We start from the raw sequence: 285,660 nt of genomic DNA, 5'->3' as shown, positions 1-285,660 counted from the left end.
TTTGTCTGTGAACATCTCAGGCCAACCTCCAGGGTCTCTCTGACTCTCTTTTCTTTCTTCTCTGCTCCCTTCCTGACCCCTGGGGGCCCTAGGGGCACCATGGTAAGGTGAGTCCACAGAGCAGGGGAGGGGATGCTGACAGATGGTGGGGTATCCTGGCAGGGCCTGGGCATGATGCCTCTCTCCCCTGCCCCTTTCTTCCCAGGTGGCTGCGAGCCTATGAGAGTGCTGTCTCCTTCCACTTCAGCAACTATTTTGTGGGCTTTCTATCCGAGGCCACAGCCACGTTGGCAGGGGCTGGCTTCACGGAGGAAAAGGATCACCTTGAATGGTGGGGAGGGCATGGGGGCCCCTTCTCCTACAGGGTGCTGCCTAGAGGAACTGCAGGGAGGAGGGAGGGGACTCCCAGGGGAGGGAAGAACCAAGACAAATGTGTGGTATCCAGATGGACTGAGATCCCAACTGGATCTGCATGTCTCTTGTCTACAGGGACCTAACAGTGTCTAAGCCACTGAATGTGGAATTGCCCCGGTCAATGGTGGAAGTTGTCACAAGCTGGAACCTGCCCATGTCTTACTGGCTAAATAATTGTGAGTCATCAAGTCACCACTCCAGGGGAGTTGGTAACCCTAGCCCTTTCACACATTTATGTAACAAATATTTACTGAGCAATTACTGTGAGTGGGCACTGAAGATACAGCAAAGACAAAAAATTCACAAGGGACTGGGGTGTAGCTCATTGGTACAGCAGTTGCCTAGCATGCCCAGGCCCTGAGTTCAATCCCCAGCACCACACACACACAAAAAAGTCACAAAAATCCTTACCCTGGTAGAACTGGCATTTAAGAGGGAAGCAGATAATAAAGAAGAGGGGAAAAAATAACACAAATGGTTTAGTTGGTGATAAGTGCTCTGGTAAAAATTCACAATAATAATGCAGGTAAAGGTAATCCAGGTGACAAGAGTAGGGGGCCGTACTGCAATTTAAAATAAATTAGCCAGGGCAAGTCTGAATGAGGACAGGACATTAGGACATTTGAACAAAGACCTGAGGAAGGTAATAGAGCAAGGAATGTGGATATATGGGAGAAGTGTGACAGATGGAGGAAACAGCAAGTGCAAAGGCCCTGAGGCAGTTTGTTTGGTGTGTGGGGAATAGCAAGGTCACTGCAGTGGAGTGTTAGGAATGTGGCTCAGTGTTAAAGCTTCCACTTAGCCTGTGTGAGGCCCTGCGTTTGATCGCTAGCACTGAAAAGAAATAAAAATAGGTTATTGGGGTAGGCACAGTGAATGAGGAGGCCAATGATAGGACATGAAGTCAGAGAGGTCCTGTAGGACTTTGTGAGCCACAGAGAGAACTTTGGCTTTTTGAGGCACTCAATGGCAGGGCTCTTCATAGAGGAGGGCCATGGGCAATGTGTTAGGTTCCTGCCACTGTTAGCAACCCAGACTAGCAATGGTGGTGGGCAATGGCACAGAGCACATGGAGAGGAGAAATCAGATTCTGGATATATTCTGAAGAAGGAACTGACAGGATTTGCTAAATCTCTAGATGTGGGAGTGGGGAAAGGCAGATGGAAGGTGATTCCAAGTTATTTTACCCTGAGGACCTGGAAGGGTGGACTTGGCATTGACTGACCTTGGGAAGACCATGGGATAAGTATGTTGGAAGGGAAGATCAGGAGCTAGATTTTAGATATGTGGAGGTGGAAGCCATCTTAAGGACTTTATCCTGGGGTACCAATAGATTGTGGGTATCAGGGCTTTCTAGGAAGGACAGGGGACTCTCCAAAGAACCTTAATCTACATCTCTCCCTGCCAGATGTTTTCAAGAATGCCCTCCGCCTGGGGACCTTCTCAGCTGTGCTGGTCACCTATGCAGCCAGCGCCCTCCTTCATGTGAGCAGGGCAGAACAGGATGGTGGGGGGATGCATCGTGGGGGTAGTAGAGCCGCCTCCTCCTCACTTACCTCATTGCCCTTGGGTCCCCAGGGCTTCAGCTTCCACCTGGCTGCAGTACTCCTGTCTCTGGCATTTATCACTTATGTGGAGCATGGTGAGTACAGAGCCTAGTTAGCAGACAGATGGAATGTTGGTAGGAAGCTGGAGCCACTGTCCCCTGAGGCTAAACTTACCCCTTATCTTCTGCACTGTCCCAGTCCTCCGGAAGCGCCTGGCTCGGATCCTCAGTGCCTGCGTCCTGTCCAAGCGGTGTTTGCCAGACTGTTCACACCGGCATCGCTTGGTGAGGGTTCAGCCTGGGCAACCTTGTGCCCAACGCTCCCCCTCAAAAATGTCACTTATGTCTCCATCTTGTACCTGTCTCAGAGTGTCCAGCCTACTGTTCTGGTCCCGGAGCCATCCCCATAACTTCACATCTATTCACTGGCATCTGTTTCTCTAACAGGCATTTATTGAATACCTGCTGTATACGCACCTGCCATTCATTCCTCCAAGGAACATTTATTAAGCACATGCTAGTTCTAGATGCTGGAGACACAGCAATGAACAAAGCAGGCCAAAGTTCTGGCCCTTTGGGACAAACATGTTAATAGGGGAGACAGTAAAATAAAAATCAGTGAAGTCTAATAGTTTGTCAGGGGCCACGGGTGGTGGGTCATGCCTATAATCCCAGCAATTTGGGAGGCTGAGGCAGAAGGATTACAAGTTTGAAGATGGCCTCAGCAATTTAGTGAGGCCCTAAGCAACTCAGTGAGATCCTGTCTCTAAATAAAATACAAAATAGGGCTGGGGATGTGGCTCAGTGGTCGAGTGCCCCTGAGTTTAATCCCCGGTACCCAAAAATCAATCAATCAATCAATCAATTAATTAAAGGATGGGGGGTGTGGCTTAGTGGGAAAGTGCCCCTGGGTTCACTCTCCAGTGCCAAAAAAAAAAAAAGTTTGTCAGGGTATGAGTAGTGCTAAATGTAAGGGAAAAGGGATGGGAAGTATGCGGGGTGTGATTTCCATTTTAAATAGGGAAGTTAGGGTAGGAGAAGTCCTCCTGGGTGTGGTGCCTTTTGAGTTTTAAGTGAAGGAGGAGAGGGAGGGAAGCACTCCGGGTAATGGGAACACCCAGTGTAAAAGGCTCCAACACAGGTGCAGGCCTGGAATCCTTGACAAACACTGAGAAGGTCAGGGTGTCTTGAGCAGAGTAAGGAGGATTTGGGTGGGGAAAATATGGGCTCTCTAGGTTATGGTGGTATTTGTTTTTGTTTTGTTGTTGTTTTCATTCTGTTTGCCAGAAGAAATACAGACAACTCCCATTCGTCTCCTACCTGGTACCAATGTTCATCACCATAAGCCCCCAGTTCAAAGTCCCACCATTTTTGCTCCTCTGCCTAAAGGCTCGCATCTCCCCCAACCTGGATGCTCTCATGGTTAACAGCACCCTTGTCCTTGGATACTTCTGAGCTCCCATAAGAGGCCCCCTGAACCATCTCTTTCCTATCTCGGGGTACATGGACATCTTCCTTCCTGGGACTCACAGTGCCTTGTGTGTCCCCCGGGGCTTTCCTGCACAGGTGGAGGTGGGGGACAGTGAACAGGTCCAGCTGCCAAGTGTATCCATTTGTCCCCCACAGGGCCTGGGGGTGCGAGCCTTAAACTTGTTCTTTGGGGCCCTGGCCATCTTCCACCTGGCCTACCTGGGTTCCTTGTTTGATGTTGATGTGGACGACACCACAGAGGAGCAGGTGAGGTGGGGGCCCTTTGTTGGGGGGTGTGAATCAGGGATGGGATTTCCTTTTCGTGGACAGAGCAGGAAAGCAGGCATGAGCTCTGCAGGTCATGCTTCTTAGCTTCTGCAACAAGTGCAACTTGTTCCACCTTTCCTTTTGTCCCACAGATTGAGTCACACTGTCGGTTCTTTTCTTTGAGTAAAGGGTGCAAAATCTGTTTACTTATTTTCCTTATAAAATTCATTTTAGGGCTGGGGTTGTGGCTCAGTGGTAGAGCACTTGCCTAGCATACCTGAGGCCCTGGGTTTGATTCTCAGCACCACATACAACTAAATAAAATAAAGGTCCATTGACAACTAAGAAAATGTTAAAAGGAAAAAAAAATTAAAAATAAAATAAAATTCATTTTGTAGAGAGTGTAAAATCCAGGTTTCACTTTTTTTTTTTTTGTTTTACTTGTGTTTTCATTTTTGTGGTACTGGGTATGAACCCAGGGATGCTCTACCACTAAGCTACATCCCCAGTCCTTTTTATATTTTGAGACACTGTTTCACTAAGTTGCTGAGGCTGTCCTCAAACTTGTGATCCTCCTGCCTCAGCCTCCTGGGTTGCTGGGATTATAGACAAATACCACTATGCCAGGATTATTTAACTTTTTAAAAGATTTTTTAGTTTTACACGGACACAATATCCTTAATTTTTAATACCTTTATTTCTTTTAATTTTTTGTTGTAGATGAATACAATATTATTTATTTTTATGTGGTGCTAAGGATTGAACCCAATGCTTCACACATGCTAGGCAAGCGCTCTACCACTGAGCTACAGCCCCAGTCCCAATACCTTTATTTCTTTTTGTTTTTAATACTTTTATTTCACTTATTTATTTTTATGTGGTGCTGAGGATCGAACCCAGGGTCTCCCACGTGTGAGGCGAGCACTCTACTGCTAAGCCACTACTACAGCTGCCCTTTATTTCTTTATGTGTGATGCTGAGGATTGAACCCAGTGCCTCATACATGCAAAGCAAGCGCTGTAATGCTGAGCCACAACCCCAGCCCCAATATCTTTATTTTGTTTATTTATTTTTATGTGGTGCTGAGGTTAGAACCCAGTGCCTCACATGTGTGAGGTAAGTGCTCTGTTACTGAGCCACAACCCCAGCCCCTCATTTAACTTTTTAAAAAGTATTATATTTTACTCAGGTTGAGCGTGCAAACTCCAAATTCTGTTCCTTAAAAATTTTGTTTGCTGGGCATAGCGGTATGTGCCTGTAGTGCCAGCTACTGGAGAGGCTCACTTGATCCCAGGAATTTAGAGGCTAATTTGGGCAACATAGTGAAACACTGTCTCAAAAAAGTTACATTAAAATGTTTATACTATTTTAGTTAATGTTGAGTGCAAATTCAAGATATTACTCTTTTCAAAATTGAGAACAGGGGTTTGGATTGTGGCTCAGCGGTAGCTCGCCTAGCACCTGTGAGGCCCTTGGTTGGATCCTAAGCACCACATAAAATAAATAAATAAAATAAAGATATTGTGTCCAACTACAATTAAAAAATAAATATTCTTTAAAAAACTAAGAACAATTTTAAAAACAGTGTTTATTCAAATGACTCTTGCAGAATCCAGATTTTGGTTCCTATTTAAATTTTTAACAAAAAATAAAACTTCATTTTTTCCTCATTAAAACAATTTTTAATTTTTATTCAGGCTGAGTGTGCAAAGCCTTGGTTTGGCTTCCTTTTTATTTTTATTTATTTATTTTGGGGGGGGTACCAGGGATTGATCTCAGGGGCACTTAACCATTAAGCCACACCCCCATCCCTATTTTGTATTTTTTATTTGGTGACAGGGTCTCACTGAGTTGTTTAGCGCCTCACTTTATACTGAGGCTGGCTAATAACATTTTTTGTTTTATTTTTATTTCAATATTTTAGGGCTGTGAAGCAGGAGTATTGCAAGTTCGAGAGCAGTTTCAGAAAATTAGCAAGGCCCTAAGCAATTTAGTGAAATCCTGTCTCAAAATTTTGAAAAAAGGCTGGAATGTAGCTCAGTGGTAAAGTGCCCCTGGGTTCAAACCCCAGAACCACCCCTACCAAAAAAAAAAAAAACCTCAATATTTTAGGGCTAGATGTATATCTCAGTAGTAGAATGATTGCTTTCTCCAGGTAAGGCCCTGGGTTTTATCTTCAGCATTGGAAAAAATAAAAGCAGTATGCAATATATTTATATTTACAGGGAAAAGTCTTTCTTCCATGCTCTATCACTTGCCCTCTTACAAGTAATTACTTTTATTTTTATAAAAATATACTTCCAGGGGCTGGGGATATACCTCAGTTGGTAGAGTGCTTGCTTGGCATGCACAAGGCCCTGGGTTCAATCCCCAGTACCACACACACACACACACAAAAAAAAAAAAAAAAAAAAAAATCCTTCCAAAATTCAAGCATATCAAGCAAATATAGAAATATATGTTAATTATCCCCCCCATTTTTATCCTATACATAACACATGAATCACTATTCTGCAATTTTAAAAAATCTTTCACATCAGTACATAGTGTCCTCATCCATTTTTTTCCATTGTGGTGATGCAACAAACTTTAACATGTCCCTAATTGATGGACACTTGGTTATTTGCAGTCCTTTCCTATTGCAAATGACACTGCATCAAGTTGTACCCATTTGGAATCACACAAATGTAGACAGATCTGTTTAGGATATATTCCAGAGAGTGTCAATGGAGAAGTTATCTTTTTGTGTTCCCACCAGCAATGTGTGAGTGCACCTGTTACCCCACCAGCAGACTGCCTCTCAGACATTTTGGATATGTTTGCCAGTTAGGAGTAAGAAAGATTATGAGAGGCTTGGGCGGTAGCTCAGTGGCAAAGTGCTTGCCTAGCATGCGTGAGGCACTGGGTTCGATCCTCAGCACCACATAAAAATTAACAAATAAAATAAAGGCATTCTGTCCATCTACAACTACAAAAAAAAAATAGAAAAAAAAAAAGAAGAAAGATTATGAGCGCAGTGGAGCACTCCTGTAATCCTAGTAGCTCGGGAGGCTGAGGCAGGAAGATTGTGAGTTCAAAGCCAGCCTCAGCAACAGTGAGGGACTAAGCAACTCAGTGAGACCCTGTCTCTAAATAAAATACAAAGAAGGGCTGGGGATGTGAGTCAGTGTTTGAGTGCCCCTAATACCCCTGGTACCCCACCCCACCCCAAAAGGAGTAAGATTATGAGTGAAGCTGAGCATTTTTTCATATCCTTAAGTCATTTTATTTTCCCTTATGAGAATGGCCTTCACACCTCCTTTGGTAATTTTTGTCTTTAAAAAAATTATTTCTTGGGGCCTGGGATTGTGGCTCAGTGGTAAAGCACTCGCCTAGCATGTGCGAGGCCCTGGGTTCGATCCTCAGCACCACATAAAAATAAGATAAAGAGGGCTGGGGTTGTGGCTCAGTGGTAGTGTGCTCACCTAGCATGTATGAGGCACTGGGTTCGATTCTCAGCACCACATAAAAATAAAGACAATAAAGTCCATCAACAACTAAAAAATTTTTTTAAAAAATAAGATAAAGATATCGTGTTCAACTACAACTAAAAAATAAATATTTAAAAATATTTCTAGCAACTTTTTATATTTAGGTAGAATATAAGTCAGAGAGTAGAATTACATTGTCTCATTTTGAAAATATTTTTGGGGTGCTTCTACAGACCAAACTCAGGGCCTTATCATGCTAAACATACAGTCTACTACTGAGCTACACCCTCAGACTCTTAAAATAATTTTAAAGTAAGAAAATAAAAAACTATATCTGGTCACCTTTCATGTGTATGTACTCAGGTACTTCTATCACTTGGGGATACTATGGAGTCACAGAACATCCTTGGGTAAAGGATGGGTTTTCCTGAGACCCTTTTTGTCCTTGTTGAATAGAACCATCACCTATTTCTCTCCCACAGGGCTACGGCATGGCATACACTGTCCACAAGTGGTCAGAGCTCAGCTGGGCCAGTCACTGGGTCACTTTTGGATGCTGGATCTTCTACCGTCTCATAGGCTGAGGCATATGACCCTTATAGCCCCTCAAGACTCCTCCTCAGAGTGCCAGCTCTGATGGGGGGTGAGAGAAGGCCCTACTCCTGGACCCGTCTCCATTCATGACACCACCCACACACCCCTACACACACACGCACACACACACACATTTCCATGCCTGTCAATCCCCACCCCACCACAAGGCGGGAAGGGGGTGGTCCCTGTTAAGGCCTAGGGGTGGGGGATACATGGGGAAGCAGAGAGGGGGAGATGCAGGGCTTCCCTGCCTGCCTTCTCCCTTTTTATATACAGTTTGTTATTGTCAAATAAAAGTAGAAATACACAATAGGCTCTTTCTTCACTGGTCAGATGTGAATAGGAGTGTGAGGAAGGGGGGTACAGCACAGATAAAGGTTTAGAAACTGAAAACCATGTAGAGGGAGCAGTTCATAGTTAATTTATGATTGTTGGTGATGGGTCCAAGGATGGCAGTGTCCTGGTCCTGCTTGACTTGAGTGGAGTGAGTACAGATTTTATAGCAGAATGTAGGGGAAGTCTGATACTAATTGGCCGGAAAACAGGGATCCCTGTTCTGATTGGTTGTTCTGGGACAGATGGGAAGGAACGCACGACAGATGAAGGGTTGACGCTTATTGGTCCCTAGATCTGAAGGTTGGGGGTTCTAATTGGGTGAGTCTGAATTGTGACTGGGAGCTTGGTTTGGGTGTCCAGGGTTAGCGTTATTTCATTCTGGTTGGCTTTTTAGAATTGGCTCAGTTGAGGGTCTCCATGCCAATTGGCCAGCAGGACCGAGAGGCCTGGATTCTGATTGGTTCTTCTGACTTGAAGTCGGAAGAGGTGCGGATCACCTGCTGCTATTAGGACTGTGGAGTTATGAGCGCAAAAGTCCAGGGCCAGTGGAGGGCAAGGGTTTTGCAGTGTGCATGATGTGACCTGCCTGTCATATTATAGTTTCCTTGCATTGACGGTTGGTCTGGGAACGGATTGGTTGTCTATAAAAACAGAGAGGGCAAGAAAACGCTGTCTCTCCAGCAAACGCGGAGCATGTATGTCTAAACTATCTCCGCTGCGATTGCTGAGGGGTCGGGGAAATTGAAACCAAGAATCCTTGCAGATTGGTTACCGGTCGGAAACGCCCACCAACCTTTGACAGTCCCCGCCTCCACCCCACTCCTGACTTGGTCTCAGCCAACAGCGAAAGTGGCACCACGCGTGAGGATGGGACCTGCAGCACACGGAGATCTCCTATTGGTTGGGAGGCACCTTTCCCGCTTCTCCATTGGCCTGCTCCTTTGGGCGGGGGAACCGTGAGGGGATGGGCCCGAACTAGGGACGTTTTCAACGGTCAGCCTAGCGAGATCGGGAGCCTGTGGGAAACGGCTGCTGGCTGCTGCGATCACGCGGCTTCGGTGAGTGCTCTTGTCTGACTCTCCACTCCATCCCCTAGCTCTCCACCACCTGATGGCCCGCCCTCCGCCAGCCTCGCCGGCTTCTTATCCCCCATCCTTGCGCCTGCGCGGGACCCCTTGCTCCCCGCGGTTGTCCGGACGACGGAAGACCCGCCTTCTCGTTGGGCTGTTGGACTGGAGGGTTCTGGTTCTGATTGGTGGTCTCTGTGTTTGACTCCCCTTTTCCTCGTTAGCGTCGCCCGGGAGACCCCAGCCCTTCCTAGTCGCTTGCAGGTTGGCAGCATAATATACTCTTGCCAGCCCGCTGTAGCTTTTGAATGGTGGGCTTTAAATGCTTTGCCCGCGGTTTCCTTCCCTCTGGCGGGAGGGAATACCTTTCCATTCAGTAGTGTAAACATTGGCCTGGTTCCTGTGTCTTGCCATCAAACTTTCAGCCCTGTGAGTTGCAGTGCTGCATGCCTGTAATCCCAGCGACTCAGGAGGCTGATACAGGAGGATTGCAAGTTCGAGGCCAGCTTCAGCAATTTAATGAGACCCTGTCTCAAAAACAAGATAGAGAAAGGACTGGGTATGTGGTTCAGTGGTTAACCCACACCTGGGTTCAAACCCCGGCACTAAAAAAAAAGAAAGAAAATAGTGTTAGCCCTGACTTCTGGGGTCTGTCTTGGTGACTGAACTCACCTACCAGACTGTAACCAATGAGGGCTGGGATCAGGAGTGGTTCCTGTGTATCCCACACCAAATTGTGACCCCTGAGGGCTGGGACCAGACCTGGTACCTGTCACCTCCTCTAGACTGTGACCAGTGAGGGCTGGGACCAGTGAGGGCCTTGTTTCTGTGTGTCCTTAACAAGATTGTGACCCCTGAGGGCTAAACCAGAGACCTGTTTCCAATTACTGCAGCTCCCAGAGGGCTTGAAGGACTTTCAGTCTTTCTGTGGCCTTATTATAATCATGTTCTTAAACAGTATACAATTCCATTATTGTCTATCTATCTCTAAAATTAGATTATTTATAATCCAGTTTTACAGTCAGTCCATTAACTGGTCAATTCAGTCCATTTACATTTCTTGTAGTAATAAAGTATTTGGATTTAATTTAATTATCTCACTTTGCTTTTTATTTGCCCAGGTTATTCTGTTCCTTTTTTCTCCTTCCTGTTGGTCCACACGTGGCTGTCAGCCCACAGAGACATGGCCACCAACGCAGGCCCCTTGCACCCATATTGGCCTCGGCACCTGAGGCTGGACAACTTTGTGCCTAATGACATCCCCACCTGGCATATCCTGGCTGGCCTATTCTCCATCTCTGGGGTCATAGTTGTGACCACATGGCTGTTGTCAGGTCGTGCTGCAGTTGTCCCACTGGGGACTTGGCGGCGACTATCCTTGTGCTGGTTTGCAGTGTGTGCATTCATTCATCTGGTGATTGAGGGCTGGTTCGTTCTCTACCACGAGGTCCTTCTTGGAGATCAAGTCTTCTTGTCTCAACTCTGTGAGTCCTGAATTCTTATGTTATGGGAGGGAACTTCCTGGGCAGGGATTGGCTTACAAATTCTTCAATTAATTTATTTGAAAAGTTTATAAAACTTTTGTGCCCCACATATATTTGCATGGATCAAGAAACAAAGCCATTTAAATAAGTATGCAGTGAAAATCTGCCTTCTCTCCACCAAGAATCCCCCAAATCTCTTAGGTGCTATTAGTAATTGTTTCTGGGACTAGGGATGTAGCTCAGCAGGAGGGAGGGAGGGAGGGAGGGAGGGGGAGAGAGAGAGAGAGAGAGAGAGAGAGAGAGAGAGAGAACTTTAGTATGTGCAAGGCCCTGGATTAAATCCCCAGCACACACAGAGACAAATTCTTGAGTTTATTTATATATAGGCCTCAGTTTGCTCAGTTGTAAATGGGGGATAATAGTAGTTACTTAAATATATGAAAGGGATTTAGAACAGTGGCAGTTATTTACTATTATTTTATTATCATTATTATATTTATTTTTTCCCTTTTTAAGTAAATGGAAACAAGCTATTTATACTTCTGAACTTTGATTTTGTGTGTGTGTGTTTGTGTGTGATACTGGGGATTGAACCCAGAGGTATTCTACCACTGAGCAATATCCCTAGCCCATTTTATTTTTTATTTTACTTGAAGACAGGGTCCTCGGGGTTGGAGTTGTGGCTCAGTGGTAGAGCGCTCGCCTAGTAAGCATGAGGCACTGTGTTCGATCCTCAGCACCACATAAATATAAAAATAAAGATTTTTTTTAAAAAAGAGGGCTGGGTCTGGGGCTCAGGAGTAGCACACTTGCCTGGCATGTGTGAGGCAATGAGTTTGATTCTCAGCACCACATATAAATAAATAATAAATAAATAAACAAAGGTCTATCAACAACTTAAAAAAATATTTTAAAAAAGACAAGGTCTCACTAAGTTGCCCAGGCTGGCCTTGAACTTGTGATCCTCTTGCCTCAGTCTCCAAGTCACTGGGTTTACAGATATGCACCACTGTGCCCCATTGAACTTTGCTTTTTCAAATGAGGTCAATCCTAGCCAGGATGCTGGTTCATGCCTAGTACCAAAAACAAATAAATAAAATAAACTGAGGTCACTCCTTATCATAAAGAGCTTTTCCTTTTTTCTTTCCTTTATTTTTTTTGGGGGGTACCGGGGATTGAACTCAGGGTACTCGGCCACTGAGCCACATCCCCAGCCCTATTTTGTATTTTATTTAGAGACAGGATCTTACTGAGTTGCATAACACCTCCCTTTTGCTGAGGCTGGCTTTGAATTCACAATCCACCTGCCTCAGCCTCTCAAGCTGCTAGAATTATAGGCATGTGCCACTGTGCCCAGTTTATAAAGAGCTTTCAAAGCATAGATGTAATAAATTTATTTGATATGTACAATCAATACAGTGCATTTCCCTCTAATCTTCTACTGTCTCGACAATATTTCTTTCTGGTCTCATGAATAAAGCTGCTATGAACATTCTAATATGTGTCTTTGTGTTGACTAAACCTCTTTTATTTCTCTGAATAAAGATGTAGAAGTAGAATGGCTGGGTCTTATGGTAGGTGTGCATATAACTTTATGAAAAACTACCTGGGGCTGGTTTTGCAGCTAAATGGTAGAATGCTTGCCTAGCATATTTGAAGCCCTGGGTTCCATCCCCAGCACTGAAAACAACAACAACTACTACTAAACTGTTTTCAAAAATGGTTGCGCCTAGCCAGCACAATGGCAATGCCTGTAATCCCAGCAGTTTAGGAGGCTGAGGCCGGAGGATCATGAGTTCAAAGCCAGCCTCAGTAACTTAGGAAGGTCCTAAGTAACTCAGTGAGACCCTGTCTCTAAATAAAATATAGAAAATGGCTGGGGATGTGACTCAGTGTTTCAGTGCTCCTGAATTCAATCCCTGGTACCAAGAAAAAAAAAATGATTGTACCATGTTACATTCCCACCAGCAAAACAGGACAATTCTAGTTCCTCCACATCCTCACCAACATTTGGTATTGTCAGATATTTCCTAAATTTTAGTCATTCTAGTGAATGTGAATGATAACTCATTATTTTAATTTGCTTTTCCTTAATGACTAATGAAAGTTTGAGAAACTTTTATCTGAGCACTGTGGCACACACCTGTAGTCCCAGGGATTTAGGAGGTTGAGGCAGGAGGATCACAAGTTCAAAGCCAGCCTCAGCAACTTAATATGACCCTGTCTCAAAAAATAAAAAGGGTTGGGGAAGCCGGGCACAGTGGCATATGCCTATAATCCCTGCAGCTCTGGAGGCTGAGGCCAAAGGATTTTGAGTTCAAAGCCAGCCTCAGCAATGTATCAAGGCCCTAGGCAACTCAGCAAGACCCTGTCTCTAAATAAAATATAAAAAAGGTCTGGAGATATGGCTCAGTGGTTAAGCACCTGTACTAAAAAAAAAAAAAAAAAAAAAAGGCTCGGATGTAACTCAGTGGTTAAGCAGCCCTGGGTTTGATCCTCATCAAAAACAAATGGATTAAAAGAGCTAGGAATGTAGTTCAGAGGTAGAGCACCCCTGGGTTTATTCTCCATTACTATAAACAAACAAACAAACAAAAAAGTTTGAGCTCTTTTCATGTTTATTGGCCACTTGGAAATTCTCTTTTGTGAAGAACTGTTTAGGTTTCCTGCCTACTTTTACCTTGGGCGGTTCTGGGTTTGGTTTTTTTTTTTTTTTTTTTTTTTAATTTTTTCTCTTCTCCATGCTGGGGATGGAACCCAGGGCCTTGCACATGCTAGGTAAACATCTACTATGAGCCACAGCTCTAGCCCAAGTGATATTTTTCTTATTCTCTGTTCATTCTTTCATTCACTCATCTGTTCACCTGCATATATGCTCTCTCTTGCACACTATCTATCATGAAATATTTCATTCACTCCATAATCCCTTTTTCTTTTGGCAGTGCTGGGGATTGAACCCAGGGTCTTGTTCATGCTAAGCAAGTGCTCTATCAATGAACTATACCCCCCACCCCATTCACTCGATCATCTATCTATATCTGCCTCCTTTTATGCCACAAATGCTTTTTTTTCCCCTCAGTAGTAGAGACTGAACCCAGGATGCTATTATAACTCAGAGCTACCTTTCATTTATTTTGTTTTTTTAAGATTTTGAGACAGGGTCTTGCAAATTTACCCCAGAGTGGCCTTCAACTTGTGATCTTCCTGCTTCAGCTTTCCTAACAGCTGGCAATACAGGCATGCACCTGCCAAGTCTGGCCAAACACTTCTTGAGTATCAAGCAGTCACAGCAACACTGTTCTGTGTCACACACATTCTTTTTTTTAAATGTTTCATTTGTTCTTTTTAGATATACATGACTAGAATATATTTTGACATGTTATACATACATGGAGTATCACTTCCCCTTCTTATGGTTGTACATGATGTAGAAGACACACATTATTAAACTTTAGAATCCAAACTGCTACCCCATTTCACAGATGAAGAAACTGAGGCATGGAGAGGTTATGAAGTCTGCCAACTTACAGGGGCCCCAGCTCTCACAAAGGAAAGTTCCTTTTCTTTCTTAATTCTTCATGTGTGTTTTTCTTTTCTTCAGGGAAAGAGTATTCCAAGGGAGACAGCCGATACATCATGTAAGTGTTTGTGGGTCAATGGAGCCCTGCATAGGTTTGGGGTGGTGGTAAGTCAGCTTTAATAGGGTGCCCTGTGCACACAGCATACTAATTCCAGTATCCCTCCATCCTTTCTCTTGCAGTAATGACAACTTCACTATCTGTATGGAAACCATCACAGCTTGCCTGTGGGGACCACTCAGCCTATGGGTGGTGATTGCCTTTCTCCGCCAGCAACCCCTCCGCTTTGTTCTACAGTTCTTGGTCTCTGTGGGTGAGGCACTGGGCACTAGAGGGATTTATGGGGGAATCCACAGACACAGGTATAGCCCTCTGGGTAGTATCTCTCTTGATTGTGTCCATCCAGAGGCACATCAGCCTGAGTGACCAACTCCCTAAAGTACTAAAACAGCCATGCCCCTCTCTGATCTTGCATCTCAATTTCTCTTCTTCCTTCATCACAGAGTCTCCTATGAAAGTTATATGTAATGTCCTATGCTTTCAAGAAGCTCCTGGGTCCTCCAGGACAAGGATTCTGAGTTCCCTTATCTGAGACTCAGTCTTCTTTTTTTAATATTTATTTTTTAGTTTTAGGTGGACCCAATATCTTTATTTTACATTTATGTGGTGCTGAGGATTGAACCCAGTGCTTCATGCATGCTAAGCAAGCGCTCTACCACTGAGCCACAATCCTAGCCCTAAGACTCAGTCTTCTTATATTTTTTGGTACTGTGGATTTAACCCACGGGCAGTTAACCACTGAGCTATATCCCCAACCCTTTTTTGTAGTTTATTTAGAGACAAGATCTCACTGAGTTGCTTAGGGCCTGGCTGAGTTGAACTCACAACCCTCCTGCCTCAGCCTCCCAAGCCATTAGGATTATGGTGTGCACCACTGTACCCAGCTAGTCTTCTTGTATTCTTAAATTGTTAACTTTCTTTAGTTCTGGATGTAGGGGTTCCATTTAGCCCTGGAATCTAAGCTGTCTTGAATTTTAGGATTTTGAACTTCCTTCAGTTCTGGACATATGAGCTCTCCTAAGTTCAGAAATTCTCAGTGCTAGCTGGGTACAATGGCACATGCCTATAATCCCAGCTTCGTGGGAGGCTGAGACAGGAAGATCACAAATTTGAGGCTAGCCTGGACAAATTAGCCAGACCCTGTCTCAAAATGATACTTTAAAAAGGCTGGTGATGTAGCTCAGTGGTAGAGTACCTCTGGGTTCAATCCCCAGAGCTGCCAAAATCTTCTAAATGCTCTGATGTGTAGAATTCTCATTTTTGGATTTCTGAAATTTTTAGCTCTGTGATTTCAGAATTCTTAGCTCTCTGAGTTTAGGATCCTAAGATCTGAAACCTTGAAGGATGACTTGGGAAATGCCTTGAAAGAGAGTCTGGGTTAGCCTCCTGTTCCTCACAGGGGTTGATCCTTTCCCCTCCTGCCTCCCACAGGCCAGCTCTACGGAGATGTACTATACTTCCTGACAGAGTACCGTGATGGATTTCAGCATGGGGAATTTGGCCACCCACTCTATTTCTGGTTTTACTTCGTCTTCATGAATGCCCTGTGGCTAGTGCTACCTGCAGTCTTCGTGCTGGATTCCGTGAAGCAGCTCACTCGTGCCCAGAGAACACTGGACAGCAAAGGCACAAAAGCCAAGAGCAAGCAGAACTAACAAGCAGTGGACTAGCCTGGAACACTGACTGATGATGTGTTCCTTCCAGAAGAGTCCAATCCTGCTCCCACAGGTTGGAGGGGCCAAAGCTTATTGATTTGTGACACTCAGACTGATGGGTGGCCACAAAAAGGGTCAGATATGAGAAAGATAGGGATTGTATAGCACTACTGCCAGGAGACATTGGGAACAAGACATAAGGCAAGGAACAAGACATAAGCCATGATGGTGGCAATTTTTAAAATCAGAAAATAAAATATCATAACTTGAATACTGAGAGATCTTTAATTACTAACCCTAGAAATGCCTTATGATTAATCTCTTCTTCACTCACTCATCTGCAGACCCCCCATCATCATCTCTGACTTCACAAACTCCCAGTACTGATCTCACATGATCCCATCATTTACCCTAATGACCCCATAACTCACCACCTGGACTCCGCATTAAGACCACTCCATCACTCACCCCATAGACCCTATCACAGACTCCATAGGCCCTTCTGTTAGTCAGCTTGAAGTGCCATACCAGAATGCCACAGACTGCATGGTTTAAACAACAGAAATTTATTTTCTCAGTTCAGGAGCTAGTCACAGTGTCCATAGGGTTGATTTCTTCTGAGATCTCTTCTTGGCTTGCAGGTGACTGATTTCTCACTGTGTCCCAACGTGGTCTTTTCTCTGTGTACCCAAGCTCCTGGTGTCTGTGTGTATATGTGTGTCCAAACTTCGTCTTAGGAAATAGTCAGATTGGATTAGCCACCCTAACAGCCTCATCTAAAATAAAGGCCCAGGGGCTGGGGATGTGGCTCAAATGGTAGTGCGCTCACCTAGCATGCGTGAAGCACTGGGTTCGATTCTCAGCACCACATTAAAAAAAAAATAAAATAGAGATATTGTGTCCACTTAAAACTAAAAAATAAATTTTAAAAAAATAATAATAAAATAAAATAAAGGCCTTATCTCCAAATACAGTCACATTCTGAGGTACAGGAGTTCAGAGCTTCAGCATATAGATTTGGGGAGGACATGATTCAGTCTATAACATTTTGCTCTCTGTTCTCCCCCAAATTCATGTCCTTCTTGCATATAAATTATATTCACCCATATCCCAGCAGCCCAAAACTCTTTGCCCATTCTGGCATTGACTTTTTTTTTTGAGGGGGGGGGGGTTGCTGGGAATGGAACCCAGGGCTTTGCACATGCTAGGCAAGTGTTCTGCCACTGAGCTACACCCCTAACCCCTGCATTCACTTTGAATCCCAACTCTTACCTAAATATTTAAATCAAGCATGGGTGAGAGGTATGATTCATCCTAAGGCAAAAATTCTCTAGCTGAGAACCTGTGAAACCAGCTCAGTTTGCTGTTTCCAAAATGAAGTGTTGGGACAGGTATAAGAGAGATATTCCCATTCCCAAAAGAAGACATTGGTAAGAATAATGAGATCACAGGTCCCAAGTAAATCCAAAACCTAACAGGGCAAATTCCATTACATTTTAAGGCCTAAGAGTAATCCTCTTTGGCTGGATACTCGGTCCCCTGGCCCACCAGGGTCGGGTCAACACCTTCTGGGCCAACTAGAGCAGCATTGTTGCTTTCTCTACCTGATGCACTACAACTAAAACTTGTGGCCCTGCCCTCCAGAATTGAGGAGGGCATGGCAGTACCATTAGGGTCACTCTTCCTTTTTTTGAAAGTTAAAATATATTTACAGCCAGAAAGTTCTATTGTTTTGTTCTGTAGAATCTCAGAAGGTAGACAGCCTTCCTTCATTTTATCCCATCTCTATTCCCTTTAGTCCCAGCTACCTGAGTGTTTCCACTGGTATTGCCCCACCTTTATTCCTGAATTCTGCTGAGACAGCAGATTAGATCAGTACAGCACACTCATGATTTCTTTATGGAGTAATTTTCCTGCCACACCCATACTGTTCTCTACAGAACACTTTTTTTGTTGTTGTGGTGGTGGTGCTGGGGATTGAACCCAGGACCTTGTGCATGCAAGGCAAGCACTCTACCAACTAAGCTATATCCCCAGCCCTCCAGAACACATTGTTAAAAAAAATTTTTTAGTTGGTGATGGGCCTTTATTTTATTTATTTTATGTGGTGCTGAGAATTGAACCCAGTGCCTTGCACATGCTAGGCAGTGCTCTTCCACTGGGCTAAACCCTAGCCCTCCAGAACACTTTTTGATTTTGTAATATTGGACAGGCTGAGAATTTTATGAAGCTTCACATTTTTGTTCTTTCCTTCCTAATACTTCCTTTTCTCCCTTTCTTTCTTTTTATCTGTACTAGCAACTGAACCCATGGGAGTTCTACCACTGAGCTACATCCCCAGCCCTATTTTGTATTTTATTTAGAGACAAGGTCTCACTGAAATGCTTAGGGCCTCACTTTTGCTGAGGCTGGGTTTGAACTCAAGATCCTCCTGCCTCAGCCTCCTAAGCCACTGGGATTACAGGGGTGTGATACCACGCCCAGCTATTTATCACAGTTCTTGAGGCTAGCACAGATACATTCTGTTTCTGTTGAGGGCCCACTTCCTCATAGATGGCACCTTCTTGCTGTATCCACATATAGTGGAATGATTGAATTCTAGATTCTTCATTTCTTTTTCTGGGGTGGGGCAGTGCTGGGGATTTAACCCAGGTGCTTTACCACTGAGCCACATCCCCAACCCTTTTTATTTTGAGGCAGGGTCTTGCTGAGTTATTTAGGGCCTCACTAAATTGCTGAGGGCGGTCTCAAACTTGCCATCTTCTTGCCTCAGCATCCCAAGTCACTGGGATTACAGTTGAGCACCACTGCCACCATACCAGGTCCTCTTTTTATTTTTTGTTTTAAAACAGGGTTATCACTAAGTTTCCTAGACTGGCCTTGAACTTGCAATCCTCCTGTAGTTCATTCCTGAACTTGCAGACTCCTGCAGAGTCTCAGCCTGCAGAGCAGCTGGGATCATAGGTATGTACCACCATACGTGGCACAATCAAGGCTTTTTCTAACATATACCTCAAAAACTGTTCCAGCCTCAGGGGTGGGGATGTGGCTCAGTGACAGAGCATTTGCCTAGCATGTATGAGGCACTGAGTTTGATCCTTAGTACCACATAACAAATAAAATAAATGCAGTCTGTCCATTTACAACTACAAAAAAAAAAAAATTAACTCTTCCAGCCTCTACCCATCACCCAGTTCCAAAGTTACATTTCTATATATTACATTAGCACCCCACTTCCCAGTATCAAAATATATATTAGTTTGCTAGGGTTGCCATAATAAAAATGCCACAGACCAGATGGCTTAAACAACAGAAATTTACTTATTTAATTTTATTTTTTGGTACTAGAAATTGAACCCAGGGGCACTTTACCACTGAGCTACATCCACAGATCCCCCTTTTTTTCACTATGTTGCTTGTTACTTAGGGCCTTGCTAAGTTGCTAAGGCTGGCCTTAAATTTGCCATTCTCCTACCTCAGTCTCCTGAGTCACCGAGATTACATGCCTAGGTTATTTATTTTTTAAAATGAAGTTTTTACATGAATACCAACTTTATTTGATTTATTTTATTTGTTGTGATGCTGGGGATCAAACCCAGGGCCTCACATATACTAGGCCAGCACTCTACCACTGAGCTACATCCCCACCCCTAGAAATTTGATTTATTTATCTAGGTACTGGGGATTGAACTCAGGGACATTTTGTCACTGTGTTACATCCCCAGCCATTTTTATTTTTTTATTTTGAGACAGGGTATCACCATGTTGCTTAGGGCCTAAATTGCTGAGGCTGGCCTCTAACTTATGATCCTCTTGCCTCAGCCTCCCAAGTTGCTGGGATTATAGGCATGTACCATTGCACCAGAGCAACAATATATTTTAAATGGAAAAAGAAAAAAGACCACTGCCATTATGGTCTCATTTAACTTTAATTACCTTCTTAAAGATTCTATCTCAAATATCTTCCACTTTAGAGGGTGGGGTTTCAACATAAGAATTTTCTTTCAGGGATACACAATTAAGTTCACAAATTCATTATCACTGACCCCCCCCCCCCCGAACTCATGGGTGCCACATCCCACACCTCACAGGGTTCCCAATGCTCACACCACACGCCCCCCTCTCTATTCAGCCTTTTTGACTCTGATAAATCATTCCACAGACTCTCTGCTCATCATCCACACCACATACCCTACAACTGACCCCACAGACCTCCATCATTCATACACTATCACTCACCCTATCACTTACCCTAGACACATCACTCAACCATAGTCCCCTATCACTCACCCCACTAAATCCTACTACTCATCCCCAAAGTCTCCTATACTCACCCTGAAAACCACATAACTTATCCCATAAAACCCTATCACTCACCCTACCAACCCTATCACTGACATCACAGATACACCACTCATCCTATAGATCCCTTATAACTAACCCTATAGACTCCCCATAACTCATCATTTTAGGAGGGGTATCAAGGACTGAAACCAGGGGAACTTTACCAATGAGCCACATCCCACGCCCTGTTTATTTTCAAAATAGGGTCTCACTAAGTTGCTTAGGGCCTCACTAGTGTGCTGAGGCTGGCTTGGAAATTGTGATCCTCCTGCCTCAGCCTCCTGAGCCACTGGGATTACATATATGAGCCACTATCCCTGGCCCTCTAACTCATCTCACAGAACCCATGCCTCATATCATAGACCACCCCCAGGTTCCATCACTGATCCCACAGACCTCTTATCACTCACCTTACCTATCATTCCATCTGTCAACTTGCAGTTCTCCACCATTCATGGTATATAACCCATTGGTCACCAACAGATGCCTTAATCACCCCAAAGACACCTGTCGCTTACTATACAGACTGCTTTTCACACACTCAGAGTCCCTTCATTCCACCTACAAATCTCCCTAATGGCAACCTATCACTCCATAGATGCTCCACACTTACCCTGTGGAACTCCTCCTCACTCACCCTGAAGACCCCATCCCTTATTCCATACTCTCTATCATTAAGTAATTGATTCCTTGAAGGATTTCAAAGAGATGGTAAAGAATGAATAATAAAACGGCAGATACTTGAATACTGGTTTTAGGTGACCTGTGTAAAGCCAGACTTCAGTTCAAACTCTGGCTCTCTTCAGGCCTACAGTATAGACTTGAAGAAATGTCTAATTGTTAATGCCAAAGCCCTGCATAATCTGAACTCATTTACTTTCTCATCTAATATACTATCACTCTGTTGTTTACTCACTATAAAGGCATGCTGATTTTGCTCTGCCTCAAATATACCAGGCATAGCCCATCTTTCTGTCCATTGCACTACTTATTCTCTGTGCCACTTACTACCTGTTAACCTTGAGCTTGCTTCTCCCTGGCCTTCAATGTCTTGTATATAAAATACTACTAATAATAATAATGCCTACCTCATAGGTTTTTTTTTACAAAATATTTATTTTTTTAATTATAGGTGGACACGCTATCTTTATTTTATTTTTATGTGGTGCTGAGGATTGAACCTAGTGCCTCACGCATGCTAGGTGAGCGCTCTACCTCTGAGCCACAACTCCAGTCCCCTCATAGGGTTTTTATACAGTTTAAATGAATTGATATATGTAGACAGTTTAGCATATACTTTATAGTTTTTGAATGGAAGAATGAATACACAAATGAAAGAGAAAGTTCTCCCCAGGACTATGACAAGGGTCTCCTTTTTGATCTTCTTGCTTCCAGTATCTTCCTGTCCAAAGTTTTCTGCAATACCAAAACAGGAGCATCTGACCATACCTCTGTCTAAAACCTATGCTCCATGCCTTCAGGATAAACTCCCAGCTCCAGGCTAAGGGTTTCCTCATCCCACCCTGTGATAACTGAAATGAGAGGTAGGCTGTCCAACTTGTTTCCATTAGAAAATCCAGCAGGGGCTGAAGATGTAGCTCAGTGGTAAGTGCTAGCCTAGCATGTACCAGTCCCTGGGTTCAATGTCCAGCACAAAAAAAAGGGAAGAAAAGAAGCAGGGTGTGGTGGTAGCAGATACCTGTAATCTCAGCCACTCAGCAGGCTGAGGCAGGAGGATCACAAGTTGAAAGCCAGCCCCAGCAATTTAGTGAGGCTCTAGGCAATTTAGTGAGACCCTGTCTCTAAATAAAATATTTTAAAAAGGGCTAGAAATGTGGCTCAGTGGCTAAGCATCCCTGGGTTCAATCCTTGGTAATCTCCCCCCAAAAAAATAAGAAAAGAAACTCCAGTGTCATAGGAGAGTTTTTTGTTGTTATTGTTGTTGTTTGGTTGGTTGGTTTTGATACTGGGAATTAAACCCAGAGGCACTTTATTACTGAGCTACATCCCAACCCTTTTTATTTTTCATTTTGAGACAAGGTTCACTAAGTTGCTTATAGCCTGGCTAAATTGCTGAGGTTGGCTTCCCTAGTTGCTGGAATTACAGGCATGGGCCACTATGCTCAGCTACCATAGGTGTTTTTGACTCCATGATGTGGGACAAGAGAGACCCATAAGTCATCTTCTGGCTTTCAAATAAAAGTCCCCATTATTTATAGCTTCCAAAGATATCTATTTAATGTGTATATTTATTTTATTTTTAAAAACTTTTTTTGTATTTGGAAATGGACAGAATGCCTTTATTTTATTTGTTTATTTTTATGTGGTGCCTCACACATGCTAGGCAAGTGCTCTGCCACTGAGCCATAGCCCCAGCCCTTATTTAATGTACATTTAAAAATATACCAAAATAAAATTGCAGACTTGTCTAAAATGGCAGTGGCACACACCTATAATCCCAGCTACTCAGAAGGCTGGAGCAGGAGGATGGCATATTCAAGGCCACCCTGGGTAATTTAGTGAGAACCTGTTTCAAAATTTTAAAAATTTAAAAATGTTAGCTAGACATGGTGGCTCACAACTATAGTCCTTGTGACTTAGGAGGCTGAGATAGGAGGATCCCAAGTTCAAAGCCTGCCTCAGCAACTGATTGAGGCCCTAAGCCTGTAGTGAGACCTTGTATCAAAATTAAAATAAATAAATAAATAAAAAGAGGGCTGGAGATGTGGCTCAGTGATTAAGCACTCCTGGGTTCAATCCCCAGTACTCTCTCAAAAAAGTTAGACTAAAAAATAAATAAATAAATAGATAGATAGATAGATAAATAAAAGTTAGCTTATCTATACCAACATTGCATTAGGTAAAGTCCAGCCATCTAACAAAACCCCTTGGCTAGAACTAACATTTGTTAGGGCAAGCCTATATTTTGTCCAAACCACATGGATGCTATGTTGTAGAATAAAGTAGGAAGAATACCTTTTTGCATTTTGCCACACATAAGTTTTCTCAAAAAATATCCAAAATATATTCAATCATTTAGTTGATGTTTATTGGACACTTCTTAATTTACGATGCTGGGGACCAAACCTGGGGCCTCATGCATACTAGGAAAATGCTGTAGTACTGAGTGATACTTCTAACCTGACACACTGTTTAATATCAGGACTTACTTCAACATATTGTGAGGATTAAATTAAACAAAGGCAGGGCTGGGGATATGGCTCAAGAGGTAATGTGCTCGCCTGGCATGAACGGGGCACTGGGTTCAATCCTCAGCATCACATAAAAACAAAATAAAGATGTTATGTCCACCGAAAACTGAAAAATAAATATTAAAAAATTCTCTCTCTCTCTCTTTCTCTTCTCTCCCTCTCTCTCTCTCTAAAAAAAAAAAAAAAAAAAAAAAAAAAAAAATTAAACAAAGGCAGACTTGAAAAACCTAGGACCAGTCTTAAAGGTTTAAGAAATAAAAACCTGTTGTAATATAAGAAATAATAAGATGGGCTGGGGATGTGGCTCAAGTGGTAGCGCGCTCGCCTGGCATGCGTGCGGCCCGGGTTCGATCCTCAGCACCACATACAAACAAAGATGTTGTGTCCGCCGAAAACTAAAGAAAAATAAAATAAAATTCTCTCTCTCTTTCTTTAAAAAAAAATTGTATTAAAAAAAAAGAAAGAAATAATAAAAAATAAAAAGATAGGACTTCCAGAGAGTGTAAAAATGTTTTTTGAGCCAGCTAAGTTGGTTAGGGCCTCGCTAAATTGCTGAGACTGATCTCGAATTCGCGATCCCTCACCTCAACCTCCTGAGTAGCTGGTATTATAGGAGTGCACCATCCTGCCCAGCCCTTAAGCCATTCAGACTGTCTCAAAATAAAATGATAAAAATGGGGGGAGGCGGCTGAGGCTGTAGCTGAGTGGCAGAGCACTTGCCTAGCATGTGTGAGGCACTGGGTTCGATCCTTAGCACCACATAAAAATGAAACAAATAAAATAAAGGCATGCTGTTCATCTACAACTACAAAAAAAAAATTTTAAAAAGGGCTTAGGATGTAGCTCAGTGGTAAAGCACCCCTGCATTCAATTCCCAGTACCAAAATAATAATAAAAACAATAAAATTTGTTGAATTTGTATAAGCATACAAATTGCAAAAATCATAAATGTACAGTTCCATGAATTTTCACAACGTGTACATTATTTTTAAAAAGACTCTGGATTAAGGATTTTCTTTTCCCGTCTAGGAGATTCACTTGAAGTGAGGGCCACAGTATTTGAAACAGATTACATCATCTGTCAGCAGAGGTGCTGGACAATTTGTGGCAGGGTGTCCAAACTTCACGTGCTCACGCAGCAGCTTCCTTTCCCCGCCCTTCCATCGCCCAAAAGGGACCTCAGTTTAACACACCGGAATATGAATCCGGAAGTAGACCTCCAAAACAACCTGCCACGGAACCAAAGGAGGCGGGGCCTCAGGAGGCGGCTACACACTGTCAGAAAAGAAGCAAAATGCCCGGCTTTGCCGGGGTGGAGCTCCGCGTAAGGGCACTCTAGGCGCATGTGCAGAGGCGACCTCCCTCCTGAGCCAGGTGGGAGGGGCGGTGGGGGGCAGGGTCGCGTGGTGCCTTCTGCGCCTGCGTTGAGGCGCAAGGTGGGGCCGTGAGCGCCCGCACTGTAGGGTGCGCGCAGGGGTGGGGGGCAACGGTCAACCGTCGCCTTGAGGCAGGCGACGGCGGCATGGCGACGGCCTCCGGGTCCTCGGATTTGGTGGGATCCGGAGCGCCCCCGCCTGGCGGGGCAGCTCAGATGGCGGCGGCAGCTGAGGAGGAAGAGCGAGAGGTGGTACGGGTCCGAGTCAAGGTGAAGCTGGCGGCCGGTCGGCCAACCTGCCCTGGCATCCCAGGGGAAGGGAAGGCGGTGGCTGTCTTAGGATGGAGGGCGGGATCTGAAATTTGGGGCGTTACCCGAGGGGTGAGGCTTGAAGGCAGAGTGATCCTTGTGGCGGGGAGGGCTTGAGGGAATGGGTCCTAGTGACACATCCTAGGGCGTGGGACTGAAAATGAAGGGGCAAAGGCCTATTATGAAATAGATGGGTGGAGCTTGTAGGTGAAGGGGCGGGGTTGTAGGATAGGAGGAGGGGTCGAAGTAGTGGAGGGGTGGGGCCCTGACTAATGTCTGGGATGCCCATAATGACTGAAAAAGGAGCTCCGAATCAGACCCAACACAGAGATGGTGAGGGTGTACTTCTGGGGCTGGAGATGTAGCTCAGTGGTGTTTGCCTACCATGTACAAGGACCTGGGTTTGATCCTCAACATGGCAAAAGAATAAAAAAAGTGCACTTTTGTGCGAGTCCCTACCCTTGAGCCCCTGTGCTTGTGGGGAAATAAACAGCTAAATAAATGAGATACTTCAGACATTGCTAAATGCCCTGAGGAACGAATGAAAAAGGTTATGAACTAGGGAGTTTAGCCAAGGTTGTACAGATTGTACAGGAAAACCTTCTGGAGAAAATATTAAAGGCTCAGGGATCCAAATTAAGAAGGGTCAGCTATGTGAATTTCATGGCAGGTAGTGGGATGGGCAAGAGTTCTAGGCCAAGGGAACAGCAGGGCAAAGGCTGGGGGTTGGTGATGAGCTTGGCATGCTCCTGTAGGTTCCCATATTGCTAGAACAGCAAGAGTGAGGGGAAGGAAGAGTGGTAAGGAGGTGAAACAGAGAGGCAACTGGGGCACAGGTGGTAAAGAGCCTTTGGTGTGTACTCTGAGGAAGAAAGATGTTGCAGTAGTTCCAGCAGGCAGTGATGGTGGCCCAGACTAGGGTGGTGGAATTGGCAGAGATGAGAAGAGAGTCAACAGATCGCTTTGTGTAATAGTGCTGTAAGAGAGCAGTTTGGGAATTAAGAAAAACAGAGGATGCCTGATCTGTGAGTGACCCAGATGAAGAAAGCAGAAAGGATGTTCCAGACAGGGGGATCAGCACACACAAAGGCCTGAAACCAGGATGTGTTGAAGATAACAGCCAACAATTTGGTACTACCAGAGTGTAGAGGTAAAAAATTAAAAAGTAACTGTGGTGTGGCTTGCTGGGGTCTCTCAGGCCCACCTGTTGGGGACCCTAGGGTTGTCACTGAAGAGATTCACAGGGCAGGTGATAGATAGATGTGCTAGATTGGGTGCAGTGTTGTAGTTAGACTGGTCATCATGATTCTGGCAACCATATTTGAAGGAATATAGCAAGTTTGGATGCCTGGACTATTGCTGTATCCTCCTCTTCACTGGACCCCTTGTTCTACCCTTGCCCTTCACAGTCTATTTGCAGAGCAGCCATAAGGTAAATTGGGCCATATCCCTCCTCTGCTCAGAAACCTCCTGTGGCTCCCCATCACTCAGAACAAAAACCAAAGTCCCCACCATGGCCCAGAATACCTCTCCAATCTTGCCTTCTACCACTTCTTACCCTTCAGCATGGAAATGTGGCCCCTCATGGCCTACCCCATGTTTTCTCTCTCTAGAAATGTGAGAGCTTCCTGCCACATGAGTTCCGCTCTTTTGCTGTAGACCCCCAAATCACCTCACTGGACGTATTACAGCACATCCTCATCCGAGCCTTTGATTTGAATGGGTGAGTAGAGGGATACTGGGGACTGGCCAGTGGGCCACTCACCTCGACAGCAGTTGTCTGGCTTTTTTTTCTTAAATGGGATTTTGGTTTACTTTTCTATTAAATAATCCCTTAGTGAACATCCAGATATGAATAGCTTGGAATACATGGGGACGTCTAGTCCCCACATAGGATAAATTCCTAGTAGTGGTATTGCTAGATTAAAGGGTATGTGCTTTTTAAACTTGCAGTGGATATTGTCACAATGCTCTCCAGAAAGGTTTTTACAAATTTAAAATCTCAACAGCAGCATATAAAATACTTGTTTCCCTCACTCCCTCTCAGTGATTGCTAGAAAACACTCAAAATTTGCCAGTCTGATAGCCAAACATTGGTATCTCTTGGGGGCAGATGTGGTGGTTATTTTGTGTTGGTGGGGTGGTTGTTTTGGAAGAAGACATGCCCATGGTAACAAATGTAAACAATAAAGAACTGTTGAGTATTTAGGATGTTTCCATGGTTACAGTGATTATCCTATAACATACTTCTTTGCTTAGCTGCACAAGTCTACCTGAAGAATAAATTAGTTGTTACTTGACTTTTCACATAAACACTTTCTGTTGTGAAAAATAACAAACATACAGATCGCTTTATTTTTTTGTGTAGTAAGAAGGCTGCTTTCTTCCCACTTCTGTCCCTCAACTACACTGTCACTGTCCCCAGAGGGGATCAACATTTTACCAGTTTTCAGTGTGCCCTCCAGATATAAGCAGGTGTGTATCTGTTTCTGTATTTGTGTAACAAAGTGGATATAAATGACCTGACCTCAAACTACCCACAGTCCTTAGTATAGTACCCAGCAGATAGTAGGAAGTTGTTTTCAGTACCTTCCATATTACCCCTCTTGTTTTGGAAATTGTCCCTGAGGCTTCCAGGGCATTGAGGACCTCTGGAGAGCTCCCTCATATCCTCTGTCCAGGAAGAAGAACTTTGGCATCAGCTACCTGGCCCGGGACCGGCTAGGACAGGAAGTTTACCTCTCTCTCTTGTCTGACTGGGACCTCAGCACAGCTTTCGCCACTGCTTCTAAACCTTACCTGCAGTTGCGTGTAGACATTCGGCCCTCAGAGGACAGTGAGTACCCAGTGCCTTTGGGCACTGCTCTGGGTCATACCTTTTCCCTATAGGATGACTCCACCCCTAACAGTACACTCCCTCAGTGGGCTGGGCAGCAATGTATCCTAGGCTCAGATCCTGGCTTAGCCTCTGGGGTTTAATTTCTTCACCTATAAAACAAAGATGGTAGTATTTTAGGGCTATTGTGAGGATTAAATAGGGAATTCACATCAAATGCCTAGAACAATACATGGCTGCACAGTTAATGTTAAAGAGGTGTTACTACTTGCCAGATACAGGGCTCATGCCTATAATCCCAGCACCTTGGAAGGCTGAGGCAGGAGGAGTACAATTTTTAAAAAATTTTTTTAGTTGTAGATGGACACAATATCTTTATTTTATTTTTATGTGGATCAAACCCAGTGCCTTTCACATGCAAGGCAAGCACTCTACCACTGAGCTACAATCCCAGCCCAGGATTACAAATTTGAGGCCAGACAGCAATTTAGGGAGGCCCTAAGTGACTTAGCAAGACCCTGTCTCAAAATGAAAAAAAAAATTAAAATGGCTGGGAATGTAGCTCAGTGTTTATGCACCCCTTGGTTCAGTCCCTAGTACAAAAAGAAAAACAATGAGCCGCGCATGCTTGTAATCCCAGCTGTGTGGGAGGCTGAGGCAGGAGGATCTTGAGTTTAAAGGCAGCCTCAGCAATTTAGCGAGGTACTAAGTAACTTAGTGACACCCTGTCTCTATGTAAAATACAAAATAGGGCTGGGGATGTTGCTCAGTGGTCAAGTGCCCCCTACCCCGATCCAAAAAAAAAAAAAGAAAAGTTAGCTCTATTATACTGTTAGAGCATATAACTTAGTAATATATAATATAACAGTATAGCTGTATTATTGTGTATTTCAGTTATAATAACTAAACATAACAATGCCCATTATATTAATGGCAATTTTGTTTATTTATTCACTCATCCTGTACCTATATTTGTTTGCACTCTTGCTCACTAATTCATTTGTTCCCTAAATCTCTCAGCTACTTATTTTCTTCTCATATCGGTTCCTCCAATTTAGCCTATGCTGGTCCCTGCAAACACACAGATAAATTAAGACATGGTCCCCCCCCCCAATTTTTTTTTAGTTGGACACAATATCTTTTTTAAAAAATATTTATTTTTTAAGTGTAGATGGACACAACACAATGCCTTTATTTTTATGTGGTGCTGAGGATCAAATCTGGGTCCCACCCGTGCTAGGCAAGCGCTCTATCACTGAGCCACAATCCCAGTCCCTGGACACAGTATCTTTATTTATTTATTTTTATGTGGTGCTGAGGATCGAACCCAGGGCCTCGCATGTGCTAGGTGAGTGCTCTACCACTGAGCCACAACCCCAGCCCCCCCAAAAAAAAATTTGATTATGGACCAAACATATTAGTTAATAGTATTCTATCAGTGTTAAACTTCCTCAGACTTATCTCAGTCTGTTTGTGCTGCTGTAATAGAATACTACAGCCTAAGGACTTTATGAAGAACAGAAATTTATTTCTCACAGTTCTAGAGGCAAGGAAGTACAAAATCAAGGTTCTGACAGATTTCATGTCTAGTGAGGGCCTTCTTGCTATGTCCTCACATGGCAGAAGGGATAGAAGAGCAAAGTAAAGGGAAGGAATGTTGTGTTCTCACCTAGTAGAAGAGCAGAAGAAAACGAACCCACTCCTTCAAGCCCTTTTATATGGTCTGATCCCATCTATAAGGCTCTGCCCTCATGTCTTAATCATCTCTTAATGGCCTCACTCCTTAATTGAGGTTTAGTATCCCTTATCTAAAATTCTAAGGGCCAGAAATGTTTCAGATTTTGGTATTTTTCAGATATTGGAATATTTTCAGAAACTGTACAAATTGGGCATTCCCTATCCAAAAATCTGAAATCTGAAATGCTGCCAAATCCTATACACTTTGAACATGAGATCATGTCCACTCAAAAGTTTGGGTTGTGGATTTCAAATTGTTGATGTTCAACCCGTGCCATTACATTGGCAATTGTTTCAACATATGAATTTTGGGAGATGTATTCAAATCATACCAGTATGGTAATGGTAGCAAGGCTATTTAAGAAAAATGTCGTTGTTCATTGGAAAAAACAGGTAAGAACAGACAAGTGTCATGATGTCTGCAAGTGATTTGGCAAACATGTTTCTATGTAGAGGGAATGAGATAAAGCAAATGTGGCAAAAAAAAAAAAAATGTTATCAGGTTGGAATCCCAGAAGTTCTGGAGACTGAGGTAGGAAGATCGCAAGTTTGAGGCCAGCCTCAGAAACTTAGCAAGACCTTGGCTCAAAATAAAAAATAATAAAGGCTGGGGATGTAGCTCAATGGTAGAGTGCCCTGGGTTCAATCCCCAGTACAAGTATAACAGGATCAAGGTGAGAGATGTTTGAGTAGTTCACTGTATTCTTTATTGTTTAATGTGTGTTTCAAGTTTTTTTTTTTTTTAAATAGGAAGTTATATAGTAGAAAATACTGTTCCCAGCCTGAGGGGGCTCACATGACTGTTTGGGATAAGTGAGGCATTTTATTGACATTATAGTAATATATCCATAGCCAACATGGATTCAACACTCGGGCCATTCTATGCACTTATTTTTTTCAGTAAATTCCCCATGTGATAGAAGAAAAAATTGAAGTTTAGAGTGGTGACAGGACTTGTTCCAGTCACACACAGTTAATTGAAGGATAGAATTTGAACCTAGGCAGTGAATAACTGGCTTGAGTCACCTTGGTGGTTTTTTTTGTTGTTGTTGTTGTTGTTGTTGTTTTTTGTTACCAGGGTGTAATGGTAAAGTATTACATATGTTGGCAGGTCAGATCTGATAGACAATAAAGACACTGTCTTTATACACAATAGCATTTATTTTAGTAATGATATGAAAGCAAGAGCAAAATCAAAAGTGATAGGTGAGAGAAAAATAGAAGAAAATACATCACCAGATCAGGGAAACACCAACACCTGAAGTCATATAGCTGGGGAGTCCCGGGGCAGCTTTTCAGGGTCCTGATTGGGAAGTTCCAGGCAGTGCCTCCTCTGCACAGGTGAGACTCCAAAATCTTACTCCCAGTGGGGCTCTTTAAATACAAGTTAGAACAAACAAAGCTCCATTCCAATAACCTGCATGACCTAGTGTTTCCCTCAAGAATACTTCATCCTCCCCAAAACTGGTCAGATCCCCAAATGGAGGGAGTGTTTGCCTTGAGATAACTGAATGTCTCTGAGTTCCCATGAGTGAGCTGAACCAATAAATCTGTATTCTTTAGATGTTCTAACAAGGATGTATGTACAAAGGTCACAGCAGGCACATGGACAGAGATCTTTAATATTTTCCTTAGCCCTTTACAAGGATTGAACCCAGGGGTGCTTAACGACTGAGTCACATCCCCAGCTCTTTTTATTTTTTATTTTGAGACAGGGCCTCACTAAGATGCTAAGGCTGGCCTCAAACTTGAAATCCTCCTGCCTCAGCTTCTCAAGTTGCTAGGATTATAGACATGCACCACCACACCTTGTTCTTTTTTAAAAATTTTGTTTTTCAGTTGTTGATGGACCTTTATTTTATTCATTTATTTATATGTGCTGTTGAGAATCAAACCCAGGTCGTCACACATGCTAGGCAAGTGCTCTACCATTGAGCCAAAACCCCAGCCCCTCGTCCTTGTTCTTAATCATTTGGCTCTACAACATTTTGAGTTTAAGATTGGCAGCTGAGGGAAAGAGAGAACAAATGTCAGACAGAAAGGTAATGACAGAGATGCACAGGAAGACAAACTGAGGAAGATAGATAGCTAAAGACAGGAATTTCTGCCATTGCATCAGTGACTTAGGTCAGTCAATTCATTCATTCTCCAGGCCTTGGTTTCCTTACCTGTAAAGTAGACAAGTAGCACTATTTTGGTAAAGAAATTAAATCTGCCTGGCTAATTAACATATGAGGAATACTCCAACTATATAAGTGCCAATAAAGTAAAGAGAAACAAAGATATCCATCTCTGTCAAAAATACATTTTAGAAAGTTATCTTTTTAAAGAGACTCATTTTTCCATTGATGAGTCATTTCTTTCCCTACTGTTTTTAGAAGCTGTCTGACTTACAAAATTCCTGCATATGCACAGGTCTGTTTCTGAATTACTGATTTTCTTACACTGATCTTTTTATTTATTTATTTATTTATTTGTGGTTGTAGATGGACAGAATGCATTTATTTTATTTTTTTATTTTTATGTGGTGCTGAGAATCGAACCCAGTGCCTCATGCATACTAGGCAAGTGCTCTACCACTGAGCTACAGCCCCAGCCCATACTGATCTCTTCATTAACTCCTAAATTGTTTCATGTATTTTTAATCATTGTAGCTTTATGATAGGCTTTTGTTTTGGGATTGAACCCAGGGGTGCTTAACTACATGAGCCACATCCCCAGCCCTTTTTATTTTTTATTTTGATACAAGAACTTCCACATTGCTTAGGGCCTTGATAGGTTGCTGAGGGTGGCTTTGAACTCTCAATCCTCCTACCTCAGCCTCCAAAGCCACTGGGATTACAGATGTGTGCCGCTGAGCCTGGCTTACATATATTATTATCTTATTTTTAGTATTCTTGTATTTGAAATGTATTTTTTTTCCTGGTGGTGGTACCGAGGTTTGAACCCAGGGCCTCACACATGCTAGGCAAGTGTGCTACTACCGAGCCACTCCCCCAACCTAATGACTGTGTATATTAAATACTTATGCCCCACCACCACTTACCCTTCTCTTTTAAAAAATTTGTTGGTGCTGGGGATCAAACCTCAGCACACACTCTACACCCCCTAACCCTTTACTCTTTCCTTTTTCCTTTCCCTTCTTTTTTTTTTAGTAATACATGGATACAATATCTTTATTTTGTTTATGTATTTATATGTGGTGCTGAGGATCAAACCCAGTGCCTCACATGTGCGAGGTAAGTGCTCTGCCACTGAGCCACAACCCCAGCCTGCTTTTCCCTATCTTGAACCCTTTAGTGGTCATTTGCTTCCAGAACTTCTTTGTTCTCCTCCAATAGGGTGCATGGGTTAGATGTACTCTAATGGTCAAAATGTCTTTCTTACCAGGGCATGGTGGTACATGCCTGTAATCCCAGCAACTAGGGAGGCTGAGGCAGGAGGATCATAAGTTTGAGGCTAGCCTCAGCAATTTAGTGAGACTGTAAACAACTTAGTGAGACCCTGTCTCAAATTAAAATGGTCTGTGGCTGTAGCTCAGTGACAGAGTGCCCCTGGGTTCAGTCTCTAGTACCCCCCCAAAAAATTTCTTTCTTGAGTTGGGGGTATAGCTCGGTGGTATAATGCTTCTCCAGCATGCTTAAGACCCTGGGTTAGATCCCCAGCACTGCAAAAATTGGCTAAATAGGTCTTTACTATCTTAACTATGTGTAGGCCTGTTGGATCTCAAGTATTCTGGGTGCCTGAGCTACTGTCCTGCTTCCAAAGTTGAGTCACAGCAGTCTGTTTGTTTCCAGTCTGACATTCATTTCATTGTAAGCAACCTTTTTTTTTTTTTTTTTGGTATGAGGGATTGAACCAGGTGTGCTTTCCTACTGAGCCACTGCGCTATGTGTGCCACTGCACCTAGCTTCTTTTTCTTCTTAAAAGTTGCCAGCCCAGTTGGTCCTATCTATCTATATCGCTGGGATTACAGGTGTGTGATACTACAGCCAGCTAAGAGACAGGGTCTTGCTCTATTGTCCAGGCTGGTCCCAAACTCCTAGTCTCAAGTGATTCTCCTGCCTTAGCCTCCCAGTAGCTGAGACTATAGGTACTCATCACGATGCTCAGCTCATTAGTATTATTATTTGTTATGTTAGTCATTGTCCCAGTACCTGGCACATGGTAAGCATTCAATAAATATTATTACTTTATGTTATTAAAATATTAGAGGGCTGGGTGTGGTGGTACATGCCTGTAATCCCAGCAACTCAGGAGGCTGTGGCAAGAGGATCACAAATTCCAAACCAGCCTTAGCAATTTAGCAAGGCCATAAAGCAATTTAGTGACAGTCTCTCTCAAAATGAAAAAGGAGGGCTGGGATTATGGCTCAGCAGTACAGTGCTCACCTAGCAAACGCAGGGCCCTGGGTTCAATCCTTAGCACCACATAAAAATAAATAAATAAAACAAAGGTATTATATCCAACTACAACTAAAAAAATAAATATAAAAAAAGAAAAAGGAATGGGGATGTAGCTCTGGGGTAAAGCACCCCTGAGTTCAATCCCCAGTACCAAAATAAAAATAAAATATTAGCTGGGTGCAGTAGTGCACACCTGTAATCCCAGTGGCTCAGGAGGCTGAGGCAGGAGGATCGTGAGGTCAAAGCCAGCCTCAGCAATGGTGAGGTGCTAAGCAACTCAGTGAAAACCCTGTCTCACAATAAAATACAAAATAGGGTTGGGGATGTGGCTCAGTGGTGGAGTGCCCCTGTGTTTAATGTCCAGTACCCCCAAAATAAATAAATAAATAAAAATAAAATATTAGAGTCTTCCCAGCCATTTTTTTTCTCATTGTAAAAATATGGAACGCTTCACGAATTTGCGTGTCATCCTTTAGCAGGGGCCATGCTAATCTTCTCTGTATCATTCCAATTTTAGTATATGTGCTGCCGAAGCGAGCACTTCCCAACCATTTTTGAGACATTTATTACAAAAGATTTCTTTATGGTTTGATGTTTTTACATGATTTGGATAATATGGGAAGAGCGAGTGGGAGTCATTGTTCTTTAGGTAGCCTGGCTTTGGAAGGAGAGAAACTAGGTCCTCAGTGCTCTTCCTCACTCTCATAGCACTTCACTCTGTGTACTCAGGCCCACTGCTGGAAGACTGGGACATAATCAGCCCCAAGGATGTCATTGGCTCTGATGTGCTGCTGGCTGAGAAACGGTCATCACTGACGACAGCCGCCCTGCCCTTTACACAGTCCATCCTATCTCAGGTGGTCTCAGGGACCCTGGGGGCCCATTTGTGGTGGGAGGGCAGAGCCTATCTAGATCTGATCCAAAGCATGCTGGTTGTCATCTGTTCCTAGCCTGCCCAACTGACTGGTGGCTTCCTTCCCTCCTTCCTTCCCAGGTGGGTCGAACCTTGTCTAAAGTCCAGCAGGTGCTGAGCTGGTCATATGGTGAAGATGTGAAACCCTTTAAGCCACCCCTGAGTGATGCTGAATTTCACACATACCTGAATCATGAAGGCCAGCTCTCCCGACCTGAGGAGTTGCGCCTGCGAATCTATCATGGGGGTGTAGAACCCTCTCTGCGAAAGGTAAATCTGTCTTCCCACTCACTTGTTGCATCCATCACTGCTGTGCTCAGAGGTAGCTCATGAGATACATTAGTGGGGCACACTCTTGTAGGTGGGGTGGAGATACTCCAGGGTAGGAAGCTGTCTTTCAGGTGGAACTAGAAGTCAGTAGTGGGAAGGCAGACTTGGCATAAGAAGTAGAGAGGCTCCAGGGGCTGGGTGGGTGGTGACTGATACACAGTGTTGCAATGCTCACCTCCAGAACCTTAGCCTCCCGTTCTTTCGTACATGGCCAGGTGGTGTGGCGGTACCTGCTGAATGTGTACCCAGATGGGCTTACAGGCCGTGAACGAATGGACTACATGAAACGCAAGAGTCGCGAGTATGAGCAGCTCAAGAGTGAGTGGGCCCAGCGAGCAAGCCCTGAGGACCTGGAGTTCATCCGCAGCACTGTCCTCAAGGATGTGCTGCGCACTGACCGGGCCCACCCCTACTATGCAGGGCCTGAGGATGGCCCACATCTGCGGGCACTACATGATCTGCTCACCACCTATGCTGTTACACACCCACAGGTGTCCTACTGCCAGGGCATGAGTGACTTGGCTTCGCCCATTCTTGCTGTCATGGACCACGAGGGCCATGCCTTTGTCTGCTTTTGTGGCATCATGAAGCGCCTGGCTGCCAACTTCCATCCTGATGGTCGCGCCATGGCCACTAAGTTTGCCCACCTCAAGCTGCTTCTTCGACATGCTGACCCTGACTTCTACCAGTACCTTCAAGAAGCAGGTGCTGATGACCTCTTCTTCTGTTACCGATGGCTACTGCTTGAGCTCAAGCGTGAGTTTGCCTTTGATGATGCCCTCCGCATGCTCGAGGTCACTTGGAGTTCACTGCCTCCTGATCCTCCTGAACATGAAGTAGAGCTTGTTGGACCTCCCAGCCAAGTAGCAGACGTTGGCTTTGGTGGCCACCGGGGGCGGCCCATGCGACAGAGGCACATGCTGAGGCCTGCAGGTGGAGGTGGTAGTGCCTTCGAAGATGCTGTTAAACACTTGACCACGTCCAGCCAGGGGCCTGGTAGTGGGGGGCGTCTCCTGAGACAAGCCAGCCTGGATGGCCTCCAGCAACTCAGGGATAATATGGGCCCCAGGAGGGACCCTTTGGTCCAACTACCCCACCCAGCTTCCCTCATTAGCTCCAAGTCCCTCTCTGAGCCCTTGCTGAACTCCCCAGATCCACTGCTTTCCTCCTTTTCCCGCCCTGACTCCCCATCTTCCTCATCTCCACCATCTACCCAGGAGGCCTCTCCTGCTGGTGACATGGGTATAGGCTCCCCCTTGATGCAGGAGGTAGGATCCCCACGAGATACTCGGAAGTCCTTGCCACCACCCCCAATGGGCCTGCCCCCACCCCAGGAGTTTGGCCGGGGGAACCCATTCATGCTCTTTCTTTGCCTGGCCATCCTGCTGGAGCACCGTGACCACATCATGCGCAATGGGCTGGATTACAATGAGCTGGCCATGCACTTTGACCGCCTAGTGCGAAAACACCACCTGGGGCGTGTCCTGCGCAGAGCCAAGGCTCTGTTTGCTGATTACTTGCAGTCAGAGGTGTGGGACTCAGAGGAGGGGGCCGAGGCCACAGCCCCATCTTGACTGAACTCCCTCCAACCCCCCATCAGCCCCACCTTTGCCATCAGGGCCCACATGTGAGATCCCACCTCCCTGCCTGCCAGCCCTAGACCTGTTGGAGCCAGGAACCATCTCTCCCCAGGTTTGAGTGTGGAGGGCTCTGCTTTGGCACTTTTTCCTATTTTTGTTGTGTTGTTTTTAAACAACAATACTTTGAACACATGAAGGTTACTGTAGTCTGTGTGTTTCTCTGCCCCCTTCTTGGATTTTACTCTAAATGGAATCTCTAGTGGCTCTTTACCTGATGAGGCCAAAATAGTGAGGTGGGCTCCTGCTTCTCCAGTGGTGGGGAGAGGGCTGCTGAGAAATTTTTGCAAGATTCAGTACAAAGAGTAGGATGTCTAATGCCCAGTTTTCAGAAAGGCTGGCTACTGCACTAGATAACAATATCTTAAAGGGAAAAGAAGACATCATGGCCTACTTAGAAACATTGGGCCAGCCTTTCTAGATCTACACCCTTCTCTGTGAGTCTTAAGCACTGATGCTGGCAACTCTGGTCAGGGATCTTTCTACAGTTACTATCTTACCACGTCCTTTGGAGCCAGCTTGAGGAACTGTGACCTTGCCATGCCTAAGGCCCTATATTGTGTCTCCAGCTCATGAGTACCTGTCTTAACTTTTTTGGCAATAGAAACCATTTATTTTTCTTCTCCACTCCACTAATATGGACAAACAAATCAAGCACCATTAAAATCCGGCCCTAAAAGAATTCACCTGTTTATTTGGAGGATAGTCATCAAAAGCAGGTCCTTTTGCCCACTTCTCAGAAGGTAGGGTTCTCTCAGGCTGGGTGCTATCCTCTACAGCGGACATGGAAGACAGTGGGTGAGATAACTGGGGTCCATATATCATGGCTTAGTTGTGCTAGGTTCTGGACAGAAGTTGTTCCACTGGACAATGATGCCAGAGAATGAGGGGCATCAGCTTAAAACAACAAGGATTTATTTATCTCACAGTTTCTGAGGGTCAGGAATCTGAGGAGCAGCTTATCTGGGTAGTTTTGATTCAGGGCCACTCCTGAGATTTCAGTTTGTCAGCCAGGACTGCATTAAGCTGGAGGCCTGACTTGGCTAGTGGACCCACTTCCACATGGCTCTGTTGGCAGGAGGCTTCAGTTTCTCACCACTTGATGCTCTTCCGGGGCTCCTCACAACATGTGATCTGAGCAAGCGGGCAAGAGACCATGACCAAGTCAAGACACAATGCCTATTACGACTTTTTCTCAGAAATAACATCATTTCTGTTACATTTAAATGGGTCATATAGACCAACTCTAGTAAAACATGGGAGGGGACCACATATAGGAGGAGGAACCACTGAGGACTATAATAGAGGCTGGCTACTGCACTAGGTAACAATATCTGAAGCAGAAGTAATGGAACAGACAGAAGACTTTTAATTAAATTTTAAAAATGACAGATAATATCAGAATATAAAACAGGAAAAAGATTGTAAAAAGACCCTCCAAAATTTAAGGTATGTGTTTGATGGTAGAAAGAAATGGTGGGCATGGTGGCACATGCCTGTAATCCCAGCGGCTCAGGAGGCTGAGGCAGGAGGATCACAAGTTCAAAGCCAGCCTCTGCAAAAGCGAGGTGCTAAGCAACTCAGTGAGACCCTGTCTCTAAATAAATAATAAAATAGGGCTGGGGATGTGGCTCAGTGGTTGAGTGCCCCTGAGTTCAATCCCCGGTACCAAAAAAAAAAGGAAAAAGAAGCAAAGTATATATTGTAAGTGGAGAACATGAAATGAGATGTCAGAATTGAGTCCTCATAATAGTAATTACAAATATATATATATATATAAAACAGAGACCATCACTGGATTAAAATAAGAAAAGTCCAACAGTACACATACACACAAATATTTGGAATTTAGAAATGTTCAATGTGAAAGGATGAAGAAAAGATAGAGTAGATAATAAAAGACCAAAGAAAGCTGAGATGGCCATCCTAATAGCTAATATAGAATTGAACACCATATATTGAACACCAGATATGTGTGCCATAAACATGTATATTCCTAGGAAGCCCTGGATAATACATTTTTAAGCTTGAAATATGTATACACACACATACATATGTACATACATTTATATATATATATATTTGTTCTGAATTTTTATGGATATACATTACATAGGTATGTATTTACACATATGTACTATATATAAAACCCTCCACTTGGAGCTAGGGTTGTGGCTCAGTGGTAGAGCACTTGCCTGGCACGTGTGAGGTACTGGATTTGATCCTTAGCACCACATAAATAAATAAAGGTATTATGTCCATCTACAACTAAAATGTTTTTTAAACCCTCCACTTAATAAATGGAGAAGACTCCTTTTATGTTTACAGTTAACAATTACAGAAGTAAATCATGTTAGGGCACAAAGAAGACCTCAGTAAATAAGTATCAATATTCAAAACAAGGTGGGTAGGTCAGTAATAGAGAACTTTCCTAGCACACACAAGGCCATGGGTTCAAGGCCCAGTACCATACACAAAGTTTATATTAAGCATGTTCGCTGACCATATGTAATACAATTAACAGGAGCAGCTAAAAAATGACTCCCAATTTTGGGTAGCTAACATTACTAAATAACCCTCGGATGAAAGAAGGAATCATATATGAATTTAAGAAATATATACATAAAATGATAGGGACCCCAGCTGCTTGGGAGGCTGAGGCAGGAGGATCAAAAGTTCAAAGCCAGCCTCAGCAACTTATCAAGGCCCTAAGCAACTCAGTGAAACCTTGTCTCTAAGTAAAATACAAAAAAGGGCTGGGGATGTGGTTCAGTGGTTAAGCAACCCTGGGTTCAATCCCTGGTGCCTTAAAAAAAAAAAAAAAAAAAAAAGCCAGGCAAGGTGGCTCAAGCCTATAATCCCAGCAATTTGGGAGGCAGCAGGAAGATTGAAAGTTCAAGACCAGGCTGTTGCAATGGGCAAAAGGTGAAACTTATGCAGTCCAGGGGGAGAAATAAAGAATGTCCAAGTGCTTCTGCCCTTTTCAATACTTTATTCACTCAAATCACTCCATACAATTTCACTCTATAGGTTCTTAATGAAGAAAATGACAATCCTGGGCTGGAGCTGGAGCTCCATGTTAGAGCGCTTGCCTCACAGGTATGAGGCCCTGAGTTCTATCCTCAGCACCACATAAACTAAAGATGTTGTGTCCACCGAAAACTGAAAAGTAAATATTTTAAAATTTTCTCTCTCTCTCTCTCTCTCTCTCTCTTAAAAAAAACACACACAAAAAATCAAGCCTTAGGTTTTAAATCCTACAGATGCACCCTTACTCAGATGGCGGTGATCAGATCAGGAACCAAGGTAGGCTTCTCCTGGGGTGGAGCTGACAGCTGGCTGAGGAGAGGGTCATAGAGAGAAGTTGCAGCTCTCATTAGGGTCTAGATGTGGCTGTAGAGTTTGAGAGCGGTGAGGAAGAGGCAAAAGATCACCAAATGATGAAAAGTGTTGGGATGTCAGTCCAGGTCCTCTTCAGGCTCTCAGCGGGAGGGCATCTGTATTGGCTGGCTGAAAGTCTTTCATTTGCTTTATTATTTGTACGAAATTTTGGGATTTTAGACCCCCCTTTCAGTCCTTATCAGCTGCCACTGGATCTCCTGATGACATTGTTTACCCTGGGGTTAAAACATCTGGTCTGGTGGTCCACACCCTGATCTTTTCGCCTTTCCCTCTTATCAGGCGCCTTTCCCTCTTATCTGAGGCCTTTCCTTCTTATCTGCCAGAGGCTTATTCTGAGATTATCAGGGTGGGGAGAAGTGATTTGTTTATGCCTGCAGGCCATACTGGAGGGCTCTGTTAAGCGTGCCTGGTGAGACTGCTTGTTTCAACCAGGAATTTTTAAACTGGAGTTGTATAGGCTCAGGCCTAAGGCCATTCACACAGCCTCAGCAATTTAGCAAGAACCTAAGCAACTCAGTGAGATTCTATCTCTAATAAAATACTGAAAATGGGGCTGGGGATGTGGCTCAAGCGGTAGCGCGCTCCCCTGGCATGCGTGCGGCCCAGGTTCGATCCTCAGCACCACATACAAAGATGTTGTGCCCGCCGATAACTAAAAGAAAATAAATATTAAAAAATTCTCTCTTTACTCTCTGTCTCTCACTCTCTCTTTAAAAAAAAAAATTATTAAAATACTGAAAATGGGCCAGGGATGTGGCTCAGTGGTTAAGCACCCCTGTGTTTAATCCCTAGCACCCCAGTATACACACACACACACACACACACAGACACACCTGTTATCTTAGTGACTCGGAGGCTGAGGCAGGAGGAACACAAGTTAAGACTAGCCTCAGCAACGTAGTGAGAACTTGTTTTGAAATAAAAAGTGGCTGAATTTTTGAGGCCACTAAAATTTTGAGGCTGGCTCAGTGGTAAAGAGCCCCTGGATTTAAGCCTCAGTGCCAAAAAAAAAAAAAAAAAAAGAAAAGAAAGAAAGAAAGAAAAAGAAAAAAAAATCTGAAGATTTGTGGGACACAGCAAAGTTAGTTAAGAGGACAAAAGGTACAGTTTTAAATACATTTATCAATTCATCAGGAAAGAAGAAAGATTTAAAAATATGATCTAAGCATTCAAATCAAAAGTTGGGAGCTGGGCATGATGGTGCACATCTGTAATCCCAATGACTCAAGAGACTGAGGCAAGAGAATATTAAATTCAAGGCCAGCTTCAGAAACTTACTGAGACCTGGATAGCAAAATGAAAAATAAAAGCCAGGTTCAGTGGCTCACTCCTGTAATCCCAGTGACTGGGAGGCTGAGGCAGGAAGATGGCAAACAAGTTTGAGGCCAATCTCAGCAACTTAGCAAGGCCCTAAACAACTTAGCAAGACCCTGACTCAAAATTTAAAAAATAAATAAATAAAATGGGCTGGGGATGTAGCTCAGTGGTGGAGTACCCCGGGGTTCAATTCCCAGTACTGCAAACTAAATAAATAGTAAAGTTTAAATAAATAAAAAGTTGCTTTTCTGGTTGGAGTTGGAACTCCACAGTACAGTACTTGCCTGGTTTGTGAAGGCCCTGGGGTTCTACCTTGTCCCCAGTGTTAAAAAAAAAAAAAAAAAATTGCCCACACAAAAGAGGCTAACGTTTTAAGTTAACATGATTCAAAAAACAAAAGGCAAAGTTTCCAGAAAAAAAGTTAAGTGTGTTTAACTAGATATAAAAGCAAAGAGAAAACTTACATATAACAATACTTTCTCAGAAAAATTAAAATGGTAGTCAAAGGCACTCTATCTCATTTTAATGAAATACTTTGGGTCCCAGATCCAGATATTTTGCATTTGGTAGTTTTCTCAAACTTTCCAGGAACTCTTAGTTCCAATTTTATACAAATCATTCCAGAAAATAGGAAAAGAACAAAAGCTGCCCAGCTCAATTTATGAGGCTAGGATAATCTTGATTCTAAAAGCACATAAGATAATTTAATAAAGTTACATAACCATTTCACTTCTGAAAATAGATGCAAAAATTCTAATAAGATATTAGCCACCCAAATTCAACAGGGTTGGTTTCTTTGTGTATGTGTGGGAGTGCTGGGAATTAAACCCATGGCCTTGTGCATGCGAGGCAAGCACTCTACCAACTGAGCTATATTCCTAGTCCCTCAACAGTTTTTTTTTTAATATTTATTTTTCAGTTATAGGTGGACACAATATCTTTATTTTAGTTTAATGTGGTGCTGAGGATTGAACCCAGTGTCTCACACATGGTAGGCGAGCACTCTACCTCTGAGCCACAACCCCAGCCCCTCAACAGGGTTTTTGTTTGAATTGGTTTTGTTTCTTCTGGGGGCACTGGGGATTGAACCCAGGGCCTTGTCTTTTCTGTGCTAGGCACTTAGCACTGAGCCATACCCAGCCCTTTTTTTGTGGGGGGAGGGGGTACCAGGGTGCTTAACCACAAAGTTACATCTCCAGCCCTTTTTAAAAATTTTTGGGACAAAAATCTCACTAAGTTGCTTAGGGCCTTGCTAAATTTTTGAGGCTGGCCTCAAACTTGTGATTCTCCTGCCTCAGACTGTAAAGTAGCTGGGGATTACAGGTGTGCACCATCACACCTTGCTAAACAGTGCATTTGGAAAAAAAAAAGAGCATATATCCTAGAATGCAAACATGATCCAAATTGAAAATTTGTGAATATAATTTACCACATTATTAACAGAAAATCATATGATCATCTCAAAGCAGCAAAGGATTTAATTAGGTTCAATACATGATTATGATATTAAGAAGGAAAAGAACTAGCAAACGAGTACCTCCTTAACTTGATGAAGGTAACACAGCAAAAACTTAGAGCAAAAATGCCTAGTAAAATTTTCTTTTGGGGGGAGCTGGTTTGGGGGAGTGCTGGGGATGGTATCCAGAGCTGCCTGCATGATAGACAAGCACTCTAATACTGAGCCGCACTCCATGCCTCTACTATAGAAATTTAAGTGCATTTTCCAGTTAACAAGTGAACAAGGAAAGAATAGTCCTTCTCAATACTCTAATATAAAACTGGTTAATGTGGGGCTGGGATTGTGGCTCAGTGGTAGTGCACTTGCCTAGCATGTGTGAGGCACTGGGTTAGATTCTTAGCATCCCATACAAATAAATGAATAAAATAAAGGCCCATCAACATCTAAAAAACTATTTTTTAAAAAAATCCTGGTTAATGCTATAAGGAAAGAAAAATAAATTAAGTATAAATTATAGAAAAAAATGATAAAACTAATTTGCAAATGATATGAGAAAAAGTAATAGGACTAAGGAGAGTTCAATGAGGCCTGCAGATACAAGGTCAACCTACACAAATCAAAAACATTTCTCTACACTAGCAATAAGCAATAAAAAATAAAGTAACTAGGAATGCACTTAACCAATACAAAAGACCTTTATTAAAAAAGAAAAATCTAAAGCTGGGCAAGGTGTCACACAGTTGTAATCCTAGTTACTTGGAAGCCTGAAGCAGGAGGATGACATGCTTGAGGCCAGCCTGGGCAATATAGAGAGACACTGTCTCAAAAAAAAAAAAAAAAGAAAGAAAAAGAAAAAGGTTAAACTGTAATAGAAAGATGATCTGAATACAATGACAAACATACATTTATCTACTTATTTATTTATTTATTTTTAATTTATTATTTTGAGACAGAGTCTTGCTAAGTTCCCTAGGACCTTGCTAAATGGCTGAGGCTGGACTTGAACTTGTCATCCTCCCATATCAACCTCCCAACTTGCTGAAATTACAGGCGGGTATGCACTACCTCACTCAGCTAAGGAGAGACATGTCATGCTCTGCTGGGAAGATTTTAGTGAAGTTTTAGTTATCTGTGGGTAACAAATTATTCCAAAATTTATTGTTTTAAAAAACAAAACAAAACAAAAAATAAACGTGGACTGGGGGTGTAGCTCATTGAAAGAGTGCTTGTCCAGAACATATGAGGCCCTGGGTCAATCCCCAATACCACTACCAAAAAAAAAAAAAGGAAAAAAAAAAAACATGCCAGGTGTGCATACCTGTAATCCCAGTGACTCAGGAGGCTGAGGCTGGAGGATCACAGCCTAAGTGATCCTAAGGAGGATCACTTAGTGAGGCCCTGTCTCTAAATAAAAAATGAAGGGCTGGGGATGTGGCTCAAGCAGTAGCATGCTCACCTGGCATGTGCAGGGCACTGGGTTCAATCCTCAGCACCACATAAAAGTAAAATAAAGATGTTCTGTCCATCAAAAACTAAAAGATAAATATTAAAAATCTCTCTCTCTCTCTCTCTCTTTAAAAACAAATGAAAAGGCTTGAGGATGTATCTCAGGGTAAAGCGCCCCTGGGTTCAATCCCTAGTATCAAAAATGAGTGAGTGAATGAATGAATGAAGTATCTCCCATGGTTTTAGAGAGTCAGGATTCCAGGAGTGGCTTGGGTAGTTCTCTCTCAGAATCTCTCCTGAGATTGCTGACAGAATGTCAGGCAGAACTGTAGTCATTTCAAGCTTGGAAGAAGGCCTACTCACATTGCTGTTGGAAAGAGGCCTCAGGTCCTTGCCACCAGAGCCCCTCTATAGGACTGATTAAGATATACCAGCTAATGTCCCACAGAATGAGCAATCTTCCTTGGGGGTTGGGAGCAGGAAGCTGAGATTCCTGTTATGGCCTAATTTTTAAAGTGACACACTATCACTTTTGCCTCATTCTATACATTACAATTAAGTCAGGAAATCCAGGCCACACTCACGGGGAAGGGAATTAGACTCTCTCTCTTTATTTTTTCCAGTACCAGATATTGAACCCAGGGGTGCTCTAACACTTAGCTACATACCTAGACCTTTTTACTTTTTTTTTTTTAAAGAAAGAGAGAGGGAGGGAGAGAGAGAGAGAAGAGAGAGAGAATTTCAATATTTATTTTTCAGTTTTCAGCGGACACAACATCTTTGTTTGTATGTGGTGCTGAGGATCGAACCCGGGCTGCACGCATGCCAGACGAGCGCGGTACCGCTTGAGCCACATCCCCAGCCCCACCTTTTTACTTTTTTGAGACAGGTCTCACTAAGTTGCCCAGGCTCTTCTGGAACTTGCAAACCTCCTGCTTCTCAGCCTCTTGGGTCACTGGGATTACAGACATGTACCACCTCACCTGGTTCCTAGGTGCCAACTCTTGACAGAAGCAGTATCAGCATGTGATACTTAACACCCCAAACAGCTAATATTATTATGAAGATACTTGTCCACAAATCTATACATTCAATGCAATCCCAGTAAAAATTTTATTACTTTTTTTGAGCTACAATAAACTTCCATTAGAAACTTAGAATACTAGCCTAGCATGGTAGAACCCACCTGAAATCTCAACTACTTGAGAGGCTGAGGTAGGAGGATGGCATATTTGGGTCCAGCCAGGGCAACTTAATGAGAACCTGTCTCATAATAAAATAAAAAAGATTGATGTGTAGCTCAGTGGAAGAGTGCCCTGGGTTCAATCCCCAGTGTATCTCATGCGCGCGCGCGCGCACACACACACACACACACAAAGAATTTAGAATACTAAATGATCATGGATAGCTAAGGCAACCTCCAAAAGTAAGTTAACATGGAGACGTTGCTACAAACTAAAGTCCTAATCATTTAAGAAAGAAAATGTCGGTTCAAGAGCTGACAACTAGACCAATGGAAGAGAAAAAAACAGCTCAGCAACAGAGTTATATATTTACACATCTTAGTATATGATAGAGATGGACACACACACACACACACACACACACAGAGGAGAATTTGACAGATTGCTTAGTAAATGTGATAGCACATCTGGCTCAATGACATGGAAAAAAAATAAAACTAGGCATCTCTCATATCTCTCTCTCTCTTTCCTTCCCTTTGTAGTGTTGGGGATTGAATCCAAGGCCTTGCCTATGCTAAGCAAATGCTCTACTATTGTGCTGTATCCTCAGCCCTAAAACAGGATCTCTATCTCATATCACATACAAGGATTAAAGACTTTAAATCTAAAATTATAAAGTTAATAGAAGAAACTAGGAGAACATCTTTGTGTCCTAGCGGAAGTGAAGGATTTCTTTAAAAGCGCAGACCAGGGCTGGCAATGTAGCTCAATGGTAGAGTACCCACAAGTATAAGTGCCTGGGCGAGGAATGGGGTGGAGGAGCACTCATCATCCAAGGAAAATTGATTATATCAATATTAAAGATCTTTATTCAACTAAAGATACCACTGAATAACACAAATGCCATAGAGGGAGAATGATTTTACAATTTTCAACACTTAAAAGGATTAATAATTAGACTATATGAAGAACTCCTAAAATCAATAATAAGAGAAGTAGGGGAATAGGCCCAATAGGTATATGGATAAGTAGCATAGTATGTACTCTGAAGCTTAAAAAATCTAGGTTATGTCGGGGGCAGGCCTTTGGAAGGATAGACACATTCATTGTATGGATAAAGATCAGAGTATCTGTAGGAAAACTAACTCATTCTCCATTGATAGGAACTCAGAAATGAAGACTGTTAAATCCATCCCTTGTAAAGGTAGCTTAGACACTGAAGGCATGACAAGACCAAATTGCGGGCAGCAGGCTGGGACAATATTTGCTTTATAGTTCATTGCATATTGTGAAAGTCCATTCTACGGGGCAAATGCTCAGTACCCTGAGTGACCCTAAAATTCATTCTGTGGATTGGGATTTACACCCCCTTAAGTTAGGAAAAAGCATGTTTTGCAGAACACATCTCAGGCAATCTACTGATGAGAAAATCAAATCTGGCTTAAGTGGGCAGTCATATAAGGATGAGAGCTGAAGCCAGAGTTGAGAAGGATGAAAACAGGGAGAGGAGTCCCTGACAGGCGGCTAGTTGTTGGGCACAGAAGAGAAAATAAAGGGACCAGGGTCAGGCACCCAGAAAATCATCAAGGACCAAAAAGTATGATGCTTCAGGGACAGTGGAAGACCAAACATCAAGTTCTTCATGGATATGTGGTCAAAGGTCTTGAAAGTAAATAAGACATTAGAGGACATTAATTACGTTGGCAGAGATCTAGTGCAATAGCGTGCAGGACCTCAGATGCAATGGGGGAAATGACATCAGGGTCGTGAGGATGACGTCATAAACGGAAAGGGATTGAGAGGGAGAAGTTTCAAGCGTTTACGGAATGAAAACTGTTCAGTTGGTGGGGGTGGGGTGCTGACATCAGGGTATACCAACTACACAAAGGTCCCCTTCACTAGCGGAAGCGCGCGGGGTGACTGTTCCCTTTGCTCTGCCGTCCTTTCCTCTCCACCACCCCCCAACGCTGGCCTCAGCCAATGAGCACGCACGCCAAAGCGCGCTGGAAGGGCGTTCCGTGACGTGTCCATATACGTCTGCTTTATCAAGCGTCTTCCCGCGCGGCAGCCTCCCTATTCTTCCTGCTCCTCAGAGCTTCCTGTCTCTCCAGCGCTTTTACTTTTCAATTTCCAGGTAAGTAGCGTAGGTCCTGAGGAGAGGCTGCTCCTCACCTCACTTACGTGAGCCATGCCGGCATCTCCGGAGGACCCGAGTGAGGAGATTAGCGGCTGCTTGACACGTAGGCTTGTTTTTTCCTGGGATAGGCGGGTCCCAGGCTCTGAGGTTCAACCTCTTGGTTGGTGGGAGGTTGGCTCTCTGTGTCTTCAATGCCAGGGATACCGGGCGGGACTGGCAGCTTAGGTGTCCGCAGCGGCTGCGTGACAGCCGACTTGCTGTCCCCGTTTTTCCACGTGACCGCCGCCATCTTGTTCTGCGGGCGCGGAGGGAATGCAAGGATGTACTGGGCCTGCGCAGCAGCACAAAATGACGGGCGTGGCGGCGTAGCATGTAATGGGCATGCGCTCTGGCGGCCCCAAATGTCCGCGCTCAACTGTACTTGTAGATTTCCCGCCTTTTTGCCATCCTCTTGTCTGTTCTGCCTTTCACTCTTTTTTCTCACTTCTCCAACGTTTTTTACTTCTAGCACCTTCACTGGTTTTTCCACCCCAAACTCTCCCTGCAGGACTCAAATTCACTGCCATGTCTTCTGAAGAAGGGAAGCTGTTCGTGGGAGGACTCAACTTCAATACTGATGAGCAGGCGCTGGAAGACCACTTCAGCAGCTTTGGGCCTATTTCTGAGGGTGAGACATGGGCCGGATCCACAAAGGGTTGCTGAAAGTATCTCTGGCACCCTTGTGTTTCATGGAAACTTAGGAGAAATGTCAGCACTTCTTCTTTGTTTCTCTAGGATTGAGAACATGGAGAATTGGTGGGGGAATCCATTCTCTTTATCTCCTTTTTCAGGCCAGTGCTTACCACTTAACCCTTTCATGTATTGACTGATCTTTGTTTCCTCTCCCTTTTTTAGTGGTTGTTGTCAAGGACCGGGAGACTCAGCGATCCCGGGGTTTTGGCTTCATCACCTTCACCAATCCAGAACATGCCTCAGATGCCATGAAAGCCATGAATGGAGAGGTGAGGCCTCCTACCTGCAGAGGGGCCCTGTCCCCATCTGCCACTTTCTCCATTCTTTCTATTTTTCCCTCTGTGTCTGCTAGGGGCAGCGCGGCTATGAAGCCCCGCAGTGCCCACTCACAGGAGCGTGACTGCCTTCTGTTCTAGGGGGTGGAGGGCAGCGGCAGACAGAGCCGGGCTGCCTGGGAGGCGACGACTGGTCCTGCATGAGGCCGAGAAGCCACCTGTGGATGGTTGACCTGCCCTGGGCTTAGGTAGTAGAGTCTGCAGACCTGTGGGCCTGGCCCGGAGAGGACCTCGTGAGTCTTCTGGGATGGACTCTGAAGCCTCAAACCAAGAGAGGTGTCTGTCTAGCCCTAATAGTCGGGCAGCTTAGAGGAGTGGGGAGGAGAACTCAGCCTGAGTTCAGTCAAGATGTAAGTAGTAGCAGGGGGAACACGGTGGATTCAGGTCATTTTGTGGGTTTCTGTAGCTCCTGATGAAGCCATTCTGGTCAGAGGAGCTTGTTCTGGAACATGGCACCCAGAATCTGGTGCCTAACAGGAATTTCTGGGCTCTTTTGCCCACCTGCCCATGCCCATTCTTCCCTCACCACTTCCCTGACTGACTGCCAACCCATCCTCCTTGTGTCTTCCCTCCCACACCTAGTCCCTGGATGGTCGGCAGATCCGGGTGGACCATGCAGGCAAGTCTGCCCGGGGCACCAGAGGGGGTGCCTTTGGGGCCCATGGGCGTGGTCGCAGCTACTCTAGAGGTAAGTGCAGTGGAGTTTGATTATGAGGTGAGGGGGAGAGCCACATGTTAGTGACTTAAGTCTGAACAATTGGCATTTAAATGTTTTCTGTCTGCCTTAGGTGGTGGGGACCAGGGCTATGGGAGTGGCCGGTATGACAGTCGACCTGGAGGATATGGATATGGATACGGACGGTCCCGAGACTATAGTGGCAGGTGGGTAGCCAGAAGATAAGAATTCACTGAGACTGCTGCTCTCCTGAAGCGTTCAGCAGCGTGGGTAATAAAAATAAGAATGAGGGTTAAGATTGTGGCTCAGCGGTAGAGTGCATTAGGTTCGATCCTCAGCACTATATAAAAATAAATAAAATAAAGATGTTGCTTCTATCTATAACTTAAAAAATATTTAGGAAAAAAACAACCATGATGCATAACTTGGATTATGTATGATATGTTGATTGTATGGTCATATAATTGTAACATGGTCAGTGGTAATACAAAAATGTTGATGGCTTAACCCTTGCATTAACATGTAATGTGACTTTATGTGCTGTATAAGTTAATGCCATCAAATTGCCTACTACATGATGTTCGTTGCTTCATATTCTTCTTTGTACAAGTTTACATTATGGTGCATATTATAAAATGTGGATTTTGGAAAATTATCTGCAGAGTAGAATACATTCCTGTGTAACAATTATGTGTTTTTTCCCAGAAGCCAGGGTGGCTATGACCGCTACTCAGGAGGAAATTATCGAGACAATTATGACAACTGAGTTGAGGCATGCACACGTTAAGTAGGTGAGGCCTGAATATATGCACTAAGCAGACCTATGCCCAGCAGACCCTGTTGTGTTCTTCTTATCTTTTCTTTTGGCTAGACTGCTCAGCATTTCTACTGCCCTCACATATTTCACCAAACCAGCCCACTAAACATCATTCTTTGACATCCCTTGCTTCTCAGGTGCATGTCAGGGCTAGTCTACTTGCACGGGGTCTGAAAAGGGATTTCCTGTAATCCTACTCTTTCAGGGATGGAGGAAATAGAGGTGAGAATATTGTCAGCTCATTTTCTTCTGCCATCACAATTCTACTCCTTCTTACTGTTCTCAGATACACAAGGAATAACACTTCTGATCCAGGATCGTCCTTCCAAATCGCTGTATTTATAAAGATTTTTGGAGCTGCGCTGAAACATCTGTTTTAGTACATCAACTTCTATTTTTCAATTGAGCTCCCAAGGTAGCTTGTTAAAAGACCTTTTAAAAAGCTCCATGTAAAAAATTTTTTCTCATTTAAAGACAAATTATAGTACATTTGTTAGGCCCCCAGGTATTTTTCTTTTTACCAAGTTTTTAGTTTGGGCTCTCAGGATCATTGCTTCTGGCAAAAGGAAAAGTTTAACCAGACTAATTTTTTTTTAAAAGCTAAAGTTGGGGCATTTTAAAAACTTGTACACAATGTTTATCATGACTAGAAAGCAATTTCTAAATGTATCTATAAACAATCTGTGTCAAGAACATGTAAATTTTTCTTAAAATTCAAGATCACCACCCTGATTATACAGACAAGCCTCTTTAAAATGTTTGTGAATGTCATTTTTTTTAATGCTGGAAGAAAAAATATTCTGTTGTGTCTCTTGTAGTGTTTAGGATATTCTTCACAGAACTGATTAAAAATATGAAACCTGTACACAAATTGATATTGATAATGTTTATTTCTTACTCGACCCAGTTTGGAGATTTAAAAAAATGGAGGCAGGTCAGGAGGAGGGGTCTTGGAGAAAATTTGGTTTAGGGTCGGGTGGGCACAGACTGCCAAAAGAGTAGAAGATAGCAAAGTTTAGTCAAGTTTGGAGTTGGTTTTGGTATATATTAAGGCATGAGGTGTGGTGAATAACAGCTAAAACCCCTTCTGAAAGGAATTAGGTTTCCTTAGGTGGATTCTTGGTCCCAAAATTTAATCAGAATTTTCATAGGTTTGACTCTGACTTCTGAGTGGGTACCCTTCTCACAATGTTGTTCTGAGGATGTATACATCTAATCTCAAGACATGAACTCTAAAGATGCCAGTTTTTCCTCTGAAATGGTGGGGGTTATGGGAGGTGTATTGAACTTATCATGGTGAAAGAAACCTGATTTGAAAACTGTCTGAGAGCTTTGAATGGATTCATATTCCATGATTAAAATGTGGGCTTTTCTACTCCCCAGGTAATTTGATCTTTGGAGAGTCATTTAACTAGTGCCTTTGCCTCGTGGGCATTTTACATTTTCTGTGGAGGGTTATAAAGACAGAACAGTGGAAGCTCTTTTGCATGGATTCTGTCTGGTGTTGTGTCTGGGTGTAAGGTGGTGGTGGCCTTTCTTAGTCTGATTTTGTATCTAGCTGGCTTCAATTCCTTGCTTCTCCCCTTCCCTTTAGTTGTGATTCTAGTAACTGTATTAAGGCCCCATGGGTTCTAGTCCTTCATTGGTTTGTGTTTAGAACAGAAAAATTGGTTATACCCATGGCTTATATTCAACCAGTATTGAGCCAGATACCATGAGATTATGCTTTCCAGGGCATTAGTTAAACTAAGCTTCCTTCCTTCATTAATAGGATGTAGAGACTTGTGTTAGTCGCAGTCCTAGAGGCCTTCTTCCTGGGTCTCCCAGCTAGTAGGGATAGACCCAAGGACCCTTTTCCTCCTACCCAAATGGTCATGAATTTGCTTTGGCAGGTGGATGGAGACTCAGGAACTTCTCAGACTTCTGTCTCACCTACTGAGCCAGGCCCAGGTTAGGGGCATTATGGCTAACCCCCCCACCAGGTGGGTACTTGGTCTAAGGAGGCATTCTATGATGGACATCTGTGGGGAGCTAATGTGATGGGAGAGATAGGAAGACAACCCTTAACTTTCTTGTAGGCCAGGGTGGGAGAAAACTTTGTTCCCTACCTCAGGAGGGAAAATTTCCCTCTTTTCCCCATTGTCACCCAAGGTAGGAACCTGTAATCAGTCAAAATATTCCTACAACAAAATGATTTCCTCTGTGGGATTAAAAAGACCACAAATAGCCTCATAGATCAGAATTAACAGCTGTCAACCTGTTCTTTCTGAATATCAGGAGATTATTACAGTAATTCAGCTGTGGGAGGCCCAAGGACCACAGCAGTTTTCTATTGCCACAGTCCCTAATAAAATTCCAGAGTTGAGGTTCAAAGCACCACACTCTTGGTTTTTGGAATTGAAGCCAAGTCTTTGTACACGACAAGCATGTACCCTACCACTGACACTCCTGTCTTCAAATAGCGAATGCGCATTCTTTGGTTTTTGGAATTGAAGCCAGGTCTTTGTACTCGGCAAGCATGTACCCTACCACTGACACCCCTGTCCTCAAATAGCTAATGTTATAGGCCCCTTCTTAGTCTCCTGTTTTGATTTGGCCAAGAACCCACGCCCGGAAACTAGAAATTCCCACTCAAAGGTTCTCAAGGTTTGCAAAGACTTCAGTCCCTGGATCTTGCCTCTTAAAAACCTTGGTGCAGGACTGGGGTTGTGGCTCAGTGGTAGAGCCCTTGCCTAGCACATGTGGGGCACTGGGTTCCATCTTAAGCACCACATAAAGTCTAAAAATAATAGGTATAAATACCTTTTTTTTGGGGGGGGGTACTGGGAATTGAACATAGGAGCACTGTACTGCTGACTACCACTGTTTTAAACACTGCCTTCCTCTAAGATCTTTTGAAGATTCAGAATAATCACAATGGCTTTCAAATTCAAAGCCCTGTCTCCCCACCCTACTTTGATAGAAATCATTGTTTTCAGACCCTACCTTGCACCTTAATTTCTCCTCTGCTTCCCTTTCAACATCCACAAAATGAAAATACTAGTCCCCATTTCGCAAATTAGTTACTGTGTCAGATGTACAATGTTTATAATAGACTAGGTCTCTGATATTGCCCCTATATTTTGGTCCACATTCTGGGATTAGGTAATATGGAAACATTTTTATGGAAACAAACAGCTGTTTATAGAAGTTTTGGTGAATAGTTAAGGTATGTATAAACATTTGTAACAAGTGTTTTGCCACTCATTCCTGCTTATCAAGATACCTGCCACTGCTGGCCCAGCTACATTTTTTCCTCAGCTAACACACAGAACCACCAGGGCACAAAAATCTGAGTCGGGTGTAGTGGCACATGCTGGGATAACAACCAGGCTGAGGCAGAAGGAACATGAGTCCAAAGCCAGCCTCACCAAAAGCAAGGCACTAAGCAACTCAGACCTTGTCTCTAAATAAAATACAAAATAGGGCTGTGGATGTGGCTCAGTTGTCAAGTGCCCCTGAGTTCTATACCTGGCAAAAAAAAAACCCATTCCTGCCCCCCCCCCCAAAAAAAAAAAAAGCCCTGAACTACTGTTTTCAAAAAAAAAGGCTTGGTACTGGGGATTTAGTGCAGGTATGCCTTTACCACTGAGCTGCCTTTGAATTTGCGATACACCTGCCTCAGCCTTCTAAGCCACTGAGATTATACGTGTGTGTCACTCCACCCAGCTCCGGTAAAATAAGTTGTGAAAAACTTCAGGTAATTAACACCCAATTTTTTTCTTGCCACCAAATTTGAAAATTGCAAAGTAACTCAGTGAGACCCTGTCCCAATACAAAAAAGGGCTGGGGATGTGGCTCAGTGGTTAAGTGCCTCTGAGTTTAATCCCCAGTAAGCCCCTCCCCAAAGTAGGTATTTTTTAAATATTTTTTTAATTGAACACAATACCTTTTATTTATTTTTATGGGGAGCTGAGGATTGAACCCAGTGCCTCACATGTGCAAGGCAAGTGCTCTACTGCTGAGCCACAACCATAGCCCCCAAAGTAGCTATATTTGAGTCTTACTGAAGAAATACTAGTGTGTGGTTATCTTATGACAGATTTTTTTTTTAAGAGAGGATTTTAAAAATATTTTTAGTTTTTGCTGGATACAACATCTTTTATTTTTATGTGGTGCTGAGGATCGAACCCAGCGCCCTGTGCATGCCAGGTGAGCACGCTACTGCTTGAGCGACATCCCCAGCCCCCAGATGGTTCTTAATATATGGTGTATGCACAAAGTTAAGGCTTCTATGTTAAACAACTTAGGACATTCTGAATAAATATTTCTAGTGAGCTGTTGAGGTTTTCTTTTTGTTTGATGTTGGAAATTGAACCCAATGCTAAGCAAGAGAATACTACCACTTCAATACACCCTAAAGCCCCCAGTTTTTAAATACTTTTGTCCTTTTATTCATACTGAAGCTGGAAAATAAGAATATGAGTCTGTTACATTATGAAGTATAAGTTTAAGCAGGCAGGTACTACCTTGAGAAACCACATGGTGATGAAAGTGGAATAGGAGAAGGGTTAGTCAAAGGTGTGATGAAATCTTTTGAAGTTCATGGGGTCTGATTGCCTAGAATACTTGTCTATCCCCTGATGAAAGTAGAAATTTGTGCCAGGTGTTTCCAGAGGCTGAGGCAGGAGGATCAAGAGTTCAAAACTATTCTCAGCAACTCAGTGAGACGCTGTCTCTATATGAAATTAAAAAGGGCTGGGGATGTGGCTCAGTGGTTAATTACCTCTGGGTTTAATTTCTGGTAACAACAACAACAACAAAAAAAGTAGGAATTTGCCACTTTAAAGATCATGTAGTGTGTGTTTTTTTTTTCTAGTTTGTCTCCTATGAGGTTTAACTGCTTAATTGAGAAATCATGTTCACCTAATAACCCAACAACTCTCCCTTTTTCCTGGGTAGTAATAGAGAGATGGAAACATTTTAAAATTGCAACTGTCAATATTCACATTGTAAGAACAGTAAACATTTCAAACTTAATGTTCTACAAGTTGGTGTTTTTTTTTTTTTTTTTTTTTTGGAGGGGGTTGTAATGGGGATTGAACTGAGGGTCACTCAACCACCATGCCACATCTCCAGCTCTATTGTGTATTTTAGAGACAGGGTCTCACTGAGTTGCTTAGCACCTTGCTTTTGCCGAGGCTGGCTTTGAACTCTCCATCCTTCTGCCTCAGCCTCCCAAGCCGCTGGGATTACAGGCATGTGCTACTGGGTCTGGCAAGTTGGTTCTTTACTATTATTCACAGCAGCTTATTTTTTTTGGGGGGGTGCAGTATTGGGGATGGAATCCAGGTCCTTGCTCATGCTAGTCCAGTGTTCTACCACTGAGCTACATTCCCAACTCTTGTGAGAGAAGATATTGCCAAATTGCCCGGGGCTACCATCAAACTGAGTCTTCAGAGTACTGGGATTAGAGTGCCACCATGCCTAAAGAAGATTTCATTTTTAAACTCTTATGCATGAATTTGATATGATTACCATCAAGCTAATTACCACATCCATCCATGAGTTTGTGTGTGTCTGAGAATACTTGTGAACTGTGCACTTTTTTCTCTTTTTTTTTTTGAATACTTTTGTAAATGGCACAATACTTTTATTATACTCATGTGGTGCTGAGGATCAAACCCAGTAACTCACACACGTGCTAGGCAAGTGCTCTCCCACTGCACTACATACCCAGCCATATTATTTTTATTCCTTATTTTGAGGCAGGGTCTTCAGATTACCAAGGCTGGCCTCAAACTATTGCCTCAGCCTCCCAAGTCTGGAATTACTTCTTGCACCACTGTACCTGGGTGGTCTTTGTTTTTATGCCGCTATCGTATGTGTTTTGATTACTAGACCTCTAACTTTGGTCATTCTCAAGTTCACTTTGCCTATTTTAGGTTAGTGGATCCATTTGAATTTTCAGGTTGTTTACCATTTCTGTAAAAATACCATTGATTTTTTTTTTTTTTTTTTTTTTGGCAGTGTTGCAAATTGAACCCAGGGCTTCGCACATGCCCAACAAGTACTCTACCACTGAGCTACATCCCCAGTCCATTTCTTTTATAGTATTGGAGATTAAACCCAGGCCTCACATATCCTGTGCAAGTGCTCTATCACTGTACTACATCCCCAGCCCTTTCTTATTTTTGAGACAGGGTCTCACTAAGTTGCTTTAGGGTCTTGCTAAATTGCTGAGGCTGGCCTTGAACTTGTGACCTCAACCTCCTGAACACTGAGATTAGAGGCATGCACCATAGCTCCTGGCTAAATTTTTTTTTTTTTTTTTTGGTCTGGGGATTGAACTCAGGAGCAGTTAACCACTGAGCAACATCCCCACCCCGATTTTGTGTTGACAGGGTCTCACTGAGTTGCTTTAGTGTCTCATTTTTGCTGAGGCTGGCTTTGAACTTGAGATCCTTCTGCCTCAGTTTCCCAAGCTGCTGGGACTACAGGTATGTACCATCATGCCAGGCCACCCACCTATATTTTGAGACAGTCTTCACTAATTTCCTGTGGTTGGCCTCAAGTTTAACATTTGACCTGCCTTAGTCTCCAGAGTTGCTGGGATTATAGGCCTGTACCATCATGCCCAGCTGCCATTGAGTTGTTTTTTTTTTTTTTTTTTTGTAGATGGACACAATGCCTTTATTTATTTATTTTTATGTAGTGCTGAGGATCGAACCCAGTGCCTCATGCATGAAGGGCAAGAGTTCTACCACTGAGCTACAACCCCAGCCCCCATTTTTTTTTTCTTTTTTTAAAGAGAGAGAGAGAGAGAGAATTTTTTTTTAATATTTATTTTTTAGTTTTCAGTGGACACAACATCTTTGTTTGTATGTGGTGCTGAGGATCGAACCCGGGCTGCACGCATGCCAGGCGAGCGCGCTACCGCTTGAGCCACATCCCGAGCCCTGCCATTGAGTTTTTTTTTTTTTTTTTTTTTTTTTTTTAATTTTTTAAATATCTTTTATTTTTAGTTATCGGCGGACACAACATCTTTGTTTGTATGTGGTGCTGAGGATCGAACCCGGGCCGCACGCATACCATGCGAGCGTGCTACCACTTGAGCCACATCCCCAGCCCCTGCCATTGAGTTTTTGATACAGACTGCTTTGGGTGCTTATGGATGCTTGAAAAATATAAAATCTTTTTAATGCATGGATGTGGAATGTCTTTTCATTTATTTGTGTCTCCTTTAATTCATCAGTATTATGTAGTTTTGTGTGCAAGTATTTCACTCCTTGGTAGAGTTCTTTTAATTTTTTTTTCCCTAGTTGTTGATAGACCCTTATTTATTTATGTGCGGTACTGAGAATCGAACCCAGTGCCTCATACATGCTGGGCTCAGCCCCAGCCCCTGGTAGAGTTCTTTTAAAATGCTATTGTAAAGGTGTTATTTGTTTGTTTTGTTTCATTTTGGTTTTGGTGTTGGGGTTAGAACTCAGGGCCTTGCACATGCTGAATACCCACTTTGCAAAGGAGTTTTACCCCAAACCTGTAATTATTTTCTTAATTTCCAGATAATTTGTTGTTAGTGTATAGGAACAAAGCTTTTTTTCAAATTTAAAATTTTTTTTTTTGTACTGGGGATTGACCCCAGGGGTGTTTTACCCTTTTGTTTTTATTTTGTGACAGGATCTTGCTATGTTGCTTAGGGCATTACTGAGGTTGCTGAGGCTGGCTTTGAACTTGTGATCCTGCTGGGATTACAGGTGTGTAAGGCTTTTGTATTTTGTTCATCTTTTTTGGGGGAAAAAAAAAAAACAACTCTTAATTTCATGGATCTTTTTATTTTTCTCAACTCATTTATTTCTGCTCTAATTTGGGCAATTCCAAATTCTGCTAACTTTGTGTTTTAGTTTTTCTAGTTTCTTGAGGTGTAAAATTAGTTGGCTATTTGAGATCTTTCCTTTTTCAGTACTTGGGATTCAACCTTGGCTTTGTGCACACTGGCCAAGTGTTCTACCACAAAGTTACACACCCAGCCCTTTTTACTTTTATTTATTTTTGGTGCACTAGGTGTTCAACCCAGTGCCTTACATGTGCTAGGCAAGCATTCTACCACTCAGGTACATCTTTGCAGAGCAGAGAATTTGCAGTCTCTTTTTAACTTTGACAGCAAATATGTAGTAAGTACTTTTTTTTAGTTGTTGATGGACACAATACATTTATTTATTTTTATGTGGTGCCGAGGATCAAACCCAGTGCCTCATGTGCCAGGGAAGTACTCTACCACTGAGCCACAACTCCAGCCCCAAGTATATTTTTCTTCATTGGTATCCATTCTACCCATATGACCAGGTAAGTGAAAGAAAAGTTTAATCTGAAATAATCTGATGTTTCCTGGTTGACTGTATTTTAACAGACAGCTGGCCCCAAGATTCTAAAGTGACTGTGGAGTTTGCAGTTTGAACAAGTGCTTCAGCCTGGCAACTTAGCAAGACTCTCTCAAAATTTAAAAAGAGCTGGGGATGTAGCCCAGTGGTAGACTCCTTGCCTAGCTTGTATGAGGCTGTTTTCAATCCCCAGTACACAAGAAAAGGGACTGGCGTTGTGGCTTAGCGGTACAGTGCAGGCTACAGTGCTTGGGTAGCATGTGTGAGGCATTGGGTTCAATTCTTGGCACCGCAAATAAATAAATAAATAAATAAATATTTATATAAATATAGTTGTTGAGTGGGATGACAACAAGTATGTGAAAGTTCGTGAAACCAGTACTATCTTTTGGTATATAAATTAGAAATTTTCTGTATTGAAAGGTTGAACTATCAAGAGTGTGATTTGTGTAACTTGCAAATTGGTGTGGGAGGTGTCAGGTGTTTTCCTGGTCTGCTCTGTTCCCCAGAGCCCTCTTCATAGTTATAGGCATTTCTATTGGAAGAGCCTCAAGAAATCCTGTTTGAGGGTTGGCGTTGTGGTTCAGTGGTAGAATGCTCACCTAACACACGTGAGTCACTGGGTTTGATCCTCAGCACCACATAAAAATGAAATAAAGATACTGTGTGTCCATCTACAACTAAAAAATATTAAAAATAAAAGAAAACTTGTTTGATAAATGCCAGCTTTTATTTCTTGCCATCTGACATTTATTAAGTTGATGTTTTTCAGATACCAGCCCTAGAACCCCATCCCCAGTCAAGCTCTCATTATTCCTCCGGCTTCCTCAGACAGAAATACCATCCCTTTGGCCAGCATCAGAAGTCCTACCTTGCCGGGCACAGTGGTGCACACCTGTAGTAACAGCGGCTCTGGAGGCTGAGGCAGGAGGATCGCAAGTTCAAAGCCAGCCTCTGCAAAAGCAAGGAACTAAGCAACTCAGTGAGACCCTGTCTCTAAATAAAATACAAAATAGAGCTGGGGATGTGACTCAGTGGCTGAGTGCCCCTGAATTCAATCCCCAGTACCACTCACCCCCCAGAAAAAGGAGTCCTACCTTCCCTCCTCTAAAACCCTAGACTCCTTGAAAAAAACCTCAGTTTTCTTACCTCTAAAAACAGAATAATAAAGATAGTCCACTAAATGAATTGAGACATGGGAAACACATAGAAAAACATCTGGAGGTTGGCATGGAGTTGATAAATGTTAGCATTTCTTGTGTGTGCCATATCATTATTGGGGACACAGCAACAGATATGTCATATTTTTTCTCGGGCATCATAGAGTTAACACACAGTAAACTAGAAATTGCTTTATGATGTAATATTAGGGAGTGGCAAGTCCTAAGAAAAATAAGCAGTTTAAGTTAGAGTGAGGACACATGCCAATTTGTCCAAGGAAGGCAACTGGGAACCAGAGACTTGAACTTAGTAGGCAAGGAGGCTGTCTGCTCTGCATCTCTACTACATAGGCCACATACGTAAGTCAATCCATCTTGGCAGAACTTCCTGTGACCCTTGGAACACAGCATGGAAAGCTCAAGATGGGATGCTATCAGGCCATTTCTCACTTGCCTCCCTGTCTCCCAGAGTGTGCTGGTCTTACCAGCTTCTAGGGGAAATACTTTCTACCTTTCTCTTGACTCAGGGATATAGAACTATAGCTTCACCTTGAAACTGGCTCTGTAGCCAGCTTGTGTCATGTCAGCCATGGAACAGTTTCCCTGTTGCCTGATACAAGGGATTAGAACTGAACTCTGACAATTTTGTTTTTATACTGATGATAGAACCCAGGGGCAATTTACCACAGAGCTACATCCCCAGTTTTTCAAAATTGACAGGTTCTCTAAGTTGCTGAACCTGAACTAGAACTTGTTATCCTCCTTCCTCAACCTCTGGGATCATAGGCATGCACCGCCAATGCTCTGATTATTCTTGCTTTCATTTTCTATGTAAGTAACTTTGGAATCTAACAAAGACTATTTTACCAGCCAAATGTGTCAGCCTTGCCTTGACATCTTAGGAGAATTACAGGCAGAAGGAAAAGCAGGCAATACAAAGTCCCTGAGGTGGAAGCTTGCTTGATGTGTGAATAGCAAGTATGTCATTAGGGCAGGTACAGAGTGATCAAGGTGGCCAGTGGTAGGACATGAGGTTAGAGAAATCTAGGGCCTTGTGGAGAGAACTATCTTTTCTCTGAGAGATGTGAGTCTCTTAGGGCAGGGTGCCATTCAGAGGAGGGCCATGGGTGACTTGGATTAAAACAATCTCTGGCTGCTATGAGGTTAGGTAGGGGACAGGAAGAGCAGCAGCAGTGAGTCAGCCACTGCATCAGTCTAGGACCTCAATGGCAATGGTAGTGGCAGCAGTGCAGGTAGAAAGGAGAAGTCAGATTCTGGTATATTTTAAAGAAGGAAACAACAGGATTTGTTGATGGATCCAATGAAGAGGGTGGGATGAGTAGTACTAATTAGGACTCCAGACTAGAAGAGCTTACCCAGAGCCACTTGGCAGTTGGTGTTAATAGGTTAAGAGGAAGGATTCTGGAGCCTGGTGGTATGGGTGTGAATCCAATTTACTGGCAGTGTAACTTCAGGCAGGTCACTCTCTATTTGTCTTCATTTCACCATCTGTGACATGGGATGATCAAAGTACTAATCTCATAGGACTGAGGACTAAATGTTTTCTAGTTATGTAAAGTACTTGTTATTAGTAACATTACTATATGATGAAGTAAGTGCCTCAAAAAGAGCATTCCAGATATCAGAAACAGTTTGTACAGTTTTCAAAGGATATGACAGCCAATGTGGCTGAAGTCTAGACTGATTGAGTGCTAAAGAAATGCAGGTAGAGAGAAGGCCTAAGATTGGCTTCTCATAGAAGCTGGAAGCAATTTTGGACTTCAGAGGTGAGAAGAGAGAGAGGGAAAGGAAAGTGATGGGGGTCTTTTTTTTTTGAGTATATTTTTAGCTGTAGATGGACACAATATCTTTTTTATTTTTTATGTGGTGCTGAGGATCGAACCCAGTGCCTCATATGCTCCAGGCAAACACTCTACCACTGTGCCACAACCCCAGCCCTGATGTGGGTCTTAAATCTGGGATGTACAGAGGAGAGAGAGCACTATTATCAACACTGTTGGCTAGGACCCAGGAGTGGGGTGGGGGTGGGGTGATGGTTTCTGGTGTCCAGGATAAGGAACTTAAGTTCAACTTCTGCCTGAGTCCAAATACTGGTGTAATATTTTCTGTCAGTGGCAATAGGCAGTAAAGCCCTCAGATGACAGTGTAGTAAGTGTTCAATGAATGCAGTCTGTCATCACAATCATGGAAAATCCAGGATGGCTTAACACTTAAAAAAACGCTTAATGGGCTGGGGTTGTAGCTCAGTGGTAGAATGCTTATCTAGCATGTGTGAGGCACTGTGTTGGATCCTCAGCACCATATAAAAATAAATAAATAAATAAAGGTCTTGTGTCCATCTACAACTAAAACATTTTTTTAAAAGCCCAACTGTTATAAAGCATGAGATGTATGTCCTCCTGATTCAGTTTGGGCATATCATATGTCCCTAGAAATTTGTCATTGTCCTCAAGATTTTTTTTATTTTATTAGAGCTTAAATTTTCAAAATAGTTTATAATTGTCTTCTGTATTTCAATAGTGTCTGTCGTGATATTTCCTTTTTCATCACCTTTTGTTAGGGTGACTAAGGGTTTATCAATTTGATTTTTTCAAAGAACAAGCTTTTGGTCATTTTTTTTTTCATTTGTTTCAATTTAATTGATTTCAGCCCTGATTTTAATTATTTCCTGTCTTTTTGGTGTTGATTTTATTCTTTTTTCTTCTTCTAGGGCTTTGAGATGTAATGTTAGGTCATTTATTTGCTGATTTTTAAATTTTTTTATTCTTTTAATGAATGAGCTCAATGCATGAACTTTCCTCTTAGCACTGCCTTTTTAGTGTCCTAGAGATTTTGATATATTGTATGTGTGTTCTCATTTATCTCTAAGAAAATATTTTTATCTCCTTGCTGATGTCTTCTGCTATCCTTCCCCATCTGATAGTATATTATTTAGTATCCAGGTGCTAGAGTACCTTCTATTTTTTATTTTATCATTGATTTCTAATTTCATTCTATTATGGTCTGATAGAATGCAGAGTAGTATCTCTTTTTTTTTAATTCACTAAGATTTGCTTTGTGGCATAACAGGGTTTATTTTACAAAAGGATTCATGTGCTGCTGAGAAAAGCGTATTCACTCATTGAAGGATGAAATATTTTATATGTCTGATAAGTCTAAATTATTGATTATATTATTGAGTTCTATAGATTTTTGTTTAATTTTTGTTTGGAAGATCTATCCAGTGGTGATAGAGGTGTGTTAAAGTCACCCAGTATTAGTGTGTTGTGTTCTTTTTGATTCTTGAAATTGTACGTAGATGCTCCATTGTTGGGGGCACAGTGACACAGCCACATTAATGTTTATAGCAGCTCAATTCATAATGGCTGAACTGTGGAACCAACCTAGATGCCCTTCAATGGAAGAATGGATAAAGAAACTGTGGTATGGGCTGGGGTTGTGGCTCAGCAATAGAGTGTTTCCCTAGCTCGTGCAAGGTGCTGGGTTCAATCCTCAGCACCACATAAAAATAAATAAAAGTATTGTGTCCAAGTGCAACTAAAAATATTTTTTAAAAACTGGTATATATACACAGTGGAATATTACTCAGCATTAAAAGAGAATAAAATCATGGCATGATAAATGGATGGAGTTGGAGAATATCATGCTAAGCAAAATAAACCAATCCCAAAAAACCAAAGTCCAAATGTTTTTCTGATATGTGGATGCTGATCCATGGTGGGGTGGGACAAGGGAAGAATGAAGGAACTTTGGACTGAGCAAAGGGGAGGGTGGGAAAGATGATAAAATGAGAGGGACATCATTTCCCTAGGTACATGTATGTTTGCAAGAATGTGGGACTCTATCAATGTACAACAGAGAAATTAAAAGTTGTGCTCCATTTGTGTACAGTGAATCGAAACACATTCTGCTGTCATGTATAACTAATTAGAACAAATTATATATATATATTTTAAAGCAGGAGATGTAATTCAATGTATTAGTAGAAAAAAATGTAGACTCCAAGGCTGTACCCATTTAGGCTACTATTCCCAGTGACTATGATTAAAAACCAAGGCCCAAGTTTTTCCAGGTTCCTAGGCTGGGGGTGAATCCCTCAGTGGGCAAATTGAAGTGAGTCCTATTCCTATAAAGTGATTTCTCTATTCTGATCAGTTGCTGATGGGCCTCATTATCCACCTTATTTATTTCACCATTGGTAGATCTCTGTGATTCTGGCTCCTTTCTTTTCATTTTTTTTCCACTGGGGATGGAACCCAGGGCCTTGTACATGTTCAGCAAGCACTCTACCAATGAACTATATCCCCAGCTCCTATGATTTCCTTTCATTCTAGTTCTAGCTCAAATTTACTTCTCATCCCTCCCTCCAACTCAGTAACACTAACGAAACTGTTGTATTTATAGTAAGTATTGGTTTCTCAAATTATTGTTTTATCTTGATAGCTAAAATAGAATAGCAGCTCTGTGAGAGCAGGAACCATTTTATAAGTGTTACTGCTTTTGCCCCAGTGCCTGGCACCCAGAAAGAGCTGAACTGAAGAAATACTTTCTGGAAGGCCGGCTTGCTATTTCTGTTTTCTGGGGGATGCTCAAGTGGTCTCTTAAGGCTTTTCCCAACTGGAGAAATCTTGTTTCTGGTTGAGGCCATGGAACATTGTCCACCACGAAGACATTAGGGGTTGTGAGAACTTTGGCTTGAGAGGCAGACATTCTCCTATCAGGAAATGGTGAAATTCAAGTTATGACCTCACACCCCAATCCCCTCTTGCCCCATTTAGGAAGAAACTTCAGGGATGAGATAAACAAATGAAGATTCGGTGTCTGCATTATAGTTGTACTCAGCTTCATGGCTTCTCCATTTCATTTGATTCTCAGTATACCCCTTGTCACTCCAAGCCACCTAGGCTTCCTCTCAAATTATGTTCCAATTTGTCTTCTGAAGTTGGGGTTCAACTTCAGATTTCATTTCAACCTGTGTCAAGAATAGCAGACAACCAGTGTGGTCCAGTGCTTTGCTTTGCTTTGCTTTGCTTTCTTTCTTTTTTTTTTTTTTGTACCTGGGATTGAACTTGGGGGCAATCGTGAGCTGCATCCCCAGATCCTATTTTGTATTTTATTTATAGACAGGGTCTCACAACATTGCCTAGGACCTCACTAAGTTGCTGAGGTTGGCTTTGATCCTCCTGCGTCAGCCTCTTGAGACACTGAGATTACAGGCATGTGCCAGTGTGCCTGTTTTTTTCTTTGTATTCTTAAAGTTTGGAGTCCAAATAGGAGGGCTGGGGATGTGGCTCACTGGTAAAAGTGCTTGTCTGGCTTGCATGAGTCCCTGGGTTCAAATCCCCGACCACCCCCCGCAAAAAAAGAATTTACTAAATAGGCATACAAATGAAGGATGAGTCTGGATAAAACATGGCTTCTTCCATCATTGGAATCACTACTATCATAAGCATTATCTTCAAAGAGCTCTGGCTTACCTGTCTTGTCTTTTTTTTTTTTTTTAAAGAGAGAGAGAATTTTTTAATATTTATTTTTTTAGTTTTCGGCGGACACAACATCTTTGTATGTGGTGCTGAGGATCGAACACGAGCCGCACGCATGCCAGGCAAGCGTGCTACCGCTCGAGCCACATCCCCAGCCCTTATCTGGCTTTTCTATCCAAATCTATTTTTTGTTTGGCTGGGACCCTCAACCATATTCTAGAAGTAAAATTGCCCTGGATCCTGTTAAGAGTTAATGGGACTTGTGGTCTTCCATGGGTTTGACCACCTTTTCTCAGTCATGATTGTAACCAAGGTTATTCACAGTCTGCATGAGTTACTTTTGGTGACTTCATATCTCCAGCCCTGAGACCCCCTTTTCCTTCATCCACTGACCTTCCATTCTTGCAGCTCAATCTGCCCCTTCCTCTCTAAGCTCCCAACAAAATGGATTCTTTCACCAGCTTGTTCAGAATTCAATTTTCTTTTTTCCCTTTGTACTGGGGATTGAAACCAGAGACACCTTACCACTAAGATACAGCCTCAGCTCTTTATTTTTTGAGAAAGGGTCTCACTGGGTTATGGTAGCTGACCTTGAACTTGTGATCCTCCTGCCTCAGCCTCCTGAGACTCCTAAGAACTGCTGGGCGTGGTGGTGCATGCCTGTAATTGCTGCTGCTCTGGAGGCTAAGGCAGGAAGATTGTGAGTTCAAAGTCAGCCTCAGCAACTTAGTGAGGCCCTAAGCAATTTAGCGAGACCTTGTGTCTAAATGAGGTATAAAAGGGCTGGCGATGTGGCTCGGTGGTTAAGCACCCCTGGGGTCAATCCCCGGTACAAAATTAAAACAAAAACTAAAGGAACCTACTAAAGATTTCTGTGTGTATTTTATTCTACTATCTAAGATTTGCTAGGATTGTGCTGCTAAAAAGCAGCCTCCACCATCATCTTTAAAAAGTTGCACTGATTTCTAGTGATTGATTCATGTACTTATCACCCCGCCATGCCCGGGACCCGTGGACATCATCCCTATGTATATTAAGGTGCCAAAAAGGAGTGGTTAGAACTCAAAGGGTGGAGCCTCCGTCCTCGTACCGGAAACTACTGTCCCTCAGTGCGCCTGCGAGACTCCCACGCCCTGCGAAGTGTTCCTATCGATTCGCTCAGTGCTCAGCAGCTCTTTCTGTTAGCAGGCGGCCATCTTGCCTAGAGCCTGAGAAAGGGAGAAGAGAGACAGAAGGAACGGGTGACAGTGGTCTCAGGGCCGCCCCGGGGGCCTCAAGAGCCGGAGGCAGCCCCGGAGGTGGTCCTCGATCCTGGGCTATGCTCTTGGACCCGAGAAGGGAAGGCGGAGGGCGGCGGGGTCAAGATGGGTGGGGAATGTCAAACAAGAACTGCTAGGTGGGGGAGGGGCGTTGCTATGGCGACTGGGGAGGGGCGGGGTCAGGTCTGAATTGCTGCTGTGAGTCACGCCGGCGCTGCCCAGGAAGGGCAGGGTTGGGGTGATGACCATGGTAACAGCCCAGTGGGGTTTCGCGACGTCCCTGGCGTGGAGGGAATCCGTGTCTATGGCAACAGCCACCTGGCAGAACGGGCGGAACTAGATCCCTTCGCCTGGGACGCTGACATTCCAAGCCCTTATCCTGCAGGCTCCCGCGGGCGGACAAACCAGAGGAGGAGGCCGGGGAATGGCCGCGGTGTGGCAGCAAGTCTTAGCAGTGGACGCGAGGTGAGGCGTGGGGTCGGAGCCCATGGGAGCGGAACTTACTATGGTGCATGCGCAATGGCGATAAGTGAGGCTGGGCGGAGAACTTGCCTTATGCGGCTGCGTGGGCATGCCGGAGGTGAGCATGCGCAGTAGCAGACGTGGGGGCGCTCCAAAAGTGAGATGACCCGGCTTGAGAGAGTTCTAAACAGCATGCAGGGAAAATGTGGTCAAATATGGGCATGCGCAAAGAGGCTACGGGTGTGGGGTGGGGGCGGTGGACCTCAGGTTGGTGACTTCTTAGCACTACCATTGCCCCCTCCACCCCATAGACTTTTCCATGATCACTGGATGTGATCCCATCACCACACCACACTAACCGCTACCGTTGCCTCACACTAATCATTGTCATGCCAGTCTGACTTATATCACCAATGCTAGACTGATCCCTGTTCCTGTTTGTGTGACTCATTCCCCCCATACCACCCCAACAGAGCTGCAGAATGTGTTGTCCTCACACTGACCTCATCACCATGCCAGTCATTCCTGCAGAATCACCCCTATCACAGACCAGGAGGAAACCCCCCATCAACACCATTGATCACTCTTGCCACCCTGACCTCAATCACTGCCACATACCTCATTCGCGGCCCTATGTCCCAAGCTGATTGATTCCCTTTGTCCTGTGCCTGCTGCCTGCCTGCATCCTGACCCCGCAGGTACAACGCGTACCGCACACCAACGTTTCCACAGTTTCGGACCCAATATATCCGTCGGCGCAGCCAGCTGCTGCGGGAGAATGCCAAGGCTGGGCACCCCCCAGCACTGCGTCGGCAGTACCTGAGGCTGCGGGGCCAGCTGTTGGGCCAGCGTTACGGGCCCCTCTCTGAGCCAGGCAGTGCACGTGCTTATAGCAACAGCATCGTCCGCAGCAGCCGCACAACCCTTGACCGCATGGAGGTGAGCCCTGGTCATAACTACCTATCATGCACCTCCCTTGCCTCTACTACATTCACCACAGACACTTGTCAAGCACTGATATGTTCAAGGCACTCTTCCAGAATCTTAGGGTCAGCAGAAGATAAAAAGAGATAATATACCAATTTAGCCAATAAATACACAATAAACTTGATAAACAGGTTATAAACAAGATAAACATGTCAGTAAACATAGCAAGTCAGATAAATAAGTCCATAATTACCATGGTGAGAGTAAGAAGTGCTAAGATGGAAAAATAAAACATTCTTAAGGGATTAACAAAGGACTACTGTGTGGGTGGGGTGTAGCTCAATGGTAGAGCACATACATGAGGCTCTGGGTTCAATACCCAGTACTGGAAAAAAAGGGGACTTGAATGTTTGATGGGGGTGATCAGGGAAGCCTGCTTTACTTCAAGAAGGTGACAACTGAGACCTGAATGAAATGAGAGACTGAGCTAACTGGTTTTCTTGGGGAAGAGTACTTATTCTTTGTGCAAAGAACACATATTGTGTATGTGCTGAGCAGAGTGGGGTAGAAACAGGAACAAGTGAAGAAGCCATACAAATGAGCTATGATTGTGGTGGTGGGGGATGTGTGTGATGAGAAGGGGTCAGGTTCTAGATATATTTTGAAGGCTCCAGACCTCAGAGGTTCTCTAGGGCTGTTTTTAAGATATCCACCTTGATCTTCTCTGTCTGCAGGACTTTGAGGACGATCCTCGAGCCCTGGGGGCCCGAGGGCACCGCCGTTCTGTCAGCCGTGGCTCCTATCAGCTGCAGGCACAGATGAACCGTGCTGTCTATGAGGACAGGTATGCACTGGGGGCAGCTGAGTGATGGACATTGTTTTTCGTTTTTTGGGTGTTTTTTTTTTGTTTGCTTGTTTTTTTTTTTTTTTTTTTTTGGTATCAGAGATTGAACCCACGGGTGCCTAACCACTGAGCCACATCCCCAGGCCTTTTTATATTTTTTATATTTTTATTTTGAGACAGGGTCTCATTAAGTTTCTTAGGGCCTTGCTAAATTGCTGAGGCTGGCTTTGAACTTGAGATCCTCCTGCCTCAGCCTCCCAAGTTGCTGGGATTACAGGTGTGTGCCACTGTGCCTGGCTGGGATGGGCATTCTTGAGGAAGAGAGGGGCCCTGGGGCATGGCAGGCTGAACACCCATACCTACCTCCTGTCACCCTCCTCCCCATTTCCTTTTGGGGCTAAGGCCTCCTGGCAGCGTGGTGCCCACATCAGCAGCAGAGGCAAGTCGGGCCATGGCTGGGGACACATCGCTGAGCGAGAACTATGCCTTTGCAGGCATGTACCATGTTTTTGACCAGCATGTGGATGAGGCAGGTGAGTCAGTATATGGTGGGTCCCATCACCAATATTTGTCCAATCATCCATCCAAGGTATCCTTTTCCAGAATGCAAGGCCTCTGACATGCCTCTCAAGGAGGAATTACCATCCATAAAGCCTTTTACAAACTCAAAAGCCCTCTCCAAAGTGGTCTGCAAAGTCTTGGTACTTTATATACTGTAAAAGGTCTCAGAAACTCAAGAGAGCACTTTGCAGGAGGCTGCCTGGGTTCATGAGTCACTGGGAAGAATTCAAAGCCTTTGCTGATGATGAATTCCCTTGCAGAGAGCAGAGTAGGCTATGCAGTGTCAGGTTTTGCAAACTGCTGACACCTGGATGATTGTAAAGTGCTCGCTAAGACAGTAGGAGCTTTTTCACATTGTAGAAGACTTGAAATCTGCAAAGTACCTTCTGAAATTTAGGGAGCATTTTGGCAGAGGTTACAACTGTCTTTGTCAGCCAAGGAAAGCCCTTTGCTGAGGTCACCATTCCTTGTGCAATGGGGTCCCAGTCCTCTGTACACATGTCAGAGCCTTTTATAAACAAAAATGCCCAGCAAGTGTGCTGACTCCCACAAATGGCTCTTTGGCATTGCAGTCCCAAGGGTGCGCTTCGCCAATGACGACCGGCACCGCCTGGCTTGCTGCTCACTCGACGGCAGCATCTCCCTGTGCCAGCTGGTGCCTGCCCCACCTACTGTGCTCCGCGTGCTGAGGGGCCACACCCGTGGTGTCTCCGACTTCGCCTGGTCCCTCTCCAATGACATCCTCGTGTCCACCTCCCTGGATGCCACCATGCGCATCTGGGCCTCCGAGGACGGCCGCTGTATTCGGGAGATCCCTGACCCTGATGGCGCCGAACTGCTCTGCTGCACCTTCCAGCCCGTCAACAACAACCTCACTGTGGTCAGGCTCCAGGGCACCTGCTTACAAAGGGCAGGCATGCTGGGTCCGAGGGCTATCCATAGGCATCAGAATATAAAGTCTAGGATCCCTCCCTAGTCCTGTCACAGCATCCTTACTGTGGTCAGACTCAAAGGGAAACCTGCCAGAGAATGGGAAGCACAGTTCTTGGTCTGAGATGGCCTTGCTGAGGTAGACTCTAGGGGGTGGGGCTGGAGGTGTAGTCATGATTCTGGGACCCCTTTGGTCCCACTGCTCAAAGTCCTAGTTTTCCACCTGCATGGGGCTCTGGAGAACAGGGTGTTGAGGCTGAAATTTCATCTAGTCTCTCAGTGGTGGCCCCACTGTGGTCAGACTCCAGAACAGATTGGTCAGAGGGTAGGGGGAAGTATATGAAAAGTCTGACGTGACCTGGGGGTGGAGGTGTCAAGTACAGGGAACTGTCCAAGAGTGAGCTGTGGTTGGAGGATGTTTCTTGTTTCAGCGGGAGCAGCCTCTCAGTCTCCAGGAAGGAGCAGTCAGGGCACAGGGGAAAGCTGTTATGTTACTGTAGGCCTGGGAAAGCCCTGTGGTTTTCAGACTGGCCAAGGGTCAGCATTATTGCCGTGACCCCTTTAGTACCATGAGCAGCTGTTCTACTGTGGGCAAATTGCCAGAGAGACTAGCAAGAGAGCAAAGGGACATGACTGAGTCACCTTCTGTTCTACCCACTGTACCTCCCCTCTGGTCAAACTCAAGAAGAGACCGTTGGGGCACAGGATGCTGTGTTCATTCTACCCACAGGTGGGGAATGCCAAGCACAATGTGCATGTCATGAACATCTCCACTGGCAAGAAAGTGAAAGGTGGCTCCAGCAAGCTGACAGGACGTGTTCTTGCTCTGTCCTTTGATGCCCCTGGCAGGCTGCTCTGGGCGGGTGATGACCGTGGCAGTGTCTTCTCCTTCCTCTTTGACATGGCCACAGGTAGGCAGGCCATAGACCTGCATCTGGGTGCTCTGCCTCTTATCCATACAGGGCTCAGCCTTCACCTTCACCTTTGCCTCCCCTGCCTCCACTGCTGTAGGAAAGCTGACCAAAGCCAAGCGGCTGGTGGTGCATGAGGGCAGCCCTGTGACCAGCATCTCTGCCCGTTCTTGGGTCAGCCGTGAGGCCCGGGACCCCTCGCTGCTCATCAATGCTTGCCTCAACAAGCTGCTGCTTTACAGGTGTGTCCCTACCCCCATCAGGTTCACCTCAGGGGGGCAGGGCAGGAAGGCCTTCCTCCTCCATCAGACTGGGAGAGGAGCCTATCTCCCTCATCAGATTAATTTCACTGAGGGTGGAGATCTGGCTTCATAATATGATGACAGGCCTTGTGTTATATATAGCTCAGTGGTAGAGCACTTGTCTAGCATGTTTGATTTCCAACACCCCCTCCAAAAAAAAAATAACACTGGCTGTAGTTGTGGCTCAGTGGTAGAGCACTTGCCTAGCATGTGTGAAGTACTGGGTTCGATCTTCAGCACTACATAAAAATAAATAAATAAAGATATTGTGTCCATCTAAACTAAAACAATTTTTTAAAATATTTTTTTAAAAATTAACAGAATTATGGTGATAATAACAATAATGTCAGTAACAGCTTCTATATGGCAACTGCTATGACCAGGCCTGTGCAAACTCCTTTCTGTGAATCACATTTAATCCTTACACTAATCTGTGAAATACGTACTGCTATTATCTCCATTTTACAGTTGAGCACACTGAGGCATAACAGATCAGGGTCATGGGCTGGGGGTGTAGCTCAGTGGTAGATGCTTGCCTAGCATGAGGCCCTGGGTACCATCTCTAGCACCACACAAAAAATAATAATAATAAAATAAAGAAAAATAAACAGAGTCCCTTAGAGCTAAGGCCTGTTTTCTAGCACCACAAAATAATAATAATAATAATAATAATAATAAAATAAAGAAAAATAAACAGAGTCCATTAGAGCTAAGGCCTGTTTTCCTTCCTTCCTTTTATTTATTGTATTTACTTATTTTGTAGTGCTGGGGGTAGAATCCAGGGCCTCACACATGCTAAGTCCATGCACTGCCACTGAGCTATACCCGCAGCCCTATATCATTGTTTGGCATTTCTGTGGGGGAGAATTCCCTTCCCCCACTCACCACTGTCATGTTACCCAGATGGGGCTCTCATTCTGGGCTGTGCACTGGAATGACCTAAACCACTTAGGCCAGCCAGGCACAGTGGCACATACCTGTAATCCCAGCAACTTGGGAGGCTGAGGCAGGAGGATTGGAAGTTGGAGATTAGCTAGAGCAACTTAAGGAGACCCTGTCTCAAAATAAAAAGGGCTAGGTGGTTATGGCTCAGTGTTAGAGCACCCATGGCTTCACTCCCCAGGACCACACATGCGTGCAAACAAAGTCATGCCCAGGTCCTACTCTAGTCCAACAATTTCAGAAGTGCTGGGTGGGCCTAGGTTTGGTATAGCAAAAAAGTCTCCAAGTAATGTCTGGCCTGGCCTGGCCTGAAAACCACTGCCCAACAGGATGTCAGTTTTAGAGATTGAACCAAGGACCTCATACACTCTACCACCAAGCACATCCCCAGCCCTGTTTAATTTTGTTTTAATTTTGAGAGAGGGTCTGCTAAGTTGCCCAGGCTGGCCTTGAACTTGGCAATCTTCCTGTCCCAGCCTTCTGAGTAGATTATAGATGTCTGCCACCATACCCAAGAACAGAATGCTTTTTAATTGTACTATTTATCTTCTTTAAGAAATCTTCTATATAGATATACATATTTACTTTTTTCTTTTACTTCTAGTATATTCTTTTTTAAAAAAATATTTTTTTAGTTATTGATAGACCTTTATTTATTTATATGTGGTGCTGAGAATTGAACCCAGCGCTTCAAACATACCAGGCAAGTATGCTACTGCTGAGCCACAACCCTAGCCCTTCTAGTATACTCTTAAGTTTTTGCGCACTTCCCTCCTCCTGCCACCTCAGCCCTCCCATTGCCACAGCAAGGATGGTGACAATAGGCATCTTTTCCACATGTGTTCTCTGCCCTCAAGTCCCACATGTTGAAGGAAGATAATTGTTTTACAGAAATTCTCCCCCCCCCAACCCCCACATCTTGTTTACATCTCAGGTTTATCCCCAGAAGATGTCTTGTGGAATCTCACCCCCAGGTTACCCATAGTAGCTGTACCTCATTCTCTTTAGTAACTTTAGTTTTCCACATGGTGGACAGACTGAGATTTGTACAGCCACTTCCTTTCTCTGTGCCTGTCTTGACACCAGATCTTTTAGAGATGCTTAATGAAAAACTAGTTGATGAAACCCTAGAGGCTCCCATTTGTGTCTACTGATATGGTTTCTGAACCCTCATGAAAACACACAGCAGCTGTACTTACAGGTGTATGCTATCCTCTTAACACTGGATTTCATGCCAGGCATAGTGGCACATGCCTGTCATGCCAAGTATTTAGGAAACTGAGGCAAGAGCTTGAGTCTAGGAATTCAAGGCCAGCCTGGGCAACATGGTAAGACTTCTAAAAAAGAAAAATCGATTTCATGAACCTTAAAAAGAACTCAGGTGTGGGGGTGGAGACACAAGACTGGCCTGCTGCTGGCCCCCTCCTGGATCAAAGGCTGTGTCCCGACCTGCTTTGTCATCCTCTCCTCAGGGTGGTGGACAACGAGGGGACCCTGCAGCTGAAGAGAAGCTTTCCCATTGAGCAGAGCTCACACCCTGTGCGCAGCATCTTCTGTCCCCTCATGTCCTTCCGCCAGGGGGCCTGTGTGGGTGAGTCCCAGAGGGGCAGGGGCCTGGGTGGCTAGGGAGGAATAGATACCAGGTCTGCTATTGTCCTGGTTCAGACATTACAACACCCTAATGCCATGACTTCCAGGGCTTCATGTCCTCTTATGTCCTGTCAGCCTCACACAGGAACTCACAGCTCCAAAAACTTTGAACACAGACCACCTAATAGCCCAGAAGCTTTCCAGCCTGAGACACAGGCTCCCAAACAGCCCAGAAATCTTACCTTATACACGTAGAACCCAAATCGTCAGATGACCTTCCATCTAGGAATGGTCCCCCTTTTCAAACCTCCACAAGCCATGCTGGGTCTTCACAACTCAGATACCTCAGGGCCTTCATACCCACAGCACCCCAGTCATCCTGATGGCTTCTCCCTCTCACCTGGACAGTGACAGGCAGTGAGGACATGTGCGTGCACTTCTTTGATGTGGAGCGAGCAGCCAAGGCTGCTGTCAACAAGCTGCAGGGCCACAGTGCACCTGTGCTTGACGTCAGCTTCAACTGCGACGAGAGCCTGCTGGCCTCCAGTGATGCCAGCGGCATGGTCATCGTCTGGAGACGGGAGCAAAAGTAGGGTCCTGCAAGCCCTGTGCTGTCCACGAACCCCCACCTCCTACCCTGGTCTTGCATTGTAAATAAAGTTTCTGTGGTTGTGCTGAGGGCCAGCTCCCAGGTCTGCCAGGGGGCGGCATGGGGGAGTGGGCAGCTCTGGGACCCATGGTGGAAGGGGGTACAATTATTCATGCAGTGTTGTGTTCTTTCATTCAACAAGCACTTACTGAATGTCTGCTGTATCAGCCTTTTACAGTCATGTGTTCAACAGTATTGAGCACCAGCTGTGTGCCAGGAACTGTTCTAGGCCCTGAGGATACTGCTGTGACCTAAACTGACAGAAATCCCTGTCCTCATGGCCCTGTATCCTAATGGAGGCAAGCACACAATAGACAAAAGAATGGCCAGTCCCCAACTTATGATGATTCAACTAACGATCTTTCCACTTTACTACTTCTAAACTCTATGATGGTACAAAGGCATACCCATACAATCAGTCTGTTTTTTTCACTTTCAGTACAGTGTTCAGTAAGTAACATGAGTAGTCAGTACTTTATTATAACGTGGGCTTCGTGTTTGATGAATTTGCCTAACTGAAGGCTAATATAAGTGGTCTGAGCACATTTAAGGTAGGCTAGGCTAAGGTAGGATATGTGGTAGATTAGGTGTATTAAGTGTATTTTCAATGTACGGTGTTTTCAACTTACGATATATGTATCAGGATATAACCCTGTTGTAAATCAGGAAGCATCTATGTGTAATAAGTCAGCTAAAGATGTGAAGAAAAATAAAGCAAGGAAGGGAGATAGTCTAGGAGTTGGGGTTGCAGTCTTTTTGGTGATGTCATTAGGAAAGACATTCTTGATGGTATCATTTAGACAAAGTCCTGAATGAAATGAGGGGGAGCCATAGTGTGATAGAGAACATTCTCAAAGAAAAAATCCAACACAAAGGCACTGGAGGGTAGAATGTGCCTGAAGGATCACTGTATAGGCTAGAGTGTGAGAGTAGATGAGGTCAAACAGGCCAGGTGCTTGTAGGGGTTCATGGGCCATGATGAAGACTTTGGCCTTTTTCCTGAGTGAAGGAGAAGTCGCCCGTTTTAAGCAAAGGAGGAACATTATCTGGTGACAGTGGAGGAGTTGGGTAGAAAATGCTGGGTTCTATCCTAGAGAGTTCATCATATTAGGCTACAGGACCCGACCGGGTCCTCCAGGGCACTGAGACTCTGCAAACCTTCCAACATGGTAGCCTCTGCCTGAGTGGGCCCCATAATTTTGCACTGGGCTGTTTCTCACAAGCAGGGAGTAGAGATGTTGACTTCTTGGATCACCCAGCTGGTGCAGAGATAACTATGGACCCTGAGACAGCTTGGGGCTCCTGCTGTGGGATGGAGGCAATGGGAAATCTCCCAGACCACTCCTTTCTCCTCCCATGCCCACTTAGGGCCCAGGGTTTGCCCTAGAACAGCTTAGAGACCAAAAAGTGATGTTCCATAAGGAACCCTGAGTAAGGAGAGATCACTTGGATTTTGACAGGGGGACAAATAAACTAAAACCCTTGTTAATGATCAGAGTGACCAGGAAATGTCAAAGAGGCTCTTGCTCCAGGTATTTCCTTCCCTTTGGCTCTGTATGCTGCCACATATATGCCAATTTGAACTGTGGTTAATATCTTGGGACCTCAGAGACAGTCAACAGAGTCAGAGACTCCAATCTGGTGGCCCACCATTGCTGAGCTCCAGAACTAACACCAGAACTAACCCCAGTCTGGTTGGGGGAGGAAAATAATCTGTTCAATCTACTGATATTTGACAAAAAGATTTCTGATAACTTTCATCTGACAGGCCTTAGGGAAACGGTGATGAGGTAGGGATATTAGGGACCTGAGACACTCATGTACATGTGTGTATCATTGTCCCTAATACCAGTGGCAAGCTCAGTTAATATGCTAGGAGGACTTATAAGACCCAGCGTATGGTTGTATTCATGAATACTTTTTATTACAGAAAAAAATACAGAGCAACATTAGCAAAGGGAAATGGTGCGCAGGGCCAAGTTTTGGGGAGACTAGGCACAAGTTCCCAAGGGTCCTCTCCCAGTTGACTCATAGGATGTGCTCAGTTTTCCCAGTTGACTCATAGGATGTGCTCAGTTCTCCTAGTAATGGGGTTGTGACAACGTGAAATGTTGCCAACTAGGGAAGCTCATCAGAGACACAGGGGCCAGGGTTTTTGGGGTGGCTGGTCACAGAGACCCCCCTGCCTATCACACTGCCCCTTATCCAAATTCGACTCCCAGAAGGAAAGCAGGTGTTCAGCATGAACCACATTCCTTGTGCAAATAGTTGAGGCATAGCGAGCCATCCTTACCTTTTAGGGAGTGGTGGGAATACTGAAATGTAAGTTCCAGATAGCAGTCAGAACCAGCCTTGAAACAGGCCTTTCCAAGGATAGCGGTTCAGATCTGCCAAGTTCACTCTTTCCTGCACTGTATGCAACACTAAATAGATACTCAGTTTTAGCCAAGGTCTCTGGATGGCAAGATAATTATGGAGAATCAGTTTTCTTAACTTCTTTTCTTCACACTCTTCATGTTTTATTGAATCTGGATTCAGGATGATTGGTCATGATTGTTGTGCATGATTTTGGGGGTTTCCTCCTTGTGAAATTTTTGAGGTGGCAGACTTGACATTTTACTTTAAATTCATCTTGTTGATACTTTTCTTGACTGAAAATCTAAGGGGAAATAAATACTGGACAAATAATAAAGAATAAAAAATAATATTATTGGTCAAACGTGGGCCTCTGTTAACTTGTCCATAATCACTGTACCTCTGATTTGACATTAGATCTGGAGCTCTGTTAACCATTCCACCATCAATGCTACTCTCCTATTCCCTTACAGCATTGCCTCCATTAACTTGTCCATGCCCCTTGTCTGACTTTGAACTGGTGTGTTTAACTACTTAACCATCAAGATCCTTTCTGGTATGAGCCTGAAGGTGGGCTTTTATTAATTATTATCCAGCTAGTCAATTACCACTGGTCAAGTCTCAAAACAGGGCTTCTATATGATATTCCACTAGCAACTGTCCTCTGAACTGACCTCAAACTTAGGCTTCTGTTAGTTATTTTGTGAGCAATGTCCTTTTGCTCTGAGGATCCTCAATCCTGACTTTGAATCTGAGGCTCTATTAGTTATTTCACTGTCAGTCCTCTTATGGTGTCAATTCTATCAACACCTCTATATTAACACTTGGACCATTAATAACCTGTGTCATCCACAATTAAGCCCAGGCCTCTAACTATTCTAACATCACTCTTTGACCTAAAATCTGGGTATTTGTGTTTGTCGTGCTGGAGAATCAAACCCTGAACATTGCACATCACATGCTAAGCAAGCTCTCTACTACTGAGCTACATCCCCAGCCTCTGGGCATTTCTTTTCCTTCCTTCCTTCTCTCCTTCCTTTCTCTCTCTGTGCCCCCCACTTCCTTCCCTCCATTCTTCCATTTCTTTTCTTCCTTCTTTCTTTCTGTACCAGGAATTGAACTCAGAGGTGCTTAGCCACTGAGCCACATCTCCAGCCCTTTTTATTCATTTTTGGTGATTGTTTGTTTGTACCAGGGATTGAACCCAGGGGCACTTAACCACTGAATCACATACCCTTTATATTTTATTTTGAGACAGGATTTCACTAAGTTTCTTAGAGTCTCACTAAGTTGTTGAGGCTGGCTTTGAACTTTAGATCCTCCTGCCTCAGCCTCCAAAGTTGCTGGTGTTACAGGCATGCACCACCATGCCAGGCCTTTGGGCATTTCTTAATGTTTCCTCAACTGATACCTATCTAGTATGACCTCAAACCCAGTTATTTTAAAGACTACCACCATGAGTGTCCATCTGGCCTCTGCTTAAACTTGTGCCTGTATTAATGCTCCCACCATCTTTTATTTTATTTTTTGGCATTGGGGATTGAATCCAGGGATCCTATACCACTAAGTGACTTCCCTGCCTTTTTTAATTTTTGTTTTGTGAGGGTCTCACTAAGTTGCTGAGAATGGCCTTGAACTTGTGATCTTCCTGCCTCAGCCTCCTGAGTTGCTGAGATTACAGTCCTATGCCACCATGCCTGGCAATGCTTCCAGCATCAAAACCCCTAATTTTACTTTAAACATTTATTTTTTAGTTGTAGGTGGACACAATATCTTTATTTTTATGTGGTTTTGAGGATTGAACCCAGTGCCCCATGCATGCTAGGCAAGCGCTCTACCTCTGAGCCACCCTAATTTTATTTTAAACCTGAGTTGTTGTTTTTTTTTTAACTCTTCTGTCAGTGTCATGGTGCTCTAAACTGCAGTTTGGGACTCTATTTATGATTCTACCATCAATAACTCTTTGCCATCCAGGCATGGTGATGCATGCTTTGCAATCCCAGCTACTCTAGAGACTAAGACAGGAGGACCTCAAGTTCAAGGTCAGCCTGGGCAACTTAGCAAGATCATGTCTCAAAAAAGGATAGGGTGTAGCCCAGTGATAGAGAACCCGTGGCTTCCATCGCCAGTATGGGGGGCTTTTTGCCAGACCCTTGAATCCAGTCCTCAGTGAATTCAAGATAAGTGCTCCTCAGGTCTGATACCTGAATTTGAGCCTCTGTTAACTTTTCCACCCTTAGGCTTGGAATGTAGCTCAGTGGTCGAGGGCTTGCCTAGCAGGTGCCAAGTCCTGAATTCAATCCCCAGCAATGCAAAAAAAAAAAAAAAAAAAAAAAAAAAAGAAGAAGAAGAAGAAGAAGAAAGGAAAAAGAAAAAAACAAAAAAACACTTTTCTGCACTCAGTGCTCTTCGGGCCTTGACCTCAGTAAACTAGCCCACTATTTATACCCTCTGATCTTGCCTCAAACCCTGGCCTTTATTTAATATTCCTCTATAACCGCTGCCTTGATCTGATATTGAACCTTGGGCACTGGTTACACTTGCAGTATAATTCCCTATGGGCAGGCCTCAGACCTGTGTGCTTATTAACTAAGCCATGGTCATTTCCCCCTGTTCTGACCTTGAACCTGAACTTCTACAAACTATTGCACCATTAGAACCCCTCTGGCCTCCTCTAAAACTAAAATTCTGGCCGACAATTCTTTTTTTCTGACCTTCAGTCTGGGCTTCTGGTTAATATCCTAGCACCAATTGGGCCTCTGCTTTAGCTGGATCTTTCTGAACTCTAAAACCATGAAGGCATCTCTGGTCTAATTTTGAACCCAGAGTCTATTAGCTTTGTCTCTATCAACCCCCTCCCCCTTTGATCTGAATTTTCACATGGACAGCTCTTAACTAAACCAGCATGACAGGCTCTTCATTCATCCAAAACCCAGGGCTTTGGTTGGCTATTCCACCCCTGGTACCCTCTGCCCCAACCTCAAACCTAGGCTTCTCTAAACTATTCCACCATTATTGGCCCTCTGGTCTGACCCTGAATTGCAACTTCTTTTAACTTCTAACATCAAGTCCTCTGTTCTTATTTTGAACTATCCCCACCTCTCTGTTTTGACCTCTTCTGTTACCAAATCCACCATTAGTATCCTAGTCTACCTTAAAAAACAAATGTCTGTTTACCATTAAATCATCCCTGCTCTTCTGATATGGCCTTGAAATCAGGCCTTAATTTGATAATCTAGTTTAAAGGCCCTTCTGGTCACAAATCAAACCCAGATCTCTATTAATTTTTCACTCAAGAATGCCACACGGGGTGGGCTGGGCTTGTGGCTCAGCGGTAGAGTGCTCGCCTAGCATGTTAGAGGCCCTGGGTTCGATCCTCAGCAACACATAAAATAAATAAATAAAATAAATGTATTGTGTCCAACTAAATATATATATATATATATATATATATATATATTTTTTTTTTTTTTTAAAGAATACCACACTGATCACACTTGGGGTTCTTTTTAACTATTCAACCTTTAGTCCCCTCTGGTCTTACTTTGAACAGACCATTTTAACTGTTAAACCATCAGTGCTTCATTGGTCTGACCTCAAGTGTGGTTCACTATTAACCACTACAGCATCAATGACCTTCTTGCCTGTTTTCAAGCTGAGATTCCCTTTCAAAGTTATTTCACCTTCAAAGTCATCCTGGTTCTTTTTTTTTTTTTTAACTCTTTAAAAAAAAAAAAAAACATTTATTTTTTAGGTGTAAATGGACACAACACAATGCCTTTATTTTTATGTGGTGCTGAGGATTGAACCTGGGTCCTGCCCATGCTAGGCGAGTGCTCTACTGCTGAGCCACAATCCCAGCCCATCATCCTGATTCTTTTTTTTTTTTTAAAGAGAGAGAGAGAAAAAGAGAGAATTCTTTTTAATATTTATTTTTCAGTGGACACAACATCTTTATTTTATTTTTATGTGGTTCTGAGGATTGAACCCAGCGCCCCACACATGCCAGGCGAACGCATTACTGCTTGAGCCGCATCCCCAGCCCCTCATCCTGGCTCTTAATGAATGCTCTTCCACTATCCTTACTCCTTACTTTCTGGTCTGATTCTTTTTCTTTCTTTTCTTTTCTTTTTTTTACATTTAAAAAAAAATTGGTTCTGGGGATTGAATTCAGGGGTTCTCTGCCACTAAACAACATCACCAGCCCTTTTTAATTTTCTTTTAAATTTTGAGTCAGGTTCTCACTAAGTTGCTTAGGTAGGCCTCTAAATTGGAATTTGCCTACCTCAGCCTCCTGAGTTGCTGGGATTACAGGCATGAGCCACCACACCTGGTTTAGTCTGTCCAATTTTTTTAGCCAGCACTTAAATGCTTACTCTTCCATAATCAAAAATATTTCCTAGTACAGTCAATTAACTGTTGCAAAATCTTTCCGCTCCAGGCCTATCTTCAACCCCAGTTCTTGTTAAATATACCACCATCAGTTCCCTCTGGTTTAGCCCTGAACTGAATCCTCTGATGCTCCATCACCAGTGCTTTGAGGATCTGCTGTTGAACTTGTTCCGTTGTTATTGCTTCCAACATCAGAGTCTGAACTTCCCCAGGTTCTGTTAAATATTCCATAATCTGTTCCCTTCTTGACCTCAAACTCAGATATTCATTTAGTTGTCCTCATCTCTTTCTTTCTGGTCTCACCCTAAACTAGGGCCTCTGTTAACTACTACACCATTCATATCCCTCAAGTCTGAATTCAAGGATTTGTTGATTATTCTATCTGCACTCACACCTCCATCTAGATAATCAAACAGAATAATTGTTAATTAAAATTATTGGTTCCTCCTATCTGACCTCAAATCTGTCCCTCTTTATTCCATGATCAGTGATTTTCTGGTCTCTTATTGAACTGTGTGTATTAATTTTTATCTCATTAATGCCCCTCTTATCTGAACTGTAATCGTGATCTCTGTTCATTTTTTCACTATCAACTTTCCCCTGATAGTGTTGCCTCAGCCCTGGCCTCTGATAAGGACACCACTCTTTTTTAAAAAATATTTTTAGTTGTATTATTTATTTATGTGGTGCTGAGAATTGAACCCAGGGCTTCACACATGCTAGGCAGGTGCTTTACCACCAAGCCACAACCCCAACCCAAGGCCACCACTCTTAATGCCCCTCTGACTTGAGCTTAAACAGGGCTTTGATTAGTGAGGTTGCCATCAATACTCTCTTGTTTTAGAGCTATCATTCACTCACCCTGGCATAGGTTAACTAGTTCACCATCCATGCCCTATTTTCATTTTTTGTTCTTTTTTAGATATATATGGCAGTAGAGTATATTTTGACATATACATACATGGAGTATGGAGTACAACTTTCCATTCTTGTGGTTGTACATGATATGGAGTTACACTGGTCATGTATTCATATATGAACATAGGAAAGTTAAGTCCACTTCACTCTACTTTCTTTCCTATTCCCATCCTCCCTTCCTTCCCTTCATTCCCCTTTGTCTACTCCAGTGAACTTATGTTCTTCCCTCTCCCCACCCCTTATTGTGTGTTAGCATCTGCATATCAGAGAGAACATTGGCCTTTGTTTTTTTGGGGGATTGGCTTATTTCATTTAGCATGATAGTCTCCAGTTCCATTCATTTACTGTCAAATGCCATAATTTCATTCTTTGTAGCTGAGTAATATCCCATTGTGTATATGTACCACATTTTCTTTATCCACCATATACTATTTTCTGATCATGAATGTGGGCCACTGTTAAGTCTTTCAATAGCCATGCCTCTTTGATAAGATTTCAAACCTAAGTTTATGGTAAATATTATAGCATTAGTAGCATTTTGTTCTAATTTTAAATATAGGAAATGAAAACTATTGAACTTGTAAGTAGCCACTCCTAGGGAAATAGACTATAGTCAGGATATAATGGGGTGTTCTCAGAAATAAATGTGGATTCTAGTGGAGACACAGACTAGAATGTGTCCCTATTATCTATACCTGACTCTAGGTGACCCCAGGAGTCTCCACATCCTGCTCTGTGTGACCCAAGAAGTGATCATACCCCAGTGTATATGACCCAGAAAAGTTCGTACCCCAGTGCACATGTAACCAGGAGTGTCCACATTCTAGTCTTGGTTACCAGAAGACTGTTGACTCCCTACTCTGTGTGGTTCTATAAGTGTCCATACTTCAGGCTGGGACCCCAGAAGTGTTCATATCACAGTTAGTATGACATCAGGAGTATCTATACCCAGTCTGTCTGACCCCTGCATTTCCAAACTGTAAGCTGTGTGACTCATGGGGGTCTACTTCCCATTCTGTTACTTCCAAGTGTGACTCTCATAGCATTAAAATCCATCTGTGTGACCCAAGGAGAGTTCACACTCCATTCCCAAAAGAGAGAAGAAATGGATAGATATTCTTTAATTCTGCTGCTGATAATTACATAAATGTAGGTAAGTTCAATTTTTTTAAAAAACCTTAAGGTGGGGGCTGGAGCAAAGCTCAGCAGTACAATATTTGCCTAGCATGTGTGAGACACTGGGTTCGATTCTCAGCACTGCATATAAATAAATAAAATAAATGTCCATCAACAATTAATAAAAAAAGGCCTGGGGGCTGGGGATATAGCTCAGTTGGTAGAGTGCTTGCTTGGCATGCACAAGTCCCTGGGTTCAATCCCCAGCACCACACACACACACACAAAAAATGCCCAAAGGTGGGGCTGGGAATGTAACTCAGGAGAAGAGCACTTACCTAGCATGTGCAAAGCCCTTGGTTTAATCCTCAGCACTTCAATACCAAAACAAACAAAACCCGTAAGGTAACCACAAACTGAATTAAAAACAAAGATAGAAGCCAGACCTTGGTGGCACACACCTGTAATCCCAGCTACTTGGGAGGCTAAGGCAGGAGGAAGCTTAAAGCTAGCTTGGGCCACTTAGTAAGACCTGTCTCAAAATAAAAAGGGCTTGGGATGTAGCTTGGTAGTAGAGTGCTTGCTTAGCATATGTGAGGTCCTGGGTTCACTCCCCAGTACCATGAAAAACAGACACACACAAAACAGAGGTAGAATTTCCAAATCACTTGAAAAGAATGAGAAATAGTTCCATAACAAAAGGTGGAATACTAAGGAAACATCAAGGAAGTATTTAAAATACTGAAAACATCAAACAAGACATAATTTAAATTCTGACAATAATTGTGTGTGTGTGTGTGTGTGTGTGTGTGTGTGTGTGTGTAGTACTGGATACTCAGCGCTTCATCACTGAGCTACATCCCCAACCCTTTTTATTTTATTTTCATTTTGAGACAGGTTCTTGCTGAGTTGCCAAGGGTGGCCTTCTAATTGCAATCGCCCTGCCCCAGCTTCCCAAGGAGCTAAGAGTACAGGTGTGTGCCACTGCCCTGGCCCAAAAGTATTCTGAATAAAAGCCAGTCCTGGGTTTTCTTGCTTTATCTTACTTGCCTGGTTGTTCTGGGATCAGCTTTAGAGAAGGAAAAGTTTATTTTGTGGCTCATGGTTTCAGAGGTCTTAGTCCATAGACAGCTGACTCCATTCTTTGGGACCCAAGTGAGGATGAACATCATAGTGGAAGACCGTGGCAGAGGAAAGCAGTTGGGAACATGGCACCAGAGAGCAAAGAAGGAGAGCGGGGCTCAGCTTTATAGAACAGAGTGCCCGTGACATTCCCTAAGGTCAATTCCTGCATTTTATATTTCACGTTACACCCCTCCAATTTTCTCAGGTAAGCTTTATTGAACTCAACTATTCTAATATTCAGCTGAGAAGCAAGGTAGCCATTCCACTACTCTGCTTCCCCCAAACTGGCATCATTCTTGGTGAATGCAATGTTAGGTCCAATATTTCACTGGGGCACTTTATTGGGACTTTGCTGGACAGTCAATGTCATTGGATAGGTTTTCTGGAAGTAGAATTTGAGATGGAGTTTGGAATACAACAACTTTATTAGGGATCAATTCCTGCAAAGGGAAGCAGGAGGAGGCAGGATTGGACAGAGGGAAAGCTGAAGGGCGACACAGGCCACACAAACACTTGGCCAACCCAGTGGAGATCTCTGGGACAGGGATGGCACAGCAGATGCCTCCTGTTTGAAGGAGACTATATTCCCAGGAAGGGCACAATCACAGGAGGGTGGTGCTTGACTCTGTAGCTGGAGAAGACCTTGATGGCACTGACAGTTGGAGACTGCCTGCGTGTTATATTCCCTGCAGCTGCGCAATGGGCCCTTGAAAGGAGGTCTGGGTAGTGTGTATCCTTCTCTATCACTGCCAGGAAAGTCGTGGGGAGAGGGGATGAGAAAAGAAATGGATAGCCACTGGGTACTTAATGGGGACCTAGGTAAAAAATCTCATTTTTTCCCATTACTACACCACATGGTCCTGGACTAGTGACTTCACTATTCTATACCTCAGTGCCCTTAAGACTCATTTGAGGGTTGGGAAATAAATTCATTCGTTTTTCTGATATATGTTGACTGAGTTGCTACATTTTCCAGGCACTGTGCTGGAGTGTAAGAATGGACAAAATAGATAAAATCATTACCCACAGGGAGTTGACATTCCCCATGATCTTGTAACATCTACCTTGTGACACAGAATAAGAGTAGCAGTGACCCCTGGCCTTGCTTGTCATGAATGTGACACACAGTGAACACCTTGACCTCAATACATATGCAGATAGATGACAGCTTGGTATCATCTGTCACCTGGATCTACATGAGAACCAGAAGGAGGGAGCTACAGTGGGTTCTTGAGCAGGAATACAGAAATAAATATGGAGATTTAGAAGGGCTATACTAGTGGCAGTCAAGAAAAAGAATTTTTACTGCATATCTCTCTGCTCCTCCTCACATGGGTCAAATAAGGTCAAATAAACAGGTAGGCCTAGGCCATTCTGTCTGCTCTGTAATATTTTTATTTTTGATGTGTTTATAGGCAAGTTATTGATTTTTTGTGGATTGGGGATTAAATGTAGGGTGCTTAACCACAGAGCCACATCCCCAGCCATTTTTTTTGCGTTTTACGTAGAGACAGCGTCTCTCTGAGTTGCTTAGGTCCTCATTAAGTTGCTGAGGCTGGCTTTGAATTCATGGTCCTCCTGCCTCAGCCTCCTGAGCCACTTGTGTGTGCCACCATGCCTGGCCATGCTTTCCTATCTTTGGAGGGCATCCACAAATTATTTTGTAATGATTATTAAATGAAAGAATCTCTTTATGATTATTAATAAAGACTAATAAGCATTGTGGGATGTGGTGGTGCTGACCTATAATCCCAGCTACTCAGGAGGCTGAGGCAAGAGGATCGCAAGCTTGGGGCCAGCCTGGGGAACATAGGCACTCTGTCTTAAAATAAAATAAAAAAGGCTGGGGATGTAGCTCAGTCATAGAGCATCCTGTATTCAATCAAAACAACAACAACAACAAAAATCCTCCCAAATAACTAGGACTACAGATGCACACCACCATACCTGGTTCAGTTGGGAATTCCTATGAAATTAGCTCTGACATTATGTGCTCCTGACTTCTGTTCTTAAGTAAAGTGTCAGTCCATTTTAGAATATGAAAAAGAACAATGAAAAATGAAGCTTTGAGAAGTGAAATTGATTTGCCTTGGTTTATAATGCCCGAGTCTTAGAGGAGCCTACACAATGTGTTCACATCTGAGAGAAGTTTACTTAATTTTAATGGACCTATTTGCTCATCCTCTTGGTTTACTATTATTGTCTTTGCTTAAATCATGAATGGTTAGCTAGATGCAGTGGTGCAAGCCTGTACCCCAGCAACTCAGGAGGTTGAGGCAGGAGGATTGCAAGTTCAAGGCCAGCTTTGGCAATTTAGTAAGACCCTGCCTCAAAATTAAAAATGGAGCTGGATGGGGTGGTGCACACTTGTCATCCCAGCAATTTGGAAGGCTGAGACCGGAGGATCACAAGTTCAAGGCTGGCCTCATTAACATAGCAAGGCCCTCAGCAAATTATTGACAGCCTGTCTCAAAATAAAAATTAAAAAGGGAATGTAGCTCAGTAGTAAGCACCTCTAGGTTAAATCCCCAGTACCAAAAAATAAATAAAATAAAATGATAAAAAAGGGCTGAGGATGTAGCTCCATGGCAAACCGCCCCTGAGTTCAATCCTCAGCATTCCCACCCAATAAAAAGAATAAAAACATGAATGTTTATTACTTACTTTCTGTTTAATCTGCCTAGAGAGCAAAGACTCTGTGTCTAACTGGAGTATTTTTCCATGCTTTGTCGTTATCATTTTTGGTGTTGGGGATCAAACCCAGGGCCTCATACATGCTAAGCATGTATTCTACCACTTAGCTATATCCCAGCCCCCATTTTGTACTTTATATTGGCTTTATGACATCCTTGATTTTGGAGAAAAATATGAAGAATACAATTTTCTCAATTAAGTTTTTTAGAATTATGTTGCATTTTCTTTTCTTTTGTTTTCTTTGTGAATGGTGGGATGTGGTGTGCATGCGCATTCATGCATGGTACAGATGAAACCCAAGGCTTTGCAAATGCTAGGCAAGTGCTCTACAGCCACAGCACCAGTCCTAATCGTGTTATTTTCTATGTTTATTTTTATATGTTTTATTGTCCTTTGGTTAAATAGGAAACTGATACTATGTCTCAGGCACCTATGATCCTGTTTTAATGAAGTGTCCAAATCTCCTGCGATGAAGTTTTTGATTTTTGCCTTACCCAAATCACACCTAAATATTGAAAAAAATAAATTAAATTGATGTTTTAGGATCTCTTCTGTGCCTAGAGTGCCTAGAACTCTCTTTGAGATTTCAACTTAGAAAAAATCATGCTAGGCAAGTGCTTGACCACTGACTTACACCCCAGCCAACTGATATTCTTGGCATATTATGGGTACTATATCTCAGTGTTATTATATATTATATATCGAGATATTTCCTCTATAAAAATTTTGTTTATCTACTTTTATAAATCAGAGGTGACATTCACTGGCTTCTTTGAAAATAAGCTTGATCATTATCCTTTGAGACATTTTGTCTAAAATATTTTTTGAATCACTTAAAACTAGAAACATTTTATCTTACTCTTTCTTTTGATCTGGAATCTAGGTGCAGCTTTGGCTCAGGGTCTCTCACCAGGTTTCATTGGGGCTGCAGTCATTTGAAGGTTTACTGGGGTTGGAAGATTCTGCTTCCAAAAAGTCCCACTCATGTGACTGATGGTTGGTGTTGGCTGTTGGCAGGGGCACTTCAGGTCTCCATGTGGCTTCAGCCTCCAGGGACCCTCTTTTTCTTTTATTTTCTTTTTTAAAAATATTTTAATGGACTTTTATTTTATTTATTTATTTATATGTGGTGCTGAGAATCAAACCCAGTGTCTCACACATGCTAGGCAAGTGCTCTACCACTAAGCTACAACCACAGCCCTAAGGACTCTCCTTTTCATGTAACCATTTTAACATCCTGGACTTCTTTACATGATAGCTGGACTCCAATCTGAGAAGGAGGGAGAAAGGGAAGGAGAGAAAGAGCAAGTGGAAGAGATCATATCTAAAGTGGAAACTGCAGTCTTTTATGTATTAATATCTATTCTGGAACAGTCCTGTTTTAGTGTATGAAAACTGGCCCCAAGTGCCATGAAACCAAAGAAAGAGGCATATTGATCAAAGATTGTACAGAGTGCAATTTATTGAGCACTTACTAATAAAAATGTGTTACAGTGGCAGCAAGACCAGTGGATTCCTGTGATTTGGGTCAGGAACCTTTGTGGTGCTGAATGCCAGTGTCCATCATAAAGCTTCAACACATAACACTCTAATGGTTTTGTCTATTTATAGGATGCTGGGAAACTATGAGGGACAAGTCACCAGGGTTATTCAGAGGCAGTCATGGTGGTTATGACTAAAGATGACTATAGTCAGGTCAAATGAATCCATTAAATATCCCATCATGCTGGGTGCAGTGGCGCACGCCTGTAATCCCAGCAGCTGGGGAGGCTGAGGCAGGAGGATCATGACTTCCAAGCCAGCTACAGCAATGGCAAGGCACTAAGCAACTCAGTGAGACCCTGTCTCTAAATAAAATACAAAATAGGGATGTGGCTCAGTGGTCAAGTGCCCAAGTGCCTCAGAGTTCAATCCCCAGTAATATATATCTCACATCATTTCTGCCATAGTCTATTAGAAGCGAGTCACTAAATCCAGTCCACACTCAGAGGAATGGGATTTTGCAAGGGTATACACACCAGGAGATGGAGATAATAAGGGACCATCTTAGAAGCTGCATACCACACTGCCTTTAAAGTATGTGGGGCCTCAGACAAATATGGCCTACATCCATATAAGCAATTAAAGTAAAAATACACTATAATATCATAGGTTCATGTTAAATATTATGATTTATTGGTAAAGATTTAGATAAATATGTAGAGAAGAAATATTTATATTCTCATCTACTCCAGCCACATGAAGACCCTGCATAGTTTTCAAGCTTCATCTCCCCCTTTTCAGGTCCAGGAAAACCATTTTCTTTCTTGTTTGCAGGGGGGTACCTGGGATTGAACTCAGGGGTACTCAACCACTGAGCCACATCCCCAGCCCTATTTTTGTATTTTATTTAGAGATAGGGTCTCACTGAGTTGCTAGTGCCTTGCTAAATTTCTGAGCTGGCTTTGAACTTGTGATCCTCCTGCCTCAGCCTCCCGAGCCACTGAGATTACAGGCATGTGCCACTGTACCTGGCTAGAAAAAACATTTTCCATGTCCTTTTTTCTTTTTTTCTTTCTTTCTCCTTCTCTCCTCCTCCTCCTCCTCCTCCTCCTCCTCTTCCTCCTCTTCCTCCTCTTCCTCCTCCTCCTCCTCCTCCTCCTCCTCCTTCTTCTTTTTTTTTTGTGTGTATGTGTGTGTGGTACAGGGAACCCAGGGCCTAACACATACTAGGCAAGTGCTCTACCACTGAGCTCTATCACCAGAACTTTTTATTTTATTTTGTTTTGTTTTATTTTGAGACAGGGTCTCTCTGAGTTGCCCAGGCTGGCCTCAAATATGTGAACCTACTGCCTCAGCCTCCAAGTAGCTGGTGTGAGCCACTAAGATCAGCTCCATGTACTTTATTTATGTTCTTTATTGTCAAATACGATATTTCTGGCTAACTTCATATCTCCTATCACAAAAAGGTAGGAACACTGTTGCTTCTCAGAATGTTTGTATTGTAGACATGTAGATCTTCTTGCCTCTGCAGGTTTGAGTACCATTTATTCAAATTATTTTTACTTTTTTTGAGGTACTGGGAATTGAACCCAGGGCCTTGCACATGCTAGACAAGTACTTTACCACGGAGCTACATCCACAGCCTCCTTAAATTACTTACTGCTGATTAAATTATTATGCATGACTCACCATCCATCGGGTTGCCATGGAAAATGGCCACCAGTGACTCATATTGTGTTACTGTGCTTCGTTAATAAAGACCACAGAAGCTTTGGAGTATGCCAAAAAATATGAACAGTACTTAATTCTCTGGTTGTTGTAAATTTACCATCTGAAATTTTATAGCAAAAACGTTTAACAGCACATCTTCTGTCTTCTTTTAAACTCTTTAAACAGTAATCACTGCATTCCTAAAATGAAATGTCTTTCAAGGTTGACTGTTCAACTGCTTTACACACAGCACCTCCAGTGGGGAGGATTGGCAAGGAGCCCATGGTCCTCACTTTGTACAAAGAATATACATTTCTCGTCTGACATGGCTTTAGCCTGACCTGGGGAATCATTACACTGATGGGAGCTGAGAGAGGACATTGGTTCTAAGGAGTTATGGAGCAATAGTCTTGAAAGTTGTTGGGAGAACATAGTTATGACCCAAAGGATGCCTGATACCATATGTAGAACCTCTGGAGGGAATGACTGCCCTGGATAACAGTGGCACAGACACACACAGGGAAAAATAAGGCATCTGCCACTACCCCTAACACTTTTGGATGCTCTACACTGGAGATGGCACCTCAATTGGAATACTGATGAGTGAGAGCTGATGCATGGGCCTCCACATGCAACTCAAGCTCCAGGGTTCACAGTGATTATTGATAGCCTAGAGTTCTGAAATTGTCTTGTAGATGACTTAAATAAGAGCCACCCAAAATCAGCATGTCAGTACCACTCTGAGGCCCAATCTCATGGGATCTAGTGAAAGAAATGCCACACCAGCCAGCAGGAGTGATCTACTTGCCAAGTCACTTTCCCACTACTGTCCATGGAGCTTTAGAAAACCTAAGTATAAATAACAGAGTTCCTAAGGCTTCCATCTGACCTACACATAGGGTAAAGGGCAAGACCACCTCCAACAAGAAGAAATGGGGCTCAGGGACAAATGGGTCCCAGTTCAGATTCAGGGCATCTTACTCATGTGGCACTTGTGGCTCCAACCACTCCAACCAGTCAGTTACCAAAAGGGATTTTAGACCATTTTGAGGAAGGTACTCCAAAGCATGTGTTCTGAGGTTTAGGACTTAGAGCAGAGGTCCAATTTGAATTGCCTATGCCTTAGGTAGAAATCATACTAGGGAGCTGGTAGGGATGGTGTAGCATACTGGTAAAGCACTTACCTAGCATGTGCAAGGCCCTGGGTTCCATCCCAGCACTGAAAAAAAACAAAAAACAAAACAAAACAAAAAAAAACATTCATTTCCCTATCATCTTTCATTAAGAAATTATGAAAGTTAACCTGTAATATATTAGTATGTTTGTTTTGTTTTGTTTTGGTACTGGGGACTGAACTCAGGGGCACTAGACCACTGAGCCACATCCCCAGCCCCTTTTTTAAATTTTATTTACAGACAGGGTCTCACTGAGTTGCTTAGAGCCTCACTGTTGCTGAGGCTGGCTTTGAACTCTCAATCCTCTTGTCTCAGCCTCCCGAGCTACTGGGATTACAGGTATATGCCACCATGCCCAGCCTTAGTGTGATTTTTTTAAAATATTTTTTTAGTTGTCAATGGACCTTTATTTTACTTATTTATATGTGGTGCTGAGAATCGAATCCAGTGCCTCACACATGCTAGGCAAGTGCTCTACCACTGAGCTACAACTGCAGCCCCAGTGTGATGTTTTTATAATACATCTGCAAATTCTTTGATATTCCTTTATGTTAGTCAGCTTTCCATTACTATAACAAATAGCTGAGGTACTTTGCCCTTAAACTGAAAAGGTTTATTTTGGCTCACAGTTTGGAGATTTTAGTCTATGATTGATGTGTTCTGTTCTTTTTTGGGCCTGTGACAGCATGTCATGGCAGCAGTGTGTGGCAAAATCATAAAACCATTCACCTCATGGTTGGGACAAAAGGGAGAGAGAGACAGAGACAGAGACAGATGGACAAAAAAGAGCAAGAAGGTGCATGGTCCCACTCTCCTTCAAGGGCATGCCCCCAATGATCAGAAGACTTCCCATTAGACACCCCTTTTTTGGTACTGGGGGTTGAACCCAGAGATGCTCTGTCACTGAGCTACATTCCCCAGCCTTTTTCATTTTTTATATGGGACAGGGTCTCACTAAGTTGCTGAGGGTATCACAAAGTTGCTGATGCTGGCGTTGAATTTGTGATTCTCCTTCCTCAGCCTCCTGAGTTGCTGGGATTATAGATGTGTGCCTTGGTGTCTGGATTAGGACCTACCCACCCCACCCCCTTTAAAGTTTCTGCCACCTTCCAAAGGCACCAAGCTAAGGATCGAGCCTTTAACACATGAAAATTTGGGGGACCTTCCAGGGGCAAACTACAGAATTCTTCATTCATAAGACAATGCTTCATTTCCCTCCCCTTGAGAGTTATCTAGACTTAGTAACTCAATTATTTATATATATATATATATATATATATATATATATATATATATATATATATATATAATTTAAATAATTTTTATTTAAATATTTAAATAAATAAATATTTAAATATTTATTTATTTAAATATTTTTAGTTGTAGATGGACACAATAGATTTATTTATTTTTTTTATGTGGTGCTGAAGATGGAACCCAGTGTCTCACACATGCAAGGCGCTTTAAGCACTCTAAGTACTCTACCGCTGAGCCACAGCTTCAGCCTCTTAGTAAGTCAATTCTAACAATTAGAATTTCATGAAGAGACAGTGTGAAAACTAACAAGACTACTTGATAAAAGCATTGTTGTTTCTTTCTTTCTCATTCTCAGATCACTTACCCTGGGGGAAGCCAGATGCAGTTTTGTCAGGACACGTCAGTCAGCTGTGGATGGGCCCAGGTGGTAAAGAACCCAAGCTTCCTGCCAACAATCATGTTGGCAGACCCTCCTGCCCAAATAAGTCTTCAGATGAGTCCACAGTCCCAACCACATCCTGACTGCCAACCTCCTGAGAATTAGCACCAGAAACAACTAGATAAGACACTTCTGGCTCTCAGAAAATGTGCCAGAGGTCTTCAATTGCTGAGTTTGGGGAATCATTTGTTGCATAGCAATAGATAACTAGTGCAAACACTACTGGTTAAAGTTGTTCAATAAAACTTTATAAATTCAGGTTTCCAGTCCATGAGTGTCATAAAATATGGGGGATATATTTGGCTTTCTTCAGTGGAAGAATCTTCTCATTAAAGTTTGTGAACAGCCATTAATTTTACAGTAGTCCCCTGTATTGAGGAGGATATGTTCCAAGATCCCCATTGGATGACTAAAACCTCAATAGTAAGAATTCTGGGGCTGGGGATGTGGCTCAAGCGGTAGCGCGCTCGCCTGGTATGCGTGCGGCCCGGGTTCGATCCTCAGCACCACATACAAACAAAGATGTTGTGTCCGCCGAAAACTAAAAAATAAATATTTAAAAAATTCTCTCTCTCTCTCTCTTTCTTTAAAAAAAAAGAATTCTGTAGATACTATGTTCTTTCCTATATATATGTACTTATGATAAAGTTTAACTTATGAATTAGGCTAATAAGAGATGAATAATAAAGCAATTCAATATATAATAGTTGTTTAAAACTTATGAATTATTTATTGTTGGAATTTTCCACTTAATATTTTCAGACCATGGTTGATCATGGGTAAATTAAACCACAAAAAGTGAAACTACTTTTCAGAATGGCTGCACCAATTTGCAGTCCCACCAACAAAGTATGAGTGTGCCTTTCCCCCCACATCCTTGCCAACACTTACTGTTGTTTGTATTCTTAATAGCTGCCATTCTGACTGGGATGAGATGAAATCTTAGAGTAGTTTTGATTTGCATTTCTCTAATTGCTAGAGATGTTGAACATTTTTTCATATATTTGTTGATTGATTGAATATCTTCTTCTGAGAAGTGTCTGTTCAGCTCCTTGGCCCACTCATTGATTGGGTTGTTTGGGTTTTTTTGGTGTTAAGTTTTTTTTCAGTTCTTTATATATCCTGAAGATTAGTGCTCTATCTGACATGTGTGTGGCAAAAATTTGCTCCCAAAATGTAGGCTCTCTCTTTACCTCATTGATTGTTTCTTTTGCTGAGAATAAACATTTTAGTTTGAATCGATCCCATTTATTAATTCTTGATTTTATTTCTTGTGCTTTAGGAGTCTTGTTAAGGAAATTGAGGCCTAATCCGAAGTGATGGAGATTAGGGCCTACTTTTTCCTCTATTAGGCACAGGGTCTCTGGTATAATTCCTAGGTCCTTGATCCACTTTGAATTGAGTTTTGTGCATGGTGAGAGATAGGGAGTTAGTTTCATTTTGCTGCATATGGATTTCCAGTTCTCCCAGCACCATTTGTTGAAGAGGCTATCTTTTCTCCAATGCATGTTTTCAGCGCCTTTGTCTAGTATGAGATAACCGTATTTATGTGGGTTTGTTTCTGTGTCTTCTGTTCTGTACCATTGGTCTACATGTCATTTGACCCAATAATCTCACTCCTTGATCTATATCCAAAGGACTTAAAATCAACATACTATAGCAATGCAGCCATATCAATGTTTATAACAGCTCAATTCACAATAGCTAAACCATGGAAGCAGTTTAGATGCCCTTCAATAGATGAATGGATAAAAAACCTGTGATATATATACACAATGGAATGTTACTCAGCATTTAAAAAAGAATAAAATTATGGCATTTACAGATAAATGGATGGAGCTGGAGAATATCATGCTAAGCAAAGTAAGCCAATCCCCCAAAACCAAGGCCAAATGTCCTCTCTGATGAGTGGATGCTGATCCGTAAGTGTAAGGGAGGGCATGGGGAAAATGGAAGAACTTTGATTGGGCAAGGGGGAGGGAGGAGAGGGGGTATGGGGACAAAAAAGATGGTGGAATATGATGGACATTATTACCCTAGGTACATGTATGACTGCACAAATGGTGCGAAAATACATCGTGTACAATCAGAGAAATGAAAAGTTGTGCTGCAATTATGTATGATGAATCAAAATGCATTCTGCTGTCATATATACCTAATTAAAATTTAATAAATAAATAAATAAATTTTTAGAAAAGTGAAACCGTGAATAAGGGGGGACTACAGTATGTCCTAAATTTTGCTAATCAAAAAAGTGTATCTTTTTTTTAAATACAGGGGATTGAACCCAGAGTGATTTTACCAATGAGCCACATCCTCCCTAGCCCTTTTTACTTTTTAAATTTGAGACAAGGTATCAGTGAATTGCTTAAGGCCTTGCTAAATTGCTGCTGAGGCTTATCTTGAACTAGTGATCCTCCTACATCAGCCTCCCCAGTCACTGAGATTGCAGGTGTGCACCACCATGCCCAGCTAAGTGTGTATCATTTTAAAGACCCCCAACTGCTGCCAAATAATTCTTATTAGCCATGAGTTACTGGATATATTTAAAAATATAAAACTATGTTTAGCCGAGTATGATGGTGCACTTCTGTACTCTCAGTGACTTGGCAGGCGGAGGCAGGAGGATTGCAAGTTCAAGGCCAGCTTTAGCAATTTAGTGGGGCCCTAAGCAAATTTTTGACCCTGCCTCAAAATAAAAAATAAAAAGGGCTGAGAATGTGGCTCTGTGGTTAAGCAACCCTGGATTTAATCCCCAGTACCAAAAGAAAAAAAAACTGTATTTAAAAATTATAATTTAAAATTGTAATTAAATTGGCAAACAAGTTATACTTGCTATTCTTCCAGCTAATCTGGTTATGTGTTTATTGGTACATAGACTGCTTCCCATTGACACACTATAAGACTAAGCAAGCATTTACTGGGAGCCTACACAGTGTCATGCCCTGGGAACACAATGGTGACTAAGATAGGACCCTGCCCTGAAGGAGCTGGTACCAATACAGGCAATAAAGTGATTCATGGAAGGGCTGTGAAAATGAGTTGGTACTCTATATGTGTAATATGAAATGAATTGCCTTCTGCCATCATGTATAGCATATTAGAATAAATTTAAAAAAGGCATTGCCCAGACCAATGATTCTGCCCTGTGTTTCAATGCTTGATATTTTATATGTTAAATCTTTAATCCATTTAGAGTTGATTTTTATACATAGTGAGAGGATTTAATTTTGTTCTGCACGTGGACAGATATCTATTTTCCCAATATTGTTAACTGAAGACTCTCCTTTCCCTGTTATGTCAAAAATCCATTGACTGTAAATCTGTGGGTTTATTTCTGGGTTTTTACTATATTCTTTTGGTTTATATGCTTTTTTAGTTCCACTATCATGCTGTTTTGATCACCACAGTTTTGTAGTATATTTTGAAGTCAGATAGTGTGATGCCTCCAACTTTGTTCTTTTTGCTCAAGATTATTTTGGCTCTTCAGGGATTTTTTTTTTTTTTTTTGGTCCTATACAAATTGGGGAGTTTCTTTTTTTCCTAGTTCTGTGAAAAGTCAAGTCATTGGAAATTAAATACAGATTACATTGAATCCATAGTTTGCTTTAGGTGCATGGACATTTTAACAATAACTCTTCTGATCCATAAACATGGTATCATTTATTTCCATTTATTTGTGTCTTCTTTAACTTTTTTTCATCCATGTTTTTTACTTTCCAATGTACAGTTTTCTCACCCTTGGTCAAATTTATTCCTAGGTGTTATTTTTCTGGTAGGTATTATAAATGGGATTGTTTTCTTGGTTTCTTTTTTACAAACTTCTTAAGAGCATAAAAACACTAGTAGACTTTTGTATGTCAATTTCATATCCTATAACTTTACTGAATGTGAAAGTTCGAATCGTTTATTAGTTCTAAGAGTCTGTTGCTGGAGTCTTTAGGTTTCTTATACACAAGATCAGTTTACTTGGGCTGGGGATGTGGCTCAAGCGGTAGCGCACTCGCCTGGCATGCGTGCGGCCCGGGTTCGATCCTCAGCACCACATACAAAAAAAAAACAAAAGATGCTGTGACTGCTGAAAACTTAAAAATAAATATAAAAAAAAAAAAAGATCAGTTTGCCTGCCAAAAGGAAGTATTTAAGCTCTTCTTTTCCAATTTGGATTTTTAAAAATTTCCTTTTAAATTTCTTAGAATAGAAGTGGCAAGAGTGGATCTTATTTCTTTTTTTAATATTTATTTTTTAGTTTTAGGTGGACACAATATGTTTATTTTATTTTTATGTGGTGTTGAGGATCAAACCCAGCGCCCTGCGCATACCAGGCGAGCATGCTACCACTTGAGCCACATCCCCAGCCCAAGAGTGGATCTTATTTCTGATGTTAGAGGAAAAGCTCTCAACTCTGTTACTGTTGAGTTTAATGTTAGCTATAGACTTGCCATATATACTCTTTGAGGTGCATTCCTTCTGTACTTCATTTGGTAAGAGTCTATCACAACATTATGAATTTTATCAAATGGTTTTTCTGCATCTATTTAGATGACCATATATATTTTTTTTGTTCTTCCTTCTATTAATGGGGTATAACACATTCATAGGATTGTGTATGTTGCATCCCTAGGACAAATCCCACTCGATCATGGAGAAAATCCTTTTAATGTACTGTTGAATTTGGTTTGCTACTATTTGTTAAAGATTTTTGTGTCTATGTTCATCAGGAAGGTTGGCCTGTAATTTTCCTTTCTTGTAGTGTCCTGGTCAGGTTCTGAAGTCAAGGTTGTGTTGGCCTCATTGAGTTTGACAACATTCTCTGTCCTTCAGATTTTGGGAAGAGTCTGAGAAATATTGGTAGTAATGATCCTCTATTTGAAGAATTCAACAGTGAAGCCATCCTTTAACAATGTATTCTTGAGGCACTGTAAAAAATTAACAAATTATTTTAGCTATTGCTTTTGAAAGTTTTCTCTTTTAACCTTTATACCAAATATTAAAATATTACAGTATTCTGAAACAAAAAAAAAAGAAAGAAAATGAGTTGCATGGTACTATATAGAAAAGACTGCTGGGTGCTGTGGTGCATGCCTTAATTCCAACAGCTCAGGAGGCTAAGGCAGGAGGATCGCAAGTTCAAAGCCAGCCTTGGCAAAATCGAGGTGCTAAGCAACTCAGTGAGATCCTGTCTCTAAATAAAATACAAAATAGGGCTGGGGATGTGGCTCAGTGGTTGAGTGCCCCTAAGTTTAACCTCTGGTGCTAAAAAGAAAAAAAAAGACTCAGTGTTGGGGTTCCCCAAGACCATACTTAGGTTTGATGATTCACTATCATGACTCAGGACTCAGCATATAGTGGTACTCAAAGCTATGATTTTGTGTGTGTATGTGTGTGTGTGTGTGTGTGTGTGTGTGTGTGTGTGTGTCATTGGCATTGAACCCAGGTGCATTCTACTCAGTCCTTTTTATTTTTTATTTTTTTGTTTTAAGGCAGAGTCTCACTAAGTTATCAAGGCTGGCCTTGAATTTGAGATACTCCTGACTCAGCCTTCTGAGTCTCTGGGATTACAGGTATGCACAGGGCTGGCTGATAGCTGCCTTGTTGTATCCTGACATGGCCTTTGAGTGATATGTGTAATGGTAGGGAGAGACCTCTCTGAAGTCTCTTCCTCTTCTGATAAGGATACCAGTCCTATCCACTTACAGTCCTACCCTTGTGATCTTATTTAAACTTAGTTACTTCCTTAAAGGCTCTGTCTCCAAATCTAGCCACACATGAGGTTAGGGTTTCAACATATGAATTGTGGGAGGCACCAGTCCCTAACACTGCCAAGGGCTAATCTTTGTGAGCATGTCTATCTAAGAATAGCAGTCCTGGGCCTGCTATTGTAATGGTTTCCTGCACAGCCTCTAAAAACAGATTCTGGAAGCCTTGAAATAGTTGCCAAGTACATTTCACCTTGGGAGAAAGGAGGCCCCATTGGGTTCATTGTGATCCAGATTACAATGGCTCTTCCCTGTGGATTGAGAACCTTCCTGAGCTGGGAGTATATCTGTGACAGAGCACTTGCCTAGTATGCAAAAGGCCCTGTGTTTCATCCCCAGAACCAAAAAAAAGAAAAGAAAGAAACTGAGCCAGGCAGGGTGATGTATGCATTTTGTTCCAGCATTCCCAGCACTCTGGAGGCTGAGGTGTGTGGGTCTTTTGAGATGAGGAGTTTGAGCCCATCCTGGGTAACAGAATAAGATCCCATCTTGAAAAACAATCAGGACCAGGCATGGTGGTGCATGACTGTAATCTCAGTGACTCCAGAGGCTTAGGCACGAAGATTGCAAGTTTGAGGCCAACCTCAGCGACTTAGTGAGGCCCTATACAATTTAGCAAAACCATGACTCAAAATAAAAAATAAAAAGGGCTGGGGATGTGACTCAATGGTTAAGTGCCCCTGGGATCAATCCCTGGTACCAAAATGAACAAACATAGAAACAACAATAACAGGGCTGGGGATATAGCTCAGTTGGTAGAGTCCTTGCCTCACATGGACAAAAAAATCAAGCAAGACTTGTCAGATAATTTCTGGCCAAACATGGATTGTGGACAACTGACCTTGGGTTCTATGTCATTTCTGATAGAATGGCAAAGAGCTTCTTGGGCCAGAGCAAGCAGATGTGTTCAAAATACTTCATTTTGAACAAAATACTTTATTCCACATTATTCATGAATCCTCACAACCACCCATGAAGTAGGTAAAGTACTAATATTCCCATTTTACAGATGAAGAACCTGAGGCACAGAGAGCTTTAGTAACATGTCTAGAGTCAAACAGTAAATAAACGGCAAAAAGGGCATGTGAACCTACCTGTTCATACCAGTCAACTTATCCTATCTTTTTTTTTTTTTTTGGGGGGGGGTACCTGGGATTGAACTCAGGGACACTTGACACTTGACCACTGAGCCATATCTCCAACCATATTTTGTATTTTATTTAGAGACAGGGTCTCACTGGGTTGCTTAGCCTCACTTTTGCTGTGGCTGGCTTTGAACTCATTATCCTCCTGCCTCAGCCTCCTGAGCTGCTGGGATTACAGGTTTGTGCCACTGCACCTGGCAATTGATCCCATCTTTAATCAGTAGAATCATCACGTTGGCTTCTGGATCTTTCTACAGGGCTTCTGGAATTGCTACTACGAGGCATTCTTTTCTAATGTTGCAGGCCCCTCTTATTTGACCCTATGGCTTGAAACTTTCTCACAGATTCCTTTTTTTTTTTTTTGGTACTGGGGATTCAACTCAGGGGTGTTCGACCGCTGAGGCATATCCTCCACCCTTCATTTATCATTATTTTTTTTTTTTTTTAATTTGAGGCAGGATCTTCTTAAGTTACATAGGTTCTAAATTGCTGAGGCTGGATTTGAACTTGTGATCCTCCAGCCCTTAGGCTCCTGACTTGCTAGGATTACTCTCACAGATTCCTCTTGATGGCAGTGTTGCTCCAGAAATACCCCAAAACCCTCACCCAACTCCCCCAAGTGTATTCGCTCTCCTCCCGCCCTTTGGATCTGAAAAAAAAAAATTAGGTACCAGGAAGGCAGAAAAACAAGTTGCATGCCCTCTGCTCTGCGGGGGAGCAGCTCCTGGATGCTGCCGCTTTGTTTCTTTGAATTTGAAATCTTTCTGAGGTCTAAACTGCGATCTGTCCTCAGACATCATTTCTAGAATTTTATTTCTGCTCTACTTATACTTTGTAAATCTGCATTCAATCGTTCCATGTTAGATACCAGCAACTGTCCTGTGTAGTCAGCTTGTCAGTTTGAGGAGGCACATTCTCAGGAGCAGGCAACCAGTACTGGAACCTAAAGGCTAAAGGAAGGCATTTCCTGCTACCCAGCTACAAGTTCCTGGGCCGTGCTCACTCCCAGTGTCCTCCTCCAATTGCTGACTCCTACACTAAGCCAGTGATTCACAAGGGGGGGTCTCCAGGCCAGCTGCAGCTGGATCAATGGGAAACAGGTGTTGGAAATGCACATTCTCAACCCCAACCCAGACCCACTGAATTGGAAACTGTATGGCAGGGACCCCACAGTCTGTTTTCAGAAGACTCCAGGGAATTTTTGTTGGGGTGCTTAACAAGACATAGCAATTTAGATCAGATTCTCACAGGACTCACCAGATGATTCATCAGTGTGCACTATACAATGCTCACACAAAGGGACACACATCCGTAGGAGCATGCACGTGTACATCTGTGCAAGAGTGCGCGCCTGAATGCATGAGTCGGTGTGTGTGCTTGTGTGTGTGTGTGTGTGTGCGTGTGAGTCCCAGTCAGAGGGAGGACAGTTTTGCCTTATGGTTATAGGACTTGCTTCTGGAAAAAGAGCCATTTCTGCTACCATTAAATAGCTTTCCATTGTTTCCTTCCCTCTGCCCCCACCCTTTTCTTTGAAAATTAGTGTTTTCTCATTAGAAAAGTCATCCTTGACCATGCTAATCCCAGCTACTCCGGGAAGCTGAGGCTGGAGGATCAAAAATCTCCAAGGTTGAGACCCTGTCTTGAAATTTAAAAGTGGTCTGGGGGTGTAGTTCATTGGTAGAGTGCTTGCCTAAAATGCTCAAAGCCCTGGGTTCTATCCAGAGTAGACGAAAATCAAACAAATAAAAATGGTCATGGAGCCTCCTATAATCCCTACTCTGGGGGCTGAGGCAGGAAGATTGCAAGTTCGAGGCCACTCTGGGAAGTTTAGTGAAACACTGTCTCAAAATAAGAAATTAAAAGGACTGGAGATGTAGCTCAGTGGTAGAATGCCCCTGCTTCAATCCCCAGTCCCCCCTCCCCCCCAACACAGTCTCTCTCTCTCTCTCTCTCTCTCACACACACACACACACACACACACACACACACACACACACACACACGTCATCCATGCCACTTGAAGGTTTTTCAAAAACAGAAGGAAAGAAGGAACCTGGATTGTGGGTATAGCTCACTGGTAGAGTGAGGCTCTGGGTTGGGTCCCCAGAGCTAAAGAAAAAAGGAAGTTCATTGTAGAAATAAATGACACACATAACCAATATCCTCCTAAGAATAATTTCTCACTTATATAAAACTGGATTTACTAGTACATATCATTTTGGTTCATACTGTTTCTCTTCTATACTTAAATATATGTGATTTTTCAGTCACTTGTGAATTATATTTTGCAATTTTAAAAATATAAATCAGTTTTACTTGATTATTTTTGCAGTGTTGGGGATGGAACCTAGGGCCACATGCATGTTTGGCAAATGCTCTACCACTGAACTATACCCCAGCCACACTAATATATAATTGTTACACTTTTGACAACAAGCTGGAAATTAAACTACCAAAAATATAACTTCCAAAACAAAAGTTAGGAGAGGAAGTGTCCTATGACGAAGATTAAGCTGTTCTTGTTAAAGTGATGCGTATAATCTGGTGTTTTGTTGTTGTTGTTTTTGAGGGGGTAACTCAACCACTTGAACTCAGGGACACTCGACCACTGAGCCACATTCCCAGCCCTATTTTGTATTTTATTTAGAGACAGGGTCTCACTGAGTTTCTTGGGGCCTCACTTTTGCTGAGGCTGGCTTTGAACTTGCGATCCTCCTTCCTCAGCCTCCCAAGGCGCTGGAATTACAGGCCTGCACCAGTGCACCTGGCTATCTGATGTTTTAAGAGCAGAAAATAGGGGGCTGGGATTGTGGCTCAGGATAGAGTGCTTGCCTGGAAACGGTGAGGCACTGGATTTTATTCTCAGCACTGGATAAAATAAAAGTATTATATCCATCTGCAACTAAGAATTTTTTAAAAGCAGACAAAGCTTTGATCCGGAGGCTGGAGGATCAAAAACCTCTCAAATGTTGAGTAAGTGACTTTAGTTATTGGTAAAAAAATGCAGCTTTCAGTTAAAAATCCTATATAAATGTTAAAGTAACCGGAATATGAAATATAACTTCCAAGATACTGAGGGAGAGGAATAAAAATCCCTAAATCAATCCAAGAAAATTTGACTTTTTCATTTTGATCTTTTCCCTTCCTAGGACATTATTTGCAGTCCAATCCTCTCTGGAGATGCTGGGCAGTAAGCTGTAGCTCCCAGTCTGCCACACCACCACGAGGGGATTACAGGTGACCACCACCTTGACCCTTGAATCCTGTATTCATTCTGTATTTTTTCCCTCCTGTTAACTGGAGTACATTCTCTGGGACATAAGGGCTCTGAGTAGTAATCATGGAATCCTCATGGTCCCATGGTAACTATATATATATACTATATATATATACTAAATATATATACTAAATATATATATATATATATATATATATATATATATATATATATATATATATATATATATATATATATATTTAGTACTAGGGGATTGAACCCAAGACCTCCAATATGCTAGGCAAGTACTCTACCCCTAGAGTTATGTCCCTAGCCCCCATGGTAACTATATCTTGTCCTTACTCTTGCAAGTTCACTGGTCAGTGATGAAGACCTAGATTTCAAGCTAGTTTTACAAGTGTTAGCAAGGATGTAGAGAAAAGCAAATACTTGTACACTGTTGGAGGGAATGTAAATTAGTACAGCCATGTTGGAAAACAGTATGGAGGTTCCTCAAAAAATTAAAAATAGAACTACCATATGATCCAAGCATCCCACTACTGGGTATATATACAAAGGAAATGAAATCAGTATGTTCAAGAGGCACCTGCATTGCTATATTCATAGCAGCACTATTCACAGTAGCAAAGAAATGGAAACAACCTGAGTGTCCATCAACAGATGAATGGATGAAGAAAATGTGGTGCATATACATCAAGGAATATTATTCAGCCATAAAAAAGAATGAAATCATATCATTTGTGACAACATGGATGAAACTAGAGCTCATTATGGTATGTGAAATTAGCCAGGCACAGAAACACAAATGCCACATTATCTCATTCATATGGGGAATTTTAAAAAAATTATCTTGAACTGGGGGTATAGCTCAGTGGTGGAACACTTGCCTAGCATTCATAGGTTATGGGCTTCATCCCTAGCACTGCCAAAAAAAGTTTTATCTCATAGAAGTTGAAAGTAGATTGGTGATTATCAGAGGCCAGAAAAAGTAGGGTGGAGAAAGAGATGGGGACAGTTGATCAATAGGTACTAAATTACAGTTAGATAATAGTAAGAAGTGCTAGTGTGTTATTGTACATTGGGGTAACTATAAAGAACAATAATATACTATAAAATTTTAAAAGCTAGAAAAAAAATTTTTGAAAGTTTTCACCATAAAGAAATGAAAAACTTTTGAGGAGTTAAGCATGTTTAACCTGATTTGAACATTACACAATGTGTACATGTACCAAAACATTACGTGGTACCAAATTAATTATATATAGATACATAAATACATAGATAGATACAGATACAGATATAGATAGATATAGATAGTACTGATGGCACTGGAGATTGAACCCAGGGTTGCTCTACCGAACTATAACCCCAGTCTTTTTTTATTTTTTATTTTTTGATTTTAAGACAGTCTTGCTAACTTGTTGAGCCTGACCTTGACCTAGCAATCCTCCTGCCTCAGTCTCTGGAGTCACTGGAATTACAAGCATTCACCACCATGCCTGGCTGTACTTTTATGTATCTGTTTGAAATACAATTTGAAACACTTTTTTTAAAGACACTGCTCTAATCAGCTATTTCAACTAGGTACTAAGTGTCTACTATGTGCCTGGGGGCTTGGACACATGGGGAAAAACAATGAACAACAGTTCTTAGTTTCTCTTCCAAACCAATGAATCCCTTTGATTCTTATTCTTTTAAATTTGGCCTGTTTGTTTTTTCTCTAAGCTTTTTAGAATTTTAAAAAATTCTTACACTATTGAAGTTTTTTATTTTTGTTTTTGTTTTTGTACCAGGGATTGAACCCAGGGGCACTTAACCACTGAGCCACATCCCCAACCTTTTTATATTTTATTAGAGACAGGGTCTCTCTGAGTTACTTAGGGCCTTGCTAAATTGCTGAGGCTGGATTTGAACTTGTGATACTCCTGCCTCAGCCTCTTGAGTCACTGGGATAACAAGAGTGTGCCATCGCACCTGGCTTGAAGTTTTCATACCAATTGTCCAAATAGAAATGTTTAAATATGTGACTCAAGGGCTGTGGATGTGGCTCAAGCCGTAGCGCGCTCGCCTGGCATGCGTGCGGCCCGGGTTCGATCCTCAGCACCACATACAAACAAAGATGTTGTGTCCGCCGAAAACTAAATATATATATATATATATATATATATATATATATATATATATATATATATATATATATATATAAATACTCTCTCTCTCTCTGTCTTTAAAAAATAATAATAAAATAAATAAATATGTGACTCAAGCCCTGGAAACTTGAAGAAAGCACCTTGCTAAGGAAACTAGAAATGGTAGGTGAAGGGACTTAAAGGTTCAAAGAAGCAGGCATTGGTGGAACAGAGAGATTATGAAAGATTGGGAAAATGTGCTGGATGACTGTGTTCCATGAAGGTTCGGCAGATCCTCAGTTTACCAAAGTGATAAGCAATGCCCTGGTAAGGGAGCCAGCATCACTAAGAGGATGGGTGGAAGCCCTCTATTAGCCACTGCTAGGAGGAGCTGTTCAGGAAATGGTGGAGTGGGATGTGGGTGTGCCCTGGTCTGTAAGTGGGTTGAAACTTAATCATCATCATGATAGTATCAAGAGATGAAGCCTTTAGGAGTGGTGAAGTCATGAAGTTGGAGTCTCCATCGATGGGATTAGTGCCCTTATGAAAAGGGTGAGAGGCAACTGTTTGCTCTTTCTGCCATTTAAGACAGCAAGAGATGCTATCTATGAAGTAGAAAGCAAGCTGTCACCAGTTGAATCTGCCAGTGTCTTGATCTCAAAGTTCCCAATTTCTAGAACTGTGAGAAAGAAATTTCTGTTCTTGATAAATTACCCAATCCACTGTATTTTGTTATAGTAACCCAAACAAGAGCAGTGGAAGAGTGAAGTGAGTAAGAAAGGCCTTGTGCTCAACCTGAGGTGACCCACTCATCCTTCAGGTCACCAACATGAATACTCAGGAAGGATTCAAGGTCAACAAAATACATACTCTTTGTGTTTCTCAAAAATAAAATGGGTACCCAGGCATGGTGACTCAGGCCTGTAATCCCAACAGCTTTTGAGACTGAGGCAGGAGGATTACAAGTTCAAAGCCAGCTTCATCAACTTAGCAAGGCCCTAAGCAACTTAGTGAGACCCTGTCTCTAAATAAAATATAAAAAATGGTTGGGGATGTGGCTCAGTGATTCAGTGCCCCTGGGCCCCTGGGTTCAATTCCCAGTACCTCCAAAAAATTTTTTACTAAAAATTATTGGATTGACACTATGAGAAAATTTTATGGTATGCCAATTATACCTCAAAGGAGAAAGGGAGGAGGGAGGGAAGGAAGGGAAAGGAGTCAGTAAGCAAGCAAGCATGTACGGAACCAGACCAACAGGCTTTATCTTGTGCCAGCAGCCACAGTAGCACCAACCACAGTTTGTGCCTAGAAGATAAGCACAGGGCCTGGCCCTCACTCCACAAATGCAACACAAGAGCTTGGTGTGCTGTAGCTTTCTCTCTACCAAAGAAGGTCAACTTGCTCAAAGACCCGTGATGGGAATTATAAGCACCTTTTCTAGGAGTCTTCAGAAAGAACTCTATTATTTCCTTTGCTTGCAGTCAGACTTTTCCAGCTCCCACAAATGGACCATAGTTCTTGGGGGCTATCTCTATATTGCCCCCAAATCATTTTTTCTTCCTTCCTTCTTTTTTTTCTTTTCTTTTTAAGATTTTATTTATTTATTTATTTTTGTGGTGTGGAGATAGATAAATCCAGGGTCTTTGGCACACTAGGCAAGCGCTCTACCAATGAGTCACATCCCCAGTCTTTTGCTGTCTTTTAAAACAAGGTTCTTTCTGGCCAGTGCATCTGTAGTCTGAGCACTAGAGGACTTAGATAGGAAGATTGCTTGAGCACAGGAGTTTGAGACTAGTTTGGGCAACATAGCTAAGTCTTGCCTCAAAATAAATAAGTAAACACAAAGAATTTAACCTGAACTATTTCTGTCCAATTTTTGTTCTCTGGTGGCAATATTATTTGCTTTCTAACTTTTTTTTTTGGTACCAGGAATTGAACCCAGGAACACTTAACCACTAAGCCACATCCCAAGCCATCTTTTATATATTATTTTGAGACAGAGTATTGCTAATTTGCTTAGGGCCTTGCTAAGTTGCTGAGGCTGGCTGATCCTCCTGCCTCAGATTCCAAAGCTGCTGAGATTAAAGCCCAGCTTGCTTTCTATCATCTCTTAACCCTGTTTCCAAAATATATCTCTGATTAGATTGTTAAAGGGAAATAACTTTTCAGCTCTGTATTGATCCGACTATTCTCTTTTTCTTGTACTTCTATAGAACACTTTTTTGTATTTTTAAAATTTATCTTTATTATTGCATATTAATTATACAAAATAATAGGATCCATTTTGCTATTTCCCTACATATATATAACGTACTTTGATCATATCATACCTCCCCCAACTTCTCCTACCTTCTATTCTCCCCTCCCCCATCCCCTTCCTCTTCTCCAATAGACTTCCTTTTACTCTCTTCTTCCTGGTACCCCACTGGGAATGGAACCCAGGGACACTCTACCTCTGAGCTATATAAAATTTTATCTTGAGACAAGGTGTTGCTAAATTGTCCAGGCTGACCTTGAGCTTGTGATCTCCTGCCTCAGTCTCCTGAGTCACTGGATTTCAGGCATGTAGCATGATTCCTGGATCCCTTCTAGTTTCATGTTGTCTTTTCTATTTCCCCAAATTCCACATATGAGAGAGAATATACAAGACTTGTCTTTCTGAGCCTGGCTTATTTTGCTTAACATGATGATTTCCAGATCCACCCATTGTCCTGCAACCAATTCAATGTCCTGAAATGATAAATTTCTGTAGAGGAGAGGCCATGCCTATTGCACTATCGTTACACATTGCCAAAAAACAAAACAAAACAAAACAAAAAACTGCTATGTGCAAAAAGGTATTTAATAAATATTTTTTGAAAGATAGTTTCTAATTTCTTTGAAATCATTGGAAAACCACAACCAAGCCAGGCAGTAGAATTCAGTGGCTGATTAAAGACCTGTAATGTATTTCTATTTCGACTGTGGAGACGCTAATCATAGTCAGTTGCTTAAGTAAAGGAACTGATTGAAAGGACAAATTTTCAATGAGATCTCAATATGTGGCCTGCAGTCCCATCTACACCCTCTGCCCTGGATTTCAAATTTTGAGTTTGGTTATTCATTTCCTCCAGAGGATGGCATCAGAAGCCTCTTCTGTCACCTAGGCATTGTCAAATGGCAACTTTTAGGAGGCCTCTCTGAAATGAATTGAAGGGTAACTGGTTAGAGAGTGCTTAGTTTCAGCAAAGTGGGACCCACACGTTTCTTTTCCTTAGAAGAGGAGTGAAAGGCACCACGGGACCTCGGCAAGCCCTGGGGAGCAGCAGGGGGCAGCAAAGGTCCTCTCCTACTGTGCCTAATTAGAAAGCGAGGGATTTAAGAGAAGGCCAAGAAGACTCCACGAGGGCCAGGAGTTGTCTTTGTTCCACTAGTTTTCCCATGCTGAGAACTGGAAGAGAAAACACACTGCGGGACAAGAATTAATGGTGTCAAACAAATGCCATCAAACACAATTGAAGAATTGCTCTCTCTCCTAGAAATGGATGAAGGAGACAAAAGAGGAGGGACTTGCATTTTACCCATTAACGAGCCCACGTTTAGAAAGAACAAGCAGACCGCTTTTTTATTGTCTATTTAGTAACCTTCATTAGAGCTCACAAATATATAATTCACAGATTTTTTTTTCAGAGGGGTTTGCTACAAAACTTATAGTTTCCACTGATCATGACCATAACCTTGTTTATATTCAGTATCTTAATTATAATCTCAGACTGCAAACATGTGTACAGTGACTAAGGAATCACTGTTTTAAGTTCTTTTATAAAATAGAATTTATTTCTGTTTAAAAATAAACTTTATTGTATGTTTTAGGTTTCACAGCAAAATTAAGCAGAAAGTGCAGAGATTCCCCAAACACCCCATGCTCCCCAACATATACAGTCTTCCCAGTTTTCAATATCCTCCACTAGAGTGGTACATTTGTTATGAATGATGAGATTACACATCATTATCTCCCACAGTCCACAATTTGTATTAGGTTTCTTTTCTTTTCTTTTTTCCTTTTTGCAGTGTTGGGGATCCAACTCAGGGCCTCATACATGCCAGACAAATGCTTTACCATTGAGCCAAATCCCTAGCCCCTTGATATTGTGTGTACCTTCTATGGATTTGAACAAGTATGTAAATGACATGTATTCACCATTACAGTAGTGTGCATAATTTTTTGTTTTGTTTTGTTTTTGGCGCCAGGGATTGAACCCTGAGGTGTTTAACTACTGAGTGACATCCCCAGCCCCTTTTTATATTTTTTTGAGACAGGGTCTCGCTGAGTTGCTTAGGGTCTTGCTAAGTTGCTGAGGCTGGCTTTGAACTCATGAACCTCCTGCCTTAGCCTCCCAAATAGCTGGAATTACAGGCGTGAGCCACCATACTCTGCTTGCAAACTATTTTAACTTCCCTAAAAATCCTCTGTGCTCTGCCTGTTTATCCCTCCCACCCTCATGACCCCTGGAAACCACTGATCTTTTTTCTGTCACAATAATTTTTCATCTTCTAGAACATCATATAGTTGGAATCATACAATGTGTTGCCTTTTAGACTGGCTTATTTCACTTAGTAAAAAGCATTTAAATTTCCTCTAAGTCTTTGTTTTTTTGTGGGGCTTTTGTTTTGTTTTTGTTTTTGTTTTGCCCCAGGGATTGAACCCAGGGGCACTTAACCCCTGAGCCACACCCCTAGCCCTTTTTAAATTTAGAGACTTGCAGAGCTGCTTAGGGCCTCACTAAATTCCTGAAACTGGCCTTGAATTTGCAATCCTCCTGCCTCAGCCTCCCAAGCTACTGGGATTACAGGTGTGTGCCACTGTGTCTGGCATCCTCCAAGTCTTTTCATGGCTTGATAGCTCATTTCTTTTTAGTGCTGAGTAATATACCATTATTTGGATATAACACAGTTTATGTATTGAATCATCTACTGAAGGACCTCTTGGTTGCTTTCAAGTTTTGACAACTCTGAATACAGCTGCTATATACATCCATGTGTGGTTTTATGTAGACATAAGTTTTCCAGTTATTTGGGTAAATACCAAGGAGAACAAACAATTGTTATATGGTATGTTAACTAGGTTATATGGTCTTAGTTTTGAAAGAAACCACAAGGGGCTGGGGGTGTGGCTCAGCGGTAGAGCATTCGCCTGGCACATTTGAGGCCCTGGGTTCGATCCTCAGCACCACATATCAATAAATAAATGAAGGTATTGTGTCTACTACAACTAAAAAATATTAAAAAAAAAAAAGAAAGAAACCACAAAATTGTATTCCAAGGTGGCTAAACTGGGTCTGGGGTTGTGGCTCAATGGTAGAGCACTTGCCTAACATGTGCGAGGTGCTGAGTTCGATCCTCAGCACCACATAAAAAAATAAAGATGTTGTGTCCACCGAAAAACTAAAGAATAAATATTAAAAAACCTCTCTCTCTCTCTCTCTCTCTCTTAAAAAAAATGGCTAAACCATTTTACACCCCACCAGCAATGAATGAGAATTCCTGTTGTTCCAAAATTGTGCCAGCATTTAGTGTTGCTAGTGTTTTGGATTTTTGCCATTTTAATAGGTTTCTAGTGGTTATCTTGTTTTAAATTACAATTTCCTAATGACACATGATACTAAGCATCTATTATTTTTTCTGTTCTTCCTATTTATTTTTTGAGCCAGGGTCTCCTTATACAGATCCTTCATGACTTAGCCTCCCAAGTAGCTGGACTACAGGAATGTGCCACCACATCCAGCCTAGCATCTTTTTATATACTTGTTTGCCATCTGAACATCCTCTTTGGTGAGATGTCTGTGTCTTTTGCCCATTTTTCAATTCAATTTAATACATTTAATTTTTTAAAATGTTTTTGGTGCTGGAGTTTGAACTCAGGAGTGCTCTACCACCGAGCTATGTCCCCAGCCCTTTTCATTTTTAATTTTGAGATAGGGTCACACTAAGTTGTGGGGGCAAGATGGCCTTAGATTTGAGATCCTCCTGCCTCAGTCTCCTGAGTCACTGGGATTAAAGGCATAAACTACCACACTCAGATATTCTTTTGCCCATTTTAAATGGATTATTTATTTTTTTATTGTTGAGTTTTAAGAGTTCTTGGCAATTTTGAATAACATTCCTTTGTTAGATACATTGTTTTCAAATATTTTCTCCAATTTGTGACTTGTCTTCTCATTCTCTTACCATCTTTTAAAAAAGTTTTTTTGAGATGGCCTCAAACTCCTGGGCTCAAACGATTCTCCTACCTCAGCTTCCCAAGTAGCTGGGACTATATGTGTGTGTGTGTGTCACTGTGCCTGACACTTTTCTTCCTTTTTTTGAAAGAAGTTTAGTGGGGCTGGGGATGTGGCTCAAGCGGTAACGCGCTTGCCTGGCATGCACGGGGCTCTGCGTTCGATCCTCAGCACCACATAAAAATAAATAAATAAATAAAATAAAGATGCTGTGTCCACTGAAAATTGAAAAATAAATATTAAAAAAGTTCTCTCTCTCTCTCCTCTCTCTCTTAAAAAAAAAAGAAGTTTAGCAGCTGAACATGATGGTGCACACTTATAATACCAGCTACTTGGGAAACTGAGGCAGGAGAACTTGGACTAACTTGGGTAACTTAATGAGACCCTTGTCTCAAAATAAAAATAAATAAATAAAAAGGGCAGGACTGGGGATGTAGCTTAGAGATATAGTGCCCCTGGGTTCAATCCATAGTGGAAAAAAAAGAGTTGATGTGGTCGAACTCTCTTTTGGTTCTTACTTGTTTGGCATATCTAATTATATCCCTCCATTTTCTTTTTCTTTTTTTTTAATATTTATTTTTTAGTTGTAATTGGACACAATACTTTTATTTTATTTATTTATATGTGGTGCTGAGGATTGAACCCAGGGCCTCACATGCACTAGGCCAGCATTCTACCGCTGAGCCACAACCCCAGCCCCCTCCATTTTCTTTGTGGTTTTGTTCTAGGTATTTTCTTGTCTAGATACTTTCAGCCTATGGCTGAATTAATGACAGCAACAAATTCCAATCCAAATATATGTTTAATATTTCAAACAAATAGTATTTGGATTTATTACTACCATCTTATGTTTGATGTTTACTGTCCTTTCCCTTTCTTTTTTCCTATTATATGTTGGAGTTATAAAGTTTTTAAATCTTTCCATTACACATTTAAATTTTTTCCTTACTGGTTCATAAATTATAGATGTTATTTCTCTTCCTTTTGTGGTTTCCTCTGATTTTAAAAGGTATCTTCTAAATCATAAAATTTAAAAATGTTTTAGGTCCAAAGTTAATCAATGTTTCTATTATCTTCTTATTCTTTAAAAAAAATTTTAAATTGTAGATGGACACAATACCTTCATTTTATTTATTTATATGGTGCTGAGGATTGAACCCAGTGCCTCACATATGTGAAGCAAGCACTCTACCACTGAGCTACAGCCCCAGCCCTCTTCTTAGCCTTTCATAGAAAAAAAGCACAATGAAGGCTGGGTGTGGTGGCACAACATCTGCAATCCCAGCTTCTTGGGAAGCTAAGACAGGAAGATCCCACATTTGAGGCCAGCCTTAGCAACTTAGTGATACCCTGTCTCAAAAACAAAATTAAAAAGGGCTGGGGATGTAACTGAATTGTAGAATAACCCTGGGTTGGATCTCCAGTATTGCAAAAAACAAACAAAAAAATGAAACACAATAAATTAAATTATTTAACAGTAGAGCCAAGGGGCTGGGGCTGTAGCTCAGTGGCAGAGCACTTGCCTAACATGTGTGAGGCCCTAGGTTCAATCCTCAGCACCACATAAAAATAAACAAATAAAATAAAGACATTCTGACCATCAACAGTAGAGCCAAGAAGACTGTGGTTGGCAGCTCCCATCACGGCTCTCAATGACCCCACCTTCTGATATTCACACCCTTGTGGAATTCCCTCCCCTTGAGTGTAGGCTGAACCTAGTGACTAGCTTCAAATTAATGGAATATGACAAAAATGACAGGATGTCACTTTCATGGTTAGGTTCTAAAACACTATGAGTTGTAACATTCTCTCTCCCTATTGCTGCCACTCTTTCTGGCCTTCTTGTTGGCTTTCTCTGATGAAACTAGCTGCCATGTGGTCAAATGCCCCAACGGGAGGCCCCTGTGACAAAGAACAGAGTCCCTCTGTCCAGCAACTCTGTGAGTCAGCTTGGATTTGGATCTTTTACCGATCAAGTCTTCAGATGAGACCAAAGCCCCAGCTGGTCACTTTATTTGAGACCAAAGCCAGATAACCCACTTAACCTGTGACCAGACTCCTGAGGCACAGAAACTGTAGATAATAAATGTAAGTTGTTTAAAGCTGCTTAGTTCTGGAGTAATTTTTTACATAGTAAAGAGAACTATGGAAAGACTTCTGTGAAAATTCATCACTTGGGGAGACAGTGGTGAAGCTTGGGTTTTGCAATCTGACAACTTGACAAATCATTCACCCTGGGCACATTATTTCATCTCCAAGGATCAGTTTTCTCGTTTGTAAAACCAAGCTAACAATACCTGTATTGCATATGGGCTTTTAGGACTGTTAGCAAGGTCTATAAATACACAACACACAGTAGGTCTTCATCTTTATGAATTCCATTCTTGTAAATCTGGTGCTTATTCCGATTGTAGTGCTACTGATTCTAGAATACAAAATTCCCACCATTTAAACTTTGATTTGGGCTGGGGATATAGCTCAGTTGGTTAAATACTTGCCTCACATGCATAAGGCCCTGGGTTCAATTGACCCCAGCACCACACACACAAAAAAAAATTTGCTTTCTCATGAAGATTTCACATAGTTCACTATGTAACAATATTTATGATACACTTGAAAATACTATTTCTCAAATGAACATCGCCCTTTTTCAAAGTCAGTTTTACACACAGAATAATTTTTGTTGGACACATTTAACCCTGGTACTGGGAATGGTGAATTAGGCCTGGATGCTGTAAATGTTGGTCTGCTAATGAATATCAAATCATCTGAAAAAAATGTGGTATATATACATAATGAAGTATTATTTAGCCATAAAGAAGAATGAAATTTTGCCATCTGCTGGTAAATGGATGGAACAGAACATGCTAAGTGAAATAAGCCAGACCCAGAAAGTCTAGGGTCAAATGGTTTCTTTGATAATGTGGAAGCTAGCCCTAACATAAGGGAAAAAAAGAAAAGTGTGTGTGTGTTGGGGGAATTGTATCAAAAGAGAAGAAAAAAATCAGTGGAGTAGAGCAAGGGGATTGAGGGGGAAGGAGTAGGAAAGATAAGAACAGTGGCACAAATCTGACCTAACTTTCCTTTGCACATATATGAATATAGCACAGTGAATCTCACCATCATGTACCTCTGCAAGGCACTAATTTAACAAAAAACTACAGCTGGGCACGATGGCACATGCATGTAATCCCAGTGACTCCGGAGGCTGAGGCAGGAGGATCACATGTTCAAAACCAGCCTCAGCAATGTGGAGGCGCTAAGCAACTCAGTGAGACCCTGTCTCTAAATAAAATATAAAATAGGGCTGAGGATGTGGCTCAGTGGTTGAGTGCCCCTGAGTTCATTCCCAATACCTCCAAAAATAAAAATAAAAATAAACTATAAGTAAATAGCAGAAAGATTAGTAGAGGGAAAGGAACAGGGGAAAAGAGGGGGAAGGGAAAGGAGAAATACTGTAGACTGAATTATAGCAAATTACATTCAATGCTTTTATAATGATGTCAAAATGAATCATAATGTTATGTATAAGTAAAAAGAACCAACAAAAAAGAAGAAAATTGTTCTGAAAAAACTATGTATTTTTTTGTAACTAAGAAAAAAATATTCAAAGAATCTTTGTAGTTGCTATGTGAATGGATCTCATTTGAGACCCTTTCTGAAGAGCAGGGGCCCACACCCAAGAGGGCAGGAGGATGTGAGATCATCTACCTTACTAGAAGTTCACAGATACATGGCTCAAGTCTGTTTTTTTCCTGTACTAAATCTTCCTATAATTTTGTGCCTGTTCAGGAAATCTACATTTGCATATCACGTGTTTATGTATAGACTCACTCAGACAAACCTTTCAAATGGAAAATAAATTCCTGTCAATGACAAACAAAAATATATACAAAAACAACTAGTCTTAGGTTATCTTCTAAATCTTATATTGTCTTACATTTTAACATTTTTAATATTTGGGGCCGGGGTTGTGGCTCAGTGGTAGATCGAGTGCTTGCCTGGCACGTGTGAGGTCCTGGGTTCAATTCTCAGCACCACGTAAAAATAAACACATAAAAATAAAGATGGGGCTGGGGCTGTCGCTCAATGGCAGAGCACTTGCCTGGCACGTGTGAGGCACTGCATTCGATCCTCAGCACCACATAAAAAAATAAATAAAGGCATGATGTCCATCTACAACTATATTTTTTTTAAAAAAAGATTGTGTTCTTCTACAACTAAAAAATATTTTAAATATTTTTAGTATTTAAAATGTATGTACATCCTTCCATTTCTTTTTTAGTTTTCTTTATTTCTTTTCTGTACACAGGTGTGTGTGTGTGTGTGTGTGTGTGTGTGTATTGTGTTGCTGGGGATCAAAGCTAGGCCTCTTGCATGCTAGGCAAGTGCTTTATCACTGAGCTATACCCCCAACTGTCATTATTTTTTTAAATACTTATTTTTTAGTTGTAGTTGGACACAATACCTTTATTTCACTTATTTATTTTTATGTGGTGCTGAGGCTTGAACCCAGGGTCTCACACCTGCGAGGCAAGCACTCTACCACTGAGCCACAACCCCACCCCACCCCACACTACCCCCGCCAAGCTCTCATTCTTAAAAGAAGAATCTGTTTTGTTACTTGGAATGGAACCCAGATGAACTACATCTCCAGCCTTTTTTTAGATAGGATCTCACCCAGTTGCCAAGGCTGGTCTTCTATTTGTGATCCTCCTGCCTCAGCCTCCCCAGCTGGGATTACAGGTGGTGCCCCCACAGCCAGCATTCTTATTTTTTATGCATAATCATTACCAGCCTAGATACACTAACCTAGGCTTTTTTTTTTTTTTTTTAGCCGGGGATTGAACCCAGGGATGCTTAACCACTGAGCCTCATCCTCAAGCCTTTTTATGTTTTATTTTGAGACAGGATCTCACTAAGTTGCTCATAGCCTTGCTAAATTGCTGTCACTGCCTTTTAACTCATAATCCTCCTGCCTCAGCCTTCCAAGCTGCTGGGATTACAGCCATGTACCACTGTGCCTGGCTCCAAACTGGGCATTTTAGAAAAAAATATACAGTAAATATATGTCAATCTACACATAGGCTAAGAATTTTATTACAACTGATTAAAAGGGAACTTCCTCCCTTTTCTTTGTAATTTGGTTCTTGAGTAACTTTGTTAGAGCCATGTGCCAAAGTGGCTTTTATTTTCCTTAATTAAAAAGCATTACCCATTAAAATACCAATGCCATTGTTCACAGAACAGTTCTAAAATTCATTTGGAAGAATAAAAGACCCAAAATAGCCAAAGCAATTCTAAGCCAAAGAAGCAACACTGGAGGCATCACAATACTTAACTTCAGATTATACTACAGAGCTATAGTAACAAAAACAGCATGATATTGGCATAAAAGCAGATACGAAGACCAGTGGTACAGAATAGAAGACACAGAGACAAACCCACACATCTACATCTGATCCTTGACAAAGTTACCAAAAACATACATTGGAGAAAAGACAGCCTTTTTAACAAATGGTGCTGGGAAAACTGATTATCCACATGTAGAAGAATGAAACTAGATCCTCATCTCTCACCCTGCACAAAAATCAACTCAAAGTGGATCCAAGATCTAGGAATTAGACCAAAAGCTATGCAACTTAATAGAACCCCTAAAGCTCAAGAAATAATGCCACAAGTTAATAAATGGGATGGTATCAAATTAAAAAACTTATTCACAGCAAAGGAAGTAATTTGGAATGTGAAGAGAGAACCTACAGAATGAGAGAAAATCTTTGCTAGCTACTCTTCCGACAGAGGATTAATATCTAGAATATATAAATAATTCAAAAAACTTTAAACAAAAATCAATAACTCAATTAATAAATGGGCAATTGAATTAAATAGACACTTCTGAAAAGAAGAAATGCAAATGGCTAACAAATATATGAAAAAATCTGCAATATCATTGGCAATTAGAGAAATGCAAATCAAACTGCACTGAGATTTCACCTCACACCAGTCAGAATGGCAGTCATCAAGGATACAAATAATAATAAATGATGGAGATTATGAGGGAGGGAAAGGTACACTATTATACTCTTAGTTGGATTGTAAATTAGTACAACCATTATGGAAATAATTATGGAGGTTCCTCAAAAGACTAGCATGGAACAACCATATGACCCATTTATGCTACTCCTTGGTATTTATCCTAAAAAATTAAAGTCATCAACTACAGTGATACATGCATACCCATGTTTATAACAGCACAATTCACAATAGCCAAATTATGGAACCAGTCTAGGTGTCCATTAAGAGATGAATGGGTAAAGAAAATATGGTGTATATACACAATGGAGTTTTACTCAACCATAAAAAAATAAAATTACGGCATTTACAGGAAAATGGATGGAAATATAGACCATTATTTTAAGCAAAATAAGTCAAACTAAAAAAGTCAAGGGATGTATGTTTTTTTTCATATGTGGAAGCTAGAGAAGAAAAAGGAAAAGAAAGGTAGGGACAGATCTCATGGTAATCAAAGAGAGATCAGTAGAGAAAAGGGAACAAGGGGTGTGAGTTAGAGAGGGAGGGGGGAAGTGCTGGGGATATTGGCCAAATTGTATTGTTATATCATGTGTATGTATGAATATGTAGCAATGAATCCCATCAATATGTACAACAATAATGCAACAACTAAAAATGTGAAAAAAGCAAAATATTGCCTACTCTTATTAGCAAAGTTATAAAAAAAGACATAGGAGGAAAAATAAAATTGAAATATAGGCTAGTATTTCTCATAGCATCATCTTTTTTTTTTTGGTAGTACTGGGTATCAAACTCATGCATGCTAGACATGCTCTCTAGCACTGAGCTACATCCACAGCTCTTAGGCTATTATTTTTCATTTCAGAATTCCAAAAATAATCTAAAGAATTAGGATCCATGCTTTTCTAAAATCCTGAACAGAATCTTTTATCAAAGTTATAATTTTAGAGGGGCAAAGATAAATCTTACACACTATTAATGGAAATGTAAATTAGTGTAGCTGTTATGGAAAACAGTATGGAGGTTCCTCAAGAAATGAAAAATAGCTGGAGGTATAGCTCAGTAGTAGAGCACTGGCCTAGCATGCAGAAGGTCCTGGGTTCAATCTCCAGCACCAAAAATAAAATAAAATATATCCAGTTATTTCAATTTGGAAATTTTCATGTCCAAAGGAAATGAAATGTCAAAGAGACATCTGCAGGACTCCGTCCACTATAGAGGGATGTGACTTTATTTGTCAGCTCTGACAAATAAACTCTCATGTGGAGAGAGAGAGAGAGAGAGAGAGAGAGAGAGAGAGAGAGAGAGAGAGACCTGCATGCCCATGGTCAATGCAGCACTATTCACAATAGCCAAGACAAGGAATCAACCAAGGAGTCCACCAACTGACGAATGGATAAAGAAAATATGGTCTACATACATCATGGAATTCTATTCAGCCTTAAAAAATAATAAAATACTGTCCTTTACAACAATATGGATGGAACTGGAGGACATTATATTGAGTGAAATAAGCCAGGCACAGAAAGACAAATGTCACATGTTCTGACTCAAATATGGGAGTTAAGAAAGTTGATCTCATAGGAGAAGAGAGTAGAATAGAGGTCGCTAAAGGCTGGAAAGGTAGGAAGAAGGGGAATAAAGGGAAGTAAATAACAGGTACAAAAATACAAATAGGCCAGAAGTGGTGGTGCACAGCTGTAATCCCAGTGGCTCAGGAGGCTGAGGCAGGAGGATCACAAGTTCAAAGCCAGACAAATTCAAAGCAAGTTAGTGAGGCCCTAAGCAACTCAGTGAGACCTTGTCTCTAAATAAAATACAAAATATGGCTTGGGATGTAGTTAAGTGGTTGAGTGCCCCTGAGTTCAATCCCTGGTACCAAAAAACAAAACAACCCTCCCAAAAGAAAACAGATAGGAGAAATAAGTTTTAGTGTTTTGCAGCACAGTAAAGTGATCACAGTTTATAACTGATTATATATATATATATATATATATATATATTTAAATATATACATTTAAATTTTTTTGTAACTGTAGATGGACAGAATGTCTTTATTTTATCTGTTTTATTTTTTTATGTGGTGCTGAGGATCAAACCCAGTATCTCACACATGCTAGGCAAGCACTCTGCCACTGAGCTACAGACTCAGCCCTGATTATATATTTTATTAAAAAAAAAAACTAGAAGAGTAGAGTTTGACAGCTCCCAATACAAAGAAACAATAAAATATTTAAGGAAATGGAAATGCTAATTACCCTGATTCTATCATTACAGTTGGATAATGTATACACTGTACTCCATAAACGTTCAATTATATGTGCCAATTAAAAATTTTTAAAAAACACATCCTTCAAAAAAATGTTCTGGTGCTGGGGATGTAGCTCAGTGTCAGACCACTTGTCTACCAAGTTCAAAATCCCTGGGTTCATTCCCCAGCATTGCCCCCCCCAAAAAAAATGTTCCAATTCTACCCTCTAAACATTGGTCTCCTGGCTCATCTATATGGCTGTCAGGCTGCCAGAGAGCAGTGTCCAAGAATGGAGACAAAGAGCAGAGCTATTTGGGCTCAGGCCAAAATTAAAATGTGCCATGGGCACAGGCAAACTGCTGATACCTGCAGGAGTAAAATCCTAAACTATTAAACAATAAGCCTCTGCGTTTAGGTTCTGGAATAGCTGAACATGGTAGCATATGCCTATAATTCCAGCTAAGGATTACAGGAGGCTGAGGCAGAATTGAAAGTTCAAGGGCAGCCTTGACATTTTAGGGAGACTCTGTCCCCAAAATTAAAAAAAAGAGCTGCAGGTGTAGCTTAAGGTAGAGTGTCCCTGGGTTCAATCCCTGGTACCCCACCCCCTGCAAAAAAAAAAAAAATAGATCACTGCAAACATTTATAAGGAAGCAATCAATACATTATCACACACTGTGAGAAGCAGACGTGATTGGGTACCTCCCTGACTGGGTGTGAAGAGCTCAGGCCAGCTGTTTCAGAGCTTATCCCCACCCTTACCCCCTGCAAAAAAAAAAAAAAAAAGATCACTGCAAACATAAGGAAGCAATACATTATCACACACATATTATATACTCTTTGCCATTTTATGGTCTGGTCTGACCCCAGGCAATGTGGAGGGAGCACAGAAATATATGTCACACTGAGCGCAGTGGCTCATGCCTATAATCCCAGCGGCTCAGGAGGCTGAGGCAGGAGGATCAAGAGTTCAAAGCCAGCCTCAGCAATGGTGAGGCATTAAGCAACTCAGTGAGACCCTGTCTCTAAATAAAATACAAAATAGGGCTGGGATGGGGCTCAGTGGTTGAGTGCCCCTGAGTTCAATCCCCAGTACCAAAAAAAAAAAAAAAAAAAAAAAAAAGAAAAGGAAAGGAAAAAAATAAAGAAATATAAATCGCTATTCCTCTGGCTGCTCCCTATCTCCTTGGGGAGCTTATACCTATTCCTTCCACTGAAGAATCTGGTTCAGTGGAGATTGAGACTGGAATCCCTAGAAAAGGGAATGTGTGATTGAGGGAGGCTCCCTGGAGAAACCAAGTCTGGGAGAAAGAGCAGGAGAAGGTGACAAATGGTGTCCAGGTGTTCTGGAATTACTGGAATTTGATCAATCCTTCATAGTAATAACCACTTGTAAATGCTGAGTCGCTTTCAGGTGGAAGTGTTTATATGTAGCCCATTCATCAACATTGACATCCAAGGTGTCAGGCCAGACTCTTCAGTTAAAAATATGTATTATTGTGATTGTTCTCACATTGGAATTGAGAAACTAATTTAGACTAAACAAACTTTGTTTGCTAGCAGTAGATCACTTGCCTAGCATGTGTGAGGCCATGGGTTTGATCCCTAGTACCGCATACATACACACACACACAAAAATAAAAAATAAATAAAACAAAATAAACACTTTTTTTAAAAAAATTTTTTGCCTCTTTTCCAATTGATTTTCCTCCCTCAGCATCCTCTCTAACCTGCCTGTCTGTTAGGGCTGCCATAAGAATACCAGATGGGGTGGCTTATACACAACAGAAATATGTTTTTCACATATAGAGGAGGGAAAGTCCAGGTGCTGGCAGATTCTGGCAAATACTATTATCTAGTGAGGGCTGCATATTGGTTTATAGATGGCACCTTCCCCTTGTGTTCTCACATGGCTGAAGGAGCAAGGTAGCTCTCTGGGTTCTCTTTGATCAGAGTATTAATCCCATTTGGGAGGTGATGTATTCACACCCCAACAGTTCCACCTCCTTATATCACATTGAGGATTGTGTTTTAGCATTTTACTTTTGGGAGGATACATTCAGACTATCGCACAGCCTTCTCCTGATTCCTAAAGCATTGCCCACCTGTCTTCCAGCCCAGTGCACATTACATGGCCATCAGTTGTTCTCTGCATTGCCTCTTTACCACTGGACACACAAGATCATACTCATTCATTGTAGTATCCTGTGTCCCTCCCCAGAGGGTTCATAATGGGCCTGGATCTATGAAAGGAGGCAAAAGGAGACTATGGAGATTTGTGGGAACTTTTGGAGTGCATCATTCACACATTTTTTGTGGGTGTTCTGGGGGTGGAATGCAGGGACTTGTACATGTTGGGCAAGTACTGTACCTCCCTGAGCCACACCCCCCCAGACACATTCACACATTTATTTATTCACTCATCCAACAGCCAATTCTTCTTCTTCTCCTCCTCCTCCTCCTCCTCCTCCTCCTCCTTTCTTTGGCACAAGGAAATGAACCCAGGTATACTTAACTACTGAGCCACATTGCCAGCCATTTTTATTTTTTATTTTTATTTTGAGACAGGGACTTGCTGAGTTGCTTAGCACCTTACTTTTGCTGAGGTTGGCTTTGAACTCTCAATCCTCCTACCTCAGCCTCACAAGCCACTGGGATTGCAGGTGTGTGTTACCATGCCCAGCTCCAAAAACTAATTCTGGACTACCTACTACATGCCTCAAACTGTGAAAATATAGCCAGAAAGTCCCTTGCTCACTTAGGGATTACAGAGAAGTAATGTGTGGGCTTATAGCAAACATGATGGGCTAAGTCCAAGGAAATATGGGAGCACACAACAGAAGCCCAGAACCTGAACTTGAGCATTCAGGAAGGAGTCCTGGGGTAATTGAAGTCTCAGCTAAGATCTGAAGGATGAAAAAGGAATTTTAAAAAATATTTGTCTATTTTATTTATATTAGTAGATTTTAATTATACAGAATAATGGGTTTTATTGTGGTATATGCATACATGCATATAACATACTTTGATCATATCCATTCCCACTGCTCTCCCTTACACTCCCCTCTCCCCTCCCCACATCCCCTTCCTATGAAGAAGAGTTTGATAGATGAATGGGATAAGAGGACAGGAGAGGTCAAGGCCCAGATTTCTGAGGATATAGCTCAGCTTTGTTTGTGCAGGCTGTGTGACCTTGAACAATAAAGTCACCTAAATTCTCTCCATCTCAGATTACTGAGGAATGAAATGAGCATAAATCAGGTACTTCTAGATTTGTCTTGGGGTTAAATGAGACAATGTTTATAAAGCATCTGGTGTGCAGCAGAAGTTCAACAGATGTCTGATAAAAGTTTCTCAACAAGTCATGAGGGCAATCCCCCACCCCCATATCAAAGCTACGCAGATCTCTCATTTTTGGCAAAGATCCAGTTTAAAATTGAATTTATTTTGGCTTTCTAAACTGAACAGACCAAGAGTGGGCTAAGAAGACTTTCAATGTTCAGCTACTGATGACAGCTGATCAAACAAATAGTCACTATAAATGCCAGTCCATCAGACATCAAATAATTTTGTTTTGCAAACCAGGTAGAAGACCAAGAGGAAAATCGATCCTCAAAGTTCCAATTCAAGCTAGGCATGGTGGTGCACACCTTGTAATCTCAGTGGCTCAGGAGGATGAGGCAAGAGGATCGTGAGCTCAAAGCCAGCCTCAGCAACTTACTGAAGCCCTAAGCAACTTGGCAAGACCCTATTTCAAAATAAAAAATTAAAAGGGAGGTGTGAGCTGGGAACGTGACTCAGTGGTTAAGCGTCCCTGGGTTCAATCCCCAGTACCAAAAAAAAAAAAAAATCAATTCAAGTATGCAAGAACACACTAAAGAAATATCTACTGTGGGTCTGGAGGAGGGATAGGCTGATGGTGCTCTGCATGTGGAGAACTGAGGAAAGTTTTTATTCTTCTAAACTCACTTCATCAAAGATGGCTTTTAAAAAAGAAATGTGGTAGTAATGAGGACTGAGCCCAGGATTTCAAGCATGCTAGACAAGTGCTCTACCAACTGAGCTACATCCCTATCCCTTTAAGGTGGCTTTTTAAAAAAGCATACTTTTTAAATTAACAAATAATGAATAGGTCACTTTAAGATACTGTTAAAGAAGGTGTTTTTTGCTGGCATTATTGAATTTTTATTTTGAGGTAATTTTACACTTATAGGAAGTTATAAAAATAGTACAGAGATTTGCTGTGGACCATCTATCTTCTCTTAATGATATCACCTTGGGTATCTGTGGTAAAACAATCAGAGCGATGGAGTTAACAGGTACAGTACCAACAAAACAGCAAACCTTATTTAAATATTATTGCTTTTTGTGCTAATATCCATTTTTATTCTAGTACCTATTAAGGATTTCATATTGCATTAGTTATTATTTCTCCTTAGTTTCTTCCAGAGACAATTCTTCAATCTTTTCTGTCTCCTCCTCATGACACACCTTTGACACATACTGAGTTTATTTCATAGAAGGGTCCTTAATTTAGGTTTTCTGATATTTTCTTGTGATTTGCAGGAGGTTATACATTTTTGTCAATGAAATGATGCCATTTTTTTTAGTGCATCCTACCAAGGGATTCATGATGCCAGTTATAAGGTCCTTGCTTAGCATCTGGATGGCCATCTTAAGTCACAGCCACCATTTTAAGGAAAAAAAATTGCTTTCCTGCCCAAGGGCCTTTCTGAGAAAGGCTCACCACTGCCTCATACCAACCCAACATTTTACTGCCCAGATAGGACCCCACGGGCTCTGACTCCTGAGCCTCCCCCATAAAAGTCCCAGAACTCAAACCTGTGTTGCCACTCTCCATCTATGGAGAGATGGCCTTTATTTATCAGCTCTGACATATAAACTTTGTGTATCTTTGCCTGGTCTCCCTCTTTCATTTCTCGCTCTCCGGGTTTCAGTTTTTGGCTTTCTTTTCACAGTACTATCTTATTGTTACTGGCAGTCAAGCTGGGGAGCCTGTGGGGATCCTAACTGGCTAGATTTGGCTGCTTACCACCATAATAGGTAAAAGGAAGAAAAATAAATTTTATCCAGTTTGATCATGAAGCAGCTAGATTACTTCTCTGCAGGTCCTACTGAAGCCGTTATACTTTATAGAAACAAAAGCCAGGTGATATACATATGTAAATTTAGTTAGAAGACAGGCCAGGGCAGAAAGTGATCTCTATCTTAGGTTTCCTTGGTGTCCCTGGGGGCAGAGTAGGAGGGGAAGAAGAGGAAGCGGGGACAGCCCTTCAACCTTTACTCTCAGTGTGAAGTTATCCTTAAATTCTGTTTCAAATCCCCCTGTTCATTTGTCAATTAATTCCTTCCTGCCTGCCTCACTAATTTGCTGCAGCTGGCCTGGAAATTGAAATCCTCCTGCCTCAGCTTCCTGAGTCTCTGGGATTGCAGGTGTGTGACACCACACCTGGCTTATTCCTCAATCTTGAGGGAGTAGGAGTGCCATGCCATCTGGCTGGTAGTTCATCTCTAGATTGGTGTGCAGAACTCGAACACGAGTCAGATGCTTATTCCTGAAGCAGGCAAATTCTGAAATATTTAACAGTCCTATCTAGGGGAAGGGCTTAACGTTAGTTCGCGTAATAATTCTTTCCCCATAACCTCTCCACTGTTTATGTTTGATGGGGTTTGACAAGTGACTTTACGTGATTTCCCCACCTCTCTGTGAATTGATTTCCTCTGAAAACATTGCTGACTATTTGTAAAGCTGGCTGTGTGTGTGTGTGTGTGTGTGTGTGTGTGCGTGCTGGAGATTGAACTCAGGGCCTTGTGCATGTGAGCACTCTACAAACTGAACTATATCGCAGCCCAAGCCGGCTTTTTTAACAGCTGCAAATTTTGTATTCGTTTTGTCAGAAAGAGTAAAGGTACTATAATCTTAGTGCACTGTATCTACATACCACAGGATGCTCACCAAACACCCATTGTGTCGATCCCATTCCAGAATTTCCATACAAAAAGCAACCCTTCGGTTTTAGAAACTAGAGCATAAAACAATTTAAGAAGAGCTGAATGCTGACAAGAACACGCTATTGGGTTTGTTACAGAGGTTACAAAGGACGAGCCATGCCCTGGTGTGTGATCTCACTAACTTCTGACACTAAACATTCCATTTTGCCTTTTTTCTAGGTGAACTTTACACTCACGAGTTGATATTCGAACCCATCATCTTAAATCCCCAAATTCCAGATTCCTTGGAGCCTGAGTAAAGGGCTGACACCACCGCGTATGCCCCGAAGCAGTGACAACGGGAGCCCACCGCACTGACGCAGCATCTGAACTACATAATTTCCTGAGCTGTGCAGCTTCAGAGAATAATAGGGACCATAATTCGGTCATCAACCAATCAGAGCCTCCGATAGCCCGCTGAGCCAATTGCCTGCTCAAGTACATTGCAAGCCGGTTCAAATTTGAGAAATACAGGGTGAGCCAGGCTAACATGGCAGGATGTGAGAGAGGTCGAGGGCTGACTGAAGAGTGAGATCCGCCTGCGGCGGGTGGGAGTAGACAGGACAGGACCGGGTCCCGGGACTAACAGGCCGGTCCGGTGTGGGGACAGAGAACTTCTTCTCTGTATTCCGCACTCCTCCCCCAAACACAAAATGGTACGTGCAAAATGGTCTCTTCTCTACACGGTTCGATGCTGCGTGTATTGTTCCATTTGAGCTTTCCTCCCCCACACCTGGCATAGTTTAATTATCACTCCTGGTGTCACGCGTGGGTTTAGAAGGTGGTGGGTTCACACCTGAGTGTGGATATTCCTGAGGCAGGAAGAGTTGGTGGTGACTGAGGATATGAGCAATGTAGGGACAAGAAAATGAACTTTATTGTCGTGTCCGTGCTAGTGTTTGGCTGTTCAGGTGGGGTTGTAGGTTGTGAAACGTGATGTTTGGAACCTTAGGTTGACAGGGAGGGCATGTCACACTCCTAGAGGAGTCTGGCTGGGCCTGACAGAATGAACCTCTGACATGGGCTTTGCAGGAGGGGAAAGTAAAGAAGGGGTAGTGTGAATGTGGTTATGTATTCTGGTCTCTGGCCATCCACCAATGGTGATGGGATCTGAAAATGAGCGAGAAGTGTGGGGAGGGGTTTGAGGGTAATGCTAGGCTGAAGGAAAGATACTTCATTTGTCTGTTACTGAGCTGTTTCATAAAAAAAAATATGCTGCATAATTATAACATACGTCAAACTCTGTCCTAATCACTTTACATGTATGATCTCATTCAGTCATCATAACAAACTTAACTATTATATTTTCACTCTGTGGATGAGAGAACTGAGGCATTCAAAGCTTACCAGAAGGTGTGCAGCTGAGAAAGGCCAGAGCCAGGGCAGGGCCAGGCTGGAGGGCTCCAGATCCTGGTACTAACCACTGAGCCACTCTTATTTTTATAGATGTCTCTTTTCCTGTGCTCACCCATCTCCATCATTACTAAGACTTCCTAAAACACCATTTGTCCATAGCCTTTGGGAACAGTGTAGATACTTATAGGAAGGGGGCTGGCCCCTGGGCACTGTTTTTCTTCCCTCTATCCCCAGGCAGGGGGAGTAGAGAGAGGACTGGGAAGCATTATAGAAAGAGGGTAATAAATCACAGCACAGATACCTAGATTGTACAATTATCTATGAATTGCATTCAGGGACCTGTGCTAGGTGATGTGGATACTGCAGTGAAAAGACAGAAAAAGGTCTGCTCCTTTCAGTTCTGGAGGTGCATTTGGGGGATTCTTGGTAGGTATGTTTTGATTGTTTCCATGACAGATACGTGTATTTCTGCATTGAATGGACAACCTGATGCAGGCAGCAGCCTCATACCACCAAGATTTATAAAGTACATGAATACCACTTCGGGTGGTAAAAGGAGGTCTCCCAAAATGTTTCTTATTAAAAAGAAGCATTGGGTCTGGGGGTTGGAAATGATGCTTCCATAGGTCAAATGTGTCCCCAAGATGCACTCCTTAGTCATGGGTACAGAGAGCCATGAGGAGGAGGAAGGTAAGGGGAGAAGAATGGTGTGGGCATGTAAATGTTGCCATCTCAACTTCAGTTTGGTCCTAAAGGACAGATGGCTACTCCCTATGCCTAGTCCCTCCATAGACCAATCATGTGGTGAGGACTGGAGTATGGAAGACACCCCCAAGTTGGGATTGACACATGGTGATGAGGATCTTGTGGAAATTATCTTCCAACATAAAGCAAAATAAGCAAAAGCTTGGGCTGGGCTGTAGCTCAGTGGTAGAGCACTTGCTTAGCATATATGAGGCCCTGGGTTCAATCCTCAGTGCCACATAAAAATAGATAAATAGCCGGGTATGGTAGCACATGCCTGTAATCCCAGCGTCTTGGGAGGCTGAGGCAGGAGGATCATGAGTTCAAAGCCAGCCTCAACAATGTAACTAAGCCTCACTAAGTAACTCAGTGAGACCCTGTCTCTAAATAAAATACAAAATAGGGCTGGGGATGTTACTCAGTGGTCGAGTGCCCCTGAGTTCAATTCCCAGTACCCCAATAAATAAATAAATAAACAAACAAACAAAATAAAGGTATTGTTTCCATCTAAAACTAAAACTAAAAATTAAAAAATAAGAAAAAGCTTATTTTATTCTCCATCTAGTGACCCCTGGAGGATGGGGAAGGGTAGGTGATAGGGGAGCACAAGGCGCATGTAAGTTATTGGGTGTATCCTTGTTCTTGAGGGTTCCTGGCATTCACTATACTAAGAATTAAATTAGAACTTCTGCTTCCAGCTGGGTGGACTGACTTGCATTAGACCAGAGAAGCTGCATTAAGGTTTCTATTGTTTTTAAGTCTATCTGAAGGCCCAGGAGAGCAAAGTGCCTTTGAAGGCATCACCTCAATGTGTACTGACATCTAGTGTGGAAAAGAAGAGCTGATGGGGACCCAGAAAAGTCACATAAACCAGCTCTAAATTATTGATGCAGGTTATACCTATCTGCTATTTAAAAATAAGAAAAGAAATATACAACTTTTAAATGTTAATTTAAAAAGCAACCAGGAAATATAGCAGAGGTTAGCATCCCCTGAAGTAGAGTTAAGTGGGATAAATCTGAGGGCAGAGAAAGAAGTAAGATGGAGACACAGAAGGAGCATAATAATTTTATCCTGGTCCCTGTGTGACACCTAACAGTTTAGGAAAGATTTTTCACATAACTGGTCTCAGCTCCACCACTCACAAGCTGTGTGACTTGAGCAAATTATCTATGCTTCTCTGGGCCTCAGGATCCCCATCAGGAAAATAGTAATGACAGTCATCTGTGAATGTTAAATTAGTTCATACATGTAAGATACTTAGAAAAATCTGAAGAAACACCAAATCAGACATTATTATTAATCCCTCATTCATTCCTTCAATTCCTTCCATTTGAGTATCCACTTGTTCCAGATACTTTTTTTTAAAGTTCCAAAATGTTATATTTGATTCTGAACTTGTCAATCTAATTCTAGAAGCTCATTGGATGAGCAAATGACTAAAATAGCCAAGGCAGAAAAATTTGGTAATGATGTTGGCGGTGGGGTTATTCAATGTCATGATAAAGTGTGGAGGCATCCTGATTTTTATTAAGACATTTTTCCAAAGTTGCAGTAATTAGGACTGTACAGTACTGCTACAAGGTTAGACAAATTGACCAATGAATCAGATAAAAAAAGAAACATCAACAGACCACAGTTACACAGAAACTGGAATTACAAAAGAGTCAGTGTTACAGATTGGTGGGGGAAATAAACCTTTCAGTAAATGGCACTGGGACTACCACCCATCCATAAAGAAAAAAAAATATTATATTGAATTTCTACCTCATACTTTTGATAAAAATCAGTTCATGGCAGGCTAAAGACAAATATGAAGAGCAGAACTATAATTTTTTTTACAAGGCAGTAAAGAATATCTTCACTTCAGTCTTTGGGTAGGGAATGACCTTCCGGCCCACAAGCTAATTTGTATCCAGCTTTATAAGATACTTTTCAAAAACAATTACTTCCAGTAGGATGTGCGCAATAACCTATAACATTTTATAACTTCCAAACTCCCCTCCCTAAAGGTCATTGTAAAAGTCAACAGAGCCTCCTGTTGCTGTACTGAAAAAGAAAAATTTACAGAGGCGGTGGACATGTCACACAAAGCACTTAAGAGCTTTTCAAAGGCCGACTCTGACATTGAGGAAATGAACTAAAACATGCAGGATTCTCAACAGGATGATCCACAAACTAAAAACAGCTATATTGGTTCTTTTGAGTGACACCATCTTGATATCGCAACATACTCTTACCTGATGGTTTATTTCGGGGTACCAAGGCCACATTATGACTCCCAGTTTAACATAGACAAGTGTATGCTGATGCACTAGGGAAGATGACACAAAGCTTTGTCCCCATGCTGTAAGGCTTCTGTGCCAAAGTGGTCACGTATGTGAATGTCAGAGAATCTTTCTTGAGAACCAAGAACAATCTTCAAAAACCAGTATGGGTTTTGTGCCAGCTGTGGTGGCTCGTGCCTATAATCCCAGTGATTTGGTAAGGCCAAGGCAGGAGAAATCCAAGTTCAAGGCCAGCTTCTGCAATTCAGCTAGACCTTTCCTCAAAATAAAAGTAAAAAAAATAACTGAGGATGTAGCTCAGTGGCAGAGCACCCCTGGATTCTATTCCCAGTACTGGGGGTGGGGGTGGAGGAATGAATGCAATGACTTTTAAAATTACATTTTTTTTTTTTTTGGTGTACCAGGGATTGAACTCAGGGGCACTTGCCCACTGAGCCATATCCCCAGCCCTATTTTGTATTTGATTTAGAGACAGGGTCTCACTGAGTTGCTTAGTGCCTCACTTTTGCTAAGGCTACCTCAGCCTTCTGAGTCACTGGGATTACAGGTGTGCGTTACAGTGCCTGGCCATATGGATTTTTAATGCCCAAGTAGGGGCTTGCTCCCATTAACAGATTGGAAGGTGCTCCAGGTCTGGAGGTGTGAGATGACCTGGTGAGGTGTGGGCACCATAAGCTGAGCTGGGAAGGGAAGAGGTGGGAGGGAGGTTGGATTTGCCACACTAGAAGGACCTTTGAGCCTAGGTTCAGGAGAAAACCTCTGAATCTGTGGGTGTGTGGAGCCAAGAGGTTTCCAGGCAGGCCTGTGGGCCATTCAAGAGATATGCTGTTTCACTTTCAGTTGCTTGGGAGAGTGTCAGTCATATCCTAGACCTGCTCAGCTCCCCAAAGTGCTGTCCCTGTGCCTAAGAATTTCATATCTCCAAATGGTCTACTTCATGGATGGGGAAACTGTCATCCAGGGAGGCAGGGGACTGAACTGGCATTCACTTGAGGAAACCATCTAACATTATCTGGAAAATTTAGGGATGTGCAAACTCTGAAACCACTGATTACCCTTGTGTGAGTTTGCATGTCAATGTGGACCATGCAGCATTACTCCCACCAGTAAGAACCAGAAACATCTCAAAATTGCCCCAGAATTACATCCCCAGATTTTTTTTTTTAGATAGGCTCTCACTAAGTTTCTGAGGCTGGCAATCCTTCTGAAACTTGCAATCCTTCTGCCTCTTGCAATTCTTCTGCCTCAGCCTCCTGAGTCACTGGAAATAAAGGTGTGTGCCACCACACCCAGCTTCAAAATCTGTTAACAGGAGTCTGTGGATAAACAGATTGCACATTTACACCATAAAATACTATATAGCAATGACAAAGAACAGCTACCTTTACAAGTAAATATGAATTGTAATATACACAGAAGAGAAGGCATGAGCAAAAGTATAAAAGTACACCACACACCCCAACTGCCCTGCTTGTAGTCTGGGCTCTCTACTTGCTAGATGGGTGCTATTGAGAAAACCATTTAACTACTCTGAATCTCAGTTTCTTCATCTGTAAAATGGACATAATAGTGTGTATCCCACAGGCTGTTATGAGGATTTCAATGATTTAAAGTATTTCTCATATAAAGGGATCAGAACAGTTCCTGGTACATACATTAAGTGCTACATGAGTGTTATGACAAAATTAGAAGAGTCAGGGGTGTAGCTCAAAGATAGAGCATATGCTTAGTATGTGCAAGGCCCTAGGTTCAACCCTTAGCACCAAAATTTTAAAAAGTAAACAAAACAAAACACAAAGCACAATATCAAATGGGGAAAAAAATTCTCCAAAGATTATATTCAAAAAGTTCAAAAACTCAGTGAGTATGGTGGTACACACCTGTGATTCCAGCTATTCAGGAGGCTGAGTCAGGAGAATTGCAAATTGGGGGCCAGCTGGGCAACTTAGTGAGATCCTGTCTCAAAAAGGGGGCGGGTACTGGAACCTACTTAAGTGCTAAAGCACCCCTGGGTTCATTCCCCAGTAATGGGGGAAAAACTATTTTTGAAGGGCCAGGGATGTAGCTCAGTGGCAGAGTGCTTACCCAGCATGTGTGAGGCCTTGGGTTCAATGCCAAGCACTGGAAAACAAAGTTCAAAAACTAAACAAGATGTTGCTTCAGCATTTGTATGTGATACAAAGTTCCTTTTTGTGTGTGCAGTGATGGGATTGAATTTAGGATCTCACGCATGCCCAGAAAGCACTCTACAACTGAGCTACACTCCCAGTCCCTCCTTCCTTTTAGAAGGGTTATGATACACACACAGACAGTAATCTGGGAGCTACAGGAGGCAGGGGTAAGTGATGGGAAAGTGAGTCAGGGGCTTGCTTATACATTATTAGTGATGTCCAGGGTAGAGATGGGGGTTTGGGATAGGGATGGGAATACAGGGGCTCACTATATAATTAAAAGGAAAAAATTGTAATGAAGTAACCCTTCATGACTAGGGGCCTTGAGACTCAACCCCAAGCTAACTGGGAGGTCTGGAGAGGAAGGAGGTCACCCTGCTGTGTGACTACGCCCCACAAAGCCAGCCCTGCACAGGTGCTCATATGGTTCAGCTCTTGCTGCGAACCAAAGGGAGGTAGGTGTGAGCCAGCCAGAGGGAGTTGGGCCTTAAGAGAGTAAGAAAGAAGGAGGAGGACCTGAACTGGTCAAAAAGATGGGTCTAGTCAGTCAAATGGAGGAGGGCCCAAGTCTGTCCAAGGAGGAGGAGACCAGGCCCATTGAGGGGCCCCTGGAGGACTTGTTTCCCTTGTGGTTTTTTTGCACTTCCTGTTCCCTTGCTCACTGCGGAAGTTCCTCTTCTTACTCTACACCCAGAGTCTAACAACCGGAGAGGACAAGGGCGAAAGTCACCATGAGTGGGGGTCCTATGGGAAGTAGGTCTGGGGGCCGAGGAGGACCAACAGCTCAGCAGAACATTCCTTCCACTCTCCTCCAAGATCATGAGAACCAGCGACTCTTCGAGATGCTTGGCCGAAAATGCTGGGTGAGTTGAATTCCTGGCCCTCCCTTCGTCCCTCCCTTCCCTCCTCTTCCTCTCTAGCTCCTCTTCCTCTCCCTCCTAAGTCCTTCTCTTCCACATCCTTTCTTGATGCTCCTTTTTCTTCCCATACTGCCTCTTCTCCTTTCCTTTTCCTCCATCTCATCTCCTAGGATCCACTCATCCATCCCAGGAAGATAACAATGTATGTCTACTTACCTTCCCTCTGGCTATAGCTCTTCCTCTGGGCCCATGACAGCCATGGGCAAGAAAGGACCAGGCTTGGCTCCACAACCCTTTGACTACCCCTGAACAGACTCCACTGACCCCTACTCTCCCCTCCCAGACACTGGCCACCGCAGTTGTTCAGCTGTACCTGGCGCTGCCCCCTGGAGCTGAGCACTGGACCATGGAACACTGTGGGGCTGTGTGCTTCGTGAAGGATAACCCCCAGAAGTCCTACTTCATTCGCCTTTATGGCCTTCAGGTGACCCTGTGCCCCACTGGACATACAAGCCAGTTATTAATCCTCAAAATCAGATTTGTGTCCATAGCCTGAGCCCTCTGACAGATAATGAACCCCTGAGTCCCAGAACCAAAGAATATACAGATACTAAACTCAGTTTTCCAGGGATGCTTTGCTACTGAGCTACATTCCCACCCATTTTTATTTTATTTTGAGACAGAGTCTTGCTAAGTTGCCCAGGCTGGCCTTCAGCTTGTGATCCTCCTGCCTCAGTCTCCCAAATTGCTGGGATTACAGGCATGTGCCACTCAGTTTTGCCTTTCTAAATCTGGGATTATTGACCCCAAGGTCTTCATATCAAAATCTCTAAGCCCAAATATATCATACACTCCCTAAGCCTAATCTGTTCCACAAATTCCCCCCCAAAATGAGCACTGTATTTTTACCTGAAACTTGTTCTGAATTCAATATTCTGAATTTTCCTAGGCCTAGAGTTCTAAATTCTTAACTCAAGCCCTCAATCTCACATCTAGGGCCCTGAACCCCCAATCTAAATTTCTCACAGCAGTGTTTGATTCTCAGCAGTGTCTGAGTCTCTGAATTCCAACCCTTCATATCTGATACCTAGAACTCCAACTCTCTGATCCTGAGCTAAAAATTTCCAAGTCAGAGACCAAGGCCCCAAATCAGGACACCATATTCTCTGGCTAGATAACCAAGGCCTGACACCCAGAATTGCCTCAGTACTAGCCTGACTCCCACCCTGCTCCTCTCCAGGCTGGCCGGCTGCTCTGGGAACAGGAACTGTACTCGCAGCTGGTCTACTTCACTCCCACCCCCTTCTTTCACACATTTGCTGGAGATGTAAGTGGCCAATTGATCCTTGGGCATCATTTGGGGTGTGGGGAGAAGATGGGAAAGGTGTGGGGGCCTGAAAGGCTACTGACCCCAAGACATGTGCAGGACTGCCAAGTGGGGCTGAACTTTGCAGACGAGGGTGAGGCCCTGGCCTTCCGGGCCCTGGTGCAGGAGAAGATACAAAAAAGGAGTCAGAGGCAAAGTGGAGGTGAGGAGGTCTTAGGGTAGGACAGAAATTGGGAAGAGGTGATTGCACAGGTGGGGATCTAGAAACACCTTTCTCATGATTCTGACTTCCAATCCACCTGTCTAGCTGCAGACAGACGCCAGCTACCCACACCACCAGCACCAGCTAATGAAGGTGAGTCCTTTAGTGCAAGTAGGGGTAATAAGGGCTATCCCAGGAACCTGTGGCAAGGTTGTGACAGTTCTCAACTCATTCAATCTTTCCAGAGAGAAGAGGAGGTCTCCCACCCCTGCCCCCACATCCTGGTGGAGACCAAGGTGGTAAGTGATGATGATTCTTTTCTGTGTCTCTGGATGGATGGGTGAGTAGGGAGTACATAGATGGAGGAGAGTTGGCTGGGTACATAAATGTATAAAGAGGTGAGTGGATGGATGGATATATGGATGGATAAGCAGATGAATGGTTGTATGGATTGGTGGCAGACAGATGGCTAAGTAGGGGAAGATGGGAGGTTGCAATATAAATAAATGTATGGATATATTAGTTGGGTTGAATCTCTGAATGTATGAATGGTTTTCTTGATCCAGCCACTTCTCCATAGACCCTACTTAGATCTATCACCCTCTCCTTTTATGATCATCTAACATACATTGTGGGGGCCTGGAAGGCTACTGACCCCAAGACATGTGCAGAACTGCCAAGTGGGGCTGAACAGTCTTCCCATTTCTTGTCCCTATGCTTTGGCTGGTAGGTAAGTTGGTCAATGGTCCATTTACCCTATTTTTCCACACAGGTCCACCAGCTGGCCCACTGTCTCTGGGGCTGGTAACAGTGGACATCCAGAACCCTGATATCACAAATTCACGCTATCGTGGACTCCCAGCACCTGGCCCTGGCCCAGCTGATAAGAAACGCTCAGGGAAGAAGAAGATAAGCAAGGCTGATATTGGTGCACCCAGTGGATTCAAGTGAGATCCTCTGTCACAGGGGCCCACAGATCCCTGGGTGTGGAGAGCATATAAATAGATGGACAGCTGAGAGGATGGTAGGATGGGCTGGATATGTGAATGGACAGATGAAAGAAAGAAAGAAAGAAAGAAAGGAAGGAAGGAAGGAAGGAAGGAAGGAAGGAAGGAAGGAAGGAAGGAAGGGGGAGGGAGGAAAGCAGAGAGGGAGGGAGGGAGAGAGGGATGATTAGATGGATACATAGAAGGGTTGATGTGAAATGGGTAGATGGATGGATGGATACATGAGTATATAGACAGATTGATATGTAGGCTGACTGGTTCACAGACAAGGTGGATGCAGATCAGTAGGCAGACAGATATATAGACAAATGGACAGTTCAATGGATAAGTGAATAGAAGTAAATGGTTGAATGGGTAGAAAAATGACTATATGGGAGGAAATATAGGCACATGTTTAGGTGGACAGTGTATGTGAAAACAGGTTGGTGGACAAATGGGTAAACAAACATTTGAGCAGATGGATGGGGGGACAGATATATGAACAGGTCAGTAGCCTGATGAATGTGAATGAATAGGTGGATATGTAAATGGGTAGATGGATGGTAGAAAGAGGGATAGATGGACAAACTGGCACCACAAACTATGTACACTTTAATTCCCTAACTCCTACTCATACTCATTTAGACTCATTTACTCATTCTGTCCCCTCCACGTCCCTCTGGGAAGGAGAGGGTAAGAGGGCTTCACAACTAGGAAGGTAGGGCAGCAAGGCTTCACTGGAGTCTTCTCACCTCCTCTAGACATGTCAGCCATGTGGGCTGGGACCCCCAGAATGGATTCGACGTGAGTAATTCCAAAGTCCGCTGCTCCACACTCAATTTCCACCTACCCTTCCAGGGACCACTGCTCAGACCCCACCCCTAGAGCCTGCCCTGCCCTCTCCACATCCCTCTTGGATCCCTCCCTGGGATGGACTCAATGCTAATCTGTGCTCTATTCCTCCTCACCTTCTTCATCCACCCGGCTCCGGCCTTTTTCCATCTGGGCAGGTGAACAACCTAGATCCAGATCTACGGAGCCTGTTCTCCAAGGCAGGAATCAGCGAGGCCCAGCTCACTGATGCAGAGACCTCCAAACTTATTTATGACTTCATTGAGGACCAGGGTGGGCTGGAGGCTGTGCGGCAGGAGATGAGACGTCAGGGTGAGCCCTGTTTATCTATACATCCCTTCTTCTCCAGCCTTGACAGTTGATACCTCTGAAATACACTGAAGTTACTCCATTATGATGGAAATCTCTATGCTGCATGAATGGGGAGTTGATTTCTTCAGGTACCCATTTTACAGATGAGCAAAACTGAAGTTCAGAAGAAAATGATAATAATCACAGTTATGCGTTATTTTCTGCCCACAGAACCGCTTCTACCACCCCCGCCGCCATGCCGTGGAGGGAATCAGCCCCAGCGGCACCCTATGGTGGGGGGTAACAAGGGTCGATCTGGTCCACTGCCCCCTGTACCTTTGGGGAGTGCCCCACCCCCACCAACCCCCCGAGGACCCCTACCCCCAGGCCGAGGGGGCCCTCCGCCACCACCTCCTCCAGCCACTGGACGTTCTGGACCACCACCCCCTCCTCCCCCTGGAATTGGGGGGCCTCCTGTGCCACCTCCACCACCACCACCACCACCACCACCACCCAGCTCTGGGGTTGGGTCAGTCACTCCCCCAACTCCTCCTACTCTGGTGCCTGGTGGGGGGCTGTCCCCTGGTGGGGGTCGAGGGGCACTTTTGGATCAAATCCGGCAAGGAATTCAGCTGAACAAGGTGAGGACTGGCAAGATGGAGAATTGGGGGTCTGGAACTCCAGGTGTTCTGTGCAAGTTAGGATGTTAGGGGACCAAGGCTGAGACTGACTGTAGTGCCAAGCTTTTGGGTTTGTGTAGTAGGGTTGGAAGGTTGGAAGGGTCCTTGAAGGGGACTGGAATGTGTGGGAGAAGAAATAATGAAGAGAGGGCCAGGGAAAATGCTCATCTCACAGGTCTAAGCTCTCTATGCCAACTTTGCTTGCTGCAGACCCCTGGGGCCATAGAGAGCTCAGCACTGCAGCCACCACCTCAGAGCTCAGAGGGGCTCGTGGGTGCCTTGATGCATGTGATGCAGAAGAGAAGCAGAGCTATTCACTCTTCAGGTGAGTCTATCCTGCCAGGCCCATGAACCTGGTTCCCAGGGCTAGCATTGGCTGAAAATTCCAGAAGCCACTATCAATAGTGACACTAGGGGTTGGGGGAATAGTTCAGTGGTAGAGTGCTTGCCTAGCATGCATGAGTCCCTGGGTCCCATTCCCAGCACTATAAAGAAAAAAAAAAAAAAAAAAAAATATATATATATATATATATATATATTATTACTTGTCCTATTAATTACAGTATTCACATGGATCTCCTTTTTGACAATGTTAACATTAAGTCATTATGTGACAATAATATAATTAAGTCTATATTTGACAGAAATAATAGCATTAATGCCAGGGTATATCCACAATATTAGCATTAACCCCATATATCCAGTACTATTAACATTATCCCACTGTGTAATGATAATGATATAAAGAACCCCATATTTTTTTCAACTCTGGAATCAAACCCAGGGACTCATGGATGCTAGGGAAGCACTCTACCACTGAGCTATATCCCCAGCCTAAGAACCTTGTCTTTGAAAATAATACTGATGGGTCTGGGGATATAGCTTAGTTGGTAAAGTGCTTGCCTCACATGCATAAGGCCCTGGGTTCAATCCCCAGCACTACCAAAAAAAAAAAAAAAAAAAAGAAAAGAAAATAATACTGATGTTAACTTCATATATCAATAGATTTACATTAACTCACTATGTGATAATAATATTTAACTAGCCCAGTTTTTATAATATTAACCTAAATTTCCTAATGAGCCAACAGAGTCAACAGTATTGTCATTAACCCATCATATGAAGGTAATATCAATCTCTACCTATTATGTGGCAATAATATAATGAACTCTGACTTTGACAATAATATTAACATTAATCCCAGAAAGTGTCCACACAATGAATGTGAGGGCTAGAGATATAGCTCAGTTGGTAGAGTGATTGCCTTGCATGCACAAGGCCCTGGGTTCAATCCCCACCACCATACCCCCCCCACACACAAGATGAATGTGAGTCCATTACGTGACTAGTATAACAAATCTCATTTTTCACAATGATATTATCATGAACCCCATTATGGGTCAACAATATTAGCAGTAACCTTGTGCCATGAAACAATAATAAATTTAATAATAAATCCCATCTTTGCTAATAATGTTTAAGTTTGTCCCCTTAAGTTACAGGGAAGGCTGGGGATGAAGCTCAGAGGTGGAGCACTTGCTTAGTATGCAGCTATATAGAGGCTCTGGGCTCAATTCCTAGTGACAGAGGGATTGCCATTAACCCTTTGTGTGACAATAATATTCTGACTAACCACATTTTTTACAATACTATATTGACTTCAACTCTAACTAGAACCCAGACCCCAGCTGTAATCCCTATCTTGCCCCAACTCTCCCTCTAGCAGGAGATTTCAGTTCCTCAGAGATGTCCTCACCTCCTAGGCCCTAGGAACCCCCTAACCCTGCCAGGGCTTTTGAATCCTCCTATCCTTTTGGAGTCCTACTTCACGTCTTTCTCTCTGTCCAGATGAAGGAGAGGACCAAGCCGGGGATGAATTTGAAGATGACGAATGGGATGACTGAATTGCCCTCAGAACTTCTGCAACCCAGTGGCTCTCCCACTCTACCTGCTCTGTGCTCACCCCCAGGTCCCTCCATAGTCAGCTTCCTGTCTCCAATGCTGTCATCCTTGACTGGGCCCCACACTTGCCCTAGAGACACCTGGGCCCTTTTTATATATAATTTCTCAGTTTTCTTCACCCAAGGATTTTAAAACAAAAATAAAATAAATGTCTCTTTGTCTTGCTAAACCTCAGTTTGTTTACATTCCAAATGTGAAAATTGGGGTCCTCCTCACCATGTCCATTTTCTTCATTTATCCCATTTTATTTATTTAGCCTAACATGTATATATTCATATTAATTCATTCATTCTGTTATGCCCTCAGTCATTTAGCCTGTATTTCTTTTTACTTTACTTTTCTTTTTAAATTTTCTTTTCTTTTTTGAGAGGGAGTCTTGCTATGTTGCCAAAGCTGGTCTCAAAAAATGGGCTCAAGTGATCGTCTTGTCCCAGCTCCAGAGCAGCTGGGATACCTGGACTAAGCCCAAACTCCTGGTTTTAGCCTATATTTTATTGTTTCCTTCTACCCTTCTGTCTTTCCACAAATATTTACTGCCAGGTACTATTTTTTTTTTTTTTTTGTATTTTATTTAGAGACAGGATCTCACTGAGTTACTTAGGGCTTCACTGAGTTACTTAGGGCTTCGCTAAGTTGCTGAGGCTGGCTTTGAACTCACGATCCTCCTGCCTTAGCCTCCCGAGCTGCTGGGATTATAGGTGTGTGCTACCCTGCCCCGCCTGCCAGGTACTATTTTCGGGGCTAGAATGGAATGGATAAATTAGGGGGAGGAGGAAAAGAACAAGAAATTAAATCAAAATTAAATATAGTTACAGGTCATGGTAACTATTATGAAGTACTGAGGAAGAGGTAAAGGGGAAACAACATTCCAATGGAGCAATGAAGGAAAGCAACTTGGGGAGGTGACAGTTGTGCTAGACCTAAACAGAGAGAAGGGTAGGTTGGGTAAATATTTTTGGGAAAAGCATTCCAGGTCCAGGGGAACAGCCAGAGCAAAGACCCAAGATGAGAAAAAACTTGGCATGAAGATAGGTGTGGTGAATCAACGTGAGTCATTTATTCATTATATTTAATTATATTTTCTTTCTTTCTTCTTTTTTTTTGGGGGGGCAGTAAAGGGAATTGAACCCAAGGGTGCTTTACCCATGAGCTAAAACCCCAGTCCTTTATCTTTTGAGACACGGCCTCTCTAAGTTGCTGAGGGTCTCACTAAGTTGTTAATTATTTTTTCCATCTACACAATATGAGATCAAGATCAAGAGCATATTTGATGATCAGATCTCCCCACTCTCTATACATACAACTTATACACCAGGATCCTGAGGAACAGGATCCCCTTCTCAATTTTAAAATTCAGCTCTACCCAGTTCCCAGTACAAACCAAGAACTGGACAATTGCAATGGAAGAGGCAAAGACTTAATAACCAGACAGATCTGCTCTGAGACCCAGGCAAGACACCCCATTCAGCCTCAGTTTCCTTATCTATGAATGGTAATAACATTATATGACAGATTTCCCACTGAGTCAGCCCTCCTCCTCCACCAAGACTTTTTTTTTTCAGAAAAAAAATGGAGTAATATACAACTGTCTCTGGTATTTAAGGTGATTTCCAAGGGAATAACTGGAAACTTGTGCATCAAAGCCTAGAATTGAGATTCCTACTCCTCATTTCTGAAATCTGATGGATTCGAGATCTTATATATGCTACCTGAGGAGGAGGAGGGGAGAGGGAAGAAAAATAAAGACTGAGCAGGGTGTGGTGGCACATGTCTGTAATTCCAGTGGCTCAGGAGGCTGAGGCAGGAGGATCTTGAATTCAAAGCCAGCCTCAGCAAAAGTGAGGTACTAAGCAACTTAGTGAGACCCTGTCTCTAAATAAAATACAAAATAGGGCTCAGGATGTGACTCAGTGGTCGAGTGCCCTTGGGTTCAATCCCCAGTACCAAAAAGAAGAAAAAAGAAAAAATAATAAAGACTGAAGAAACTAAGGCCCAGAGAGGTCAAGGAACTCGTTCACAGTCAATTATTTTTCATTTCTTTTCTTTTTCTTGCAGTGATTGGGATCTTACCAAGGCCTTGCACTTGAGCACTCTATCGCTGAGTTATACCTTCATCCCCTCATAATCAATTATTTTACCCCCAGTCTGTGAGATGGAGTCCATAGAGGATAGGCTTCCTCAGTCTACAAGATCAGTAGAATAATTTCTGAATCATTAAGGTGGGGTAGGGGTGGAATGGGGAGGTAGAGAGGAAATCAAACCTAATAAGGAGATGGAGCAGCAGGAGGAGAGGGTAGCTACTAACTTTGCCCCTTAGGAATTCCTGGTAGAAGGGAGAATCCCCTAGAGCTAGAGAAGGAGAGAGTCTCAGGTTTCCCTGAATTCTTACATGAGCCTTCATCCCCTAATCCACTTCCTATCCTGGCCAGGTCCCATGTCTGGGGTGGTAGGCACTGAGTCTAGGAAGGGCCTGTCAACATCACCTATTCCCCCTTCCAGTTTCCCAGAGAAACCCTGGAAATCTGGCATTCTGGAACCCCTTCCTCCTCAGGCTTTGTCCTGGAAAAGACCTTCCAACAAACAACCTCTCAATGCCTTTGAACACTGGCTACAGTAGGCACAGACTTGGGGTAAAAGAATTGACTAAAGGCCTGGGGATGCAGTTCAGTGGTAGAACACTTACCTAACCGCCCCCCCCCCCCAACAACCACACACACAAAATATCATCTGAGCAAGTTGCCTGACCTCTTTGGTGCTATTTCCTCACTCTTTAAAATGAAGACAAAAAAGCTTACTTCCCGGGCTGCAGAGAGAATCAAAGTAAATGATGTCTGCAAAGTGCCTGGCTCCTTGTAGCCACCTATAAATGGTAGCTGTTATTATCATTGTTGTGTTGTTATTGTTAGTACTGGATTCACTGACTCTGAATCATCATTGATTGTTCAATGCATCATTATTTTATGTATCACCAAGAAAGAGAAAAAAGTACTGTCATTTAAATTATGACTCACCAGGACTTGTGAGATGCAGGCTGACTTCAGAGATGTTAAAAAATTAAGCATTTGTTGAGCCCTGTCTGGTGATAGTTTCATACCCTGTGCTTTGGTTCCCTTGTAGAAACTCATTACATGTGTCCCATGGTCTGTGTACCCTTCTGCATGTATGTTACACTCCCAAATGATGTTTACATTAAAATAGGTCAAACCTATTGCAGCATGAAATGGATAAAACCTTGCCTTGGCCTCAGCATTGAGCAAGGTAGTATACACAATAGGCACTTCATTTATGTTGAATGTACAGACAAATGATAGGGGATGTGACATAGTCATAAAAAGGTGACATATTGCTTCTGATGTCTCCTGGAAAATGCTAGTCCAGAAAGATTCATTTTCCAGAAGTGGGAGACATCCACCACAAGGTCATTCATGAGAGGAAGAAACTGCCCAAGGTCACAGAGTATAGTAAATGGTGGAGCCAGGATTTTAAATATTTCAGAACTTCACTGTTATTTTATTATTATACTGTTTGGGTAGAGCCCAGGGCTGCTCCCCACCACCCACAGACCCCTAGATCTTCCCTCCAGATCCAGGCAGGCAGAGGTCATGACTTACGACAGGTTTCCTGGACTAGTGGGAGTTGGAGGGCCTTGCCTGCCAGGGATACAGGGAGCATGTGAGGACTAGCATCAGACTTTTCTAGAAGGATTAAGGGACAGAAAGGGTTGCATGCTGGATCTTAACACTGTTTACTGTTCTACTTATGGCAAGCAGAGGCTGATAGAACCTCAGACAGACCAGCCATTTCTCCTGTAAGCTCATGGTGTAACAGAGAGAAGGACAGTTTGAGAAACTGACAGTGAGATTTCCAGATGCTGTAAGGCAATAAACATGCAACTGAATGACAGCCCACCTAGGATTGGCTGGGGCTAGTGGCCTGACACTGGAAAAAGCCTAAGGGCCTCCTGAGGCTGGCTGACTGATGACACATGGTTCTTCTGCTGGGCTGGGTGTCATTTCTGGGAGTTATAACTGGCTGACTACTGCTAGGAATCACACCTGGCCTGAGGAAATGTCTGGATATTGTACTTTCTGGCCTTTGTGTAAGGGAGGGCTAACCTGAGGGGATTTCAGGATGACTGGTCAATAGGTTTGAGGTTGCCTGCGCTAGGCAGTTGTATCTGGTAAACAGTTGTCCACCCTGACTGCATCACATGCTTGAAGGCCTGGCTGTGTCATCTGACCTACTGATCACCCCACAGGTGGTGTGATCGGTGAGATGCTGAGAATGACTACCTAGCTGATTGACAATATGGTGAGGAGAAGACTGAATGAGTCAAATCACAAGCCAGCTTATTGATCAATATAGCTTCCTGATTCCTTGACTGCATGTGGTTATGGACTGTCTGCCCTGAAAAAATCTCAGCCTCTCTGAGGGGTCCAACACATTAGAAGATACCAACTGACTGACCTGTGGTGGGAATGACTTACGACAGGTTGAGAAATGGCAGACTGGCTGTAGGAATCCAGCTTGACCTGACTACAGCCATCTTGGTTGTAATAGCCATCTTGCCTACCAGGTAACCTAAGCACTTATTTAAACCCTATAGGATAAACAAAATCATTAAGATAAGTCAAGTGTGCATTCATGCTGGATACTGGATGCTCCAGATTTTTCTTAACTGACATTGAATGTATTTGTAGTTTTGTTGTTGCTGTAGTTTGTTTTGAGAAAACCCAGGTACATTCTGGTTGGCCTCACCCAGCTTAGCATATAAACCCCTTCCTCCTGTCTCAGAGTATGGAGATTCTCCTGTCTTGCTGTCACCTAACATATGCTTCTGTCTGTAAATCCCTAATAAATTGCATTTAGTGTAATCCTGGATCTGTCTAGCTCTTTAATCTCTCTGCACCTTCCACATTCAGCAGCCAGTTCTCCTACACCAGGTTTTCCTTACACACCAAGTGACCTACTAACAGATAGCCCGGAGATTTCATCACACCTCTAGTTGCTGTGACTATTTGCTTTAAGGGCTAGCTGGGTGTTGTGGCTGATTATGATGCAAATAAGGAATAACCTGAGGGAACTGCAGGGACCAATTGACAGGGTGACTGTTAGACAGGGCTATATTAGAGCCTAACAAAGACGGTTTGTCCTAACTTAATCCCAACCTTCCTGAGGCAGGGCTGAATGTTGTAGTTTATGAGATTTGCTCTTGAGGGAACCACAGGTGGTCCCAGGGCAGGACGGGGAGGAGGGCTGCTTATCTGGCTGAAAAAATGATGGGGACTGTTTGAGGTAATGACAGGCAGGCTCCCTAACAGCGCCAGAGGGCACAAATAGATGCTGCTCTTGATACAGTGAATGGGGAGGCAGTTCTGAATGGACACCTATTTAGGGTGACTGACCCATGGTCTGGTTTGAATCCCGTGACAGACTGAGCAGCTATAAGTGGCACTAGTCCACCTCAGGAATCACGGGCTGCTTGGGGTTAAAATAAGAGGATGGACTGACAGACTGAGGTAATTGGGGGTCTGACAGAACTGAGAATCCCCCGTATGACTGGCTGACGACGTGATTGGCTATCAGCGTGACAGACAGACCGGCGTACGGATAGGGCCTGGAGCAACCTCCGCCGCCGCCGTCACCGTCGTCGCCGCCGCCCAGACGCACTCTGGGAAAGCACGGCGAGCACCCGCCTCCGGGACCGAGCCGGTGGTGGGGAGGGGTCCCGTCACGGCTCGCCGGTTGGTCCGCGCGGGCGCTGCTGGCGGGGAGGCACGGCCAATAGGCTGCGCGTTCCCGGCCACGCCCGCGCGAGCTCTCTTCTCGCGAGGCCGGCTAGGCCCGAATGTCGTTAGCCGTGGGGAAAGATGGCGGAAAATTTAAAAGGTGAAGCAGTGGCGGTGGAGGCACGGGCCCGTTGGCCGGGCCGGGTGGGCTGGAGGGGTGGTGTAGCGGGCTCGGGATCCCGGCGTCCGAGGCCACGGAGCCGAGAGCCGGAAGCCCAGCGCGGAAAGGATAGGGCTCAAGGAGCGCGGGCCTGGCGCGCGGGGCTGGGCGGGGCTGAGAGGAGGGGGCGCGCGCTTCAGAATGAGTCGGGCACAGGGCTGTGAGGGGACCCAGGAGGGTGGCGTGCCGCAGATCGCGACAGAACCGGCGCGCGCACGCGCGGGGTCTTGCCGGGGAGGCCGCGCCCGCGCGCGGGAAAATTGGCCCCCGGTGACCGTTACCCTTTCGGTGTCCACGCGAGACGCCGGAAGGGGAGGGAAGAGAAGGGGGACAGATCACTCCATTAGAGTTGGGGAACTGGCGAATTTTTCGCTGAGGGGGTATCACCTCAGCGTGATGTGGAAAGGGTTTGGAGTAGAGGATTCCCCCCTAAAGAAGGGAATGGGGCCACCCTAATAGTAGCGCTGGACTCCCCCATGTGTGGTGAAAGAGGGGTGATTGTGTGTTGTGGGGGTTCCACTGCGTGAATGAAGCTGTGAGGAAGGATGGATTCCACAAGTGGGAGCGGAACCTCTGAGGGGTAGGGGAATAAAGCTGTGGTCATTGCAGAGCCAGCAGCTGGAGATGTTAGTTGGGACCACTTCAGTGGGGTTTCAAATGCAAGTTAAGGGCTTTGGAAGGGAGGCATCATGGGGAGAGAGTAGCATGGGCACAGGTTCAGTCTCCACTAGGCCCTGCTAAGTGTAGGGGAATCGGACAAAATATATATATATTTTTTTCAATGGCTCTTCTGAGTTTTTAGGTTGACATCTAGAGTATTCATCATGAAATTAAATGTTTCATGCTTGTCACAGGAGATAGAAATAAGAAACATTTTTTAAAAGAGTGGAATAGGATGAACTGGTTATTCTGAATCAAATGTTTTGTAACATTATTTCATAAAATGGCTTCTTAAGCACATTAATGAAGGATGTGCCTTGAATAAGAAATATCTGTATCCTTACACCCCCATATTTTGAAAAAATTTGGCAACCCCCCCCCCCAGGAATATTTCATGTATATTTAAAAGAATGGATGTCACTAACCTATATTGTTTTGTGTTTCTGAATTCAGAGCACAGCCCTTTGCTTGAGCTCTACATCTGTCACCTAAATAGGAATGAGACAAAGTTAAAATGTAGCAGTATGGAAAATTTTACTTTGTGTATTTAAGGTGCCACGGACTATCATTAAAGGAAGCTTCCTGAAATGTAGTATTATTCCATACTCTTTATTTATAATTAAAAAATCTAAAAAGCCCTGAAAATGTATCTTTTTCTTAAATTTGGTACCATTCATGGTAAAAGGAGATTTTTAAAAGTTGGACTATTCAATGAAGTTTTCTACATCTTTATTTTTCCTGTTTAATGTGGAAAACTCATACTTTTGCTGCAGAAGTGTTTAATTATGGCTTGAGGACCTTGAACACACTAGGCCAGGGATTAATAAATGGGATATATTTATTAAATTACACTTGTAAAATCCCTCAAAATTTGAATTCCAAAAAACATCTGGCCCAGGAGTTATAGATTGATGACCAGTCTTTCCAGTTACGCCTTTGTTTGGTGCCCATGAGGTTTTAATCCCATCCCCACCCCACCTGCCTTAGGGCAATACACCCTACTGAGATGGGGGGTTGGTCTCTTTCTTTTGCTAAGTAGGGGGAAGGATGAGCTGGTCTTGAAGGTGAGTTTATCAGAATAGTGTAAGCAGGGAGTTTTAAGAATAGTGTAGAAGGAGTTAGAAGCTCTGGGAATAGATTCCTTTGGGACTATGATTGTAACAAACCTTATTCTGAGTGCTGTTGGCTTCAGGGATACCCTTTGACATTGAGCATTGAGATTCAAGGGAAAGACACATTTAAGGGTCTCAGTATTGGGCAAAGCCTGTATATTAAATTTATCTGACTCCTAGGCAGTCCTTAGGATGTCCCAGATAGGATTTGGGGTCCTCATAGATCCCTGAATTGGCCAGGCTGTCCAATAACAGCTATTTTCACCCACCTTGTTCCAGGCTGCAGTGTGTGTTGCAAGTCTTCTTGGAATCAGTTGCAGGATCTGTGCCGCCTGGCCAAGCTGTCCTGCCCTGCCCTTGGCATCTCTAAGAGGAACCTCTATGATTTTGAAGTCGAGTACCTGTGTGATTACAAGAAGATCCGAGTGAGTCTGGGCCCAAGATGTCCTAGGAGAGAGCAGGTTTCAAGGAAATTGACCCTCAAACCCCTTTGCCCCTCACTGCCCTCCTTGGTTTCCAAAGAGAATTTTCTTTTCTGTTCCTTCCTGAAAAATAAAAGATGAAGAAATCCACTTATTCTCATTTTACAGGTGGAGAAACTTAAGTGACTTTTTGAGGGGGACAGGAGCCAGAACAAATCCCCAAATAAGTCTTTCTTCTACCACCCTAGAAATACAAAACAATTGCAGAGATGAGATGCTGAGCCCAAGAGGGGATTTGGTGATAGCAAATGGTTATTGAGCACTTTCAGCCTGCCAGGCACTTCCTCTCAGAAACTTATTTAATCCTCCCACTGCACTGTGTAAGTGGCAACAGTTAATGATTGCCAGAGGAAGTAAGCCAGGATAGTTAGGTGAGCAGACTAGAGCCAGTGTGCTTGGGTTCAAACTCTGGCTGAGTAATTACCCAAACTCTTTGGACTTTATTTTCCTTGTCTGTAAAATGGGGAGGACTACTAGTATCTACCTCATACAGAGTTGTGAGGATTAAGTTTGTTACTAGGACATGTCAGTTGCTTAGCACAGTACCTGTTACTTTATAGATGGCATAAAAATGTTAGCTATTTTCTTTGTTGAATACAAGGAAACTAAGGCCCAGCAGAGTTAAAGCCAGGGAGCTACAGATGGATGATTTGTACCCAGATGTCTAACTTTAGAATATGTGCTATTAAACTCTGTCCTCTAGCTGCCTCCCAGCAATAAAAGCTTTCTCTGGCTGCTGTGTAGAGAATAACATATAGGGACAAGGGCAGAAATGGGAACCAGTGAGATAGCTCCTGGACTCCTGGGGCTTGGCAAGCCATATGGTTATTTGATGGTTTGAAGGGGTCAGATTCCAGATGTATTTAGAAGATGGGGCTAACAGGATGTGCTGAGGGTAGATGTAGGGTGTGGGAGCAAATGACTAGTCAAGGATGACTCCAGGAGTTTGGGCCAGAATAGTTAGAAGGAAGGAAGAAATGATGGAGAAGACAGAGGAAGGAGTAGGTTTGGAAGATTACATGAAAAGTAGGAGCTGGGCATGTTGGTACACACCTGTAATCCCAGTGGCTTGGGAGACTGAGATAGGAGAATTGCAAGTTCAAAGCCAGCCTTATAACTTAGTGAGGCCCTAAGTAACTTAGCGAGACCCTGTCTCAAAATAATAAATAAAAAGGACTGGTGATGTTGCCCAGTGGTTAAACACCCCTGAGTTCAATCCCTGGTACCAAAAAAAAAGTAGGAATTTGGACAGATAGTAAGGAGGAAGAGTGGGAGTTGAACCTAATAATCCTCATTCCAGAGCTCCATGCTTTCTAGCCATTGCACAGAATTGTTCCAGAAGAGGAGTGGGAAGGGGTGAATGGTCTCCGTTGTCCCATAGGTCTCACCACTTCCGGTGACCTCAAACCTCTGCCCCCCTTCAATAGGAACAGGAATATTACCTGGTAAAGTGGCGTGGATACCCTGACTCAGAGAGCACCTGGGAACCAAGGCAGAATCTCAAGTGTGTGCGCATTCTTAAGCAGTTCCACAAGGACTTAGAAAAGGAGCTGCTCCGCCGGCATCACAGGTTGAAGCCACCCCGGCATCTGGACCCAAGTTTGGCCAACTACCTCGTGCAGAAGGCCAAGCAGAGGCGGGCACTTCAGCGCTGGGAGCAGGAGCTCAATGCCAAGCGCAGCCACCTAGGACGCATTACTGTGGAGAATGAGGTGGACCTGGATGGCCCCCCACGGGCCTTCGTGTATATCAATGAGTACCGTGTTGGTGAGGGTATCACCCTCAACCAGGTGGCCGTAGGCTGCGAGTGTCAGGACTGTCTATGGGCACCAGCTGGAGGCTGCTGCCCTGGGGCATCCCTGCATAAGTTTGCCTACAATGACCAAGGCCAGGTGCGGCTGCGAGCCGGTCTGCCCATCTATGAGTGCAACTCCCGCTGCCGCTGCGGCTATGACTGCCCCAACCGCGTAGTACAGAAGGGCATCCGCTACGATCTCTGCATCTTCCGCACAGATGATGGGCGTGGCTGGGGTGTACGCACTCTAGAGAAGATTCGCAAGAACAGCTTCGTCATGGAGTATGTGGGAGAGGTAGGGAGATGGGATTGGCATGCGTGTGCAGCTTTTCCTATTATGTGTCTTGCTATGTATGCATCCAGCTTCTGCAGTATGTATTTGAAACTCCCCTGCTTTCCTTGTGGGAAAGGCCTGAGAGGTGGTTCTGAGTGTCATAGCAGCATCCTGGTAGGGGCTAGTATTCCAAGCTGGTACCAACAGCATGACCATGCTTGTAATGAAAAGAAGATTGAAGTACTTCTGGACAGGGGTGGCTTCATAAGGGTACCTAGCAAAGAAGGAAAGTGGGAACCAAGGTTAATTCTTTCAGAGGTTATGTGGTCTAAAAGCACAGGGTTGTGTCACCTGAAAAGGCCTGTCCCCTTCTTATCTCACAAGGGGCCATCTTATCACAAGCATCATCTACCCAAAGAAACACCTTTCACTATACTACACAAAAGGAAGGTGAAAATTCTAGAATAGGACAGAGACACATCTTGGACAGAGGTTGGCTACCTTCTGTAGACTTTCAGGTCACCCTGGGGAAAGACAGGGTACATTAGACAGGCCAGCTGCTATAATGTACAACCCCCAAATCTTAGTGGTTCTGCACATCAGGAGCTGGTTTGCTCACGAATGGTCCAGTGTGGGTGTTTGGGTGGGCATCATTTCACAGTGACTCTAACATTTAGGTTCTTTCCCTCTTGTGACTTTCCTGTGCTTTTGAATATCTAAGTCATTGCTAGTTTGTCAGCATTGCTTGGCGGGTGGGCCCAGTTGGGGATAGATAGTTAGGGTTCTAATGGCTCAGGTCTGGATGCAGTGCATGTCACTTCTGCCCACACTTTATTGACTGGAACTGAGCCACTGGCCTTACCTCAGTGTAAGGGAGGCGGGGGGTGGGTGTGGGTATGTGTGCTTTAGCTGTGTGCTCAGGTGCAAAACAGAAGGGGTCTAGGTGAGTAATCTGCAAGGGACTACAACAGAACGTGTCACCTCCTAACATAGAACATGATGAGCATTTGTCGGGGAGCAATTCTTTTTCATGTATACCTGTATCATACATTGGGAGATATTTAGCATCTCTGAACCTTGACCATCTAAATCTATAAGTGTGCCATAGAGTCAGGACAACCCCAAATACCTCCATATACTTCCATAGTATATATATCAGGGGTGTGATATGGTTGAGAAATGACAGAAAGTGGCCTGAGGGACACATACCTAAGGGTGTCTACACTGTAGTAATGACACTGATAGTGAGGAGAGGCTCCCATTTTGAGGAACCAGAGAGTAGAGAAATCAGATCCAAGAGGCAGAACCGTCTACAACACAGAAGGACCTAACAGTCTGGACAAAGGGACTGTCACACCCGAGATGATCTGCTGGAGGAAATAGCCACATGCTGGAGGGCCAGACAGTCTGAGGAAGGAGGAGGCGTCCACACCCAGAGGGTTCCTGTCAGCAGCAGGAATAGGGATCCACATCTTAGAGTGACCCAATGACCTGGAGGAAGGGCTCAAGCTCTCCACACTACAGAGGGCCCTGACTTAGAAAGTTTCCACACTCATGCTGTCCTGAGTCAGAAAAAAGAAGTATCCTCATCCCCAATGGATCTGGATAGCCTGGGACTTAAGTCTATACCTGTAGTCACTCTGACAAGCTGAAGGAAGTTTGTACATTCTCAGGGACCTGATACTCTGGATCTTGAGGAGGGTGTATGCTTACTGTGGGTGGCCCCTGACAGGTCCAGAGGGGGAGTTATCCAGATCCCATTGGCCCTGGACAGTCTTAGATGCTGTCCTGAGCTGGAAGCATTTTGGCCTAACCATGCTGAATGGAAGAAAACACACACAGGGACATACAGGAGGAAGAGCCTATAGTCCACAGGCAGCCTGAGTTCTCTGAGCTTAATGTCTTCACTCCTCTATACAGAAACAGCAAGGTTTTCAGGGGCCTTCTCACTCTTCCCACTCTCCACACATTCTCTCCACAGTTCCTTTTTTCCCAAATATTTATTCTTTAGTTGTAGTTGGACAGGATACCTTTATTTTATTCATTTATTTTTATGTGGTGCTGAGGATTGAACCCAGGGTCTCGTACATGTGAGGTGAGCGCTCTACCGCTGAGCCACGACCCCAGCCCTCTCCATGGTTCCTTGATCTCCCACTTTGCTACATTCAGTGACTTTCAGGCCCCCTCTGGCACCCTAAGACCTATGAATCCTCTCAGTGAGGCAACAGGTCTCCAAACCCTGCCAGAACAAAATTTATCTTCCCACATGGCTTTGGAAGAGGCAGCACAGCAAGTGGGTAGGAGGGTGAGCCCTGGAGCCAGCCTGCCTGAGATTGCATCCCTCTTCACCTCTCAGTTTCCTAATCTGGAAAATGGGAATGATAACAACACCCACTTTATATGCTTGTTAGAGGTATTTATTTAAAAAAATTAATTGGTACATTATAGTTATATATAAAAGAGGAATTCATTGTTCTACATTCATATCTGTACATAGCATAATTTACTCAATCTCATTCCCTAGTAGTATCTCCCCTTTTCTCTCCTTTCCCCTGATCTCCTTCCTCTACATTACTGGTCTCTCTTGTTAGAAACATTTAACTAGTGTTTTTTGTTTGTTTGTTTGTTTTGGTACCAGGGATTAAACCCAAGGGTGCTTTACCACTTAGCCACATCCCCAGTCTTTTTATATATTTTTAAATTTAGAGACAGTGTCTTGCTCAGTTGCTTAGGGTCTCGCTAAGTTGCTGAGAGGCTGACTTTGAACTTACAATCCTCCTGCCTAAGCCTCCCGAGCCACAGGGATTACAGGCATGTGCCACCATGCTCGGCTTAACTAGTTATTCTATGTGAAACAGTGCTCAGTACACAGTGAGACTCAGGTGGTAGAGTCCAAAAGTCAGTAAATCCAAAATGCTCAGAAAGTGAAAGGGTTTTTTGTAACCCATCTGGCTGCAAACCCCAACCTGACCTCAAAAGGGCTTATTTATAGTCTTTGTTATCCTATTTGGGGTGAATATTCTATATTTTATCACAGAGACATTACTGTATTATGTGGTTCCAGATACTTCCTAGGTGCTATGAAACCTGGATGCCATGCTCTTCTTCCCCTCTAGGGACACCAACAATCTGTACTGACAGTTTCTGCCACATGGGCAGCCCTTTACTCCTTTGCACCCTTCCTTGTTTGGTCCAAACTTTGACATTTTTTTAAAAAAAATATATTTTTTAGTTGTAGTTGTAGTTTAGTTGTATTTCTATGTGGTACTGAGGATTGAACCCAGGGGTGCTAGGCAAGTGCTCTACCGCTGAGCTACAACCCCAGCCCCCAAACTTTGACATTTTTGCAGAGCATTTTCATCCACATCCTACAGAGGATGTTAGCACATTTTATTCATTCTTAAACATGTACTCTCTTCATAGTTTAATATCTCTGAAATGAAGATGAGTCTTAATTGGTTTAATTAAATGATACCATATCATTTAATTAGCAGCACTTTTCCCTCTCTTGGTAAAGGGTACATAAAATAAAGGTGCATCTTAGATCCCAATAAGGTACAGCACTCAATTACTCTTTATGTTGCTTTGTTCCTAACAGAAACACTTTGTATCTATGATCCATGGTCTAGTTTTCTTTTTTTTACCATGCTGGAGATGGAACCCAGGTCTTGGAGCATGCTGAGGTAGCATTCTACTACTAAGCCACATCCCTGGCCCTTCCATGATCTTGTTTGGTCTTTACACAGGGCCTGTCAGGTTGGGATTTTGTCATTGTCATTCCCATTCTACAGATGAGAAAATGGAGGCCCAATGAGGTTTAGTAACTTACTCAGAGTCTCAAAGCTAGTAAAGTGAGCAAAATAAATAAAAGGGGGCCCCAGGGCTGCGTGTAGTTTTAGCTCAGTGGTAAAGTGCTTGCCTAGCATGTGAGAGGCACTGGGTTTGATCCTCAGCACCACATAAAAATAAGTTAAAAAATAAACGTTAAAAAAGGGCCCACATATCTATAACTGGTGCTCTGCCAGGCCTGCTGGCTTTTTTTTTTTTTGGCTGAGGACACAGGCTCAGACAGAACATTTAGGATCCCACATCCAGGAGGGGAAGAGAGGCAGCTCACTCCAAGTACTCTAATTCTCATTCACATTGGCAGCCTGTCTAAGCTGCCAGCTCCTAGTCTGTCTTCCCCAACAGTGTGTAGAGCTACTAGGGGGCAGAGATGGGGATAAATTTATTCCCAGGTTTTTAGGGTGAACCACCCACTACAGAGTAGGACTAAAAAAAAGGTAAGAGAGAAGCAACCGTTTGTGCCCTGGAGGGCTTGATAGTATGATTCACTTTTGGTGAGACTCCAGGAGCAGGTAGGGGCAGAACAGGCAGAAAGATGGAACCCAGGGAGGATGTAGGCATTACCCCTGGCTTGGGGAGGGGCTATAATTACAAAGATGGTTCAGATAGTAGCCAGTGTGTTGGTGAGCTGAAGAGGCTGCCCTTTTGATATCAGGGTTTAATGAGAGGCTGCTGACTTCTGAGGTGGGCTGGGAAGCTAGAAACCCAAAGAAGTCCCATCTGAACCAACACCACAGAGTAGAACACATTCTCCAGGAGGTAGAGGGAGACTGACCTCTGCAAACTTCACCTCACCATGTTCCTGTGGCTTTCTTTTCTTTCTTTTTTTTTTTTTTTTGTACCAAGGATTGAACCCAGGGATGCTTAAGCACTGAGCCACATTCCTAGCCCTATCTATCTATCTATCTATCTATCTATCTATTGCTGAGGCTGGATTTGAACTTGCAATCCTCCTGCCTTAGCCTCCTGAGTCACTGGGGTTACAGGTGTGTGCCACCTTGCCCAGCTTCCTGTGGCTTTTGTTGCATCCCTCAGGAGAGAGTCCCCCTCTTCAACCTGGTGGTAATGCCCTTTTATGAGCTGCAGCTTGCTTTAAAGGATGTATATCTTGCATTGCCCCTTGATTTCCCCCTCGGCACTGTTTCCTTTTCAACCTCTTGCACTCTGGTTGTCTTGACTCCATTTCTGTTATCTCTGTGACACCTGAGGGTAGGGATGAGGCCTGTACTCTGAATCTGCCCCACCAGACTCTGACCCCTGCCAGCTGGGAGTAAGCACAGTGTAGGCCTCAATCCTCAACACAAATCCACTGAATGGCTGGGGGTAGGGCTCAGCAGGAGAACACATGCTTATTAGCATGTGCAGTCCCTGGGTTCCATCTCCAAAACCACAAATAAAAAAAATCACTGAATGAATGAGTAAACAAAAAAACAGATTGGGGCTGGGTTGTGGCTCAGTGGTAGAGCGCTTGCCTAGCATGTGTGAGACACTGGGTTCGATTCTCACTACCACAAATAAATAAATAAAATAAAGATCCATTGACAACTAAAAAATATTTTTAATAAAACATAAATTGGGTGTGAGGGAGCTAAGTTCCTCTAGGAAAGGAGCAGGAGCTGGGAGCATTGAGCAGTGAGGCCCCTGTGCAAATCTGGGTTTCATAAAAGCAAAGTTGATAAGCAATTGGCATATAGAATAGGCTGAAGGTGATGGCATAAGAGGCAGATTGGAGACTAAGTACACCAGTGTGGCTATTACTAGAGAATGGTAGGGTGGTCACACAAGAAAGAGGACAGATGTGAAAGCTGGAAAAGTATGGTCCCCAGGCCATAGGTGGCAGGGTAAGGAAGGGTCTTGGGTTTGTATCTACTGTTGGCATGTGGCTAAGGAGTGGGCAATGGATCTCTTAGGAAGGAAGGGGAAAGGAATAAGAGGTTTGGAGGAAGAAAACATTGGAGTTGCCTGAAGTACACCACTTGGACAGAGCACAGGTCACTGTGATAGAGTGCAGAAGGAAAAGAAAACAGTTATTGCAGATCTGACTATGGGTTGTACACAGTTCTGGCACTTGTCTCTAAGGTTTGGGGAAAAGATAGTAGGAAACCCAGAAGTGGGGGCACCCCAGACTGAAGAGGAGGCAGACTTGGGTACAGTGGGACCTCCACCTGGAGAAGGGCATAGTCAGTCATCCACAGTTGGGCACTGCTGGAGGCAGTTACTGGCCCCAGAGTTGGGGGAGAGGTGACCTGGGGCCAGAGAGGAGAGATCTGTTTGAATATGAAATAGGATCCATCAACAGCTTTAAGAGACAAGTACAGGTGGAGCTGGGATGGTGGAGCACCTTTCGGGGACCCATCTGGGAAGTTAAAGTGGTAGGAGGTGCCTACTGGTCTCTCAGCCCCAATTATTGACACTGCTGTAGGAGGGCTTCTGTCATCTGCACTTTGGTTTTCCTTTCTTTCCCACCCTCTCCTGCTTGCTCTCATTGTCTTGTCATTCTATATCTTAAGTTTGGGGCAACAGCTTCTTGCTGGCCATTTCAGACTCTCAGAGGTCTTGGCCTTGGACTTTCTCTAGGAACCTTGGTTTTCACTCTGGGCTTCATATGTGTTTCTCACTCTGTCTCTGCTTCTAGTGCTCTTGTATGGGTCTCTTTCCCGTTCACTCAGGCCTTTTCTCTACCATCACAGATCTCTTTCTTCCCCTCACTCCTGTGTCTGTCTAGCCACCTGGCTTTCCCTTGTGCTGGGACTTGCACTGGCTCCTAACCTCTTGACTTGGATCAGTTTTTCCCCCTGTCTCCCTATGGTACCCTGGATCTCATTCTTTCTTGCCCTTGCTCTGGGTTTCTCTGTGTGTCTTTGTCCCTGTATTGCTCTATCCCAAGGGTTCGATAGGCTCTGGGACATCTCATACAGTCTCACTGGGCAACAGAAGGTGGGGTTTTGTTTCACTCTAATCCCCCATCATTGAGAGACTCTTCCTGCCATCCAGATGCCTAAGGGGGGTGGTGGGCAAGTGGGAAGCCCCTGATAGGGCTGACAGATGCATTACATCATAGTCCCCCAAGTGTCTATGGGGTGGGTGCTCACTGTTCTTCTCTTCCCAGGAGGCCAGGCCACTGGGGTCAAGAGCAGGGCTGGCTATCCTGAACCTTGATTACCATCTCCCCCACCGTTTCCGCAGATCATTACCTCAGAGGAGGCAGAGCGGCGGGGCCAGATCTATGACCGTCAGGGTGCCACCTACCTCTTCGACCTGGACTACGTGGAGGACGTGTATACTGTGGATGCGGCCTATTATGGCAACATCTCCCACTTTGTTAACCATAGTGTGGGTGCTCCCGGCACGTGGGGAGGGGGTTGGGAGGGGCAGGCCAGGGCCCCTCCTCACCCTCCCACTGTTCTTTCTCGCCCAGTGTGACCCCAACCTACAGGTGTACAACGTCTTCATAGACAACCTTGATGAGCGGCTGCCCCGCATTGCTTTCTTTGCCACAAGAACCATCCGGGCAGGCGAGGAGCTCACCTTTGATTACAACATGCAAGGTGGGGGTGGCAAGGGCCCAGGGGCAGGGGTACATGGTGATGTGGGATGGTGAGGACCCCACCCAAGGCATACCAGTCACTCAAGGAAGCAAGGGAAGTTCTTTAGCTGGAGCTTTAAGATGCTCCTCCTGACTCCCAGTCTCCTGTCAAGTTTCTTAGACCCAGGCCTCCTGGGAGAGGACATGTATGTGGCTGGAGAGTTAGGCACTTCTGGCTCCCATCTGTACTGAATTGCCCCTTCCCCTCTCTACTCTAGCCCCCTGTGACTTTCCTCAGTCCAGGCCTTTGGAAAACCAGTCCCTTCCTTGATAGACTAGCCATCTCTGAGACTCAGTGTGGATCTGGGACAGGATGCTTCTATGGATACCCAGGTGGCCCTCCATTCCTGACCCCAGCTGACACAATCCTCCTGGTTCCCTGACAACTACCCACTTCTCCCAATAGCCCTTACCCGCTGGCCTGAATACCCCTTTGGTGCTGTGCTCAGGCTCTAGCCCCAAACCATCATCCCTAAGATCCCCTCCTAACTCAAATCCCAACCTGCTTCCAGCTCCCAAGATCCCTGGGTCTCCTGGTGTGAAGGGTAGCAGGATGCTTCATCCAGGCCTTCTAACAAATCCCCTCCCTCCCCCTTCTCCCGGCTGTGATTCCACAGTGGACCCCGTGGACATGGAGAGTACCCGTATGGACTCCAACTTTGGCCTGGCTGGGCTCCCCGGCTCCCCCAAGAAGCGGGTCCGTATTGAATGCAAGTGTGGGACTGAATCCTGCCGCAAATACCTCTTCTAGCCCTGAGAAGTTTGAGGCCAGACTGACTGAGGGGGGTCTAAAGCCACCTCCCCCTCCCCCACTCCTTCCCTCTTATGGGGGAATGACTGCCAGGGCCTTGCTGCCTCCACCTGCTCCCACTTGTCCCCTCTACCCCCCTCCCCCCCGCCTGCTCCACCTGCTCCAGGGTCAGGGCTGCAGTGAGGACCAACTCCAGGAGTCCCCTTTCTCTGTCCCAGCTCCATCTGTTGGTTGCACTTACAAACCCCTGCCCACCTTCAGAAGTACCTTTTTCCCATCAGGATTTTCTGCAGTTGGGATTTATGACCTATGAAGGAGGTCCAAGGGGTGAGCCCAGCCCCAGAACAGAAAGATACTTGTTTCTGCCTGGAGCCTGAGGGGTCTGCTGCAGGTCTCCTCCCTATTGCCTCGGGGTGTGGGGAAGCAACACCCTGGGCAGGCAGACATCAGAGCCCAGAGTTTCCAGCATGACTTGAAGCTGGTTCTCCAACCACAGAACCTTTATACTAGTGAAAGAAAAGGGGGTTTCCAGGGCAGGGTGCTAAGGCTGGTTTTTGCCCATTGTGCTTATGATGCTTATGATGTTGGCCTTAAGAGTCATAGGATATCTGCCAGGGCTTTACATCTGAGAAGTGGATGCCCATGGCCAATGAGAGGAAGGTGATCTATACTTTGCTAGCCCTGGAGGTGGCCAGGACTGAGTTCTACCTTCAGGAAACACAGAGAAGATGTCCCAGGCTTTCAGGAACACTGAGTGTTAGGACTCCTGCCATGGAGTGTGATGATTGCTAGGACTATTCAGAGCTGGAATCAAGACCTAGATAGTCCTAGATAGCACTTAGGAGAATAACATGCATTGATGGAAAGCTGATGAGGTGCATCTGGTCCACGTGGATTGTCTCAGGGAAGCCTTGAAAACCACAGAGGTGGATCCCAGGAAAGGGCCTGTGTGGTAGAAGGCAAAGTACAGGCCAAGAATGGGGGAAAGCTTACCCACTAAGATACAGTAAGGCAAGAGGAAATCTACTTCCCACCAGCCTCAGCCTCCAGCCCTTTGTGCTCACCTTGGGTCCACTGGTCTCCCAAATTGCCTACAAATGTACAAAAGGTGAAAGTTCTGATGGCTGCCTCGCCCTGCTCCCCCACCCTTGTGAGGTCTTCTCTAGGAAACCTTTACTGACTACCTGTGCCCAGAGTGCCCCTGTGTGAGACTGTGCACCCTGCTACCAGATCTATGTGTCTGTCTGTCTATGTGTCTGTCCTGCCCTTGCCCCCAAGGCTGACCTTCAGGCATGGACTGAATGTGGTTCTCCTCTTGTACACCCCTCAGCTCTACCCAGCCTGGAGTGGGCATCAATAAAATACATTGTTGACTGAATAAGCTAAGATGTGGAGATTGAGGGTCTGGTGGGATTTGGGGTTTGAGAGGTTGGGAGTTGGGTTTGCCCAGGAATGTGGTCCTCAAACCTTAACTGTCTGACTTGAACCCTACTTTGGGCCTCTATAGTGTAGTACTTGCACCATCGTTTACAAAATAGCTTGACATAAAATAAGCTTGCTTCATACTTCCTTTTTAAGATGCATTTAAAAAGCAAACCAGAGGCAGTGCTGTCTAAATGGATAAGCCATTATCACTTGCCATAAGCAAAAAATAACTAGCCAAAAAAGCCAATACAGGGCTGGGGTTGTGGCTCAGTGGTAGAGCACTTGCCTCGCACGTGTGAGGTATTGGGTTCAATTCTCAGCACCACATAAAAATAAATAAAGATATTGTGTCCATCTTTTTTTTTAAAGCCAATACAGGAGATAGGGTTGCGGCTCAGTGATAGAGCACTTGCCTGGCATGTGTGAGGCACTGGGTTCGATTCTCGGCACCACATATAAATGAATAAAGGTCCATCAACAACTAAAAAATACATATATATTTTTTAAAGCCAATACAATGGCAATAAAGAAATGTACTAAAATTTGAACTGGACCCTCCCTGCTCTTAAAGGCTTTGAATCCAAAGCCTGTCTACTGCATTCAAAAAGAAAACTTCTTGTGCCCTAGAGAAGCTTTCTCTACGAATATTTATTGAACACCTACATGTGCCAGGGTATAAAGCAGAGAACAAAGATGCAGTGTTTCAAATCATCATTTTCATCATTCCTCAACCTGAGTGTGAGTCTCTGGTTTTGCTCTGAGACTCTGATGCTGTGACATGAGACTCAAACATTTTCAAAAGTACACATAGGTAATAGTCCCAAACAGCCCAGAAACTTCATACCCTGGACGTGAGCCTCCTAGACCTTAGGTCTTGGGTATTCACCCCAGACCTCAGAGACCTCACACCCTGGAATATACACCTCCATACATATATGGAGCAGAGTGCTCCATCTGGGACAAAGACCTCAGTTAACTCAGGCTTCACTGGAACAGAGTTTATGGCTCTAAACCCTCACATGACGTCTTTCACCCTGGGATTCAGACCCAAAACACACCCAGGAACTTTCCTTCTGTCTTCTGTGATAGAGTTATGTAAGCACCTCAAAAGACCTTACAGCCTAGGACCTTCACACCCGATCACTGTCTTCCAAACTGCTCAGTTTTCACTTCCTGGGACAGACCCCCAAATGACTGAGGTGTCACAACCTAGACCCAAGATCTTACTGTGTTGCCCAGACTGGCTTCAAACTCCTAGGTTCAAGGTTTGAGTGATCCTTGTGTGCCACCATGCCTGGCTACTTAAATGGTTCTGAAATACCTTGGACACGAAGTTCCAAATCACTCAGAGATACTCTAAAAATCATCATTAAACATTCCAGAGACCTTGCTCCCTAGAATATAGTGCCTTGAACAATTCAGAGACAGATCTCAAGAGCTTAGAGATCTCAAGATCTTGTAGCCTGGATACAGACCCTGTTCAGAATTCATACCTTGGAGACAAATGTGTATATGCAGCTCAGAGACCTTCTGACAGACCCTGAACAGTTCACAGGACACCCTAAAGATAGACTATCAAAACTTCTGAGACCTTGTACTTTGTAACCCACATATTACAAAACCCAAAAAAGCTCAGATACCTCACAATTGGGAATAGAGACCTACTAATTTCTCAGAGAACTCACAAACCAGGACAAAGATGGTGAAACAGTTCAGAGATATCACACCCTCTCCTCAGACAACCAGAGACCTAATATCCCGAATGTGACCATAGAGCACTCTGAAATCACATATACTACTGGCCCTATACCAATCCAGATACCTTATAACCCTGGATACACTCTGATTCTGAGACGTCAACTGCTAGACACAATTAATAAAAAATGCTCACAAGTGTTAGACACTGAGACATCACCAACAGCTTGGAGACCTCACACTCTGATTTATAGATAAGATCAGAGACTTGAAGATCTGGATACAAACCCTCTACATAGCTTAGACTCCTCACATTCTGTGATGCAGCCCCCAAATAACTCTGAGGTCACATAGCCTGGGCACAGTTTCCAAACAGCTTAGAAACTTCATATCCTTGGCTCAGATGTCCAACAGATCAGAATCTTCCCCACTTTTTTGGGAGTATTGGAGCTGGAACCCAGGGCTTTGCACATGTTAGGCAAGCATTCCATCATTGAGCTACATCCCCAGCCTCCCTTTTTATTTGATTTTGAGACAGGGACTCACCAAGTTGCCCAGGTGGACCTCAAAGATGCAATTCTCCTTCCCCAGCTTCCCAAGTAGCTGGGATTACAGGTGTGTACCACTGTGCCTGGCTCTACTCTTAACTCAGACCTCCAAATGATTCCAAAATATCATACTCTGGACTCAGCTCCACACCATTCATGGAATTTGCACTTTGTACTCTATCCAGAAGGATTTCAGATCCCTGATGGCTACAGGGAAACATCACATTCTATGCAAAGATGGCCACAAATAGCAGAGATCTCATAAATGGGACACAGACCCCAAACAGCTTAATGATCTCAAATCATAGACATGGACTCCCAACCAGTTCAGAGAACTTCTAACCTGGAAGACTGATGTGAAAACATTTCAGAGGTATCACATCCAAACTACTTATACCCACATGGTGACTCACATGATAGGACACTAACTCCCAACCTGAAGATTACACCTTCACACAGCAGATATACAATGCCAAAATGCTCAGGTTGACAAACTTTACAGACCCCAGGACACATATACCCCCAAACACACAAGAGACACCAGAAACTGGTAATATAACCTCAAACTGCTCAGAGACCTCAAAGTCTAGAAACAGACCCCTAGTAAGTCAGAGACCTCATAGCCTATGACCAAGACACCCCCGACAGGAAGGACTTCACACTTGGAAAGAAGTAGTTGAAGAACCTAAGGAGTACAGAGATCCAAGATCTTACACTTTGGGACATGAAGGGTAAAGCACCTGAGAGGCTTGAGACAGTAAAATGATATCAGTAGAAAGACATCAGACTTCAAGAACAGATCCTGAAACTGTTCAGAAACAACACTAGGATAAAACCCAGAGCATCGTAGAGGATTATTCATTGGGATGTGGTTTCAAAACAGTTCAGAACTGGGCATGGTGGCACACATCTGTAATCCCAGTGACTCAGGAGGCTAAGGTAGGAGGATCACAAGTTCAAAGTCAGCCTCAGCAACTTTGGAGACCAACAGCTTGGAGACCTCACACTCTGATTCATAGAAGAGATTAGAGACTTGAAAATCTGGATACAAACCCTCTACAAAGCTTAGGCCCTAAGCAACTCAGTGAGACCCTGTCACAAAATTTAAAAAATAAAAATTAAAAAGGCTTGGGATGTGGCTAAGTGCGTAAGTGTCCCTGGTACAAAAAAAGTTTAGAGGGGTAATATCCCGGGCTCAGACATCCAAACACATCACAGTCTTCATATGAGGGTCACAGACACTTTATACCTGAAAAAAAGAGATGGTTAAATAACGCAGAGATATCATGACCTTGAGCTAAGAGATTTCAAAAATGCACACCTGCAAAACTTGCAAAAGCCCAGAAGACTCACTGGTACACACACACACCCATTAAGTGTTCAGAGACCTTGACCTTGGGGAAAAAAAAAAAACAAACCCTAATGAGTCAGAGATATCATACCCTCCCAAAAGGAACAGAGATGTCCCACCTTAAAATATATCCCAAACAGGTTAAGGAACTCTGGAACCAAACAGATCAGGGGCCATGTGTCCTAGGACACGGGTGGCTAAACATCTCAGAGATCTTACAATGTAAATACAATTACTCAAGTAGCTCAGTAAACTCACCCCCATGAATGCAGACCAGAATATGCTCAGAACCCTCAAATTCAGGATCAGAAATCCTTCTGAGACCTAAGATATAGACCTCAAAATATAATTCAAAAAATTAATATGCTGGATGCAGAATATCAAATAATTCAGACCTCAAATTGTGGGACACAGCCAAACAGATCAGAGACTTCACATCCTGGACATACACCAACAAACAGACCAAGGACCTCACTCCCTGTGATATACAAATGAAAAAACAGCTCAGAGAATTCAAATTCTAGGAAGCACATGCCCATAAAGTACAGAGACTTCACATCCTGTGACATACAAATAGATCAAAGACCACTCACACTGAGATATACACCCACAAACATTTCAGAGAAATAACATTCAGGGACATATACAGATAAAAAGACAATGGACTTCAATCCCTGGGACACATGCACACAAATACACCAGACACTTCACATGACAGGATAAACACCCACTTACACTCTGGGAAATAAACTATAGAATGCACCAGAGACTTCACATATTGGGACACACACCCACAAAGAAAGCACACAAAAGCAGACCACACACCTGATGATTATAATGCACACACACAAGTGACAACAGTACTAACAACCTGGAAGTGCATCCATAAATGGAGTAGAACCCTCGAGCCCTTGACAGTACTCTCACAACCATGTAAAAGAGTCACATGCTGAAAAACACACCCAGAAAAAGACAGTGGATCTCACAACTCTGATGTATGCTTGGAAACATATCAGAGAACTCACACCCTGGGACACATACTCTTACATAGATCAGGGAGCTCATACATAGGGACACACACCCACAAGCAGATCAGAAATTTCAAATCCTACATCATAATCACAATCAAGTCTGAGACTTCATGGGCCAGGAAAACACCAGAAACAGATCCTAAACCTGACATCCTGCAATGCAGAACCACAAAGAGAACAGAGAGCTCATGTGCTGGTTGATCCATTGCAACAGAGAAGAGAGACCTCCACCATCAGACACACACAGATAGATGATAGAGTTCTAATCCTGGAATGTGCGCCAACACCCAGACAAACTTACCATATCACATTAATTTTATATTGTTGCAGAAACAAAGCAACACAATCTTTTTGTTGTAAAACAACACAAATTTATTCTTTTCCATTTCTGCAGATCAGAAGACTGATGAGGAGTTTTACAGGGTCAAGGCATTGGCTAGATGTAGTGGCATGTGGCTGTAGTCCCAGCTACTCAGGAGGTTGAAGCAGGAGATCACTTGAGCCCAGGGCCAGCCTGGGCAACACAGCGAGACCCTGTCCATAAAAAAAAAAAAGTGAGTTGAGAGCAGAACATGTTACATGATCTTCTTTATGTACAAATGACCTAAATGTAAACATTAAAAACCACAATAAACCGTGTGCAGTGGTGCATGCCTATAATCCCAGTGGTTTGGGAAGCAGGAAGACCACGAATTCAAAGCCAGCCTCAGCAAAAAGCGAGGTGCTAAGGAACTCAGTGAGGCTCTGTCTATAAATAAAATACAAAATAGGGCTGAGGATGAGGCTCAGTGGTCTAGTGCCCCAGAGTTCAATCCCCAGTACCCCCCTAAAAAAACACAACAAATATTTTTTTTAAGTCAGTGTATTGCTAGGGCTGACATCCCTGTGAAGTTATTAGAGCAGAATCCAGTTCCTGTATAATGCCCATATTCCCCAGCTCATTGCCCTTCCTCCAACTTCAAAGCTAGCAGCATTTCACCTTCAAATCTCTCCCCCCTTCCTCTCTCTGTATCTCTCTCATATTATCTTTTATCACTCTGCTTCCATCACCACATCACCTTCTCTGACCCTTGCCTTCATGTCTCCCTCATATAAGGACACTTGTGATTACATTGGGCCTACCCAGATAATCTAGGATAATTTCCCCCTCTCAAATGCTTAGTTTAATCACAACTGCAAAGTCCCCCTTTCCATTTAAATTAGCATAACCATAGGTTCCTAGGATTAAGAAGTGGACATCTTCAGAGTGCTATTACCCAACCACTAGAGACAAGCGCAAAACAAACAGCTCTCAGATCTCATTTGAGTAGTGTACTTCCAAATTGATGAGACACCTCCCACTCTCTAACAGACATCCAAAAAGAGCAGAGAGACACACATTCTGGGACATATACCAAAAAATGTTCAGAGTTATCAATTACTTGGAATTAAACTCACAAACACATAAGAGAATCTACCATCTGGGATGTATACACTGAAAGAGAACAAGAGACCTGACATGTTAGGATACACTAAGAGATTAGGGACCCCACATTCCAGGACATATGTACTTGAAGATATCAGGCATTCAGAACTGGGACACACACACATACACACACTCATACACACACACATACACACACACTGCAAAGAGAAACGTGTTATTAGACATTAACCCATAAGAAGTCAGGTACCTCACAAACTAGGATGTGTATCAACAACTGAATAGAACTCATGCCTTTGAAAAATGCACACAAAGAGATAAGACACTCATACTGTGACATATACTCACAAATGGACCAGAGATCTCATGTAAGAAAAATGACCAAAAAGTGATCAGAAACCTCAAATCTACAACATGAAACTACAAACAGGTTAGAGGCTTTACAGGCAGGATTTGTAAACCCAGAATAAAGACAGACCTCACAGCCACACACAAGTCAGAGATTCCAAATCCTATAATAAATACCCTCAATCAAGTAAGAATTCTCTCGTGCTAGGAGAAAAAAATGCCATGAACAGACAACAGATCCAAGATCTTGCAACATATAGCTATAAAGAGCTTAGAGAGTTTATACTGAGACATACTCCCAAACCAGTCAGAGGTTTTCAAAACAAGGGCTGTAAACCACAACAATTTCAATGACTTTGCAGCCTCAACACATACACACCTCAACATATCAGATGCAGATATGTCAGCAAAAAAGTTACATCTGCTTAGAAATATACCTCCAAATCTCAGAGATCTGACAATATAGAACATAGATCCCCCAACAGTTTAGTAAACTCACATCCTAGGATGTACATCCACAAAGGTCTCAAGAGACCAGGCTGAGGGTGTACCTCAGTGGTAAAGCAATTGCCTCACACACATGAGGCCTTGGGTTCAATTATCAGCATCATCATCAAAAAAAAAATCATTTTAAAGCTTGGAAAAAAAGCTCAGAGACCAAACATGTCTTAGGGCATACTTTCACAAATAGACCAGGAACCCTCAGATCCTGGGAGGATACCCTCAACACAGATCAGAGACTTCACAACCTGGTTCATTTACCAGTGAAAACCAAGTATTTTATAACATAGGATATTGCCCACAAATAGATCAGAGAATTCTCATCCCAGAACACACACCAACAGACAGATCAGAGTCATCAAAACCTGGACATATACTCAAAAACATCGAGGCTTTAATCCATGGGATTAAGCCATGAACTCCACACCCTTAATATACATACTAAAATAGATCAGAAACCACACATCCTGGACCCAGAAACTAATGAGAGACTTCATATCCTAAGACATATAACCTCAAGGAGGGGACAGACCTCATATCCTACTTCATTCACCTGCAAACAAATCAGAGAATTCACAACATCAGACACACTCCCATAAGTATATCAGGGAGTTTAAATCCTGGGACATACACCAACAAAAATGACTACTGACACCACAACCTAGACAAGCAGCCACAACACATCAGGGACCTCAAATGCCACGAAGTTCAAGAGCCCTAACATTATGTGACATACAGTATCAAATGGTTCAGAGAGCTGAATTCCTAGGATATGCACCCACAGATTAGAGGCCTGCACATGAACCCACAGAGACCATAGACTTCAAACTCTGCAGTATATATGTACAAACTGAGTCATATATAACAATCTGATCAGATAGTTCACATCCTGAGATATACTCCACAATCAATGCAGACCCACCATGTGCACCTGACACACCCACCCACAAACAGATCAGAGACCTCATATCTGACAATGTACACATAATCCAAGTCAGAAACCTTACAGGCCAGGAAAACACCAGAAACAGATTCTAGACCTGACATCATGTAATCTAGATCCATGAATAGATCAGAAAGGTCATGTCCTGGGACATCTACCAGCAAATACATCAGAGACCTCAATACTAAGATATACACCCACAAAGAGCTCACAAACCTCACACACTAGCCATACAAACTTAAAAAGATCAGACGCCTAATTCTTGTATACATATAACCAAACAAATCAGAAACCTTATGTCATTGGAAATATCCCCCAAACAGATGACAGACCTAACAACCTGGAACACAACCCACAAACATCTCAACATCTCACCTATTGGAATATTACCCCCTCAAATCCAGCTCAGAGATGTCACATCCTATGACATGCACACACAGTCCAGAGACCACAAATTCTAGGACACATACCACCAAACATTCAGAGACTTCTCACTCTGGTACAGACACCTGCACAGATGTCAGAGGCATCTATCTACCTTTGGTCATACACAAACACATCTTGGAGTCACATCCTGGAATGTGTGCTAATGATCATGTAGAAACATTACAACCTAGGACAATATACTTCTTTTCCTATTGCTTCGGTAACAAGTCATAATCTTAATATCATAAAACACATGGGCTGGGGCTGGGGCTCAGCGGTAGTGCACTTGCCTGGCATATGTGAGGCACTGGGTTCGATTCTCAGCACCACGTAAAATAAATAAAGGAATATCAACAACTAAAAAAAAAGTTTTAAAAACCCCCACAAATTTATTATCTTACCTTAATGCAGGTCAGAAGCCAAAAATTGGTTTTAATGGGCTAAAATCAAGGTATCAGCAGAGCAGCATCATTGCCGGAGGCTCTTGGGAAGATGTCTTCCCTGGCCTTTCCACTTCTAGAGCTGCTTGTATTCCTTGGCAAGTGATCCCTTCCTTCACCCTCAAAGTCATCAACATTTCACTTTCAAATCTCTCTCTCTTACACACACATACACACACACATGCACACACACATACACACATATATGCACACACATCTGCCTCTGACATCACATCAGTTTCTCTGCTTCTGACTGCTCTGCCTCTCTCCTATAAGGACCTTCGGGATTCCACTGGATTTCACACCATGACACAGGAACAAGGAATCTCACATTCTAAAAAAATACACCTACAGAGAAGTCAGAATCCTTACAACCTGGGTATATATACCTCAACAGACTAGGGAACTCAAATACTGGGTCATATACACAAAATCAGACTGGAGACCTCCAGTTCTAGGACATACACCCACAAAAAGCTGAGAGCACAAACTCTGGGACACATACCACCAAACAGATCAACAGGTGAGAGACAGAATTCCCCAGTGTATACACCTGCACAGAGATAAGAGAATCTACCATCAAACACACACTCAGACAGATTATGGAGTTCCCATCCTGGGGTGTACACCAACATTGAGATAGATACAGCACAATCTGGGATACTGTATCAGTTTTCTATTGCTATGGAAACAAACTACATTTTTTTTGTCAGAAACAACACAAATTTATTACCTTACATTTCCATAGATCAGAAAACCAAAGAGAAGGTTTATGGGTCAAAGTCAAGGTGATGGCTGAGCTGACTTCCCTGTGGAGCTCCTAGGGGAGAATCCAATTCTTGTAGGATGACTGCATTCCCCAGTTCCTCCATCTTCAAATCCAGCAATGTTTTACCTTCAAATCTCTCTCTCTCTCTCTCTCTCTCTCTCTCTCTCTCTCTCTCTCTCTCTCTCCCCCCTCCTCTCCCATGCATATCTCTCTCACTTTCCCTGTGATCTCTGCTTGTGTTGTTATATCATCTTTCCATTCCATCATCATTTCATTCTGTCACTAAATCACCTTCTCTGAGTCACCTATATATCTCCCTCGTAATTGCTTATGATTACATTGGTGGTCCCACCCAGATAACCTAGGATAATTCCTACATCTCAGGGTGCTTCTCTTAGCCGTGTGTGTGTGTGTGTGTGTGTGTGTGTGAGAGAGAGAGAGAGAGAGAGAGAGAGAGAGAGAGAGAGAGGCGGGGATTAAAACCAGGGGCACTCTACCACTGAGTTACATTGACAGTCCTTATTTTTTATGTTTTATTTTGAGACAGGGTCTGCTAAATTGCCCAGGTTGACCTCGAACTTGTGATCCTCCTGCCTTAACCTCCCTAGTTGCTGGAATTACAGGCATGCACCAATGCGCTTGGGTTATTTAAGTTTAATCACAACTGCAACATCCCCTTTTACCATGTAAATTAGCATAACCACAGGTTCCAGTGCTTAGCAATTGGATAATCAATCCCACAGCTGCAGAATATACATTCTTTTATCAGAACATGAAACTTTTCCCAAAATAGGTCATATATTAGGCCATAAAGCAAGTCTTGAAAAATGAAAAAAACTGAAATAACTTTTTTGCATATAATCAGATCATAATGGAATGAAACCAGAAATCAATAGCAAGAGAAACTACAGAAATTATATTATAAACAAGCCAGGTGCAGTGGTGTCCATCTGTAATCCCAATGACTCAGCAGGCTGAGGCAGAAAGATTGCAAGTTCAAGGCCAATCTCAGTAAATTAACAAGGCTCTAAGCAACTTAGTGAAACCCTGTCTCAAAATTTTTAAAATGGCCAGTAATATAGCTAAGTGGTAAAGTGCCCCTGGGCCCAGTATTCACTCCTGCCAAAAAAAAGACATTATATAAACACATGGAGAATGAACAAAACACTTTTGAACAAATAGTGTGTCTTTGAAAAAATTCAGGGAGAGGGGCTGGTGATATAACTGTTGGCAGAGTGCTTCCCTCGTATGCATAAGGCCCTGGGTTCAATCCCCAGCACTGCCAAAAAAAGAAAAAGAAAAAGAAAAGAAAAAAATCAGGGATTTAAAAATTTTTTTAAATCCAAATTTTAAAATCCCTAGAGTCAAATGAAAATGGAAATACAACATACCCAAACCTGTAAGGTACAGAAAAAGCAGTACCAAGAGAGAAGTTCATAGCTGAGTTCCTACATCAAAAGAACAGAATCAGGGATGATAGCACATACCTATAATCCTAGTATCTTGGGAGTCTGAGGTAGGAGGACCACAAGTCCCAGGTCATCCTTAGAAACTTCATGAGATCCTGTCTCAAAAAGAAAGAAAGAAAGGAAAAGAAGGACTGGGGATGTAGCTCAATGGTAGATCACTCCTGGGTTCAATCCCCACTATGCCCCCAAAACATAGAGCAGAGAGAGAGAGAGAGAGAGAGAGAGAGAGAGAGAGAGAGAGAGAGAAATCTCAAATTAAGAACCTAATGAGAGAGGGGAGAGAGAGAGAGAAGAGATATCTCAAATAAATAACCTAATGATGCATCTCAAGGTCTTAGAAAAACAAGAACAAACAAAATTCCCAATCAGTAGAAAGAAAGAAATAATAAAATTTAGAGCAGAAATAAATGAAATAAAGACTAAAAGAATAGGGCTGGGGATGTGGCTCAAGTGGTAGCGAACTCGCCTGGCATGCGTGGGGCACTGGGTTCGATCCTCAGCACCACATAAAAATAAAAATGTTGTGTCCACCGAAAACTAAAAAAATTAAAAAAAGAATAATACAAAGGATCAATGAAACAAATAGTTGGTTCTTGGAAAAGATAAACAAAATCAATAAACTCTTAGCTAAACTAAAAGAAAGAGACAGAAAGCTAAAATAAATAAAATTAGAGATGAAAAGGGAGATATTACAACAGATACCTCTGAAATCCAGAAAATAGAGAATTTTTTTAAAATTATACATTTTTTACTTGTAGATGGACACAATACCTTTATTTTATTTATTTATTTTTATGTGGTGCTGAAGCTAGAACCCAGTGCCTCACAAGTGCTAGGCAAGCTCTCTACCACTGAGCCACAACCCCAGCCCACAGGGAATATTTTATAAAACCATATGCCAACAAATCAGAAAAATCTAGAATAATGGAAAAATTCTGTATAAACATGACCTAACAAAATTGAATCCAGAGGATAAAAAAAAACACCTAAACTATGAAAACAAGCAGTGATATTCAAGCAATACTAAAAAGTCTCTCAGCAAAGAAAAGTCCAGGACTGGATGGATTCAATGTTGAATTTTATCAGATTTTTTTAAAAAGAACTAATAACAATGCTCCTAAAACTATTCTATAAAATTGAAAGGGAAGGAACACTTTAAAAGTCAATCTATGAAGCCAGTATTACCCTGCTACCAAGACCTGATAAAAATATATCAATAAAAGAAAATGATAGCTGGGTGTGGTGGAACAGACCTATAATCCCAGTAACTCAGAAGGCTGAGGCAGGAGAATCACAAGTTCAAGTCCAGCCTTAGCAATCTAGTGAGACCCTGTCTCAAAATAAAAAATCTAAAAGGGTTGGAGATGTAGCTTGTTAGAAAAAAATATCCCCAAAACATAAATATCCTAAACAGAAGACAGACCTAACAACATAGAACACAATCCACAAACATCTCAACATCTCACCTATTGGAATAGGATTGAACCCAGTACCAAGTAGGTGGTTCTGGGTTCAATCCCCAGAACCAAAATAAATAAAAAAATAAATACAATAAAAAATGAAAATCACATGATCATCTCAATAGATGCAGAATAAGCCCTTGACAAAATTCAGCATTGTTTCATGATAAAATCCCTGAATAAACTAGGTAGAGAAGAATCATACCTCAACATAATAAGGGATATACTCAACAAGCCCATATCCAACATCATAATGAATGATGAAAACCTGAAATCATTTCCTCTTGAAATTAAGAACAAGTGTATCCACTATCACCACTGTTTTATAAAAAATATTTTTATTAGTTATCAATGGGCCTTTATTTATTTATTTATTTGCTTATGCATTGTGCTGAGAATCGATCCCAGTACCTCACACATGCTAGGCAAGTGCTCTACCACTGAGCCACAACCCCAGCCCTTTCACCACTCTTATTCAATATAGTACTTGAAATTTTATCCAGAGAAATTAGTAAAGAGAAAGGAAGAAAAGGGATATATATATAGGAAAGGAGTAAATCAAATTATCCCTGCTTGCAGATTATAGGATTCTATACTTAGTCCCAAAGATTCCACCAGTCAGATGTGTTGGGGCATAACAGTAATCCCAGTGGATCAGTAGGCTGAGGCAGAAGGATTCTAAGTCCCAAGCTAGCCTCAGCAACTTTGCAAGACTCTGTCTCAAATAAAAAGGACAGTCATGTAGCTTGGTGGTAAAGTGGCACTGGCTTCAATTCCCAGTACAAAAATAAAAATAAAAGACTCCACCAAAAGACTCTGGGAACTGATAAACAAATTCAGCAAAGCAGTAGGATCCAAAATCAACATTCAAAAACAGTAGCTTTTCTTTTTTGTCTTTTTGGTACTGGGAATTGAACACAGGGGCACTTAACCACTGAGGCACATCCTCAGCCCTTTAAAAATGTTTTTTTTTTTTTTTTTTTTAATTTAGAGACAGGGTCTTGGTAAATTGCTTAGTGCCTTGTTGATGAGGCTAGCTTTCAACTCACCATCTTCTTGCCTCAGCCTCCTGATCTGCTGGGATAACAGGCGTGTGCACCATACCTGGCTAAACAGTAGCTTTTCTTATATACCACTAATGAACTTGCTGAGAAAGAAATCAGAAAATAATAATCCCATGCACAATAGTCTCAAAAAATACCTAGGAGTGAGCTGGGGATATGGCTCAGTGGTAAAGTGCTTCCCTGGCATGCATGAGGTCGTGGGTTCAAATCCTCAAGCACCAAAAAAAAAAAAAAAAAAACTAGGAGTAAATCTAACCAAGGAAGCAAAAGACCTCTACGATGAATAATATAAAACACTGAAGAAAGAAATTGACTCTATGTTCATGGAGTCAGCGAATGAATATTATTAAAATGGCTATACTACTGAAAGTGATCTACAGATTCAATTCAGTCCCCATCAGAATATCAGAATACCGATGTCATTCTTCACAGAACTAGAAAAAACAACCCTAAAATTTATATGGAACCACAAAAGACCCTGAATAGCCAAAGCAACCCTGAACAAAAAAGAGAATGCTGGAGGCACCACAATACCTTATTTCAAAATATGCTACAGAGCCATGGTAACAAATTGACACAAAACAATGGAATAGAATAGAGGACCCAGAAATAAACCCACGCATCTACAGCTATCTGATTCTCAACAGCAGTGTCAAAAACATACATTGTAGAAAAGACAGCCTCATTAACAAATGGTGCTAGGAAAACTGGAAATCCACATGTAGAAGTCTGAAACTAGACTCCTATCTCACCCTGTACAAAAATAAACTCAAAATGGATCAAAGACATTAATATAAAACTTGAAACTCCTAGAGGATAACGTAGGGGCAATACTTCCAGGTATTGGCACAGGCAAAAATTTCCAGAATGGGATTCAAATAGCGCAGAAAACAAAAGCAAGAACTGACAAATAGAATTACACCAAGTTAAAAAGCTTCTGAACAGCAAAGGAAATAATTAACAGAGTGAAGAGACACTCCACAGAATGGGAGAAAATTTTTGCAAGCTATTTATCTGACAGAGAATTAATATCCAGGACATATAAAAAAACTCAAAAGTAACAAAAGAACATGAAAAAACAACCCTAAAATTTATATGGAACCAACCACAAAATTTTGATTGAATTGATGTAATTCAATTTAAAAAAATGGGCAAATGGTCCGAATATACCATTTCAAAAGAAGTATAAATGGTCAATAAATATATAAAAATTGCTCAATATTTTTAGCCATCAGGGAAATACAAATCAAACGTATACCGAGATTCCATCTTATTCCAGTCAGAATGTCCATTATTGAACAAACAAGCCAGGCACGGTGGCATACTCCTATAATCCCAGCAACTTGGGAGGCTGAAACAGGAGGAACACAAGTTTGATGCCAGACTCAGCAACTTAGTGAGGCCCTAAGCAACTTAGCAAGGCCCTGTCTCTAAATAAAATATTAAAAAGGGCTAGATTTGTGGCTAAGTGGTTAAGTGCCCCTGGGTTCAATCCCCTGGGCCAAAATATGACCAGAAGAATGAGAAGTTATACTCCATTTATGTATGATGTGTCAACATGCATTCTACTATCATTTATATCTAATTAGAACAAATTTTTAAAAATAAAGAAAATATGGCATATACACACCCCATATTCACCTATAAAACAGAATGAAATCTTATCATTTGCACAAAAATGAATACACCTGGAGGATGTCCTGTTAAATTAAATAAGACACAGAAAGACAAGTATCACATGATTTCTCTCACATATGGAAACTAAAACAAAGAAAAGAAAAAGGATAACCTGAAAGTACAAGAGGCAGGGGCTGGGGTTGTGGCTCAGTGGCAGAGCTCTTGCCTAGCAGGTGTGAGGCACTGGGTTCGATCCTCAACCACATAAAAATAAACAAACAAAATAAAGGCATTCTGTCCATCTACAACTACAAAAACATTTTTTAAAAAGAAAGTACAAGAGGGACTATTAGGTAGGGGAAGGGGACTGAGGGAGGTAAGAAGGGGAGAGGACAAGAGAGGATGGAAGGAAGGGTAGATATGATCAAAACATGATGCATGAATGTTCAGAAATGTCACAATGAAACCCATTGATTTGTTTAATAAGTATGTGTTAATATAATTTTTTAAATATTTATTTTTTAGAAGTAGCTGGACACAATACCTTTATTTATTTATCTTTATGTGGTGCTGAGGATCGAACCCAGGGCCTCACACATGCTAGGCAAGTGCTCTATTGCTGAGCCACAATCCTAGCCCCTAATATAATTTTTTAAAAAAGAAAAGCTTATTTGGCTCAGATTCTGGTGGCTGGTGGGTCCTGACAGCATAACACTGGTGTCCTGGCAAGGACCCCCTGGCTGCATCACAACATGGCAGAGAAGTGGAGGGTGAACCATTCACATGCAGAAAAGGCCTAGTTATAGGGTAGTTTTGCTTTGTAATAACTGGCTCTCAAAAGAATTAATCCAGTCACAGAAGACCTGACCCATCCCTGCAAGACAACATTAATCCCTTCATGAGGATGGTGTCCCCATGACCTAATTACTTTCCACTAGGCTTCACCTCTTAAGGATCTATCACCTCAACATCATCACAATGGGGACCAGCCTCCAGCACATGAATTTTTAGGAAACAAACCATATCCAAACCACAGCACATAAAAAGACTAGAAACTCAAACACTGTGATATAAAGCCAAAAGCAAATTGGAAACCTCATCTGAGAAATCTATCCACAGATCAGAAAATTCACACTCAAGACACTCACCCACAAACAGGTCAGTGATCTCAAGTTCTATAACATATACTCGTATCAAATAAGATATCTCAAATTCTAGGAAAAACAATTAGAGACATCTTCAGAATGTATACCCCAAAAAATCAGAGTTTGTAGGCTGAGACCTCAACCCTACATAAAATATGCACAAAGTGCTTCACACCTCAAACTAGGAATACACACACCTAAACAGATCAGAGACACATTTTGTTATATTTATTCCCAAATGAATAAAAAATCTCATATTTCACAAATATTCACAAAATATCAGAGACCCAATAACCTAAACATAATATAAATACCTCATAGACCTTACATACTAGAACATATATCCTAAATTAGCCAGGACTCCTTATATCCTAGGACACCACACACACAAAGAGATCACAGACCTTGTACTCTGAGATGCACACCCACAAAAACCTCAAAGGTCACAAATTTAGGGACACACATTCTCAAACATATCAGAGACCTCTCATCCTGGTTCATACACCCACATGTAGATCAGAGGCCTCCCTCAAAGGACACACACAAACAGGTCAGGTGGCTACCATTTTGGGATGTCCACTAACAATCAGTTAGAGACATGGGACACCATGTTCCTTTCCTATCACTGTTATAACAAATTGCCGTAATTTCATTGTTGTAAAAACACAAATTTATTTCTCATATTTGTATAGGATAGAAACCTGAAAGTGGGTCTAAAATCAGGTGTCAATGTAGGTGAATTCCTTATGGAGACTCTAGGGATGAATGTATTTCCAATTTCTAGAGATGCCTGCAGCCCTTCATTACTTTCCCCTTCCTCCATCTTCAAAACTGATAGCATTTCATCATTGAGTTTCTCTGATCTACTAGTTTCTCTATCTAGATGTGATAACTCTGTTATTACATCTCCTTCTCTAACCTAATCAGTCAACACATCTCCTTCTCTCGCTCCAGCTTACTGGCCACATGTCCTTCACTGGTCATCTTTGGAGAACCTTTATTTCATCAACCAAAGACATGTGCACAAAGTATTAGAGATTTCACATCTTTGTATATATTCTCATGAAGAGCACAAGGACTCACATCCACAAACTTTTCTATCATCATATTACTGTCTCTAACTCAGCTTATATCATTATATTATGTTCAGTGACAATAACCATCCTTTCCGCCCTGTTTAAGGACTCTTGTGGTTAGGTGCTGTGGTGCATTCCTATAATCCCAGCTACCCTGGGGGTTGAGACAGGAGAATCACAAGTTCAAGACCAGTCTGGACAATTTAGTGAGATACTTTCTCAAAATAAAATTTTTTTTTAAAAGGCTTGGGGTGTGGCCTAGAAAGTGCCAAGCCCTGGGTTTGAAACTTAGCATCCCAATAAAAAAATAATAATAGGGTGGAGGATGGGAAAGGCAGCGGAGCACAACAGACACTAGTATGGCAATATGTAAATCAATGGATGTGTAACTGATGTGATTCTGCAATCTGTGTATGGGGTGAAGGTGGGAGTTCATAACCCACTTGAATCAAAGTGTGGAATGTGATATGTCAAGAACATACAACTTCTCACCTTTATACTGAATTAGCTGGGGTCCCTTGGGCAATTTCCTTCAAGACTTTCTGCTTTAATTCCTTATCTGTAAAATGGAAATATTAATAATGGTAACCTCATATAACTGTCATGAGGATAAAATACAATAATGAAATTTTTTATTAGTTACACATGACAGTACAATGATCTTGACATATCATACATTTGAATCAAATGGGGTATAATTTCTCATTTTTCTGAGTGTACAGGTTGCAGAATCACATTGGTCATGCAGTCACGTATATACATACAGCAATACTAGTGTCTATTTTATTCTGCTGCTCTTCCTATCCCCCCTTCCCTCCTTTTCCCTCCTATCACTAGATATCTGAAATGAGACTGGGAACATAGAAAAAGTTTCATAAATATTATAGTTGTATGATTTCCAGGTTTTCTGAATATATTCTTACCCTTTATTCTCTTAATAATCCCCCTTTCCTTTGGTCAATTTTCTATTACATGGGTTGGTCTATTTTGTTATTTTTTTGTGTGTTTGCCTTTGCTTACTGTGTGGCAATAGAAAAGCTAGATTGTAAAGTTTGGGTTCCTGTTTCAGAAGTTGACTTATTTCTATTTCTAATACAGGAAGATTGCATTATAAGACCAATACCTAGAAATGTAAATGGTGGAGTATTTTTATGCTACTTAGGTATGAAACTTTATTGGAGAGCTGAAAGAAATGCCTCCAGATAGATGTTTTACAAGTAGGGCTAGCCTTATATGTAAGAATCTAATATTCACCCTGCCCCCAGTGGTCAAGAGATTCTTTTGCATTTATTTAGAAGTTTCTATAGCAAGTTGGTTTTGTTAATAAAAAACTCCCACAGCATGTAAAAAAAAAGAAATTTGTAATGTTTTGAACAACCCACAATAAAAAATTTAAAAAAATAAATAAATAAAAAAAAATAATAATAATAATAAAGATTCTTTAAAAAACAAAAAAAGATTCCTGTGATTATATTGGATCTACCTAGAAAATCTCCCAATCTCAAGATGTTTTATTTAATCGTATCCACAAAGTATCATTTTAACAAGTAAAGTCATATATTCAGCTTCCAAGTTAGGACATGAGCATCTTTAGGTGGCCAAAAATCAGGACAGCACAGAAATACAGACACAAACCATTAGAGAACTTCCAAAACACACACTTCCAGAAATCTCAGAGGCCTAAAATGCTGGACATGTTTGTGGACACCACAAACAACTCACAGACCCCATCGTGGATCATACATCTAGAAACTAATCAGAGACCTCCAACCTGAAACACACATCTAAAGAGAGCAGATACCCCTACATTCTGAGACATATACTCAAAATCAGCTCTGGGACCTCACAAATTGGAACATATACCCACAAACAGAATAGACCTCACACCCTCAACAAGTCATCAAAAGAGTTTTGCTTTGTTTTGTTTTGTTTGCAGTGCTAGAGATGGAACCCAGAACTTCACACCTGTTAAGCAAGTGCCCTATCACTGAACTACATATCCAACCCTCTTTTTATTATTTATCTATTTAGTTTTGGTACTAGGAATTGAAGCCTGGGGGCATTGAGCAACATCCCCAGCCCTTTTTTTAAAAAATTATTTTTTAGATGTTGATGGACCTTTATTTTATTCATTTATTTGTACGTGGTGCTGAGAATTGAACCTACTGCCTCACACATGCTAGGCAAGCGCTTTACCACTGAGCCATAGTCCCAGCCCCTCCCCAGCCCTTTTTATGTTTTATTTTGATACAGTTCAAACTGGTCTTGTGACTACAGATGTGTACTCCTGTGCTGGGATCCAAAAGGCATTTTTAAAAAATCTTACAAACTGTGATTTACATGTACAAACTGCAGACATTATATCCTGCAGCAAGGATCCACAACATGTTGGGGACCTCAAGTTCTGAGAAATACACTCAGAATAATTAAAGATATTTGACATCTTGGGATATATAGCCACAAGAAGATGAGAATATTCCAATCCTGAGACATATATCTGCAAACAGATCAGAGGCCTTGATTCTGAGATATACACCCCAAAGAACTCAGAAAACTTGTACTTTGAATATATATATACCTTAATGAATAACAAACTTCACTGCCTGTTATATATGCAAGTATACAAATCAGAAATCTCATATTCTTGCAAAAAAATGCTAAAAGCATCACAAATCTTACAACCTGGGATTGGCATTCACAAACCTCTGAACACTCATACCTGAGAGATATACCCACAGCTTTGAGATCTCATATCCTAGTACATGTATTCAGAAACAGAGCACAGAACTCACACTCATATCCTGGGAAAACACCCTCAAACACAGTCCTCTGAAACTGGTCAACTTTCTAGAAAACATCAGAATCTTCATACCACTAGCTAAATACTCACCAAAAAAGATCAGGGAGTTCCTATCTTGGGATATACCTTCACAAACAGATCAGCTGGACCTCATACGCTAGACATGTAGCCACAAAGAGATCACAGACCTCAAACCCAACAACATATATCCACGAAGAGATCAGAGACATATACCACAAACAGACAGGGAAGCTCACATCATGAGATATACTCCAAAACACATCAGAGACCACATACAAACACAGACACACACTAATAGAACAGAAATCTCAAATGCTACAACATAGCACATCAGAAACCAGACATGCTATGAAAAAGAGCTAGAAATAGATTGTAGACCTAATATCCTGTAACATACAACCACGAAGAGATCATAGAGCTAATATCTAGGGATGTGTACCACAAAGAGATCAGAAGATTTGACCTAAAGGATATACACTCACAATAAGCTCTTTGAACTAGACATTCACAACTAAACAGATGAAGTTATGCATATGTACACCTGGGACATACGTATCATGTGTCATTTATCATGTCATGTATCAAAGTCTGGTACATATACCCATAAATAGTTCAGATAGGGTTGGGTATTAAGCTTAGAAATAGAGTGCTTGCTTAGCATGTATGAGGTCCTGGGTTTGATTCAAGCACTGCAAAAAGAAAAAAAAAAGTTAATATATGTCACTTGCTGTAATCCACCTCAAAACAGATCAGAGACCTGAAAGCCTAGGATATTCACTCCCAAACCCATCACAACCCTTATTCCCCGGGACATATAATAAATTAACATAGAGCTCAGAAACATCACATGGTAGGACAGTCAACACCAAAGTTTTTGACTTCCATAAAATAGATAAGAGATCTCACATCCTTGACAAAATTCACAGAGACATCACATACTGAAACATATAGCAATGAACAGAGACTTTATACCAAGAAGCATAAAATCATAAAGAAGTCACAGACCTTACACTCTAGACATATACACCCTAAGAGATCCAAGACTTCACATTCTGTGGGGTATGTACCCAAAATAGACTTCACACACTGAGACACATACCTGCTTACAGATAAGAGACCTCAAACACAGGTTCATACAATCATAACCATATCGGAGAACTTCTATTCTTGGCATATACTCATGAAAGACATATCACACACTGGTAATTATAGTGACAGGCATATCAGACCTTAAATCCTGGGACATACCTGCACAAGCAGATCAGTGACCTCACACTCTGGGGCATACACCCACAAACATATCAGAACCCATTCTATTAAACATATCCAAAATAAATCAGATCAGAGATCTTATCCTCAAATCCTGGGATATACACTCACCAACAGATTAAAGATCTCACATCCTTGGACAAACTTACAGGAACAGCCCCAAATCCTAAAATTCTGGGACATAAAGCCACAAACACAACATAGTCAGCATACCTGAGGATTATAACCATAAAGAGAGGGAAGACCTCAAACTCTCAGTATATCAAAAAACAGATCAAAGACCTTACATATAGAGTCATATGTAGACAAACAGATCATATTTCTCAGTCTGGGACAAACACTCAGAAACAGATCAGAGACCTCACACCCTAGGAAATATACCCACAATCTGACCTTGACATTAACCATTGAAGACAGCTTCACATATTAGTATACATCGGTGAAAGGACCTTAGACCTCAGATTCTGAGAAATATATCACTAAACAGATTCTACATACATATCAACCAAGAGCTCAGGACTTCATACCATGGGACATATGCACCCAAAGAGATCAGAGACCTTCATCTGAGGTCATATGGCCACAAACAGACTTAAGAACTCACTCTGTAAAATCTACCCCCAAACAGGTCAGAGACCTCATATCCTGGTACCTATAGCCACAAAAATACCAGAGACCTCATACTTTTGATAAACATCCATGAAAAGATAAGTCACATATTGGGACATATATAGTGACAGCTGGGAATAAGTCTGAGACCTCACATTCTGGGACATATATTAAAGAAGAGCTTGGGGAACTCATATCATGGGAAGTACAACCACAAATGTCTCAGATAACCTACAACCAGAGATATATACTCAAAGCCAGAGAAGGCACCTGATACCCTGGAACATAAACCCTTAGACAGAATAGCAATCATGTTATGAAACACACACACACACACCAAACAGATCAGAGTACTCACATGCCTAGAAAATACAATCCCCAAAGCTCAGAAATATAGCACCCAGGAGTATAATCCACAAAGGGCTTAGAAGCCTGACACCTTAGGACATATACCAACAAATAGATCAGAGATCTAACACCCAAGGACATAAAAGCACGTTGGAGACCTCATACTCCTGAAATATACCCATGAGAAGACCTCACGTCCCAGGACATACAATGAAGGATAATCAGAGACCTCACATTGTGGAGCACATTCCTACAAACAGAGAAGAAACCTCATGTATACCCCCTAACAGACCCAAGAATTCCCGGTTTGGAATATATACCCACAAATGAGTCAGGTATCTGTCAGGTATCTTTTGTCCTGAGAAATACAGACCCAAACATATCAGAGACTTCACAACCTTGGACACACACACACACACACACACAGAGAGAGAGAGAGAGAGAGAGACAGAGAGAGAGAGAGAGCTTAGCTAACCCATAGGATGACATACAGCCCATGAACAAAGACATCATGTACTGCAATATTCAACTATAATCATGTCAGGGATACCCATGGACAGCCCCCAAAACACTTATTCTGGGATATAAATTCATAAACAATTCAGAGAGCTGATACCTTAGGACACAGATTCCTGTCCTCAAATAGAAATATCAATATCTGGACACAGATCCTAAAATGTATCAGAGACATTGTATCCAGGAACTCAGTGTTCAAATTGTTCTGATACCTATTGTCCTGGATGCAGATTCCAGTTACCTTGGTGATGTCTCTTCCTGTGATTAAAAAATCTATATAACTCAAGAGAACACATAAAACCAGTACACAGTGTTCCAAAGAGTTCAGGGATGCAAAACCTGAGACACAAACTCCCACACACCTCAGTGATCTTACATCCAGAACACAGACTGCCAAAGAGCTCAGAAACTTCAAATCCAGGTCCCCAAAACACCAAGTATCTTGGAGACATCACACCCTGGAATTAAGGATAACAAACAGTCACCATCACATTTTGGACATGAATAGAGAAATAGCCCAGAATCCCCACACTATCTTTCTAAACTGGCATATATCATGGATGAGTGGGGGGGTGCCATGTGTACCTCATGTTTGGATTTCACTTACTCCTAGTACAGTATCCCCCCCCAAGAGCTTTCAAACTGTGGGAGAGAATCCCTGAGACAGATTAGAGAGCCCACACACTGAGACACAGACTCAAATACCTTTTAGAGAACACAAACCTCAGACAATACCCCTTAAACTGTTGTAACCCTTGGTATTCTAGACCAGTGACTCTCGACCACAGGCAATTTTTTTTTTTTTCCCATTCAGGGAACATTTGGTAATATCTGGGGCATTTTGGATATCACAAATGTAAGGGGGCAGTGCTACCGCCATCTAGTGGGTAGAAACCCAAGGATGTTGCTTGTCACTCCCCTTTAGACAAAAATCGCCCAAGAACATGTTGAACATGTTGGGTATGATCATTATACTCATTATAGCGAAGAAGGATGCACGCCATGGGGAAACCATGAAATGGCACAGTACAAGTGTGTTAGAACTGATTACAGGATCTGGACTTTGGTGTAGTAGTTTGCGGGCGGGGGGGGGGAGTGTCTAAGAAAGTAGGGCCTTTCTGTAGATTGGATGATAACATGAGGCCAATTTATGATTGGGTATTATCTTAGCCTATTTTGTATTCTACAACAAAATACCTGAGGTTGGATATTTTATAAAGAAAAAAGGTTGGACTAGGGATATCATTCAGTGATTGAGCTACCACAAAAAATAAAATAAAATAAAATAAAAACAAAGTTTTATTTAGTTTACAATTCTGGATATTCAAAAACCTGACGCCAGTCTCTCCTGTGTTCTCAAGTGAGTCTCATGGAAAATAGCTTCATTTGCTGAGAATATATATGAGAATGGCAAGCAATGAACACTGAAGAGATTCAATGGAGATGCCAAGCTCCCTTGTAATAGTTTCTCTCTCTCTCTCTCTCTCTCTCTCTCTCTCTCTCTCTCTCTCTCTCTATCGCAGTTCTGGGAATGGAACCCAGGACCCTGTGTAAACTAAGTACTCTACCACTGAGCTATACCACCAGCCCTATAAAAGCCCTCTTGAGGGAACTAATCCAGGCCATAGACCTGCATTAATCTCTTCCAAGGGTGGCACCCCCATAACCTGATTACCTTTCACTAAGCTTAACCTCTTAAAAATTCCAGTACCTCAATAAGATCACACTGGGAATGAAGACTCCAGGAGACGAACCATATTCAGCCACAGCAGGCATGCTAATAAATATCTTTAGGAGGGCTGGTGTTGTAGCTGGGTGGGTAGGGTGCTTGCCTAGCATGTGTGAGGTTCTGGGTTTGATTCTTAGCACTGCATAATAATAAATAAAATAAAGGTATTGTGTCCATCTACAATAAATTAAAAATAAAAACCTATAGGGAGGGGGAAGACCAGAGCGAGCCTAGAGCTACAACTGCCAAAGAAGTAACAGTCACTTGTTTTAACTGAGGTAGGGGTAGTGTTTGGTATCCTGTGGGTGACAGAATGTCCTTGTTTGTGTCTATGCTTAGACATTATAAAGGAGCTTTGTAAGCCAAATGTGGTGGTGCATGCCTATAATCCTAGCAACTTGAGAGGCTGAGGCAGGAGGATGTAAGTTTGAGGCCAACCTTGGCAATTTAGTGAGGTCATAGCAACTTGGTGAGACCCAAGTGCCCCTGGGTCCAATTCCTAGTACCAAAATAAATAAACAAACAAATAAATAAATAAAGGAGGTTTTGTTTGTCTCATTTTATAATAGCTTCAGAGTAATCTCTTCTGAGGCAGGTATTCTGTGAAATTATTTTTTAAATTTTTTTTAGTTATACATGGACACAATATCTTTATTTTATTTATTTGTTTTTATGTGGTGCTGAGGATCAAACCCAGTGCCTTACACATTTGAGGCAAATGCTCAACCACTAAGCTACAGCCTCAGCCCCTCTATGAGATTATTTATGGCTAATAGAATGACATGGCCAGGCTACAGGTGCCATGCCAGCTTCTAGATGTCACAGCCTGCTCCTTTGCTCCCTTCTTTCCCTTTTTTTTTTTTCTCATGCTAAACATGTTAGGTATGGAACTGTGTCCTCTAAAAATGCCTGTGTAAATCCTAACTCCCACTACCTCAGAATGTACCCTTACTTGGAACAAGGTCTTTGTGGATAGTCAGTTATGTTTGAATAAAGTCATGCACGATCATTGCATGCTGCATACATGTATGGAAATATCACGGTGAATCCCACTAATTTGTACAATTATTATGTGTTAATTATATTTTTTAAAAACACTACTATACTGGAGTAGTCCAGTGTGATTGGTAACTTTATAGAAAAGGAAAGTTCAAACACACACAGGAGAATACCATACCACGTGAAGAGGAAGGCAGAGATGGGGTGACACACCTGAAGGCAAGGAATGAATGCCAAGGATTTCCAGCAAACCACCAAAAGATGAGAGAAAGGCCTGGAACAGATCCTCCTTTTTAGCCTGTCTAAGGAACCAGCCCTGCCAACACCCTGATTTTGGACTTCCAGCTCCAGAACTATGAGACTATACATTTCTATTGTTTAAGTACCCCCCAACTCCAACTGTATTTTGTTACAGTTACTGGGTCAAGGCTATACAACAATTCTTTGTACTCTGTTTTTGTAATCTTTCTTTACATCTAGAATAATTTTAAATTTTTTTTTAAATTGATTTTTTTTTTCGGGGTACTGGGGATTGAACTCAGGGCCTTGTGCATGCTAAGCAAGCACATGAGCAGGTGAGCTATATCCCCAACCCAAAATTAAAAAAAAAAACAACCTGAAAATGGAAAAATAATCAGAGGACAGAAAAGAGAATTTATGAAACTTAAATAAATTTTGCCCGCCAGCACAGATGCTAAATATCTCTAGCAGGGCTGGGGTTATGGCTCAGTGACAGAGTGCTTGCCTCGAATATGTCAGGCACTGGGTTTAATCCTCAGCACCACAAAAAAATAAAATAAAGATATCGTGCCCATGGATAACTAAAAAATATTTTTAGAAAAAATCTCTAGCAGTCATAAACATGCCAATAAAACAAAAATGAAAATGAATTTTAAGACACTCGGTGGCAGTCACTTCGCAGACCAGACTTCTCTCGTTCACGCGTCTTGCTCCGCTTCCTCAGAAACCCTGTCTGACAAACCCGATATGGCTGAGATCGAGAAATTCAATAAGTCGAAATTGAAGAAGACAGAAACCCAAGAGAAAAATCCTCTGCCTTCAAAAGAAACGATTGAACAGGAGAAGCAAGCAGGCGAATCTTAATGAGGCGTGCACCGCCAATATGCACTCTACATTCCACAAGCATTGCCTCCTCATTTTATTTCTTTTAGCTGTTTAACTTTGTAAGATGCAAAGAGGTTGGATCAAGTTGAAATGACTGTGCTGCCCCTTTTCACATCAAAAAATCGAGAACTACTGACAAGGAAGGCCAGGCCTGCCTCTCCCATCTACCTGTCTGGCTGGCAGAGAAAGAAAAGAACTTGCATGTTGGTGAAGGAAGATATTGGGTGGGAGGATGGTGAAATCTAGAGTAAGATCCAAGCTGTTTCAAGGTGTCCTGCAGGCTGTAAAATGCAATTTAATCAGAGTGCCATTTTTTTGTTCAAATGATTTTATTTATTGGAATGCACAATTTTTTAAATATGCAAATAAAAGTTTTAAAACTTGAAAAAAAAAGAAAATTAATTTTAAGAAAAAAATGTTTGCACATCTTGGGGCAAATAGCTTCCAAATGGCTTAGAAATTTCACATCCCAGGGCAGAGGCCCACAAACTTCTCAAACACCTAAAATCCTGAGACATAGGATCTCTAAACAGCTAACAGACTTCACAGTCTGTTTACAGATGTTATATTCTGAAGTGAGATTCTAAAACAAATCTGAGAATTCACATCCTAGAAACACTCCACCAAATTACACACAGCCATACAACTACCTTATATTGAGCTGACTTGAGCGTCACTTTCCTCTTACTTACCTGCACTCAGCCAAACACCTCCCCTGCCTGATGCCCACAATCCCTTCATTAAAAAGTTGGGCTGGTGGTGTTAGTGGTGCATGCCTATAATCTCAGCAGCTTTTGAGGATAAGGCAGAAGGATCACAAATTCAAAGTCAGCCTCAGCAATTTAGTGAGGCCCTGAACAACTCAGTGAGACCATGTCTCAAAATTAAAAAAAAAAAAAGGCTGGGGATGTGGCTCAGTGTCTTTGCACCCCTGGGTTCAGTCCCCATTACCAGGGGAAAAAAAAACATGGATATTTCACAACTCGGAGAAGAGCCATTGATACAACTCAGGGACCTTGCTGCCTGGAAACACCCTGACCACCAAGAATGTCAGAAAAAGCCTTTTAAAAAATATATAAAAAATGCTGCAGATATAGCTCAGTGAAGTTGGGCTGGTGATGTAGGTCAGTGATAGAATGCTTGCCTGACATGCACAAGGCCCTGGGTTTGACCCTTAGCATCTTGGGGAATAAGCAGTGCAGTTATAGCCAGGCCCAGTAGTGCAGGCCTGTAATTCCAGCTGCTCAGGAAACTGAAGCAGGAGGATTTCAAGTTCAAGGCCAGCCTTGAAAATTTAGCAAGATTCTGTCTCAAAATAACTAACTAACTAAATAAATAAATAAGCAAGCTCCAGCCAGGTGCTGTGGTGCATGCACATAATCCCAGCAACTCGAAAGGCTGTCACAGGAAGATCACAAGTTTGAGGCCAGCCTAGGCAACTAAGTAAGTCCCTAGACAAATTAGTGTGACCTTATCTCAAAAGAAAAAAATAGAAAGGGCTGGGGATATAGCTCAGTGGTAAAGTGCCTCTGGGTTCAATCCCCAGTACCACAAAGAAAAAAAAAAAGTCATTTATTGCCGCAGTCTGGCTGGGCACAAAATAACCGGGAGGTCACAAGCCACTTGTAGGTTCAAACAGGAACTACTTTATTGCCAGAACCCTGCGGGAACTCTCTAGAACTCCACGGAAACTCCTAGAGAACCAACGGGAACTCCGCGGGAACTCAAAAGTAGTGGGCACCCGAGGCAGCAGGAGCCGCCCCACTGCCGGAAAGCAGAGGTCCACATACACAACTGAATACACAGCTTGTTTCAATTTAGCATCATCCAGTTACAGCTATCAGTCATTATCTTAATAATTATACACAGCTTAACTTAATTATCATCATCTTAATGGCTCGCTGGCGTTACTTCTCAACCACTCCTTCTGGCAAAATGCCAGGCACCATCCTGACTTGGCTGTGGCTTTCAACAATTTATGACCCACCCAATCACCATACTCCTCCTTCCTCCACACAAAACTCCACACACCCTAGTCTGGCCTGGTTCAGAGGGGATCAAGAAACCTACACATACTCCTGTCCTAGGGGAGAGGGGCTGGCCCAGAGGAGGAGCATGAAGTCGCCTTGAACCTTATTTGCTGGACTCAGACCTATAAGTAGCCTAAAAACAGATGCCAGGGGCTGAAGAAGAGTACTTCTTAATGCTGCTGTGAAAATTGAGTAGGTTCTGGGGCTGGGGCTGTAGCTCAGTGGTGGAGTGCCTGCCTTGCATGTGTGAGGCACTGGGTTTGATCCTCAGCACCACATAAAAATAAATATATTGTATCCAACTACAACTAAAAAAAGTAAAGGGAAAAAAAAAAAGACTTGCCAATAAAGTTGTCCCACAATGGAAATTACATTTTTTTAAAAAAGTGAGTGGGTCCTAAAATCACTATAAGAAGATGCAGTTAAGTGTTGTTTTAAAAAAAGAACTGTAATCCCAGCTACTGGGGAGGCTGAGGTAGAAGGATCTCAAGTTCAAGGCTAGCTTGGACAACTTAGTGAGACCCTGTCTCAAAAAATAAAAAGGGATAGGGGTGTGAATCAGTGGTAGAGTGCTCCTGGGTTCAATCCCCAGGACTGCAAAAAAAAAAAAAAAATCAATAAATAAAAATTAAACATAAAACATAAAAAAATAAGAGAATAAAAAGTATTGCCCGAAACACACTGTACCAGGCCTTGAGTACAAGCCAATAATGCCAGCTTCTTTTATAGGTTTGCAATCTGAAGTTCTTAGTCGGGATTCGAACCTATGTCTCCAATAACCAAACCCCTGCCTTGGCAATTTGAATACCAACAGGCGCCAGAGCGCCTGCGCTGAAAGGAAGCAACTGAGCCGGGGGTGGGGTGGGGGAGCTTCCCCTAAGTGATTCCGGTAAACCTCGGGACCCTGGAAGAGCTTTGTGTAGGAATCTCGCGGATACCAATTGAAGCTCAGGAGGGCTCTGATCCCGCCTTACTCCTCCTGGAGCCAATCACCTCTGTGCACCCTTCCGGTTCCCCCCAACCGCAATTTTGATTCAAATCTCTGTAGAGCCAACCCGGGGCAGAGGGTGGGAGGGGTGGTTGTAAAACCGTGGCGGTAGTAGCTGTCAGTCAGGTTGAAGCTTTAGGTCGAAGGTGAGGTTTGTTCGGGACCAGAACGGGTCTACGAAGCGCCATTTTCTCCTCGTCTTGGGTCGTTTCATTGGGGGAATGTGGAGCCCTTTCATGTCTCCACACATACAATGGTATCTTCCAAAATACGCGACCCCTCTCCTGTGGTACCTCCCAGAGTGGACTGTTCCATTTCCGTGTCTCACCTTAGTGTGTTCCTGAGCTGCACTGGCTCGTTTTTAACACTTCTATTCCCTAAAGGAACAGCACCAGCAATTATTGAGTGCCTGATAAATTCCAGGTTCTTAACTAATAATAAAAGTAGCTAAGAATGATTAAATAATCATATATATTTTTAAAAAGATTACCCCCACCCACGCTTCCTTGTGTATCCGACCTAGAGATGGCTGTTATGTCAGTGCAGCATGAATCATTCAGTTTTCAGTTCATCTCAACACAACTAAATAGACTCTTTGACGCCTTCCTCATCCCCGCCCACGTTTATTTATTTATTTGTTTGTCTGTTTCTACTGGGGATTGAACTCAGGGGCACTACACCCCTGAGCCATATCCCCAGCCCTATGCTGTATTTTATTGTAGAGACAGGATCTCACTGAGTTACTTAGCACCCCACCATTGCTGAAGCTGGCTTTGAAGCCGCCATCCTCCTGCCTTAGCTTCCTGAGCCGCCAGTGTGCCGGCCCCCACCCACGTTTAATTCCTGCCTCCCAAAATCCCCCATGGACTGTCCCAGTCCCAGACCATGTTGTCCTTAAGAAAAAAAAAAAACAGAATCCCAACCCCTAGCCTCAGAGCCCCTGAGACCACTGATGAAAGTGTGCATTTGTGTGGCAGCATTTATCAAAATAAAAAAAACTGACACCCCCCAGTGGAATGTCAGCAATGCCAAGAAAGGGATATGTGAATTTCTAAGTTACTCAGTGTCTTCCCAGCACCCCTACTGTGTGCAGGTGCTCCAAAGGAGGTTCATTGAATAATAACTCCTTTGGCCTGACAATTCCCCTTCTAAATATGTTCTAAGGAAATAGTCACACACATGCACAGGTCTGTGCTTGTCCTTGCCTAGTGTGTGCAAGGCACTGGGTTACATCCTAGCACTGTAAAGAATGGGAGGAATGGTCAACAAGTGGGGGAAGGATAAAGGTAATGCATGTTATACCATGAAGCTCCAGTTGACTGTAGAAATAAATGAGACTTCAGCTCTGTAAACATACTGCAGATGGCTCAGACACTTCACATCATTGCACACTGAGCATGAGAGAAGTTGGAGACCTCACACCATGTGACAGAGTCAAAAATGGTTCAGGGATCTCACACTGTGGACACAGACCACAAAACAGCATAGATACCTCATACTCTGGCCAAAAATTGGCAAAAAGCTCAGATAACTCACATAATGAAACATAAATACCAAAACATTTTATATACCTCATCCTTTGGTAACAAATTCCTGCCAAAATTTCAGAAACCACAGAGTCCTTGACACCTCAGGGAACTTCCACACTGGGGTACTGACTCCAGACAACTCACATACCTCATGCCCTAGATATAGACCCTAAAACAGCTCAGAGACCTCACCACCTGGAATATAGGTAGAAAATCTGACCATACCTCATACACTTGACAAACTCCAAAACAATTCAGACACCTGAACACAAACAATGCAGGTGACACTTGTACTGGCTAGAGGTTCTGCCTAAAAGACATGCTGTTAATGGGGGGAAAACAAGTGGGAAAAATGCTTAAAGACCTCATAACATGAGAGCCAGGCCTGCAAAGTGTTCTGAGATCTTAACATCACAACTCAGAGAGCCCAAACTTCATGGAGCAAATCATAAATACTTCCATAATGCCCCCAGGAACACTTTTAAAAGACTTTTTAAAAAATTCAAGAAACCTCAAACCCTCAAAGATTCCAAAACAGCTTTGAGACTTAACACCCTGTAACAAAGGCCCCTATACATTATAGACACCACAAAACCTGAGATGCAGATCTTACAAGATAGGGACCACATATCTTGGACATAGATTTCAAAATATTTCAGAGGGCTGGGTGCAGTGGTTCATGCCTATAATCCCAGCAACTTGGGAGACCGAGGCAGGAGGATCACAAGTTTGAGGCCAGCCTCAGGAACTTAGTGAGGACCCCAGCAAATCACAGAGACCCTGTCTCAAATAAATAAATAAATAAATAAAATGGATGGATGGGGATATTACTCAGTGGTAAAGTGCCCCGGGGTTCACTCCCTGGTGACAAAAAATTAATCAAATTAAATTAAAATTGAAAAAAAGAAACAACATTTCAGAGAGTTAGAGATGTGGCTCAGTGGTAAACCACTTCCCTGGCACATGGAAAGTCCTGGATACACCTCCTCCACACACACACAGAGAACCATTTCAGAGAACTCACAAGCCAGCACACAGACCCATAAATAGATTTAAGACTTCAGAACATAGAAGCAAACCCCCAAGAGACTTTATAGTCAAGAACACAGACACTCACCAGGTATAGTGGCAAGTGCCTGTGATCCCAGTGACTAAGGAGGCTGAGACAAGAGGATCTCTAGCTCAAAGCCATACTCAGCAACTTAGCAAGGCCCTAAGCAACTTCATGAGATCATGTCTCACGAAAATTTAAAAAATAATAATAATAAGCCACTGAGGAGGTGGCTTAGTGGCTAAGGACCCCTGGGTTAAATCCCCTGTACCAGAAAAAAAAAAAAAGAACACACCTTACACCTTGGAGAAGAGACACTGATACAACTCAGGAACCTTGCTGCCTGGAAACACCCAGAATATATTAGACACAACACTCCCTAGAATTGAGACCACCACGAAGATCAGAAACTTCACACTTGGAAACAACTAAAATTACTCAAATACCTTCCATCTTGGAACTCAGAATCCACATGAGCTAGGAAAACAAGCACACTGAGACTCAGAATATGAAACAGTAACTCTGAACAGAGATATCCAACACCTCATAGACTATACACTAGATGCAGACCTCTAAAACATTTCAGACATCACATACCTGGAGATACAATCCCACTAGAGAACAAAGATGTCATAACTTGTGACACATTCCCATAAGTAAATTTGGAAATAGACCCCAAATAAATGAGGGATATCACCATTAAGAAAGTAATCCAGGACTGGGGATATAGCTCAGTTGGTAGAGTGCTTGCCTCACACCACACACAAAGCCCTGGGTTCAATCCCCAGCACCATAAATAAATTAAAAAATAAAAAAAAGAAAGAAAGTAATCCTAGCTGGGCACAGTGGCCTATACCTGTAATCCTAGCAGGAGAATTGCAATTTGGAGGCCAGCCTCAGCAACTTAGCAAGACCCTGTCTCAAATTTAAAAAAGGGGGGGGGGGCTGGGGAAGTGGCTCAGTGGTAAAGTACATCAGGGTTCAATGTCCAATAGAGAGAGAGAGAGAGAGAGAGAGAGAGAGAGAGAGAGAGAGAGAGAGATTGAAATAAAAAAGAAAGTAGTCCTGGGGCTGGGGGTAAAGCTCAATAGTAGAGTGTTTGCCTAGCATGCACAAGGTTCCAAGTTCATTCCCCAGCATTGGAGGAAAAACATAATCCCTACCAGGACAAAGACATTACATTTCTTATTTATTATATTATTAAAAATTATGATAAAATTGTCTAAACTAGACATAGTATCTGTGTATGAAAATTATACTTTTTAAAAAAGTTAACCAGCCAGGCACGTTGGCCCACACCTATAATCCCAGCAACTTGGGAGGCTGAGGTTCAAAACTAGCCTCAGCAATTTAACAAGACCCTAAGCAACTTAGCAAGACCAACTCAAAATAAATATAAAATGGGCTTGGGTTGTGGCTCAGTGACTCAGTAGTTAAGTGACTCTGGGTTCAATCCCTGGTACCAAAAAAAAAAAAAAGTTTACCAATCCAATATTATGTGATTGTATTAGCTGGGTTCTCAGAGAAATAGAACCAGTAATGGTGATAGGTAGGCAGGTAGATAGAGTTAAGAGGAAACTCATGATAACTGGCTCATGCAATTGCAGGATCGAAAGTAGATTGTGGGACTGGGCTTACACCAGTCCCACAATCTACTTTCTGTAAACTGGGGAACTAGAGGAATTAATAGTATAATTCTCTTCCCATGCTGAAGGCTTGAGAACTTGGGGAGAGGGGGACTAGTGTAAGCCCCTATCCCAAAGGCCCAAGAACCAGAAACTTCTGTGTCCCAAGGCAGGAGAAGATAAATATCCCTACTTCAGAATAGAGAGAAAGGATTCACCAGTCCTCTGCCTTTTAGTTCTATTTGGATGGCCCTCCAACAGATGGAATAGTGCCTTCCCACACTGATAAGGGTGGATCTTCTTATCTTTAGTCAGTCTACTGGTTCAAGTGCTAATCTTTTCTGGAAACACCCTCCCAGACACTCCCAGAAACACAGAAATATTTTCTCAGCTATTTAGGCATCCCTTAATCCACTCAAGTTGACACATTGTGATGGTCCTCATTGTGATTTTAACTTGTTTCCCCCATAAATTAAGAAATTGAACATCTTTCATATTTATTGGACTTTTGGGCATCCTCTTCTCTTTTTTTTCTAAATATTTGTTTTAATTGTAGATGGACACAATAATCTTTATTTTATTTTTATGTGGTGCTAAGGATCAAACCCAGGGCCTCACACGTGCTAGGCAAGTGCTCTACTGCTGAGCTCCAGCCCCAGCCCGGGCATCCTCTTCTTAATGAGTCTGTTCAAATCTGTTACCCACTTATCTACTGACTTTCTGCAGCTTGGGGCTATAATTGATTTGCTAACTCTTTGAAGTAGTGACTGGAATGAGGCTATTGTTAATTGACTGACTTTTCAGAGCATGTGTATGGATCTGAAGTTATTGCCAGTTAATTGTAGTTAGTTACTTGTTCACCAATTGAGATTTTGGTCACAAAACAGCCTTTTCCCATCTTCAATATGAAAAATAAATCTTTTAAGTCTGGGGACATAGCTCAGTGGTACAGAACCTGCCTAACATGCACAGGTTTGAGCCTCAGCATCACAAAAATTAAGTAAATAAATAAATACTTTAAATCCTCAACCCTTTTGGTCTTCCCTTGGCCAACCAATAGGAAAGACCATAGAAATGGTCCAAATCTTTATTCAGGGAAGTATGATTTTCAGTAGTGTTGCTATTTATGTGAATCTATAACAGGAGAATAGCTGCAATTGGACAAATTTTTGTAATTGATTAAGAAGAGTTAAATATAGGGTTTGGAGGTTATCCTGACAAAGTCAGTACAGAGTACCTGGTAACCTTAACTTGGGTCCAGACACCACACACACACAAAAGTGGATCTGGGTGCTGTGATAGACACCTATAATCCCAGCAACTCCATAGACTAGGGCAGGAGGATCGAAAGTTCAAGGCCAGCCTCAGCAATTTAGGGAGACCTTGTCTCAAATTTTTTTTTATTGTTTTAGATGTTGATGGACCTTTATTTATCTATCTATTTATTTATTTATTTATATGCGGTGCTGAGAATCGAACCCAGTGCCTCACACATGCTAGGCAAGCACTCCACCACTGAGCCACAACCCAGCCCATTGTCTCAAATTTTTAAGAGAGCAGGGGATGTGACTCAGTGGTAAAGCACCCCTGGGTTCCATACCCGGTAACCCCCCCAAAAAAAAAGGTGTGTTTCAGGGCTGGGAATATAGCTCCATTGTAGAGTGCTTGCCTAGTATGTGTAAAGCCTTGGGTTCAATTCCCAGAACCACAAAAAAATGTGTTTCATGTACTACAGTATAAGCAAACACCAACAAAACCACCTGTCAGCTCAAGAAATAGAGCAGAGGGCTGGGCTGTGCCTCAGTGGTAGAGTGTTTGCCTAGCATATGTGAGGCACTGGGTTCAATTCTCAGCACCACATAAAAATAAATAAATAAAATAAAGATATTGCATCCATCTATAATTTAAAAATTAAAAAAAAATAAATAAAAATAGAGCAGAAACATCAGCAAAGTTCCTCTGTAAGGGACCAGAGAGTGAGTTTTTAATTTTATTTTTCATTTACCCATTCAATAAATGTGTGTGTGTGTGTGTGTGTATTTTTTGCAGTACTGGGGATGGAACCCAGGGCCTCACACATGCTAGGCAAGTGCTCTACCACTAAGCTATACCTTAACCTCCCAGCAATGCCTGTTTTGAACAGTATATAACTGAACTCATATATTATATATTTTTGTCTTGTTCCTTTTTTCAACATTATGTCTATGAGATGGATATATGTTGTATGTAGCTATTCATTCTCATTGCTATTTAATTAGTGAAGCAGAGGAGACCCCAACCAAAAGACCCTTACCATAATTAAGCAGAAACCCCCACCATATTGGTAACATAAGTTCCTTTTGTCAGAAAGCTTCATAACAGAATATCAGCAAAAAATTCTGCAAAATACTCAATGTGGGATAGGACTTCCTATTTTTTGTGAGGACTAAGTTGCTCAGTCTTGCAAAAGTTAAGTTTGGCCACAGACTTGATGATGTTACTTCTGCTTTTGTGATAAAACTTGTAAAACCTCTGACTGATCTAAAAAAAAAAAAGTGAGACAAAAAGTACTTGACATTGAAAACTTGAAACCCTTCCTCTCACTGGGTATTAAGTTCAAAGAATTAGGTGATAGCCCCTCTGGACCCTGCAGCCAATAAACCTGCTTCCTGAGAAATTCTTGGGTGTCCTGCCTCTTCTGGCCTACATCAGTTAACAATTGCACAATTTGCTTATCTGTTTGCTTAGAGTAGAATTTCTACATCAACAGGTGCTATGGTTTGGATATGATTTGTGCCCTAAAGGTTCATGTGCTGGAAGTTTGGTCCCCAATGAAAAGGAGTAGGACCAGGGCTGGGAATATAGTTCAGTTAGCAAAGTGCTTGGCTTGCATGCACAAGGCCCTGGGTTCAATCCCCAGCACCACAAAAAAAAAAAGGAGAAAAAAAGAAAAGGAGTGGGACCTTTAAGAAATAGGGCTAGCAGAAAGTGACTTCTCTTGAAAAGATTAATGCTGGTCTCAGGGAGAGGGTTAGATCTCCCAGGACTCAATTATTTCCCATGACCATGTGTTTTTATAAAAGAGAAAGAATGAGGGGTGTAGCTAGGTGGTAGAGGGCTTGCCTAGCATGAGCAAGGCCCTGGGTTCCATCTCCATTCCTAGAACTGAACAAAAAAGAGTGAGCCAGGGCCCTGCCCAGTCTTTTTCTCCCTCTCTCACCATGTGATCTCTATGTACCAGTCACTCACCTCTGTCTCTCACCATATAATGTCCTGCCCCACCCACCTCAGAACCCTGCCACCAAGAAGGTCATCACCTTGATGGCGGACCAGAACCACAAGCCTAAATAAGCCTCTTTTTTGTGTGTGTGGTGCTGGGGATTGAACCCAGGGCTTTGTGCATGCAAGACAAACACTCTACCAACTGAACCATATCCCCAGCAAGCCTCTTTTCTTTATAATTACCTAGTCTGTGGTATTGTATTATTACAATACAATAAAAATGGACTAAAACACTGGGGATCCTGATCTTTAAACGTTATTAAATCATTCCAAATGGTTTCCAAAGCAGTTGTATCATTTTAAACACATACATTTTACATTTCATTTGAGACAAGGGATCCCTGTGTTGCCCAGGCAGGCCCCAAACTCCTAGGCTAAATGATCCTTCTTCCTCACCTCTCCAGTAGCTGAGATTACAGGTGAAGTCTGGGGTGCTGTGCTTAGATGTGTGTGTGTGTGTGTGTGTGTGTGTGTGTGTGTGTGTGGTTCTGAGGATGGAACTAGGCCCTTGTGTGTGCTAGGCAAGCACCCTATCACTAAGCTACACTCCCAGTCTCTGGGCTTAGATTTTTTATTATTTATTTATTTATTTTTAAATTCCCTTAGGGGAAAATGTTAGGCCACCCTGCTGGTTATTCCACATGTATTCAGATTCAAATTGGCAGGAAAATAGGTCTTTGTTTTTTGGTAGGGAAGATTGAACTCAGGGGCACTTGACCACTGAGCCACATCCCTACTCCTATTTTATATTTTATTTAGAGACAGGGTCTCACTGAGTTGCTTAGTGCCTCACTTTTGCTGAGGCTGGCTTTGAACTCTTGATCCTCCTGCCTCAGCCTCCTGAACCGCTGGGATTACAGGCATGTGCCACCATGCCTGGCAAAATAGGTCTTTTTTAAAACCAATGAAGCAAAATAGAAGAAATTTTGTTTCAAAACGGCCATCATTTGGAGGCTCTGGGGAGAGGAGAACTTTTAAAAGAGGCAGCAAAATGAGATAAAAGGCAGAAAATATACATGTGCAGGTATAGTTAGCTATGCTAGACAGCTGAGGCTGAGGGCAATCTCCACTCTTCTATTCCTTGGCTCCAGCCAGGCGGGGGTCCAGAGGGCAGGGTGGGGAAGAGGAGCCTTCAACCTTTACAGTAAAGGTTATCAGAAGGTTATCTTTAATTTCAGTCTGTTTCAAAATGTGGGCACATATTTCTTTATACCAGCTAGGGAGTTGGCACTTCATCCCATATTCTTCATGCCCTACATGGAGCAATGACTTGCAGACAAATCCTGGGTTCCTTCTCTAAGGCGTCTGCCCTCACCAAGCCACTCATACCTCTCCAATGCCCAAGGCCATGCATGCCCCCCAACCCCCTGTACAGACTGGATACATTTGCTGAATATTTTCTGAACACAAATGAAACCCTTAAGGATATTATTGATGGTTTAAGTCCTCATTTAAAAACTGAGCCATAGGCTGGGTGCAATGGCACATGTCTGTAATCCCAGCAGCTCGGGAGGTGGAGACAGGAGGATTACAGATTCAAAGCCAGCCTCAGCAAAAGAGAGGCATTAAGCAACTCAGTGAGACCCTGTCTCTTAGTAAAATACGAAATAGGGCTGGGGATGTGGCTCAGTGGTCAAGTGCCCCTGAGTTCAATCCCTGGTACAAAAAAACAAAAAACACACAAAACCTAGTCATAGCCAGGTAAGGTGGCACATGCCTGTATGATCCCAGCAATTCAGGAAGCTGAGGCAGGAGGATCAGAAATTCCAAGGCCAGCCTGAGAGGCTTAGCAAGACCCTGCTTAAAAAAAAAAAAAAAAAAAAGCTGAGTCCGGGAATCCCAGTGGTTTGGGAAGCTGAGGCAGGCAGATTGGAAGTTTGAGACCAGCCTGAGCAATTTAGCAAGGCTCTAAGCAACTTAGCAAGATCCTATCTGAAAATAACATTTTAAAAAAGGTTGGCTTAATGGTAGAGCACTTGCCTAGCATGTGTGAGGCCCTGGGTTCGATTCTCAGCACCACATATAAATAAATGAATAAAATAAAGGTCCATCAACATCTAAAAAATATTTTTATAAAGGGGGTTAAAGATGTAACTCAGTAGTAGAATGCTCCTGAGTTAAATCCCTAATACCAAAAAAACAAAAAAAAAAAACACCTGGGCCATAATAGGAATATCTAAATAAAATATCCGTTAATCAAATCAAGCCTCCATGTATGAAAGACAGCATTCAGTACTTGTCTTTTTGTATCTGGCTTATTTCACTTAACATAATGTTCTCCAATTCTATCCATTTTGCAAAAGACAGGATTCCATTCTGTAACTCGGAACAATACTCCATTGTGTATATATACTAAAGAGTTATGAAAAATAACAAAACAGCCCCCATGGAAAAGCAGAGACACAATGCAGCTCTGGGGAAGGGAGGAGAAACTAGCCCAGCATTAACCTTCCAGTAAATCCTTTCCTGATTACAATGGGCCCTGAAGGAAGGAGGCGAATACTGAAACTCTGAGAGATAATAAATTCCAGAAAAAAAATGCCCATCCCTCACAATCTGGACTCCTATCTCTCCAAGTAACAATGAGTTTCAATTTTTTACAGCTGCCCTCCTGAGTTAAAAGTTTTAACCTACTAAACTAGCCCCTGACTATCTGAATGGCACACCCACAAGTTACAATGATGAAACCACCCTAATTATACCCTATAAAACCAAAATCCCCTCTGTAACTGATGGCCATTTTCACAACCAGAAAATGAGTCCCTATGATACCTTGAGCCCACCAAGAACAATAAATGGCTTCCCTGAATCTGTTGAGGTCTGAAGCCATTATTTTGTGCTTACATATACCACACTTTTTTTGATCCATTTATCTATTTTTGAGCACCTAGATTCATTCTATATATTAGTTCTTGTGAACAGTACCTCATTAAACAATACATGTTATCAAACATAAAATATTAGCCAGGCATGGTGGTGCATGCCTGTAATCCCAGTGGCTCAGAAAGCTAAGGCAGGAAAATTGTGAGTTTAAAACCAGCCTCACCATCTTAGCAAAGCCCTAAGCAACTCAGTGAGACCCTGTCTCTAAATAAAATACAAAAAAGGGCTAGGAATGTGGCTCAGTGGTTAAGCGCCCCTGGGTTCAATCCCCAGTGTCAAAAAAAAAAAATTAAATATTAGTTCTTTAGTACTGGGAATTGAACTCAGGTCCTCGTACACTCTATCACTGAACTATACCCCCAGCCCTAAATTATTTTTTTTAATCTATAGGGCTGGAACTGTAGTTCAGTGGTAGAGCGCTTGCCTAGCATGTGTGAAGCACTGGATTCAATCTTCAGCACCACATAAAAATAAATAAATAAAATAAAGATAATCTGTACACCTACAACTAAAAATATATTTATAAAAAAAGTTTAGGGCTGAGGCTATAGCTCAGTTGGTAGGGTGCTAGTCTCACATGCACAAGTCCCTGGGTTCAATTCCCAGCACCACATACACACACACACAAAAAAAAAGTTTAAAAGAACAATTAAGGGGCTGGGGCTTAGTGGTAGTATACTTGCCTGGCATGTATAAAGCACTAGGTTCGATTCTCAGCACCACATATAAATAAATAAAATAAAGGTCCATCAACAACTAAAATAAATCTATTATATAAATGGTGCTACACACTCATAACCCCAGGGACTTGGGAGGTTGAGGCAGGAGGATAGTAGGTTCCAGGCCAGCCTGGGAAATGTGGAGAGACCTATCTCAAAGTAAAAAAAAAAAAAAAAAAAGATGTGGCATGTAGCTCAGTGGTAGAGTGCCCCTGGGTTCCACCTCTAGTACTGCAAAATGAAAAAAAAAAGAAAAAACACCTTCTCACCATAAGAGATTATAAATGTTTGAAATGTGAGGTGAAACAGAAATGCTGACTGCCATGATTTGATATTTGCACATTATATATATATGTGTGTGTGTGTGCGTGTGTGTGTGTGTGTGTGTAATATCACATTGGGCCACATAAATATGTACAAATATTATGCATCAATTAAAAACTTAAAAATCTGTCTCTCTACAAAAATATTTGAATTAGTGGAGAGAAATGATTCAGTTTGGTTTTAGTCGTGAAACTAACATTAGCAATTTTTTTCTTTTTGGTTTCTTGTACTGAACCTTGGTTTTGGACCTTGCACATTTTAGATAAGCATTCTGCCACTGAGCCAAATGCCTGACCCTCTTTAAGTTAAATGCATTTATTTATTTATTTACTTATTTATTTTTATAAATTGAACCCAGGGACACTTAACTACTGGGCTACACCCTTAGTCTTTTTATTTTTTGAGACAATGTCTCCCTAAGTTGCCAAGGGTCTTGCTTAATTTCTGAGTTGGTCTCAAGTTTGTGATCCTCTACCTCAGCCTCCTGAGTAGCTGAAATTATAAGCCTATGCCACTGCACCCAGGCAACATTAGCAACTTTAAAAATTTTTTAATATCTTCATTTTATTAATTTACTTTTAGGTGGTGCTGAGGATTGAACCTAGTGCCTCACATGTGCCAGCTAAGCGCTCTGCCACTGAGCTACAACCCCAGCCTCACATTAATAACTTTTAAATTAATGTCTACTGTGCCTTTTGTTATTTATAAAAGTATGAATAAACATACATAAATATAAATATATAAGTATAAAAGTATGAATCATAGTATAGGGTCATCTTAGAGATCAGGGCCAAACTCAAGTGTGATGTTTCCAGAAGAAAACTGATTTGATAGACTATGTCAAGATAGGAAGATGAAATTCCTGGCCTCTTTCCCATATCTTCTTGATCTCGGTGCTGCTTCTATGCCATGTTCAGGCGTGGAGTCTGGAGATTCATATTCTAGCTGTTGAGTCTTTGACTGTCATGTGTATCCCATGAGCCTTTTTTTCCTTCAGTCTGATGGGGAGTCTTAAAGACCATTGTGATTTGTCAGAGGGTCACAGTTTTGGGAGACTCACAGCCTTGAAAATGAAATATCTTTGGGGAATTAAATCATCTCTCTCCGAATATAACACATTTGAAAATTATTGTCTATTCTGGGGATATAGCTCAGTGGTAGAGTGCTTGCTTAGCAGGCACAAGGCCCTGGGTTCCATTCTAAGTCCTGCAAAGATAGATAGATAGATAGATAGATAGATAGATAGATGATAGACACATAAAAGTTGTTATTAGAATATGACAGATTGCAGTAAAGCACACTCTACCAGCCTCATTTTTACATAACTACCTCTTTAAAGGCCCTGTCTCCGGCTGGGGTTGTGGCTCAGTGGTAGAGAGCTTGCCTAGCACGTGCGAGGCCCTGGGTTCAATCCTCAGCACCACATAAAAATAAATAAATAAAATAAAGGTATTGTGTCCAACTACAATTGAAAAATAAATATTTTTTAAAAAATAAAATAAAGGCCCTGTCTCCAAATACAGCCATGTTCTAATATATTGGGGTTTAGGTTGTCAACATATGTTTTTGAAGGGGTTACAATTCAATCCATAACAGCCAGAGATGAATTTTTATATGTACCCAAGATGGAGGAAGAGAAGAAAGTAGGTGGGTCTGGGCTGTAGTAGCTTGCTCTTGGGAGACCTCACCGAAGATGGATAGGATGTCCAGTAAATGACCATCATGGGAATCAGTACAAGTTTTGGCAATGTAAATGCATAGCCATGACCTCACTTTGGTAAAAAAAAAATTAATAATGCTGTTTATTATGAAAAGTGCAAAAAATGCATAAAAAACAAAAAAAATCACTCTAGGGCTGGGGATATAGCTTGGTGGTGGAATGCTTGGGTAGCATATGTGAGGCCTTAGGTTTGATTCCCAGCATTACAGGGGGAAAAAAAAAAACACTCTAAATCCCACTGCCAATAAATAGCCATCACTCATGCCACTCTGTCTCCTTAGACACAGATAGAAGGTGAGACCACTGTTTAGACTGAAGGTCAGAGAAATAGAAACAAAAGCAATTTACAGAAATGACCATACTGACTGTACATACTATTTAGCTTAAGTAAAAGGTGCTACATTCTTCTTCAAAGGGATTAAGAGAAGAAAAACAAATGGACATTGTATCAGTTTCCTATTGCTGCTGTAACAAATTACCAAACTTAGTGACTCAAAACAGCATAATTTTCCTATCACACCTTTCTAGAGGTTAGAAGGCTGATATCGGGGTAAGCAGGGTTATGTTCCCTTCTAACGGGTTTGAGAGAGAATCAGTCTCTTGGCCTTTTTCAGATTCAAGAGGTTCCCCCTTCCATTCCTTGGCTCATGACCCCTTCCCTCACCATCAAAGCTAGCAACTGCAGTTAAGCTTTTCTTACATTGCATCTCTTCTGCCCTTGAGAAATTGATGTGACTCCATTTTAAGAAATGAATAAATAAGTTCTAAGCACATACCCACCCTGCTGAGTTGTTTGTCTGCAAATAACAGGAGAGATCTGTGATGCCAGGTGTCCCTGACTCAGTTAGGCTAGGTGAGGACCCATAGCAACCCCCTAGCAACCACCAATCAGCATGAGACAGGGAAAATACCTGGGATGCCAGATGACACCCCAGTAGTTTATGGTGGTTGATAACATGTTGGGAAACCATGTGATTTAGCTCGTACACCCCTCGTGGCCTAAACCAATCAGTTCAAATGAATCCCCCTCTTGTACTAACCAATCACCCCTACCCAACTTGTTCCCTCCGTTGAATGTGCTAATCAATGTTAAGAGTTGTTGTTTGGGGGCTGGGGTTGTGGCTCAGAGGTAGAACGCTCGCCTAGCACATGTGAGGCCCTGGGTTCGATCCTCAGCACCACATAAAAATAAATAAATAAAATAAAGGTATTGTGTCCAACAACAACTAAAAAATAAATATTTTAAAAAAAGAGTTGTTGTTTGATTTTCCTGCGGTATGGAATGATTTGCTGTCTGATGTTGTGACGCATAGAGTATCCCCCCAAAACCTAAAAAATCTCACTGAACAAAGGACCGGGACTCACTCCCTGGGACCACTGCGTCAGAAACGGTTGTGAGTCCAGGCTCGAGCTTGCAATAAAGACTCTTATGTGATTGCTATGGATTCGGCTCCTGGAGGTCTATTGGGGTCCCACGAATCTGGCATGACACCCTCTGCCTCTTTTACTTTGTGTGTGTGTGTATTTGTGTGTGTTGCTGGGGACTCAATCCAGGACCTGGAACATGCTAGGCAAGTATACTACCCCTGAGCTACATCCAGGCCCCCTTTTTCAAATTTTATTTTGAGCCAGATTCTGGCTAAATTGCCCAGATTTGGCAACTTGCTATCCTCCTGCCTCAGTTGCTGGGATTACAGGCATGTGCCACCATGCCTGGCCCTTTATTTTAAGGAATTCTGTGATTACATCAGACCCACTAGATGATCCAGCATAACCTTCCTATTTTAAGGTCAACTGATTATCAATTTAAATCCCCCTTGCCACAGAACATAACGTATTCACAGGTTCTGGGGTGGGGACATTGTTGTACCTAACATAGAGACTGCTAAACTCCCCTGAAAGTTTTTCTGACAACATCCTCTATGTTTAAACTTTCATAATTCTCTAAGTTGGGCTGGTGGTGTAACTCAGTGGTGAAGCACTTGCCTAATATGCACAGGCCCGAGTTCCAACCAGTGCTGGAAAAAAAAATCAAAAAAACTTCATGATTCTCTAAGTTAAAAAAAAATGTTATGAAAAACATTTATCAGAAAAGATCCTTTTGTCTGAACCAGCAAGTGGAACAAGCTTGACCAGTAATTAAGACAATAGATGAGCTCAAAAAAGAGGAGATAGGATTCAGGTTGGCAGGCACTGACATGGAAGACCAAGGTTCTATGACCAAGAGGCTTGTGGGATGTCTTTTGTGCTCATCATGGCTACCTTTTGCAATGCACCTGCACCTGCATCTATGTTGAGTGGAGGACACAGGGCACTTCAGAGAGGCTAGGTAAAACTTGCTCAAGGCCAAACAGCTAGTAAGTAACAGGGCTGATTCAACACCAAGCCCCCTGATCCTAGAGGCCAGGTTCTTGTTAGTTTGTTTGTTTGTGATGCAGTATTAGAGATCAAATCTACAAGTACCATACTACTCAGCTCCATTTCTAGTCTTTTTATTTTTTTTATTTTGAAACAAGTTCTGACTAAGTTGCCAGGGCTGGCCTTGAATTTGCAATCCTCCTGCGTCAGCCTCTCAAGTAGCTGAGATTACAGGCATGCGCCAATGTGCCCCACTTAAAGGCCAGGTTCTTACCACCACCCCATGTTGACTCATGTTAGTAGTGAACTGTGGTCGAAAGACTGTTCTTCCTGAGAAGGGAATGCTGGCCCACCTAGGTCCCAGCAAGACACACACACACACACACACACACACACACACACACTCCTAACTCTTGGAATTGTGAATGTAACATTTCATTGTCAAAAAAACGCTGCAAGTTTAGGATCTGGACAGATTATCTGGCTGGGCACTAAATGTGATCATAAGCATTTTTTTTTTTTTTGGTGCTGGGGATATAACCCAGGGCCTACACAAGCACTCTACCACTGAGCCATACCCCAGACCCCACAAGTGTTCTTATAAGATGAAAGCAGAAGGAGATTATACAGACAGAATATTGGAACACACACACACACACACACACACACACACACGGAGCTGATATGACCATAAAGGCAGAGATTGAAATAATAAGGCCACTAGGCAAGAAGAGCTGACAGCCACTGGAAACTGGAAGAGGCAGGGGACAGATTATACCCTAGAGCCCGTGGGAGTGCAGCCCTGCCAACGCCTTGCCTTTGGACTTCTGGCCTGTGGAACTAAGAGAGAATCTTTCTGATGCTTTGGTGTGGCATCTGACACCAAGACAGAGACACAGTAGGTGTTCAACAAATAATTATAATAAATAATATAAACATAATAATAATATAAAAGGAAGTTGTGCTCAGTGGCTACTCAGGAGACTAAGTTAGGAAGATCATTTGAGCCCAGGAGTTCAAAACTTGCCTAGACAGCGAGAACCTGTCTCAAAATAATAATAATAATAAAATAGTAAAGTAAGAAAGGCAAGCAGGAAGTGGGGAAGACGTACAGAGAGACAAGGCCATCCACATAACTTTGGTTTTTTTCTTGTAGGAATGACGTAGAAACAAACCCTATGGCCTCAAGACTGGAAGAGCAAGGTTGATTCTGTACTCCACCTGTAGGTAGCAGTGAAACATTGGACAGGGGGAAGGGGGAAGGTCACTCTCTCCTAGGACTCCAAGGCAGATAAGGCGTGGAGCCTGAGTGACTACAATCAGGGTGTGAGCCCTGAAGCCAGCTCTAGCTCCCCTGGTAAATACACATTCCTCTTGTCTTTCTCTGCCACCTTCACACACACACCACACACACACACACACACACACACCACACACACACACACACATGCGCACACACTGTCACCTGACTTCATAGAGCTCCTAAAGCCCCAGGAATGTCAAATTTACCTTTATCTTCTGTCCTCTGTGAGCCCACATACCAATTTAGGGTTATGAAGTCAGCAGTGACCATCTTGTCTAATTCCTTCACTGACCAAATGGGGAAACTGAGACACAGAGAGGACCAGGGATCTGTTCAAGGGCACTTGGCATGAGCATGACAGCAGCAACAGAGCTGAGGCTGGAAACCACTATGTAAGGCCCAGAAATGACCCCCTGCTCTGCCCCAGAGTCCCTTGTACACACTCCGAGTGACCTCTTCCAGGACAACAAAAATGATCTTGATTCTCCAGGGAGGAAAAAACCCTTGTCCTTGATGGGTAGGGAGAAATGCAAGTCAAATTGCCTCTGGACCTTCACAGTCACTGTGATTTTAGTAGTGTCCCCTCCCAGGTATGTATGCTGAGAAGCATCCAAGAATTCACATGTAAACATAGAGGTATCCACCCCTCAGTCTCTGACCTCAGAGGTGCCCCATCATCCTCTCTCTTTCTCTCTTTCCCCTATTTATTTATTTATACCAAGGATTGAACTCAGGAGTACTTTACCACTGACTTATATCCCCAGCCCTTGTTATTTTTTATTTTGAAACAGTTTTTTGCTAAATTTATGAGGGTCTTGCTAAGATGCTGAGGCTGGCCCTGAACTTGCAATCCTCCTGCTTCAGTTTCCTGTGTCTCTGGGATTATAAATGAGTGCCACCACACCCAGCTCATTCTCTCTTTGGCCACAGCTATGTCCATACCCCTAACACTGAAATCACAAGAGTGTCCATAACACACAACAGGACTGGTCCCACCTCAGTACTTTTTATCCCAGAAGTATCCCTACCCCAATCTGTGGGACATCAGGAGGGCCCATCCACAGTGTGTGATCTTAGGAGTAGCCACTGCCCAATGTGTTTAACATTATGAGTGTCCCAAACCCTCTTGGTATGACCCTAGGTGTGTCTACTCTTCAGTGTGGGTGGCCCTTGGACTGTGGGTGTATGTGACTCTAAGCCTGTCCATACTGCAGTCTAAGTGACTCCATGGATGTCCAATCCCCCATCTTTGTGACCCAGTTCTGTCTACCAGCACTCTGTGTGACTTCTCATTTTTCACTTCTTGGGCTGTCTGAGCCCAGGAGTGCCACCTCCCAGTCTATCTCAGATCAGGGATGCCCACGTTCCAATCTGACACATACCAGGGGTCTCTAATCTGTATGAAAGGGTGTCTATATTACCAACTCTTCAACACCTAGGGAGCCACACTTGGTATGTGTGCCCTAAAGAGCACCCACTAGTCAGTCTGGGTGACTCAGGAGGGTCTACTCTTCATTCTGTGACCCCAGATGAATTCTGTAATAAATCTGTCCCTGGGAATGTATATACCCCAATCACTGTGACCCCAAGACTGCCTACATCCCAGTTTGACTGTAAGAGTGGTTACACCTTAGAAGTCAACCCTAGAAATCTGCCTCTAGAAGCATCTGCATCCCATTCTGCATGACCCCAGAAGTGTGCATTCTCCAGTGTGTGTAATTCCAGGAGTGCCCACAACTCAGTGTATGTGACTTTTGGAAGGTCCAAAAGTAACCCAAGACTGTTCACACTGAGGTATATGCTACCTCATACCATGTTCACACTCTAGTCTGTTATCACATGTGCAAGTACACATCCCTACCTGTGTAACCTTGGAAGTATTCACACCTGCCTCTGTGCAACTCCATGGCTACCCACACCCCTGTCTAAAATGGTGTGTTGGGGTTTGGGATGTGGCTCAAGTGGTAGCATGCTTACCTGGCATGCGTGAGGCACTGGGTTCGATCCTCAGCACCATATAAAAATAAAATAAAGAGGGGCTGGGGTTGTGGCTCAGCAGTAGAGCACTCACCTAGCACATGCAAGGCCCTGGGTTCAATCCTCAGCACCACATAAAAATAAATAAAGATATTGTGTCCACCTAAAAAAAAACTAAAAAAAAAAAAAAAACACTTTTTAAAAAATGGTGTGTCCACCCAACAGCCTTGTAATCCAAGAAGTATCTACCCGATTGCTCAGTGGTAGATTCCAAACCACTAGGTCCCTCATCACCACCACTTCCACACAACCTCTATGGGTGTGACCTCTGAGGGGCTGTTCATGCCTGAATTCAGTGGATCATTTTTTCCCTAGCTCTTTCCAACATTGTTACACGGTCTTCTATTCCTCTTTTTTCTCCTCAGTGGACCATTCCATTCCCATCTCCTCCTTCCCAACCATTTGCAAACACACACACATGCACATGCACACATACATGCCTGGGCTCAGAAACATGAACTTCCACCCTCCAAGGCTGACCTAACTGTGACTACTGCTGAGTGCCCATTCTGCCAACAGCAGAGACCAACACCAAGTCCTTGATGTTGCTCCATTTGCCGGGATGATCAGTCAGCTCCCTTGTGGCAGGGTGATTCCATTGGACAGCTTCCACTGCAGAGGGGACAGTGTTTTGTTCTTACTGGAACAGATACTCTGGGTACAAATTGGCCCTCCCTGCATGCACTCCTCCTGTTGAAACTACCATCTGTGGACTTACAGTACCTCAGCCATTCCCATGCTGTTCCACATGGCATTGCTTATTATCAGGGAATTCACTCCACAGCAACTGAAGTGTGGCAATGGGCCCCTGCTCATGGAATTCACTGGTTTTACCATGATCCTAGTCATCCTAGAACAATTAGTCTGAAAGAACTATAGAATGGCCTTTAGAAGACTCAGTTACAGTGCCAGCTAGGATGCAATATCTTAAATGGCTGGGACAATGTTCCCCAGAAGGTTGTATATGCCCTGAATTAGTATCTAATATGTGATGCTGTTCTCTGATAGCCAGGATTTATGAGTCCAAGAATCAAGGGGTGGAAACGGAAGTGATACCACTTACCATTACTTCTAGTGACCCACTAAGTACAATGTTTGCTTCCTGTTGCTGCTACTTTATATTCTGCTGGCCCAGAGAGCTTAGTTCCAGTGGGAGGAATCCTGCCACCAAAGACACAACAATGGTCCCATTGAGCTGGAAGTTAAGACTGCCAACAGATCACTTTGGGCTCCTCATGCCTCTGAGTCAGCAGGCAAGGAGTGGGTTACACAGTTGGTTGGGTTGACAGACCCATCCTGACCACCAAGGTGATCTGGACTGCTACTCCACAGTGGAGATGAGGAAAAGTATGTCCGGAACATAGGAGGTCTCTTGGGGCATCTTTTAATATTCTCGTGCCTGTGTCTAATGTTAAATGGAAAACTATAACAACCCAATCTAGTCAGGACTATGAATGGCCCAGACTCTTTGGGGATGAAGATTTGAGTTGCCCTGACCAGGGAAAGAACTATAACCAGTTGAGGTGCCTGCTGGGGAAAAAAAGGAATGCAGACTGGGCTGGGTGCAGTGGCATACCTACCATCCCAGCCACTCAGGAGGCTGAGGCAGGAGGATCTCAAATTCAAGGCCAGCCTCCGCAACTTAGTGAGACCCTGTCTCAAAATAAAAAATAAAAAGTGTTGGTCTGGGGATGTAGCTCATTGGTAAAGCATTCCTGGGTACCAAAAAAAAAAAAAGCAAAATAAAAATAAAAAGGACTGGGAATGTAGCTCAGTGGTAAAGAGCTCCTGGGTTCAATCCCCAGTACAAAAAAAAGAAAAAAATTAAAAAGAGAAGAAATACAGCCTGGGTAGTGGAAGGAGGTAGTTATGACTACCAGCTGTGACCACAAGACCAATTACAGAACTAAGGACTGTTAATGTCAGAAACATTTCCTTCTTATTTTTTCTGAATATGTTTGTGCATATATAGCAAATATCTTTTCTTCCTTTTTCATTGGTACCAGGGATTGAAATCAGGGGCACTCTACCACTGAGTCACATCCCCAGCCCCATTTTGTATTTTTTTTATTTAGAGACAGGGTCTCATTGAGTTGTTTAGCAGCTCCATTTTGCTGAGGCTGGCTTTGAACTCGGGATCCTCCTGCCTCGGCCTCCCGAACTGCTGGGATTACAGGCATGTGCCACCATGCCTAGCTGTCTTTTATTTCTTACCTCTATTATTCCCTTAGTGTGTAATGTAAGATAGGTTGACTTTAAGTCTTGTTAAGTTTACATTACAATATTTAAATTGTGGGATATTAAAGAACAGTAAATATCGCTCAAGGACTTCACCTCCTCTTCTGGGGAAGGACTTGTGCATTCTCAGTTGTATGCAGGATAGTTGGATCATGTTAGGTAAAATGATGATGACCTTTTTATTGCTTTCATTTGGAGATTAAATATGATTCAAGGAGAGGCATGTGAATGGCAAGTGGATAAGAGGTGAATTTTGATAGTTAGTTTGATGTTTCCACTTGACTGGGACACAGAGTTCCCTGATTAAACATTATTTCTGGGTGTGACTACCAGGCTGTTTCAGAAGGAGGTTAGCATTTGAATTGTGGACTGCAGATTGCTCTCCCATTGTAAGAAGGCCTCTTCCAATCCTTTGACAGTTTGAATAGAACAAAAGGTGGAGGGAGGGGGAATTTGCTTGCTGCTTGACTGCTTGAGCTGGGAAGTGTCTTCAGCCCTCAACAGGGAGCTATCCATCAGCCCTCTTGTTCTCAGAACTACACCACCAGCTCTTGTGGGCCCGCAGCTTGTCTGCAAAATGGCAGATTGTGGTACTTCTCAGCTCCCATAATTGTTAAGAGCCAATTCCTTATAATAAATCATATATTGGTTCTCTTTCTCCTATTGATTCTGTTCTCTGGAGAACCCTAATAATCCCCAGCAATTCCACTTGTACCTCTAACACTGAACACAAGTGCACATAGTCATGTACACGAACAGTGGGGGAAAACTGTGAAAGGCCAAAGATTTGTGCAACCTGAAGAGACACATGAGTGGGAAAATCTGCTGAATGTCCATGTATAGCCCCTGATCATTGCAGAGTGAAATGAATGATGGGGGATAATGCTCTGCCATAGAGCACCCTCTTCATGTAATACAGAATAAACGGGACCTGAGTGTACCCATGGGACTGTGTGCCTTCTACAGGACACTATGTAAACGAGGAAAAGCCAGATAGGGGGTTGGTTGCTGTGACCACGTGTGCATGAGGGCACATACAAATGCTATGTAGGGAAAGTATCTAAAAGTAAACACCAGAAATTGACCCCCAGTGGTTATTTTGGAGGAGTGGGGGCAGGGATGCCCTGCATAGTCAATGTACTGATGTGCTATTCAAATCTTTTATACAAACCTGTATTTGCCTGTATTATTTGTGCAACTCTTTTTAAAGGAAAATCCTGTGCTTAATGTTCTCATATACAGAAGCTACAGCAAAATAAGGGGGAAAAAGGGAGGTTGGGTATCATAAAGACAGAAGGAATATCAATGGAGTTAAAGGAGATTGAGGAGGGAGGAGAGACAGGAAATGGGAGGAAATGCTAAATGCATTAACAAAATTATGCTCTGTGCATGTATAAATTTACCACAGTGAATTCCACCTTTATATCTATAAAGCACCAATTAAAAATATATAAATGGGTGCAAGTAGACCAGTACAGTAGAAGAAGGGGAATAGAGGGCAGGAGGAGAGGAGGGAAAGGGAAGCACTGGGACTGAAATGGATTAAATTAAACTCCATGCATGTATGATTATATCAAAATGAAACCAACAATTATGTACACATATAATGCACCAATAACAGAAAAAAAACAATACCCACAGTGTGAAACATTTGCGTTGGGTGGGGGGAGGATGTGTCTAGGAGGAAGAATCTCAAACTCACCTGTCCCAGGAACCAGACAGGTAACCTGTAAGAGCCAAGAGTGCTCAGCTCAGGGTGAGGAGAATGGCAATGGGCCAGGTGAATGTTCTCTGACTCTCAACAGTGAAGGGGGAAGGTGGGGTGAGGGCTGAGTATGGATGGTGGATGGGGAAGACCCCAGATTTCATGCCCCAGTAGAATTCAGAAACATCACACTCTGGGGCACAAAACTCTGGCTTTTTGTTTGTTTGTTTTTGCAGTGCTAGGATGGAACTCAAGGTCTCGAGCATGCCAGGCAAGTACTCTACCACTGAGCTACATCCCCAACCCCAGAACTCTGAATAACTTAGAAATCTTCACTTAGAAGCTGGATTTGGTAGCTTGTGCCTCTCATACCAACTGCTTGGGAGGCTGACTTGAACCCAGAAGTTCAGGGCCAGTCTAGTCAACATAGAATAAGACCTGTCTAAAACAAAACAAAACAAAAACGAGAGAAAAGAAATCTTTTTTAAAAATATTTTTTAGTTGTAGTTGGACACAATACCTTTGTTTTATTAATTTATTTTTATGTGGCACTGAGAATCAATCACTGAGAATCACAGTGCCTCACATGTGCTAGGCAAGTGCTCTACCACTGAGCCACAACCCCAGCCCCTAGAAAAGAAATCTTGATTCAGACACATACCCAATATAGAGTGGCCATACCCTAACTCAGACAGCTCATAACTCCACATGCTGGACACTGGCTCACATACAGATCAGAAGTATAGCCCTCTGGAGACAGCAACCCTAAATAGACAAGAGGCCTCCCAGCTGGGAATACTGGCCCCCTCAACCCTCAAATCTTTTTTTTTTTTTTTTGTAACAGAAATTAAACCCAGGGGTGCTTAACCACTGAGCCACATCCACAGCCTTTTTAAATTTTCATTTTGAGAGACGTTCTCGCTAAGTTGCTGAGGACCTCACTAAGTTGCTGAGGCGGGCCTTTGAACTTGAGATCCTCCTGTCTCAGCCTCCTGAGTCTCTGGGATTACAGGTGTGCACCCCCTGCCTGGCTCCCTCATCACTTTTGGATGAGTGGTTTTTCTGTGTTATTGAGAAGGAACCCCTTACACATACACCTGGGTTTTACTTTCAAGGCTTTAAAGTTTCTTGGTTTGTTTTTCCAGTGGTGGGGATGGAACCCAGGGCCTCATGAAGCCCATGTTCTACCACTGAGCTACATCCTCAACCTCTCAAGACCCTAAGTTTTATGTCAGAGTCTTTGTACATGCACCACCTACTTCTGTCCCAACCAACAGTCAGTCTTCAGTCTGCGCCCTCCCATTCTTGCCCCTTGATCTCTGGGCACTAAGCCAGCGGGTTGTCTTGGAGGTGCTAGGGCAGGAACACCTACCCTGCCATGCTGCGCTGTCTGCTCTCCAGGCTGCCAGTCAGGATGTCGAGCAGGACTTCAGAAAATCAGGTGAATATGGCAGGCCCTGGGGTCCTAGGGCATGGCTGTCGACACCCAGGCAGGCTGGGGCTCTCCCAGCCTGGGGCTGCTAATCTGCTTCTCTTCTTCTCTGTGGGCTCCCCTGTTGTGCCGTCCTCCATTTCCCTATGCTTCTCTCTTGTTTCCTTTTTCAAAGACAAGCAGAGGGCAGCAGAGGACCATGGAAAGGCCCTGCTCAAACCCACAGAGGATTCAAGTGACATGTCTGCAAGACAAACAGGCAGAGGTCTGGCTGCTCTGCCTGGGTGGTTCAGGGGGAGCCAGGTTAGTGTCAAGGACAGGTACAGAGACCCAAAGGTCACTCATGGAGTGTGTCCCTGAATCTGTCATGATAGAGCCCTATCAGGAAGGGCCAGGGAACAAAGCAATGACCTTGAGGTTTGCTAGAAGATTCCGAGACCTCTGATAGCCTAAAGGAGACATTGAAAAAGACTTCAAGGAAGAGAAAAATCCTTTTCTGTGGAGAAGGCTAAAGGAAGGGGGATACTGTATTCTGGACACTTTGACTATATCTATTTATAGAGCTGTAGTGAGAAGTAAAACGGCTTCTAGATTTCTTTCTTCATTTTCAGTACTGGGAATTTAATCCAGAACCTCACACATGTAACACAAGTGCTTTGTCACTGAGCCACATCCCCATTCCCAAATTTTTTTTAAGTACTATGGATGGAACTCAGGGTCTCACACATATTAACACATATTACACAAGTGCTCTACCACAGAGCTGTATCTCTGCCCCTCTGTATAGTTTTTCTTTTCTTTTTTTTTTTTTGTATTTGCAATTGAGCCCAGGGGTACTGGTACTGAGCTACATTCCCAGTCCTTTTTATTTTGAGAGAGGGTCTTGCTAAATTGCTGAGGCTAGCCTCAAATTTGCCATCCTCCTGCCTCATCCTCTTGAGTTGGCTGGATTTAGAAGTGTGTGCTACCAGTCCTGGTCCATATTCTTTTTTAAAAAAATATTTTTAATATATTTTAGTTGTAAATGGAGAAAATACCTTTATATATTTATCTTTATGTGGTGCTGAGGATTGAACTCAGAGTCTCACCCATGCTAGGTGAGTGATCTACCACTGAGCCACAGCCTCAGATCCCCATATTCTTTTTTTAATACTTTTTTTAGTTGCTGATAGGCCTTTATTTCATTTATTTACGTATATGTGGTGCTGAGAATCGAACCCAGTGTCTCACACATTCTAGGCAAGTGCTCTACCACTGAGCCACAACCCCAGCCCCTCATATTCTTTTTGATAAGTGCTTAAAACAGGGGTCAGCACACAGTAAACCTTATATGATCACTCTGTCTTGATCTTCTGTTTTTTCATTTATTCCTTAGTTTTGGTTATGTTTTTGGTTCTGAGGAGAGAACCAGGGTCTGACACATGCTAGGCAAACTTTCTACTGAGCTATACCCTCAGTCCTCATCATCTTTTTATAAAATTAAGCTCTAGGCCTGGGGCTGTAGCTCAGAGACAGAGCACTTGCCTAGCACATGTGAGGCACTGGGTTCAATCCTCAGCACTGCATTAAAATAAATTAATATACAAAAATATTGTGTCCATGTACAACTGAAAAGATTTCAAAAAAGAAGTTTGGTTCTTTGAAAAGATTAATGAGATATTAGCAATTTTTGTTTTCACTCCAGAAATTAAGAGAAACATGAATTATCCATATCAGGAAAGTATATGGGGCACTCTTACAGATTCTACAGACACTGAAGGGTTAATAAGACTTTTTGAACATATAACTTTATTTTCAATGGAGTCCAAATGTCAGTCATTTACTTCTTGTGCTGCTTCTGTGTTCATTTGGATCCTCTGTATTTATGAAGAGAGCAGAACTCAGCAACTTTGCTAATGCCTCCTCCACTTACGAAATAGAACTACACAGGATGTTTTAGCTGGGGCTCAGTGAAATCAATTGTTTCGAATGTACTGGTTTGAATGGAATTAAACACGGTGGAATGGAAAACAATAAAATAGTGTCAAGTAGAATTTAATGGAACAGAATCGAATCCAATAGAACAGAATGGAAAGGAAGACAATGAAATAGAATAGAATAGAATATATCAGTCAAACTTTGTGTCAAGAACTGGAAATAGGGCTAGGGTGGTGGCTCAGTGGTAGAGCGTTTGCCTAGCATGTGCAAGGCACTGAGTTCAATTCTCAACACCACATATAAATAAATAGATAGATAGATAGATAGATAGATAAAGGTTTAGCAATGACTAAAAAACTACTTTAAAAAACCAACTTGAATCTAATGTATGAAATATGATATGTCAAGAGCTTTATAATGTTTTGAACAACCAATAAAAAAAATAAAAAAATTTAAAAAAGTAAAAATACTGTTAGAAAAAAAAAAAAAGAAGAAGAACTGGAGGGCTAGGGTTGTGGCTCAGTGGTAGAGCACTCACCTAGCATATGCCAGGCCCTGGGTTCTATCCTCAGCACCACATAAAAATAAATAAAATAAAGGTATTGTGTCCAACTACAACTAAAAAAATAAATATTTTTTTAAAAAAGAACTGGAAATAATTGTTATAGTAGATATTCATTCATTGAAGAAATATTGAACTATTTGGGAAACAGCAGGAACAAGATAGAAATTCCTACTCATATTCTAGGTAGGAAGACAGGTATTAGTATGTACAAAGGTTCTGAATCTAAAGGTAGAAGGATGACCCTTATGAGGAACACGCAAAGATAGTGTGGCTTGGAGTTTAAAAGCCATGTATGGGGTTGGAGAAGTAGATCAGTATATAGCACTAGTTTAATATAAACGAGTTCCTAGGTTCCATCCCCAGCATTGGAAGAAAAAAGCAATGTATAAAACTATAGTTATGGTAATAAAGGTGGATTATTTTTCTTTATTTCTTTTTCGTGTGGTACCAGGGATTGAAACCAGGGCCTAGCATGCTTAGCAAGTGCTCTACCACTGAGATACATTTCAGACCTTAAGTCTATTATTTTAAACACTGTACTACCTGTATTGCCAGACCATAGGCACATTATAATCCTACAGCAGATGTAATGTAAATTAAAAAAAAAATACTAAAGAATGCAAGGCAAGAGAAGGATCTAGAAATAAGTGGAGAGGGAAGGAGGTGTGCCTGACCACTGGCTTTGTAAACACACATGCCCAGAAAGTTTTATCTCATCTGAGAGATATCCTTCTTGACCTGCCTTCTGTGATCATAGCTGCAGAGTGGGTAAGGAGGTGGCTAGGAAAAATTATCAATGGATGGCTTGTATTCAGTGTTGGACCTGTTTTGTGTGTTGTCAGTTCTTGGAAAAGAGAGGGATTCCAACTTGGGAAATACAAGGGAGGTTTGGCTTTAGTCTCCTCCCTTAATTTTCACTTATGTTCATCTGGAAGGAGAAAGAGAGAAAGAAAAGAGTGAAGGGGCTGGCGCTGTAGCTCAGTGGCAGAGTGTTTACCTAGTGTGTGTGAAGCACTGGGTTCCATCTTTAGCACCACATACAAAATAAAACAAATAAAATAAAGACATGCTGTCCATCTATAACTACAAAAAAAATTTAAGGGCTGGGGTTGTGGCTCAGTGGCAGAGCGCTTGCCTAGCATGTGTGAGGCACTGGGTTCCAACCTTAGCACCACATAAGAATGGGCATGACAGACACATAGAATCTTATGAATCCATGCATGTATCCATTAGACTCTACTGACATTTTCCTTTGGGATTCTCCCTTTGAAATGGGGGTGGAAGTAATGCAGGGGGTGGGGGGAAAGCAGAAAACATGAGAGTCTTCAGTGGCAATGTGGTTTCACCTGACATTTTTTTACCTTTTAGTCAAGGAGGGACAGCTCTCAGACCCCTTCCCAGTGTCTTATCCATAGACTTGACCACATCGTGATGACAGTGAAGAGCATCAAAGATACCACTATGTTCTATTCCAAGATCCTGGGTATGGAGGTCATCACTTTCAAGGTAACCATTTCCCCACACACCAAATTGCAGGTGGATTAAACTTTAATGATAACACCTTAACATACAACTTAAGGGCTGGGGGTATAGCTCAGAGGTAGAGTGCTTGCCTAGCATGTGCAAGGCCCTGGGTTCCATCCCCAGCACCACAAAAAGGTGGGTAAAATTTAGCTTAACTCCAAAAACAAAATCACAGGAAATTTGAAGCAAAGATAAAAAGACCAATGAATAGGGGGATTTCCAGAAAATGGAGGAAAAAAGAGGGGAGGAAATTATCATGGAAATAATGCAAGAGTTATGTACAACTATAATGCACTGATTTTAAAAAAGTGGGAAAAACAATGTTCTGGCCTTGGCACATGCTTGTCATCCCAGCTGCTGGGGAGGCTGAGGCAGGAGAATTGCAAGTTCAAAGCCAGCCTCAGCAATTTAGGGAGGCTCTAAACAACTTAGCAAGACTCTGCCTCAAAAAACAATTAAGGGCTGGGGTTGTGGCTCAGTGGTAGAGCACTCGCCTTGCACATGCGTGACCCTGGGTTCAATCCTCAGCACCACATTAAAAATAAATAAATAAATAAAGGTACTAAAAAATTTAAAGTCTGGGGATATGGATCAGTGGTTAAGTACTTCTGTTACCAAAAAAAAAAAAAGAAAGAAAAAAAAAGAAAGAGAAAAGAATAAAAAAGGAAAGAAGAAAAGAAAGAAAAAAAGAACACAAGAGAACACTGCAGTCTTTATATACAAAGAGTTAAGTAAGTATCCAGCACATCAATACTTAGATACATTTGATAGAATTGTAGAATATCAAATTGTAAAAGGAGATCCTAAGAGCTTTCTAAGAGATTAAAAAGTAGTTCATCTAAAAAGAAAAAGAAACATTCAAATATCTAATTTTCTGAGTCCTACTGGAGACCAGAAGATAATAAAGGAAGGTCACCTTCAGGATTCTGGGAAAGGGACTGGAATTGTAGCTCATTAGAGGAGCACTTGCCTAGCACATGTGAGGTACTGGATTGGATCCTCAGCACCACATAAAACTAAATAAATAAAATAAAGGTACTGTGTCCATCTACAGCTTTAAAAAAATGTGAAGCTATTTGCTCCTATTAATTTTTTTTTTCCTTAAAGATTCTGGGGACAAATTTTCAATCCTAGAATTCTATGTCCAGCAAAACTATTAACCAAAGATAAGTGTAGAATAAAGCATTCTTAGACACAAAATGTCTCAAAAAATCTGCCCATTAGGAAACTGGGGCTCAGTGGTAGAGCTCATGCCTAGCATTCACAGGGTCCTGAGCTCCATCCTCAGCACTAAAAATCAAACAAAATGAGCAATTAAGTTGGGAATAAGGAAGACACAGAAATCAGGTTACCGTGGTTCCCAAGAGGAAGATTCCAGAAAGAATCTTAGAAAACCATCAGTCCTGTTCTAAACAGAACCAAGAAAGATCCCAAGAAGGAGAAATCCAGGGGAAAATAGAGGTTTCTAGAGATGAATACTATCCTGAGAATTTGTAAAAACTTCAAAAGTGGTAAATGCAGGGGCTGGGGTTGTGGCTCAGTGGTAGAGCACTTGCCTTGCACATGTGAGGCACTGCTTTGATCCCCAGCACCACATAAAAATACTAAATAAACAAAAATAAAGGTATTGTGCCCATCTACAATTAAAAATTATTTTTTAAAAAATGTGGTAGGACTAAGGTTGTGGCTCAGTGGTAGAGTGCTTGCCTGGCATGTGTGAGGTACTAGGTTCAATTCTCAACACCACATATAAATAAATGATCAAAGTAAAGGCCCATTTAAAAAAAATAAAGAAATCTCTTTTTAAAAAAGTGGCAAATGCAGAGAAAGGAAAACATAAGTGTCCTGCCAAGATGTTCCTTCAGCAGATGAATGGATAAACTGAGGTATGTCTAGATAATGAAATATCATACAGTTATAAAGAGAAACGAAGCTGGGCAATGTGGTGCACTTCTGTTATCCCAGTACCTCAAGAGGGTATGGCAGGAGGATCACAAGTTCAAGGCCAGCCTCATCAATTGAGTGAGACCCTGTCTCAAAATAATAGATAGATAGATAGATAGATAGATAGATAGATAGATGGATAGATAGATAGATAGATAAAAAGGGGCTTGCAATGTACCTCAGTGGTAGAGGGCTCACCTAACATGTGTAAGGACTTGGGTTCAATCTTAAATACCACAAAAATTACATCTATATCTATATATCATGCTGGGCTGGGGATGTAGCTCCGTGGTATGGTGCTCAACTAGCAAACTGAAGACTCTGGGTTTATTTGCTGGTACCACACAGAAACAAAATCATGCTGAATAAATAAATGAAGGGGCTGGGGTTGTGGCTCAGTGGTAGAGTGCTCGCCTCACATGTAAGAGACCCTGGGTTCGATCCTCAGCACCACATAAAAAATAAATAAACAAAATAAAGATATTATGTCCATATATAACTAAAAAAAATTTTAAAAATTAAGAAACATAAGAAGGTCTCACCTCATGGAACCATTTATAATACCCACACAAAATAATAATACACTTTTATTTTGTGACATTGGGAATTGAACCTAAGGCCTTACATATGCCAGGCAAGGCATTTGATCACTGAGCCACATCCCCAGCCCAACAATAATGTACTTTTTTTCAGGGAGGAGGTACTGGGGATTGAACTCAGGCACACTTGACCACTGAGCCACATCCTAGCCCTATTTTGTATTTTAATTAGAGACAGGGTCTCACTGAGTTGCTCAGCACCTCACTGCTGCTGAGGCTGGCTTTGAACTCATAATCCTCCTGCCTCAGACTCCTGAGCCGCTGGGATTACAGGTGTGCACCACTGTGCCCAGCCAGTAATGCACTTTTTACAATAACTTATGAAAATCAAAGGATGCATACCAAATACATTTATAATGGTTGCCTAAAGTAGGGACAGGAATAGAGAATAGAGAAAAAATGCATTAAGGAAATGACATGGGCTTTGCAAGGACCAGCGATGACAATAGTGTATATAATGCCTCAACTCCCTATACTCAAGACACATTAGAGTGAAATTTCAGAACATCTAGGGCCAATAAAAATTCTACAAGCTGCAGGAGTGGAAGGTGACAAAAAATGAAAAACGGAATAACATCAGACTTCTTATCAGTAACACCAGATTCAGGGAAGAAAATGAAGCAACATATTTAAAAGGCTGTGGGGAAAAAAAAAACCCTCAACTTAGAATTGCATACTGGAACAAATTATCATTCAATGGTAAAAGTGAAATAAATTCATTTTCTGGTAGAATGTATGTGGTATCAAACATGATGATAAAAAAGGAAGAGAAATGGCAGATGCTGAGAGGTACAAGAGAGGATGGAGACATGAAGAAGACTACAGGGTTATGTGGGTTATCTATCAAAAAATAAACATATTTCTTAGCACTACAAAAAATAATACCAAAAATATTCAACTGGGTTATTTAAAAATTATAAAGGAGAGCTGGGGTTGTGGCTCCATGGTAGAGCACTTGCCTAGCATGTGTGAGGCACTGAGTTCCATCCTCAGTGCCACATGACAATAAATAAATAAAATAAAGACATTGTGTCCATCCACAATTAAATTTTTTTAAGAAAATATAAAGAACCAAAAGAAGAATTAAACATGATGATAGAATTCTGTTGGGAGGGATAGTAATGTGTATGAGCTAAATTCTCATTTATCATAGCAGAGAAATGATAAAAACTATCTAAAGTCACTAAATCGAGAAATAGTAGTGCTCCCAGCAGCTTGGAAGGCTGAGGCAGGAGGATCACAAGTTTAAAGCCAGTCTCTGCGTATTAGGCAAGGCCCTAAGCAACTTACTTAGCAAGATCCTGTCTCAAAATACAAAAATAAAAAGTAAAATAAAGCAAAAGGTCTGGGGCTACATCTCAGTGGTTAAGTGCTTCTAAGTATGATCCCTGGTACCAAAAAATAAATAAATAAATAAAAATAAAAGATAAAAATAAAAATAAAAAGTAGTTCATCAGGGATTGTGTTTGGAGGTGTATGGGAGAAAACTCAACTAATTTAGGGTTACATTAGAAAGTTTTCTTTTTCTTTCATTGAACAAGCAGTCAGGAGTAGGCAGTCAGAACTCAGGCAGTGGTTGGGAAGGAGGAAATGAATGGGCACAAAAGTGCCAGCTCAATGGGGCGGAAAGGATCTCAGAAGCCCCACCCACAGCCATCTCATGGCCCAGTCCAGCTAACATGGCCTCCCTTACATGATGACCCCTTCAGCAAAGAATGCTGGGAAATGCAAGGGGGGGGGTTGTTTGTTAGTTTTAAAGCCCAGTATACAGTGACTCCATCAGAATTTGGATTTTGTTGTAAGAAAAAAAAAAAAAAAAAAGGACAACTTGGGAGGTTGGATCCCTGAGAAGGATCACTTGAGCCCAGGAATTCAGGGCCAGCCTGGACAACAGAATGAGATCCTGACTCTTCCTTAAAAAAAGAAAAGTCTGCCTTTAATCCTAGCTACTCAGAAGGCTGAGGAGGAGGATGATTGCAAGTTTGAGTCCAGCCTGGGAAACTGAATGAGATCCTGTCTCAGAAAGAAGAAGGGCTTGTGCCAAGTGTGGTGGCTCAAACTTTTCTAATCCCAGAGACTCAGAGGCTAAGGCAGGAGGATCACAAGTTTGAGGCCAGCCTCAGCAATTTAGGGAGACCCTCAGTAACTTCATGAGACCCTATCTCAAAATTTAAAAAAAAAAATAGAAAGGGTTGGGGGTGTAGGTCAGTGGTACAACTCTTTCCTAGCATATGCCAGGCTCTGGGTTCAATACCCAATACAGAAAAAAAGATGGGAATGTATACTGAGTAGGCAAACTGCTATTTCTGCCATGGGTAGTGTTAGCACAAAGAGTCCGGACCGGAGACAAGCTTCATGGATCATTTCAGCTTTTTATTCAGGAAAGGGACTACACCTATGGGAATGCACTCACTTTCCTGGTGGAAAATGAGCCATTAACAAAGGAGGGGACTGGGCTTATACAGGTTGTGGGTAATTTAGTGAGCATGTCAGTTTGGGCACTCAGAAATTTGAGTTTTGGGGTTGGGAGTCAGTGGCCAGCACCTGGAAAGGAGTTATCTTGGAAGAGATTAGTGTTTTCTTTTTTTTTTTCCTTTTTAATATTTTTTTAGTTATACATGGACACAGTATCTTTATTTTGTTTGTTTACTTTTATGTGGTGCTGAGGATCCAACTCAGTGCCTCACATGTGCGAGGTAAGCACTCTGCCACTGAGCCACAACCCCAGCTGGAGATTAGTGTTTTCTAGAGATTATCATTCTAGGTTTGATGAAACACTTTCTCCTCACCTGTGGCCAGCATCTGAAAAGGATTTAACTTGAAAGAGATGAAAGCTATCCATGTATGGTTTTCTTTTTCATTCCCTTTTCCCAGGTCTCACTATTTTGGGTTTTTTCGGGTGGTATAAACATATTGTTTAGAGATAGGGAAATAATTTCAGGAAGAAACAAACACATAAAATGTGCACACATATTAGAAGTAGTTGCCTCTAAGACTGAGGTGGTGTAAGGGGATGTTGTTTAGTTAGCCTTGATTTACTTTAAAAAAAAAAAACTTCCTTGGGGTGGGGGTCAGACTTTAGCTCCCACTCATCTTTTTCTTTCATTCTTTTTTCCTTTTCTTTCTTGGTGCTGGGGATTGAACCCCCCACATGCTAGGCAAGGGCTCTATAACGGAACTATATCCCCAGTCCTTTATTTTTATATTTTATTTTGAGGCAGAGTCTCACTAAGACTGGCCTCAAACCTGTGATCCTCCTGCCTCAGCCTCCTGAGTGGCTGGGATTTCAGGTGTGCACCACCACACTGGGTTTGGAACTTTGGTTTTAGGTTGTTTTCTCTTCCTCAAATAGGGAGACCGAAAAGCATTGTGCTTTGGAGACCAAAAATTTAACCTCCATGAGGTGGGAAAGGAATTTGAACCCAAAGCTGCTCATCCTGTTCCAGGCTCCCTGGACTTATGTCTGATCACAGAGGTGCCTTTGGAGGAGATGATCCAGCATCTAAAGGTGAGTGGGACTCCATTCTTCTTGATAAAAACCACTGCAGATGCCATAAAAATGGAAGCTTGACTCGGGGAGATCTTCAAACCTCTAACATGACCGGTTTCTACACAATCATCCACTCATTTTGATTGACATCATTGTTTCATGTAACCAGATAGATTTAAAAATGAAACTTCAGGGCTAGGGTTGTGGCTGATTGGTAGAGCACTTGCCTAGCATGCGTGAGGCACTGAATTCGATCCTCAGCACCACATAAAAATAAACAAATAAATAAAGGTATTGTGTCCATCTACAACTAAAAAAATATTTTTAAATGAAATTTCATATCACCATTTGTAAGTATTTTATATATATATATATATATATATATATATATATATATATATATATATATATATATATATATCTGAGACTGGGGTTGTGGCTCTGTGGTGGAGCACTTGCCTAGCATGTGTGAGGCACTGGGTTTGATCCTCAGCACCACATATAAATAAGTAAATAAATAAATAAGTAAAGGTCTATCTACAACTAAAAAAATTAAATGTATATCTGAGTTATTTTACATAAACACATTTACATAAAAAGAAAACGTTCTACCAACTACATGAAAAATCCATTATATGTAGGCATAAAGGGAAAGTAATTGTAAAAGCCAACAGCTATAGGGCTGGGAGTGTGGCTCAGTGGCATGACACTTTCCTAGCCCTGAGTTCCATCCCCAGCACTGAGAGAGAGGGGGAGAGGGAGGGAGGGAGAGAGAGAGAGAGAGAGAGACAGACAGACAGACAGACACTCTTGCCTAGACTGCCTAGGTATGAATTCTGGCTCTGTTACTTATTAGATCATACTAGATACTTTTTTTTCCTTTTTGTACTTGGTATTGAACCCAGGGGTAGGTACTTTACCACTGAACTATGCCTTTAGTCATTTTTATTTTATTTTTATTTTGGGGAACTACCAGGGATTGAACTCAGGGGCAGTCAACTACTGAGCCATGTACCCAGCCCTATTTTGTATTTACAGACAGGGTCTCACTGAGTTGCTTAGTGCTTCACTTTTGATGAGGCTGGTTTTGAACTCTTGATTCTCCTGCCTCAGCCTTCTGAGCCACTGGGATTACAGGTGTGCATAACCATATCCAGCTAGTTTATTCTTATTTTGAGACAGGGTCTTGCTAAGTTGCCCAGGCTGGCCTTAAACTTTTGATCCTACTGCCTCAGCCTCTGGAGTTGCTCATATTACAGAATTGTGCCACCATGCCTGGCCATACTAGGTACCATTATTATTCCCATTTTCAGATGAGAAAACTGACATACAGGTCAATTAGTTGCTCTACCCAAGGCCATACAACTTAACAGGGTTAATGAATGAAGAATGGCAGAAAATGAGGTGAGAAAATACAGAGGTGTTCTATATGCTTCTAAGGTAGTATTAGGAATTGAATTTTAGTTTTTCACATTGACTATGACATATGAACTTTGTCTTCTCTTCCCACTTTAGGCTTGTGATGTCCCCATTGAGGAGGGGCCAGTTCCCAGAACAGGAGCAAAGGGGCCTATTATGTCTGTCTACTTCCGAGACCCAGACAGAAATCTAATTGAGGTGTCCAACTATGTCTCCTTGTGATTGATACTGGTCCTCAGCCATTTTGTTTCCCTCCATGTTACCTTCTCCCTTCCTTCCCAAAAATCCTTGCCCAGGCCCAGAGACCTTCATGGACTGAGGACTTCAGCAGTTCACACATCCTGTTGAGGGCATGTGAGACAGGTGTGGGACCAAACCTACATATCTGGATGATCTTCATTCAAGCTGTGCCAAAAAAAAAAAAAAAAAAGATAATCCCACCACAGTAGCTCATTGTTCTTTTTGTCTCACCACTTCACCTGGGGTTTGTCTAGGATATGAGTTTTCTAAACTCTTTAGAGGTCCATGACTGGTTAAGACATCTCTGAGGACCAAATGCAGGTCTTTTCCTTGGGATTCAAAACCTCTGACAGATTTCTACTTGTCTGTGATGCATCCTTCTTCCTCCTTATCTGACTTGCCTCATTCCTCTGACTTTTTTTTTCCCTTCACCCTATGGGCCTCACTGAACCTCGGGATCCATATAATTCCTATGAGATCTTCCAGGACCAGCCCAGATGATGCACCTTCTCCTGGAGAGACTTCTCTGGTCTCACTCTCAGGGCATCTAGCACTTTCTCCCTTATTGAGACTCAGCCGCTGACTGAGTATATGGGATAAGGTCAAGTTTCTTCTGTTTCGGTCCCCCCACCACTGCCACACCTTTTACTCATTTAGTCAACTAAAACACATATATTGAGCATCTATTGTGTGGTGGGTCCTGTCTTAGGCATTAGAGAGATGGTGTTGAACAAAAAGGATAAGTATATCTATGCTTGTGGTGCTGCCATTCAAGTGGGAGAGATAGAAAATCAGTAAAATTAAAAAAGGTGTTGGGGGCTGTAGATCTTTGGTAGAGCACTTGCTTAGCATATGTGGGGCACAGGATGGGATTCTCAGCATCACATATAAATAAATAAATAATCAATAAAATAAAGGTCCACTGACATCTAAAAAAAAATTTTAATAAAGGGTGTTTGGAAGGGAGGAATAGAGAAAGGATGGTTAATGAGTATAGAGGTGCAGTTATATAAGAGGAACAACTTCTAAGTTTTTAAAAAATATTTTGTTATTTTAGTTGTAGTTGGAACAATGACTTTATTTTATTTATTTATTTTTATGTGGTGCTGAGGATCAAACCCAGCACCCCACACGTGTTTGGCAAGCACTCTACCACTAAGCCACAATCTCAGCCCCATCTTCTAAGTTTCTATAGCACAGTATGTTTGGCAACAATTAATTGAATTTTTTCAACTAGCTAATAGAGGGGATTTTGAATGTTCTCAACATATAGAAATTATCTACGTCTGGGGTAATAGGCATGCCAATTGCCCTGATCTGATCATTACACATTGTGTACATGTCTTGAAATGTCATACTGTATCTCATCAATATTATAATTATTCTGTTGATTTCTAAGAAATTATTAGTTAATTAATTAAAAAGAAAGAGAAAAATAACTAAGATATTAGATATGCTAGAGACCGATAAATACTTTGGAGAAAAAGAAAACATGGAGGTTAGCAGTATAGTTCAGTGGTAGAGTGAATGCTGAGCCCATACAAGGTCCTGGATTTCTTCTCTAGCACTAAAAGAAAACACAGAAAAGAGGGGATGCTGATAAACATTGCTGGAGCAATTTACAATGTTTAATGGGATTGTCCAGGAAAGCCTGACTGAAGAGACATTTGAACACAGACCTGAAGACTTGAGGGATAAACCACACAGCTACCCAGAGGAGGAATGCACCAAGCTGAATAGGCAGTACAAAGGCCCTGAGGCAGGAATGGATGTGGTGTGCATGTGAGGAACAGCTAGAGAGGGGCACAGTAGGAGGAGTGAGAGAGAAAGTTTGGGTAGGGCCTCGTGGACCAAGGTGAAGACTTTGGCTTTTATTCTGAGTGAGTGGAGCCACCGGAGGGTCCTGAGCAGAGGGAATTTATCTGATCCAGGTTTAACCGGCTCCTGCAGGCTACTATATGGAAACTAGACTGTCAGGGAAGGGCAGAAGCAGAGGTGCCAAGGAGGAGGAGGCCACCGCAGTGGTCCTTGTGAGCCATGAAGGTGGTGGCAGAGTAGGTGAAAAAAAAGGTGGTTAGACTCTGGCAATAATTTGAAAATAGGGACTAAATTAGTTCATCAAGCAAAAATGTCAACTAAAGAAGCCTGAGCACCTTTAGAGGTTTGAAACAAGATGAGGTTCAGGCAAGGAGGAAGGGGAAGTGTACAGATGGATTCCTGAATGAATATATGATGGATGAAAGAACAGATATGAGAGTCTCTTGAAGTAAAGAGGCCCTTAATCTTGTGAACTCTGGTCTCTAAATACTCTCCAGCTGGATCCTATGAGTGAACTCCCAGGGACCCCCCCAAAATGCTATAAAGAATGGAAATGTGAGGATGGAAGCTTTGGCACATAAAGGGCTTTGCCAAAAACTGTAGTAAGTTTCCTGTCCGATTTTATTTTTTTTTAGGGAATTTTTAATATTTATTTTTTAGTTTTCGGCGGACACAACATCTTTGTATGTGGTGCTGAGGATCGAACCCGGGCCGCACACATGCCAGGCGAGCGCGCTACCACTTGAGCCACATCCCCAGCCCCTTTTTTTAAAAAAAAAATATTTATTTTTTAGTTTTTTTTTTTTTAAGATGGACACAATATCTTTATTTTATTTTGATGTAGTGCTGAGAATCGAACCCTGTGCCTCACGCATGCTAGGCAAGTGCACTACCACTTGAACCACATCCCCAGCCCCTTCCTGTCTGATTTTAAAAGACAGCTTGCCTTGGATCCAAAAATTATAAGCCTGGAGATAGATGATTTACAGAAGGAAGAGAAAGGAAGAGGGAGAGAGGGAGGAAAGGGAGAATGAATGGGCAAATGGTTGGATGGATGAATGGATGGGTGGAAAAGGAGATGGATAGATGGGTAGAGATGGGTACTGTTAGATTTCTATTGCTGTGACAAATACCTGAGATAAATCAGGTATTAAAAGGAGGAAAGATTTATTGTGGATCACAGTTTCAGAGGTTTCAGTCCATGGTCATTTGTCCTGGTTGCTTTGGGCCTATGGCAGCATAGCACATCCTGGCAGGAGCATGTGGTAGAGGAAAACTGTTTACTTCATGACTGCTGGGAAGCAAAAGACAGAGAGGAAGGGGCCAGGATCCTAATATCTCCTTCAAGGGCAGGCCCCCAGTGACCACTAGGCCCCACCTCATAAAGGTTCCACAACCTTCAAATGGTCCCAGCTGTTAAAAGCTTGGTTGCTTTTAGGCCAGGTGTGGTGGCACACATCTGTAATTCCAGCATCTCAGGAGGCTGAGGCAGAATCATCAGTTCAAAGCCAGCCTCTGCAACTCAGTGAAGCCCTATGCAACTCAGAGGGACTTGTCTCAAAATAAAATGTAAAAAGGGGCTGGGGAGTGGCTGTGGCTGTGGCTCAGTGGCAGAGCACTTGCCTAGCCTGTGCGAAGTGATGGGTTCAAACCTCAGCACCACATAAAAATAAATACATAAAATAAAGATATTGTGTCCAACTACAATAAAAAAATTTAAAAAGGGCTGGGGATGTGGCTCAGTGCTTAAGTGTCCCTGGGTTCAATCTCTGGTACCGGGAAAAAAAAAGCTTGGTTGCTTTTAACTTTGGGGGACACTCTAGACACAAACTATAAAAAATGGATTAAATGAAGTGTGGTATATTAAGTCAATGAATTATTACTTAGCAATAAAGTAGAATGAGCTTAAGAGGCCAATATTATTCTGATAAGAAAATCAAAGACATGGGCTGAGGCTGTGGCTCAATGGTAGAGCATTTGCCTCACACATGTGAGGCACTGGGTTTGATACTCAGCACCACATAAAAATAAATAAACAAAATAAAGATATTGCATTCATCTATAACTAAAAAATATTTTTTTAAATAAGAAAATCAAAGACATGACAAGAAAACTGTAGCCTGATATCTCTTTTAAATATAGGTGCAAAATCCTCAACAATTACAAATAAATAGAATCCAGCAACATATAAAAAGATTATCCATCATAATCAAGTAGAACTTATCCCATAAATGCAAAGTTGGGTCACCATATTAATAGAATAAAGGACAAACAGCACATGACAAAAACCCCTCCATGATATAAACACACTCAACAACCAGAAATAGAAGAGAACTTCCTCAACATGATAAAGGGTATCTACAGAAAACCCACAAGTAACATCACACTCCATAATGAAAGACTGAAACCTTCCCCCAAAGATCAGGAACTACACAAGGAGGTCCCTGATCACCACGTCTATTCAACATTCAACTAGAGGTTCTAGCCAGGGCAATTAGGCAAGAAGAAGAAATAAAAGACATCCACGGGCTGGGGTAGTGGCTCAGCAGCAGAGTACTTGCCTATCATGTGTGAGGCACTGGGTTCAATCATCAACACCACATATGAATAAAGAAATAAAATAAAGGTCCATCAACTAAAAAAACAAACAGTATATAGATATATAAATCAAAGACATCCAGATTTGAAAAGAAGTAATTAAAACTATCTCTATTTGAGAGGACATGATTTTGTACTTTGAAAATCTTAAGGAATACAACAAAACCAGTAGAACTCCATTAGTATTTAAACCCAGCAAGGATGCAGGAGACAAGATTTTGTATGAGGCAAGATACAAGGTTTTGTATGAGACAAGATCATACAAAAACTTAATCATAACATGGACGAGGCAGAGCATGCCTGTGATCCCAGGGAGTCCAAGGCAGGAAGATCACAAATTCAAAGCCAGACTCAGCAACTTAATGAGGCCCTAAGCAACCTAGTGGGACCCTGTCTCTAAATAAAAAATAAAAAATAGGACTGGGGATGTGGCTCAGTGGCTAAGCACCCTTGGGTTCAATCCCTGGTACTAAAATTGAAAAATAAGAGATATTATTGGATTAAGCATAATCTTATTCTTAGGTCCTATATTGGCTGAGCTAAATTTGTAGCTTGTAGAAATTAAGAAAAATGTGAATAAATATGACAGATCTATGGTAAATTTAAAAATATAGGGGAAAATGATCAATAGAGTAAAGAAGGAAGATCAGCAGAATGGAGGAGGGGAAGGAATAAGGAAGTTCAAAACCAGTAGAACTCCATTAGTATTTAAACCCAGCAAGGATGCTGGGATTGAAACAGAACAAACTATGTTATATACATTTATGAATATATTCAAAAGAACCCCACTATCATGTATAACTATAAACACTAATAAAAGCATTTTAATCCCACAAAATCTATAAAATTATGAAAAAAATATATAGCAGGGTTGTGGTATAGCTTAGTAGTAGAGCACTTGCCTAGCATGTGCCAGGTCCTGGGTTCAATCAAAATACCTCAAAAAAATAGTTGTGCTGTTTTAAGGAGCACTCCAAAAGAAGCACTCCAGCCAGGTGCAGTGGTGCACACCAGTATCCCAGTGGCTTGGGAGGCTGAGGCAGGAGGATCACAAGTTCAAAGCCAGCCTCAGCACTTTAGTGAGGCCCTGTCTTAAAATTTAAAAAAGGGCTGGGGACATGGCTCAGTGGTTCAGTGCCACTGAGTTTATTACCTGGTACCAAAAACAAAATCCACCCCAACAACCTAGTTGCAGCAAGATATAGGTAATTTAGTTAACAAAGAAAGTGATATGCCTCTTTCTGATGACAGGGGTTTTTTTGTTTTTTGTTGGAGAGGTGCTGGGATGGATCCTAGAGCCTCACTACATGCCATGAAAGTACTCTACCACTGAGCTACATCCCCAGCCCTTTTTTTGTTTTATTTTGACACAGAGTCTAAGTTGCCCGGCTGGCCTCAAATTTGTGATACTCCTGCCTTAGCTTCTTGAATTGCAAGGATTACAGATGTATGCCACCATACCCAGCTAAGTGTAATATTCTGCTGTTCTCCATGTAGTAATTTAGTAAAAAACTTTAAAAAAATTAAATAATTGGGGCATGGAGTCCAGCTGTGCCCATAGTCCCAGCTACTGGGGAGTATGAGGCAGGAGGATTGCTTGAGCCTAGGAGTTCAAGGCCAACGTGGGCAACATAGTGAAACCTCCTCTCTCAAAACAAAGCAAGGCAAAAATAAAAAAGACAAAGAATGGTGAGATTTCTCATTTAGATTTATTGCAAAGTAATAAACTGGTAACGTCCTTCCAACCTCTGCAGAGTACTGCAGTACTTAAAAGTAAAGGCTAACTATCATGCATATAAGATTACATGACCTGTGTAACTCTACATCATGTACAACCAGAAGAATGTGGAGTTATATTCCACTTATGTTTGATGTGTTAAATGCATTTTACCATCATGTATAACTAATTAGAACAAAATTGAAAATTTTTAAAAAGAAGTAAAGGATAACTATCCACAGACTTAAAACCCAATCATGAGACAATGATCACATGTATTAATGTCGGTTTTTTTGTGCATGCCTATAATTCCAGCTGTTTAGGAGGTTGAGGCAAGAGGATCACAAGATCCTGGAGGTCAGCTTGGGAAGCTTAGACATTGTCTCAAAAAAAGATTTAAAAGGCCTAGGGTGTAGTTTAGTGGTAGAGTGTTTGCCTAGTTTGTGTGAGGTCCTGGATCTGATCCACAATTTTAAAAATTACCTCTTGCAAATCCATGAAACAAAAAATATTGAATTTGCAATGCAAATTGAAAATGAACAGAGGTCAGAAAAAACAGCAGTCACTGACTTGAGCAGATGAGTTTTTTCTTATAGGAGTATTTGATTTCTAGTGTGTTTTGTGTGATATTCAACTACAAAGCAAATAGATTTTGAAGCAGTTCAAAACCAAAGTTGCTATCACAGAGTTCCATGAAATGCAATTATACAGAGAAAATCAAATATGGAGGAAACAGTCCAGTACATACCATTCCCATAGGAAAAGAACAATGTCCAGTCACCCTGACTGGACCTCTTTTGTGTTTCAGACTTTAACTACAGGGCACCTGGCTTGCCTTCTTGGATTCCTAACTCTTGGCTTTTAATAACTGCTTCTCTCCTCAGAACCTTTTGTTTGTTTGTTTGTTTTAGGAATACTTGTATTTCAAAAATACACAAAAGCAAAGGGAAGCACATCTAATTACTGAACAGAAGTAATATGTTGATATTTTGGTATATAACATTAAAGGGATTTTTGTTCTATTGTGTTGTGGTGCTGGGGATGGAACCCAGGGCCTCGAACATACTTTGTGAGTGCTTGCTCTTTCACTGAGCTATATTCCCAACCCTTTTAGTTTTCTGTATGCATGTTTATACATTTTAATTTTTTGTCCAAATTAAAGTCATTCTCTGCCTACTATTTGTAACCAGCTTCTTTTGTGTGTGTGTTATCACAATTATTATATAGACTATAATAGACTACATATATAGTCTCTCTCTCTCTCTCTCTTTATATATATATATATATATATATATATATATATATATATATATTCGGGGCTGGCGCTGGGGCTCAGTGGTAGAGCGCCTGCCTGACATGTGTGAGGCACTGGGTTCGATCCTCAGCACTACCTAAAAATAAATAAAGAAAATAAAGGCATTGTGTCCATCTACAACTAAAAAAAAATGTTTTAAATAAACTGAGAAATATTTTTTAAAATATATAGTCAATTATAGACTATATAGTCAATTATTGTATATATTGTATTGTTGTACATATTGTATATTAGTGTGTGTGTGTATATATATATATAGTCAATTATTGTAAACTGTAGTCACCCTATTGTGCTATAGAACACTAGAGTTTATTCATCCTAACTGGGTTTTGGTAACCATTATCTGAAGTGTATCTCCCTAGCTTTCTCAGCCCCTAGCAACCACTGTTAATTTATGAGATCATCTCTTGATCTCTTGTGTGTGCATGAGAGCACATAGTTCTGGGGATCAAACCCAGGGACCCTCTACTACTGAGCTACATGCCCAGCTCTTTTAACTTTTATTTATTTTGGGTTGTGATCTCACTAGGTTGTCCAGGTTGTCACTGAACTTAGAATCCTCCTGTCTCAGCCTCCCTAGTAGCTGGTATTGAGATCAAATATATTAGCTTCCAAAAAATTATACATGTTTAAGAAGATGGAAATGCCAATTATTCTGATGGGATCATTCCACATTGTGTACATGTATCAAATTATCATGCTGTATCCCACAAATATATATATTATGTTTCAATAAAAAATAATACTTAAAAAAGTGATCAACAATTTGATTCTGAGGTCAAACTATGACTCGTTAGCCAGACTTTGGTTGATGTCTTTCTCATGTCCATGACATGAAGAGTCAGCCCCCCAGCCCCCATCACCTTGGTGGATTCCAGTTCTAAGGGATATAAATTTCAAAATGCCATGGACTTAGACCACGCAGGTGCTCTAGAATCCCAAAGATTCCAGGAGGGAGGGAACCAGTCAGTGAAGTCTTCTAGGAAGAGAGAACACTAGAGCCAGTCTGAAATGGAAGTCTGACAGAGAGCACGTGATGACCCGGACACCCCACCCCTGCCCCCGCCCTTGGCTCCCCAAAGTCTGGCCTGGCCCTTGCTGATTCCCTTATCTGCCCACTCCCAGCTGCCTCCCTGCTGGTTGAACTGTTGCCCTCAGACTTCTGGGCCTGCACCCCCTCCACAGGGATGGGGGAGGGAATGGGGTGAGGCCTGGTCTCAGAGGCACCCCACTCCCCACCCTTTACTTCCTTTCCTAAGCCCTTCGTCCCATCCAAGAATGAAAAAAAAATGTGGTGTGAGTCCGGCATCAAACCCTTGTCTTAGGCATGCCTCCAGTCTGCCCTTCCCCATAGGACAGATGACCCTACCTTGCCCCCAAACTTGCAACTTTTGTATCTAACAATAACAATGATGAGAATTAAAATTTGCAGAGCACAGGGTTTGTGGCAGGGCGGGCAGGCCTGTGTTCTGAGTGGTTACATTTAATGTAGGGGTTGGGGGGGGGCTGCAATGATATCCACTTTCCAGGTGAAGCAACTGAGGCTTAGAGGGAGAGGTTTGCCCAGGAATCAGGAAGCAAATTGGTATGAGAGCTGAGACAAGAACCTCCAGCCGTAAACAAACAGCCTCATTTCTGTGCATCTACTCCCAGTTTGGAAGAAAGGTACGATTATACACATTTACTCCACGAGGACCTGGTGAGATTGGGATAAAATTATGCCTGGGAAGTGCTTAGCACAGTGCCTGTATTTTCTCAGCGATTAAAGCGGCTCTTGTTATTGTCTTACTGCTTGCTAGTAAAACATTAGTATCAGAATTAGTGCTATCATTGTTATTATTCTTAAAATGAATTATAACCAGTTTTAGAATTAGTATTAATAACAATATTAGCATTAGATAAGAATTAACATTAGGTTAGTACTGTTACTATTGACATTATTAGTATTAGTATCAATATTAGAATTAATATTACTATTGGAATACTATTACTAACAGTGTTACTATTGGTGTCAGCACAATATTAACATTAGAACTAGAATTAGTAGCAGTGTAAGTTAGAAATGGTTAGAAAGGATCCAGTACTATTCCTTTCATACAGTAGGTTCTCAATAAGTAAATAAGAATATTTTTAAAAATCATTTAAAGTAAACTTTATTTTTTTACATTAAGATTTCATATTCAGCTTGGCGCGGTGGCACACACCTGTAATCCCAGCGACTAGAGAGGCTAAGGCAGGAGGATCTCGAGTTCAAAGCCAGCCTCAGCAATTTAGTGAGGCCCTAAGCAACTCAGCAAGACCTTGTCTCTAAATAAAATTTAAAAAAAAGGGCTGGGGATGTGGCTCAGTGGCGAAGCACCCCTGGGTTCCCCAGTACCAAAACAAAAGAAAGAAAGAAGGAGGGTGGGCTGGCTCCAGCATCCACATTCTGACACACCATCACAGGAGTTCTTTGTCCTTGTTTTCCTCCTTACCATCTACAGTAAGGGCTTGCACAGAGGCATCACGCAGCAGATCAACAAATGACAAATGATGGCCTTCTTGTCTCCTGAAACCTCCAACTTTGCATGTGAGGACACAGACTCAGAGAGGTAAGATACGAATGGTCGACTGTCTCTGGGGTGGGCTGGTGCACCAGCAATGGACCGGGAGGGAAGTGGACCCACTGACTCCTTGCTCTTTGCTCTCTGTGGACCTCAGTCTCCCTATCTATAGAATGGGTGTCTAGGAGAGCTCCCTGTCCTACAGAGTTCCAGAGCCATGATAAAGGAGTCCTATTCCTTGCCCTATTGGGACCCAAGTTGAACACTTACTGTTTCTATGTGTGTCAGATGATTTAATATGGATTACTTAATACACAGACCTGTCCGTGTGAGTCACTGTGGTTGTTATTATTAATGTTTGAGGGATATGGGGCTGGGGAGGAGGGTGGGGAATGGGTTACAAGGGCCAAGTGACCTTCTGGGGGTCCCTCGGAGCAGGTTAAGGGCAGAGCCACATAAATCCACATCATTTCACATCCCCCTGTTCCACACACCCCAGCAGGGCTTACCCGGATTGCCACCTGGGTCTCAGACTCTGTCTCTGACTCTCTCTGTCTCTATGCCCCTCTCTACACGGTCTTTATCTCCCTTCTGGGTCTGTCTATCCTTATCCTATCATTTTCAGGGTTTTGTGTCTACTTTCTATCCACCTCTGCCTTTCATTTTCTCTTTGCCTTTCTCTATGTATCTGTATTTAACCGTCTCTGGCTCTCTCTGGATGTCTCTCTCTTTGTCTCCCTTTCTTTCTGTGCCCTCTCTCTGCCTTCTTCCACCTCTCCGTCTCTTCCTCTTTCTATATATCTCTGTCACTCTGTCTCCTGGTTTCCATTTCTTTCTGTTTATCTCTGTTCCTGTCTGTCTCTCTCCCTTCCCTTACCCACCCTATCCCACTCCTGGAGTCTCCCAGGGAACCAATCTTGGATGTCACCTCAGTTTCCCGCCTTCAAGGCAGTATGGCGGGCAAGAAGTTAAGGCCACTGTCTCTGGGAGTCCCCCCACCCTGCCCCCCAACCCCAAGACAGCCTGTTACTGCTGCGCCAACAGCCACAGTCGCCTCCATCTGATAAGACTTATCTACTGCCCCAGGGCAGGCCAGAACTGGCGTAAGCCCCAGTCGCTAAGTGAGTGTGCCCTTGCCTCCCGCCAGCCCCGTTCTAGCCCCGCAGCCTGGGTCAACAAGTTATTCCATAGACTTTGGTTCCAATCCTACCAAAGTTGTCTGAGCCTTATTCTTCTCACCTGCAAAATGGGTACAGTCACAACCCTCCTCTTCCCGCAGCCAGGAAGGCTCACATACATAAAGGTCCAGCCCAGATCTGGCCCAGCACACAGTGGGGGCTTTCCTCACTGCAAAGCCCAGTGGAGTCATGAAACTATAACCTCTGTTTTTATTTATCTTGGCTTTAGCCCATGTCACTTGGCTGGACACTGAAGTCTATAGTAGCCCAAGTTGAACAGGGTCCAAGAATGCATAGGGTGGGCAGGTATGGTGGATGAGGGCCCCCAGTGTCCAAGACATGCCCCATGAGCAGGGGGCACGCCCCCCTCCCCTGAACTGCCCCACCCACTGGGGCACCAGCCACTCCCTGGGGAGGAGGGAGGAGGGAGAAGAGACAGAAGGAGGGCGGGAGGGAGCCTCAAAGGCCAAGGCCAGCCAGGACACCCCTTGGGATCACACTGAGCTCACCACATCCCCAAGGTGGCTGAACCTTCTGCACCAACCCGCCCAGGTCAGTCTCACCCCACAAAGAGCCCCCAGCAGGGCAAATCCCCATCCTGCTGCCCCTAACCCCACGGCTGCTCTCCTAGCCTACTCCAGGCTTCCTTACCCACTGCTTGTCTCTAGAGTATCAGCCACCCCTGAGTCCCTTCACAGCAATTCAGACCCATTTCTGTCTTTCCAACCCTGCCTCTATACCAGATCTACCCCCAAACCCTACCTCTCTCCACACAGACTTCCATTCACTCTTTCCAAGATATCTGTCTCCCTGAGCCCTTACCTTTGCTGTTCATAACCCCAGATCTGCCTCCCCTAAACATCAACTCTGTCCTCCCAAGACATGCCTTCATCCCCCCAAATCCTATCTCTGTCCCAAATCTGACTTCCAATCATCCAAACTTGTCTGTCTCCCTGAATGCTCCCCACAAACTTCACCTCTGCTCCCCCAAAGCTATTTCTGCTTCTATGCCCTTATCTGCTCCATAACAACCTTGTCTCTGCTCCAAATTCTCTCAGCTTCCCAAACCTGTCTCTAACACCAAACCCTAGCTTTATCCTCTTATCCCCCATCTCTGATTCTCAAACCCCACGTTTGTTCCCTGTGACTTGTCCCTGATCTCTCCAAATCATTTCTATCTCCCAAACCCTTACCTGCTCACCAAAATGTCTTAGTTACTCCATATATTAAATCTAGCCACCCCCCCAAATCTGTTCTGCTGTATGAATCTTCACATCTGCCTTCCCTAAACCCTACACCAGCCCTAAAACATGTTTTTGCTCCCTGAATGTCTCTGGCCCCAAACTTTCTCTACCCCAATTCTATCTTTGCTTTTCAAAATCTTCCCATGATCTATCTCTAATCTATCCATCCAGGTTGATTTCTGATTCCTAAACTCTCTCTCTGTTCCAACAAAATCTTTGGACTCCTCAAATTTTTCTATGATCCTCAAAATCCATCTGCTCCCCAAACTACATCTCGAACTTTTCAGTTCTGATTCTCAAACTTCACCTGATTTCCCAACTTCATCTGTTTTCCCAGCATATTTTTGAACCCAAAATGTCTCTGAATTCCCAAGCTTGTCTCTCCTCATACCCAATATTTGCTTCCCCAAAATGCCATAGTTACACCTCAGATTTCTCTGACTCCTCAACCCCATGGCTACCCCTCATACGCCACCTCCGACTCCCCAACTGCTATATCTGGCCCCCCACTTTGGACCCTATCTCTGCTCCCGTTGGTCCTGTGAGACCCTCCCTTGAGGGCTGGATAGGGATGTTACCTGGGGAGAGGGGCTGGGGCCGAGGGAGAGTTGAGGGTGCCTGGCTGCTGCCTGTCGCCGTGGCCGTTGGGGCAACACTTACTCTAGTGGGGCTGCTGATAAGGAGCTTTCATATCCCCCAGCCTCGAGATAAACTTTATCTCTGTCCGGAGAGTGATAACTGGGGTGGGGGGGCCAGCCCTTGCTAGGGAAGGGGTGGGCAGCCCTGGACCCACCAAGGTGCAAGGTGCAGGAGGCACAGTGGGCCTGTAGGAAGATTCTGGTGGTGAAGATGAGGGGATGAGGGAAGAGTGGTGACAGAGAGAGACACACACAGTGATACAGAGGGAGAGAGAGAAGGGAAGGAGAAACAAAAGGAGCCGGGGAGAAAGAGACACCAAGCTAGAGAAAAAGCTCAAGAGACAAGAGAGACATGAAGCAAGATAATGGAGAAACAGAAAAAGTGACAGACTCAAAGAAATAGTAAGACAGAGACAGAACGAAAGCTGAAGAGAAAGAGAATACCAGCAGCAGAAACGCAGAGAGCGGAGAAAGGGACCCAAAAACAGAATTGTGGAAAGAAAGAGACAAAGAATTAGAGACAGAGAGGAAAGAGATGGAGGATGAGATGGGGAAGCACTTTATCCAGGGAGAGACGATGGGAACCTTGGGGCAGAGGAGGTGGTGGTGGTGGACACATCCATGGGCTCTGTTTTGATGCTTAGCCTATCTACACAATGTTTCATTTAGACCTTTAGGAGTAGGGGGACAGTTTGAAGGTAGCTTTCCATTCCATCTCTATCACTCCAGCCTACAGATAGGGAACTGAGCAGGCAGGGCCAGGGACATGTTTCCTAAATCCTTGTCCTGGGCTGCATGTGGCAAAATATGCTTAGGGTTATGGGAATAGAAAAAGAGGCATGGAAATAAGGTTAGAGGGCTCAGAGAGAAATAGGGGGAAGAGACAGTGGGGGACACAGAACTAGAAACATAGTTGAAGAGATGCAGAGACATTCAGAGAGATATGTGTAAAGACGGAGACAGCAAGAGTAACAGTTACCTTGGGGGAGAGCTGAGAGAGAGAAAGAGGCAAAGAGATGTAAAGAGACATTGAGAGACATGGAGGGACAGAAAAAGGGAAGGGAAACGTCAGACACTCATAGAAGCACACAGAGAGGGCAAGATGGATCATAGAAGCATACAAAGTTCAGGGGAAGCAGACCTGAAGAGAATGGAGTCAGGGAAAAAGAGACTCAGGGAGGCAGAGAGACAGAGAGACAGAAACATAAGACAAGATGGAGTCAAAAGGGTCCATCTCCAGGGTCTTCTCCTGTCACCACCTCCATTATAGCAGATGGGGAAAATGAGGCCTGGGAATAGTGGGACTTGAAGGTGCCTGAAAGCAGAACTGTGGTGAGCCTCTCCAGGGGAGAGAATATGGGAGAGGCAGCACCTCCCACCTGTCACCCTCCTCAGAGGAAGCCAGTGGCCTTGGGGTGATTTCAAAAGTTGGGCGGGGATGGCAGAGATAAGCAGTGTGGGGTACTGACCCCCCCACCATGGAGCAGGGAGGAACTAAGGGGGCCCTCTGCCTGCAGACCCAACAGAGGTGGGGGAGGGGGAGTGAAGCCGGAAACCATGGTGTTTCTGAGAAAGTCAGAGGGTAAGATGCAACAGATAGGAACGAAGTTGGGGCGCACAGGAGGATGAACCCCAAGGTCCTGGGGGAAGTGACCAAGGGCTTCAAGGGATCCCTGGCTATGCTCCCTATCTCACCCTAACTTTTGTAAAATAGGAGAGGAGGAAGGGTGGGGAGCAGAGTGAATAAGGAAAAGAAGTGGAGGAGGAGCTAAGGAAAGAGGAGGGAAAGAAGACTGAAGGAAGAAGAGGAAAAGAAGGATTAAGAAAAGGGAAGGAGAGGAAAGAGGAGAGAAGCAGGGAGGGGAGAAGGAGAGGAAAAAGGAGCACGGGAGATATAGAAAGGGGAAGAGAGAGAGAGCATGAAAAAGGAGAAAAGAGTTGTTGAGGAACAAAGAGAAGAAAAGACAAGGGAGAGAAAATGAAGAAGGCAAATAGGAAAAGAAGATGAGAATTAGGAAGGAGTAGAAAGAGAAGGAAGAGGGGGAGAAGAAGAGAAGGAAAAGAGTGGAGAATTGGGGAAAGAAGAGATGGAGGGGGAGAAAGGAAGGAGAGGAGGGTAAGCGGAGGGAGAGGAGAAGGAAAACAAGAGAGCAGGAGAGAACAGGAGGAGGAGAGGAAAGAAATGGAAACTGTTCTTCAGTATGCATAAATTATTAGCATACATGTGTGTAGACACAAGCATGATGTGTTGTTTGCCTGTGTTTACACTTATATATAAATGGCACTATATCTAAACATATATCTTCAACTTTGTTCTTCACAGTACACTGTTTTTGACATTTATCTATGCCCTGAAGAATAATTATACATTATAAGTAACCAAAGAAGTACAGATTATAAATAATATATTAATTTTTCACACTTCAAAAAATGGAGCAAGAAGAGAATGGGAAATAAGATGAAAGGAGGGGAGGATGAGAGGTGAGGATGGATTGGAAGGCAAGAGAGACGAAAGTGGGGGAAAAGAGGAGGAAGAAGAGAACGAAAGGAATTGGGAGGTAGAAAGGAAATATATGGATGTTGAGGAGAAGAAAAGAAGGGAAGAGGAGCAAGTGGAAAGGGGAGAAGGGGAGAAAAATTTCTGCCTAAGGACCCTTTCTGTCCTCGCAGGTCAAACTCCAGAGGCCCCATGGAATACCCTGGCCTGGGGGCCCTGGGGACCTCAGAACCCATGCCTCAGTTTGTGGATCCTGCCTTGGTGCCCTCTACACCAGAGTCAGGGGTCTTCTTCCCCTCTGGGCCTGAGGGCTTAGATGCAGCAGCTTCCTCCACTGCCGCAAGCACAGCCACTGCTGCAGCTACTACACTGGCCTACTACAGGGACACTGAGGCCTACAGACACTCCCCAGGTAACTCCATTGGGTGTCTGTCTTGTCATTGGATAGGATGCTGTTGGGGTTGCCATGGAGATCCTTAGTTAGGTCAGAATCCCACTGAGAAGTCATCTTAATAATGACTGGAGCTTTCTCTGTGAATGTGCTAAAACTTCTCCCTAGTTAGTCCTGGGAATTCCAGTGCTCTTCAACTTGCCACATTGGGGCAGCCATTTGGAGAAGTAGGTTGGAAGAATGTGATGGCGCCCTACCTCTCAAGTGATCCAGGAGACTCCAAATCCCAACATCAGTCTTCAAAACGCATTTGGTAATGGTTGGATGTTACTGATGTTGCTGTGGTGACCAGTGGGTCTCAATCCAAGAATCACCCAATGGCTGGCAATTATTTTGGTCGCCTATGGAAAGGTTGGAATCCTGGCTATCATGTTGGAACTGTTGGACAACATTGCACCTTGAAAGGTCGGATGACCTTCGATCTCTCTCCTTCTTACCTCCTCCCTTTCCTTCCCCACCCTATAACAGTCTTTCAGGTGTACCCACTGCTCAACTGTATGGAAGGGATCCCAGGGGCTTCACCCTATGCAGGCTGGGCCTATGGCAAGCCGGGGCTCTACCCTACCTCAACTGTGTGCCCCAGTCGTGAGGACTCCCCTCCTCAAGCACCGGAAGATCCAGATGGGAAGAGCAACACCAGCTTCCTGGAGACCTTGAAAACAGAGAGGCTGAGTCCTGACCTCTTGACCCTGGGGCCTGCATTGCCTTCATCTATCCCTGTCTCCAGTAGTGCTTATGGGGGTCCTGACTTTTCTGGTCCCTTCTTTTCTCCCACTGGGAGCCCCCTCAATTCAGCAGCTTATTCTTCCCCCAAGCTTCGTGGAAGCCTTCCTCTACCTCCTTGTGGTAAGGGTCTCAAAAAGGGACTGGGAGGTTGAAGTGGGTGGGGGGGGTAGCCCAAGACAAACTTAAACTGAGCCTCTCTCTTTTGCTCTCCCCAGAGGCCAGAGAGTGTGTGAACTGTGGAGCAACAGCCACTCCACTGTGGCGTAGGGACAGGACCGGTCACTACCTATGCAACGCTTGTGGCCTCTATCACAAGATGAATGGGCAAAACAGGCCCCTCATTCGGCCCAAGAAGCGCCTGGTAAGAATGTAGGCCTGTCCCACCTGTACAGGAGCTGCTGCTCTTACCAAGAGCTTGTTCCCACCTGGGACAAGAACCCACATCCTCTCATCATGTGGGAATCCATGTTTTCAGATATACAGGAAACTACTGCCTGCCACCCTACATAGGAACCACTGTGCTAACACTATATAAAACTTTTGCCCTTTTCCTATATAGGAATCCCTCTATCCTTTCCCCATTTGGAATCTTCTGACCCTTTCCTATACAGGGACTCAGCTCTGTACAGGGCCTCCCATCCTCAACCTGCCCATAGGGGCTTCAAGCAGAAACCCTGTCCTGGGTCCATGATTTCATTGTACTGGGGTGCTACCTGGGCGTGTGCATTAGTGTTGGGATGGAACAAAGAATAAGCAAGTGCTCTACCACTGAGCTACACCCATCCCCTGCCATAGAATTTTTTAAACTCCCTAAGTGATTCTGATATGCAGCCAAAGTTAAGAAACATTAATATAGTCCATTACAGAACACAAAACCAAAAAGTTCTATCCTGAACAGGAAATTCTGCCTCAGTCTGTCCTCTACCTCTTTAATCCTCCTGACAGGGCCTATGAGACCCTGATACCTTAGGGATTGAAGCCACTGAGCTGCATCCCAGCCCTTTTTACTTACTCTGAGACAGGATCTTGCCAAGTTGTTGAGTTTGGTTTTGAACTCACAATCCTCCTGCTTCTGCCTCCTGAGTCACTGGGATTAATTAAGCATGTACCACCACTACAGGCTAATACCCCCCACTCTCTCTTCTCTCTCTCAGTTTGTACTAAGGATTAAACTACCACTGAGTTATAGCCTTAGCTCTTCTTTTTTTGTATTTTGAGATGGGGTCTCGCTAAGTTGCCCAGGCTGGCCTTGAATTTTCAATTTTTCTGCCTCAGCCTCCTGAGTAGCTTGGGATTATAGGTGTGCACCACCATGCCTGATTCTCTGATTCCCTCTTCTACCTCCCAGGGCATTGATCTCACATTCTTTTGTCCTCCAGATTGTCAGTAAACGGGCAGGTACTCAGTGCACCAACTGCCAGACAACAACCACGACACTGTGGCGGAGAAATGCCAGTGGAGACCCTGTGTGCAATGCCTGTGGCCTTTACTACAAGCTACACCAGGTGATGCCATGCCCCTCAGAGCCTTTCCTGTTCTCCCATCTTCACACCATGCTTCCCAGCCTCAAGCAGTTTTGTTCTACCCTGAGCCCTCTTTACTCCTCAGAACACTATCTAATCTCTCTTCCTTCTTTCTCCACCTTCCCCTTTTCCTCCCTTCCTTGCCCTTTATTTCTTTCTTCCCTCTTCTCTCCTCTTTTATATCTTCTTTTAGCCTTCTCCATTCCCTCCTTCACTCTTCTCCTTCCCTTTCACTCCCTCCTTAATCTCCAGTCTCTTTCTTCTAGTCTTAAGCTAACTTCCCCACCCCTATTCTAGGCCTTGGGTAGTTCTGGAGGCTTTGCCAAGCTCAAGAGTCTAACAACCTTGGGATTCCTTAGGATGATATATCTGCCAGCCCAGGGCCACACTTCCCTAGTCCTTGAACCAATTTCCTTTTTTTTTTCTTTTGATACTGGGGTTTGAACCCAGGGGCACTTTACCACTAAGCCACATCCCCAGCACTTTTTTATTTTGAGACAGGGTCGCAATAAATCACTGAGTACCTTGCTAATTTGCTGAGGCCAGCTTTGGACTCCTGACTCTCCTGCCTCAGCCTCCAGAGCCACTGGGATTACAGGGGTGCACCACTATACCTGGCTACAATTGCCTGTTCTTAAAGAAGCTGGGTAAAGCCGGGCACCGTGGCACATGCCTGTAATTCCAGCCTCTCAGGAGGTGAAGGCAGATGATCACAAGTTCAAGATCTGCTTCAGCAATTTAGTGAGGTCCTAAGCAATTTATCAAGACCCTGTCTCAAAAATAAAAAGGGCTGGAGATCTGACTCAGTGGTTAAGTGCCCCTGGGTTCAATCCTTAGTACTAAAAAAATAAAAATAAAAAGCTAGGTAGAGAGGATGTCCCTATCGCAGACACCTTAAATGAAGCTGAAAAATCTCTGTTGACCTTCCTTTTGGCAGGTGAACCGACCACTAACCATGAGAAAGGATGGTATTCAGACTCGGAACCGCAAGGCATCTGGAAAAGGGAAAAAGAAGCGGGGGTCAAGTCTAGGAGGAGCAGGAGCAGCTGAAGGACCAGCTGGTGGCTTCATGGTGGTGGCTGGTAGCAGTGGTAGTGGGAATTGTGGAGACGTAGCCTCAGGCTTGACACTGGGTCCTCCAGGCACTGCTCATCTCTACCAAGGCCTGGGCCCTGTGGTACTGTCGGGGCCTGTTAGCCACCTCATGCCTTTCCCTGGACCCCTGCTGGGCTCATCCACAGGATCCTTCCCCACAGGCCCCATGCCTCCCACCACCAGCACCACTGTGGTGGCTCCACTCAGCTCTTGAGGGCACAGAACATGGCCTCACGGGGGAGGGGTGGTGGCTCTCTCCTGTTGCAGCCAGCACTCTATACAACCCAACCCTCTGGGACCCAGTCATCACCTGCCTGGATTTTCAAATATTTTGTAAAATAAAACCACCAAAGTCCTGAAATTGGAAGTGTGAGTCTGTTTGTAACTGAATAAGTGTCAGTGGTAAATGTGGTGTCTGTGGTTCTCTGATGACAGTGTCCAGCCGTCATGTATGACTGTGTGAGCCTGGGTGAGATGGCATGTGATACTTCACAACTGAAAGTTATAATGTACAAATGTAACAGTGTATATGAGACTTTGTGGACAGCATCTATGTGGGTGGTTCCATCTATCATGGTAAGATGATGTGACCAGCTAACTGTAGGATGAGATGGTGTGAGATGGCATGTGTGACAATGGGGGATGGGATGACAGTATGTGGAAGTGTGTGGGGCTGTGGTAATGTGGCTGTGTGTGACTTTGATAATTGAGACAGTGTGACAGCATACATGTCGGGGACAGAATCTGATCAACAAAGATCTTTGGAATATTGAGCAAGAACTGCATATGGACGGCATGTGACTGTGGGGATATATATGTCTGAATGTCTTTTTGGATTTGATAATGGCAGTATTTCTCTGCCAGTCTCTGAGCTTGTGTGTGGGTGTGCATGAGTGTGCATACTGTGTGGCATGTGCCATAGCATAGTGTCTCTGAGTGGCTGACAATGTGAGCAGCTCTGTATACATTTGCATAGTTTCCCATGGTGTAAGTTAGGGACCCTCTTCTGAGGACAAAACACCCAGCCTTCAGGAAAGGAAAGGGGGACAAGGGTGGAGCCAGAATGGTAGCTACCAAGGTCAGAAGACCAATACTAGAGCCTGGAGTAGTCCTTGGTTTCCCTGTCAGTCACCTCTTATCTGTCTCAGTCTAGCACTGGCTGCAGCCCTGTGGAAAATGGAAGAGAATAAGGGGTGAGATTAGGAGGACAAAATAGCTGTTGGAGATAGTATTTAGACCCTGTAGGTGAGGAGCTCCACATAGTGCCAACTCCCTCTCCAACACTCCTACTCACCCAGGTGAATGGCTCTCCCCAAAGTGACATCTGTTCTTTGATCTTAAAACACATAGGTGCATACTCTGAATTGGGGAACATCCTAAGGCATATAGGTAAAGTGGCTCTCCCAAGACCACAAAGCTTGGCAAGGGGCTGAGCCAGGAGTCTGTCCCACAGTCTGTCTCAGCCTCTCTCCTAACTAGCCACTTCCCATGCCAAGCAGCACCATTTCTACAGTGCTCACCATGGGTCAGGCAACAGGCTGGGAGGCTTGGGTACCTTCAGTTAATTTACCTGAAGGTAAATTAACTGAAGGAAATTGAGGAAAGGATATTCATACTCATTTTACTAATGAAAAAGTGAAGTTCAGAACTAACTGATGAGTACCTTGCCCTGACCGTACCAAGTTTAAGGAGTAGAATTTGGATGGGGTAACCCACAGCCCCCACCTCTACCCTACAAGTGTTTCTCAATATGTGATTGAGCTACTTCTCCATAGCTTCTCCCCTAGAGCCCCAGAAATGAGAGATGCAGGGGTCCACAGATCCCAAGCACATTATGGAGAAGCAGTTGTCCTCCAGGAAACTCTACCATCAGCTAGATGCCACACTATTGCCACTGAGTAGCCCACTGAAGAATCACAGTAGTCTATGAACCTTGCAGGAACTACAGAATGGCCCTGACCCTATAAAAGCTGCCCGGTAGGCCATCAACAGAAACCCAACTCACACACTGCAACTCCACTCAGAACTGGTGCTGAACAGTTTCTGGTCCCACTCTGCTCAGGGTCCCCCAGCCTCATCCCTTATAGAAACAACTACTCTAGCCTGGTTTAGGAAGCTCTCTCAAAAACTCTAAGGGAAACCTACCTCTAATTATCAACAGAAAACGGACCCTGATCCTAGACAGGTACACCAGTCCCCACCTTGTAGAGGAGAACCCTATCTTCCTGCAGTAGAGGAACCCCTGCCTAAGTCCAGTTAGGAATCTCAGAAGGCACACTGTGTGGAAGCCTCTGCACCACCCTGGCAGGGACACCTCCTGTCCTGGCCTTTTATATGAGCACCAATCTCTCTTAGGAGTCCTGTATGGACCTTTGGCAGGGATACCTGTCCTTGAGCTGGGCTGCAGCCCTTCCCTCCAGGAAGCATTTTATTTTTGGTACCAGGGATTGAACTCAGGGGCACTTACACACTGTACCTCATCCCCAGCCCAATTTCATATTTTATTTAGAGACAGGGTCTCACTGAGTTGCTTAGCACCTCGCTGTTGCTGAGGCTGTCTTTGAACCCTTGATCCTCCGTCTCAGCCTCCCAGCCACTGGGATTACAGGAATGCACCTGTGCCCAGCAAGCATTTTAGATACACTTTGCCCACAATAAACTGACTTCTGAACCACATCCATGAATCTTTTTCTACAGAAGTTCCTACTTTCAATTCCTTCAGGAAATATGACTGCATGTGGAAAACCTTGCCTTCACTGTTGGCAATGAACCCTGATGTTACCCTGTACAACAATCCCATATCTTTCATCTTACCCTGTGGTGTCTGCATAAACTTGGATTCCAACTTGAAATATGAACCTCAGTCAAGAATGTTTATAGAAAACCCTTTCCTGATCCACATGGCAGGAATACCTGTGCTGACCCTCTACTTTGAGCCCTGAACTGTCCTGTATAGGCACCTATGGCTTCCCCTGACATGGGACCCCTGCCCACTGCATGACGTTCATGTGCTGAGGTTTTATAGAAAGCCTGACCCTACAACTGTACTAGGACCTCTGAGCTGACTTCCTTTAGAAAAACTTTCCAGAACCTCAAAAGAAATCCTTCATTGGAATTTCTGATCTGATCTGTTATAGGAACTCCCACCTTAACTCTCTAGAAATAGTCTCCTGACCCTGAACAGGAAACGCTGATAGGATTCTCTGTAATAGCCCTTGCCCTGACCTTGCCCTGGCAGTCCTTCTGTCACCCTTCACAGGAAACACTGTCCTGACCTAACAGAAGAAACACTAACCTGAATCTCTGAAAGAACCACAGTTGTAACTCTGCACAGGACTCCCCTCTGACTCCCAACAAGGACCTATACCTTGAACTACTACAGAAGCCTGTCCTTAAAATCAACAGGAACCCCCCCCACACACACACACACACATTTGTCTCTTTAGAGAAATTCAAGGAATAAACCAGTGAATAAAATCACCCAGATTGTAGGGGAACCTGTTTTGTTTTATGGTGCTGGGAATGGAACCCAGAGTCTTGTACTTGCTAGGCAATCGCTCCACCACTGAGCTCCACCCCCCCAGGCTCTCCCTTGCGTGTAGATGTGATTGACCAGTAAATGTAGAGTTTTGACCAGTAAAGTGTGGGCAGAAGTGACACACCATTTCCAGCCCCAGTTCATAAGAACCTCTCTCATGCAATTCTCCATTTCCTCTCTTTCTCTGTCAACTAAGCAGTGAGAACTGCAAGGACCTAGAGGACAGCAGAGTCACAAAATGGAAGTTCCCTGGATCCATGAATGACTAGTAATAAATATTCCAATGGGATTTTGAATGAGCAAGCAATATACATGTATTTAAGTCCCTGAAGTTCTGGGTTGTTTGGTACAGTAGCTAGCATATTTTATTTAGTTTAACTCACAATACTCTCTCAATCTGAATCTGAACATGAACACCTGACTTTTTTTCCTTCAGTATGGAGGATTGAATCCAGGAACACTCTACCACTGAGCTACCTCACTGTCCTTTATTTTTGAGACAGAGTCTTACTGAATTAATGAAGCTGGACTCAAATTTGTAACCCTCTTGCTTCAGCCTCCTGTGTAGCTAGAATTACAGGCATATGCCACCGTGCAACAATGCCACACTTGAACACTTGATTTTTCTTATTGGTAGCAAGGAGTGACCCAGGGGTGCTTAACCACTGAACCATATCCCCACGCTTTTTATATTTTTTGAGACAGGGTCTCACTAAATTGCCTACAGCTTCACTAAGTTGCTGAGGCTGGCTTTGAACTCACGATCCTCCTGCCCCAGCCTCCTGAGCAGCTGGGATTACAGGTGTGTGCCACGGTGCCTGGCTTGAACACCTGATCTTCTGGGGTTTTTTTGTTGTTGTTGTTCTTATTTTGTGTGTGTGTGTGTGTGTGTGTGTGGTGCTGGGGATTAGAACCCAGGGTCTTGTGCCTGCAAGGCAAGTATTCTACCAACTGGGCTATATCCCCAGCCCAGAACACCTGATCTTAATGTCTCTGTGAACACAAACTCTGAACTTGTATAAAAACACCTAGGCTAACCTGGTAGGCAGCTGTTATAATGCAGTCTAAGAAGCCTCATACTCAACTTGCATAGGAACCCATAGGCTGGAGCTCTCTAGAAACCGTGGTCTTGTCCAGTATAATAAACCCCTGCTTGATTCAGTAAATAACAACACTAGAAGAATTCCTGTCCTCACTGTATCCAGGAACATTTGCTTGGTCCAGTAGAGGAACAGCAGAGGGGACCCTGTCAATGAATCCCTGTCTTCACACCTGCACAAATGGAATACCTCTCCTCAGGAAAAATGGAACTCTTACCTTAACTCTGTAAAAAAAAAAAAAAAAAAAAAATCCCAGCCAGATAAAGGAAATCATGGACTGAAAGTCTACAAAGCCAAAGTGAGGTCTGTTTTACATTTAAAGGGGTTGTTCAAAAGTAAAAGAAAAGATGGGCTGGGGTTGTGGCTCACAGGTAGAGTGCTTGCCTAGCAGGCGTGAGGTCCTGGGTTCAATGCTCAGCACCACATAAAAATAAAGTTAAGGTGTTGTGTCCCCTACAATAAATAAATAAATAAATATCTTTAAAAAGTGAAAGAAAAGAATAGCTGGGCATGGTGGTGTGTACCAGTAGTCCTAGCCAGTTGGGAGGCTGCGGCAGGAGGAATTTCTGATCTTGAGCCCAGGAGTTCAAGGCCAATTTGTGCAACACTGTGAAATCTGTCTTGGAAAAAGAGAAAGTAGGACAGGAACAGAGAGAGATAGAGATATAGAAAGACGGGGGGAAGGGATGTGCCATTGAGACTTACAGGTGTCATACAAAGCCTGAACTGTTTACCCACTGGCCCTTTATAGAGAAAAAGTTTGCGGACGCCTGCTCTACAGGAACCTCTCTTCTCTCTGTACATGAAAATGTTCCTTGACCCTTTACAAGACTCCTTAATCTATTCCTTTGCAGTCATCACAATCCCAGAAAGTTTCTCGGTGTGGGTCATATTTTCTTTTGTGTGTATAGGGATTTAAAGGTCTTAGGTGTGTGACCCTCTTGTATCAACACAAAAGTCAGGAGGAGTGGAAGGAAAAGGAGGCTAGAAGTGATGTTTTCAAAAGGGTCAGTGGGCCCTGGCTACTGGGCAGCGAGGCCGTCAATCTGTTATTTAGTGATGCTGAACCCCAGACAGCTTATCTCCTGGGCCCCAGCCTACAGCCTGGTAGGAAATTGTGGAGAATGAGAGGGGGAGATTAGGAGGACAAACCAGCCTTCAGCAGGGCTGATTAATTTAGACATTAGAGTGGGAGTTGGAGGGTTGGGGTGGGTGGGCACAGGACAACTCCCCCTTTATTCTCCAGATACATGCTTTCTACTACAGCTTGAAAACAGTGGTTAGTTGATGGAGGGGGCAGACAGGGAGAGCTGCCACCCATAAGAAACTCCTGTTCCCAAGACCATGCTGGCCTTGGACAGTGGAAATTAATATTATCACAATTTTCCAGATGAGGAAACTGGGCACAGAGCTGTTCAGTAACTTGCCCAAAGTCACATGGCTCTAAGTCTCATAACCTCAGTTTCCTTATCGGTAAAACAGCCTTAATACTGGGAACTACCTCATAGAACTGTGGTTTTCAACAATGCCTGCCACATAATACTTGCTAGTATTGCTGTTACTTGGCCCCACTAAGACTCCTTCCACCCATCACCCATTTTCACAGTAGAAATGTCACAAGTAACATTTGGTGCTTCTTGTGGACCACTGTAAGTGAACATTAAGTCGGAATATTCTCATATTTATCATCATAACAACTCCCATTTTCTCTAACACCAGGTATCGTCCTTTGTCAACCTGGCTCTCAGCCCAGCCACCAGCCTGCTCACGCCATGTCATCACCATGCACCACGCAGGAAACCCTGGGAAGAAGACACCACTTTCCCCAAGGCCCTCATTTCCTTGCTTGCTCTGGAATCACTACACGACACAGTTGGCGCGTGTCTGAAGGGCATCTACGGTTGCTGGACAGGGAGGGAGGGATGGTGGTCAGAGCAACCGGGATGACAGTGGACGGTAGCTGGGGGAAGGGGCGCTACAGCTGGATCTCGGTTTCGAACCCCTGACACGTGCTGCACGCAGGCGCAATGCGACTCCTGTCGTTCCACAAGGCGCGATACTTTTTTTTTTGGTTGTCTTTTTTGAGCTCGCGAGAGGTGTGGCCGGCTATCCCTGCTCTGGGCGGGATTTGGGAGGGCAGGCAACAGACCTAACCCAATGGAAAAAAGAGGATCCGGCGCCCGCGGCCCCACAGGTCGCCGGGAATTTGGCGGTGTGGGCCGAGGGCGGAGTTTGAGAAAGAGGCTGCGTTCAGTGAGTGAAGCGCAAAGGATTGGCCGGCATAGATGGCTGAGGCGGGAAGAGGGCGGAGGCTGGCGGGAGGCATCTCGGGACTGGCTGATGGCGGTTGATGAAACGTTAGGGATCCGGTGTGGGCAGGGGGTGGAGTTGGGTGAAAGGAAAGGGACAGTCCTCAGAGGAGCGGGGCTTGTTGAAACGCTATAGGGGCGGGATCTGATGGAGAGGAAGGTACCCCGATAAGGGGAGGAGTTAAATGAATCGTTAAGGGTGGAGTCGAGGCCAGGCCTGGGTCTGACTGTGTGAAAGGGTGGGCGATTTCCCGGGAGATAGGCCGGAAAGGGCTGGTTTGTGAAGAAGGGATGCGGTTTTAGAGACTGGGTGAGTCTTAGAGGAATGAAAGGGCCTGGGAATGAGGCTTGGTAGAGTGGAAGGGTCGGTGATTGGCTGGAAAAGTGCAGGCCCCAGAACGGACTAAGCCTGGGGGTTAATTGCTCAGTGAAAAGGTAAGACCAAAGAAAGAATCATGTGAAAGAGGTGCAGTCCAGTGGAACGGGCGGGACCAGATGGAATGGACACCTCAGTGGACAGAAAGGGCCTTCAGAAAGGCCGGTTTAGAAGGCACTGGGGAATGGGATAGCGTAAGGGATGGAGTCTAGTATAGGGGGCGGGGCCCGGAAAAGAGCTGGATTGCGGGGTCCTTAGGGACTCCAACCCCCTCAAAGCCGTCTCTGGCCCTCCAGAACTGTGTCAGAGGACAAAGCTCCCCAACAATGACCTCCACCGGGCAGGATTCCAATACAACCAGGCAGAGAAGGAGCAGGCACAGCCCACAGTCGCCCCTTCAGGACTCCAGCGTCACCTTGGTGAGGCCCCAGACCTGCCCTGATGAGGGGGAGGGAGAGTAAGCCAGCCAAAGCCCCAGAATCTGAACTCTGACCATTCTCTCTTATTGGCAGAAGCGGAGTGTTAAGAAGGGTGCCATATCTCGCTTAAGCCCAAATCTAGCGGAGATAAAGAAGAAAGGCAAAATGAAGAAGCTCAGCCAAGCAACCGAAGAAGACCTAGTCGTGGGGCTTCAAGGACTGGTGAGAGGGGCCTGGCTCTGATTTGGCCTTGTGTGACAATCAAAACCCTGAGATTCTCCACCTTGGACTGTATGGGATGTTCCCTCTGATTCAGGCCTTGAATGGATCTGTCTCTCTTTTTTCCTGCAGGATTTAAACCTGCAGTCCAAGGCACAGGTTGGCACTGGTTTGGTGTTTGATGAGCAGCTCAATGAATTCCACTGCCTCTGGGATGACAGGTGAGGCTGGGTCCTCCAGACTGTCCCCAAACTACACAATCACACACACTTTGGACCCCCGCCCCCTTAGCAAGAATGAATCCTTGTTTATACCAGCCTGGAGACTGGAAGCAGATAATTTAAGAGGGTGGGGCTTATTCTTGAAAGGATTCTTCTCATTTAACCAACATACATTTATTGAGTGTCTACAGTGTTGCAAGAGTTGGTGATATAAATGTGCCAAAGAAGATAGATACGGTTCCTTGTCAGGGAGCTGATGAGTGAATAGGAGGGCAGATCAGTTAAAACAGCTGGTGAAAGTAGGCGGTGTTAATGATGTAATAAGCCTAGGAGATTCAGGAGTATTTAATAGAGGACATTGGACTAGCATCCAAGGGTTCCCAAAAGGCTTCCCCAAGGAAGGGATATTCATGCTGAAATAGGATTATACCTCTCATCCACTCTACAAAGTAATTTCTGTATTCAAAATATACTCAAAATCTGTGACTTATCTACACTAGATCCCTGCTTCCAGCCTCCACATAGCAACCTAAAAATATGTATGAGGTGATTCCCTTTCTTAAAATACTTCAAGGGCTATGTGCATGCTGTGGCACTCGCCTGTAATCCCAATGGCTCAGGAGGTTGAGGCAGGAGGATCCAGAGTTCAAAGCCAGCCTCAGCAACTTGGCAAGGTCCTGAGAACTTAGTGAGACCCTATCTCAAAATAAAATACCAAAAAGGGCTGGGGATAAGGCTCAGTGGTTAAGCACCCCTGTATTCAATCCCTGTTACCAAAACAAAACAAAAACTTCAAGGGCAGAACATTATTCTCAAGGTAAAGTCTGAATTCCTCATCCTGGCCTCTTAAGGTTCCGCGTGATCTAGCTTCACATTACCTTTGCGACCTCATTGGCCAATCCTCCCCCTCATTCGCTTTGCTTCACTTCACTTCACTTCACATCAGTTCACATACACCAGTCCCCTTGCTGTTTTTCTAACAGGCCAGGCACCCTCTTGCCTTGGGTCTTTACCCTTGGCCAATTCCTTTTCCAACTTTTACATTTCAATGAGAATCTCAGAGAGGGCTTTACCTGGTCACTACCCCCTCCCACACCTGATCTTAGATATTTTCCTAGCCCCTGCCAATTGTTAATTATTATACTCCTGTGTTTACCAGTTGAATAGCTGCCTCCCCTGTCCTGACCTTAGACTAACTCTTGACAACAAAAGACCTCAACTGTGGAATACATATTTACCATCTGTTGAGGAGTTAGAAGTACTGCAGTAAAGAAAACAAAGACCCCCTGCCTTTTGGGGAGGGGAAAGACAAACAAGATGCAAATGGTATAGTGTATTGGAGAGAACTGTACTGTGGAAAAGCACTAAGGCTGGATGAAGAAGAGGGCAAGGAAGGGAGGGACAGACAGCTGGAACAGTCTGGCCAAAGTCTGAAAGTAGGATCTGGGGTGGCTAGAGCAGGGGAGCAAAGGATATTACTAGAAATGAGGTGGGCTAGGGGATAAACAGGGAATATGTCTTGTATCTTGGCAGTAGAAAGTACAGTGGAGGGGATGCTTCCATTTTAAATAGGATAGTCAAGGAATGCCTCACTGAGATTTCACTGGGGACCATAAGGGAATGAGGGAATGAGCCCTGGAAGCCATCTGGGAGAACAGTGTTCTAGGCAGGAGGACAGCTAGATCAAGTCCCAGAGGCTGGCTGAAGGGTACATAGTTCATTTGAGAACCAAGGAGACCAGTGCAAGTGAAGCAAAATGAGGCAGGGGTTGGTGGGTGGGAGATGAACTCAAAGGTGATGATGGGCTGCTTGTTTAGGGCCTTTTGGGCATGGATGGGGAAGATTGGGGCTTTTACTGGGAATAGGATGGGAGCCATGAAAGGACTTTGAGTAGTTGGTAGACATAATCTGATTAGAATTTATGTATTTATTTATTGTGGTATTGAGGATTGAACCCAGGAGTATTCTACTGCTGAGCTATACCCCTGGCCATTTTTTAGTTTTTGAGACAGGATCTTTCTAAGTTGCTGAGGCTGGCCTCAAACTTGCAATCCTCCTGCCTCAGCCTCTTGACTCACTGCAAATACAGGCACACTGTACCTAACTCTGATTAGGATTTTGTTTTGTTTTGTGTTTGGTTCTGGGAATTGAACCTAGGAGTACTTAACTACTGAGCCACATCTCTAGCCCTTTTTTATATTTGACTAAGAGACAGGGTCTTGCTGAGTTGCTTATGGCTTTACTAAGTTGCTAAGGCTGGTTTTGAACTCTCCATCCTCCTGCCTCAGTCTCCTAAACTGCTAGGATTACAAGGACTGTTTGGGTAGTGAAGACCAAAGCAGGGAGGCCAGTGAGGTGATAATGTGAGAGCCCAGGCTGGAGATTATGGTGGTAGAGAGCATCTGACTGTGGAGAGTGACAGGAGACAGGGCAGATGCCACTGTGGTAACAGCTATGGAAAGGTAAATGCAAAGATGTGGCAAAAGCCAACATGGTGCTCCTCGGTGTTCCCATTTCTGTGTGTGTGTATAACCGCATCTCTGTCCCCAGTTTCCCAGAAGGCCCTGAGCGGCTCCACGCCATTAAGGAGCAGCTGATCCAGGAGGGCCTTCTGGATCGCTGTGTGTCCTTTCAGGTAAGTCCCCCAATTGGATGGAGGGCAGGGAGCTGACAGGACCTGGGCACAGCCTATGCCTTAGCTCTTTATTCCTCATGTCTCCTCAGGCCCGGTTTGCAGAAAAGGAGGAACTGATGCTGGTTCACAGGTGAAAGCTTGGGATCCTGGTAGGGCTGGGGAGGAGGCTGCCCTGGACCATCCAGGGCAAGTTGAATGCCTTGAGAAAGAATATCATGGACTCTGTGGCCAGCCATGGACAAGTCCCTGAGCCTTCTGAATCAGTATCATCACCTGTAATGGGCTAGTAAACATAAGTTCCTCAGAAGGGCTTGATGTATGTTAGGTGCTTAGAATGGAGCCTAACACACTATCAGCCCATGATAAGCTATTGCTGTTATTATTATCTGGTTATGTCAACAAATGATGAATATGTGGGCAAAGTGAGCAGAGGGTTCCCCCAGAAGGCTACAGGAACCCAAAATAAGAGGCCTGGTGTGGTATGGCTCAAAGAAAGCTAGCTTGGCAGAGTGGGTATTTGAGTTGAGCTCTGAGAGGAGAAAAGGAGTGAGTCTGATGAAGAAGAGGGCAAGGAAGGGAGGAACAAACAGCTGGAACAGTCTGGCCAAAGTCTGAAAGTAGGATCTGGGGTGGCTAGAGCAGGGGAGCAAAGGATATTACTAGAAATGAGGTGGGCTAGGGGGTAAACAGGGAATGTGTCTTGTATCCTGGCTGTTCCCCCAGATTTTACAGTTGGGAGAGGTCTGATTTGACCAGAAGTTTGGTAATATGGAGGATTCTAAGCTGAACAGAGGATAGAGCCCTGAATCTCATCTCCTATCTGTGTTCTCAGCCTAGAATACATTGATCTGATGGAGACGACCCAGTACATGAATGAGGGAGAACTCCGTGTACTAGCAGATACCTATGACTCAGTTTATCTGCATCCGGTATGGATGAGAATTGTGGGGTCAGGAATCCCAATAATCCCGGGATACCCTGGCCCCATGCCCACTGCACCCTGGTGAAAGCAGCTAAATGGATAGGGCTGCTCTCTCTCTTACTCCCTCTTTGTCTACCCACTATCTACAGAATTCATATACCTGTGCCTGCCTGGCCTCAGGCTCTGTCCTCAGGCTGGTGGATGCCGTGCTGGGGGCTGAAATTCGGAATGGTATGGCTGTTATCAGGTAGGACCTTCCAGCATTTGATATCTTACATATTTGAAAAGTCCTTCCCCCAAATGAAGAATGTTTTGGCCTGTGTACTATCTTTGTGCGATCCAAAGTCAACAGGTGCCAAAGTGGGTACAATAAGAAGTCTTTTTCCCACCTTTGTCACCCAGACAAACTACTTGCTGTACTTAGAGGCAGTCTTTATAACTAATGACTCCTGTGTCCTCCCACAGATGATATTATTTAAGGGATAAGCATCAAATTCCATTGATTCTAAGATGCACATTTTTTTTTCATATCTGGAACATCTTGAACTCCATTCATCTAACAGTGACATATCAGAACTTAATCAGGAACATTTTTTATTCTATTGTTGGCATGGAAAATCATGGAACATTTTGTCATCTCAGAATTGATAAGATGCAGTAGATGGAGCCTTTGTCCTCCCTCACCTTTTTTTTTTACCACCAGCAGTGACATGCTCCCATTGGACTGTGCATTTTTTACTTACATGTCCTGGAAACCTTTCTCTATCATATGTAGCGTAAACCTCAGTAGATACCGTGGTACAAATGCACTATAAGTACTCCTCTATCGATGAGCATTTTGGATCTCCCCAAACATTTGCTTCTTCGTGCATATACCACAGCAAATATGGGATACAATTGTAAACTTACTATTTCTTATGTAGGTTGTGGGCTAGGTCCTTGGAGCAGAATGACTGGTTATGAGAATGTATGCATAGATAACTTTAATGAACATTTTAAAATCTCCATTGGAGAAATAGTAGAAGATTGGGGCACAGGTATGGGTTTGAGGAACCCAGTTACTCAGTTCCTGGAAGATCTGCAGCATGAACACTGGAGAAGTTGGTGGTCCAGGGGAGAGTCCATCTCTACAGAGGAGAACCTCCAATCTGTGACCTTCCCTGTCCTGCTCAGGCCTCCTGGACACCATGCCCAGCACAGTCTTATGGATGGATACTGCATGTTCAACCATGTGGCTGTGGCTGCCCGCTATGCTCAAAAGAAGCACCACATTCAGAGGTCAGTGGCAGAGGGCAGGTGTTATGGGAGTAGCATGGGGTGGGGTATCCTGGTCTGGGCTCTTCCTCCAGATTCCCCTTGATCCCTTTGTACAGAGTCTCCCTTCTTTTACACTCACAGGGTCCTTATCGTGGATTGGGATGTACACCATGGTCAAGGAACACAGTTCACCTTTGACCAGGACCCCAGGTACACCACAAGTTCCATTGTGTTAGATTCACAGCCACCCCAACTCAAGCCCTTCCAGGCCCATCGTGAGGGGTTTGGAGGGAAGGGAAACATTCACATTCTTTGGGTCCACCTGGAACCAGAATCTGCCCCCTGGGTGTCTGCTGTCTCCTAGCTTCACTCTGAGGCAGAAACTGTTGAATTCCCATTTAACAGTTTGGTGAGATTGAGCCTTGTGGGTTAAGAAGTCACACGGTAATGAAGTGGAAGAGATAGAATTTGACTCACAAATATTTGGAGATTTTGTTCATCAATTTACCCTTGAGCTAGAGTGAACTTCAAATTACTATTTAAATATTTTCTGATTATAACAATACTACAAAGTATTTGCTAAAAAATACTAAAACAGGGGCTGTGGTGTAGCTGGAGCTAGGGGTATATTTCAGTAGTGGAGTGCTTATCTAGCATGCACAAAGCCCTGGGTTCCATCCCTAGCATCACACACACACACACACACACAAAAAAAAAATTAAATGGAGGCCAGGCACGTGGTGCATGCTTGTAATCCCAGCATCTCAGCAGGCTGAGACAGGAGGATCGTGAGTTCAAAGCCAGCCTCAGCAATGGTGAAGCACTAAGCAACTCAGTGAGACCCTGTCTCTAAATAAAATACAAAATAAGCTGGGGATGTGGCTCAATGGCCAAGTGCCCCTGAGTTCAATCCCTGGTACACACACCCCCCACAAAAAAAATTAAATGGAATAGGAGATATAGTTCAGTGGGAGAGCATTTTCTTAGCATGGTTGCATGTTTATGGGGTTTGATCCTCAATATCAAAAAAATGTCTAAAGCAGAGTTTCCTAACATTCCCATCACCTCCAAAATAACTTTTGACAGCCAGGCACACCTATATCCCAGCTACTCAAGAAACTGCGGCAGAAGGATCCCAAATTTGAGGTCAGCCTAAGCAACTTATTGAGACTCTGTCTCAAAATGAAAAAAATAAAAAGGTTCAGGGGTAGATACTTAGCATGTATAAGACCCTGGATTAGGTCCCCTATACCACCAAAATTAAAAAATATATATTTTTCACAGTTTAGGTAATATCCTAACTTTTCCCTATAGATTTATGAATATTCATAATTCTCATTATTATTAACAGCACACTGCATAATGGGATAATTGCATGTTCTTTGGCAAATTGCTGTTTTCATGTAATAGCATATCAGGGATATCCCCCCCATGTTAGTGCAACTAAAAGAATCTCATTCTTTTTTTTCAATATTTTTAGTTGTAGATGGACACAATACCTTTATTTTATTTATTTTTTTATGTGGTGCTGAGGATTGAAGCCAGTGCCTAACATGTGCTAGGCCAGTGCTCTACCACTGAGCCACAACCCCAGCACAAAGCATCTCATTCTTTGTAAGGGTTGCGGAGTATTCCATTGTATGGCTGTACCTCTGGTCATTTAATTCTGGGTATTTAAAATACTTCCCAGTTTTTGTAATAGGCAATTCTACTGTGAATTCTTATAAATATATGATTTCATACTTCTCTTGAGTATATTTGTAGGATGACTATCTAATAGTGGTTTTCTGGGTCAGACAGGTCAATATTGTAAAAGGTCTGGTGTACATTGCCAAACCCCCCACCCCTCCCACAGAAGGGTACCCAGCTTACCCTTCCTACAGAAAGTGATTGATGAACAAGTCCTTACTAAGTAATAGCCTTCTATCTAGCCAACTGCTTAGAATCCACTTTGCCCCCCATACATCCGGAGTTCCTGTGGCCTTTTGTCTGATCTAGGATGTTTGTTCTATAGACATTGCTTTATTGTTTTCCCAGCATTCACTGTTGCTGACAGGTGTCTTTTCATTCTTATCTGAGTAATCTAATTTGCTCTCTATAAGCTTTTACATTTTTCTCTTTATCCCCTGTGTTCTGAAGTTTCACCCTGGCTCCTTCATTCTAATTAGCAGTGAGTTGACATTATATATCTAAAGACTCATGTCTTTCTTCAATCCTTGGAAGTTTTCTTCAATTAGATCTTTGATAATTTCTTCTACTGCATTTTCTCTATTCTTCCTTTTTAGGACTTCTACTGTTTAGATGTTAGATGTTTCTGGGTTGATCTTTTTTGTCATACTTTTTTTAATATATATATTTTTAAAGTTGATAGACCTTTATTTTATTTATTCATATGCAGTGCTGAGAATCGAATCCATTGCCTCCCACATTTTAGGCAAGTACCCACCCCGTCTTATTTTTTTAACTTAAGTTTTCTGTCTCTTTTTCAGTTTGCAGTCTTAGGCGATTTCCTCAAATTTATCTGCAAGTCCTTTTGTTGAATTATGTATTAGACATTCTTTTAGTCTCCCCAAGTACTTTCTTCCTCTCCATTTCTATGCCTTCTCATTCCTGATCTTGTTTAAATTTTCTTCTGTTCTGAATTTTATTCTTCATTCTGAGGTTATTTTTTTTCTTGGCCCTTCTCTTTCACACTGGTGATTTTCCTCAAATATGATCCTTATTTGGCTATCTATACCAGAAATTAAAGGACTGTTGTATAGACCATCATGGGATTACTCTGCTGTGGTGTGTGTAAATCTATTTTCCTAAAAAGCATTTTCCCTAGAATGGGGACAGATAATGTCTGTTGACAGGTCTCAACTTTAGGGACTATGGAAAAGGACCCACACATTAGATAGGATCTTGCCAAATGCGAGAAATAAGAGAGCCTCTTCCATATGGATTCTCTTTTCCTTCAGCCTTGCCAAAGATAAGTCTATTTTACTTATCTTTTCTAATCTACCTTTTGTCTTTTTTATCATCTCACTGTTTTATTGTATTTTAAATTCTTCATTAATTTTTTGTTTTTATCCTTACTAACAACTTCCTCCTGTGTTCTTTATTTTGTTCACACTGTCTTCTTGAATCGACTGCTTCAACATTTATCAACACATTGGTCAATCTTGTTTCATTCATGTCTGTACCACTGCCTTCCTCATATTTATTTTGGAGCTAAAACCAGATATCATATAATTTCTTCTGCAAAAATTCCAGAATACATCTTTAAAACATAAGGGTGCTTTTTTTTAAGGGTGCTTTTTAAAGCATTACTGACTAGGGCATGTATCTCCATGATAGACCGCTTGCTTAGCATGCACAAGGCTTGGGTTCCATCCCCAGTACTGGCAAAAGAAAAGAAAAAGCATTATTTCACTATCTTGCCTGCAAAATTAATAAGAATTCTTGAATATCATTAAACATTTTTTATGTCTTAAATGCATCCGAGAGGCTAGAGCATTAGTTCATTGGTACAGTGTGTGCCTAGCATGTGCATAGCCCTGGTTTCAATTCCCCAGCATCAAAAAAATAAAAAGTGTATCACAGGGGCTGTGGCTGTGGCTCAGCAGTAGAGCACTCGCCTAGCCCACGCGAGGCACTGGGTTCAATCCTCAGCACCACATAAAATAAATAAAATACAGGTATTGTGTCCAACTACAACTAAAAAAATGTTTTTAAAAAAGTGCATCACAGGCTTTAAGTGTGTTATTTTTGTTTTTGTTTTTTTTAGAGAGAGAATTTTTAATATTTATTTTTTAGTTTTCGGCGGACACAACATCTTTGTTTGTATGTGGTGCTGAGGATCGAACCTGGGCCGCACGCATGCCAGGCAAGCGCACTACCGCTTGAGCCACATCCCCATCCTAAGTGTGTTATTTTTGGATACATTGTTGATTATATGCATAAATGTGAACACTTCAATACATTCTTTCTTAAAAGAATGTGTAAATGAATAAAAAAGCTATCCATGCCCTTTGATCTCCTAAATCCTCATCTTTCAGTCTTAACTAGAGCAGCAGGGAAACAAATTGTACAGTCCTTAAAATACAATAATGGAGACAAGGCAAACAGGTAAACTTTAAACCAAGCAGTTATAAGAAACAAGTTTGGCAAATTTGTCATTCAGTGACTTGGCTATTCAGAATTGATTTTCTGTGCATTGGCCTGAGTCTGCACCTTTTTTTTTTTTGCAGAAGGGATAGTTTAGGTCAACTTAGGTGTCCCCAAAGCTCCTACTCAGTATGGGAGAGGGCCCTCTGGGACCCCCCGAGTCTCAAAATCTACTTTCCAGAGATTTGTTAGAGTCTCATATTTTATGGCATCCTTTTTCCTATTCTGTCTTTCTAGGTTGGCACTTATTTTAAAATTATTTTACTAGACTTGGGGTATAAGTCAGTAGTAAAGCATATACTTAGCATGTACAAGGCCCTGGGTTCAATCCCCTAAATAAATAAATAAATAAACAAACATTCCTTTACCATCTTTTGACTAGTATGTCAGGAAGTCAAAGAGGAAAACCTGTGCTATTAGTCTCCCATTCCACTTGAAGCTGGTTGAATGTATTTTAAAATCCCCTTCTGGGCTGGAGGTGTAGCTCAGTGATAAAGCACCCCTGAGTAAATACCCAATACTACCACCAAAATATTTTTTTTAGTTATAGATGGACACAGTACTTTTACTTTATTTTTTATGTGTTGCTGAGAATTGAACCCAGTCCTCTCACATGCTAGGCAAGTGCTCTACCACTGAGCTACAACCCCACCCCTGTGTCATAATTTCTGTCAGAACCTATCTATTTTTTTGTTTCAGTACCTCTCATTCCTATGTATGCTCACTTTCTTACTTAAGAAGTAGTAGAGGGCTGGGGATGTGGCTCAAGCGGTAGCGCGCTCGCCTGGCATGCATGCGGCCCGGGTTCGATCCTCAGCACCACATACAAACAAAGATGTTTGTCCGTCGAAAACTAAAACAATAAATATTAAAAAGTTTAAAAAAAAAGAAGTAGTAGAGTTAACCTGTAAGGCACTGAGGAGAAGGGATTGCCTTTTGGCATTCCTAGTCAGCACCCCAACTCCAGCTTCACACATAGAACCATGTCATACCCTTCTCACTCCTGGGCCTCCCACTTTATTCACAGGAATCACTGGACTTCCCAGCCTAGCCTGAAGGTGTTTTCAGCCTCAGCTGGCTCCCTCCAGCTAAGAGCCCATGGCCCCAGTGGGCCTCCACTGTCATAGGGTTTGCCCTGTTGTTCCTACCTTGGTCATGGGGACATGATCTAGAGTCTTCCACAGGGTCAGGAGCCGGCTCTTAGGATCTTAGACCTGAGTCTAAAATTGGGTGGGCATCAAGGGGCCAGTGATACTCACTGATAGAGAGGTTCTACTAGGAGACAAATGAATGAGTAAGCAAGATAATGGGAGAATAAATGAAAGAATTAATAAATGGGAAGTTCAATAAACTGGGACTGAGTGGAAGGTTAAATTAATGGAAGATTGGATATAAGAATTGAGAAATTATTGAAGCAGAGAATGAATGAGTGGTTGAGCAGGAAAACAAATGGATAAGTAAAGTGTGATAACTGTGGTTTGGAAGTGTCTGGGAATTGACCTTCTCTAGCTCCCTTACATTTTTGTGGTACTGGGGATGGAACCCAGAGCCTCAAGCAGGTTGGGCAATCCCTCACCTCTTTTTCCCTCTGCCTTTAGTGTCCTCTACTTCTCCATCCACCGCTATGAGCAGGGTCGGTTCTGGCCCCACCTTAAGGCCTCTAACTGGTCCACCACAGGTTTTGGCCAAGGCCAAGGATACACCATCAATGTGCCTTGGAACCAGGTCAGTGTCTACCCACCCTGTGCCCCAAAGCGAGGCCAAGTCCTGTTCTTCCACCATCTTGGGGCAGGTGACTGACTGACCCCCATCATGCCTCTGTCGGCAGGTGGGGATGCGGGATGCTGACTACATTGCTGCTTTCCTGCACATTCTGCTGCCAGTTGCCTTTGAGGTTCGAGGAGTCTGGGAAATGTTGGGGTGAGCGACAACATTGAAGGAATGGCCTATGAAGGCAGATAGCCTCATGTAGTCTTTTGCCCCCTCAGTTCCAGCCTCAGCTGGTCCTGGTGGCTGCTGGATTTGATGCCCTCCAAGGGGACCCCAAGGTAAGGCAGTCTCCCTAGGGCAATAGGTGGTCAAAGGAGCTACACAGCCAGACTGACCCTCTGCATCCCCCCAGGGTGAGATGGCTGCTACTCCAGCAGGGTTTGCCCAGTTAACCCACCTACTCATGGGTTTGGCCGGAGGAAAGCTGATCCTGTCTCTGGAGGTAAGTAACTCACCTTTGTCTCAACCTGTGGATTCTGGAGGGTTTAAGAATAAAGTTTTCAGGCTAGGAGTATAAATCAGTGGTAGAGCACTTGCCTAGCATGTTCAAGGCCCTGGGTTCCATCCCCAACACCACAAAAAAATAAAATAAAAGACAATAAAAGAACAGAGTTTTTAAGTCCATCAGCATTTCCTGGCCTAGCATTTCCACTAACTAACTGGGCAACCTTGCAGGGAGCACTTCATTTCTTTGTGTCTCTGTTTCCTATAGGTCAGATAGACAAAAAGATAATGGCAGTCACTTCATGTCATTGTCCAGTGAATTGAATGCGGTCACCCTGTTATTACCTTGTTTGACATGCAGTGTGCACCCTAGTATTGTTATTATTACCATTATTCTTCCCTGAATGTGGTATCTGGTCCTTTCTTCATGCTCCCTCACATCCCCCTCCTCAGGGTGGCTACAACCTCCGCTCCCTGGCTGAGGGAGTTAGTGCATCGCTCCATACCCTTCTGGGAGACCCTTGTCCCATGCTGGAATCTCCTGGTGCCCCCTGCCCAAGGTGAGCCCAGGTGAAGGAGAGGGGAAGGGGGCCCCTCCCTGTCCACCTGTGGCTATTTCATCCTATTTGCCTGTCCCCTGCCCTCAGTGCCCAGACTTCACTCTCCTGCACTCTGGAAGCCCTTGAGCCCTTCTGGGAGGTCCTTGTGAGATCAGGTAGGAAGCTGGATGTGGGCCTGCTGGGAGTTGGGCATGGGATGAGAAGTCGGGGGTTGGGGAGATTCTATTGCAGACTCACCCACTCTGACTTTCCTGGGAAACCTTGGTGGGGGAGAGTCAGGGCCTCTCTCTCACCAGGCTCAGGTTTAAGGCTTCCACCCCTTTTTATGTTTGGGCCACTTATGTTCCAGAGTATTAAGGGGAATCCAGATTGGGAGAATAGGGTGAACATGACCTTTCTTTGTAGCTGAGACAGTGGAGGAGGACAACTTGGAGGAGGAAAATACAGAGGAGAATGAGGATGAGGGACCCTGGGAGCCTGTGCTGCCTATTCTGACATGGCCAGTGCTGCAGGATCGTACCGGGCTGGTCTATGACCAAAGAATGATGAGTCACTGTAACCTATGGGACAAGTATGCAGTCAGAGGGCTGGGATAAATGGGTAGGGGGTCACTGCCTCCCAGGCACTAAGCCCCTATCATTGGTTTTCCCCCTACCACTAGCCACCACCCTGAGACACCCCAGCGCATCTTGAGAATCATGTGCCACCTAGAGGAGCTGGGCCTTGCTAGTCGCTGCCTCATTTTACCAGTGCGGCCTGCCACTGACACTGAGCTGCTTACCTGCCACAGGTCTGGCCCGTGTGGTGTGAGTGGGCTATAGGGTTCTGGATGGGCTCTGGGGAACAGAGCCTAGAGCTCCCCTCCATGGTGTATGGAGCTGCTGTGGACCCAGAGAGTCCCAAGTGTCATTTCCAGGGTGAGGCCGAGGAAGGGGACAAAGCCACTTAACTGTCTCCTGGGGACTCCTTTCTGTGCCTCCAGTTCTGAGTACGTGGAGCGTCTCCGGGCCACGGAGAAGATGAAAACCCGGGACCTTCACCGTGAGGGTGCCAACTTTGACTCCATCTACATCTGCCCCAGCACCTTTGCCTGTGCACAGCTTGCCACGGGTGCTGCCTGTCGCCTGGTGGAGGCTGTGCTCTCAGGAGAGGTGTGTCCACTTCAGGATGGGTACTGGGCTGGAGAGAGGAAGTCCTAGGAGAATGGAAAGGGTCACCTGCACTTAAGGAGGTCCTGAGGGAGTTGAGCAAGGCCCTTGGAAATGGGTAATGGGGAGCCTCCCTGCTCACTGGGAGGGGAATCCCAGGAATGGGATCCCTTGCAGCTGGTGAATTGGTGGAAGGGACAAGAGAGAAAGAAGAGTAGAAGAAAGGGGAGAACAAATGTGAGTGAGGGCCAGGGATCCATCTTAACTCATTACTCCTGCTCCCAGGTTTTGAATGGCATTGCTGTGGTGCGTCCCCCAGGACACCATGCTGAGCAGGATGCTGCCTGTGGTTTCTGCTTTTTCAATTCTGTGGCAGTTGCTGCTCGTCATGCTCAGGCCATCAGTGGACGTGCCCTGCGGTAAGGGCTCCCTAAAGACCTCCAAATCTTGATCCTTGCAAATCCTAGACCCCTCTCACAGCCCAGTGCTTACTCAGCAGGTCCACAGCACAGGCCCCACAACTTTCCCAGAAACAAGCAAGGGTCTACTTGCCCATTACTTCCCCAGAAAAGGACCAAGAGGTGACCTCTCAGTATCTGCCCTGTTAGGACCCCCAGATCATGGCACCCGTGGCTTATAAACCAGAATCCAGGGTCCTGCCCCATTTTTTCTGACCCCTAACAGTTAATCCAACAGAACCCACACCCAGGCCCCCAGTGCTTACTCCAAAAGACCCAGGATCATACACATAAGACTTAGCCACCCAGGCCTGAACTCAGTTCCTAGCATTTTCCCCAAAAGAGCTCAGGACCCAGCCCCAAGCACTTTCTCAGGCCCACAGAAAACCTTTTATTGAACCCAGAGTCGGGCTTTCATCCTGATGCCCAGCACTTTCCCAAGAGATCCAGGGTCCTGCCACCCAGCGATAAGTTTCTCTGCAGCTCCCAGGGACCTAGCTGTACCTTCTCCCAGGGATCAAGTTTCCTAAGTTACTGAGGAGCTATTCCCTCCCTAGGATTCTGATTGTGGACTGGGACATCCATCATGGTAATGGAACTCAGCACATATTTGAGGATGATCCCAGGTGAGGGCCTGGGGCTAGGGGCAAGGGTGTGGTCAGGAAGGGGACTAAGCCATGCTTGGGGCCCCTAACCAGCCATGGCCCCCTCCAAACCCCATCCCCGGCAGTGTGCTATACGTGTCCCTGCACCGCTATGACCACGGCACCTTCTTCCCCATGGGGGATGAGGGCGCCAGCAGCCAGATAGGCCGGGCTGCAGGCGAGGGCTTCACTGTCAATGTGGCCTGGAATGGGCCCCGCATGGGTGACGCTGACTACCTGGCTGCCTGGCATCGGCTGGTGCTTCCCATTGCCTATGAGGTAAGGCTTAAGATATGTGTGACAAACCTGTGAGGGTGGCAGCAGGTGCCTGCCTCCTCACTTTGTGTGTCTGACTGCCTGGTGACTGATCATGAGACAACCTATGGGTGCCTATACTGATGGTTGTTAGGGCAGGGGTGGCTGGGATGGCCTTGGGTATTTGACTGTTCACTTGACTGCCCTTTCTTTGTGACATTATGTTTGTGAGCAACTGTCTTGGCTTTGCATGGGATGGCCTTTTGTGGTGGCTCTGTGTGTGAGAATCTTTTGGATGTGCAGTGGTAGTCTGTGTGGCCTGACTAGATCTGTGTCCTATTTTTCTGCCATTGTGAGTGCCATCCTCTGGGTGTGAGGATGGCTGTGACTAATGCTCTGTGGAACTGTGTATGCAGCCGAGGGCTGGGGGATGGGTATATATATATGACTCTGTACAGGTGGTTACTTGTCATCCCCTTTTCTCTGTGTGATAGATGTGATACTGTATGTCACTGGATGCTACTATGTCTTTGACAGACTTGTGAGACCTCTGGATGTGGGAGGTCGTATGGGACCACTATCTCTGTGTCTGTCTGCCCTGGCTATTTGTGTATATGTTTCCCTGGTTGGGGGGTGCTGTGGGTGTGGCTGCCTTCCACGTGTGTGAGCTGGGTGTGTGTGTGTGACTGACTGAGGGCAGGCATGTGCACACTACTCTCCAAGCCTGGTTCTGCACCTTTAGATCTACATGTGTGTCTGACTGTGCATGGGTGGCAGGAACCATCCTGTGAATGTATGTGACTGTGTATGCAAGTGACCGCCTCCTGTGGGTGCAACTGCATGTGTGTGAACATTGTGACTAGGTGATGATGGCATGGGAGCATGGGTATGATTGTGACTGCAAAGGTAGCTGTGAATAACTTCCTTCTGAGAAATTGAGTATGTGTATGCGACTAGTGCAGATGTACAGTTTTGTCCATGTGGGACTTGTGATTGTATGTGGTGCTTGCACTGTCACATATTCTGTGACAGAAGTGTGTTTGCCTCTCTTGGCACTGTGTGTATAATGACCTGTGTCATGTGCATGTGTGTCCCATGTTTGACCTTGGGGTGCATGTGTGTGAGGACATGTCTCTATTTGTCCATTTCTCGTGACACCATCTCTTAACATCTGAATCTCCATGTCTGTGTAACTCATATCTGTCTCATGACTCTTTCATGTCCCCTTCTATTCATTCTTAATATCCCTGAATTTCTCTGGTGTCTGTGTCTCTCTTTTTCCTAGTTCTGAGTTTCTGTTTCTCATATTTTCCCCTCTGATGCTCTTTCTTTTCAGGTCTCTAAATCCAGGCTTCCTGGTCTCCAGGTCCAGAGCCTCCACTCCTCTGACTTGCATCTCCCTGTCTTCACTTGTCTTTGTCTCCATCAGTTACTGCCTATCAAAGCCCTTCCCCTCATGCCCATGTCTCTCTTTTCTTCTTGCCTCAGTTTAACCCAGAATTGGTGCTGGTCTCAGCTGGCTTTGATGCTGCACGAGGGGACCCACTTGGGGGCTGCCAGGTGTCACCTGAAGGTTATGCCCACCTCACCCATCTGCTGATGGGCCTTGCCAGTGGCCACATTGTCCTTATCCTAGAGGTAACTCTTTTTCAATCTTTCTTCCCATGGTGGGGGCAGTTTGGAAGAGTCAACTGCATTACTCGGGGCAGTTTCGTAAAATCTTTGAGTGTCTCCACCTGGGATTGTTGGCACACAATAGACATTAATAATTACAATGACAACAGCATTAACAGCTTTTTAAAAATATTTTATTAGTTACTGTGGACTTTATTGATTTATTTTTATGTGGTGCTGAGAATTGAACCCAGTGTCTCACACATGCTAGGCAAGCACTCTACCACTGATCTACAACCCCAGTCCACATTGACAGCTTTAATTGAGCACTCACTATATGCAAAGCTCTCTTCTCAGCACTTCATATTTATTATTAATTTTCTTTGCTTGACAAAGCAGCCTTATGAGGTATGGTCTGTTTACCTCATTATTTTCCTCTCTCAAGATCAAGAGAACTGATCTGGGTATAGTTGTGCATGGGTGTAATCCCAGTAACCCAGGAGGCTAAGGCAGGAGGATTGCAAGTTCAAGGCCAGCCTTGGCAACTTAGCAAGAGCCTGTCTCAAAATATTTTTTAACTGGGGTATAGATGTATCTCAGTACTTGCCTAGCATATGTGAGGCCCCAGATTTATTCCCCAGTATCACAAATAAAAGATCAGGGGAACTGAGGTACAGAGGAAGTAGTCACACTTAATAATGGCACAAATGGGGCTTGAACCCAAGCAGCCTGGCTCCAGGGTCTGTTTTTTATCATTATCTGAACAGTTTCTAACTAGTTCCTGGGGCAAAGTAAATTGACCTTTTGTAAATGATTCAGTGCCTCTGCCTTCATACCTCAGTTTCATTATCTGTAAGATGGGGATGGCTAATTGTGGATGGAAGAGTGTCTGGCATATGGTAAGAACTGAATAATTGCTGTATGTTTTTAACTGTTAGGCATTATTCAGACATTAATCCTCTCAGCAAACTTTTTTTTTTTTTTTTTTTTTGGTACCAGGGATTGAACTCAGGGGTACTGGACCACTGATTCACATCTCCAGCCCTACTTTGTATTTTAATTAGAGACCACTGAGCTACAACCCCAGTCCCATGTCAGCAAACTTTTATGCTATTATTTTCACTATTTTACAGATGGGGAAGCAAGCCACTGAGAAATTAGCTGGCTTGTAAAAAGTCCCACTTACAATATGTCCAGGACTGCTTATGGCAGGGCAGGGTAGTGGTTGAGAACATGGACTATTTTGTCAGGTGTCTCAAGTTCAAACCCCAGCACTACCTCTTTAGCTGTTGTGACCTCAGACAAGTCATCTAACCACTCTGAGCTTCCTTATCTGTAAAAAGAGTAGAGGCTAGAGTTCCTGTACAGTGTAGAAAAATTCAAGATAGGGGATCTTGTAGAGAGTAAGACGAGTCATTTCTATAGTAGATCAGGACAGGTCCTTTTATATGGGTTCACAGCAGGCATCTTATAAAGGTCAGGTCAGAGGTTTATATGGTGTGAGGCCAGAGGTTCCTAGACAGTGTGAAGACAAATTTCTGTATGGCATGAAGGCAGGTCCCTATATGTTGAGCACCTGTGGTTGTGAGAATTAAGTATGTTAGTCTGCATGAAATATTTAAAATAGGGTATGGCACACAGCATACACCTAATAAATGTCAGCTATTACTGACATTTATTATTATTACTGATGCAATTATCAGTATCATTATTTCTATTATCACTATTATTATCTTGCACTTGACAGCATTTTGTTTTACCCTCCTGCAACAACCACCTCACTGAGTGCTGCCCATCTTACAAATGTGAATCACACTCACATTTATTCCTGGTACCAACCCTCCACTCCAGACTTTCAGGGCCCTGGAGTCGAGAGGAAGAGGAAGTGGGAAGGCAGGACATCTAATCATTCAAATCCCCTGAAGAACTCCCTCTGTATCATTCCTTCCCCTTTTCCTTAACAAAGGGTGGCTACAACTTGACATCCATCTCAGAGTCCATGGCTGCCTGTACCCACTCCCTCCTTGGAGACCCACCACCCCTGCTGACCCTGTCACGGCCTCCACAATCAGGAGCTCTGGCCTCCATCTCCGAGACCATCCAAGTCCATCAGAAATACTGGCGCAGTTTGAGGGTCATGAGTGAGTGAAGCCGGGGAATTATAATGAGGGTACTCAAGGAAGAAGGGGGCAGGGGAATTATAATGAGGGTACTCAGGGAAATAGAGGCAGGAAAGAGGACAGAATCCATACTCAAGGATCTCATTCCATGGTTCCAGAGGTAGAAGACAAGGAGGGATCCTACAAGTCTAAGTCCTTTACCAAGAAGGTGCCCCAACCAGCCAATTCTGAATCTGCTAAGGGAATAACAGCCCCAGAAGGGAAGGTTCTAGAAGAAAGCAAGGGGAAAGCTACCCCAGCATTGTCTGCAGAAGAGTCTACTCTGAGCCAGACTAAATCGGATACATCTAAGGTGGTGCTCACTCAGGACCAGTCCTCAGAGTCAGCCACTGGGGAGGCCACAATGGACCAGGCCACCTCAGAAGAAACTGTGGGGGAAGCCTCAAAGGCAACTACGGGGGAAGACTTGCTGGACCAGACCACTGCTGAAGAGGCCATGGGAGGAACTAAGCCGATCCAAAGTCTTCTAACCTCACGCACAGAGAAAAAGACTCCAGCAGGCTCACCCGTGCAGGTACCCACAGCAGAGCTGTCCCTAAATTAGCTGGTGGAGAATGTGAATACCTTAGAACTAGGCAGTGAAGCTCAGGTAAGGTCACCAAACCCAGGGAGAAGGGGTAAGAATTAGGCCTCTCAAGTAAATTTATTTCCTTTTGTGTGTCCAGAAAACTCTAGAAGCTCAGACTGCAGAAGAGGAGAGCCTACTAGGAGAGGCGGCTGGAGGTCAGGATGTGGGTGACTCAAAGCTCACAATGGGATCTGGGGATCTTAGTGGCATGGACCAGGTAAGTTCAGGGAGAGGCTAGGATTGTGGCTTTTTTCTTGACAATTCATGACTCCCAGACAGGAGCATGTGATGTAGAAACATAAAATTGGAGATGAGGTCCCCAACTTACTCAGTTTCACCCATTCACCCTAGGCCATATTTTATGCTGTGACACCACTGTCCTGGTGTCCCCATTTGGTGGCAGTATGCCCCATTCCTGTAGCAGGCCTGGATGTAACCCAACCTTGTGAGGACTGTGGGACGCTCGAGGAAAACTGGGTGTGTCTGTCTTGCTATCAGGTATGGACCAGAGGAAGGGAATTGGGTGCAGGTTGGCCTTGGAGCAAACTGCATGTGAGTGCTGAGCTCTACCTGACACTTACTTTCCAACCTTAGGTTTATTGCAGCCGTTACATCAATGCTCATATGGTCCGACACCATGAAGCCTCTGGACACCCACTGGTCCTCAGCTACACTGATTTGTCTACCTGGTGTTACCCCTGTCAGGCCTATGTCCACCACCAGGTAGGTCCTAGGCAGACCCTTTAACCCCTGACACATACTTGCCCCCCAGCCCATCCCTATCCCCTTCTGTGATTGGGTAAAGGGAGAATACAGATCCTTCCAAAGGCTGCATCCTGATTATTTAGTATGATGTGGGGACTATGAGATAGTCTAGGGGTGGGGGTGGTTGAGGGCTGGAGTAGGGCAACCTCTTGGCTAAGGTAGAGCTGTCCTCACTCCTCTCACCTACCCTGTTCTTGCCTCCTCCTCAGGCTCTCCTAGATGTGAAGAATATCATCCACCAATATAAGTTTGGGGAGAACATGCCCCACCCACACTAAATCCCAGAATGTGCTCCCTTTTCTCTCCCTTCTGAGGCCCAAGACAGACCAGCCTTAGTTCTTTGCAACCCTTACCCTGAATGAGGGTGGCCTCTTACTCTGCCATACCCTGAATATCCTTTGAAAGTTGCCCAAGGGTGCTTATTTAAATGTACTAAATACTTTTAAGAGGACTGTGATGATCAGTCATGGACCTGCCCCTGCCTGCTGCCTATTTGAGGGGCACCACTACTCTACCCCAGGAGAGAGGGGCAGCTCAGCAGCTCCACGAGAGAGCTGAAATCACAAGGATAACATTGGAGGTGGGGCAAGTGGCAGTTATGGCAGGATTGCATATTTAATAAAATGCAAGTTATTACAAAACATGGATAAAGCCTTTTAATTTTGAGTATGTTGAGAACCCCACATCCCTAGCCAGCAGGGTTGATGGTAATGAAGGAGTGGGTAATGAGGGAGTGGGTCGTCATCAAGTCAACCCCCTGGCCATTGATTGCCCCCAGGAAATCTAATTGAAGATGCACAACTTTAATCCCAGTGACTCAGGAGGCTGAGACAGGACGATGACAAGTTGAAGGCCAGCCTCAGCAATTTAGCAAACCCCTAAGCAACTTGTTTGTTTCAAAAAAGAAACAAAGAAAAGGCTAGGGATCTAGCTCAGTGGTAAAGAGCCCCTGGGTTTAATCCCCAATGCTCCCCCCAAAAAAATAAATAGAGAGACACTTGACTGGCTCCACTGGAGGTTAAATACATGAGAAAATGGGTGCCTGCCTTAGAAGTAGAGGCCTCACAGCCAGTCCCAGCCATGCCTTCAGTTGAGAAGATAACTCTCAGGATGTATCTTCACCAAGTCAAGGTTTCCCCATCTGTCTAACTGGCCTAATTGGTGGGTGTGGGGATGGGTTCGTGTTTAACTGGATGTGGTAGTCATGGGTAGCACCCTGGCAGAAAGTATGCCATTGATCCAAGGTAAGAATTGTTTTAGCCAAGGATTCTAGACATCTCTTCATGGTCATCTTCTGATCCCAAGATGACCACCAGAGGCCCACTTAGTCAAAAAGAAGAGGAAAGAGCAAGGACAAGGACAAGCAGCTTGGGCCCACACCCTTGTAAGAATATTAATGGATGCCATCCCCAAAACCAATCTCTTTGGTCAGAACTGTGTCTTATGATTGCCATAGCTGCAAGGGAGTCTAGGAAATTTATAACTTGCACATCCATCTCAAATCGGGTTCTTTCTACCCAGACAGAATAACCCCTTCCCTACAAGTCTTTCCCTTGGGGGAAGGACCCAGCCCCCTCCAGAGCTATCAAAAAGCCACTTCACAGACTACCTGGCCCCAAAGAAATACAAAATCCCACCTTCAGGGTCAACCCCTGGCATCCCCCTGCACACACGGACTCATCCCAAACTGAGGCGAGGCCATGGAGAGGTGCGGCGGGACCCTTGGTGGTGGCGGTGGCGGCAGCGGGTGGGGGGGACCTGGAGAGGCCTGGCCTCCCGCATCGTACCCCTGGAGAACCGCCTTCACGCCCAGGTGTCAGGTGCCCGAGGTTTGACCCGGTCAGTGGCCGCAGCAGTGGGGGCGGTGCAGGGGTTGAGGGCGGGTGGGAGGGGGGTCGAGAGGGCGGCTGCGCATGCCCACTGCCCCCGCCCCTTCGCTGCTGGGGGTCGGGGAGCCTGGCCCCCAGACCATCCTGTCAGATCCGCCCGCAGCTTCCCTGCACATCGCTTCTCCAGGACACAGGTAAGTCGGCCGTCCGTGCCCCCCACCCACAGCCTCACTCTGGCCTGGGCTGGAGTCTTCCAGCGCCAGGTTAAAGGGGACCCTTCCGGGTCCGCGGTTCTTTTTCCTGGGGAAGTGAGCCTCTTGCTCCCGGCGCTGGGTGCCGGTTCTGGCGCTGCAAAAGCAAGGACCTCTTCTCTGCATAGGACGAAAAGGAGCACCTGGGCGCCACCGTGCAAGCTGAGCCCAAAATAGAGATGCGGGGAGGAAAAAGTTTTAGGCTCTTCTGTCCCCGCTCAGGGCTTTGCACCTCGCCTCACTCAGAGGAAGGAAGTAATGAAAGTGCATGGTTGGGCGAGTTGTCCAGGTTAGTCCTGCAAGGGGGCCCTGGTACCCCAGCAGTCTCCCTCACCCAGTATGTACAGCCCCTCGGCTCACCCTCCTAGGGCAGCAAGGCAAGGCGAGGCCAGGCGGCGCGTCCCAGCAGCTCAAAGCAGGTGGCTCCAAGGGTCACAAGGACCCTTTGGGGACACTCCGATGGCATTCCCCACTGCAAGTGGCTCTGTTACTTAAGCCAAAGGCTGAAAACCCATTCTGTAGCACCTCTCTTGGGTCTGTGTGACCTGGGGTCAGTTCCTGTCCCTTCGCTTCTATGAGTTCGCTTTTCCTCATCGATTTGATGGGTAGGGTGACCCTAAGCTCGACCTCCCCCTAGTCGCGAAGACTAGATGAGTGTGGGCACTTCTGGGCTCACCCTGCCTCTACTGAGTGCCACACTTAGGGGTCAGTACCGAAGCCACCAGCGCTATCTCTAAGAGGGAGAAGCTCTTCTCACACTTCCCCCACCGCTGGCCGTGGCACCCCCTGATTTCCAGCTTCTCAGGCCCCAATCTTGGAGATGGAGATGTCCTTGCCTGATCCCCTGCCTTTATTTATTTTTATTTATTTATTTTTTTTGGCGGTGCTGGGGATAGAACCCAGGGACTTGTGCATTCAAGGCAAGCACTCTACCAACTGAGCTATATCCCCAGCCCTGATCCCCTGCCTTTAAATCTCTTAAGAAAGTCAGTTCCACCACATACCTATTTTATATATATAAAACACACACACACTCACACAGGTCCAGACTGTTGACTGTTTTGAACTTCCAAGAATGTCATAGATGGAGGGACTGAAGGCAAATGGGGTTTTCAGTGGACAATACATCTTTGTTTGGGTGTGATGTAGATAGGCCCTATGCATAAATAAATTCTGAATTTTCTAAAAAAAAAAAAAGAAAAGAAAAGAAAGTCAGTTCCAGATTGGGCATTTAGCTCAGTTGATAGAGTGCCTGCCTCGCGTTCACAAGGCCCTGGGGTCAATCCCCAGCACCAAAAAAGAAAGAAAGAAAGAAAGAAAAAGTAAAAAAAACAAGTCAGTTCCATCTCAAGAGTAAACCAAATCCCGAAGTCTCCTCCCTACCTGCACTGGTACTGCCACCATCTCCAGCCCCCCCCCCCCCACACACACACACACACACTGCTGCTGTTTACTTCCCTCCCCACGATCTGTCCTCATGGGTTTTCTCCCTCTTTCTTTTCCCAGTGTGAACCCCCAAAGCTCCATTTTCTGCTTGTTTTTCTCATCCTGCCCCCCTCCCTTTCTGGGCAAGCACTTCCAAGCGACCATTTTCTCGGCGTTCTGCATCCCTCCCCCATCTCGCCCTCCAAATCCCGAACTCCACTAAAACTCCCAGGGAAACGTGGAGCAACCGTCCCCAAACTCTGCCCGGATTTTTAGAGAAAATTGCGGTAATAGCCATCATGGTGCACTTTGAGGGAGCTTCCCAAACCGGAAGTGGAGGTTCATTCAATGAGTTAATGGTGATTTGCTATTAATAGGAACACAAATTGAGCACCTGCTGTGTGACTATCCCCCTCTAATATGCAAGACAGTTTCCTTATTTATCATGTTTATTGCCTTGCACAGCTAGAGTCTAATGCTCCCTGGGCCAGGAGTTGGGTGTTGTTTTGTTCTGTGCCTTTTCACAATGCCTCACATACAGGAAAATCCATTAATTAGACAATGGGACATTGAATAATAATAAAAATGCCTAACATTAATCCAGTACCTTCAGCATGGTGATCACCTACTACTAAAATACATTTTACTTTTTTTTTTTACTTATTTATCTTATTGTTGTCAGACAACAGTGTGAAATTATAGACAGCAATGTAGAATAAGACTAAAATTCTAAAGAAAATGGTTAGTAGGCTACATACTTCCCTCATTTATTTGGTTTATTCTCTTTTAAATAATAATGCCCTTTTAGAACATAAACCCCTTGAGGGTGGGGATATTCTGAACAGACTACTGCCTGACAGGCATTGACCTGGGGTGGGGTTCAATGGTACCCCAAATAAACAAAATCCTGCCCTCCCTCTGCAATGGGTAGGGACTGTTGATGGGTATGGGAATTCTTTTCTGAGTAACAAAAATGTTCTAAACTTCACACAATTCTATGAGTATGATAAATCCATTGAACTGTACATTTTTTTTTAAAGAGAGAGAGAGAGAATTTTAATATTTATTTTTTAGTTATCGGCAGATACAACATCTTTGTTTTGTATGTGGTGCTGAGGATCGAACCTGGGCCGCACGCATGCCAGGCAAGAACGCTACCGCTTGAGCCACATCCCCAGCCCCTGAACTGTACATTTTAACTGGGGGAACTTCACAGGATGTAGATTGTACCTCAGTAAAGCTGTTTGGAAAATTCTGCCTTGGCACTAAGGAGTTAACCCAGTACTAGGTGAAGCCATGAGTTTGATCCTAGCACCCCCAAAAGAAAAGGAAAAATATTTCCTTCACAGAGGTTCTCTCTGAGGAAGAAGGGGGGAGACCAACATAAATAATGTATGCATATTAGGAAGTAATCAGCACACAGTAGGCACTCCAAATGTTGATTCAGTGACACCCAGATATCCCAGTGCCTCATATCCCTTGTTGTCTTTCTTCCAACTTGACAGAGCCTACTGTTCTCTCTTCCCTGAGCTGCCTGTTTTGGGGCATGGAACTGCCAACAAAGCCTGATGTCTTTGACCTGGGCCTGGGCACATGGAACCCCAGCTCAAAGGAGAGTCGAGAGGCTTGGTCACACCGCAAGGGTGTTGGCAAGCGACTGCCTGAGTACAAGGCGGTGGTGGTGGGTGCAAGTGGCGTAGGCAAGAGTGCATTGACCATCCAGATGACCCACCAGTGCTTTGTGGAAGACCACGACCCCACCATCCAAGACTCCTACTGGAAGGAGGTAGCCCTGGACCGGGGGGGCTATATTCTGAATGTGCTAGACACTGCAGGGCAGGAAACTCACAGGGCCCTGCGTGACCAGTGCTTGTCAGTTGGTGATGGTGTGCTAGGTGTCTTTGCTCTCGATGATCCTTCATCTCTGACCCAGCTGCAGCAGATATGGGCCACCTGGAGTCCTCGCCACCCCCAGCCCCTAGTCCTGGTGGGCAACAAGTGTGACCTTGTGACCACCACTGGAGATGCTCATGCTGCTGCTGTAGCCCTGGCTCAAAGCTGGGGAGCCCCATTCGTGGAGACCTCAGCTAAGACCCGGCAAGGTGTGGAGGAAGCCTTTTCCCTGCTCATCCAAGAGATCCAAAGGGTCCAGAAGGCCATGGCAGTGTCACGTGAGGAGAAGTCCCAGCACCAGAAGGCCATGTGCAGCTGTGGCTGCTCTGTGGCCTGAAGATATAGGTCTGGAAAGATGGCTTCTCCCACAGGCCAGGGTGATGATTCCTTTAATATGAGACACCCCCTATCAACTAGTATCATGGACACTGTTGGTGTAATGGGCATAGATGGACACACTTCAATTAACTTTCATTTGGTGAGGTGTTTTTTTTTTTTTTTTTTTGGCAACACGGGGGTTTCTAATGTTGGCTATGTTATGTCAAATTGAGAGATTTTTGTGCAAAATTAAAATGTTCTCAGGTTTCAAAGCTGCCTCCATGCCAAGTGTTATGTGGGTGGGAGTGAGACTGGGTAGAATGATACTTGAATTATGGGAATTCTTTCATTCAAGAAATTTGGGGAAGGCCAGGCATGGTGGTGCATGCCTGTAATCCCTGCAGCTTGGTTGGCTGAGACAGGAGGATCATCAATTCAAACCCAGCCTCAGCAACTTAAGGAACTCAGTGAGACCCTGTCTCTAAGTGAAATATAAAAAAGGTCCGGGGATGTGGCTCAGTGGTTAAATGCCCCTGGGTTCAATCCCTGGTACCCAAAAAAATAAATAAATTTGGGGGATCCCTCTGTGTACCAGGCCCTGCTTTGGGTACATTGATTGCACCTCAGTGCAAACAATACACATGAAAACCGTCTTTGTATATATACTGCCACTGTTCAGTGCATAGAAGCACAGACTGAGTAGGCAGTATCTCTAAAGTGCAGGACCCAGGGAAAGAGTCCCTCTGCCCTGTCTAGGGGAAGCCCTTAGCAACTGCCAGTCACAGACAAACAACTGCTTCAGATCCTGTTTATTGTAGGGCCAGGGTGGGGATCTTGGGGTTGGAGGAGTAAGCTGCTCAACGTGCTGGCAGGGTGAGTCCTGTGTCCAGGTGGCTGGGGCACTCCTGGGTTCCAAGACACAGGTTGTGGGCTGAGCTCAGGGCGGCAGGAGGCGGCGCGCAGGCGCCTGGGGCTGGGGGTTCTCCAGGCGTTTCACGCGCAGCAGTGCCCCCAGTACACCCTCAGGCGGCGCCTCTGGGCCCAGATCCTGGTCTGCCGCGCGGCGGAGGCGGCGCGGGACAGCAGCCGCAGCCTCGGGCTCTGGGCTTCCAGTGAGGATCCGCCCCAGCAAGTACCTTAAGGACCAAGAGGAATGCAGTAAGCCTGTGTCCGCAATCGTCACTGCTGTGGCCAGGACCCCGGACAGCGGGACCCTGTAACCTCAGACTTCCGGATCCCTCCTCACCCAAGGGTCCCCAGCCCAGAGCTTTCAGGAGACAAGAGGTCCTCCCCTCCCGTACCAGAAACTATGAATTCCCGCCTCCCTCTTCTGGCAGAAAACGGGCGATCAGGGTCTCTCCTCAGGACCCGAAGTCAACCTACCATTCAATCTGTGCCCCACATTCAGGATCTCAGTTCTCCCTCCTAGGACACCAGAACCCTTGCCCATCCCCAGGATTTCGATGTTCTCGCCTCCACGGGATGAAGCGGCCCCACAGTCCCTAGTCCCCGCTCTCCCAAGAGGCTGATGACCATCCCAACCCTCCCTTTGCCCAGCACCTCAGTAGCTCCGGGTCCACATCAGGTGTCTCCTCTCCAGTGTCCTCGGCATCCGGGCCAGTGGGGCCGTCGTCATAGACTGGAGGCCGGGGACGAAATGCAGCGGCGGGTGCCGGCGCGGGGACAAGCTGGGCTGCGAGGGCGGCAGGGTCAAGGCGAGCGCGAAGCAAAGCGCGGGCAAGCTGCGCGGCGGGCGCGTCGGGGTCGTCGTCCAGGCCGAGTGGCGGGTCAGAGGCACGGGGAGAGCCCCAGACGCGGAGCAGCTGCGCCAGAACTCGCGCCTGCTGATCCTCAGCCTCCTGAGCCTCGGCCCGAGCCCGCTCCTGACGCTCCGCTTCCAGCAGGTGCGCCAGCGCCCGCGCCAGCTCCTGCACCGCACCCGCCGCCTCTCCTCGGGGCACCGACCGACGGAAGCGGCGGGGAGTGCCAGCCTCAGTCATCGGCGGCGACGCTGCACTCAGGCTGCGGGGCTCCTGCAGGAAGATGAATTGGGTAGAAGATATTGTTCAGCGTCCATCAGGCCTGGGACTTCTACCCGGGGGTGGGATGGGGGCTCCGTGGACCCTTAAATATCCACCAAGCCACGAGTCCTCCCAAATACCCAAACACCTCCAAGGCCACAAGAGACCCACCAAATATCTCTAGACACACTTAAGACCACCACAGACCCCTCGACCCCATTCCCAGTTCTGCCTTCCTGACTCTCAGAACTTGCCTTGGGGTGGCTGGAGACGGGATCTCATACTTTTCTAGTGGGAATTAAATTGGCAAAATAATTTTGAAGAGCAATTTGGCAACGTGAAAAAAGAAGTATATATGCTATGACCCATTTTGCACATATACTATTGGACATGGGTTTGTGAAAGATGACAACAGCACTTTGTAATAGCATAAATGTGGAGGCTAGGCAACTTAGTGAGATTCTATTTCAAAATTTAAAAAAGGGCTGGGTATAGTAGAACAAAGAAAAAGAAAAAACGGGGGCTGGGTATGTTGCTCAGTGGTGGAGCTCCCCTGGGCTTAATCCTCACAGGGGGGAGGGGAAAGGGAGGCGGAAAAAAAAGACCTGGAAACAACTCAATTGTCCACTTATTGAGAATGCATATAGATGCATGATAGGACATAATATTATGCAGCAATAAAACTAAGTGGATTATAACTACACACCTCAATACGAATGAATCTCACCACCAAAGTAGAGCCAACTTTTCTTTTTAAAGAGGCAAGTTTTGGCTGGGGGTGTAGCTCAGTGGTATACCACTTGCCTAGTATGTGCAAGGCCTTGAGTTCAATCCCCTAGCACCCAAAAAGAAAAAGAAAATAAAGAAAAAAATAAAAAGGCAAGTTCCAGAATCCCACTGCAGACGTCTGAGAATACCAGGCACGCAAGGACTTCTTAGTGACCCCTAGTGACTACCAGGAGGCAGGTGCCCAGTTTTATTCCATTTTTATGATGTACCAAAGCAGGAAAAACTAAAAAATAAATTGTTTAGAGATATATACATATGTGATGAGGAATCAATGGACAGAAAATACATGATAATGAATGAGGGGGATAAAGACATCAGGGGAGGGACACATAGGGGCTTCTATTATTGGTCATACTCTATTTCTTAAGCTGTGTCGTGGGTATGCAATGGGTTATTTTATCATTATTCTTTACAATTTTACATATATGTTAACTATATTGTTGAATATAAAAATATTTAATAATATTAAAAATCTTCCATCCTTATTCAGACATAAAGTGCTAGAGGATGAAGCTGCTGCAAGAGCTCTTGGTTGGTGCCCACCACCCCTCAGCCCCAGAGGAATTACTCACCATTAATCACAGTCTCCCCCACCCCGCATGAACTGACAACCCTTGAGGTGTCATATTTGCAACCCAACACTGCTACATCCACATGTAAATTACAGCACACATTCACATCTACATTTGCTCAAGCAGTTACACTCTCCAAGCCACACAGGTGCAAGGACATGCACCACCCTTAAAGACACAAAGCAGCAGAGACATCATGGCTCCTCTCTCCGCAATGACACAGCTCCACGAAGCAGAAAGAAACAGCCTCATGAACATTACTACAAAATCTCAGGCACTCAATCCAATAGAACCAAGATGGAATGTGCACACCAAGAGACAGGACCCACTCCTCTGAAATAACAAAATCATGCAGACACACTCAAGCACACAGAAAGCCACGCCCATAAGCCATGCCATCACACATAAGGAATCACAAATACATACACACACGGTGTCAATGAGAAAGCAATCAGGTCCACACACCCACAAAAAAAGTCCCAGAAGCAATTCCAGTATCACACACGCTACACAATCACGCAACTTAGCAGGATCCTCAGAAGCTGTCAAACCCAAGGACACACATTCACATATTAAAACACCCCCACATCACTGTCATCACATCTCATGCACACATGCCGATACGTGCACACCCTGCCAGAATTCTCCCTAGTGCCATGCCAGTGCCACATTCTGAGGGCGGGACAACACAAGGCCTGGCCTGTTATGCGGTGGGATGGGCAGGGCGCGGCTGCTGGCAGAGCCCAGGAAAATGCCACCCGCACACGCACAGACCCAATCTGGTCTCTAGTGTGTCAGCCTGGCCTTCCCATGTACCAGCGGCTGGAGCCTGGACCACTCTTGACGATCTCCTCACATCCCTAGAGCTGGCTCAAGCAAGGATGTGGCACTGACCATCGCCCGCAGCATCCTTCTCCCCACCCCCACCCCGCTCTGGACTGGGGTCGCACCTTTACCGGCCGCGCGCAAAGCGCGGGGGGCAACAGAAGAAGGCCCAGCAGCAGCAGCACCAAAAGGCCGACGCCCCCGGCCCGCGGCCCGCGGAGCAGTGGCGACCCCGCCATGCTGCCCCTGCGAGCCGGGCTCCGGACGGGCGAACTGGCTGGCAAGTGCGCAGCGTCGGGCTATGGGGCACAGCTGCGGTGCTCTGCGACTGCGCACGCCCAGGATCCAGGCCCCCTCCTGCCCACCCGGTCCTGCCACTCTACGCACGCGCATCCTCAGGGCTCTGGCAGCTTCTGTATCCCGCACATCGCCATGGAAATACCCAAGGGGCAAGGTGGAGAGCTGGAGCCTGTGCTGGCGGTTACCATGGCAGTTGGAGGGCAGTTGCTAGGGCAACAGACCATGCTGTTGACTTAGCAGACAGGGAAAATTAACTCAGTGGAGTGAAATGGGGGCTGGTCCCCACCTCTGCCTTCTTGGGGAGATGGACTTTGTTTACTGGGTAAACAGCTATGAGCTGTCTCTTGTGGGCCAGACCTTTTACAAAGAGATGGGTTCCATCCAGGTGGAGTGACCCTGGACAGCTCAGTTCTCCATGCTCAGCCCTGACTTGCAATAAGAGTGTTTCTAGTAAATCCAATATTAGGATGACTTTTAAGGTTTAATAACAATGATATTCAGTAGGAGCTCAAGAAATGCTCCTTTCCATCCTCTTCTTGTCTCTTCACCAGTATTTTTTTAATCTCTCCATGGCTCTCTGCATTTCTTTCTGTCTTTATGCTCCCATTGCTGTCTTCCTCTCCCCATCTGTCTCTCCTTAGCTGGCTATTTTCTGTATTCATGTCTCCAACATCCTCCTGCCTCTGTCTTAATTTACTGTCAGTACATGCTTGTTTTTCTATAAATAGATACCTACATAAATTTGTGTCCATATATTGTTTCAGAAAGAATTTCAAGCCACTTAAATGATACATCAGGGGCTGGGGGTTTAGCTCAGTGTTGGGGCATGTGCTTAGTTAGCATGTGCAAATCTCTGGGTTCAATCCTCAGCACAAAATAGAAAAGAGGGCTGGAGTTGTGGCTCAGTGGTAAGCACTTGCCTGGCATTTGTGAGGCCCTGGGTTCAATCCTCAGCACTGCATATAAAAATTAATTAATTAATTAATTAATTGAATAAATAAAAGATCCATTGACACCTAAAAACATTTTTAAAAATAGAAAAGATACATCAAAGGAAATAAGATTTTAATAAAATATATGTATATTCCATAAGAAAAAATGTTGAGAATATTGGCAGTAGTTATTTCTGGGTGGGGAGATAATCAGTGATTTGCATTTTCTCCTTTATGCTTTGTTGTCTGAAAAGAATGTTACAATGAATGTTAGAATTAGATAAAACAATAAATATATTTTGTTTGGGAATTAAGACAAAATATGATGACAAGGCTTAAATTATAAATAAAGAAGAGAAAGATGTGGCCATATGATTGAACATTTATCTAATCCATTGATTCTGTTTTCATGTCTTCATGTCTTGGGTATCACAAACAACAGACAATGAAAATCCTTACCCACATCCCTTTATGGAGCTGATGATTATACACCTAGGAACGGTATAATGGACAAACACTTATGGTAGCTCCCATGCTCACCACCTTCTGGTGATCATGTCTTTGCATGATCAATTGTGACTAACTGTATGTGCTCACATGGAGGTGATTATATTTAAAAATAAGGTTGAGGGCTGGATTATAGCTCAGTTGGTAGAGTGCTTGCCTTGCATGCACAAGGCCCTGGGTTCAATCCCCAGCACCACAAAAAAGTAAAATTAAATTAAATTTAAAAATCAAGAAAGGATTAGATGTTCCTCTAGACTACTGGCCCTGGCTGTGTGTGGTGGTGCAAGCCTGTAATCCCAGAGGCTTGGGAGGCTGAGACAGGAGGACCGCAAGTTCAAAGCCAGCCTCAGCAACTGCGAGGCACTAAGCAACTCAATGAGACCCTGTCTCTAAATAAAATACAAAATAGGGCTGGGGATGTGGCTCAGTGATTAAGCACCCCTGAGTTCAATCCCCCATACCAAAAAAAAAATTAAATAAAATTAAAAATAAGGTTAAAATAAGGGGACTTATACTCCCTTGCTGGCTTTGATAAAGCACGTGGCCACTACGGGAAACCTGAATAGCAAAGACTAGAGGCTGGCCTCTAGGAGTTGAGATGGCCTCCAGCTGACATCCACCTAGACCGAAGCCCTCAATTCTATTACTGCAAGAAACTGAATTCTGCTTCTAAGTGGATCCTTCCCCAAGTCAAGCCTCAGATGACACAGGAGCCCTAGTTAACATCTTGATTTCAGCTTATGAGACCCTGAGCAGAAAATCCAGCTAACTCATACCTTGGTTCCTGACCACAAAAACTGAGATGTTTGTTGTATGTACTGTATATTTTGTGATGCTGGTGATATAACCCAGGGCCTTCAGCATGCTAGTACTCTACCACTGAGCCAAATCCTAGCCAAGAAGGTTGTTTAAAGTTTTAGGATTTGTGTTAATATTGTCATATAACAACAGAAAACTAGTCTAAATAATCCTCTCTGAAGAAAAGGCTAAAACTCCATTGAAATGTATAAAACATTATATGAATAAATGAAGACACATTTCAAGACTATTAAATATTATGAAAAAAAATTGAGGCTGGGCATGTTGCTACATGAATATATAATCCCAGCAAATTGGAGGCTGAGTCAGGAGAATTGCAATTTCAAAGCCAGCCTCAGAAACTTAGCTAGGCCCTAAGCAACTTAAAAAAGACCCTGTGGCAAATTTTAAAAAATAAATAAATAAAAATGGCTGTGGATGTGGCTCAGTGGTTAAGCATACCTATGTTTAATCCCTAGGACCAAAAAAAAAAAAAAAAAAAAAGATTTTGAGACAAGGTCATGATATGCTATCCAGGCTGGCCCCAAATTCAAGGACTCCTCTTGTTTCAGCCTCCCAAGTAGCTAAGACTATAGGTACACAAAACTGTGCCTGATAACATTATGAAGATTTAATTTCTTTTCAAAT

The 285,660-nt window shown here is 43.3% G+C and overlaps 13 protein-coding genes, 1 long non-coding RNA gene and 2 other non-coding genes across 35 annotated transcripts in view; 12 read left to right on the top strand and 4 right to left on the bottom strand.

Moving 5' to 3' along the window:
* The window catches only part of Porcn (porcupine O-acyltransferase), a 12,934-nt gene extending 4,863 nt beyond the window's left edge, over positions 1-8,071 (top strand). For 3 of the 7 annotated variants that reach the window (XM_071606408.1, XM_027952313.2, XM_071606407.1), the window contains 8 exons: positions 93-107; positions 206-331; positions 490-590; positions 1,823-1,899; positions 1,993-2,056; positions 2,160-2,245; positions 3,587-3,697; positions 7,650-8,071. In XM_071606408.1, coding sequence (XP_071462509.1) covers positions 93-107; positions 206-331; positions 490-590; positions 1,823-1,899; positions 1,993-2,056; positions 2,160-2,245; positions 3,587-3,697; positions 7,650-7,751 — 682 coding nt within the window. In that variant the 3' untranslated portion in view covers positions 7,752-8,071. Of the gene's footprint in view, positions 1-92; positions 108-205; positions 332-489; positions 591-1,822; positions 1,900-1,992; positions 2,057-2,159; positions 2,246-3,247; positions 3,698-7,649 lie in introns of those variants that run through there. The other 4 variants (XM_071606404.1, XM_071606403.1, XM_071606406.1 and 1 more) reach the window with 3 other exon arrangements.
* A 778-nt stretch (positions 8,072-8,849) lies between these two features.
* Ebp (EBP cholestenol delta-isomerase) lies at positions 8,850-16,212 on the top strand. Its single transcript, XM_027952264.3, has 5 exons — positions 8,850-9,155; positions 10,286-10,648; positions 14,250-14,286; positions 14,409-14,539; positions 15,718-16,212. The coding sequence occupies exons 2-5, from the start codon at positions 10,348-10,350 to the stop codon at positions 15,939-15,941; spliced, it is 693 nt and encodes a 230-aa protein (XP_027808065.1). The 5' UTR covers positions 8,850-9,155; positions 10,286-10,347; the 3' UTR covers positions 15,942-16,212.
* Positions 16,213-17,903: 1,691 nt separating this feature from the next.
* Trnaa-ugc (transfer RNA alanine (anticodon UGC)) lies at positions 17,904-17,976 on the bottom strand. The gene has a single exon. It is a non-coding gene; the product is annotated as a tRNA-Ala (tRNA).
* Positions 17,977-24,928: 6,952 nt separating this feature from the next.
* Positions 24,929-37,179, top strand: Tbc1d25 (TBC1 domain family member 25). Of its 2 annotated transcripts, XM_027952267.2 has the most exons (6): positions 24,929-25,142; positions 26,795-26,904; positions 27,863-28,017; positions 34,890-35,017; positions 35,155-35,343; positions 35,619-37,179. In XM_027952267.2, the coding sequence occupies exons 1-6, from the start codon at positions 25,020-25,022 to the stop codon at positions 36,975-36,977; spliced, it is 2,064 nt and encodes a 687-aa protein (XP_027808068.1). In that variant the 5' UTR covers positions 24,929-25,019; the 3' UTR covers positions 36,978-37,179. The 2 variants fall into 2 exon arrangements, with proteins under 2 accessions (XP_027808068.1, XP_027808067.1); XM_027952266.3 differs by lacking the exons at positions 24,929-25,142; positions 27,863-28,017 and adding an exon at positions 26,206-26,331.
* Positions 34,595-34,701, bottom strand: LOC114105744 (U6 spliceosomal RNA). Its single transcript, XR_003585079.1, has one exon. It is a non-coding gene; the product is annotated as a U6 spliceosomal RNA (small nuclear RNA).
* A 10,695-nt stretch (positions 37,180-47,874) lies between the features above and the next one.
* Rbm3 (RNA binding motif protein 3) lies at positions 47,875-63,768 on the top strand. Of its 6 annotated transcripts, XR_011705743.1 has the most exons (10): positions 47,875-47,982; positions 48,533-48,652; positions 48,880-48,986; positions 49,635-49,740; positions 49,841-49,934; positions 50,434-50,519; positions 52,438-52,527; positions 56,929-57,024; positions 58,208-58,284; positions 59,681-63,768. XR_011705743.1 is itself a non-coding variant. In XM_027952304.2 (7 exons), exons 2-6 carry the CDS (start codon positions 48,550-48,552, stop codon positions 50,492-50,494), a joined length of 471 nt encoding a protein of 156 aa, XP_027808105.1. In that variant the 5' UTR covers positions 47,875-47,982; positions 48,533-48,549; the 3' UTR covers positions 50,495-50,519; positions 59,681-63,768. The 6 variants fall into 6 exon arrangements, 3 of the variants coding, with proteins under 3 accessions (XP_027808105.1, XP_027808107.1, XP_027808104.1); XR_011705742.1 differs by lacking the exon at positions 58,208-58,284; XR_003585076.2 differs by lacking the exons at positions 56,929-57,024; positions 58,208-58,284.
* A 2,768-nt stretch (positions 63,769-66,536) lies between these two features.
* Positions 66,537-74,978, top strand: Wdr13 (WD repeat domain 13). 2 transcript variants are annotated; one of them, XM_027952226.2, is made up of 10 exons: positions 66,786-66,870; positions 67,217-67,296; positions 67,992-68,232; positions 68,955-69,064; positions 69,467-69,597; positions 70,198-70,505; positions 71,286-71,466; positions 71,567-71,708; positions 74,183-74,301; positions 74,709-74,978. In XM_027952226.2, the coding sequence occupies exons 2-10, from the start codon at positions 67,256-67,258 to the stop codon at positions 74,891-74,893; spliced, it is 1,458 nt and encodes a 485-aa protein (XP_027808027.1). In that variant the 5' UTR covers positions 66,786-66,870; positions 67,217-67,255; the 3' UTR covers positions 74,894-74,978. The 2 variants fall into 2 exon arrangements, with proteins under 2 accessions (XP_027808026.1, XP_027808027.1); XM_027952225.2 differs by lacking the exon at positions 67,992-68,232 and having other exon boundaries at positions 66,537-66,870.
* A 23,274-nt stretch (positions 74,979-98,252) lies between these two features.
* LOC139703351 (uncharacterized) lies at positions 98,253-238,728 on the bottom strand. Of its 2 annotated transcripts, XR_011705726.1 has the most exons (6): positions 238,650-238,728; positions 183,267-183,362; positions 170,998-171,074; positions 164,962-165,194; positions 148,146-148,277; positions 98,253-98,531 (listed from the first exon to the last, which is right to left on the bottom strand). It is a non-coding gene; the product is annotated as an uncharacterized lncRNA (long non-coding RNA). The 2 variants fall into 2 exon arrangements; XR_011705725.1 differs by lacking the exon at positions 170,998-171,074.
* Positions 133,665-140,324, top strand: Was (WASP actin nucleation promoting factor). Its single transcript, XM_027952248.2, has 12 exons — positions 133,665-133,858; positions 134,199-134,339; positions 135,096-135,182; positions 135,282-135,384; positions 135,490-135,537; positions 135,630-135,683; positions 136,157-136,331; positions 137,132-137,174; positions 137,381-137,534; positions 137,745-138,154; positions 138,404-138,518; positions 140,042-140,324. Exons 1-12 carry the CDS (start codon positions 133,727-133,729, stop codon positions 140,095-140,097), a joined length of 1,518 nt encoding a protein of 505 aa, XP_027808049.1. The 5' UTR covers positions 133,665-133,726; the 3' UTR covers positions 140,098-140,324.
* Suv39h1 (SUV39H1 histone lysine methyltransferase) lies at positions 145,850-159,991 on the top strand. 2 transcript variants are annotated; one of them, XM_071606723.1, is made up of 6 exons: positions 145,850-146,044; positions 148,156-148,301; positions 149,786-150,448; positions 157,460-157,606; positions 157,710-157,821; positions 158,477-159,991. In XM_071606723.1, exons 1-6 carry the CDS (start codon positions 146,026-146,028, stop codon positions 158,608-158,610), a joined length of 1,221 nt encoding a protein of 406 aa, XP_071462824.1. In that variant the 5' UTR covers positions 145,850-146,025; the 3' UTR covers positions 158,611-159,991. The 2 variants fall into 2 exon arrangements, with proteins under 2 accessions (XP_071462824.1, XP_027808053.1); XM_027952252.2 differs by having other exon boundaries at positions 145,853-146,044; positions 157,692-157,821.
* LOC139703322 (thymosin beta-4-like) lies at positions 186,518-187,038 on the top strand. Its single transcript, XM_071606635.1, has one exon. The coding sequence runs from the start codon at positions 186,518-186,520 to the stop codon at positions 186,734-186,736; it is 219 nt and encodes a 72-aa protein (XP_071462736.1). The 3' UTR covers positions 186,737-187,038.
* On the top strand, positions 213,877-228,280 carry Glod5 (glyoxalase domain containing 5). The gene is made up of 4 exons (XM_027952253.3): positions 213,877-213,969; positions 217,811-217,948; positions 223,862-224,017; positions 225,515-228,280. The coding sequence occupies exons 1-4, from the start codon at positions 213,907-213,909 to the stop codon at positions 225,638-225,640; spliced, it is 483 nt and encodes a 160-aa protein (XP_027808054.1). The 5' UTR covers positions 213,877-213,906; the 3' UTR covers positions 225,641-228,280.
* On the top strand, positions 234,363-245,362 carry Gata1 (GATA binding protein 1). 2 transcript variants are annotated; one of them, XM_027952249.3, is made up of 7 exons: positions 234,363-234,771; positions 235,590-235,697; positions 241,380-241,618; positions 242,126-242,503; positions 242,599-242,744; positions 243,763-243,888; positions 244,844-245,362. In XM_027952249.3, exons 2-7 carry the CDS (start codon positions 235,636-235,638, stop codon positions 245,213-245,215), a joined length of 1,323 nt encoding a protein of 440 aa, XP_027808050.1. In that variant the 5' UTR covers positions 234,363-234,771; positions 235,590-235,635; the 3' UTR covers positions 245,216-245,362. The 2 variants fall into 2 exon arrangements, with proteins under 2 accessions (XP_027808050.1, XP_027808052.1); XM_027952251.3 differs by lacking the exons at positions 234,363-234,771; positions 235,590-235,697 and adding an exon at positions 237,273-237,379.
* Positions 245,363-251,992: 6,630 nt separating this feature from the next.
* Positions 251,993-273,193, top strand: Hdac6 (histone deacetylase 6). 4 transcript variants are annotated; one of them, XM_027952291.2, is made up of 29 exons: positions 251,993-252,108; positions 252,621-252,743; positions 252,837-252,965; positions 253,095-253,183; positions 255,734-255,818; positions 255,908-255,948; positions 256,651-256,747; positions 256,890-256,987; positions 257,914-258,018; positions 258,139-258,207; positions 263,745-263,871; positions 263,975-264,040; positions 264,135-264,194; positions 264,269-264,358; positions 264,814-264,920; positions 265,008-265,075; positions 265,326-265,491; positions 265,582-265,710; positions 265,903-266,071; positions 266,354-266,487; positions 267,084-267,152; positions 267,257-267,449; positions 268,914-269,063; positions 271,006-271,180; positions 271,318-271,733; positions 271,885-272,004; positions 272,139-272,285; positions 272,382-272,510; positions 272,762-273,193. In XM_027952291.2, exons 1-29 carry the CDS (start codon positions 252,097-252,099, stop codon positions 272,828-272,830), a joined length of 3,432 nt encoding a protein of 1,143 aa, XP_027808092.2. In that variant the 5' UTR covers positions 251,993-252,096; the 3' UTR covers positions 272,831-273,193. The 4 variants fall into 4 exon arrangements, with proteins under 4 accessions (XP_027808092.2, XP_027808094.2, XP_027808093.2 ...); XM_027952293.2 differs by having other exon boundaries at positions 251,993-252,258; XM_027952292.2 differs by having other exon boundaries at positions 251,993-252,383.
* Positions 273,194-277,435: 4,242 nt separating this feature from the next.
* Positions 277,436-278,404, top strand: Eras (ES cell expressed Ras). Its single transcript, XM_027952232.2, has one exon. It carries the CDS (start codon positions 277,604-277,606, stop codon positions 278,285-278,287), a length of 684 nt encoding a protein of 227 aa, XP_027808033.1. The 5' UTR covers positions 277,436-277,603; the 3' UTR covers positions 278,288-278,404.
* A 658-nt stretch (positions 278,405-279,062) lies between these two features.
* Pcsk1n (proprotein convertase subtilisin/kexin type 1 inhibitor) lies at positions 279,063-282,757 on the bottom strand. Its single transcript, XM_027952279.2, has 3 exons — positions 282,601-282,757; positions 279,829-280,301; positions 279,063-279,404 (listed from the first exon to the last, which is right to left on the bottom strand). Exons 1-3 carry the CDS (start codon positions 282,712-282,714, stop codon positions 279,206-279,208), a joined length of 786 nt encoding a protein of 261 aa, XP_027808080.1. The 5' UTR covers positions 282,715-282,757; the 3' UTR covers positions 279,063-279,205.
* Between the last annotated feature and the right edge of the window lie 2,903 nt (positions 282,758-285,660).

This window comes from Marmota flaviventris, chromosome X (assembly GCF_047511675.1).
Source record: "Marmota flaviventris isolate mMarFla1 chromosome X, mMarFla1.hap1, whole genome shotgun sequence".
In the NCBI taxonomy this organism is placed as follows: Eukaryota; Metazoa; Chordata; class Mammalia; order Rodentia; family Sciuridae; genus Marmota; species Marmota flaviventris.
Note: the sequence above shows the minus strand (reverse complement) of the source record. Positions and strands in the feature narration are given on the sequence as shown.

What these genes read in the sequence shown, in the direction of transcription:
- Ebp (XM_027952264.3), top strand. Translation starts at nt 10,348, where the DNA reads ATGGCCACCAACGCAGGCCCCTTGCACCCATATTGGCCTCGGCACCTG. An exon ending in AGTCTTCTTGTCTCAACTCT is followed by an intron (nt 10,649 to 14,249) that starts GTGAGTCCTGAA and finishes TCTTTTCTTCAG; the next exon opens with GGAAAGAGTATTCCAAGGGA. An exon ending in GGAGACAGCCGATACATCAT is followed by an intron (nt 14,287 to 14,408) that starts GTAAGTGTTTGT and finishes TTTCTCTTGCAG; the next exon opens with TAATGACAACTTCACTATCT.
- Tbc1d25 (XM_027952267.2), top strand. Translation starts at nt 25,020, where the DNA reads ATGGCGACGGCCTCCGGGTCCTCGGATTTGGTGGGATCCGGAGCGCCC. An exon ending in TGGTACGGGTCCGAGTCAAG is followed by an intron (nt 25,143 to 26,794) that starts GTGAAGCTGGCG and finishes TTCTCTCTCTAG; the next exon opens with AAATGTGAGAGCTTCCTGCC. An exon ending in CATTCGGCCCTCAGAGGACA is followed by an intron (nt 28,018 to 34,889) that starts GTGAGTACCCAG and finishes CTGTGTACTCAG; the next exon opens with GCCCACTGCTGGAAGACTGG.
- Rbm3 (XM_027952304.2), top strand. Translation starts at nt 48,550, where the DNA reads ATGTCTTCTGAAGAAGGGAAGCTGTTCGTGGGAGGACTCAACTTCAAT. An exon ending in TGGTCGCAGCTACTCTAGAG is followed by an intron (nt 49,741 to 49,840) that starts GTAAGTGCAGTG and finishes TGTCTGCCTTAG; the next exon opens with GTGGTGGGGACCAGGGCTAT. An exon ending in TCCCGAGACTATAGTGGCAG is followed by an intron (nt 49,935 to 50,433) that starts GTGGGTAGCCAG and finishes GTTTTTTCCCAG; the next exon opens with AAGCCAGGGTGGCTATGACC.
- Wdr13 (XM_027952225.2), top strand. Translation starts at nt 66,552, where the DNA reads ATGTACTTATCACCCCGCCATGCCCGGGACCCGTGGACATCATCCCTA. An exon ending in AACAAGCTGCTGCTTTACAG is followed by an intron (nt 71,709 to 74,182) that starts GTGTGTCCCTAC and finishes TCCTCTCCTCAG; the next exon opens with GGTGGTGGACAACGAGGGGA. An exon ending in CCGCCAGGGGGCCTGTGTGG is followed by an intron (nt 74,302 to 74,708) that starts GTGAGTCCCAGA and finishes TCACCTGGACAG; the next exon opens with TGACAGGCAGTGAGGACATG.
- Was (XM_027952248.2), top strand. Translation starts at nt 133,727, where the DNA reads ATGAGTGGGGGTCCTATGGGAAGTAGGTCTGGGGGCCGAGGAGGACCA. An exon ending in GCAGGAGATGAGACGTCAGG is followed by an intron (nt 137,535 to 137,744) that starts GTGAGCCCTGTT and finishes TTCTGCCCACAG; the next exon opens with AACCGCTTCTACCACCCCCG. An exon ending in CAGAGCTATTCACTCTTCAG is followed by an intron (nt 138,519 to 140,041) that starts GTGAGTCTATCC and finishes CTCTCTGTCCAG; the next exon opens with ATGAAGGAGAGGACCAAGCC.
- Suv39h1 (XM_027952252.2), top strand. An exon ending in CCCACTTTGTTAACCATAGT is followed by an intron (nt 157,607 to 157,691) that starts GTGGGTGCTCCC and finishes TTTCTCGCCCAG; the next exon opens with TGTGACCCCAACCTACAGGT. An exon ending in CTTTGATTACAACATGCAAG is followed by an intron (nt 157,822 to 158,476) that starts GTGGGGGTGGCA and finishes GTGATTCCACAG; the next exon opens with TGGACCCCGTGGACATGGAG.
- LOC139703322 (XM_071606635.1), top strand. Translation starts at nt 186,518, where the DNA reads ATGAATTTTAAGACACTCGGTGGCAGTCACTTCGCAGACCAGACTTCT.
- Glod5 (XM_027952253.3), top strand. Translation starts at nt 213,907, where the DNA reads ATGCTGCGCTGTCTGCTCTCCAGGCTGCCAGTCAGGATGTCGAGCAGG. An exon ending in TGGAGGTCATCACTTTCAAG is followed by an intron (nt 217,949 to 223,861) that starts GTAACCATTTCC and finishes TTCCTCAAATAG; the next exon opens with GGAGACCGAAAAGCATTGTG. An exon ending in AGATGATCCAGCATCTAAAG is followed by an intron (nt 224,018 to 225,514) that starts GTGAGTGGGACT and finishes TTCCCACTTTAG; the next exon opens with GCTTGTGATGTCCCCATTGA.
- Gata1 (XM_027952249.3), top strand. Translation starts at nt 235,636, where the DNA reads ATGATGGCCTTCTTGTCTCCTGAAACCTCCAACTTTGCATGTGAGGAC. An exon ending in GGCCTACAGACACTCCCCAG is followed by an intron (nt 241,619 to 242,125) that starts GTAACTCCATTG and finishes ACCCTATAACAG; the next exon opens with TCTTTCAGGTGTACCCACTG. An exon ending in TTTACTACAAGCTACACCAG is followed by an intron (nt 243,889 to 244,843) that starts GTGATGCCATGC and finishes TCCTTTTGGCAG; the next exon opens with GTGAACCGACCACTAACCAT.
- Hdac6 (XM_027952291.2), top strand. An exon ending in CCCTCCAAGGGGACCCCAAG is followed by an intron (nt 264,195 to 264,268) that starts GTAAGGCAGTCT and finishes GCATCCCCCCAG; the next exon opens with GGTGAGATGGCTGCTACTCC. An exon ending in AGGCTGTGCTCTCAGGAGAG is followed by an intron (nt 266,072 to 266,353) that starts GTGTGTCCACTT and finishes TCCTGCTCCCAG; the next exon opens with GTTTTGAATGGCATTGCTGT.
- Eras (XM_027952232.2), top strand. Translation starts at nt 277,604, where the DNA reads ATGGAACTGCCAACAAAGCCTGATGTCTTTGACCTGGGCCTGGGCACA.
- Pcsk1n (XM_027952279.2), bottom strand. Translation starts at nt 282,714, where the DNA reads ATGGCGGGGTCGCCACTGCTCCGCGGGCCGCGGGCCGGGGGCGTCGGC. An exon ending in TTTGCGCGCGGCCGGTAAAG is followed by an intron (nt 280,302 to 282,600) that starts GTGCGACCCCAG and finishes ATCTTCCTGCAG; the next exon opens with GAGCCCCGCAGCCTGAGTGC. An exon ending in GTGGACCCGGAGCTACTGAG is followed by an intron (nt 279,405 to 279,828) that starts GTGCTGGGCAAA and finishes TTGGTCCTTAAG; the next exon opens with GTACTTGCTGGGGCGGATCC.